At 40.7% G+C, this 288,358-nt stretch overlaps 3 protein-coding genes across 6 annotated transcripts; 2 read left to right on the top strand and 1 right to left on the bottom strand.

Annotated features, from left to right (window-relative positions):
- The first annotated feature begins 21,454 nt into the window (after positions 1-21,454).
- NEUROD1 (neuronal differentiation 1) lies at positions 21,455-25,691 on the top strand. The gene is made up of 2 exons (XM_030581093.1): positions 21,455-21,551; positions 22,898-25,691. The coding sequence occupies exon 2, from the start codon at positions 22,908-22,910 to the stop codon at positions 23,979-23,981; it is 1,074 nt and encodes a 357-aa protein (XP_030436953.1). The 5' UTR covers positions 21,455-21,551; positions 22,898-22,907; the 3' UTR covers positions 23,982-25,691.
- An 8,802-nt stretch (positions 25,692-34,493) lies between these two features.
- CERKL (ceramide kinase like) lies at positions 34,494-136,762 on the top strand. 4 transcript variants are annotated; one of them, XM_030580059.1, is made up of 13 exons: positions 34,494-34,953; positions 74,285-74,524; positions 97,556-97,687; positions 109,821-109,884; positions 115,708-115,850; positions 123,107-123,181; positions 124,826-125,003; positions 125,299-125,367; positions 125,770-125,798; positions 125,882-125,990; positions 129,547-129,643; positions 132,123-132,298; positions 134,035-136,762. In XM_030580059.1, the coding sequence occupies exons 1-13, from the start codon at positions 34,605-34,607 to the stop codon at positions 134,114-134,116; spliced, it is 1,743 nt and encodes a 580-aa protein (XP_030435919.1). In that variant the 5' UTR covers positions 34,494-34,604; the 3' UTR covers positions 134,117-136,762. The 4 variants fall into 4 exon arrangements, with proteins under 4 accessions (XP_030435919.1, XP_030435921.1, XP_030435922.1 ...); XM_030580061.1 differs by having other exon boundaries at positions 132,235-132,298; positions 134,035-134,116; XM_030580062.1 differs by lacking the exon at positions 132,123-132,298.
- ITGA4 (integrin subunit alpha 4) lies at positions 135,907-192,710 on the bottom strand. The gene is given in 31 exon segments (XM_030580064.1): positions 135,907-138,453; positions 139,507-139,626; positions 139,918-140,016; positions 141,433-141,552; positions 142,422-142,547; positions 143,762-143,869; positions 145,404-145,494; positions 146,922-147,011; positions 147,367-147,446; positions 149,948-150,046; positions 152,486-152,636; positions 156,777-156,869; positions 158,136-158,224; positions 158,226-158,270; positions 161,288-161,442; positions 168,565-168,633; positions 168,636-168,688; positions 168,690-168,716; positions 169,096-169,141; positions 170,773-170,863; positions 171,489-171,583; positions 174,984-175,095; positions 176,649-176,786; positions 176,889-176,951; positions 177,281-177,366; positions 181,279-181,408; positions 182,036-182,103; positions 183,761-183,890; positions 183,998-184,104; positions 191,777-191,898; positions 192,465-192,710. Coding segments are annotated over 31 exon segments (3,081 nt in total). The 5' UTR covers positions 192,674-192,710; the 3' UTR covers positions 135,907-138,384.
- Between the last annotated feature and the right edge of the window lie 95,648 nt (positions 192,711-288,358).

A 288,358-nucleotide genomic window follows, 5' to 3' on the forward strand; every position in this document is an offset into this window, starting at 1 on the left:
AGACAAATCTCCCATTAACTTCAATGGCTGTTGGGAATAGCTGTAGCTGATTTCTACCACAGGAAAAAGGATTGGATGTAATCTTATATGTGTGTTATATATTGACACATTTTATTCCAAATCACAGGATGGCAAGCTTACATTTGAAATGATTAACTGCAGTGGTACTCGTGTGTTTTGTAATAATACATAACTGGGATTTTTTTAAATTAACATGTATTGAAACATCTCCAGGTTCTTCAATAATTTCTAATTCCAATTCACTTTGAGTCTTTAAAAAAAATCCCAGGGACAGCAAAGATGTTACTTGCACCACAAAATACAGTGTAACATCTAGAAATGGAGAAAGCAAACCAAAGACAAAATCACAAGGGAAAAGAAAACCTTAGAGAAATGTAAACATTAACTCCAGCGCCACCAAGTGTCAAAATTAAAAATACCACATATATCTAAATTCCTTAGGAAGATCTATATTTTGGGGCACATTTTTTCAATTTTTGACACCTACATTCATATATAAGCACCTAAATAAAACTGGCCTTTTTTTCTAGAGGTACTTGATATAGATGCCAAAGTTTGAAAATCATTGTCTTTATGCCTAACCAAGACAATATAAGTATTTTAAAGAGTATAAATAGCAATGTGTAAGAGCATACAGTTTGGGAGAATTTGGGATTGTTTGGACTTGAGCAGAAACTCTAGGGCTTGAACTGGTTCATATCTTGAATTGGTAACATTAGTTCTTCCATCTCTGCTTTCTGGATAGGTAACTGTGGATATCAACAATATATTTTTTAAATCATGCTGGGAGCACCTTTTAAATTTGCTATTAATATGAGCAATTGCAACTACTAGCTGGAGTTCTCATCAAATTCTCTAAACATTGCTACCATCTCCTCTCATTTGAGTGGAAAGAAGTCCTCTTATGCCTGTCAGTGAGCACAGTCCTACGGTGGAAATCTAAACCAGACATGTCCAGGAAGACAAGAAATGCACACTCAACAAAGTGAAAGAAAGAACTAAACATGTCCACATTTAGAAATCTGATCTCTGGGGGAGGAAAGACCTAATGTGTATGAACAGGGATGAAATGTTCCTTTCTAAATATGACCTCAAGTTCCTACATGATTTTAAGTGACACCAATGGGCATTGGTGCCACCAACAATATTGACATAAGGAGAGAAGCATGAAAAAGACAAGGAATAATTAAAAGCTCAGAACTAAAGTGTGTGATAAAGTTCTCCATTCAATAACTTTACTTTTGGCACATCCCATTCACCTTTCTTCTTCTATACAGCACTATTTAGGGCATGATCCAATGACCATTAAAGTCAATATTTTAAAAACTGATGCCTCAAGTTCAACTCTGAAGGTGGCCTTTTTAAAAGTGCACAGGAATACACTAACTCTGCCCCTGCTAACATCTGTGGTAAAACTCTCATTAACTTTCATAGGAGCAGAGTTAGGCCATTGCTGACAGCTTTTAAAAATCCCAACTGCAAATCCTTAGTTTAATGTTGATAGATGAACCCAGGAGACTCATTTTAGGGACCCATTTTAAAAAATGTTGACCTACTTGATTTCAGGGAGGTTGGTTCAGACACTTCGGTTATAATCAAGTCCCTGTGTCTCCCACAGCAACCTGGACCTAGATGCTGGTAAGATGAGGCCCTTGTATTCAACAATATAGGAGACTACAAATCCTGTGGTAGCTTCATGTAAATTTAAAAGAGGAGGGAGTCATTCAACTGTGAAAATCAAGAAGGTGGTCAGTACAGTATTCTGTGTTATTTAATCTCATATTACAGTCAATGTGCTATACTTTGCCTCACATTTTCAATTTACAGAGTGTATCAGAATTTTGTCCTGAAAATGAATAGTTGCATGTGAGGGGAAAGCTGGAGGTTCTGGCAGCTGTGAAGCGGTACTTGGCATCCAGGAAAGCATGAGAGGTGATATGAAATTGTCACCCAGAAATCCATTCATCATTATTATTATTATTGATTATTTGTATTGTGGTAGCACGTGTGAGCCCCAGTCAAAGATTAGGACCCTGCTGTGGTAGGCAGAACAAAAAGATGGTACTTGCTTCAAAAAGCTTACATTGTAAGTATCAGATGAGAGACAACCAGAGAATACAACAAACAGCAGGGAGGAACACAAGGTAACAATGAGATGCATGTGACAAGCACCACACCAGATGCCTAGCTCTTGTCAAGTGTTTTGTAGGCATCACAACAAAGTAGAGTTTAAGGGAGGACAAGGCAGTGGCTTTGTGGAAAGTTCTTTCCATGAATAAAGGAGAGAGTACAAGGGTGCTTGACAGGGAGGGAATTCATGTTTCTCTCTCACCCCTCATGGATAGGAACTGAGGACTTATTAAATTTGGAGAGAGGGCTTGAACTCCTAGTTCTTCATCTCAGCTACTCTTGTGAGCAACCAACTGCCCCTTGCTTAAGTATTCACCACTGATCAAAGAACAAGGGGCATGTATATTAGCTGAATGTTTCTGCTAAAGTGGCTTCAGTGAACTAATTAACAAGATGCCATTTAAACTAACATCATTAGGTTAGAGTCAGCACTCCAGTGAGACTACGAGGTAGTTCACCCCTCTCACAGCTATTGCTTTAGGCTGCCTGGAGACGCTGGAAAACAATAGTGTAGTGGATTGCATTCACTTTACCTTTGGAAGGTTAACTTCACAATCAGAAAGGCTAATAACATTTTTTAAAAATTACTCTGGAACCGGCTTGGTAGCAATGGGTCAATTTTGCAGAAAAGTCAGTGGCCACAAGATCACAGGATACTCTGGGCACTAATTTAAAACTTTCTAGAGCATGGATCTAATCTTTTTACTTTCCTGATTGTCTAATAAATAATAAATATGAAGGAGAGAAACCTGAGATTTTTTTGATTAGCCCTAATACACAGAACTATCGTGTTAAAACAGAGAGATGAGGTGATGGAAAATTCACATATTCTTGCTCTGACCATTGGATTGCTTCATATTGCAGCAGCTGGTACTGCAATGGCAACAACTAAAAGGTGCTATTTTCTGGGAGATCTTTCTCTGCTAGCAATAGTCTATTACAATGCAGTTTTACTGCAGAATTGTACACCTCTCCCATCACTCATTAAAGGTCTCCAATGTACGTGCCCTAGATGTGGGTCTTGAAAATTCCATTCTCTGGCCAGATGTTGACATATCTGGAGGTTCCCTTGGGGCCCTGGATCACACAAGACAGGCATGCTAATCGGTCTCTGCAGCAGCTCCAAGGGAGTTAGTTACATGCTTCTCCCTTGTCAACATCTGTCAGGAACTACACATTAATAACTCTGCCATCTTTTCTCCAGTGAAGGAAGGAAAAGGTAATGATTGACAGCCTTTATATTTTCAAACAATGTGAGAGTCTTAGTTCCCCACTATTAGGTTTAGTGTGTGCAGGTAGATGAAAGAGATGAGATGGGGAGATGGATATAAAAATTGTACACACACACACACACACACACACACACACACACACACACACACACACACACACACACACACACACACACACAAAGAGGGTAAAACCAAAGGAGAGGCTTCCTGCTCCCCAACACAGCCTGTGCCAGAAGTGCTTCTTGAGCACAGATCAAAATTTGTAGAGCAAATGAGGAGTCACAGCCAGTTCAGGATAAAGCAAACAGCCTCATGCTTCACATTCCTGTAACGATCATGTGCTGTTATTCCCATACTTGCTGCTTCTTGTTCTGTGGTATTTTTGCTAATTCCCGTGCTTTAGTAGTTTATAGAATGTGGTTTTACTTAGTATTTTTCATATTGATACCAAAGCACTTTACAAATCAGTGAGTTATTAAATATGAGGAACCAATCCTTGGCTGGTGTAAGCCACGGCTACATTTACACCAACTGAGGATCTGGCCCTGGTAGTGCAGTAAGGGTTTCATTGATTTCAATTATCTTTAAATCAGACCTTAACTGTTTAGGCAAATGCATTATACACAGAACAATAGCTCAGACACAACCTTAGAAATTAAAATGTCATTCACTCAGACTAAGACTATAATAGGCTCTGATAAAGTGGTTCTCACCCCCAGTCTTCAGAAGAGCCAGGGGAGTTTTAACCCACAAGTTACCAGAAAAAGAAGCTCTGAACAGTTGCCAGCTATTGAGAGAATGTACCTCTACTTAGTGGCTCATTTAAAGAATAAAATCTCTCCCAGCACAAACCTTCCTTTGGCTTGCAATACAGATACAGCCTTGCCTTTCAGAACAAAGGTAACATTTTCAAAAGCGCCTTGGTCCTTTTTTCAAAAGTGAGTTTTTCGCTTCTGAGCCTGAGTCCTGATGACTTTGCATGAGACTTTTGCGCCTAAGTACCTAACTGTTGAAAATAGAACTTAGGCTCCTAAATCACTTGGGTGATTTTGAAAATTTTACCCTAATTCTTATAGAAAATTAGAGTTCACAGCCTTTTACCACAGAGAAGAGATTACAACAAGCTAAGCCATATTGGACTCTATTTTGTGGATGTAATCTGTATACACACAGTAGTAGTGCTCACTTCATTGAAATGAAGCCCTTTGGAGGAAACCCATGATCCAGATCACACAGCACCCAATAGCATTATTTTTGCAGATGGACTCCGAAGCATTTGCATGGATCATCGTTGTTTTTCACTGTTAGTTTTCTTACCTTCGCCTTTGCTTTCCTTACCACTGGCTGCTGATTTGCATAAGAAAAAGACCTGTTCATCCTGTTTTCATTGTACACATTATGGTCCCAATCCAGAAACCCTTACTCACATCATTAGTTCCACTGAGAACAATGGATTTAGCCACCTGATTAAGGACTGCAGGATCAAACCCTATCTCTGTTGATCTTTAATTATTTATTTATTGTGCATTGGAAGGTAGGCAGATAGGTTAATAATAAGGAACTTGATTAGAAAATCATCACACCTGAAGTCTTGACAAGTGCACATAAAACTCCATGGACGTATTTATTTTACATATAAAGTATCAAATACTGGGACATCTTGACACTACACACACACACACACCCATGAACACCCGTTTGTAACCTTTCACACGAGGTAACAATGCTAACTCATCCCCCATTTAGCTAAAACCCGCCAGGAAGGAAAATCAGAGAAGTAAGAAGTTAGTTTAGATTCATCTGGCAAAGACTTGGCCTAAACATCCAGCGTTACAATTGTAAGGATAACAAAACTAAAGAGTTTGGGAAAAGAAATAAACCCTCATGCTGCAAAGCATAAGTCAACCTCTGACTAATGGGGCTTAGAGGAAAAAATTCCTACTGTGGGGCTTCTTGCATCTTCCTCTGAAGCGCCTGGTATTGGCCACTCTCAGAGGCAGGAATCTTGCCTAGATGGACCACTGGTCTGGCATGGTATGGCAATTCCTTTGACCCTATATTGTGAATGTTAGGAGGTTTAGGAACTTGCTTTGTTTAGGAGGTTTAGGAGCTTGCTTTGTTGACTGCCCCCAAGAAGAGTTTTACACTCAAGAACCCTTCACTGTAAATGCCTTGTCACAAGAGCCCACACAGATGCCTCTGCCAAGCTCATTGTGGGGCATACGTGCACTTCTTTGGTTCCAATGGAAAGGAAGAAATGGCCATTTGCTATATGATGAGATGAAGGCATAGAGACATATCAAAATATAAAAAGTTTGCAGTCTGAGGACTGGCTTTTTCTTCTCTCCTGCCATATCCATAGAACTGAAATCACCAATTTCTTAGCAAATTTTCTTCCTGGACATCATTAGCCAGCTTCTCAGCTGGTATAAGTTGATGTACCTTCACTCAGCTCACTGGAACCTTGCTAGTTTATATCAGCTGAGGATTTGGCCCCAGGTTTACAGGATAAGGAATGATATAGCAGTTCTGGGTTCAAATTCATTGGCTTCGTGATAGCCCTTGAAAAGAGAGAAAGTATTTTACTGCATTTCTAAAGTTGACAAACTTTCTGAAACCTTTGTTTCTAAAAAGATACATCTCCCCTCTGAGTCTCACAGGGAGACCTCTTATTAAGCAGGGCCACAAAGGAGTACAGGTCTAAGCAGCTCAAGCTGATTTCTAGCAGTGATTTTCTAGCTGTCCTGAAGATGGAGCTACTTGCTTAGCTAACTTGTAACCTCCACCCACACTGTTCACCTGCCTGGCTGGAATCACTACGATTTCCAGCAGGTCCTCAGAATTGTGTAATGACTTACATGAAGCATTAGCTAGGAATCAAAGCTATTAAGTTCAGTACAATAATGAAAAAATTCTAAATATTAATCAAATTGGGTTGTTCTGTGCTGGATGATTTTTTAGAGGGGGGGGATTTATAGTTATTAGCTCGAGAGCTCAAAGTGGGAGTACACAATCTACAAATTTGATTAGTATTTTTATACTGAGTACCAGATATGAACGTCAAGCAGAGGTGAAGCGGCACATGTCCAATTTGTTATATTTTTGATTACCAAAGACCTTGAAAATGAGAAACTAAGTTCACCAGGGAAGATATAAACTTATTTAATGCAGTTCTCAAAACACTGGTAGGAAAAACGCAAAATGTGGTATTTAAATGTGACCAAGAACATCCCAAATTAGTCTATAGAGGGATTTGTGATATTTTAGACTGATTTTTCATAAATTCAAATGGATTAGCTTGGTTCTTTATGAACTGCTGAATGCAGCTAAAGTTATTCATTGAATTAAAAATTCAAGGACAAGACAAATGATTAAATATTGCATCTCAGGAGCTTTCTTGTAAAATAAAGCTTTAATAAATGAACTAAGCTGGCAGCAAAGTATTTAATGACACCACTTAAGTATAAACTGTGGAATGAAAGCAGGAATAGACTTTAAATAATCATCTATGAAAAGTAGCTATGCAAACTACGCAAGATAGCACTGAAAGTAAAACTGGGTGAACACTAAAAAACAACATTCAAATAAAAACTGCAAATTTACTTTAACAGTATTCACCACCTTTTAATTAACTTTCCATGTATATTCATCTGAGTGATTTTATTGTTGTTGCTGTTGCTCACAAAGAATACTAGTGGAAAGAGAAAGTATTGTGAATATTCACATGAATACATTTTTACCCTGTTAGGGACTTGTGCAGGCTCTTTCCAGCTTATGATATATTCAACCATCCAGTCAGGGAACAGAACGGATATCATTGTGGCATAGAAGCCCTATCTTACAGCACGAACTACAAAGAGTAAATACGCAAAGAAATGTTGAATAGTTCATGAGCAATCAATAAGCTGAAATTTAGTTCCATAAATATTCAATCATTTCAAGAGCAAACAAAAATAATAAAAATTGCAAACAACTTCATAGGCCTTATTTGCAAGCAGAAGAAGTGATTAAATTTGTCAAGTAAATTGTTTGCTTTGTATAGTTCACTTAGCTTTAGTTAAGAGGCATTTCCTAAAGTCATTTATTTATTCTTTTGATAAACATGAGGGAGACAAGGTAGATGAAGCAATATCTTTCATTGAACTAACTTCTGTTGGTGAAAGGGACAAGCTTTTAAGCTTCCCAGAATTCTTCCTCTGGTCTGGAGAAGGTAACCAGAGTGTGAGAGCTACATATAAGGTGGTACAGACACCTACCTTGTCTCTCTTATATCCTGGGGGCAATAGAACTACAACAACACTGCAAAAATATTAAAGATGGACAGAGAACAAAGAAAAGCAGGACAAGAAGGAATTAACACTTTTTAAATAAAGCCAGAAGAAAAGAGGAAATAATCTCCTTGTGGTAGAGAGACAATCTAAACCAATGACAAGATAAAATATAAGAAATGCACAACAGATGGGCCAATTGGAGAACACATGGCTTGTGTAATTAACCTTGGTACTTAGTGATGATGATTAACAATCCTTACCTATCACTTATTTCAAAACAAGAGATCCAGGCTTTATGGGCCTTATCAAAAACCTGCTGAAAGCAAAGACAAGAATCCCATTGGCTTCAATGAGCTTTGGATCAAATTCAAGCCCCTTGAAAATGTATTTAATTTCAAGAAAAGTTACAGTATTTGAAGAAATAGAACTAGAAAGCAATCTCTTCCTCCCCATATAACCTTTAAAAATCACATATGCTAGTTATCCTCTGCCACTAAAACCTGAAAGGTTTTAAACTTCTGCTGTCCATCTCTTATGGCCACTGGACTGGATTTGATACTATTCAGAAACTTGCAGAAGTGATCCTGTTGTGCTGAGAACGAGAGTAAAGCCAAGAGAAGCTTATGTTTTATTATTTTTAGTATTTGCTAGAGCTGGTAAAAATAGCAAAAATTCTTCTTAAAATTGCTCATTGAAAAATTCTTGCCATTTTCCACTGAAATTTCAAAAATGTACATCAGTGTTATACCGAACAGACAGAAATATGCCATGTCACCTGTGTGTCCAGTCAAACAGATCACATTTTGAATATTAATACTCAAAAGAACTGTTCAAAAATGAGCTACAGGCCAATAAATATTCACAGAAATTATAAATTGCATCACCTTGATAAATGAAAACACAGCTTGCATGTAGATAATCAGTGAAACAAAAAGAAGGCAAAATTCACTAGATCAGGTATTCTTTACAAATTATTCACCATTATATTAAGAATTGAAATGGCAGATGAAACATTTTCTGGAGATAAATGTAATCCATCATAGTGGCCTATTGAATTCCTCTGTATTTTCCAATAAGTTCGTACATTCAAAACTTGTTTTTGAATCTGAATTCTCCTGTTCCTAAGGCCTACATACAGGATAACCGTTCAAATTCCATCTTCTATTAAGCATGGTCATCTGGAAGACATGCAATGGAGATGGATGTTGGAGGTGAAGAATGAAAACTCTAGGTTTGTTTAGGAGTTTCTTGGTAATAAATGGCAGGGTGGCCTATTTCATGTCTGATACTTGGCAGCAGCTGGAGCTCAGAGGTGATCACAGGTATGTAAATATAAGCACGGCTAGTTATAGGAGTTTCAAGAAAGCCTGTCCAGGACTCAAACCATTTGTATGCATCAGGCAGTCATGCTCCTAATCTTTATTGGCAGTGGACACTCCATATACCTGTATGGATTTGTCAAATTCTGGCTTACCCTTCATACTGTTTGCCAGACTGTGCATACATCAATAGGTGCCAGGCTTCCTCTGTTCAAACTGGTATATGTGCATGCAGTGCTGCACAGTCAAAATCACAGCATATAGCTGCTCCAGCTACAGGACACACATGGGAGCATACAGGGCTCAGTTATCCTGTTTCTTGCACAACTGTTACACTTGAAAAAGAAGTATACATTGCACTCAGTGGCACTGAAAATCCCACTGCTAAGGGCCTGTCCATGCTAGAGTTTTGTCTAGGTCAGGAAGAAATGGTCAAGTTAAGGATGGGCTTAGTTAACACAAGCTATCTAGCCTGGCCTAAACCCAATTAGGTCCCCTGGAGTCCACCTGGACCAGCTAAGGCCCTATCCACTTGCACACACTGTGGGCATGTGGATGAAAGAGAACCAGCTGCTCCCCCATTTGCAGCACACCCACCCAAGAGAGGAGAGGAGGGGAGCACTCCCCCACTTGTTGCACACTTGCCCAGTTCACACGTCCCACCAAACTCCAGACTGAGAAACTTTCCAAACTTTCCCCATTTGGGCAGTCAGGAGTGGGCAGGAAACGGATGTCTGTGGATTGCGATTGGCTGGGTAGGCAGGGTGTTGGGCTGTGATTGGCTGGGCTCTGTTCCCCTCTTGCACAAGAATGGTGAGTGTTCGTTGGGTAAGCATATCTTAGTGGGTTACATTCAAAGCAGCAGTGAGCAGTTTCCACTATCAAAAAAGCAGACCTCAGGGCTTGTAAATGGCACCTGGACATACACGCCAAAACCCGCTCTGTCCGAGTGGGTGGTAACCCTAGGAGAATAAGGCCCATTATTTTAGCATATAAAAGTAAATATTATAGCAAATTGACAATGAAAGACTAAGGAAAGGCGACATACTCCCATCCTCTTATAAGAGTGGAAGGGGAACAGAGAAGTAGTAGTAGTAGATATTTATATTCTGATAATGGTATGTAACTGGAGCATCATTTTGGAGTAGGGAAACCAGACAGCAAGTGTGAAAAATCAGGACATGGGATGAGGGGGTAATAGGAGCCTTTAAAAGGAAAAGCCCCAAATATCGGGATTGTCCCTATTTTGGTCACCCTAGTTTGGAGAGGGGAAGCACTGGTTCAGTAGCATGTTCTGCCTCTCCTGAAAGCACACAGAAGACTATGTGTAAATGCCATAAGGTTGAGGCTTCATGGATTAGGAGAAGGAGTGTAAGGGATGGCAGGGGCAAGGTGGAGACAGAAAGCCACCATTCTTCATGACATGCTTTTCTCTGAACCCAGAAGGTATTCAAGCAGATGTTAGTGGCGTCTCTCTCAGAAAGAGAAGTTTACATAGATTAATGTGAAAGATGCACTCGGTGCATCAGAAGCCATGCTGTAAGGGAAGGGACAGGCTACATAAGATAGACAGATTCCTATCCCAGTAGATCCTCAAGATCCTCTGGGGTTGGAGGCAGTTCTCCATGCCTTGTCTACCTGGAGGTCTTATCTAGACTAATAGGACTTAGAGGTGTTATATTAGAACATGTGCTCTCACATATAGTAGCCAACATTTTAAAAGTCTAGAGTAGGCAAGGTCCTCTGGCTTAGGCTTTAACTTTATCAGTTTAACACATGCAAGGGCAGTGTACCCTGTCTATGCTAGACTTTTAAAATGTGGTAGTTAGTCTAGTCAAGGCCTGAGAGTATTAACTGGAAAGGAAACAGGGCAGGGAGAAGAGAGATGTGGGGGGGAAAGGAAGGGAGAAAGAGCATTCAGGTAACCAAAAAGAGGAGAAGGGGGAAAGACTGAAGGAGAGAGATGGATGTAAAACAGAATAAGAAGGAGAAATGTATGTCACATTTATACTTAAAAATAGTAAATACTAATAGAACTGGTAATAGCTCTCAACCAAGAAGAAATGTTGTGAGTGTGGCCTGTCATAAACAGATAGCTAAGGGTTAATGTCTCTTTCACCTGAAACACCTGACCAGAGAACCAATCAGGAAACCGGATTTTTTCAACTTTGGGTGGAGGGAATTGTGTGTCGGAGTCTTTTGTCTGTCTGCCTGCTGTCTCTGAGCTTTGGAGAAGTAGTTCTATTTTCTAATCTTCTGTTTCTAAGTGTAAGGACAAAGAGATCAGATAGTAAGTTATATGGTTTCTTTTCTTTGGTATTTGCATGAATATAAGTGCTGGAGTGCTTTGATTTGTATTCTTTTTGAATAAGGCTGTTTATTCAATATTCTTTTAAGCAATTAGCCCTGTGTTGTATTATCTTATACAGAGAGAACATTTGTATGTATTTTTCTTTCTTTTTTATATAAAGCTTTCTTTTAAGACCTGTTGGAGTTTTCTTTACTTCAGGGAAATTAAGTCTGTACTCACCAGGGAATTGGTGGGAGGAAGAAATCAAGGGGAGATCTGTGTGTTGGATTGGTAGCCTGATTTTGCATTTCCTCTGGGTGAAGAGGAAAGTGCTTTTGTTCCAGGATTGGAAACGGAGAGGGCAAGTCCCTCTGTTTGGATTCACAGAGCTTGTGTCTGTGTATCTCTCCAGGAGCACCTGGAGGGGGGAAGGGAAAAAGGATTATTTCCCTTTGTTGTGAGACTCAAGGGATTTGGGTCTTGGGGTCCCCAGGGAAGGTTTTTCAGTGGGACCAGAGTGCCCCAAAACACTCTAATTTTTTGGGTGGTGGCAGCAGGTACCAGGTTCAAGCTGGTGACTAAGCTTGGAGGTTTTCATGCTAACCCCCATATTTTGGACGCTAAGGTCCAGATCTGGGAATAAGGTTATAACATGGCAAACACTACAATAGAAAAAATGAGAATAAAACTAGTGAAAAATACACATAAAGGACTGACAAGGAGAGAACAAAAGCCAAGGCACACAGTACTTTGTATCTGATGGAATATTTGCCATTAAATTTACATATGCCCAACAATAGTCATTGTTCTAACTGCTGAAGCCAGTGGGAGAGAACTATACTCACCATCCCCATGGGAGAGAACCCATGGGAAAAGCCACAGGAGGACCAGAGAGGAGGATTTCTCTGAGGAACTCCCTTGAGCCATTGTCTCCAATCAAGGATTGGGAAGCTGGGATCCATCACAAAGGATGGAAAGCTCCCAAACCTAGTGGATCTCCCCAGATAAGTCCTGAGTATCTCATAGAAGCACAAAACCAATTGTTTGGAGGCACTGAGGGTCTACATCATTTCCTGAGCCCCCTGTTGCCCTCTGGCTCCTAAGATGAGCAGCTTCACTGTGGTCAGACTGCCAGAGAATCCTAGACAGAACATGCTGTTGGAACTACCTTTCAGTGTTTTTACTCCAGCATGGAGGGATTTCACACAAAAGGTAATACTATCTAGGGCTGTATGACCTTTTGCTCGGATTTTCTTGAGAGTTGGGCTAGAGTAAACAATGCCCATGTCACACATGTATAACAGAACCTACAGGAGCAATATGGAGGGTCCTGGAAAATGGAGGGAGTTGATACCAAAAAGGTAACGGACTTCCCTTTCTATATGGGCTGAACAAAGCCAAGATATGGGGCCTGATTCAAAGTTTATTAAAGTCTATGAGAGTCACTGTTGACTTCAGTGGTCTTTGGATTAGGTCCATGAAGAGCCACATCCATGCATGAACTCAAGAAATGATTCCCTAAACAGCAACCACCCTTACTGTTGTTTGTGAAAAGAGATGCTGATTGATATCTAAAGTGTACCCAATACCACATCTTTCAAATATTTTATACCCATTTGGACACTTGTTCCTTGGTTAAGATGCTTGGAGAGAACATCAATGTGGGGAGAAAGAGTGCAGCATGTGCATCAGTACAGAGTTCTAATGAAAAGAAGATTCACAGCTGGGATGGATGATTTTTGATAACTGTCAGAAAGAGGATTGCTTTTTGTGTCAACACTTCTAAAGAGCTATTAAAAGCAAGACACACCTTACACTACACAGTCTCATAATGGTTCCTAAATTGACTGTGAAATGCCACTGGGTGGCACAGGTGGTGGAGATTGGGGGAGAAAGAGAAGGGAAGGTCACTCAAAACAATTGTATTGTACATAATGTATGACGTAACCCTTCAAAGTTTACACCTCGTAGCCAAGTTTACTCATCACTAGGCATTCTGTCATGGCATAGCAGCTCTTTCACCGCTAGCACCCCCTGCCAACAGTTGTTCCAAGGCAGTGGTGCTAACTCCGACAGTAACTCTCAGACCAGGTCACTGTCTCAGGTCCATGCCTTCTGGGGTCACAGTAGTCCAAACTAATAATCCCCAAAACACTTTTAGCACAAAGATTTTTCCACCTCTCTGGAGCTCTTCCTCAGCCTGTCTTATTGAGCACAGCCCCTTGCTGTGCTCAATAACCCTTATGATAGGCTTGTACGCCCCCTTCCTTGGGGCTGGTAGGAGAACTGGATTCCAGCCCAGGGCCCTTTACTAAAAAGGTATGTCTGCTCCTGTACCTATGCTGTAATTTCCCTAGGCTACTTCCTACCCAGCCTCTTAAATTCTCCTCTGGGGTCTCTCTATCTTTTCTCTGATTAATTGGGGTCTCTCCCAGGCCTCAGTGCCTGAAGAGCTTTCCTTGCTTTCTGAGCTTCCTGCCAGGCTTTATCACCACTTCACCATGGTTCTTATTCCCATTACTAACTACCACCTTCTGCTCTTTATGGGGAAGTGCCTGAGTCTCCTCAGCTGGGGCTCATTCTATAATCAGGCTGGCTTAGGGCAAACACCCTATTACACACCTATCCTGTTTAGAAAGAAACAGCTTGAAGTTGGCTGATTCTACAAGGATAGTGGTTTTATTTATTGGACTATAATAGACAAAGAATTTTCCATGATGTCCAGCTCACTGCAGAATGCTTAAAATATAGACTGAGCTGAGTCAGAGAGGTAGAAACAAAGCTGCATTATATCAGATGTAATGATGATTGGAATAACTTTTTTTCATTCCAATGGGTCATTGATTTAACATTTTTTATTTTATTATCAATGGATACCTACAACAGCCACATTTTGAATGTGAGTTAGAATCATTTTGTATGTACTATAATCATGTTTTGATAACAGTTTCAGTACCATTTTGAGGGAGGAACTCAAACAGAGCTAATATTTTTGCTCAGAATTCAGCAGAACATTCAGTTTGTGAGTGAATGGAAAGGGTATTGGAAGTATTTTCGGATTTTAATTATTTCCTAAGGAGGGAAAACAAAAGCAGTCCCTTTAAAGACAACACTAAGGAGATTTCTATTTAGAGGATATGTAATAACTCATAGTGGGACAGCATTTTAATCTCACCAAAGCTTTAGATAATCTGCTGGCACCTGTGTTTGTTCCTCTTTCATCCCATTATAGTCCTTAGATTTAGGGCCAAAGGTCTGACCTTGCAGGCTTTACTCATGGCAGTGGCCTCACTGAAGTCAGTGAGATTCTTGGCATGAGCAAGGCAAGCGGGATTTGGCCCTGAAAGTGTCACCTATGAGGAAGTAGTCCCAGTGTCCCCCTCAATATATCGCCTCTGAAACATTTTCCTCTTCTTTTGAGTGCCACTTCCTGCACAGTGTTTCCTGTTATTTGTGTTGGAAAAGTGGCAGTGATTGCTAGAGGAAAGTAAGGCCTGCGGTATCAGTAGGAAATATAGTGCATGTATAGTATATTTACACATGGGTCGTGCATAAACAAGACCAAAACTGTCCTAGTAAATCAGATGAATATGTATTAGCTAGGATGATTATTAAAGAATTACCTGAGAGCTTTCTCTAAGAAGTGTCTATTGTATTCCACATCATTCTCTATATAGTGTCTATATACTATATAACCTAGGTTATTAGATAGCTTTATAGGCTGTAAACTCTTTGGGTTAGGAGCTAGCTATCATGAGGTGTGCCCATGATGAAGCCCCTTCTCTTTTGGGACCTCTAGGCTCTCCTGAAATACAAATAAGTAAAAATAATTGCATAACCCAAAGTCCAGTCCATGAAGTCTGGAGGAATGGGAGAAAAACAGAAAAAATATATCTTTGTGTGTGTAGTTTATAACCTGGGAGGGGGGAGATTTAGTGGACACAATGATGGGCACTGTACAGGAGCACAAAAAGGCAGGTGGTGGGAGGGAAGAAGATAATATAATATATAATTATAATAATATAGGTTTGCGTCCTTAAAAACTGAGCCGCATAATTTTGAAAAGGTTAAAATAATGTCTCGTTTGTCTAATTCTTTGATGCTTTAATTCATGATTCCCTTTTTAAAGTGTACACCCTAGGAGGAATGGAAAGGAAAGAGGCTTGCCGGGGACTGAAAGCAATTTCCCGTAGCAGGTGCATATAGCAGGTGGTACACAGTGTACCTGCAACGAAGAGGTAGATTTAGCCTAAGATTTTATTTAATATGGAAACCTTATTGCATCCTGAGCCACTACTGGGGATATGCCAAGAAATCGTGTCTACAGCATGATTTATTACGTGAAAATACCACCAAACTAATCAGTGGAGTTACTAATTAATACAAATCTGCATTTTTGCATAAGCAATTAGTGGAAAGAGAGTGCAATGAAAGAGGAAGTTTGACTCGTTTAATCTCAGCGCCTATTCAAGCGGAAAGACCCACCAGGGCAAGGCACTAGGATCTACATTTGGATTTTTTTTCTCTTTTGATTAGTTAAAGGAACTAAAAGGTCAAATTATCAATATTTAATTCAAATGGAAATGTGTTTGTTAAAGAGGAAAGAAAAGACTTTATTTAAACAAGGTGAGACTCTGGGGGTAACTGCCGGGATCAAAAATAATTAGATTTTTCAGTTACAACAGCGTCTAAATCCCATCTGATAAGAATCCTAGTTCCTAATAATAGAGGTGGTTTGACACCAATAGCACAGACTTGTTGACAGTCCTTAAACTCTAGCCCAGGCAGTTGCTGGCCTAACAATACCATCTAGATATTTGTTTTAGTGGCACACACTTCTGTGATGTGTTTTGGAGTTTTTTTTTAATCAATTAGAATGATATTTTAAATCTATTGTGATTTCATAATTGTAATGTATGTTCTTGACCAAGGGACTCACTTAGCAAGCTGATAATTAAACCTTGGTCCTGATGTATTTTTCCATTAACTAAATAGAAATTTACATTTATAAAATTAAAAAAAAACACCACATTTAACTAGGGGAGAGAGGGAATAGACCATTGTAATTAAAATACTTCCTCCTGGTTGGCAAAAACCTACCAGAAAATAATTTAGAATTTGTATTAATCTCTAGCACAGCCCTGAATGCATTCTAAAATATTATAGGATATTAACAGATTCCAGTATGAGCAATACATGTGTATTTTTCAAATCCATAAGTTAAATGATATGCAAGAAAAGCTATCTGTATCTAAACCAGAAATACCATAACCCCATTTGGTTTGGACAGTTTGCACTGTGATTGCTTGTGTAGGACTTTACTTGTAGTAATTTGCAGTCGTTTGAATGAAATAAGACGGGGAGGGCAGTGCTTTCACTGAAATGGGGAATTAAAGTTGTTCCTCTCTTTAAAAGTTCATGCACGATACCGGAGAAGGGAAGCCATTTGGGAGATATGTAAACAGCGGAGGAGGTGGAGGTGGAGGTAATGTCCTGTGGCCTAGATCTGGTAACTGACACCAGGAGCTGGCCTTGGTGCTGATTTGCTTCCTGTTTGCCCCTCCGATTTTTGCTGTCAAATTCATTGGCTGGCCACACAATTGTCCAGAATGTAAACTAACAGGGATCCTTTCAACTTTGCTCACAGGCCAGGGAGATTAAAAATCCCAACCTGCTATCGAACGCTTTTGCTGGGAGATCGGCCTTTGTCTGTTACCTGGCTCTGGGTTCCCATTCGAGCTGCAATCTGCTTCTGAACTCTCCTGTAAACAGGTGTGAGACCTTTGATCAGACCGCTGCAAATATGGGGTCGCCCTCGAACTCCTAGCCAACATACAAAGCCCATCTAAGTCTTTTTGAATGAACTGTAAGTGGCAACATCCACCAACGGCTGGGGGTGGCGGGATTCTATATTGGCAACTTTTTATTTTAAACACTCGTGTTCTGTCCTTGTCTGGTCCAGTTCATTGTTTGGGAAGACAGCAAAAAATGTAAATAACAAATATAAGAGAGACAGGCAGACTGGGCTGTTGATATAGTAAATCATTCACTAAATTACAAGCAAGGCTTCCTCTCTCCAATAGCTTAAAGCTATTTGGGGGGGGGTCCTTTTTCCTTCGTCCTCGCAGGTGCAATATGAATCAATTATCTTAATTAAGATAATGCAGCAAACCCAGGAGATTTCCTTGGGCCGGATTTTTCACTCTGGACAACTGTAAGGCATTTTAACAGCATTTCCAAACCTTCCTACGCCTCCTCTCCTGGATCAGCAACACATACTTCCCTGTAGTTTCGAACGCATTTGCTCTGGGACATTTGATTAGTCTTGTTTTCTTTTCTTTTTTTAAACGAAGCCCCAGCATTACTGACTCTGTAAATCTTTCGCCCGGAGTGTCTACTCTGTGTTAGCTCTAGTTTAGCAGCTCAGCTGAGCGGGGAAAGAGGGAACGAGTGTTAGAGACCTGCAGCTTTCCGGACGTTGGGAATTGCTTTTGTTTTGAGGAAGGAAAGACACCTCCTTTGGGAAAGTCACAGCAGAGCAGAGAAGCAGACGAGCACTGCTGGACTCAGAAGTCCTATCCTGCCCCATTGTTTTCCCAGCCCGTCTACCCTTTGCCCCGCTCCTCTCTCCCCTCCCCCATCGCGTGCCCCTCAGCCGGTGATTCTTCCTTCTGCTCCTGCTGCCGAAGTAACCGTCAGGCCAGGAGCAGGCGCCAGCAGATGAGCTGCAAGCGGGTAGCAGAGGGGAGCAGATTTGGGACGTTGCATGGGAGCAGTGAGCCGTGAAAGGGGCTTTTGTTGACAACGCGTGCGGTTCGCGTGCCGCTCTGCGAACAGGAGCCCCCAAGCCCGGGGAGCGGGAGGCGAAGAAAGAAAGAACAGAGCCTGAGAGTCAGAATTCGAGCGAGGAAGAGAAGCCTGAATGGAAGCAAGGGGGAGCTGAGTCAGAAGCCAGATGGAGAAGGAGGAGGCTGAAAGTCAGGAAAAAAGGAGATCCTTAAACGTGATCAAACATACAGGTTAGGAGAAAAGGAGAGAGCTCGGAATTCCAGAGACGCAGAGCCAAAGCAAGGGGGTCAGAAACAAACAAGTTAGGGAGAAAGAAGGTAAAGCAGAATGGATGGGAGCGAGGGCTAGATAAGACTAGAGACCGAGAAGCAGAGAGGAAGACTGAACCAGACAGTGAGTGGCAGACAGGGTGAATTTGAAACAGTTTGCAACACGGAGAAAGCTCCCTAGTTCTCTGATCATCCTGCCTGTTGGCCCTTGCAGTCAGCCTCTCTCCAACTGCACCAAGAAACATATTCTGTACCTGCAGCCTCCAGCTTCTCCTCCTCCTCGAACTTCTCTCCTGTCCCTAATTTAGAAATCGGTCCAGTCCTCTATATCAGACCCAATTACCGTTGGATAATTTTGGCGAACCAGAGAGTTCAGTTTGCCCATGTAAACAGTGAATATGTAAAAATATTAAAATAGACGTGTGCGTAAAATATGCTTGCTGCTTATTGCAAACCTCACCTGATTACAGTTTTCTACTGTTTATTATTGGGTTTTTAACGTAGCCACTGTATCTACGTTTTGATCTTTTGTCACCCCAGTTTACCTCTAAGTTGTACATTTTAATGCTGAAGAAATATAAGATGTAATCAAAATACGATTTTAAACATTTCAGAACCTGAAATAAAAATATCTAACTATCCCTAACCTCGCCCCCGCCACTTGAAACCAATCCATTTAAAGAGTGAAAAGGTGTAATTTGCATTATATTAGTAGGTTGAGAGGAGAATCCATCCAGTTTGACTATTTGCCTAGTCCAGTCGTTAAAGTTGACCTAAAAGTACAGTGACAAAAACAACAACATCCAAGCCAAAACCTACAACATCCTGTCGATCTGAGGGTGTTTCTGCCTCTAAATAAAAGAGATGGAAACTAGAGACAACCAACACACAGTAAAATGGTTTAGATTAGTAGGCAGACAGTTCTATTGCATCTTTGGTTCCCATAGAACAGGTTGTATCCAGATGTGCAGAGAGGCATCACCTTTCCACACGAAGCGAACATAATGGTATGTAATATGAGAACAACTTAAAATAGAAACGTGGCCAGGTCCAGACTGGGTTCCTTAATCGTATTTAAAATAATTAGTATTGTCCGTTATTAAATATCAGATACATTTTACACGTTACCAAAGTTTAACTTGAAACAAACCAACACACAGTAACTGGATAATGGACAGATACCCTTAATCGATAACTATGATCAAGACAAAAAGTCTCATTCTGGTGTTTTATGTTTACCTCTAAGCCTGGGGGCCATGTAAGATCATCCATGTGATGAAAATATTTAAAAAATAACACGACCTGAAAATAATAACAAAAAATACTCTTCAAATCAGTTCCTGAAAGGCAGAGTTATTGGTTTCACATTTAAAGCCGCATGACGCCAAAACAAATGATTTTCTTTCTTTCCCTTTCGTGATTAAATCCCTGGATAATGTGTACTGTTCCAGTAATAAAGCTCCACTTGTTACCATGCAAGCCAGGATACTTCCTTGTTAAAATGCATCCCTATGAAACTTGGCAATGTTTGTGAACTCAGGAGATCTGTTTAAAGTCTTTTAGAGTAATTGCCTATAAATGGTCTTTTAAAATACAGTGTTGATAATTGATTTTTAAAGAAGAGGATTAATTTCGAGCAGAAATGGGAGGAAAGTGTGCATCACAAACTCCAAACCATAGAAAGAGCTGTCTGATTCTGTTAACTTACCAGACATCAAGACTCGACAGCTTCATCGACGCATAACACCTTAATTCTCCATCTTGAATCGTAATTTAAATGTAAAGATCTATACATATTAACTATTTTTCCATCTTAGCCCTCCGTTGAAGTGGATGCATTAATAAAGGGGTCTGAAAAGTAGAGCACAGCACGCGGCTCTTGTTTTCACTTCATATTACAGATTTGCACTTGAGCTACTGAATCGTGAGAAGGCACCTGACACTGCTTTCAAACTAGAACTAAACAACCTAACATTCTTCCCCAAATAACCAAGAAAGCAAGAACCATTCTGATAAAGTATTAATAGAAACGCTCACTGGTCCCTAGGTATAACTTACTTTACCTACATCTTTAAAATATTTTCATTTTCTGGCGACAAAGTTAAATTCTACTTAAACGTGCGAAGCCTGGTTCATGAAACATACAAAGGAGACTGTGTAATACTTTCAAGGAAATGTACAACCCGACCTAGCGCATGGTCTTCTATATAGATAAAAAGATATAGGCATGGATGATAACCGAAGGCAATGATATTCCGATAGTGAACTATATCATTAAAATGTGTGTTTGTGTGAACCTGTGTGGGGTGTGAACAAGCGCACAGGACTGGATGAAAAGTGCCTGAGAGGAATTTCTGGTCTTCGGGAAATCAGTTTTTGAGCTGTTTAGGTGAGTGTGGCATTGCAATAATTGACATTTAATGTCTAAAATATCTTTAAAAGATGCTCAGCTGTGTTTCCAATGAGGGAAACAAATACACTAAGGGAGGAAAATGCTAAAAGGTGCCTTCACTGGGAAAGTGGAGAAATTGCAAACGCCCACTCTCTCGGCAGAGGTGAGGAGTGGGGGTGAGGACACCAGACTAGGAGATAGTAACAATTACCGTGAAAGGAGGATATGTACATGCTGAAACCTCAGTGGATCTGTTCCCCGTTCCTGCTAACCAACTCTACTGGAAATTTCTTCTCCTAAAAAACAACACACAAATCCCAGAGCAGCAACAGCAGCGCCAGGAAAGTGCTCCCCTTCCCAGCGGCGAAAGGGTTAACCTCTCCTGCGGGTACAAACAGGTCCGCAGAGTCTCTCACTGGCGACAGATGGCCACTTTCTTTTGGCCACAAAGGGATGGAATCGAGAGCTCAGCTGAATACAAATAGGCAGGTCACGTGAGAAGCCCGGACCCTTTGCTTGACGTGGACTACCATATGGCGCGTGCCGGGGAAAGCGGAGAGAGGAGGGGAAAGAGGAGGGAGGAGGGGTTTACCAGGCAGCAGAAGGGGCGCAGGCGCTATAGGCTATTAAGGGGGGGGCGCCTAGATCCCCTCTACCCCTCCCTCTCCTTGAGCATCACTGGCCCCGCTATATAACCTGCGCGTCCTGCACCCAGCCCCTAGAAAAAAGAGAAAACACCCTCGCACAGGAGAGCTCTCCAGGAGTAACAGGGTTATGAGATCATCACTGCAAAGGAGACACTAAAAAAAAAAAAAAGAAAGAAAGAAAGAAAAAGAAGGTAATTATAACGCCCGATTTCCTCCTCCGAAACAGAATTTCAGTACAGATACCTGCAGCTGTATCTAGCTAGAGATATACAATGTGTGGGTGTTTAATGTAGTTTTTAATCTGCCTACAAGGGAAACAGTTTAATGCCCCAATATGTCGGTGTGTTTCATTCTAAAGCATTATTTCCACAGGGTGCGATTATGGGAGCCGGAGGTTTAACCTCCCCTCCCCATTAAACTTTTTCCTCGTATTTAGTTGGTGCTCCTCCCTTTCCTCAAACTCCAATGTACATTTGGTCTGAATATCATTGTTTTCTGTCGATTTTGTAATTTACCACTTATATTTTTTGAGAGGCTGAGGGACAGAGGGAATATAGGGAGTTAATTATAGAATGGAATTGATGGTCCAAAGGTTTGATTAAGAAGGGGATTATTTCCCATGAACAGAGAGGGTTGTTGGGAGAAGACGTTGGAAGAATACCGCTGCAATTTATGGTAAAGCTGCTGTGGTGTAAATCGGGCTTGGAGGTTCGTTTAGGTAAGTGCCGAAGGGTTTGGAGAAGAGAGAGAAAAGCGAGTAGGAACTGCAAGAGCTGGTACCTGTCGGAGATAACAGAGGCTTCAGAAGCTACTCACAGCACTGCACTAATTCAATTGTTGCACTTGCACTGAAGCTCTGGTGTTCACCTCAGCAGAGACTTTGCCAGCATGGAACACTGCCGTTCTGCGAACGATACTTGTTTTCATCTTTTTGTGAAAGGGTCCCGCAGAACTTCGAGAATCCTGAAATGAAGGGAACAAGTAGTTTTCAGGTGGACAGGTTTATAGAGAAAGTGTCACACTTGATCCCCCATCTGGAGAGCTGAGCCTTGCTTGGCTCTGAACAGTTCTAGAGGTTGCATATTCTGGCTATACTACCAGGGGGAAGTTGTAGCTATTATAAGAGGCGGTGGGAAGAAAAGGAGAGCAAGAAAATGAATAAAACCTGTGGTTAGTGGATCTTTGTTTACAACTTTCCCCCTTAGAACCTGCAAACATTCACAAAACTGCTTCACGTACTTCGATTGTGTCAATCACATTTTCTTCTGCATAATCAATTTATATTCCACGCTAATATTAGCAAGTTACATAATGCATTGGAACATAAATACATCATTATAAGAGAGAAGCGCAGGCATAATTAGAAGTTTAGTTTCTTATTCTGAGGAAAACATAATGCCTTTGTGTACACACACACACACACACACACACACACACTCTCTTTGTATATATGGAAAGAGAGAGGGAGGGCTGCGGGAGGAAGGTTGTGTTTCTTCTGTTTAAAGTTTCTTCTCTTTTTGTCCCATCTTAAATGCAGGACTTCAAAAATGACCAAATCGTACAGTGAGAGCGGGCTGATGGGGGAGCCCCAGCCCCAGGGTCCCCCGAGCTGGACTGATGAGTGCCTCAGCTCTCAGGACGAGGAACACGAGGCAGACAAGAAGGAGGAAGATCTCGAAGCCATGCAAGCCGAGAACGAAGAGGACTCGCTGAGAAACGGCGAGGAGGAGGATGAAGACGATGACTTAGAGGAAGAGGAGGAAGAAGAGGAAGAGGAAGAAGACGATGATCAAAAGCCTAAGAGACGGGGTCCCAAGAAGAAGAAGATGACGAAAGCGCGCATGGAGAGGTTCAAGCTGAGGCGCATGAAGGCTAATGCCCGGGAGCGGAACCGCATGCACGGGCTGAACGCGGCTCTGGACAACTTGCGCAAGGTGGTGCCCTGTTACTCCAAGACGCAGAAGCTCTCGAAGATCGAGACCCTGCGCTTGGCCAAGAACTACATCTGGGCGCTCTCCGAGATCCTGCGCTCCGGCAAGAGCCCGGACCTCGTGTCATTTGTACAGACCCTGTGCAAGGGTTTGTCCCAACCCACTACCAACTTAGTAGCCGGCTGCCTCCAGCTCAACCCCAGGACTTTCCTTCCGGAGCAGAGCCAAGACATGCCGCCCCATATGCAGCCGGCCAGTGCTTCCTTCCCCGTGCACCCTTACGCCTACCAGTCCCCGGGTCTTCCCAGTCCGCCCTATGGCACCATGGACAGCTCCCATATCTTCCACATGAAGCCTCCGCACTCGTTTGGGGCTGCTCTGGAGCCATTTTTCGATAGCACCCTCACTGATTGCACCAGCCCTTCCTTTGACGGACCCCTCAGCCCGCCCCTCAGCATCAACGGGAACTTCTCTTTCAAACATGAACCTTCCAACGAGTTTGATAAAAATTATGCCTTTACCATGCACTATCCCGCAGCTACTCTGGCAGGAGCCTCAGGCCACGGATCAATCTTCTCTGGCTCTGCCTCTCGCTGTGAGATCCCCATAGACAACATTATGCCCTATGAGAGCCATTCCCATCACGAACGAGTCATGAGTGCCCAGCTCAATGCCATCTTTCACGATTAACCCTTCAAGGCGCATCAGCGTCACGACAGAGAAGGAAACAAATTGATTGTGCGTACAGTGACTGACTTGTTTACAAAGGGCAGCCCTTGGGTACCACTGCTACGAAGTGCAAATACTCCAAGATTCAAGTGATATATGTATTTATTGTCGTTTCTGCCTTTAGGTGAAACCGGGATGCAAAGTTCCTGTTCACCTTCTGTATTATTTTCTAAAAGCTCTTGAAAACTACACTGTAAATTTGGTGTAGGGGTATTCAGATCGTTTTAATTATCTGATCGGGATAACAAAATCACAAGCAATAATTAGGATCTATGCAATTTTTAAACTAGAAATGGGCCAATTACAAAATATATATAAATCTATATTTTTCAACCAACATTTTACTACTTGTTACCTTTCCCATGCTGAATTATTTTGTTGTGATTTTGTACAGAATTTTTAATGACTTTTTATAACGTGGATTTCCTATTTTAAACCATGCAGCTTCATCAATTTTTATACATATCGGAAAAGTAGAATTATATCTAATTTATACAAAATAATTTAACTAATTTAAACCAGCAGAAAAGTGCTTAGAAAAGTTATGTTGCCTTTGCACTTCTTTCATTTCAAATCGTTAACAGAATGCACAGCCCTGGCAATTTCTTTCCCATGAAATTATTTTCCCCTTTACAATTAGAACCAGATCCCTAATTCTTGAGAGGATATAAGAACGAAATACTTATTTTCTATTAGAACATATCAATTCAACACATTACTTGCACAAACTTGTATATAAATATTATAAGCAAATGCCAATACCTTTCTAGAATCTAAAGCTGCTTGACTATCACATACAATTTGCACTGTTTCTTTTTAGTCTTTGAACCCTTTGCATTCCGTAATTTTGAAGACAACTTGAAAATATTAATGTTTCCAGACAATATAAATGCATGATTTCATACATATTCACATATTCACATTCGGTGGTTTGTCAAATACTCATATTATGAACTGGAGCCTAAAACTAATCAGGCGTTAACGTTGGGCTATATACCTATTGTAGTCAATTAGTACAGTAGCTTAAAACAAATTCAAACCATTTAACCTGTAATTAGAAAAATAGCTATTGCATGTACAATGCAGTCCAGAATAAGTGCTGTCTGAAATGTAATGCTGGTTCAACTGAAATCAATCTGTACTGTATTTTTGTTTGTAATCCTGTATATTATGATGTAATGCACACTGGGATTTCAGAAACATCCCTCCATTTGCAACAACATAGTATTGGACTTTTGATCGAATGTTGCATTTCTCTTTATAGGTGATTTTTTTCTTAGTGTAAGTAATTCCTATGGGATTATTGTTTTACTTGGATAGCTCATGAAAGATGCAACATTTATTATTTGTAGAATAAAACGGACTCAAAAACAAAGTCCTGTATTCTTTCTTTGTTTAGTGTAAAACTACATTTTTTGTATTGCTGGTCTGTTTAATTGTTTAATGTTAAAGAATGTAAATAGAAATGTAGTACAAATTTGTGAGTAATATGGAGATGACTGAATTTGAGTTTTCAGCTTCAGGTTGCTGGTTTTGATTTTTCTGTACTCTTTGTGACTGATGTGACCCTTCTCATTAAAAAAAAAGACAAAAGTGTTAACATTTGTGGGCTACCAAGCACTTGCAAAATTTGCCTCTACTCTCGATTTTGTAAATCCTTGTCACAACATAGCAGGGTTGAGAATTGGAGTGGTTTTCTTTAAACTTCAGGAAGCCTCTTCGTGTCTCCATCTTCTCTTGATTTTTAATACAGTACTTGCAATTTTTCCTAGTGCGCAGTGAGAGCACTGAGGGAAAGTATACAGCTTAGCCATGATTTTCGAATAGAAAGTAATTCAACAATGACTAAAGTAGTTAAAGCGAACCAGTCATTAAAGGATTAATTCTGTTTCATTAAGGATTCCGTAAGTGGTACATAAAAAGTGAATTATCCATAGCTGTTTGCCCACAATATGAGAAGAATTGACCATTTATGATCCAACTATTTGTTCATGAAAATGTTTCCCAGCCAGAGGCTTCTCCCGGCAGCAGGTACTAGCCTACGATTGGCTCCTCTGGACCCCGCCTCTTACAGCCGCGCCATTGGGCAGGCTCTTCCTGAGCTTGGCCCCAGCTCAGAAGTGGGTAGAACTAATTGCTCGCTCCGCTCTGAAAAGTCTTGGCGCTCCCCTCCACCGGAGAGGTGGTGGCTAAGAATGAAGTATCTGGAGACTAGTATTTTGGCACTATCCCTTCGCCCCATCCCTCAGCAGTGTTTTCGTTTTTCTCCTTAGCAGCTGCACCGGTTTTTTTCCTCTAACCGAGGCCATGATCCTGACACTATCAATTCACCAGGCACTGTTCCTCTTCTTTCATGACATGAAACATGTGGTCCTTTAATTTTTAATCTTCGGTGGTCTTCTAGGGCTGTAGAAACCTACAGACAAATTGTCTGAGAAATCTAAATAATCTAATAACCATGAACAATGTAGAAATAAAATTATCAACAGGTCTATCACAGACTGGTGCAAATAAAATGAGTGACCTTTAAACGTCTTCCTGAAAGTCCTCCCTCATAAGTAGGAGATACTTTATAAAATGCCTTAAAATGAACAAGTGAAACTTGGCAGGTCTGATCGTAGAATATCAGGGTTGAAAGGACCTCAGGAGGTCATCTAGTCTAATCCCCTGTGCTCAAAGCACGACCAATTCCCAGATAGATTTTTACCTCAGTTCCCTAAATGGCTCCCTTAAGGGCTTGAACTCACAACCTTTGGTTTAATAGGCTAATGCTCAAACCACTGAGCTACCCCCAGAGAAGACAAGAAGTTTTGCCAAGGTCACATAGAAGATCACATTATTATCTCCTATTTCAAAAGGTGCTTTATGGTAAAAACAAAAATCAAAGACCCAAAACCATATTTATATTTGCAATGTGTTTATTGGCCTAAAAACACAGTCTTTTGACCTAAAAACAAACACAAAGTTAATTGCTAGGCTAGCTGATTCACTTTGCAGCAGCTTGATTTCATTTAGCTGTAGTTGGATAAAGTGTGTTGCTCTGCAGTCTAGAAACTTGTTGCTGTGTGAAAAAAAGAAAAAGAAAAACAATCATTAGAGAACAACTTTTCAAGTACTCCATTGCTCTTGTCTAGGCAGCAAAGATAGCTAAATATACTCTGAATAACCTAAGGGGAAAACACTGAATGACAATTTCTAAGACAAAATTTAAAAAAAAACGGACCTAGGTTTGCATGCCTTTTGGTTATATGTCTTCTTCTTGAACATAAGGATTCTCTTCCGTCAGTCAAGGGGCAACTCACTTACCACCATCTTTTATTCAAAGGCAGGCACAGATGTTCCTTCTGCAGGGGAGGTTTTAATTTATGAAAATTATATTGTTTATGCATGAAAGCACTCTGCATAACACGCAGTATTTCCATGTGATGAGAGAAATACCGCAGAACCAGTGCCAATGTCAGGAACATATTCTGCAAATTTAGTAGCTTAAATGTTTAATGAATATTTGGAAGGCATTTCCAAACCACAAGAAACCTTTTTAATTACTTTCTCTTTTTCAGTTATTGACAAAATTCAATTCCTCTAACCAATGCAATTTACTTTAAAGGTCTGACTATTCTTTTGAATATTTGTTATCACGGTACTTCAAAAGAAATAATAATTAGTAGAACAAACTAATAAAGAAAATCAATTTTGGCAGATACTCCATCTGACACTTTTTCTTGTGAGTTTTGTTGTTTCTATTAGGGTTTCCCCACCACCATTACCAACCTCAGGCAAAACCAATATATTTTGAGTTATCTTTTCATGGTGCCATTTCTTATGATAGTACAATATTTTTTTTCTTACTGGAAATAATAGGCCAAATCCTGAAGTCCTTATTCAGAGTCTGATTGTTGTGCCCCATCAGATAGTGTTTAAAGAGAAGAAAGTACCTGCGCAGTTTTGCTCAGAGATATCAGTAAGCTGGTGGGGTGACCCACCGTCCTTATGTGGAGTAAGCTGAAAGCCTGATTCTCCAGCCCATATGGATCCCAGGTAATCAGCAGGAGTTTGGGACCATCTGCACAGAGACCCTGTGCTTTCATTCCAGCTCTGTGCACTGTGCCCTTTCCCTATCTCAGCAACATAGTTCTCTTAGAACAGAATGTGTGGTGCTTCTGCAGTTTGCCAACTGCCCAAGAAGCCTCACTTAAAAGAAGATCACCATCATGCAGAGGGCTTAGTAGAATGGTCTTTCCACCATGATCTTCTCAGGGCTGCTGTGTGGATGGTATTCATGGCCTGACCATTCTTTCCTCACCCACATCCACTTCTTGCTTTGTCTTCCTGCATGGACCTCTGAACTCATCAAAAGCACTCCATAGGCTCTGCAATAAGTAGGATCACTGGTGCAGAGGTGGGTGAGGCCCCTCATTATGCCTGGGAAGGCTGTGATACACGGGTGAAGAATTATAATTGGGAACCTCAAATTTTACTCAATACTTACTTCATTGACTTCAGTGAGAATTATGCATGAATAAGGATCTCAGAGCCTGGCTCAGTGACTTCAGTGGGACTATCTGACTGAATAAGGGAAGCAGGTTTAAGCTCATTGGATTAATTGTAAGGAGGACTGGGTTCTTAATTTGAATAAGATATATAAAGAGTTACTTTCTTCAGGAGCTGGTGTTCCCAATGGCTGAGTAAGCCACTAAATGATAGCAATGTATGATCTCAGAGGCTAATAACAGGGCAATGAATATCGTTCTAAACTCAATCTTGGCATAAATAGACCAGCCATTAAAATAAAGCTTTTTTAATTAAAACACAAAACTTTCAATCACCCAACACAAGTTTAATGTAAAACAAGTTAGACTTGGTGAACTAATAGCCTATATATTGCTTTCACTGTTCTAAAAATAAAGGATTTGAAGTGCCTCAGATACTAAATTTTGACAAGAAGGGTACTTTTGATAGGATAGTACATAACTGCCATAAGGAACCCTACCAAACAATTTAGATAATTATAGAGCCAAATGCTGCTTATCTTATTTATGCAGTCCTTACTCATTCTTTATGGAGGAAAAACTTCACAGAAATCATATCTGCCATAGTGGGAATTTTGCATGACAGAGTACTGTAAAAGAGCTGCAGAATTTGGTACTCATGTTTTTTATTTTTATAAATAATATAAATATGCTAGTTTTTACCCATCAACCTGCGTTGTCTTAAAAAGTATGAGTTAAAGTGTATATTTAAAAATGGACTAAATACATTATTTAGCTAATAGACATATTACAAAGAGTTTAAGACATATTACTGTGGCTTGAAATGATGGGTTGAAGAGCTACATCAGAACTGTTCTGTATAAATGTGTACATAAGTGTTTTTTAAATAATTAAAATACATATTTAACAAACTGTCAGAAGCGAGGCAATCGAAAATTAAGGCTGACATTGCTCTTTAAGCATTTCTTTTATGTATTTAGGTTGCCTGTGGGGTGTGTTAAGCATAGAATATCAGTCCTGATTTGCAATTTCCTGGCCTGAACCAGTTTGCATCACAGACTTAATTGCATGTAAGATAAAATTAAGTACAAGTCATTGTGGTCTACAGTTCCTAGCAAAATTCTAGAGAGAACAGGACAAAAATCAGAATTCTGATTATAGTGTGATTGTACATTTTTAACATAACATGTCAAACTTAATGTAAAGAAAAAATAAAATACCTCTGGCCCATGCAGCCTTATTTCATCTTGCTTCATCCATTTTACATCTTCTTTTGTTTGTCTTCTTCTTACTGATCTTCCAGTTCCCTCACTTTTCAAAATTACTTTTGCCTTGTATTTCTGTCACCCTTCCAGTTGCCTCTTGTACCTGTTCAAGCTTCCCCAATTCTTCTTGTTTTTCCTCTTCGCAGCTATTTCGTTCTTTGCCCTTTTTTCAAGTTTACTTTGTCCTTCACAGCTTTCTTGTCTTTCATTCTCTCTCTCTCTCTCTCCCCTTGCCCGCCTCCCTCTTCCTTGATCTACCTTTACTGTGATAGGACACCAATAAAGCTCACCCACAGAAAAGGTTTCTACTGCTAGAGTTCTCAACAGTATTTCACTCATGGCTATATTAATCTCAGAATTTTAGAAAAAGCTGACGCTGATGTTTGATATTTCTGATTTAAAATCAAGATGGAAAAAATTAAAGTGCCTGGGTTGAAATAATATTGAAAAATGTAGGTACACAGACTATTTTAGACTTTACTCTAGAGAAGAACTTAAACATCCTAGAGGGTACATACTTACACAAAAAAAAAAAAAAAAAAAGGTGATGCTCCAAGTTTAAAAATCCATGGCATAGTATGGACTTTATACACTGGGTCTACTATTGTCACAAAGATGGTCATAGCCAGAAAAATGTGCAAGCCAGTGATGTGCTTCCAATGTCTAAATCCAGGCTCCTACAGAAATTAATTTCCTTTAGCCTCTGATACAGTACAAAATCATACATTTGGATCACAGTGCATGATCTTTTGCACAATTACTGCTAAAATAAGGGGCAAAGTGTGTCCGTTGACTTGATGGAAGTGCATTGTGGGACATTAGATACAATAACAGATCACCTTTAAAGTGAGGTATGTTCCTTAATATAAAGGCTGCCAGTCTTTTAAAACATAAAATAACCAACATTTTAACATGAGGCTCCTGTGTAGCCCCTCTAAAGCCTTTCCAGGCAGCAGGAAAAAGTCATCTGAAGATTTTTTTTTACACCAAATCCATCTGTGGTTATGTTCTGCAACTTACCTCCCTATCTACTCCCATTGCTCTAGGCTTCCCTACTCTCATGGGTTTATTGTCACTATGCCAGCATGCTCATTTGCAATGGGAGGACACACATGATAAGTTACAGAATCTTTGAGCAACTTGCAACAGTATTCTTACTACCTTATCCATATTTCTGGTGGCAGTGAGCAGCATGTCTCCCACATGTTGCTTACCATGCCACAATCAGAAACAACCATGGGCCTTACCTCCACACCTGGGACATCCTGGGAGATCTACAGAAAGCCAAGACTATAATGTGGAGACCTTGTACCTTTGTATTCAATCTGAACCCTGGTGGCTTCCCTCCATTAGGAATTTACCCAAGCTGTTGCTGTCTCTTGGTCTCCAGGAGATGAGGGCTTGGTGGAAGACATAATTTGGTATTACCTTTTCCCTTGAATCTCCAGCATGTCTCTCCTCCCCATCAAGATGGAGATGACATGTCCTACTCAATCTCTGACCCCTCTCTCAACTCAGATCCCAGATCTGCAGAGAGACTTCTGTGCTATCCAGAGAAGCAGGAACAGCAATATATTGGCAACTGAGGACCCATCTGCCAAGGAGAGGGGAAATCCAAATGGGCAGGTTTAGGAGATCAATCCAGACCATAGCTAAAAGCTACTGAAAGCCAGACCTATAGCAGTGCCAGGTGGAAATGATTATAGTTAGTATGTATAGAAAAACTCTTCTTCAGCTTTGACAGCTAATCTATAAATTGATATTATACACCTGAATTTAAAAATATTTTTGTATACCAAATTAATTAAGTATATTGGAAATCCATGTATTATGCACAGAATAACAGTTGTCTTGGAAGAAAACACCACCCTAGAATTTACTCAAAGGTTTTGATAATGGAGTATTTATTAATGGTAGCAGAGGTCAATAACATCGAATGTTCCTTCTCTCTAAGAATTTCCTCTGCTACATACGTTAAGTATATATTTAATTTTATTCGTGGTTTTAATCTATTTAATTTAAAATATTAAGTTATTGATTTACTATCACCTTAAAGTAAAGTAAATAAAAGGCTATTACAACTTTTACTGACGTCGGCTGACGGGTATTACAAGTCTCTTGAGAACTGTCAAACTCTTTCACTGATGTCAGAGAAAACTGTAATAACATTCCACTGACACAAAGGAGTTATCAGTTTATTCTTTGACTGCAATTTACTGAGAAATAAACTGGTATTTATTATATGAGATATATTGTGTAGGCTAATAAGTGGTTCCAGAGACAAATAAAGATTGCTGAAGCAGTTAATATAGAACACAGAGCCTGAAAGTTGATGCACCTATTCTTATTTTTATCATATATTGTACTTTACCTTCTAGTTAATGATTTAACTTTCTTTCTAAGTGACATCAATGAAAATACATTAAAGCTCACATAGATGTCAAATAACTGATACAAGTTTTATTGGTTCATCTACTGTTACAGCTGTCAGAATAATACTCTAGAAAGTATATTTGGTCTGCAGTTTTTTATCTTGCTATACCAGCTTCTGGCATGAATTCTGTTTAAACAAAAGACATATCTCCAAATTTTCTACATAATGTCAATCTTTTTTATTTTATTTTGTTATTTTGCAAAGTATATAGATTCCAACAGAGAAGATCCACATGGAAAAAATATTGGGCACAACTTATAAACTCCCCTTGTCCCCATCACAATAGGTCCCTTTTTGTTAAGAGTTTTAAGCAAGCAGAAGTTTTATATGATTAGATATGAGTTGGGGCCATATTTGTCCCTTGTAAAATAATCCTTGTTTAAACAAGCTTTTGAAGATTTGTTATAAAATATGGTAATATACTACTGTATTTTTATTTTTCAAATTTAATGTTCAAGTACTGCACATAAAATATTTTCATAGAAAGGTTGACATGATGATCCTATAACAGCAGTATAGTGGTCACTAGTGTAGACCTGGCTGTTTATCATTCTTGACCTGTAATTCTCTTTTGCTGAAATCTCTATCTGTATTTTTTATGTAAACAAAATATGTTAAAACCAAATTGTGCCATCAGCTGTGCACACACAAGTCACAACCTGAAAGAATTGTGTGTCTTTACCTGAGGGCAGAATGTCAAATGTTACTGTTCATATCTCATAAGATACAGATGAAGCTACACTAAATAGAAGCAAATACATTACAAATAACTATATGCGCGGTTATGATAACAATGTAAAGCAATGTTATCTATAAAATATACCAAAAAATTACATAAAGAGAGAGAAATCAAATCCCATGATAGAGCAACAGGGTTTCAGCCCCAGGCAGAGGGCTTGTAATCTCAGTCCCACTGCCCAGGGCTGAAGCGCTCAGGCTTGGGCTTTGGCCCTAGGTCCCAGCAAGTTTAAACCAGCCCTGGCGCCCCCATTAAAACAAGGTCGCAACCCATTTGCAGTCCCAACCCACAGTTTGAGAACCACTGATCAAGATCATTAGCAATGGTGTACAGATACTTCTAATACTTTCACAGAGCGCAATTTTGTCGCCTTTGTTTGAGTAAATCACATCATTTATTTCAGTTTTGCGTGGGTGTGGATAGGAGAATTTCTTCAGATGTACATAACATCACTTAGATTCTAAAATGAGACATTATAGAAAAAGTCTGACAGACATTTTTACATTTAATTTTGAATCTTAATTCACATCACTCATAGCTCGTGGCATACAATATCTTTTAATGCTTATTTTCCTCAACAAGTTTCCCATTAAAAACATCTTTATTATCTCTGGAAAATTGGGGCGAGAAAAGCAAACCACCACTCCCTCTTTTGAGGAAATTTTGTTTGCTTCATAATTGCTGTTGTTTGTCACTTAGATACCATGGTGACCGACACCTTACAAATGCCATAGACAGAGAGAGATGGTTATTGCTATAAAGCACAATCTGCAAACAATTATAATAGTATAAATGTATGTCTTAAACATGAGACTTTTGAATATCAAGAAATGGCAAACTGTGTATCCTTTTAATGGTGCAGTAAGATAAAACTAAAGAGCTGGGTCTTTAATACAAACCACAAATATTGCCAGGCTTGAGAAAAAAAAAATCTGAGAGCGGTTTGCTATTTATTGATTTAGGAAAACAAGTTTACAAATTCCCTGCCATGTAACTACCAGAAAGAAAACAGTCACTCCAGCCCTAGCTTTTGTTGAGAGAGGCATTACACACGACCATGATGCTCAGATCTCTCTGTGTAACAAGGCGTTACCATATTATACCACCACAGCACCTCTAAGTGATACCATGTCGTTCCGAGTGATTTTAGCAAGTTGAGTGAAAACCTCAACGTAGAGGTAAAATAGCGAACATTAGCAACACCTGTACAGGGGTGCGAGGGGCTGATCCCCTTGACTGCTGCGTGGTGGGATCCAGCCTCTCCAGACAACCTGGGCAAGCTCGCAGTAAAGGCCTGATCCTATTAACAGCGCCCTAAAGGCTTCGCACGCGCTCCGGCCCAGCGACCTCGGCACCACGCCGCCGGGAGCAGCCGGATCCAGCCCTTTCCTCCCCTGAGGAGCCGGGTCTGTGGCGACAGGGACCCAGCGGCTGAGTAACGGCTCCACCCGGCGTTCCGCGCGCCACTGTATGGACGGCCGTTAACGGGCACGGCTGGAGGGCGCGCGCCTGCGTGTGAGCGCTCACCCGCCCGACTCCCTCCACCCCGGCTCGCAGCCTCTCCCAGGGTGGGAGTGGGGGAGGAGCCGCTGCCTTGGCAGCAGCCGGGACGCGGAGAGTCTCTCGCTTCAGCTTGGCTTGGACGGTGGCGCCGCCATGCTGGGGGCCGAGATCCCCTTCCCCCGCCCCAGGAGAGAAGCGTGGCCAGAGCTGGGGGAGGACCCTTCGCCGCCGGGGAGCAGGGTGGAAGCCTCGGCTGGGCAGGGGATTGCTGCCACCACCACTTCTTCTTCCTCCTCCTCCTCCTCGATGGGGCCGCGGTGGGAGGAGGAGAGGCGGGGGGCGGCCCCCTTGGACAGAGACCCCCCGCGCGGGGAGGAGGCGGCCGGGGGCGAGGAGGAGCCGCTCCTCAGGGGCATTTTCCAGATCGGGAAGAGGAGCTGCGACGTGGTGCTCAGCGCCAGGCAGCTCCGGTGGAGCCCCATCCGGCCCGAGAGTCGTGGGGGTGAGTGAGGGGAGCTGGTGGGGAGGGAGGCGGACCCTGCTGCGGACCAGTGCATCCCCAGCAGCCTTCAATGTGCCTGTCAAGGGGAAGGCGATTTTGGGGCTGGCATAGTCCCCCCCTCCAATCAAAAGTGACTGATAAGTCTTCAACTTGTTAGCGGAGACGATCCAGCCCCAAGCACCGTCCCAGCCTGGCTCCACCCACCCTGATGGCGCATGGGGGACTGTGCATCGCCACTGTTCTGCCCCTTTAGTTGGTCTTGTTTTGAACACTAGCTAAACTGATTGAGGCTAGTTCAGGCAGGGAGGGATCAGAGATGCATGCAAGGGACTGGGTAGCCACAGGGCAGAGAGCAGCAGAGGGAGGAGGTAGTTGCCAGAGTATGTTGGCTACATACATATCAAGTCACTGTAACAACTAAATCACGGCTAAAGTGCCACTTGCCCCTTCTGGAGAGGGCCAAACCGTTGTGTTCAGTTTTTGGACCAGTATCACTTTATGCTCCTGTGGCTATTTCCTTTTCTGCCAGACCACAGATTTTACCTATGGAAGGGGGACAACAAGCCTCAGATGAAATTTTCAGAACAAAACTGCTGAATTTCTAGTACAAGAGGGCTTTTTCTGTGGTTCCGCCTTACAAATCAGTTTATGGAAATTGAAAGTTTACTTAAAACAGGATTACAGTAAATTAGTTAAAAGAGATAATTACTGGCATCTCTCTTCACTTTAAATCTGTGCCAGCAATAAAAGTGAATAATTTAATTAAATAAGGTTATCAGGATCTCAAACCTAAAGCAATGAATCTCTGGGCAGTTTGTCATTATTATAGTATATAAACACTATGGAAGCATGAAATAGTGTGTCTTATAACTTTTAGCCATAGACAGAATAGTAAGAGGATTTTTATTGATTCTGCAGCATCAGTATTTTGCATTTTAATCTAAATGACAGCTGTATATATGATGTATAATAATTTCTTGTGAGATGTGTCTAAGTTTCAGGGTGAGGCTTGTGGATCAAATCCTGCTTCACTTAGCTGAGTAGTTCTTCATATTTCTAGTGTGAGTAAAGCAACAGGATTTAGCTCAGCATCTTTATCTCAGGGTTTTGTGCCAAACTCCTTGATGTTAACTGTGATGCAATTTTAAAGGCAACAGCAAAAGAAATTAAGCTCCAGAAAGTTGTCTCGATAAAACAGTCTTCAGTGAGCAAAGTGTTGAAAAGGACTTGATTGAGTAAAACAAAACCTGTTTTACAAAAGATTTTACAAAAGGAAAACTTTCAAATATCCACGTGCTCTCAGTTCAGAGTTACAGAAAAATGTTTGTTTTTCCAGCAACCTGGCTCTTTCAGCAATTGCTAAATCATAATCTCTGCTCACATCTTCTCCAGTATGTCCACAGTGGTACTCTACTGTACTTCTCTTTTAGAGCTGGCTCTCTAGCAGAAAGCAAATGGTATGTTTAATAAATGCAGAAAGGTGCTTATTGTATGAGAGAAATGGCACAAAATCCATGCTACTGTAATCAGATGATTGCTGTGGCATAGCCAACTCATGCATACTCAAAAGCTATACCAAAGGAATTTTGTGTTCAGCTGTAAAAAAAAAAAAAAAAAAAAAAAAAAAAAAAGAAGAAGTTTGAGACCTGGTAATGCCACCAAATAATCCTGTTTCTCAGGGTTCCCCCAATCACAACAGCTCAAAGCTGTATGAGACTCCTGGGGCATGTGTCTGTGCACACATGTAGTCCAATATGCCAGGCTGCATCTCAGGACTCTTCAAAGTTGTCTGGCCTCTGCTTATTCACCAAATCATCACCATCTGAACATGGTGCCCTTGTGAGTACTAACTTCACTAGATTAGTGGACAGACCCCTTCAGTGTTTGTGTGGGAGTTTCCTTTGTCCACTGTCAGCCTTTGCTGACACTGGTGACGAACACATCTGCCCAGTGATGGGGAGCTCATCTGGGTCCCCTCTGAACTCAAGGTTTGTGGTCCTCAAGGATGTCCTATCTTCATATCAATGTCAGAGAGCTAAGGGCTGTCTGCCTCACCTGTCAGGTCTTCCTATTTCGTGTCCAGGGAAAAAGCCTGTTTGTTCTTACAGACAACACTGTGGCAATGTTTGTTTTACCTCAACAGGCAGTGGGGAGCTCACTCCCTCCTGCTTTGTCAGGAAGCAGTTCACCTATGGAACGTTGACTGAACTTGCGGTGTGAGTCTCAAAGCCTCTTACCGTACAAGGGTGCAGAATGAGCCAGTGGATCACCTAAGCAGATAATTTCCAAGCCAGCATGAGTGGTCTCCTCACCCGGATGTTGCAAGATGAATTTCTCACAGTGGGGGACTGCCCAGATAGACCTGTTTGCAAAGAAGGCTGATAGGAAATGCTCCTTACAAGGCCACAGTCCTGGTTCCATCACAAATACTTTCCTGCTGCCCTGGACAAACAAGCTGTACTACACTTTTCCCACCGTCCCACTCCTACACAGAGTGCTGCTAAAGATCAAACAGGACCAGGCCTAAGTTATATTAATAGCCCCAGCATGGCCTCCCCTTTATTGGATCTGTCATTGGCAGCTCCAATTTCACTCCCATTACACCCAGACTTGATCTCTTCAGATCATGGTTGACTGCTCCATCCAAACTTACGGGCTCTTCATTTAGCAGCTTGTAGGCTCTATGGATAAATTGTAGGGAGGAGTGTTGCTCAGGGCATTGTTAAAAGTATCAGAGCTTTTTACATGTCAAAATAGAGGCGTTTTCCTATTTGGTTGTGTCAGTTCTTTAACCAGGATATACTGGATAATCTCTTGCACCTAAAACAGGTCTGTCAAGGTCCAATTGGCAGCAGTATCAGCTTTCCTTCTGCATGTGGATAACTGTTCTATATTTTCTAATGATGTGAAGGGCTGGAAAGATTTTACCTTCAAATAAGGAAACCCATTACCCTGGCACTTGAATCTAATTTTGTTGAGGCTCAAGGGCCATTGTTTGAGCCTCTAGTTCCTTATTACACCTACCTCTAAAGGTGGCTTTTCTGATAGCTAGTGCTTCAGCCAGAAGAGTGGCTGAACTGTGTGCTCTGACATCTAGACCACCTTATACAATCCTTTTTAAGGATAAGGCGTACTTGCGGTCTCATCTGAGATTTCTCTCTGAAGTGGTATCTAACTGTCATATTAAACAGTTAATTTATTTACCTATGTTTTACCCCAAATCACATGTCAATAAAGAGGAGTAACATCTGCGAACTACACATTAGAAGAGAGTTGGCGTTCTACATAGACAGGTCTAGTTTCATTTGTTAACCCAACTGTTCATGGCCCAGCAGACAGAATGAAAGGTCTCATGATCTGTTCACAAATAATTTTGTCTTGGATAACTTTTTGCATGTGTTTGTTATGATCTGGCAGGCATTTCCCCATTGGGCAAACTGACGCCATGTTCTACAGGATCACAGGCGGCCTCAATGGTGTTCCTTATGCAAGTCCTTTTCCAGGACGTTTGGAAAATGACAACCTGGTCTTCAGTTAATACCTTCTCATCCCATTATGCTTCTGCTGAGTACTCCAGAGAGCATGCTAAATTTGGATGAGTTGTACTCCAATATGTGTGTACATGAACTCCAATCCCTCCTCCTACATTACAGCTTGTAAGTCACCAAGAGTGGAATGCACAAGTGCAATCACTCACAGAAGAAAAAATGGTTACTAACCTTTTGTAACTGCTGTTGTTTGATATATGTTGCACATGTCCATTCCATGACTTGTTGTCCTACACCAGAGTTGTCTGTCAAGAAGGGACTGAGGGAACTTGGGAGCAGCTGGGCCTTCTGTACTGGCACTCATTGGCACGCATCAGCAGAGGGCTCTGCAGCCACCTTGACGTGTACTACTGAGAGAAAAATGTCTAGCAATTCTGCATGGGGCGTATGCACACCAAGAGTGAAATGGACATGTGTAACACATCTTGACAAATAACAGTTGCAAAAGGTTAGTAACCATTTTTCCCCCCCCAGCAGACGTGCACTTCATTTAACTATAGGGTTGGTTGATCTTACTTTAGGCCACTTGTTAAGTTACCCATTTGCCTTTGGAGCCTAAACTTACTGCTAAGTGTCCTCTGTTTGAACTCATCTTGCCACTCTACATTTGTTTGGGGAAAGCAGTTTTTCTGCTATCAGTCACCTCAGCCCAGAGAGTCAAAGAACTTGCAGTTCTGACTTATAACTTATGAAAAAGTAGTTCTCCAAGTATGTTCCAGTTTTGTCCCCGATGTGGTCCCAGCCGTCCACCTTAGCTAGGAAATCTTACTGACCAACTTCTAACATAAACACGAGACCAGATAAGAGGCCTAATGGCATTTCCTGGATATCCATTGAAAACTTAGTCTTTCTTTCCTGAAGTGAAGGGAGCCTTTCATGTTAGCCCCAGGGCTGCTGTCCTCAGGAAGTGGTCAGTTCTCAATGGGCTTCATTGGTCTGTTTCTAAGACCATAATAATGACCATATTGGGTCAGATCAATGATAGCTCAGTATCCTGTCTCCTGACAGTGGTCAGTGCCAAATGCTTCAGGGAAATTTCAAGTGATCAGTGACCTGCCTTGTACAGTCTCAGCTTCTGGCAGTTAGAGGTTTAGGGATATCTGGAGAATGGGGTTGTGTCTCTGGCCATCTTGTCGTCTTCTCTCCTGTCACTTTAGCCTATCCTTTCTTAGGTTCTCCATAGTTACTCTGTCTTCTTGGTTACTGCTAGTCAGATCCATTTTTCCATACTGATAGGCATAACAGAAAATCAGATTTTTTACCTTGTCAGTTGATTTTAGTGATGTAGTAGCACCTGTATGGACACCCTCTCAGGATGTTGCAGTGGAAAACTGGGCTCTGACAAAATGACTAATCAGGATAGTGTGGGCTAACCATAATTTTTCCCCAACTCTGGAAATTGTCTGTTGATGGAGGAGGTAAAATGAGGTGCCCTGCCCAGTTTGGCTGTTACTTTCCTGACTGAGAAAAGGAGGGCTCGCCTATTTGTCAATACTGGTGTTACCACATCAGGGAAAATAACTGATGAAGAAAGAGGGGGAAAGTTTTTTTTTTTCTAATGCTGATCAATATGTAACTTGATATAGTATAGCTGCTCACGCCTGAGCAGCACTTCAGAATCAGAAAAGAAAAAACTAGTTGAAGAATAGATTTAAAAATTAGTTGTGTGTGGTTATTTGAAAACTTTAAAGATTTATAATAGGTTTTGTTGGAAAAAAGTAACGAACAGATAAAGTGAAATTTTAATATTTATGAAAGATACTGGATTAACAGCACTGGAAATGGGACTCACTTGCATATTAGAATAGCTGCAGCACGAGGAATGGCAAGTTTCCCTGGGCTGTTCTCCCAATATATCTTTTCCCTATCCTGGGAAGACTCTTTGTGATTGAAAAAGGACTTTATTCTTTATGTCAGTTTCATTCTTGAGCCTCTTTCTTGAGACTGCCAACAAGAATTTAAATTTGTGATAATTTTGGTGTTGATTTATGATGCAGATGCTTGTCACCTAGGAAATGGACAGAGATTGCCAACTGATTTAATATTGGCCCTGGGTCTAAAACTTTCAGTATCTGTAGATGTGGGGCCTTCTGATTACTAAAGATAATTTTGGCATATTTCTTCATTCTTGAAGACCTCTGGACACATCTATAAATGTGTGGAAGCACTCTTCAAGTATCAGAACTGGGTGCTTGCTAGCATGGGTTGAGTTCTGGGTCTCCAAGATAAAGCATGCATTTGCATAAGTCACTAGACACAAATCAAATAATTTATGTTAGCATGTGACTAAAATACCTGGAGAGCTCAAAGCAAATCTTTTCTATAATACTGAACAACATGTGTTTGTAGAAAGCTTTTAAAAATCTGTAAAGGAATGTTTTTAAAAGCATAATAGGAAGAAAAATGAAATATCAAAACAACAACAAAAGAGTAAGTCCTTAAGTAATAAATGACTTAGAATTAATTCCAAGTACATAGTAGTCTGCTGCCAAAGCTATTTAGGAACAGATGTGGGTGAAATAGATACCAGTAGTCTGTTCAGGACATTAAGGTAAGACATCTGGCAGTCTATCGCGTAGTCAAGAATAATGGAAACAGGAGTAACACCAAAAATGGCCCTTCAGTAATTCACAATTTGTAAAGTTATTAGTTCAAATTAGAAGCTTTTGATTCGGCTGCTGATATACAGAGAACATTTTCTTTAATATTTGAACTAGTGGGTTATCTGGTGTCCAAATACAAATGTCATAATGTATTCAAGCGGTGGACATAAAAATGAGTAATACTAGATACATCTGACAGTCAGCTTTGTATTACATGGTTTAATTTTAATTTTTAAAATTATCTGAATATCTTTAGCACTTTCACACATTCTAAACTTTTAAGACTCAGCTATTTCTTGAGAGAAACAAAACATGATTTTATATTAGTATGCCTTATGTATGTCCTTTTTGTTTAATAATGTATAAATATTCATCTGCTTCTTTCTGCACATGAACATTAATTTATGATCTTATTTTTATAAGATGGAATGTGCTGATAAATTTTAAGACAAATTTTCATCTTTTGTTATCTTTTGCCATTTCCAGGCTTTACTTCTTTGATTCTCTTAAGTGTGGGAGCAGAAATTGAGTAGAATTAATAAACTTTGAGTGCATGCTGGTGCTTGTGTCTAGATTGTGCATGCATTACAATTTTATGCATACAGGCAAGAGAGAGAGAAAAATGAAAAAAAATATAAATACAAATTTCTGTATTAGACCCTGGCCCTACAAACATACGTGTGCTTAAGTTAAGCAGTTGGGAATATTCATGCTTTAAATTTAAAAGCAGCAAAGAATCCTGTGGCACCTTATAGACTAACAGACGTTTTGGAGCATGAGCTTTCGTGGGTGAATACCCACTTCCTCAGATGCATCTGAGGAAGTGGGTATTCACCCACGAAAGCTCATGCTCCAAAACGTCTGTTAGTCTATAAGGTGCCACAGGATTCTTTGCTGCTTTTACAGATCCAGACTAACACAGCTACCCTCTGATGCTTTAAATTTAAGTGCTTTAAGTTTTAAAGTAAGCATGTGATAAGGGCATGCAAGGTTGGGGTCCTATGCTATTTGGATTTCAAACAGTCGTGCACTCATAATATTTGGATTTCAAACAATGCAAGGGAACTCTAATTTATTGGAATTTTTTCAAAACATAGAAATAGTTCTGTTGGACTTAAGTTTAAAACAACAACTCCTCCTCCCCACTCCAAATGCCTCCCCTTTGTTTTTATGAAATTTAAATCTTGGACAAATCTTAAAATGAGTGTTTTTCTGCACTAAGGAATTATTAGACTTAACTATCTGTAAACACTGTAAATGGAAAGATACTGTGGTGTTTAGATGTGCTTGTAATTATTAGAACTGGGAGCACTGGCTGTTAGGAGTCTGAAAGGACAGGAAGGAGGAGGGAGGAGTTGAGGAGGCTGAGTGAGAGTTACAGAAGGTGCAGCAGCAGTTTGGTACAGAGGATTCCACTGGAAAAATAAAGTCCTGTTGAAGTTGTTAGTACCTTGCCTGATTGATACAACAGATACTCTAGTTGTTACACTAGTTGAAGTCATGACTTGCCACTGGTGGTACTTTTGTGAGTTTTTGTGTGTGCATATAAGGGTGGAGAATATCAATAATAAGTATGTCGAGAGCCAGAATGTGAGTTCATTGTTGGATAATTTTGCTTTGTATAGAGTGTGTTTTGGCCCTTCAGTTTTTGTCAAAATATGTTTATCAGCATTTCAAAACCGTTTGAAGAAATCCTGGGTGAAATCCTGTTCCCACTGAAATAAGTCACAATTTTGCCATTAACTTCAATACAATCAGGATTTCACCCTCTGATGCTCTCTTGGTTGAACTGTGAACCTTACTGGAATAGCATAGGATCAAGGACATAGGCAATTACCAGCCTGTGTAGATAAACTCAAATATTGCAGTACAAGTTGCTACTTTATTTGTAAGTGAGAAAGCTTTGCTCTTTTTTTCCAAGTATTCCTGCCCCCTTCCTCCCCCGGTCCGTATTGTGCTACCAAGGCCGACATCTTCAGATAGTTGGTTGGGAGGGGAGGAGTTAGTTTCACTTCAATTGCAGCAAACTAATGCATTTATCTTTTGAATTTGGAGGAGAATTTTTCTGACATGCTAATCAATCTTTCTTCCATTATGTTCATTATTTAAAAAAACCTATGGGCCAAAATTTACCCTTGATTATATTCATTACATCTCCATTGAGTTCAACAGTGTCTTACCTGAAGTCTTATAGCTAACAAGTAGGTTGTGTTTCTGACTCCATGATAGAAGCTTTAAATTCAGGTAGTTCATAACTCTGATGATGAAGCCAGTCAGATTCACATGAATGGATTTGTTTCTTAGCTATTTCCAAATATTTCTTAATGCCATATCATTCAGTGCTAGGGATTTTAGTTCTTAGGCTTATTGAAGCCCTGGCCCTTCTGTGTGCCTATACTTTAACTTTTACTGTCACTTTCATTCTGACCAGGTTACTGATGTGAGTTGTAATATTTTCAAACTTACTTCTGTACTGATAAGTCTGTTCCTCACACGTAAAATTAAAAATCTCCTGAGTATGTTTTTTTGTGTAATTTTCTTCTTTTTTAACTCTATTTTTTTCCCTCCAAATACGTCCAAAAAACTTCTGTGTTGGCCAATCTGCATTTTTTCATTTGGTGCATTCCCGTTATAAATTTTCAGATTGAGTAGTTTGAGTGTACTGTACAAAACAGTAGTAAAAAGAATGATTGGGAAATGGTGCATCTGCTTTTGGGTTCATTGTGTTCACCCTTAAGTTTATCTTCCTGTAATATAGGCATGTTTTATTTGTTAACAATATACATTACAAAACAGGAAATAATATCTAAGTATGTTTGCACTAGAAAACAAGAGAAGTAATCAATAGACATAGAAGAAATCTTGTTTGCTTGCTGTTTCATTGATGCAAATTGCAGTGATTGCAACTTTTTGTCTTTTGGAAAACAGACTTTATTTTTATTAACCACAGTCCTTAAAAATATTTTTATTCACACCAGAAGTATTTACAAACAAAAGTAAATATCTGAAAATTCTGTGAACTCTGAATAATATGCATTCTTGTGTTCTCTTTAAGCTGTATTTTAACCTTGATGGATCATACAACTTGTATTTTTCTCTCAACATACTGGCCCCCATTTCTACTACTTTTGTGTGGGTTTTTTTTTTATCTGCACATACTGTTGCAACATAATGTGTTGAGTATTTGATACATATATTATCATATTGCCATAAGGAGCTGCTATTATTTTAGAGACCAACTGGTTTCATGAGAGTGTCAGATTTCTTTCACATATGCCTATGTTTTTGTGCAGATGACCCCGAAGAACATCTGTTAGTTTTGTAGTGGTATCTGCTGTTTCCTTTTAGAATTTAACCTTTTTGTCAATTGTCGGTAGGACTCATACAGAATTTCATTATGGGATCCTTTCTAAATTGATTTCTGTTCCACAGATATTAGCTGTCAAAGTTCTGAGCTAATTGTGTTCTGGCATATCATGACAGTGAGTGCAAGCGTGAAGTGGATTATAAATGAAACTTTAAAAAATCCTCTCAGGATCGCTGTATTTTGCAGTGCAGCTCTGTTATTTAAAATAAGTGAATAAAACACCGTCTTTTAATTGGTATCTCTATATCTTTACTAGTCAGGTAGTGTATTTGCATCCCCTAATACAGTGGTTCTCAGCCCTTTTCATACTGTGACATTATGTTACAAGAGAAAGTTTTGGAACCCCTTTCTTAATGGTTTTGGGACCCGCTTCCATCTAACCATAAAGAATGGTAGGATGGTCGAGACCCTTCAGGATGAGAACTTATGCCCTAATATTTCTCTTAAGATGGTATTCCTTTCATCCGCATACTTCCTGAATAACTGGGATTTACATGGATAATGTGTAGGAGAGCTGGAGGCAGCAATATCCATACTCCCAACTTTTGGACTGGTTGCAGGGACGTTAGCTATATGTTGTGGATCCGGTAGCCTCTTCTCTTGTCTGCTCTAAACATTTCTCTCTATGTAAAACGGGAGTGGGGCTCCCTCTCTGACATACATGAAAAATGTTCAGCCAAACTGTCTGACTTTTTTCTCCAAAATCTTCAAGTCATGAAGTTGGAACTTCGTAGGCATATTATTCGCAGCCAGGACATCAGAACACACTGCGTGGTTTTAAATCAAATGATGTTAAATCATATATTTGTCATCATATTTCTGCATTTCTTTCTGAACCTTCACTGGAACAACTTGCCACTGTTTTTCTCATAAAATGATCTATCTTTCAGAATAGATGGAAAGATGTATGCATTGCAGCCACATGAGTCTCATCAGTCCTTGGGCTTGTATATATTCCCATCTCACAAGAGCACTCCTTTAAGAGAATATTGACATCCCCAAGAACAAGCAGTCTCACTGACTCCAATGCCACCACAGAGTGAAATTCTGTAATAGCTAAAGTAGAGAGCCTGGTGAAAGGGTATAGTGTTATACCAATCACACTTTAACTCATTCTTGAGTTTTCTGGATGCAGGGCCTGCAACAGAGCCAGTCTCTGGGCAACATAACAAGCACAGCTGGCTTATAGTAGACTGCCTGATCTGCTACACACTGTCTGATTGGTTGGAGGAGTCAGCAGAGCAGCTCTTAAGCCCAGCAGCAGTTCAGTGGCTGCTCAAATTGTCACCCACAGCTGTGATCACTCCTGTGCCTGTCTTTCCTCACTCCAGGTAACCAATTTCTGACCCGTGGCTCAGATTCCTGACCTCTGACTTCAACTCTGATCCTTGGCTCTGGCCTCTGAGGGTAGTCTACATGGCAAAGAAAAATCCTTGGCTGGCTTGTGCCAACCAACTCGGGCTTTCTGGGCTCAGGCTGCAGGGCTGTTTCATTGCTGTGTAGGCCTCCAGACTTGGGCTGGAACCTGGGCTCTAGAACCTTCCAAGCTGGGAGGGTTCCAGAGTTTAGGCTTCAGCCTGAGTGCAGAAGTCTACACAACAATGAAACAATCCCGCAGCCCGAGCCCAGAGAGCCCAAGTTGGCTGGCACGGGCCAGGTGCCTGTTTTTCTTTGCTGTGTGGTCATACGCAGATTCTGGTTTTGACCCTGGGCTCACTCTGGTGCTAAGTCTGGGCTTCAATTTCTGACTACTAACTCCTGCTCTGACCGTTAGACATGACTCCTATTCCAACCATTAGACATGACTGCCCACATCCTGGTCACGTGACGCTGGCCTTGATATAAGTTCAGGCAGTTCTGACTTTAGCAACTGTGATCTCACATACATCTATCTGTAATATATATATTCTAATATTGAAACAGAAGGAGAACACAGTGTGGTAGGATGACATCATTTTTTCAATATGATTTTTGGGAGGGACCTGTTATTCACGAGTGGCAGAGATAGGAGTTACATATATCTTTCCAATTGAATGAGTATTCATAACCCTTTTGCTGCCCCGCAACAAGATATATTCTGCAGTGCCACCTATTTAATAGTGCTTTACAAATGTTTAGAGATTATTTATAAAAATTATTTGGACATTTTTATATACAGTTGCTTATGAAGCCTAGTGTCTTACTTTGGGTTTTATACTGTATGGTGCAGAACACTTGAGCCACATATACTTCAGAGCTTTGCTAATATTAATGCCAGAATGTTCAATACCTTGCAGGATTGAGTCCCATTAACCAAATTGTTACAGTGCTCAGAGTGAGCCATAAAAACCATTAAAGCCATCCTAAAATACCTTTTATATACTCAAAACAGGTTGCAATTTCAAAGGCTCTCATGGGACTTCCTAAACTGGGAGTGAGTGCTAGGTTCCTTTGAAAATTTGAGAATAACCTCTTTACAGTAGTGCAAAGGTCTTGTTTCTAGCCCTGCAAGATCATGAAGTAACACAGTATAAAAGGAGAAAGTGTGTATATGCAGAAGACCTCAGAACTGGTATAGGACTGAATCTTGCTGATCAGTGGACTTGGGGTGGGGATAACTTTTGGGGGAATGGGGAGATATTCCACAGTTCAGAGGAGAGAAGCAGGGAACAATTCTATGGCAGTATTTTTTTTAAATTTATTTTTATATGTGTAATTTTAATTATTCAGTCCACTTTCTGAAGCAGTTTGAGTTTAGAATGTAAGAATATGTGTTTGGGTGAGGTAGAAAAAGGTGCATATAAATATACTTGCCACATGGTTCTGCAGTTTATCACATGGAAATCATGTATGTGTATGTGTTGCAATTCCTAAACAAATAAGGCAGTTTATAAACAGAATTAGATCCCTGACTCTGATTTTCCTGGCTTTTGTCTATTTAGGCTACATAAATAGCTAGTTACTTAAATGGCTTTCAGTATGAAATTAGTTGTCACTGTTGGTTTATTTGAACTATGACTATATATCTTTTCTGTCAGTTCATATACTCAAGTGAGTGTAGGAAAGTGTGCTTAGCCAGGTTTTCTAAAGCTCTGGAAATGCAAAGCAACAGATGTTATGCTCAGCACAATTGCATGTATCCTGGAAACAAATCTTTATAGAGTACAGACTGATTCATAGAAAAACAAAAATTTGCCATACAAATGACAAAGTTAAAGGTATCAGCAGTAAATACTTATGACTGAATATAATGCTGTTTTGCAATATTGTACCTGAATGTGAACTTTTAAAAACATAAACATACACTAGTAGTTATAAAAACATTAAAAGGAATACATAGAGTTCTATGGAAAAAGACGTAGTGACATATCTTTATTGTATTTAAAATAGGGTTATTGTAGGGTGTTTTTTTTCATTTATATTAATTGTTGTGATGTAGCTGAAATGGAAAAAATATACCTAATGAAAATTCTTTTTTTTAAATGAACTGGGGGGAACAAGCTTGTGTATTACATGTTTTGCTTTCTGTGATAGGTTTTATTTACTATATTATTGCAACTTTGTAGAAAATTGTTTGCATGAGTAGATAGGATGTCTCAGGATAATTTGCTTTTAAAAACTTATGTAAAAAACACATCCCACCCTTTTTAACATATAGAGGAAACTGCATGACAGAACTAGATTACCATTCTACTTTTCCATCTTTTTAAAGTGACTTGTAATAGCTAGAAGTTTAAGTCAACTCTTCAATAATAGAACAAATGAAAAATGTAGTGGTCTTTTGTTGTTTAGTTCAGAGTGAGGTCTTTCTCTGTTCCAGTTCCAGAAAAACAGCAATTGCCCAACCCTTCCTCTGGAGGAGACAAGCTGGGGCTTTTGGCTGTCAGGAAAAATTGTAGGGGCTTCTTTAATAGTTCCCCCTCCCTTGGAAGGGAGTTGATGGGGTGGGGGAATTGAGGCATCCCCTAAAGAAGCGGAAACAGCCTCCCCTAATGTCTGTTACAGCAAGGAGCTGAATCCTTTTCCCCAGCCCCTTAACCCTCATACAAGGAAAGGGTGGAGGGGTCCCAGCAATGGGCTGGGGACTAGCTGTGGAGGGCTTTGGGGCTAACAGCAGCCCTCCACCACGTGGAAGTGATTCAGGAAGCAATTATGACTTGCACTCTGAATTGTTGCTGACTAGTTCCCAGATGAGTTAATACAGTTGCAGCCGTATGAAGGGCGAAAAACCAATCTCCGTAAGACCCCACTAGAAATATGCCTGCTGGATAATGGTGATTCCCTGTTTACAATTACATTTTGAGACTTCTCAGCGACTTTTTTAATACATTTAGTGTATGCCATGTTAATTTTATATTCTAGTTTTTTTGATCAAAATGTTGTCCGATAACAAGTCATTTGCTTTACAAAAGTCCAGCTGTAATGGCTGTTTCATTACTTTGCCCGGAATTGATGTTAGGATTAAAGGCCTATAATTACCTGGATCATCCCATTTACCCTTTTAAAGAATTGCCACAAACTAGCTTTCTTTTGGAATTTCCCCAATGTTCCAAGAGTTACTGAAAATCAACATTAATAGTCTAGCAATAGCCAGCTCTTTTTAAAAATCGTTAGATACAAGTTAGCTGGACCTGCTGATTTTAAAATGTCCAACATCAGTAGAGGCTGTTTAACATCCTCCTGTGTTACTATTGGAATGGAAAGTATTTCTTCATCATATCATATGACATCATCATCTGTTTTTCCCCGTACAGAACAGCAATATTTGTTGAACACGTCTGCCTTTTCTACATTATTATTGACAATTCTACATTTTCCATCTAGTAATAGACCAATAACACTGTTAGGATTTTTATCTTAATATCGTATAAAAATTGCTTATTGTCCTTGACTCTGCTGGCAATAGATTTCTAGTTGTGGCAAGGTGATTTTGATTTAAATCACTAGTCAGGAAGATTCGATTTAATCATGGATTTCTACATAAAAGTGGTTGTCATAACCTTGTACATATTTTTCACAACTCAGAGATGTAGGTTTCATTTTTAGAAGGTACATACTAAACATTTTTTAAAGTGATTTATTTTGAAAGCTTTTCTCCAGTGAAGGAGAAATAGAACTCAGGAACAGGTTTGCAGAGTTGGAAAATGAAGAAGGGGCACAGCAGATGGTCGCTGAAGGAGAGAGGGCAAGGAAAAAGAGAAGAGCTGATAGTCCTACAAGAGGAGGGGAAGAGTCAATAGAGGCAACACCAAATATAAGCCCCAGGAGGATTGCAAGGGTAAATAGGAATCGAGAGGACTTGCAGCCAACGGATGCGGGGGATAGACTGGAAAATCACACTGTCACCAGGAAAAGGCAGGTCTACGTGATTGGAGACTCCTTACTGAGAAGAATAGACAGGCCTGTAACTAGAGCTGATCGGGAGAACAGAAGGGTGTGCTGTCTGCTGAGTGCTAAGATACAGGATGTGGACCTGAGGCTGAAAAGGATCCTAGCGGGAGCGGGAAAGAATCCGTTGATTGACCTTCATGTGGGAACGAATGATATGGCTAGATACTCTCTGGAATGTATCAAGGGAGACTATGCAAGACTGGGGAAGACGCTTAAGGAAATCGAGGCTCAGGTGATCTTCAGTGGGATTCTGCCGGTTCCTAGAGAAGGACAACAAAGGTGTAACAAGATTATGGCAGTCAACAGATGGCTCAGGCAGTGGTGCTATAAGGAGGGCTTTGGAATGTACGGCCATTGGGAAGCATTTACGGACAGAAGACTGTTCTCTCGGGATGGACTTCACCTGAGTAAGGAGGGAAATAGACTTCTAGGATGGAGGCTCGCCAAACTGATTAAGAGAGCTTTAAACTAGGAATTTGGGGGAGATGATTGGGAGATGTCCAGGAGATCTCCACACCGGAATTTAACCTTGAGAGGGAAGTAAACAAAGTAAGAGGGGATACAGCTGTGAACAGAAGAACTGACACAAGGAGGAAGGGTAGTGTAGATAGCAGACTAACAGGTGATGCTGGTGGTAGAATGTCTGTGCCTAACAGGGTAAAGAATGTCAGTGAAGCCAAACGGCAAAAATTAAGATGTCTGTACACTAATGCGAGGAGCCTAGGGAACAAAATGGAGGAACTGGAGCTACTGGTGCAGGAAGTGAAACCGGATATTATAGGAATAACAGAAACATGGTGGAATAGTAGTCATGACTGGAGTACAGGTATTGAAGGCTATGTGCTGTTTAGGAAAGACAGAAATAAAGGCAAAGGTGGTGGAGAAGCATTGTACATCAATGAGGAGGTTAACTGTAAAGAAATAAGAAGTGATGGAATGGACAAGACAGAGTCTGTCTGGGCAAAAATCACACTGGGAAAGAAAGCTACCAGAGCCTCCCCTGAGATAGTGCTTGGGGTGTGCTACAGACCGCTGGGATCTGATTTGGATATGGATAGAGACCTCTTTAATGTTTTTAATGAAGTAAACACTAATGGGAAATGTGTGATCATGGGAGACTTTAACTTCCCAGATATAGACTGGAGGATAAGTGCTAGCAAGAATAATAGGGCTCAGATTTTTCTGGATGTGATAGCAGATGGATTTCTTCACCAAGTAGTTGAAGAACCAACAAGAGGGGATGCCATTTTAGATTTGGTTTTAGTGAGTAGTGAGGACCTCATAGAAGAAATGATTGTAGGGGACAACCTTGGTTCGAGAGATCATGAGCTAATTCAGTTCAAACTAGATGGAAGGATGAACAAAAATAAATCTGGGACTAGGGTTTTTGACATCAAAAGGGCTAACTTTAAAGAATTAAGGAAATTAGTTAGGGAAGTGGACTGGACTTGAAGAACTTGTGGATCTAAATGTGGAGGAGGCCTGGAATTACTTCAAGTCGCAGCTGCAGAAACTATCGGAAGCCTGCATCCCAAGAAAGGGGAAAAAAACCATAGGCAGGAGTTGTAGACCAAGCTGGATGAGCAAGCGTCTCAGAGAGGTGATTAAGAAAAAGCAGAAAGCCTACAAGGAGTGGAAGAAGGGTGGAATTAGCAAGGAAGGCTACCTTAGTGAGGTCAGAACATGTAGGGATAAAGTGAGAGGCTAAAAGCCAAGTAAAGTTGGACCTTGCAAAGGGAATTAAAACCAATAGTAAAAGGTTCTATAGCCATATAAATAAGAAGAAAACAAAGAAAGAAGAAGTAGGACCGCTAAACACTGAGGATGGAAAAGAGGATAAGGATAACCTAGGCATGGCCCAATATCTAAATAAGTACTTTGCCTCAGTCTTTAATAAGGCTAATGGGGAGCTTAGGGATAATGGAAGGATGACAAATGGGAATGAGGCTATGGAGGTGGATATTACCATATCTGAGGTAGAAGCCAAACTTGAACAGCTTAATGGGACAAAATCGGAGGGCCCAGACAATCTTCATCCAAGAATATTAAAGAAACTGGTGCAAGAAATTGCAAGCCCGTTAGCGAGAATTTTTAATGAATCGGTAAACTCAGGGATTGTACTGTACGACTGGAGAATTTTCTAACGTAGTTCCTATCTTTAAGATAGGGAAAAAAAGTGATCCAAGTAACTATAGGCCTGTTAGTTTGACATCTGTAGTATGTAAGGTCTTGGAAAAAATTTTGAAGGAGAAAGTAGTTAAGGACACTGAGGTCAATGGTAATTGGGACAAACTACAACATGGTTTTACTAAGGGTAGATCGTGCCAAACCAACCTGAAGAAGGTGACAGATTATTTAGACAAATGAAATGCAGAAGACCTAATTTACCTCGATTTCAGTAAGGCATTTGACACGGTTCCACATGGGGAATTATTAGTTAAATTGGAAAAGATGGGGATCAATATGAAAACTGAAAGGTGGATAAGGAACTGGTTAAAGGGGAGACTACAACGGGTCGTACTGAAGGGTGAACTGTCAGGCTGGAAGGAGGTTACTAGTGGAGTTCCTCAAGGATCGGTTTTGGGACCAATCTTATTTAACCTTTTTATTACTGACCTTGGCACAAAAAGCGGGAATGTGCTAATAAAGTTTGCGGATGACACGAAGCTGGGGGGTACTGCTAACATGGAGAAGGACCGGGATATCATACAGGAAGATCTGGATGACCTTGTAAACTGGAGTAATAGTAATAGGATGAAATTTAATAGTGAAAAGTGCAAGGTAATGCACTTAGGGATTAATAATAAGAATTTTAGATATACATTGGGGACGCATCAGTTGGAAGCAACAGAGGAGGAGAAGGACCTTGAAGTATTGGTTGATCGCAGGATGACTATGAGCCGCCAATGTGATATGGCCATTAAAAAAGCTAATGCGATTTTAGGATGCATCAGGCGAGGTATTTCCAGCAAAGATAAGGAGGTGTTAGTACCATTATATAAGGCACTGGTGAGACCTCACCTGGAATTCTATGTGGAGTTCTGGTCTCCCATGTTTAAGAAGGATGAATTCAAACTGGAACAGGTTCAGAGACGGGCTACTAGGATGATCTGAGGAATGGAAAACCTGTCATATGAAAGGAGACTCAAAGAGCTTGGCTTGTTTAGTCTAGCCAAAAGAAGGCTGAGGGGGGATATGCTTGCTCTTTATAAATATATCAGAGGGATTAATATTAGGGAGGGAGAGGAATTATTTAAGCTTAGTACCAATGTAGACACAAGGGCAAATGGGTATAAACTGGACACTAGGAAGTTTAGACTTGAAATTAGATGAAGGTTTCTAACCATTAGAGGAGTGAAGTTCTGGAACAGCCTTCCAAGGGGAGCAGTGGGGGCAAAAGACATATTTGGCTTTAAGACTAAGCTTGATAAGTTTATGGAAGGGATGGTGTGATGGGATAGCTTAATTTTGGCAACTGATCTTTGATTATCAGCAGATAAGTGTGCCCAGTGGTTGGTGATGGGATGTTAGATGGGATGGGATCTGAGTTACTGCAGAGAATTCTTTCCTGAGTGCTGGCTGGTGAGTCTTGCCCACATGCTCAGGGTTTAGCTGATCGCCATATTTGGGGTCAGGAAGGAATTTTCCTCCAGGGCAGATTGGCAGAAGCCCTGGAGGTTTTTCGCCTTCCTCTGCAGCATGGGGCGTGGGTCACTTAGGCATAGGTTAGGGGTTTGTTATAGAAGTGGATGGGTAGGGTTCTGTGGGCTGCTTTGTGCAGGAGGTCAGACTAGATGATCACATTGGTCCCTTCTGACCTTAAAGTCTATGAGTCTATGAGTCTAGTTTTACAGCTATATCAGAAAATGAATGATTGTTTGGTTATTTCGTTTACCAAAAGTAATTGAAGCAGATATTTATGAAGTCACTGGGAGGTGAACTATCTCCAATTCAACAGGTTAATCATTAATATTTGGAGGATTTTTTTGCCATGTTTTATTAGGAGGAGAACATCACCAGACAGACATTTAAATTGTTTTATTTAACTAGACCAACAATGTTATGTATTCTGGATTTTTTTCTTCAACAAGCATATAATATTTTAACAAAACAAGCATATGAATTTTTGAATTTAGTTAAACATTCACTTTTTTTTAAAATTGGGTTTGTTTTTGTTAAATTTGTTAAAATAGTTAAATAAAATATATTTTTTTAAAAAATAAAAATAAATAAATTGACTTTGTCAGCCAGGTCAACATGAAAAACTTAAAATATTGGCTTCTGCTCCTAATTCAGTCATCTTCATCTTCATTTTCCTGTTTGTTCATAATCTAGAAAAGAAAAACAAGCTTTCCTGCTTTTTCAGGTCCCAAATCATTTCTCAGTTTGGAATGAAATAGTCCAAAGGAAGAAAATATTCTTTCTACACCGGCAGAAGAAGCTACTGCAGTTAAGTGAGATTATCACTTCAACATTCTCTGAATCCAAGTGCTTAAGTGACTTCCACCAGTTCACTGGTGTGACTTTCTTTAGAACATCACCAGCAAACATATATTTTTGAATGGTTCACCCTTAGCTCTGAAGTTTATTACAGCTGGCATTATGGAGGAATGGTTGCTGGATGTCCATATCATAGTCAGCTCTTCTTCTTCAGCAGTAAAGGTTTGACCCCGGTACCGTGTATTGAGAATATTTGCAAGAAAATGAGCTGAAGATGGTGCTCATATCATTTGTTTTTTTAATGCTTGTAATTTAACTCTGTCATTGCATATTTCTCTTTTTAAGGTCTTACTTAGTTCCTTCCAGATTTCAACAGCATCAGCAATAAAACAGCTATTTCCCTGCATTTTGTTCACGGCTACAGAAATAGACTTCAGGGTACTCAGCATGTATTCAACATTTCTGTTAGCCCAACGTTGAGAACTTTGGCTGTGACAGTGCCATCTTTTTTTCCACGAGTTTGTTCACAAACTGTCATCGGTTCTTGATATAGTGCTCAAAACAGTTCACTACTGAGTTCCATCGCATGTCTTGTGGGAGAGTTAGCTTGGTTCCTCCCACTTTTTTCAGAGCAGCTGCTGCAAAGTGGTTGTTATGGAAGTACTTGGAGGAGAGGAAGGTGATCAGGAACAGTCAACATGGATTCACCAAGTGCAAGTCATGCCTGATCAACCTTATTGTCTTCTATGATGAGATAACTGGTTCTGTGGATATGGAGAAAGCAGTGGACGTGATACATCTTGACTTTAGCAAAGCTTTTGATACGGTCTCCCACAGTATTCTTGTCAGCAAGTTAAAAAAGTATGGATTAGATCAGGGGTAGGCAACCTATGGTACGTGTGCCAAAGGCGGCACACAAGTTGATTTTCAGTGGCACTCACGCTGCCTAGGTCCTGGCCACTGGTCCGGGTGGCTCTGCATTTTAATTTAATTTTAAATGAAGCTTCTTAAACATTTTAAAAACCTTATTTACTTTACATACAACAATAGTTTAGTTATATATTATAGACTTGTAGAAAGAGACCTTCTAAAAATGTTAAAATGTATTACTGGCATGCAAAACCTTAAATTCGAGTGAATTAATGAAGACTCGGCACAACACTTCTGAAAGATTGCTGATACCTGGATTAGATGAATGAACTATAAAGTGGATAGAAAACTGGCTAGATTGTCAGGCTCAATGGGTAGTGATCAACAGCTCGATGTCTAGTTGGCAGCTGGTGTCAAGTGGAGTGTGCCAGGGTTTGGTCCTGGGGCCGGTTTTGTTCAACATCTTTATTAATGATCTGGATGATAGGATAGATTGCACCCTCAGCAAGTTCACGGATGACACTAAGCTGGGGGAAGAGGTAGAGATGCTGGAGGGTAGGGATAGGGTCCAGAGTGACCAAGATAAATTGGAGGGCCAAAAGAAATCTGAGGTTCAACAAGGACAAGTGCAGAGTTCTGCACTTAAGAAGAAATAATTCCATGTACTGCTACAGGCTGGTGACCAACTGGCTAAGCAGCAGTTCTGCAGAAAAGGACCTGGGGATTACAGTGGATGAGAAGCTGGATATGAGTCAGCAGTGTGCCCTTGTTGCCAAGAAGGCTAATGGCATATTGGGCTGCATTAGTAGGAGAACTGCCAACAGATCGAGGGAAGTGATTATTCCCCTCTTTTCAGCACTAGTGAGGCCACATCTGGAGTATTGCATCCAGTTTTGGTCCCCCCTCTACAGAAGGGATGTGAACAAATTGGAGAGAGTTCAGTGGAGTGCAACAAAAATGATCAGGGGGCTGGAGCACATGACTTACAAGGAGAGGCTGAGGGAACTGGGCTTGTTTAGTCTGCAGAAGAGAAGAGTGAGGGGAGATTTGATAGCAGCCTTCAATTACCTGCAAGGGGGTTCTAAAGAGGTTGGCGCTTGGCTGTTCTCAGTGGTGGCAGATGATAGAACAAGGAGCAATAGTCAAAAGTTGCAGTGGAAGAGGTCGAGGTTGGACATTAAGAAACACTGTTTCACTAGGAGGGTGGTGAAGCACTGGAATGGATTACCTAGAGAGGGGATGGAATCTCCATCCTTAGAGGTTTTTAAGGCCTGGCTTGGATGATTTAGTTAGTAGTGTTTCTGCTTTGAGCTGGGGGTTGGACTAGATGACCTCCTGAGGTCTCTTCCAAACCTTATCTTCTCTGATTCTAAGTATTTTGCAAGTTCAACAACATTAGCCTTTATTTCTGGAGTCTTTGGCTAGGAGATGCATCAGATCAGCACTGCAACCATATGTGATTAGCTTGGGACTCTCTTCTAAATTTCTTCTCATCTTGGATACATTTGCAGCATTGTCTGTGACCAAGCTGCGTACTGGACATTTAATTTTTTTCCACTGTTATAGCTTTTACTGTTACTTCCTGTAAGTATTCTGCTGTGTGTGCATTTCCTGATGTATCAATTGTTTTTGTAAGGAAGCCATTCCTTTCTTCTGTTATACAAACACATACAACAGGATCATTGTGGACATTGCTCCACCCATTAAAGAGGAGACAATTCAAATCTCAGATGCAGCCCAGACTTTCAGGATTCTTCCAAGAAGAGATCCAAGCCCCCCATGTGTCAGTCTTCAGCTGCATTTGCTGCTGGGTCCTCTCACCAGACTTCCACTACAGCAAGGGAATTTTTCCCCTTCCTCTGCAGCATGGGGCACGGGTCACTTGCTGGAGGAATCTCTGCAGCTTGAGGTCTTCAAACCACAATTTGAGGACTTTAGTAACTCAGACATAGGTTAGAGGTTTGTTATAGAAGTGGATGAGTGAGATTCTGTGGCCAGCATTGTGCAGGTCATACTAGATGATCATAATGGTCCCTTCTGACCTTAAAGTCTATGAGTCTATGAATCATTTTGATATTACCATTGAAGACAGTGCACCAGTCAGGACAGATCTCCTAGACCCTATATTTCCTTTTAGAAACAGCCCGTCTCTCTCTTTTACGGTGCATGGATGAGATGACATCAGACAAGCGGGTCCTCAGCAATATGAAGGAAGGATATATCATCCAATTTACTTCCCTTCCTTACCCCAACCACCATCCCCCTCCCTGTTTAGAGTCCCTTCTCACAAGATTTATTATTTCAGGAAGTATATTCTCCTCTAGAATTGGGAGCTGTAGAGGAAGTTCCTTAACACTCAGGGAAAGACTTTTATTCTTGTTACTTTCTGATTCTCCTAAAAGAAGTGGGTTAAGACCCAGTCTGGATTTGAGAAAACTGAACAGATTTGTTCAAGAAACTGAAATTCAGGATGGTCACCTTTTTATCTGTCATCTAGTCCCTAGAGATTGGTTCTCTGCCCTTGATTAGCAGGACTTTTATTATCATAGAACTATTCATCATGGCCACAGAAAACATCTGTAGTTTATATGGGATCACACACTACCAATACATAGTGCTATGTTTTGGTCTATCCTCTGCCTCAAGGTTGTTCACCAAATGTGTTACAGTGGTCGTGGCCCATTTCTGGTATTTAAATATATCCTTGCCTGGATGACTGGCTGCTCTGATGAAAATTAAAGGAGCACATTCAGAATTGCATCGGTCAGATCATACAACTATTCTCTCATCTGGGGCTGAAATTGAATGTGAAGACATCAATATTACTTCCATCCCAGAAAATACATTTTATTGGTACAGATCTTGATGCCTTGACACCCCTCTCTTACCATCTGAAGGATAGGTTTCTCTCAGTACTCACTTTTCAAAAATCTTCAAGTCCAGACCAAGAGGAACAGTATGCTCTTGCCTCCAGGTTCCAGAACATATGGCCTAATGCAAATACATGACTCCGCATGCCAGACTTCATCTCAGTGTTTGAAGGCCTGGCTTCACTACATGTACTAGACATACTGGACATGCTGATTTGCATACTTGCACGAGTGCTTTTCTTTGTGGACTAGCTCATGAACCCTCCAAAGTGTAGTGTATGAAAACATAAAATCAAATACCTTTGACATTAACAATGGGGTGATACGTGTGTGCACGTGGGGATCTTAGTCCCAGTGCTCTTCAACATCTGCGTTTCATTCCTGCTTCTTCATGCATTTAAGGACAGAAGTGGTGGCATTTATCTTAAACCCAGACTAGATGGAGGCTTGTTCAACAGCACAAGATTTAGAGCAAAAACCAAGGTGAAGGAGCTCTTTTTGAGAGATTTCTCTCTTTACTGCATCTACCTTATCCTTGATATGGCATTTGCTAGTTTCCCTGTCTTCCTCCCTATGGGCTGATAGGTAAATGAGTGGAAACTTCCCAAAATGGGTTTATGACTCCCTGAATTGATTGCTCATTCTTCCTGAGGGATTCAGTCAACATGCCTATTCCTGATCCATGGGATAATAGTTCTTTCTTTTTGTCTGTTCTTTCTCACGCAGTATGATACTGTTTCTTCCATCTCTCTCCTCCTCTTCCAACCACTCCCCCCCCCCCCATGTCAGTGGAATTCTGAACAGGTACATGGATCTGCTCATGTAGATGCAGTTACAGAATTAGGAACTAGAATTGTAAATAAACAAAAGAGATTGCTTAATAGGAATGGTAATGTTGATTACTTGGGTATTACCATGTGCAAGGATGTATGTCAGTAGTTATGAGGACTACTTTTTGGTTTAGTTATTTTGGTTTTTTTTTTTTTTAAACCAGCTGATGTACATTATGTGTGTTGGGCATGGTCAGGTATGTTTGACTTTCCTGTAGGAAGTCCTCAGTGTGTTACAAGGTCGCTTTTTTTTTTTATTTTGTAACCCATTGGGACGTGTGGTATTTGTGACCACCCATTTTCATTCATTTAACATCTGCTTATTTCTGCCTATTGTATAAAGTGTCTTATTTGTTTAATTTTTAAAAAGTGCTGCTCCATGTGTTTAATAATTATTACAAGGAACTAAGAGTCAGGGGTTCATATTTGCATGGCTTGTTCTATGACCAGAAAATGGCGCTATGAACACTTCCCAAATGCATTATTTGTACCTGTTAGTTTTCCTAAATTGTTTAAGTATTTTATGTAATTATACAGACTGGAGTTCTTGATTCCAGTACTGTTTGTTGAATGCATTTTAATTTAATGAATTTTAAATATTCCAAGTAAAACTTCTTTAATTACTTCTTCCATCCTTTTCCGAACATGACTAAAAATGTTTTTTCTTGTTGTTCATTGAACCATTGTTTAGAGTTGTCAATAAATTTTACCAGTATTCTGTATGTAGCTATTTTAATCGGAATTATGAAAGAAAAATGCAATATTTACACAATTTTTATTTTATCATAAGTGGTTTGCAAGTATATTGAACAATTTTGCTGCTGAACAAGATAAACATAGATGCTTAGCCTGATGCCCAGGTGGATATCATGGTGTTGAGCATCATGCAGTGAAACACGTGGCACAACGCAGCATGGGGCAAAGAGCAAACAGTTTGAGCTAGAATTCATTTTATGGATGCCTTGCAGATTTGTGCATGGCCGTATATTGTTTTCCATGTAGTTTTATCTTGAAAGTTTATAGTAGCATAAACTACTCTAAAGGAATAGTCTTATCTTAATCAAGATACATACTTTATTATGTAAGCCTCTTCTGTATCAATATTTTAATAATTTGTATAGCTACATTTTGTCTATTTTCATAATTACATTGGTTCCCAGTATACAGTAGTTACAGTCAGCGCTGAAAGGAAACCTGCATCCATCTGGAAGCAATAAACTTTTCTAAAAGACTGCACTGTGTTACTTAATCCTGTGATTTCTTACTGTGAGTGAAATTAAGGTTTGCTTCAGTTGTCATATCATATTGATATCAAATTTGTTTGAAAAAAAGCTTTGACAGAAGTATTGAGCTACTGAAGACATTTTAAAATAATGAAATGAAACCCCAAAGATTGCATTTTCCTTTGATTTCTTGCAACATGCACATCGTTGTAAAATAGTGAAATATACAATAAAAAGTTACAAAATTAGTAAAATACTCATATTTTGTAAATTGTTATCTTTATGTGAAAGACCAATTGTTGGTTTGTATTTTAGGATGAAGTAAATGGCACATATACTACAATATTCTTCTTCCTCAGGTTATTTCTAGTATTCCCACATACTGTATCACGTCTTTTCTCTTCAACTGTTATATACATAATACAGACATTTCTAAGATTAAGAATAAAAATTATAGCAATACGTATATATGTTACATGGATCAATCCAGTTTTACCATAAAATAGTCTTTCCCCCTCTTTCTTGAAAATGCATTTTAAGACAAAGGAATATGGGGCTAGACTCCTTTCATGTAGGCATAGGTGTGTGATTTACTTCCTGCCTGTTCCCACTTCCTGTGCTGGAGTAGAGAAAGGGAAGAAAATTTATTCCTGTGAGAGAATGCTAAAGGTACTATTGCTGTTGCCTGCCCTGGGTGTTCTGTTGGGGAAGGACGCTTTAAAATTTCTCTCGGTCTGCATCTCAGTGCTGCTGGTGGAGGTTGCCCTCGGCGAGTTGCTGAATCAGCACATCTTCCAGACAGCCTGAATCCATCATCTCCTTGATCAGTCCTACCCACTTTGGGGTTTGTGCTGACTGATGCGAGTCTCTGCTAGAGTGTGGTTATGATGACTTGTGCCTCTTTTCCCCTGCTCCAGGCAGATTTAGAGCTGGCAGAGTCCCACATCAAAGCTGGTACATCACTTGTAGTAATCTTATTCAGAATATAATATATGTATGTCTAAAGATCTTTTGATGTTTCACTAATGTCTCAGATTATTAAAGTAAATATGTCATTATTTAGCAGATGCAGAAGTAAGTCCGTGTATAATATGTTAAATCTCCCAATGGGACACAAGAACATGCTTGAAGTTAAATATGTGCTTAAGTGCTTTCATGATTAGGGATGCTTTCTTGAATTGGGACATCAGTGAATTGCCTGATGCCACTCAGCAAAGCAATGGCAGAGCTGTGAAGAACTCAGAATCTTCAGTGCCAGTCTTGTATTTTGAATGTTAGACCAATCAATCAAACTAACAATAAATCATGTGTTACATTGTCCTATCATTGAAGATTGTATCCTATTTGAATTATTCAGCATTACTTTATTTTTCATTTAATATTCTTTTATGTATTAATTATATTCAGTTTTAACAATTAAGCAAAAAGACTTCTTGTGGTGGGATGTTACCATGTCAGAGTTTTCTTTCTGTGGTTTTTTTTTTTTTTAATTTTTCATTTAAGTTATTTTAAAGGGGAAAATAGACTTTTTTTTCTACCTTGGAAGATTTCATATCTGTCTTCTCAGAATATTGTGCGTTGTTACTTATAGTGAAACTCAAGTCTGATTTGATTTAATTTTGGTAAAAGAAAATAAAAAGTATTCTCATAAATGTGAGTAAAGTGCCAATAATAGTCTTAGTGAGTTCATTGCTCTTGCTGTGGCCCTTTCATGTTGAGTAAAAAGGCTGAAGTGATGTAAAGTGGCCCAAAAAGCCTTGGATCCAGACATGGGAGGATTCTCAGGAACTGTGGAAGACAGATATAAAACTGCTTTCCGAGGACCCCTTTGTAAGTCCTGCAGTAGGAGGTGTACTGGAAATGAGGCTGGGATGAGGGAAGAGAAATGTGCTGGTGGGACTGCAACACACAGCACTGTGGAGATTCCGGGCAGTGCTGCAACTTGTAGAGCAGCCCAGGGGAGTCTGCTGTAACTTAGGCTTGGTCTACACTACGTGTTTAAACCGATTTTAGCAGCGTTAAACCGATTTAATACTGTATCCGTCCACACTACGAGGCCCTTTATATCGATATAAAGGGCTCTTTAAATCGGTTTCTGTACTCCTCCCCGACGAGAGGAGTAGCGCTAAAATCGGTATTACCGTATCGGATTAGGGTTAGTGTGGCCACAATTCGACAGTATTGGCCTCCGGGCGGTATCCCACAGTGCACCACTGTGACCGCTCTGGACAGCAATCTGAACTCAGATGCAGTGGCCATGTAAACAGGAAAAGCCCTGCGAAATTTTGATTTTCATTTCCTGTTTGCCCAGCGTGGAGCTCTGATCAGCACGGGTGGCAATGCAGTCCGAAATCCAAAAAGAGCTCCAGCATGGACCATACGGGAGATACTGGATCTGATTGCTGTATGGGGCAACAAATCTGTTCTATCAGAGCTCCATTACAGAAGACAAAATGCCAAAGTGTTTGAAAAAAAAATCTACAGGCTACACAGTGCTGCGTGACAAGCATAACGGGAAGCCAGAGACAAAAATGGACACTCTTGGAGGGAGGGAGGGGGTACAGAGGACTCCATCTATCCCACAGTCCCCATCAGTCTCCGAAAAGTATTTGCATTCTTGGCTGAGCTCCCAATGCCTGTAGGTTCAAACACATTGTCTGGCTTGGTTCAGGGAATAGATCGTCAATTGACTCCCCCCCCCGCACATGAAAGAAAAGGGAAAGAAATGTTTCTTGACTTCTTTCAATGTCACCCATGTCTACTGAATGCTGCTGGTAGATGCGATGCAGCAGTGAAGAGCAGTATCCGCTCTTCTCCCCTCCCTGATGGCAGACGGTACAATATGACTGATATCCGTCGTCACCATCAGCCCGTGAGTGCTTCTGGCTTGCCTCAGGTGAGGTCGGCCGGGGGCACCTGGGTAAAAATAGGAATGATTCCTGGTCATTCCCAGTAGATGGGACAGAACGGCTGGTAACCGTCCTCATCATAGCGACTGGGGGCTGAGCTCCATCAGTCCCCTCCCTTTCCTGTGTAAAGAAAAGATTCTGTACTGCCTGGACTATCATAGCAGCGGGATGCTGGGCTCCTCTCCCCAGCACTGCTTAATGTCATGCCTGGACTGTCATAGCACCGGGAGGCTGCCTCCTCCTCATTTTATCTCACTAACAAGTCACTGTTTCTTATTCCTGCATTCTTTATTACTTCATCACACAAATGGGGGGGACACTGCCACGGTAGCCCAGGAAGGTGGTGGGAGAAGGGAAGCAATGAGTGGGGTTGTTGCAGGGGCACCCCCCCAGAATAGCATGTAGCTCATCATTTCTGCGGGATCTGGCACGGAGCAGCTATGCTCTCTGATACACTGGTTCTCTAGTACACTTGCCCCATATTCTAGGCAGGACTGACTATTTTTAGAAACCATAAAGGAGGGATTGACTTGGGGAGTCATTCCCAGTTTTGCTTTTGCGCCCCCGGCCGATCTCAGCCGGGGCACCCATGATAGCAGCGGACAGTACAGAAAGACAGATAACTGTCATCTCATTGCCAATTTACACCGGCAGCAGACGGTACAGAACGACTGGTAACCGTCTCTGCTATCATGCAAAATCAAATGAATGCTGCTGTGTAGCGCTGGCGTATTGCCTCTGTCTGCGGCATCCAGTACACATACGGTGACTGTAATAAAAAAAAAAAAAAAAAAAAAGAAGCTGAACGGGCTCCATGGTTGCCGTGCTATGGCATCTGCCAGGGCAATCCAGGGAAAAAGGGCATGAAATGATTGTCTGCCATTGCTTTCCTGGAGGAAGGAATGACTGACGACATTTACCCAGAACCACCTGCGACAATGATTTTTGCCCCATCAGCCACTGGGCTCTCAACCCAGAATTCTAAGGATCAGGGGAGACTGCGGGAACTATGGAATAACTACGGAATAGCTACCCACAGTGCAATGCTCCAGAAATCGACGCTAGCCTCGGACCATGGATGAACACCACCAAATTAATGTGCTTAGTGTGGCTGCGTGCACTCGACTTTATACAATCTGTTTTATAAAACCAGTTTATGTAAAATAGGAATAATCCCATAGAGTAGATGTACCATTAGACAGACTATTGTGCTGCCTATGTTACATCAGGAGTGCCAGAGCAGACCAAGATCAGGAGGGCACAAAGATGTCTTAGATCCCCTCCCCCAGATCTGTGAGTTCTGTGCTGGGAAACAGTGAGAATTCAGAAATTGCCAAAATAAGTTTGTTATGGAATTTTATGTGTAGTGTAACAAATTTAATATCTAATGACCTGGATGGCAGATACTAATAGAAACCACATTTTAAAAATTGTAAATATTTTAAAATCTGTTCTGAAGCGGAACATTTAACAGGCCTAGAACAATACTTACATTGTTGTAAATTATTCATTTAATACCTAATTCTGCTGCTTTATGTGCGAGATCCTCTATATTGTATAGTATATAAAATAGACACCTGTTGTACTGCATGTACAAAATTTGGCAACATATTATAAGCCATAGAAATAATGTTAGGGGAGAAACGAATATTTTAATTTAGAACTATATTTTCTTTGGTAGTTTAAATTTTATTATTTTCATAATAATTTCTATAGAACTCATCACTGTATCTGAGTGCCTCTCATTCATTAATGAGTTAAACTTTACAGCATCTTTGAGGTAAAGAAAAAAATAACTCAATTTTACATAGAGAGAAACTTAGGTGGAAAGTGGTTAAGTAACTTGCCTAAAATCACACATGGAATTTATAGCAGAGGAGGGAATAGAAGCCACTTCTCAAGACTCCCAAATCCTATGCTTTAACTATAAGATTATCTTTCCTCCTATGTTTTTCCTTCTTTTGTGCTTGAGATTTATAAATTGAATTATAGAAATAAATTCTATAATCATGTAGCATTGCACTTTTTATACCATGTCAGGAGATAATGCACATCTGGTTTAAGAACTGTTCAACAAATGCTTTATTTTAATAATCCTGTTAAAATATACATAGCAACAGCCTGCTAAATTCTGTCACAAATATTCTTAATTTTCAACAGAATTATTTTATTTTTTTGTATGTTTTGATCTTTTTGACTCTAAAAACATAGTTTGTTTTAAAAAAAACAAGTTTATCCTTATTAACAAATAATTAAAATTTAGTTTTTCTATTTACAATTAAATTGTATTAAAATTTTAGTCCTTTGCCCCACAGTTTTATCTCAGTGTGTAGTGTATTCAAACAGAATTTTGTATTAGGAGATTAGATCATCCTAAATAGCAAAAAATTGTAGGATAACGCCATTGCTTGAAAATCTAGTACAGCTTAAGTAGGTGTATAAAACGTGTTGTTAAAAATTCATATATCAGGCTGGCTTATTTTTCATGCTGTATTTGAAAAAGTGGACATGTGCAGAAACTGCGAGTACAATTAGCGTCAAGCAGCTAAATCCAGCTCTAATCCTGTTTACGCTCTACATCAGACAGATGTGCCAAGATTGATTTAGACAAGCCCTTGGCTTATAGTTTTTTTAATATATAAAATATATATTTTTAAAAGCTCCACACATTATTCTATTTTCATGTTAGACCTTTGCTAAATGTTAAGTGGTATTAATTTTGTTACTCTTACTAAATACTGTAACCTGTACTTTATGCTGGTCTCTTCTCTGCTCTCATGGTGACATGACAACCTGGCAGGAGAGATTATCTTTATTCCTTGTAATTAAATTGACTTTTTTTTCCAGAAGATACAACAATAGGAAGTGGGTGCTGAATTAAATAAATAGCATGATATCTAATAGATGTATACTTAAATCCCTTGCAAGAGCAGATGGTACCCAGTAACTTCTAAGTAATGTGAGAGGACAGTTAATGTTCTGAAACAGCTAGCAATAACGAACATGATACTAATGAACCAATAGTTCTTAAATAAAAAGAAAAACTGCATGTCTAAACCAAGATTATATGTCTGTTTAATGTGAATTTGGTTACTAGATCACATCTAAAATATTTTCGTTTGCTAGATAATGCAAATAAAGTTTTATAAGTTTCGTGATCTTGGTTGGATCTTACACATTTTTATTTTTTCACTTTATGAAAAAGTTATTCTTTTTACCAAACAACTACTATTCAACCCACGTAGGAGATTTGTATGTCTAATTCCTCTTAATTTTAGTGGGAAATAGGTATCCAAATCTGTTCGGTGTCTTTGAAAATCTCAGCCTAAATATATTTCAAGAACATTTTTAAAGTGTGGCCTAGAGTGTGTCCAGTTCAATGTTTCTGAAGTTTAAATTTTGACTCTTACAAGAAAATCTTCTTTTGGGGTCTAATCTGTGTATAAAATATATATATTTGTGTATATATATGTGTATATTTGGCTTATTAGAGAGTACTATATTTTCTTTATGAAAAAGAGAATGTTGGTATTCATATGACCAGCCCAGGATTTGACAAATTTAGAGCAAGTGGAGTGTAAAGAGGACTAGTTTAAAACAGGCAGTGTCATGTTTAAAATATTACTGTTAAAGAAATGTTCTTATCTACATTACAAACTTCTTGCATTTTGAAAATTTAAGGATTTTTAAAATCAGATTTGCATTTTATTATTTTGTTTTGGTTTTTTTACTTTACTTTTTCTTACGCAATTGAACTACTTATTTTCACTTTTGTTTGCAGTCTGAACTTCAGATTCTCATGCACTATTACAGGGGTGACCCCCATAAGCCCACCATTCTCTGCCTACCAGATTTGCCCTGCAGTGGGGTGGTGGGGCTAGTGGCTTCTGTTAGAGGTGACTGGTGCTTGCTGAGAGTGGGGGCAACAGCTTGAGTCAAGCCCCCCAGACATGCTCCCTTTCCCCTCAGCAGCCCCTCCCTGCAGTTCACAGGTGTTAGCTCTTTCTGGAGATTTGGTGACAGACAGTTGGGAACTGCAGGGAGGGGACATGGCTTCAGCTCCACAGGAAGAGGCAGCAGCTCTCAGTGCAGCTCCCAGCTGTTTTCTGCTGCCTCTCCCCATGGCCATAGATCCCAACTTGATGGCTCCAGCAGCTGCCTTGCAAGGAGGGGGCCCAGTGGCACCATGTGACTGAGCAGGGCCAGCACACCCTGGCAAAAATCTGGTCGGGCATGTGACCTCATGTGTCCTCCACCTCCCAGTGTTGCTTCTGGCTTCTGACCAGCAGGGGGAGAGGTCTCAGGACTTCTGGCAAGCATGCCCTGTGGGGCTGGGCTCAGAACTTCAGCAGGAGCAGCCCTGAGCCCTTCAGTCCTGAGTCCTGGCAGGCATCTCCCACAGGGCTGAAGCCCCTAGCCCCGGCAAGCATGCCCCAGCTCTCGAACTTCTAAAGGTTGTCACATATGGCTCAGAGGGTCAGTAAGTTTGCCATTCCTGTGCTATTACAGTGTAGCAATATTTGTGTTACTTGCAGCATAGGGGAATAGTTTAATTTTAAACAAACTATTTGCATTAGAAATGATTTCTTTAAAGAGAATATGTAATGAACACATTCTTATTACGCTGGGTGTTAAACACATTGTAACAAATACCATATGTGTTTGGCATAGTATATACCATATTAATAAGTATTAGGTGTGTATATGAGAAAGAGTTTGGTTTAGTGACTTGTCTAGCATCACATAGCAACCATATAGCAGAGGTAGGAATAGAATCCAGTTCTCCAGGGCAGAATTCAGCTACCTTAAGCATGAAATTATTAATTCTCTTCCTACAGTCCTCTGCCTCATTCACTACACCTCTTCCAACTTCTGTAACAAATGAGACAAAGATATCATAGAAAGTAGCCTCACTAATTATTCAACTCATTCATCTTCCCCATCCACTCCAGCTACTGTCTTTTCTGCGTACAGATCAGGTAGTGTCCTTCACCCTGCCGTCGTGTCAGCGTGGGGAGCATAGGAAAACCAGTAATGTTATTCTCAATTTTGCAGTGTGCTCAGGGAAAGTTCTGCTCAGTTCTTGCAGTCCTGGGATAGAGTGTTGTCAGTGCAGATGGACTCTTCAGATAATTTAGCTGCCAAACTTTTAACAAGTCTTTACTGAGCCTCTGTGAACTGTTTTCCCCCTCCCTTCCAAGGCTTAAAACTTGGCCAAATCTGCATGTTTTTGAACAAGAAGAGACTCAGCTCTAACACAGAGGCAAACTCCCTGGCAAATATCAAGTCCCTGTATCAAAGAGTGGAGATACTAGAGCTTCTCAGTGAGACAGTTGTATGAATACATATATATTTTTTTAATCTGGGCAACATATTTTCCCCTAATCTCATTCTCAGAAATGTATGAACTGTTTTAACTGGAACCTGCAAAACAAACAAACAAAAACCAGTGTGAAGCAGGCAAATTAATGTGGAAAATTTCAGTCTTAACAACTTAAGTTTGACAGTTTTAAACACCTAAAACTGTGGTCTTTATAATGGGAAGGATAGGACAACCATAAGTACAGGCGATGGTACCTGCTCTGCCTATAATAAAATCTGCATGGATATTGGTTATCAGCAGGCAAGGACACTCACCAACTTCTATGATGTAAGAGCTCTTGTCCTTGCCTTTCTCTGCTAGTGTCACCTCCCCATCAGATTCATAAGTCTTGCCAGGTTCTTGTGCATCTATACCAGCAGAATACAGAACTTGGGGGTGGGAGGGATTTTGATCTCAGAATGTTTTTAACTCCTTTCTAAAATCTGGTGGTTTTGAAGGGGATCAGTCCACTACTCCTACCAGTATCCTCAAAATTCAGCAGAGCCCTTTCTGTGTATAGCATCCACAATGAGGTACTGGTATATTGCTTGGAAATTTATGAGATAACATTAATCTCCTGTACATCCACACTCCTGCATAGTCATGTAAGGAGTGTTGGGGTTTGTGTGTGTTTGAGTCCTCACTCACCTCTTCTGGAGAGACATGGCTACTTTCTTCTGACAAGGGTGCAGAGGGCTCCTCTCTTGTCTCAGCTGTCTCTTCCTCCTCACAGTTTACCTCTGGGAACTCAGGAACATATTCCTCTTGCATTTCCATTCTTAAGTTTATACTCCCTTTCCACCTCCCTTTCTTGGGCTGTTGCTTTTGTGCTTCTAGCTCCTTGTCTTGATCTTCATGCTTTTGGTTTTCCAACTCTAGTGTTCTCTGGTTGGCCTTCTCTTGCTTTTGCTTTTCTTCCCTTCTTTATCTGACTCGCCACTGTTTCCAGCTTTCTGGTCTTCTCTGCTATTTCCAGCTTTTTGACATCTTGGTCAGTTTGAGATTCAGGGCAGCCTTGCTGGAAGCTGTGTCAGGCTGGTTTTCTAAACCTACACCTCCCTCAGGCTTGGGCTCTTTTGCTGGATTAGTCAGATCTCCTTGCTACTTATCACATTCCATGCGTAGAGATCTCATTCCTTCCCTTTTTTCTCTATAGCATTTGAGCCATGTTCTGTGCACAGTTTTTCCAGCGGCTTTTTGGTATGTTTAGCATATGTCTCCTGCTTATTCATCCCGTATTTTTCTTTTGTTTTTATTTCCCTTACCCAAAATAAACAAATGGAAAATAAATGTTTCCAGTCTTCTCACTTTTGCATCTTTGTCTGTATCACCTAGCGTATAACCCTTAGTTAACCAGCGAATGGGGTGGAGAGCCTGACAACTATGCCACTGTGCTGCTTCCTGCGAGTACCCAGGGTTGTGAGGCACCTTGCTACCACCTGTCATTAGTGTGAACAAGCCTTTTCTGTGCCTGCTGTGGGTCAGCTCCTCAGCTCTATCAGCCATGGACAACACAAGCATTCCTCTCTCAACATACTCAGGCTCTGGTCCTTCTGCAGGTTAGCAATAGGCATGCTCCAACCCCCGAATCTCTGAAGTGTCTAGCCCTGGTCCACTGGACTCTGAGATAATTCACAAATACCCTGCTCCCAAAGGAACAGTGGACACCAGCTTATCAGTTACACCTTGGATCATCACTCTGTTTATCACACAACAGTTAGATATGTTTGTGGCACTCTACCCCTAAGCAACCCTGGAAACCCATATTCACCACTCTCGTATAACTATGATATGTTTCATACAAATCATGCCATGTAAGCTACATGAAAAGCCGTGATCTGCTGAAACCCATTATTCTGTCCAAATGTGTGTGTTGTTAGTGTGTATCAAGTTACGAGATTTTTGCTGTATGGTTGTTACTGAAGTATGTTGTAAGTTTGCTAGTGGCATACAAAGAAAACTAACCACTCACAGGACGGTATGACAGAATGTACTCAATGGCCATTAACAAGCAGAGGAGTTGTAATCAGGGGATTTACAATTCCAGGACAGTTGTGCAAACACCACACAATGGGGACTGCTCAGCTGAGGGACTCAGGGAAGCCTGTCAGGGCATGTCGAGAGAAGTGTCTTCTAGGCATAGAGACTAAGGATGTAAAAGAGAGAACAGAGGCTCCATGTTTTGGCCTCGCTCCTCCCAGAACTCAACACCTGGAAACACATCTGGAAGATCTATTAGCTGTCTGTGCTATCTATCCGGGTGAGACACTGATTCAAATCCTGTTTAGTTTATAGAACTTAGATTGTTCACTTTTTTCTTTAGTAACCATCTCTATCCGTTATGTCTAAGTGATTAAAAGTGGTAAAATCTATCTTTTTGTAGCTAATAAACTTATGTTTTGCCTAAAACAGCATGTTTCACTTGGAGTGCTTGGGAAATCTGCTCAGGAACAAAAACTGGTAGCATGTCCTCTCCATGTTGAGGGAAGGGCAGACTGGGTTATAAACATATACTCCTCAGGCTTCTGACCAGAACAGGATGGTATAGTGCTGGAGAGCAAAGCTGGGGAGCTGGGGGGAGTTAGCTGGAGCCTCGCTGTTGTTAGTGCACGAGTGGCTGAGAGCAGCATTCATTTAACTCAGCTGGGTGTGTCCCTGCCTGTGGATGTCTGTCTGAGTGTAGTACCTACCAGAGGTTTGCAAATTGTCACAATAGCATAGTGTAAGAGGGAGCTGAGGGTTGATAAGCCAGAGGACTCAGTGGTACCCCAGTTCCAGGCTGCACCCTAGGAAGACCCATCACAATGTTTATAATGGAAAAAAAAGCAAAAGTTTATTTAACAAAGAGGAAAGATTCAAATGATAGCAAGTAGAAGTATTGGAAGCAAATGGTTATGTATAAAATAAAAATATTTCTTAACTAGTTACTGTCAAGTCTTTTATAGGGCAAAGTTTACCCCAATTATAGCCAGGCTTGGCTGTGATCTTCCATTCATGAGAAGCATCTTTATCACCTACTGGTGACTTACCTTAACTCGCACACCTCCACTACACAAATTCAGACTGGAAATAAAGTGTACATTTTTAAGAGTGAGAGTAATTAATCAATAGAACAATTTACCAAGGGTCATGCTCGATTTTCTGTCACTGACCATTTTAAAATCTATATGAGATGTTTTTTCTAAAAGATGTGACAAACAACTGAACGTGAGCTGTCAGTGCGATGTTGTAGCAAAAGGGCTAATGTGATCCTTAGATATATAAACAGGTTAGTAGAAGTAGAGAGGTGACTTATCTCGTATACAGTCTTGGTGAGATCATTGTTGGAATATTACATACCATTCTGGTGTTCACATTTTAAAAAGGATGTTGATAAATTGGAGAGGTACAGAAAAGAGCTACAAAAATTATTCAAAGGCTGAAGAAAATGCATTGCAGTGAGACTTGAAGAGTTCTATCTGTTTAGCTTATTGAAAAGAAGATTGAGAAGAGACGCGATTACAGTGTAAAAGTTCCTTCATGGGGTGAAAATGCTGGGTTCTAAAGTGCTCTGTAGTGCAATGGAGAAAGGCATAACCACAATCAGTGACTCAAAGCTAAAGCTAGACAAACTTAAATTAGAAATTAGGCACAAATATTTAACAGTGAGGTTCATTAACTACTGTATCAAATGACCAAAAGAAGGAGTGGATTCTCTATCTTTTGATGTCTTCAGATGAAGACTGGAAAATATGCTTTAGCCAAACAAGTTATGCATCAGTCAGACATAAGTTATTGGGCTCAATAGGATAACTATGTGAAAGTTAATGGCCTGTGATATGCAGGCAGGCAGATTGGATGATATAATGGTCCCTTCTGGCATTAACTGTAGGACTAACTCTAAGGATTTGGCTACACTTGCAAGTTAGAGAGCATTAAATCAACCCCGGACACCCTAACCCCTGAGGTGTGCACGCTGGCAAGGCACTTAGAGCACCTAACTCCGTGGCTGGAGCACCCCTGGTAATGTGTTGCTAATGTTCACCATTCTATTAGGTGATCCAGAGCCAACTAGAGTCAGAGGGTATATCTACACTATGGGATTATTCCGATTTTACAGAAACCCATTTTTGGAAACAGATTGTATAACGTCGAGTGCACATGGCCACACTAAAGACATTAATTCGGCTATGTGCGTTCATGTACCGAGGCTAGCGTCGATTTCTGGAGCGTTGCACTGTGGGTAGCTATCCCATAGCTATCCCATAGTTCCTGCAGTCTGCCTCGCCCATTGGAATTCTGGGTTGAGATCCCAATGCATGATGAGGCAAAAACAGTGTTGCGGGTGATTCTGGGTAAATGTCATCAGACAGTCCTCCCTCTGTGAAAGCAATGGCAGACAATCATTTTGTGCCCTTTTCCCTGGATTGCCTGGGCAGATGCCATAGCACGGCAACCATGGAGCCCGTTCAGCCTTTTTTCACTGTCACCATATGTCTACTGGATGTTGCTAACAGACGCAGTACTACAGTGCTACACAGCAGCATCCCCTTGCCTTTTGCAAGTTAGCAAAGATGGTTACCATCTCTATTGTACCGTCATGGGTGCTCCTGGCCAGCTTTGGTGAGGTTGGCCGGGGTCGCATGGATAAAAATGGGAATGATTCCCCAAGTTATTCTCTTCTTTAAGTTTTGTCTAAAGGGAGAGTCAGTCCTTCCTAGAATATCAGGCAAACCTACTAAAGAACCGGAGAGGCAAATGGCCACTCTGCGTCAGAGCCAGCAGCTGCAGAGCTGTGGCCTGACCCGGTGCTCTGTGCTGCGCGGTGGCGTGGCTGGCTCCAGCCGGGCGGCACGGATGCCTGTCCTGGTGTTCTGGGCGGCGCAGCTGTGGGCAGCCTGTAGGCTCTGGGCAGCGCGGTAAGGGGACAAGGAGCTGCAGGAGTGGGGAATGGATAGAGGGCAGAGGAGTTCAGGGTGGTGGTCAGGGGGTGAGGCTGTGGATAGGGGTTGGGGTGGTCAGAGGGCAAGGAACAGGGGGGTTGAATGGGGGCAGGGGACCTGGGGGGGGCAGTCAGGAAGGAGAGAAGGGGCTTGATGGGGCAGTCAGGGGACCTGGGGAGGTCAGGGGATGGGGCAGGGGTCTCGGGAGGGGTGACATCAGGGAACGGGGGGTTGGATAGGGCAGGAGTCTGGGGGGCGGTAAGGGGGCAAGAAGCAGGGGGGGTGGATAGTGGATGGGGGCTGCACTACGCTTGGCTGTTTGGGGAGGCACAGCCTCCCCTAACCGGCCCTCCATACAATTTTGGAAACCCAATGTGGCCCGCAGGCCAGAAAGTTTGCCCACATCTGGTCTAGGAGAATCTCTCATATGTCATCCCTACCCAAACTCAGTTTGACTTTGAGGAATCTACTCTCTCTACTTTCTGATATGAGAGCAGGAGGGGGATAGGCCTGCATAAGCTTTAAATGGGTCAATAGTACTTCTTAAAGAGGTATTTCAAGGTGGCATCCTCAAGGTCAGTTTTCATAGGCATGCATCCCAGAGACTCTGGCATCCAAAGATACATTAGAAACATTTCTGTAGCCTAGATATAGTGCTCCCAATCCATTGCCAGTCTCCAGGGACTGAGGGTTTGAGTTGTCACTAGAATCCGAGGCTGTTTTGTTCCTAGTCAAACTTAACTAAAAATTTAAATAGAAGTTAATAATATTAGTGACCCAGTTCTGGTTTGCTTTATTTTGTGTGTTTCTTGCAGCAGGATATTAAACTTGAATACTAGAATATTGGGCAAAGAACACAACCAGTGATTTATACAACTGATGCACAATGCGTCGAAATTTGAAGATGTAGAGCAATGATTAAAATATAAAACATTGCATATATAATATATAAGGTTTCGATCAGTGCGAGATGTGGGTTAATACACACTGTTAATATAGTTTTTGTTCTTTTAACAGGTGATTCCAATATGAACTTACCATATAAAGAGGAGCTTGTTGAAATGAAAGATATATTTTCTGTAAAATTGAAACGTCGTCGTTTTGTAGGACAGAAGAAAGGTGGTGTATTGTTAGGTATCACAGTTTTTGTATGCCTGAAAAAAGAAAATAAACTAAAGGATTCTGCCATCAATTTTAATAATTTAAGTGAAGACCACTGCCATTCCTGGTTTAGCTGTTTGAAGGAAATTTTGAACGGTAAGCACTTTTTCAAAGATAACTCATTTCTAACTTCATTATAGTTTTATTTTGGGATTAGTTCTGCAATATGTAATGTATTCTGTATATAATGTTGAATGTGGCTTACTGTAGTCTTAGAACAGCTTATTGTTTGGAAAGTAAAAGATAAATATTTCAGTATAAAGAACACAGTTTACAGTTGTTGAAACCTTTTGCTCTCTAAGGAAATTTATAAACTTGCTTATTGCAATTTAATGTAAAATTTAAAGAGGAAGAATAGTAGTAAAATATCTACATTTAGAAAGTAAACAGATTAATTGTGGAAATGTACTGTACTGTTCATTATATTTCTACGGCCATTTATGGAAAGTATGAGAGAAATTTGATGAATTAATAAAGAATAGGGCTGTCAAGTGGTTAAAAAGAATTAGTTGCAATTAATCACATGATTAATCATGCTGTTTAACAATAATAAAATACCATTTATTTAAATATTTTTGGATGTTTTCTACATTTTCAAATAAATTGATTTCAGTTACAACACAGAATACAAAGTGTACAGTACTCACTTTATATTTATATTTGCTCTGTAAAAACAAAAGAAATAGTATTTTTCAATTTACCTAATACACGTACTGTAGTGCTATCTCTTTATCATGAAAGTTGAACTTACAAATATAGAATTATGTACAAAAAATAACTGCATTCAAAAATAAAATAATGTAAAACTTTAGAGTCTACAAGTCCAGTCAATCCTACTTCTTGTTCAGCCAATCGCTCAGGCAAACAATTTTGTTTACATTTGCGGGAGACCATGCTGCCTGCTTCTTGTTTACAATGTCACCTGAAAGTGAGAACGGGTTTTGCATGGCACTGTTGTAGCCAGTGTTACAAGATATTTGTGTGCCAGATGCACTAAAGATTCATATGTCCCTTTGTACTTCAACTACCATTCCAGAGGGCACGCATCCATGCTGCTGATGGTTTCTGCTTGATAACAAGCCAAAGCAGTGCAGATCGACACATGTTCATTTTAATTATCTGAGTCAGATGCCATCAGCAAAAAGTTGATTCTCTCTTTTGGTGGTTCAGGTTCTGTAGTTTCCGCATTGGAATTTTGCTTTTTTAAGACTTCTGAAAGAATGCTCCACATCTCGTCCCTCTCAGATTTTAGAAGGCACTTCAGATTCTTAAACTGTGGGTCAAGTATTGTAACTATTTTTAGAACTCTCATGTTGGTACCATCTTTGTTTTTTGTCATGTCTGCAAGTGTTGTGGAAGTGTTCTTAAAATAAACAACATGTTCTGGGTCAATCATCTGGGACTGCTATAACATGAAATATATGGTATAATACTAGTAAAACAGAGCAGGAGACATACAATTCTCCCACAAAGCATTCAGTCACAAATGTAATTAACGCATTATTTCTTTAATGTGTATCATTATAATGGAAGTATATCCTCTGGAATGGTGGCCGAAGCATGAAGCAGCATACAAATGTTTAGCATATCTGGCAAGTAAATACCTTGCAATGCTGGCTACAAAAGTGCCATGCCAACATCTGTTCTCACTTTCAGGTGACATTGTAAATAAGAAGTGGGGAGCATTATCTCCCATAAATGTAAAATAACTTGTTTGTCTGAGCAATTGGCTGAATAAGAAGTAGGACTCAGTGGACTTGTAGGCGTTAAAGTTTTACATTGTTTTGTTTTTGAGTTCAGTTATGTAACAAAAAAACCCTACATTTGTAAGTTGCACTTTCACGATAAAGAGATTGCACTACACTACTTGTATTAGGTAAATTGAAAAATACTATTTCTTTTATCATTTTACAGTGCAAATAATTATAATAAAAATAATATAAAGTGAGCACTGTACACTTTGTATTTTGTGTTGTAATTGAAATCAATATATTTGAAAATGTAGAAAAACACCAAAAATATTTATTACGTTTCAGTTAGTGTTCTATTATTGTTTCACAGTGCGATTTAAAATGGCAATTAGTCGCGATTAATTTTTTTGAGCTAATATGTGAGTTATCTGAAATTAATCAACTGCCCTAATAAAGAACGTTTTCTACTGAGGTCTTCACATTTTTATTTGATCAGCAGGAGTATTTCCAGTGGAGTGGAGGGGACAGAAGCAAGACGATAGAGGACTCAGGAGAGAGCTAGACGAGATGAATCCTGGATAAAATTTTCCAGAATGCCTAGCTCCTACATTACTCTTGAGAATAGGACTTAAATTCCCATTGTATTTCAGTGAGACTTAAGCTATGTCTATACTGCAACTAAAAGCAAGCCTCTCAGTCTGTTCCTGAATCTGTCGTCTCAAGCTAATTTTGTCTCAGGGCTATAAGCCTGAGAATGCCCCTTCTGGCTTCAGGCTGGAGCTCGGGCTCTGAAACTTGGCAATGGGGTAGTGGGTGACCTTAGATTCTAGGTCAATGAGAGTTTACTTTCCACAAAAGAGATTCCAAAAATAATAGGTCTCCCCAACCAATTTAAGATTACTCAAGAATATCATTGAAAAGGTGTCTCAGTCTTGGATCACGTGACCTCATTCACTTATGTCACATAGCATACCAAAGTTCATCCGTATTCCATGCAAGGGTGGTTGAAATAATTGTATCTACCCATCAGACACCATATGCACATATAATGGTTGCAGGCCCATAAGAAGTACTCTCCTAGTTAAAACGGTGGGAAGATCCTCTTCAGATGTGCAATGGAACCCCACTACCCCCCCTTTTTATCTTTTTACCGACCAAGATTTTGGTGACAGAAGCTTCCATTCAAGGATGGGGGATTTATCTAAATCACTTTCAGATTTGGGGCCTGTGATTGTCTCAAGAAGCTCGCCTCCATATATATGTCCTAGAGCTCTAGGACACTGATCTGACATGAAAGCATTCTTGCCTCTTTCAGGATCCAAAATGCAACTGTTGATAGTATCACAACTATCTATTATATCAACAGGCATGGGGGATCAAGATCATCTCCATTCTGTCAGGAAGCCACATGGCTAAGGAATTGGTGCATTCTGGATGAAATCACACTGTTGTGCTGCACTTCCCTTTAAAACACCTTGGTAGATCAACTTGACAGGCTGTTCTCCAACAACCATGAGGACATATTTTGGTAGTGGAAATTCCCAGGAAGTATACCTGGTTTAATGTATGTTGCTGTTTCAGATAATTTAAACATGTTTCCTCATACCAGGAAGGGCAAAAGTTTTATTCTTCTTATCACCACTGTTTTTTTTCTTTGCATGCTGCCATTAAACTTTGGGCCAAAATCTCTGCAGGTGTTAATGGGAAAACTACATTAAAGTCAATGGGTCTGTGCCAGTTTTCATGAACAGAGAATTTGATCCAATTTTTTTTACCAGTTCTGTAAAAATAATGATAAATTAAGGGGAAGGCAATATTTCTCAGTATTTTGGGGACAGGGTAAAAAAAGACTACTATTCTCTGCCATGTAGAAAATCCTTATTAACTCCCATTCAGTAGAGTAATAATAGTAATAATAAACTTTGCTGATGTTATTATGATTGCAGTATTTAACTTTATGGGAAGTTGACTGCAATTTAATATGAACCTCTTTGTAGGTGTTCAAAGCAGGTCATTGTTTTTTGTTTTTTTTGTGTGATGACTACATGTTTTAAAAAACAGATATAACCAGCAAAAAGGTATTTGTATTTAATACATTTTAACCATCATCTAAAGTGCAAAATGAAAGAGCCTACCAACAGAAAGAGAGGGAATCTCCTGTGCAATTTTTATTATGGTCTTTCTTCTTCTTACTATTTTTTTTTTATTCTTAAGCTGCATGTTTTCTCACCATACTTCTGCTCTTGTGTGATGGTGTAGAATTTATCCTAATGTTCAGTAAGTGGTATGTGTGTTTGGAAAAGAATAGTGAAATATTTTCTGAATGAAAATCAAAGTATATATATTTTAATAACCAAACTAATGTTTTCCCAATGAGAGAGAAGCACTGGAAATAAATAGGTTTAATTCAGTAATGAAGGGGCATTATAGTTGCTTTCACTGATGAGATGCACTGTGTAATTTAAAGAGTTGACAATTCCATACACTTCTGCTAAAGTTAACAAGAACAAATTATTATATTGAGAGACGTAATCCTTTAATTTTCTTTCTATGGCAGATAAATATATCAAATGTAGGAAAACTATATTACTTGTGAAAACTAGAAAAGCTCCACTCTGTGATAGTTCTTCTCCATCCCTTTTTCAAAAAATGCAGAATATAATGAGTTTGTGACAAAGAAGAGTATTTCTGACTGATCTCCAAAATTATATCTCTGTGGTCACAGACTATTAATAGTAAATGAGTTTTACTTTGAAAGAAAAACAGCCTACAACAATGAAGACCATCAAACTCCTGCTGAACTGAAGTCTCAGAAGCTGGAATACTGAATCCAAAGCTTTCCATATTTTAATAAATGGTAATTTATGGCCTTCTCCTGTTTCTATTATGTTAAAGACACTAAGACAGGAGATTGGTCCCTCACTCTGTCAAAAATAGAGATGGTGAGGTAGTTTTGACAAAACAGTTTTTCACCAGAAAATGCCAGTTTGTAAAAAACAAAGTTTTTGCAGGAGCATATCGATTTTGAATAAACTTTAATCTAAAAGGTGTGTTGAGTAGAGGGGGGGGGAGAGAGAGAGAGAGACCTGTCCCCCCAAAGTAGCCAATAGCAAAGTCATCTAGTGGCTAGGGCACTCACCTGACACATGGCGGGAAACAGATTCAAGTCCCTGCCTAAACTACCAGGCTAAAAAGTCTCTCTCCCTTTCTGGTCAAATGAATATTTAATTTATACACAGCAGGACATCTGCAACAGGAGAGACGGAGAGAGACCCACCACAGAAAAGCCAATAGCCTAGTGGTTACAACATTCATCTGGGATGTGGGAGGTCCGGCTTTCAGTACTTGCTCTGAATCAAGAAGAGCAGAAATTAGAATTTGGGACTGCCACATCTCAGATGAATGCCCTAACCACTAGGCCAGTGGTCCCTAGCCTTTTTCGCCAGACAATGAGCCACGGAGGACTGTGGCAGCGGATGAGCATCCGCCAAAATTCCACCCACAAGCAGCATCATCCAGAGGCGTCGCCGCCAATATACTGCTGAAGATCGGCTGCATTTCAGCAGTGAAGCCTCTGGATGATGTAGATTGTCAGTGGCATTTTGGCAGATACTTGTCCGCCAGCCAGTATGTGAGTGCACTTAGACGCCCTGGCGGGTGCCATGGCACCTACGGGCACCACATTGGGGACCCCTGTCCTAGGCTATTGGCTGCTTTGGGTGGTTTCTCTTTGGAAATATTGAAGCATCTCAATCTGTTCCTGATGCAGAACTGGGAAAAAATTATAAAATATCAGTCTTTGCAGGACAAGAAAGCTGTTTCCCATCCAGCTGTTATCAAAAGCAGATACCAGTGAAAGCAAAATAATGTATATATTACTGTTTCTGCTTGCATTCTCCTCTGAATTTTCTGAATAGGAATATTTGACGTGTTTCTCATCTTCCCCCTTCCTTAAAGGTCCGGCGAGGGCTTTACCCTTAAACATCTAAATATAAAAAAATGCAAAGATTCCTGTGGATCTCAGAATAATCATAAGCACAGGCTACTTTCATAGAGAGCAGCAAGTGCCTGTGCTTTCCTCTGTGAGTTCCCTGCATTCATCAGGAGCTGTGATGCCATATGTTCCCCAATGGCAGCTGCACTATCACCTAGTCAGGTTGCTTTGGATTCAGCCTTGTGGCTTTTCAGTTGGAACCCCCCTGGACCTTAGAAAAGTGTTATGTGCCATGTGGCTATTTCTAGCTCTTTTGTCAGTCCCATTCCCTCTGCAGACCTGCAACTGTGTAATGTTTAGGTGTCGGGAGAATACACATTATCTCTCCAACCCTCTCTGGGTATGGGGAATCTGCAGTCCTCAGAATACTAAAGAAAGTCTGTGTAGTTCATATGTCATTTTAAAAACAAACAAAACAAAAATACCTACACCACAGATTTTCTTGTTTCAGTTCTGCAATACAAACTCACTTTTGAAGACAAATCAAAGAAACAAGACAACACCTCCCCATAATTATATCTGGAAAATCAAAAGAGACTTTTTTTTATTGTTTGGAAATTCTGAAAATTTTACCCCGAAAAGTCCTATTCACTTTCAATAAAGTTCAGATTCTTAAGTCATAGCAGGTACTTTGGAAAACTTTACCCTGATCAGCCATGAGTGTTCCCACAGCTTGTTTTCAAAGCAACATTATGAATGACATCTTTACAAAAGCAACTCAGTGAAAATCTCTCAAGATTTGTTTTCAATTTTTTACAGTGACAGAAAAATCTGCCAAGTAAAGTTTTTTGTGCTTTTTAAAAAAATTATTCTCGATTATATGTGCATCGCTCGTTGCATTGCATCTAGAACATAGATGAGGTTTCAGGTGAATTGTATTATTTACATGGGTGATGTTTTATTACACCGAGGCTGGAGCAAATGAAAAGCAGGTGGGTTACCAAAGTAACTGCATGCGTACATGTGAGCAGCTAACGGTAAACATGTATTTTTATTGAGCACAGTGGCTAAATATTAATGAAGGATGCGTTCCTAATAATCTAACATAGATGTAATTGTTTTCTGTACCCTATATGGAAAAAGACAAGATTTTGTTGTTTTTATTTATACAAACTACAAAAAGTTTAGTAGGGGTATATTAACGAGAATTATATTTTGAAGGCAATTCTGATGAAGACCTCTTGAAAACCTTTGCTGAAATGCAAAATAAACATTATTTTCATTTTGCTTTTTTTCTGGGTGGTTTTCTACATTAATATTCCTGGTATGTGGTAATCTCCCCCTCACCAGCCCCCTTCATCCTCTTTCTGAGCAGTATTCTCCATAGCAGTGTTTATCAACAATTGGTCCATGGCCCGGTGCCGATCCTAAAGCTCTCTCTGATACAGTTTAGGAAGGCAGCAAGCCAGTCCCTGGTATCAAAAAGATTAAAAACACTGCTCTGTAGCTTCCAATTTATGTGTAATCATGTATGTTCCAAGAGTATCTAGTCTGTAAAGAGTGCAGCTTTCTGAGAACTTCAGTTCCAACTCTCTCTTGTCCATGTTACAATGTTCAGCCTCATCATAGTTGAACACCTATGTGTAGTTATTTATACCTCTGTTTTATAATGTATTTTCTTGTTTTCTGTAGTGCCTCAAATGAAGAATAAGTACATACCTTATTTTATGTTTTCTGAATTAGACTCAACATTTTCAGAAGGATGACTTTTTTGCTTTTATTCATACGATACATACAAAGAAATAAGGCATTCTTTCAATGTGTTTATTTAAGAGAATATGGTCTTTCGTACAAATTAGTGTATGTTCTGTTAAATGTTAGTAGGAAACAACCAAAAGACCCAGAAAAGAGATGTAACAGTACTCAGCAATATTTTTATCTGCAATAATGTAGATTTGATATGACTCTAAATAGACATTTTTAGACATTCAATAAAAGTATATTAGAAAGCCTTTAACTTCTTGGCCCTGAGAGTTTAAATGTATGTGTTTATTTTCTTCAATGGGTAGTAATCTAAAATTTAGCTTGAAACTAAATGATATAGTAACTGTTAATATAAGAATGTATTATATTTTATGTACTGCTTTGCACACTAAGATTTAATGTGAATGTCTGCAACTTCATGCGTGAAGTTTTAATTATACTATTAATGTTAAACATTAACTTTGGTTAGTGTAACATTAACAGTGGTGCGTATCCATAGTTACACTAACATCTTTGTTTCACATTATTAGTTTTTCTTATGCGTAACATACTTGACATTGCTTATTGTGTAAAATAGTTATAAATGTACATGACAGTGACATGATTCCAAGCTCTTAACTTTTGTAACATAAACCTACTGCCATAAAGCTAAGTACTGAAAACAGCACAGATGTGTGTCTGAGAGCAGCGTCTCTGCTGCCCTATGAGCCTTTGTTTTCCAAACACCCTGATTAACCCCCACCCTTCATGGTTCATTGATTCACTGATAGATCAAGTTTAAACTAGTGCATATTAGCACATGTGTTAGTACCAGAGGAACAGTTGGCCATTCTCTTTTAGATTGCTGGTCCACTTCAGATGGAGGAGCTATGGTAAACAATATAACAGAATAACAGTTTGTGAGGATACCAGAGGGCTGAAGGACTGAAGTCAGCTGCAGATTAGTAGTAAATCTTATTTATTGTATATGTTGGCAGTAAGAGTTACCAATCATGATTTATTAAATGCAAGAGAGTTTCTGAAGATTTCAATTCATAATCTGTTTTTGTACAAAGTTTTTTCATTAAAGGTGAAATTATTTCTTGGCAAATACATAATTCAGAAGTCCAGACCCATTTGCTGCATTAACACTTGCTGTGCAATGGGCAACTTTTTTTTTCACTGTTCCCTGAACCAGTATTTATTGTCATGATCATCTTCCAGTCATGTTTATTGGCAACCATTTAGTATACACACAATCATATAATCAGTATAGTATATTTCTTCATGCTGAAATATTGAACAATCAATTGCATGTGACTGGTCAATAATATAAGTCAATGATGCTTACTTTTTTATAAGTAAAATTTTGTTGTTTGTTAGCTCTTTTTGTTTTTTCTAAACCAGCTACATTGTAAAAAAAAAAAAAAAATTAAAGAGCAGAAATTTTGTACACAACATAACATTATTATGGTTTATTCTTTATATTAACAGCTCTCTCCTGTGAATGATTAGTGTTGCAAAGAATTACATTAGGATCCATATAATATCTCCAAGCTACTTATCAATAATAATTCACTTTTTAAAGAAAAGAATAATCCAGATTTAAATGATAGACCGATTTGTAAATTTTTAGAATTGCAATTTAGATTCTTTATCGGGGAAAAAAATAGCAGTCATGAATTTGTGGTAAAATGATGAAACTTTCAGATGCAAGTCTCCTAAACTTTACCTTTTAAAAAAGATTTTAAAATTTGCCATATACCTATCCCCATTTGAATGTCCAGATTACTTTAATACTTTGCATAGTCCTTTTTGGGCACAAGCATCTTAAAAAAATAAAGTTTTAAGTTTTCTATTTTAAAGTTTAAATGTGGTAGCAATATTCCGCTAACTCTCTTGCCCCCCTCTCTCTCTCTTGCCCTTTCTCTGATCCTAGGTAGGCATGAAATTATAACTCCATTCTTTGAGTATGTCTTAGCCCTACAGTTCCCCAACAGCTCAAAGTTCTTCACCTTTTCACAAATTCTGTACAAACCTTCACAACCCCTGACTCTTCTCTCCCCAGTTTGTTCATAGTAAGATTTATTTGTTCATCTAGTTTTAAATATATATTTTACAAACAAATTAGACTATGTACAATTAAAATGGTGATATGGTATAAAGTTAAAACAGTTATTTTTCCCACAAGTTGGTTGAGGCTAGCTCACTTCACCACAGGTAAAAATACTGGAAAAACAGGAATTCTACCTCTGCTACAGGCATGCATGATTTCTCTCTTTAGACAAAGGAATAATTCATGAAAATAAATTTTTGTCCCACTTTTGTTCTAATTAATTATATTGTTATATTTTACATTTTTACGTCTTATTACTTCTTAATAGTCAATGTACTTGTAAAATATTAGTATCAGAGGCCACTGTAATTCTACAGTAAACTACTTGAGTTATCAGCCTTACAGTGGCAACTATGAAGTGTTACAGCCTGAGAACCTTTGTGTTTTCAGCTGTACTGCTTATTTATATCACTGTCATAATGACATTATTGTTATAGTTCAGCAATATACTTTTACATTGCTTTCTTTGTTTTGCTTTCTCATAGTCTGACAAAGCAGTTAATATAAAATAAAAATAATTAGTAATCTTTAACATTATTGAGTACACATATTACTCAGTATTGAAACATCATAAAAGCATATACCTTATTAATTGTCAGTTTCAGCAGCTGAACCCAAAATCACACAGACTGTCTTCTGGATGGTGAAATATGGCTTTTCTTTTGAGTTGATTTTACCAGGAGCATTTTAAGTATTCTGTTTTGAAGTAGAGATATTCAGGAAGGAATGACATATACCTAGAAGAAGGGAGCAGGCCATTAGTATCCTCTCTCTGTGAAGATATGTGTTTCTGTAGGAGAATCATGCCTTGAAGTGATGTCTCTTGAGGATTCATCTACTGCAAGAGTGCTAGTTATTCTTTGAGGATCCATGATATTGGAAGAGGAAAGGAGCCCAGCATCAGGTTTCCTTGAGAATTCTGTGGAAATATATCTGGATGATTCATGCAAATTTATAATTGAATTGTTTGGAAGTTTTTTCCAACACATTTGTTTTGTCTGATGCTCTCTTAGATAATACCATAAAACCTAGGATTGTTCTTCCAGGATGTAAAGATATACACTTCTACCCCGATATAATGCGACACGATATAACACGAATTCGGATATAATGCAGTAAAGCAGCGCTTGGGAGTGGTGGTGGGGGGGCTGCATGCTCCTGTGGATCAAAGCAAGTTCAATATAACGCAATTTCACCTATAACATGGTAAGATTTTTTTGGCTCCCGAGAACAGTATTATATCGGGGTAGAGGTGTACATGATAAAAATAACCAGGATGAGCCATACCTAATGGTTCTTATTTGAGTAGTGTCTCTGAGGATGCTCCACTTCAGGTGCACATCCACCCTTGTGCCTTTAATCAGAGAGAGTTGGTAGCAGTGTCCATTCAGCCCGTACATGCACTCCACACCTCCTGGTGTCCCATACTGAGGATATACATGGCTGTGCAAGTGAACCTCCCTCAGTTCTTTCTCCATGCTTTTGGTCTGAGATGGAGCATTGAGCATGCCTGCTTTACTTAGACTTAGTTTAGTTTAGTTATTTGTTGGGGTTGTCTCCCATTTCCCCTGCCGCCTGGTTTGAGGGGTTATTCTGGAAATTTGGTCTGGGGTATGCCAGGATCCCTAGGCTTTAAGCTATGTCCTTTCTGCTGGGAAGTTATCGCGGTCAGTGATGGATGTTCTTAGTTCCTCTGCTGTTTGAGAGACACCCATATTACGAGTACATAAGAATGGCCATACTGGGTCAGACCAAAGGTCCATCAAGTCCAGTATCCTGTCTTCCAGCAGAGGCACATATCAGGTGCCCCAGAGGGAATGAACAGAACAGGTAATCATCAAGTGATCCATCCCCTGTTGCCCATTCCCAGCGTTCTGGCAAACAAAGGCTAGGGACACCATCCCTGCCTGTCATGGCTAATAGCCTCTGATGGACCTATCCTCCATGAACTTATCTAGTTCTTTTTTTGAGCTTTGTTATAGTCTTGGCCTTCACAACATCCACTGGCAAGAAGTTCCACAGGTTGACTGTATGTTGTGTGAAAACATACTTCCTTTTGTTTGTTTTAAATCTGCTACCTATTAGTTTCATTTGCTGACCCCTAGTTCTTGTGTTATGAGGAGTAAATAACACTTCCTTATTTACTTTCTCCACTCCAGTCATGATTTTACAGACCTCTATCATATCCCCCCTTAGTCATCTCTTTTCCAAGCTGAAAAGTCCCAATCTTATTAATCTTTCCTCATATGGCTGCTGTTCTATACCCCTAATCATTTTTGTTCCCCTTTTCTGAATATTTTCCAATTCCAATATATCTTTTTTGAGATGGGGTGACCACATCACGCATTATTCAAGATGGGAGTGTATCATGGAATTATATAGAGGCAATATGATAGTTTGTCTTATTATCTATCCCTTTCTTAATGACTCCCAACATTGTGCTAGCTTTTTTGATGGCTGCTGCACATTGAGTGGATGTTTTCAGAGAACTATTCACAGTAACTCCAAGATCTTTCTTGAGGGGTAACAGCTAATTTAGACCTCATCATTTTATGTGTATAGTTGGGATTATGTAAGTAAGTGTATGATCTGCTCCTCCTTCAAAAGCAGATCTTGGGGATTGGGGGGCCATTATCAGAGAACCCTCTGTACACAGGGCTCCAAGCACACTTAGTGCCCTGTCAAGTTCTCAGTCACTGAAAGCCTCGGGATGCAGTACGTGCATTGGTGTCTGCAGTGCAGAGATCTTCACATTCTACTTTTGTGGCTATTGACAAGAAAAGTAGGAATACTAGGTTTCCTTCTAACAAGTCCCAGCTACTGTCTGAGAAGAATGTTCTGGAGACCTCAGGTCCCAGTGGGAATTTTATGCAGGGTCCGAGTGGCACTAGGAGGACTTCTGAAGCATCCTGTAAGAGCCATACTGCTATCAAGCGGCACTTTGTACCACAGACCTTTTCAACTTTGTGCAGAAGTAGTACATCAAAGAGCTCTGTGCCACTGGACCTTTCTGTATCCCTGCTACCTATACTGTCATCCCGTACCTCTACATGGTTACAGCCAGAATCTGACTCTAGACATGCTCATACCAAGCATTTGGCATCCATAGCACAAAACACAATCAAAACAAGTCTCTCTCTTAGTACGGAAGCTGGTCTCCACAAGATCTCATTTAACTCCTGTATACAACCAGTATTGCAGGAGTTTAGATACTTAAAGGACTTCCTTATGTTGAATGATCCAGAATCCCCATTATTTACTGCTGCTGGACAGCTGTCCACATCAAGATCTTCTGGGTCACTGACTCCTCAGTTTCATTGAGATCTCCTTATTCATTGATTTCAACCACCGAGGTTGAACAGCTATCACTTCCTCTGGATTGTGTTGACAATAACTCTTTTGGTATGCAGATTTTGGTACAGTGTTGTTCTTTTTATTCTGCAAGTCACAATACTCTTACCCATTCTAATAGAATTGAAGACAGAAGAACTTGACCTCCATCTACCATGGTTGATGTAAGTTAAAGTAAGTGAGCTTCTTAGCTCCTGGGTATAGAGAACCCAACAGCTGACAACCACAGCAGACACTTCTCCCAGAGTTGAAAATGGGAGTTGGATTCACTGCTCCTCAACTGCATATTTCTAAATGGATGGTTTCTGGATGTGGGCTTTTTTACCCCTGCAGTCAACACATAGTGCAAGAAATTTTGCTCAAAAGAGGGACTCAGTCCTCAATCACTAGGAAATGTCTTGCTCATTTAATGGACAAGGGCCTTCTTTATTCTTATCCACCACCATACTCTCAACAAGATCAAGCAGGCCAAAGACAGGGTCCTTTTGATTATACCAACATGGCTGACACACGTTTGATTTGGTATCCTTATTTCATTTGACTTGCTTCTCACCCACCGCTGTGACTTCCAATCAGTTGTTTTCTTTTATTTCAGATTGCTGGTCAAATACTTCACCCCAATCTGGAAGTTGTGCAGCTCCAGGACATGGTTCCTTGATCGTTTTCAGGGGTAGAGACTTCCTGTTCAACAGGAGTTGTAAAACAACTGAAAGGAGTCCATACAACATACTTACCTTCAGAAATGGAGGAGGAATCATCTTTGATGTACCCATTGATAAGTTTCTCCGGTTAGCTTTTCTGTTTCCACCATCATAGAATATCAGGGTTGGAACGGACCTCAGGAGATCATCTAGTACAACCCCCTGCTCAAGCAGGACCAATCCCCAGCTAAATCATCCCAGCCAGGGCTTCGTCAACCCTGACCTTAAAAACCTCTAAGGAAGGAGATTGCACAACCTCTCTAGGTAACTCATTCCAGTGCTTCACCACCCCCTAGTGAAAGTTTTTCCTAATATCCAACCTAAGTCTCCTCCACTGCAACTTCAGACCATTACTCCTTGTTCTGTCCTCTGCTACCACTGAGAACAGTCTAGATCCATCCTCTTTGGCACCCCCTTTCAGGTAGTTGAAAGCAGCTATCACATCCCCCTTCTCATTGTTCTGCATACTAAACAATCCCAGTTCCCTCAGCCTCTCCTCATAAGTCATGTGCTCTAGCCCCTAATAATTTTTGTTGCCCTCTGCTTGACTTTCCAGTTTTTCCACATCCTTCCAAAACTGGACACAGTACTCCAGATGAGGCCTCACCAATGCCGAATAGAGGGGAATGATCACATCCCTCGATCTGCTGGCAGTGCCCCTACTTATATAGTCCAAAATACCATTAGCCTTCTTGGCAACAAGGGCACACTGTTGACTCATATCTAGCTTCTTGTCCACTGTAACCCTTAGATTCTTTTCTGCAGAACTGCTGCCTAGCCACTCGGTCCCTAGTCTGTAGCAGTACATGGGATTCTTCCTTCCTAAGTGCAGGACTCTACACTTGGCCTTGTTGAACCTCATCAGATTTCTTTTGGCCCAATCATCTAATTTGTCTAGGTCCCTCTGTATGCTATTCCTACCCTCCAGCGTATCTACCACTCCTCCCAGTTTAGTGTCACCAGCAAACTTGCTGAGGGTCCAGTCCACGCCATCCTCCAGATCATTAATGAAGATTTTGAACAAAACCGGCCCCAGGACTAACCCTTGGGTCACTCCGCTTGATACCAGCTGCCAACTAGATATGGAGCCATTGATCACTACCCATTGAGCCCGACGATCTAGCCAGCTTTTCCCTCATCCACAGAGTCAGTTACCTCATCGTAGAAGACAATTAGGTTAGTCAGGCATGACTTGCCCTTGGTGAATTCATGCTGACTGTTCCTAGTCACTTTCCTCTCTAAGTGCATCAGAATTGATTCCTTGAGGACCTGCTCCGTTATTTTTTCAAGGGCTGACTGGCCTGTAGTTCCCCAGATCCTCTTCCTTCCCTTTTTTTAAAGATGGGCACTACATTAGCCTTTTTCCAGTCATCCGGGAACTCCCCTGATCACCATGAGTTTTCAAAGATAATGGCCGATGGCTCTGCAATCACATCCGCTAACTCCTTTAGCACCCTCGGATTCAGTGCATCCGGCCCCATGGACTTGTGCTCGTCCAGCATTTCTACATAGTCCTGAACCACCTCTCTCTCCACAGAGGGCTGATCACCTCCTCCTGAGGATGTACTGGCAAGTGCAGTAGTCTGGGAGCTGACCTTGTTCGTGAAAACAGAGGCAAAAAAAGCATTGGGTACGTTAGCTTTTTCCACATCCTCTGTCACTAGGTTGCCTCCTTCAGTAAGGGACCCACACTTTCCTTGACGTTCTTCTTGTTGCTAACATACCTGACAAAACCCTTCTTGTTACTCTTAACATCTCTTGCTAGCTGCAACTCCAAGTGTGATTTGGCCTTCCTGATGTCACTCCTCCCTGCCTGAGCACTATTTTTATACGCCTCCCTGGTCATTTGTCCAATCTTCCACTTCTTGTAAACTTCTTTTTTTGTGTTTAAGATCAGCAAGGATTTCACTTTTAAGCCAATACTAACTGTTGGAATTAAAAGGATCAGGTCTTACTATGAGTTCCGTCAATGTCCACTTGGCAGCTATAATCTTTGATGCACCTGTGGAAGGCTTTTCAGTTTTTGCTCAACCTGCTATGTCAAAGTCTCTCAGAGGGCTGTGTGACGTTATGGACATGAACTGTGACTGTATAGATCGTTTTTGCAGCCAAAGTCCTATAGTTGCAAATCTTGTACAAAGGAAGTTAAGTAAGGTCTGTAGAATGGTTGTAATTTTCTTGTTATCATTATGCTGTCTGTACATATCATTTTTGTTTTTGAAGTTATGAATATTGGCCATGGACTTGTATCTCAATGTGTTTGATTCTAAGTAGCCTCAGTGAAGTATTTGGTCAGCTTCTTGAGAAACGACTATTCTCAGTAAGTGCCCAGTCAAGAAGCACTTAACTGACAGTGGACTTTGGGAGACACCAATCCACATCTGAGCTTTCCTGGGAACGTTCAAACTAACATGTAAACAATGGTGTCGGCCTGCAAAAAGCTGAATCATTCATGGACATGTGACTTGCCCAGGTGGATACAAGACTCCATTTTTGTTGCTCTCACTTTGCACAGAAGAACAATGGGGTTTCCGCCCACAAGAGAGAGAATATAAAAGGCCTTGGAAACCTCTCTGTTTTGTCTCCAGCTGGCTCAAGAGATGCCCTCTCCACCCCAAAGAGATGCCTGAAAGAAACTGGAAAAAAGAACAGCAACTACCGGTGTGTGAGTGATTGCTGGACCTAAACTAGGAAGGAGTCCAGTCTGTGAAAGAAGCTTATTGGAACATCACTGAGGGTGATATTTTTATCTGTAATCAGTTTCTTAAATGTATTAGGCTTAGACTTGCATGTTTTTGTTTAATTTTACTTGGTAACTCACTTTGTTCTGTCTGTTATTACTTGGAACTACTTAAATCCTACTTTATATACTTAATAAAATCACTTTTTGCTTAGTATCAGACAGGTAGCCATGTTAGTCTGAATCCGTAAAAACAGCAGAGAGTCCTGTGTCACCTTTATAGACTAACAGAAGTATTGGAGCATGCATCCGACGAAAGCTCAGGCTCCAATACTTCTGTTAGTCTATAAGGTGCCACAGGACCAGGGCCGCCCAGAGGGGAGGGCAAGTGGGGCAATTTGCCCCAGGCCCCGGGCTCCGCAGGGGCTCCTACGAGAATGGCTGAGGCTCCCTCCCCGGCCCTGGCCCGACCCCGCCTCTGCCCCTCTCCCGGAGCCTCAGCGCATCTAGCAGTGTCCTCGAACAGCTGCAGTGAGGCTCCGGCGGGGCCCCTGAGCTCTGCCCCGCTAGAGCCGCGTGGTAAGGGGGCAGGGCTGCGAGCTCCAGTGGGGCCTGAGTTCCCTCTGCTCGGCCCAGAGCTCGCAGCCCTGCCCCCTTACCACATGGCTCTGAGCAAGGCGGAGCTCAGGGGCCTCGCCCCGGAGCCATGCTGCCGCTGTCGAGGAATGGTCCTGGAGGCTCCAGGTGAGGAGTTAGCTGGGGGTAAGGAGCCGGGGGGGGGTTGGCTAAGCGTCAAGGAGTCCCGGGGACAGGGAGGGGGCAGAGGTTGGGGGTGGTGGTCAGGGGACAGGGAATGGGGGAGGGTTGGATTGTGGGTGTTCCGGGGGTCTGTCAGGACCTAGCGAGGGGGTGGATAGGGGTCGGGGCAGTCAGAGGACAGGGAGCAGGGATGGGGTCCTGGGGTGGTGGTTGGAGGGGTCTCTAGGGGACGGTGAGGGGACAAGGAGCAGGATGGGTTGGGGATTCTGAGGGGGCGGGCAGTCGGGGGCAGGAAGTGGGTGGAGGTCAGATAGGGAGCAGGGCCAGGCTGTTTGGGAGGCACAGCCTTCTCTACCCTAAAGCTCATTCAGTAGTTTGAGGCTTTCAGAAGAGCCAAGCCATTCGCTTTTCCATTAGGGCTACCATCCGTTTCACTTCTCAAATGTCAAATTATAGTCTATATTTAATTTCAGTGCCATAGGGAGATTCATGTCAGGAGAGGGTAGCTTCATTTAAAATTAGCCACTGGAGGAGGGATCACATGAGAAGAGCAATATCCTACACTACCTACCTCCTTCCCAACCCTACCAAGGGAGATGCCCCCTCCCCTGAATTCCCTGAGGCTTCAGAGGGGTTAATTCATTGGTTCTCAAACTTTTATACTGGTGACCCCTTTCACATAGCAGACCTCTGAGTGCGACCCCCCCCTTATAAATTAAAAACACTTTTTTATATATTTAACACTATTATAAATGCTGGAGGCAAAGTGGGTTTTGAGATGGAGGCTGACAGCTTGCAACCCCCAGTAATAACCTCGTGATCCCCTGAGTAATAACCTTGTGAGGGGTCCTGACCCCCAGTTTGAGAACCCCTGGGTTAATTTAATTTTAGCACCCTGTGTCCATTCACATGCATGTGCTATTTTGAGCGTTTCAGTTTTCACAACATGGGCTCATCCCAGATTCTGGAACACGCTCAAATGCTCAATTTGTGGAGTATGTACATAAGCTATGCTAAAGACAAACCCACAGTAACCGTCTCCAGTTTGTGAGGGACCCCACGAAGCCAGTCTCTAGGAAACAGATAAATGTATGGAGGTTAAGTCCATTAATGACTATTAGCCAGGACGGGTAAGGAATGGTGTCCCTAGCCTCTGTCGGAGGGTGGAGATGGATGGCAGGAGAGAGATCATTTGATCATTACCTGTTAGGTTTACTCTCTCTGGGGCACTTGGCATTGGCCATTGTCAGTAGACAGGATACTGGGCTGGATAGACCTTTGGTTTGACCCAGTATGGCTGTTCTTATGTTCTAAGCTAAATGAACCCAAAGTTATGGAGACAGATATGAGTCAAGGAAGCCAGCAGAGTATCAGAAACTTGGAAAAATCTGACTGGATGGGCTCAGGCATTTGGTCACAAGCTGAGGTCATTCAAAAGTTTTGGATTTTTTTAAGCAGTTTTTTTTATTGTTTCTTTAAACAAACACAACAAGCAGCAAATATTTGGCCACACATTTCTGAAACCCTAAACCATATTCAGGTTTTGACAGACTAATTTCAGCTTTTCAATTAAAAAACCCACAACAAATTTTGAAGGAAAGCAGAGATTGTCCGTGATTTTTTTCTGCTTTTTAAAAACCTCTAATTTTCGATCCAGAAAGTTTTGACGGAAAATATTTTGTCCAACCTTTTTAATGAGCTTTAGTGCCTTTTAGCACTAGCTGATGCTGAGAACCAGTGATACCTTGTAAAGAAGTTTTCTCAAAACTGGGTTTGTGCTGAGATGCAGAGGTTTATTTTTCCCAGGGCTGCCCGTGGGTGCAGAGCAAGTGGGCAACTTGTGCCAGGCCCCATAGGGGCCCCCACAAGAATATAGTATTGTATAGTATTGCAATTTTTTTTTATGGAAGGGGCCCCTGAAATTGCTTTGCCCCCAGCCCCCTGAATCCTCTGGGCGGCCCCACACAGGACTCTTTGCTGCTTTTACTTTTTGCTTAATTACTTTGTGGGAGCAAACAGCTGTGCATATCTCTCTATTAGTGTTATAGAGGGTGGACAATTTGAGTTTACCCTTTATAAGCTTTATACAGAATAAAACAGATTCTCTTGGGGTTTGGATCCCATTGGGAGCTGGGTGTCTGGGTGCTAGAGATAGGAGCACTTAGTAAGCCGTTTTCAGTTAACTCTGCATTTTTGGGGTTGTGGGTCAGACTCTAGGTCAGATCCTGGGTCTGTGTTGCAGCAGATTAGCGTGTGTGGCTCAACGAGACAGGGTTCTGAAGTCCCAAGCTGACAGGGAAAACGGCCTCAGAGGTAGTATCAGCACATCAGTCCCAAGGGGCTATCTGTGACCCAAGCCATCACAGAATGATGAATCATTTTCCATAGGTTAGAGAACCTAGTCCAATATGGGATTTAAAGCTTATTTTTAATTGTCTTAAAACTCTTTTGAGCCATTAGGTACATGTTTTTTGTTTTGCCTGTCTATGAAAACAGCTGTCTTGGTGGCCATCACTTCTGACCAGGGGCGGCTCCAGGCCTCAGCATGCCAAGCGCGTGCATGGGGCGGCATGCCGTGGGGGGGTGCTCTGACAGTCGTCAGGAGGGCGACAGGCAGGCAGCCTTCGGTGGCATGCCTGCGGAGGGTCTGCTGGTCCCGCGGCTTTGGGAGGTCCACCGGAGCCGCAGGACCAGCGGACCCTCTGCAGGCACGCCTGTGGGAGGTCCACCGGAACCGCGGGACTGGCAACTGACAGAGCGCCCCCCGCGGCATGACGGCGAAATGTCTAGAGCCCCCCCTGCTTCTGACTGCAGGCTGAGGGTTTTAATGTCAGATCCTGCCAGCTTTTCTGTGTTCTTCAAGGAAAAGGTTTGATTACAACCACATCCTAAGTTTTTACCTAAAGTGTCTTCTGAATTTCACATCAACCAAACCATTCATCTCTCAGTTCTTTTTTTCCTGAAATCACATCAGAGTAGGCAAAAGTCTTCCTTATTTTGAATGTCAGAAGGACATTGTCCTTCTATTTGGACAGAACCAAACCATTCAGAAAGCCTCCCAAACTGTTTCAATTTGCAGACAGATCCAAAGGATCCACAATCTCCATCCAAAGACTCTTCAGGTGGATTTTTGGGTGTATTTATCTCAAGTTATGAGACTGCCAACATTCAGCCTCCTTCTAGAGGGTGCAGTCTGACGTTACTCAAGGATCTTTCTGTGACTGAAATTTGCAGAGCTGCAACCCTGTGCTTTTGGTTCATGCCTCTAGATCAGATGCTGCAGCTGGAAATGCAGTTCTGTGCTCAATACTAGACTCTGCTCCGAAGCACCCTCCTGCCTGTGGGAATATTGCTCAGGAATCACCTTAAGTGTAGCCCCTAGAGGAACATGGCTTGAAGTGCTTACTCATCTTATGCAGTAACTGGAACACTGAGATGTATGTCCCTATGGGTGCTCCATTACCCACCTCCTTTCCCTTTGCTTGGAATTTCCTTTGCAGGACTTTTCAGTAGAGAAGGAACTGAGGGCAGTTTGCCTGCGCTGCCCTATATATTCTCATTGCAGGGCATGAGAATGTGTGAGGTGTGTGCGGAGGCTAAATGAGCACTACGAAAAATCTCTGATCAAAGGAACAGAGGTGCATGCACGCTTGGGATGAAGCACCCAGAGGGCGGTGAGGGGGAGCGGGACAGACACACGCCTCCAAGAACTCCAGTTACTGCACAAGGTGAATAACTTCTCATTTTGCTTTTCATGGTGTTTGAATGTTACCAGTAGAAAAGAGCAAAAGGAAGAGCCCTACAAGCAGCTCATTAATAGCACCATCTACAGGGGCAAATTTCATGTCTCAGTTATAGTCTTGATTTGTGCTTTTTGCTGTTTATCATGTTTACTTACAAGGGAAATAGCTCATTTGACTGGAGGGGGGCTGGGCAATCAGAGTGCCAACCTTTATCTACCTCAGAGAAAGAGGGTCAATGATTTTTACAATGACCTAGAGATTCACTTCAGCAAGGCCTTGAGGTTGTGAGTTTATTTAAGAAATTATTCAAACTGGAATAGAAGTAAACATTTTTCTACTCTGTTACTATGTTGCTATTTCATACATGATTATGGCTTTACTTTGAGAGGTGCATACATAAAACTTTGTACCAAATGACAAAGGTATTGGTTAATAAATATGCTGTTTAAAACTTAATTAGGATAGCCTACATTACAGTGGCCTGGCATTGTCTTGTATTAGTAGGGTCTATGTTTAAGAATGAATTTAAATCTTCAACTGCAGAACAATAGATTTTGAGAACATGATAAAGGCAGTCCATTTCTAGTTCGAGACGTTTCTGACCAGTGGTTGGGACCAAAAGACAATCCTGGCCTGTTCAAGGAAGGAGTAGAAAGGCTCTAAACGTAACTCTGTCCAGACACCTTCTGCTTGAAGGGCTGTCACCATAATGTGAGGAATCTGAAAAACAAGGAAACTAAATACCAAAAAAAGTACAGATCTTCTGGGGTGGGGGAACTCTAATTAGTCTTTAAATTAAAGCATAATTTCTCTGATATATCTGAAACCGATTCTCAAATGTACATATGACCAAAATCTCTAAAACAAGTATAACACTCAAGAAGGTTCAGTTCTGTCAAGTATTTTTGCTTCGTGTTCCTATTGTGCCTATTCTAGTTGCATATCATCCAGGAGGCCCTCAGTATTTTACGGGATAATTATCAAAAGTGATTCACTGTGCCAGACTGTTGCAATGATGAATGAAGAGCAGATCAGACCATTTACTGTAAATTTGTACAGTAAACATGCTGAGCCACTGTCATAGTAGTCTCTCTAGTTTTGCAGGGTACTCATTTTGAATTAACTAGTTTTAAAGTTACTATAGGCTTTTATAGAAAAAGAGATTTGTGATTAACATTTACTTCCTCCAGCATCAGGTTATTTTGTTCATTTCCTTAATTTTGGTGATCATAGCTAATCTTTACAAGATTATATATCAACATCTGAAGAACTGAGCTTGATTTTCTATACTTTCAGTTTTCAGTGAAGATGAAAATATACAGTAAACGTTCTTTAATAATTTTAGTCCTTTAATTTACATTCATCAAGACAAATGGGTTAGTAAGTGAAAATTTTTATTCCTAGAGTTTTCAAGGTTTTGATACTTGGAAAAGTCTTCAATGCAAAAATATCTTTTTTCCTTGACATTGAAATAGCTTTATTATTAGCATTTATTGAGTCTCTTAGGGTATGGTATAGGCACTGTTTAAAATTCAGGTGGGTGTTCAGATCTTTTGTGTTATTCCTTTTCAATCTTCGAAGTAAAGTGAGTGAAGAAAGGGCAGGGATCCTAATCAGCAATCGCAAGATGTAGCTAGCTTTAAGGATTGAACTAATGTCCCATTTAGGGTGAGAAGTAAAATTTTTAATTATGTCTCTTTCTGGCTTTGGAGATAATTTTTTCACTTAGTACAACTGAGCATAAGGCACTTTCATGTTGAAAGCATTATGCTCAGCAGCTCCTCTAGTATTAATGCTGTTCCCTCGCAACTTTCTTGAACCCTTGTTACAATTGAATAACAAACTGTATTACATGTTTTCTGAATTTACACTTGAAGGCAATACTGCACAGAGCACATGTATGTGTAGGTATCGCTATTAGAGAGCATGCATGTACAGATATTAATTTACTTTAGAATTTATTATGAATTTGTTCAAATCACACATTGCAGAGAATTACCAAAGAAACAGTTACTCTGCCTAGTAGTCCTCAGTTTTTACAGCTCAAGGTCAGACTCACTGTTACTGGCACATAATGCAGTAGGTGATGGTGACTAACTTGTTCCTACTGGTTATTCTTAGCTGTAGACTAATAAGCAGGTCAGAGCTTCAGTGGCCCCAGGATTAAGTGTCAGATTAAGATAATGAGCACACTCATTCAAGAAGACAATAAGGTCCTCTAGGTTTATTATAACTACTACCCTGAAATCAAGTAAAAAACACTTTATTAATATGTTTAGTTTTTTTTAAATGTAAAGCTTTCCCAGTATTCTCAAGGATGTTTGCTTTAAAAGTTTGATTCACCTGTAAAAAATATCCAAATGCTATTTGTCTTGAAACCTTTTGTGCTTTTTTTTCTTTTTTTTTTAGGCTTTCCAAATAGGCCAAAGTCCCTAAAAGTATTTGTTAACCCAAACAGTCACAAAAGAGAAGCTACTCATGTTTATTATGAACAAGTTGCACCTCTCTTTAAGCTTGCTGACATCAAAACTGACGTCACAGGTAAGTTGCTTTTTGAACATGATTTAATTCTTTTTTAAACTGATACGTAAGCAACCAAGACAACCTGAATTTACTGATAATCCTTATTGGCTTTATGTACAAGTAGTGCACTGAGATTTGAATTAAATGCAATATTACCCATTTGGTTTTATTTCATTTCACTGCTTTAGTTTTAGGAATTCCATTATTTATTGATTATATTTTTTATTTTTTATAGTTTTTCTACTTTAGGAATATTTTACACTTTGTATGGGGTTTTTTTACATTGCAGTTTGATTTATTAAAAAAGGAAAACTTGAATCTCACAAGGGTTTGATGATGTATGTTTGTTTGTGGACTCTTCTTGAGTTATTAAACTTCCTATATAATCCTTTCCTTTCACAAGGCTGTTCTTGCTTTAACTCAAATCCTTGCTAGTTGGATCAAACCTGATCAGCTGAACAGATATAAATTTGTTCAGAATTTACAAAGCTACCATGCCATTGAAGATTTCTGGTGATGATTTAAACTACTACATTAGAGATTGCATGAACCAGGATATTATCTGAAACCACAAAATAATGTAGGAGTTTATGGTCTGGCTTTCCCAAGTTGTGGTGGTGGTGTTTTTTATTCATGGATCCATTCCTCCTTTTGACTGTTTTTATTCCCAGGCTGAAAGTACTAACCCCTTTTTTGTAGTCAATGGAGCAAATCCAGCTCCCTTCTCTGTAGCCCTCACACTTGTGGGAGGTTGGGGAGAGAAAGATCTCACATAGCATAGAACACTATTTATGTATGAGTCACCTCTGCAATAAAGTACAAGGAGTGGGAGGAATGCTGCTCTGTGGATCTTCCCATTCTTCCTCCCCCATAAGTGATTTTAAGTACATTGAAGTAAAATAGCTTCTGCTGAGTGTTCCGGCAAGCACTTTGTTACATGGGGAAGTCCCCTGAATTTCTCTCCAGTCCCTACCCTGGTTGAACAGGCTGCACCCTGGGGTCTTGATCTTAGCTAAAGTGTTGATTACTTTTCCAGCACAACTTCAATTTCTATATTGTAAATTTTTCCAAAATTTTCAAGCATACACTAATGCTACAAAAGCCGCATTATTACATTTCCATATTCCTGCCAGTCCTGGGCCATGGATAGACACTCACTGATGAGCAAGTTGTATTTGCTTAAAGGCCAAAAAGTTTTTTTATTTTATTTTTACTTTTCAAATGTTTCTTCATATTTTTGGGGTAAATTTAGGTCATTTTTGGTGTTGTGCAAGATGATGCAGATAACGTCTAAACAAATAAAAATATTTTATGACTGTTTTTCTTTTGCCCTGCATTATGTCCCACATCAGATAAGCATGAGAAATGCCTTTTCTGCCTTGAGGAAAATTACTCCATTCAGGGATCAGTGTTCTTTGGATGAAGTCAAGGAAAGAACTACTTATAGTTTCAGCCATTAGTTCCAAGAGGCCACAGGGGAGAAAGAGCCATAGTCTGGCAAGATGTTGCCATTCGATCTGACTGTATCCAAGTGGGGTAAGCATCTCCAAATCCTAGGAGTTGTCAGAATTATAGGGTATCTTGGATGCAGTCAGATCACTTGTCTGCACTGGGGTGCTTGCTGGACTTGTCTAGTCAAATCGCCTGACTCAGCAGTCTCCAGAGACTTGATGGAAGCCCTGTTGGATGATGTGAAACAGTCATCTGTAAAGAACCTCAATTGTTTCTCCCAAGGGACTTGTCAGACTAGTTCCTTCAAGTATTGTCTATGGAATTATCTTCCACTCAGCAGAGTGTGGGTGAGTGTGTTGGTACTATTAGGAATCTAGGGTCTGGCTCAAGCTCTTTTTCTCAAAGGATCCAGGATGTATACAGTTGCTGCTGGATCCAAATTTAGTGTGGTGGACTTCTTAGCCCTGATAAGCTGATTTCATTCCATACTGCTGCAGTTCCACACACAGAGGACTCTGATTAATAATATAGGAAAATATTTGGTGCTTCAGGTGTCTCCTTGTACAGATACATAATATATTTTTGTGTAAGTATTGTAGATTATGAGGCCCTATGATCTTCTGCCTTCTGCATCGGTGGTCTCTTAGTGAAAGGTAGTGAAAAGAGGCATAGGTGTCCTCCACCCAGGAAGTCTCTTCCATAGAAGAGGAAGGATTCTGTAGCGATTCTTAGCTTCCTCCACCTGAGGCCTCTGGATAGGAGGTAATACCTGATCTAGAATCAGATACGCACTCAGGAAGTGGATAAACCAGTCATAGCAACCCCTTTGCTTCATCCCTTGCTATAGTTGTCTTAAAGCTTCTTCTTTTTGAGCTGACACAAAGACCTCCAGGACAGAGTGTATGGAATAGCTTGTAGCTTTACCCGGTTAGATGAATAAAGTATCTGATGTCTTGTAGCTCCAAGACAAAGTAGCACTCCAAATCCATGAAGGTTTGTTGGAACCAGTTAAATTAATTTGTAACCACCCTGTATTGGATCTAGGAAGTCTGATTCTTTATACTTAGTCTCTAAAAAAGGATTTGAATTTTTTTTCAGTACACGAGTACTTCAAAATTCATCTACAAATACGTTTTCTATAAAGTAGAGAGGAACTAAGAATTGTTAGTGAGATAAATATTTATTATTTGTATAGCACCCAAGGTTCCAATCAGTATCTCGGCCCCCATGGTAGAGGTTCTGTGCACTTATTAAAAAGATGGTCTTCTTCCCAAGAGTTCACAATCTAGGTTACACCCTTGATCTATGGAATGTAAGGCTTGAGAGAATTGCACCTGCTTCCTAATTGCTAGTTATTGCTCCATAAGTTTACTTTTTGACTATGCACTTGACTTCTGTAGGATGGCTTTGTGGAGACAATACATTTGGGGAGTTTTACCATTGACTTCATTGAGATCAGGATTTCACCTTTGGAGAATGAGTTTTTTTTCCTTTTTCTACTGTCTGTCACATATGTCTCGAGGGCTAGGGAAAACATAGCTCTCTCACTTGTCTCTTTTCCTACTTTTCCATAAGAAAAGATTGTCATACCTGTCCTTTTCAGACATCCTTTGACTATGTCTAACTTCTGCCCTGAGACACTTGCTAGGGATGCTGTGATAAAGATTCTAGACACCATTAATGACTGCTTCTTGTAGTAGCTAGTCTTGGAATTCTAGATTTAGTCCTAAGTGGAGCACAGGATCTGGTCCAAGAGGTGGATATAGATGAACCACTTGGTAATCGCAACCATAATATAATTAAATTTAACATCTTTGTGGGGCAGGGGTGGGGGAAATACCAAAGAAGCCCACCAAAGTAGCATTTAACTTCAGAAAGGGGAACTACAGAAAAATGAGGAAGCTAATTAAATAGAAATAAAAGGAACAGTCACAAAGGTGAAATGCCTGCAAGCTGCATGGAAACCACAACAGAGGCTCATATTAAATGTTTAGCCCAAATTTGAAAAATAGCCCAAAATTAAAAAAAATAAGAGGATCAAAGAATGCCATTGTGGCTAAAGAACTGCGTAAAAAGGTGGTTAGAGGCAAAAAGGCGTCCTTTAAGAACTTGAAGTCAGATCCTGCCAAGGAAGATAAAAAATAGCATAAACTCTGGCTAGTCAAGTGTAGAAGTATAATTAGGGAGGCCAAAAAAAAAATAATCAAAAACTGCAATTTTTTTTTAAAGTACATCAGAAGCAGGAAGCCTGACAAACTATCAGTGAGGCCACTGGACAATTGAGGTGCTAAAGGAGCACTGAGGGAAGACAAAGCCATTGCAAAGGAGCTAAATGAATTCTTTGCATCATTCTTCACTGCAGAGGATGTGAGGGAGATTCTCACAACTGAACCATTCTTTTAGGTGACAAATCTGAGAAACTGTCCCAGATGGAGGTGGTGATAAAGAAAATAAGGAAATTTTGGAACAAATTGGTAAAATTAAACAGTAATAAGTCACCAGGACCAGATGGTTTTCATCTAAAAGCTCTGAAGGAACTCAAATATGAAATCACAGGACTATTAACTGTAGTCTGTGTGACAAAGTTCCTCCTCTACCTTGGTGGGTCCTGTGCTTATTGGCAGATTTGCTCACCTCAGTGATCTTCCCCACAGTCTGGATCAACTTCTCCTGTGTCTGATCAGGAGTTGGGAGGTTTCAGGGGAACCCGAGCCTGCCCTCTACTCTGGGTTCCAGCCCAGGGCCCTGTGGATTGCAGCTGTCTATAGTGCCTCTTGTAACAGCTGTATGACAGCTACAACTCGCTGGGCTACTTCCCCATGGCCTCCTCCAAACACCTTCTTTATCCTCACCACAGGACCTTCCTCCTGGTGTCTGATAACGCTTGTACTCCTTAGTCCTCCAGCAGCACACCCTCTCACTCTCAGCTCCTTGTGCCTCTTGCTCCCAGCTCTTCTCACACACTTCCTCTCCTCTGGCTCCTCCTTGCCTGACTGGAGTGAGCTCCTTTTTAAACACAGGTGCCCTGATTAGCCTGCCTTGATTGGCTGCAGGTAATCTAATCAGCCTGTCTGCCTTAATTGGTTCTAGCAGGTTCCTGATTACTCTAGTGCAGCCCCTGCTCTGGTCACTCAGGGAATAGAAAACTACTCATCCAGTGACCAGTAAATTTGCCCTCTACCAAACTCCTGCACCCCACTGGCCTGGGTCTGTCGCATCTGTAACGTATCATTTAAATCCGCTTCTGTAGAAGATGACTGGATGCCAATTTTAAAAAAAGGCTCCAGAGTTGATCCTGGCAATTACAAGCTGGTAAGCATAACTTCAGAGGAACTACAACAGAAGACAAGTGAGGAAAGAGTAGACAAGTTCCTGTTATTCTCCCAAAATAGTTGTCAGTCATGTTTCCTCTTCCTTTCCTTCTCAGATGTCTTCTAAGATATTGCCATTAAGATCCCAATATGTGTGGTGTTGAAGGTCCGGGCATGGAAGGACATATTTAATCCTATTGTAAATTTGCTTTCTGTGAGTGGGTTGATTCAGCACAAATACCATTATGAAGGGATTTGGTTCCTGAAAGGAAAGGATATGTTTTATTCTTTACAGTAGGGAGATACAAAAACTTAACTGGATTTATTTAATTTCGAAGGAATCATATGGGGAATGTAGAGAAGTCATTGCTACAGGGAGTAAAAATCCACCAATCTGATTGGCCATTTTTTTTCTGTCTATTTGTTCTAGAAGGGAGAGAGAGAAACCCAGAATCTGTGTTGCCAGTCAGAAGAGAGCAAATTTACAGGCAGGTGGGGTTAAAATTTTTCATACTCCAAACAATTTTACATTTTCAGATATTAATTATTTTTCATATGTCACTATTAATATGTTTCATACCTTATGCACATGTAAGAGGACAGGTTACTGCACCAAAGAACTTACAATTTAAGGGCCCAAACCTGCTCCTATTAAAGTAAATGAAAACAGGATCACTTCCCAGACTAGACAAAATATAGACAGATGGCCTTATCAGGCAGTGGTTACTCATGTGAGTAGTCCCATGATTTCACTGAGATTGCACATGTAAGAATGCTAGGAGCAGGACCAAAAGTTAGGCAAAAGAATGTAATAGAACAATAATGTGGTTGGGTTTGTGTATAATGTTAGTGCCAATATTTGTGTTTGTTTTAAAAATAATTGTATTTATAATGTAAGTTCAACTAAAGAAATAGGAAGTGAGGCATGGAACACACATAGATGAGTAGAAACTAATTTTCTTGTATACTGGTAATTAGTTAACAATAGCATTTTGACTTTTCTTAGCCTCAATTTTTAAGGAAAAAATATCTAGCTTCATACAAGTTCTAGTTATCATTTAAACATTTGTATAATCTCTAATAGATATACTGAAATAACAAGGTATGACAGTAATGAAGAGTAACTATGAATATTTTTAACCATTTAATGTGCACAGGTCAGACTAACCATCTTTCATCTAGCTGGTTTCTGCCTCAGCTGCTTTTTAAAAAAATGCAAATAAACAGAGGGTATGTTTTTTAACTTTTTAAAAGGGTAATATTATCACTAGTCTATTAACACTGTTTGTGCAATAGCTACAAAGTTTTTTCTCTAAACCAAATAACCTGCTAATAGCAAAGTTTATACAAAAGCTTTTGTAGATATGTTAGTTAATAGGAAATGAAACTAAGCACCATTGTAATGACATTAACCACCTATTTCTCTTACTAACAAAAGAATAGTTTTAAATTATTCCTGATTTTTTATTATTTAAAATCCTGTCTAAACTAACTGAAAACATTATTCTGAAGGCAGTTCTGCTTTGGCAATATCCAGGGTACTGCAAGGTTTATTAGCTGCCTAACACTCCACCTACAGGACAACTGGGAAAATTACATGACAGTTCTATAAATGTTAGTGTAGAACAGGGGTCAGCAACCTTTCAGAAGTGGTGTGTGGAGTCTTCATTTATTCACTTTAAGGTTTCATGTGCTGGTAATACATTTTAATGTTTTTTAGAAGGTTTCTCTCTATAAATCTGTATATTATATAACTAAACTATTATTCTATTGTAAAATAAGGTTTTCAAAATGCTTAAGAAGCTTCATTTAAAATTAAATTAAAACATTGATCGTATGCCTCCGGCCCCCTCAGCACGCTGCTGGTCTGGGGTTCTGTTCACCTAGGCCGGCAGCGGGCTGAGCAAAGCCTGCGGCTGGGACCTCAGGTGGCAAGGGTCCGGCAGCCATAACCCCAGACCAGCTGCGGGCTGTGCAGGGCTGGTGGCTCAGTCTGCTGCCACTCAGGGGTCCCATCCGTCGGCTCCTGCCAGCTGGGTTCCCAGATGCCAGACCCGCCCAGCCCGCTGCCAGTCTGGGGTCCCAGCCCTGCCCACATACAGTGGGTACCTACCTTCTCCCTGGTTCTGGCCCATTCTCTTCCTCTCTCTAAACTGAGCTGAGGGTGGGAGTGCACTGAGCACAGGGCTGGGGGTGAAGGAGCAGGCTGGGGGTTGGCCAGGAGCTAGAATGAGGGAGGGGGCTCAGGGTTGCAGCAGGAGGTTTGGGTGTGGAGTGCTTACCTGGGCAGCTCCCATTTGGTGCAAGGGGTGCAGGTGGGAATGTGTGTGTGGGAGTGCAGGAGCTCTCGTTTGGTGCTTGGGGGGGTGCATAGGGTGTGGGGGGGGTAGGTATGCGGAGGAGGTGCAAGAGTCAGGGCAGAGGGCTTGAGGCATGTGAGGGGGCTGCAGGTGTCAGGGCATGGGTTGTGGGGGGTGAAGGAGTCAAGCAGAGGGCTGTGTGTGTGTGAGGGGAGTACAGGGCTCCAGGAAGGGACCTGGGGTGTGTGTGGGGCACAGGGCTGAGGGCACAGGGCTAGGTGGTGTGTGGGGCTGCAGGGCTCAGGGCAGAGGGCTGGGTGTATGTGAGGGTGGGGTCAGGGCAGGGGGCTGGGTGTGTGTGTGGGGGGGTCAGGGCAGAGGGCGCAGGGGCCTTGGGGGGTGCAAGGATGCAGAACAGAAGGCTGTGTGTGTGTGAGTGGGGGTCAGGGTAGAGGGCTGTGTGTGTGTGTGGGGGGGTCAGGGCAGAGGGCTGGGGGTGTGAGCTGAGGCTGTGGGGTGCTCACGGCAGGGGGCTGGAGGGGATATGCCCCTATTCCTTCCCCCTCCCCTTCCCCGCAGCCCTGTCCCTGCCTCTTCTCTGCCTCTGCTGGGAGCAGTGAGCATGCTGACTCCACTCCTCCCCGAACCCTTCACTTGCAAGGGCAATCAGCTGATCGGCCAGCAGGGAGGGAGGGATGGAGAGGAGGAGGAGGGGCAGGAAGCCAGCAGGCTGCGGGAAAAGGCAGGGTTGCTGGTAGGACCAAGCTTCTGCCCCCTGCCCCCGCGGGAGGGAGCGGAGGGTGGAGAAGAGCGTGCCGGGTCGGGCAGGATTTTTAATGACACACTGCTGCCTACTGGGACTCCAGCTGTCTTTGGCATGTGTGCCATAGGTTGCTGACCCCTGGTATAGAAATACACATTTATTTGTACATTTAGAACCGTTTTAATTGGGAATGAATAAAAGTTTCGGTAGTGTTCACTTGTATTCTTTTTAGAAGTTTACGTACCTCACTAATAGCAATGTTAACGTCCTTTCAAATAATGGCTTTGGATTTTGTTGGGTGGTAAGGTTATGTGCCATAGTTCACATACATACTGTAATATTACGTACTTAGAAAAAACATTGTTTTCTGAAATCTTCAAAGAATCCTCTGTGCTAAGGATTCAGTCTGCATTCATTATAAATTAACAGCTACATACATTCATCTTTAAAACTTAAAACACATTGTTCAAAAGTGTCATACAGTGAACATGAACCTCTGAAGTGACATAAGAATGTGGGTAGTTAGTACAGTAAAAATCACAATATTTTAATGTATATTTTGTTTTCTCTCTCACCCCCAAACAATAAAAAATATTTTAATAATCTTTTCAGAATGGTTGTAGAGAGTTATTTTATACAGAACAGAATATAGGAAAGTAGCTGGCATTACCTATGCCTGTAGATATTCAATTTTTTTGCTGGTGGAAAATAATACAAAACATTCCTCAGAAATTTGGATATTTTATTGCTATTTAAAATACTAATATTAAATTAGTGTTTTTTCTTCCATATATTTTGAAGCACACCAGAGATTACCTTTTAATTCTAATTTCTGTAGTAATATATTGTATATAGTAATACTATATTTTATATAGTAACGTATTTTTAGGAATCTGACTGTGTGGGTATGAGAGAGAGAGAGGGATACTCAGCCTCTTCCCTACTATATCACACACATGCTTGAGAATGTGATATAGGTAAATGAGTAAATTGCAATGTAACATGTACCACTGCCCATTATCTTATTCTTTTCTTTATCCACCTTTTCTGGGAAAGGTTAGTATTATAGTGTCAAATCATTTAAAACTGATACATTGTTATAACGTTTAGCTGCAAAGCAAACTGTAAAATAACACGTTGGTAGGGCTTGTATAAAATTACACAGTCAGAGCCAGCGCTAGGCATAAGCAGACTAAGCAATTGCTTAGGGCCACAAGCAGCTCAAGCCCCTTTTCGTTGCCATGCGAAGTATGTGTTGGAGGGGGGGGAAATATTCCTACTTAGGGCCCCTGGTGGGCTAGCTGAGAGTCCAATACAGCTGAAAACTTGCACTTTTTATTGACTGTAAAGTAAATAAAGTTTGTCAGAGGACTTCAGCTTTTTTCTCCAAGTATTAGCACCAGTTAATCTGTTGCTCTACATTAGCAGTTGTAATCCTATTGGGCTTAGTCTGTGGCTAAGGAACCAGTATTTATATGTCATGCTGAACTGTCCCACATATTGAAAGGCCAGAACAATTTGCTCACTGTCTTTTTTGTCTTTATCTTCATTGTAGGAATTATTCTTGAACCCTGTGGGCTACTTGAGATATGGGGCTCTGGTAGCTATGAATATGTGGCTTTAAAATAAGAGCTGAATGTTGGGGAGCTGTCAGGCACCAAATCTAGGTTTTGCTGCCTGATCCAGTGATTAGTTTGCTCAGATGCACTCTTAGTAAGGTTCACCAAAGAAGCGGTCATGTGATAGTGCTCTAATGAGTTCAGAGGCATGTGGAGTTTCTTTATGAACAGTGTTTCACAGCTTTTGGTTCTTGATAGTGATTAGATATTCTTTTCTAGGTACACTGCCTCTTTAAATCTTGAACCACTTCCATAAGGTCAAAAAAGTCAGATGAAACATTTTTGCCTTGGAATTTGCTGGTTTGTTGAAATCTAAATGTTTCATGAACTGCTCCTGACCTGGGGCTCTATTCCCTTTTGCAAAGAATTTTGGAATTTTTGATTTTCATTCTGAAATGGAGCAAACTTTCTCTGCCCAGCTCTAGTTTGCAAGTGTAGTCTTTAGACAAGCTTCTCTGTGCCTGCCTTGGACCGTATTCTTTTGTTACACCTCCTGTTTAGAGTAGGATCCATTAGGAAAGCACTTCTGTGCCTTGTCCTTGGATTTCTACTGGAAACACCAGATACCTGATCCCTTTCCCGGAAGAGCTCAAAATAGATGCCACCTACCTCTGCTGTTTTGCTTTGATTAAGCTTTTAGGTATCTTGGAAACTCTCCTCCTAATGCATCATTGCGAGAATTGCGACCAGCAGGGTTTGCATATTGTTCCCTGATTTGAACCCAAGAGGGGAAAAGAGAACTGTGTTCTCAAGAGAGGATGTTTGCTCTGAAATTCACTTCCTTCACTGGCTCAGCAATAAACAAAATTTCTCATTCTTCAGAGTGTGCTTCATGATCTTTTTGTTCATCCATATGTTTGACTGAAAGAAGTGGCTTGAATGTATTGAGTCGTGTGTGCTGTGTGTGTTTTGTGTAATCTCTTTGTGAGTTGATTTCATTGTAAATGGATGTATATTACACTAAGAGGCCTCTGAGTACATTTTAACAAATCAAAAGAAAAAGAAATAAAAACAATCTAATTTAGCATAGCAAGCATACCATTTTTATTTTTTCCAGCACTGTCATAAGTTGTCTAAAAGTTGCCATGTTCATTTAAAAAGTTCTGGGGTAGCCCTATTATTCATATGGTTACAGAGGATGATTTTTTTTTAATCACCGTGAAATAGTAATGATATAATGTTTGAGCCTTTTTTACATCTTCACATCAAAAGCAATGTATTTGCCAACTGTGTTATCTTAGTTGCTTTTATTTTTCATGTACTATAGCTGTTGTTGAGGCGATTTAAATTCCCACCTGAAAGAACAAAGAAGCTGAATGCACCAGTGCCTTAATATTAAGCTTTTTTTTTTTCTAGGAATACTTCTTTATGAAGCTAATATTGTGCAAAATGCTAGAAAACTGTTTGTGGTCATGCAACAATATATCCTTCAGCAGCAAAATTGTAATTCACTAACTTTGATTTCAAGATAGCATACTGATTCAAATTCTCCCTTGGTATGCTTACCTAGTTTATAGTTACAAGAACTTATTATTGTGGAAATTCATTAGCAATGCTGAATGATAGTTCTCTGCTGATGTTCATTCTGTTATTATAACTAATATGAAAAATGTATTGTAATATGTAATTAATGACTGCAAATTACATTGCTTTCTATATCTATTTCAAATTAAATAAATATCAAAGAGTATAAATATTCAGTATACGTATTAGTTCAAAGCTTTCCATTCATGTCAGCAGCATCTGAGTGGTCAATAGAAATATTGCAATATAATGTTGGGGTAGATAATACTGAAGGATATGGAATCATTATTTTAGACACCAAAACTAATATTTTTAACAATATCCAGAAACATTAGAGAAAAAGTTTGAACTGTACTAGCACTAGGCCAGACAAGCATGAAAGATTAATGTAATCTTGCATATCCTGATGCACATTCTTACACAAAAAATCCATCTGCAAGTGTCATGTCAGTCAGCAGAAATCTTTGATGGGTGGATGCAGCTGGGCTGTCTCTTCTGGCAAAGCTGCCCTGGAAAATGCTAAATGTGGTTATGATGCTTTGTGCCATCTGTAGTATGCCAGTTTATCCTGTCTTCATTGGCATTTTCAGTACTACACAGGGCATCAACAATCACAGAGACAGCAATGTAGAGTGACAGATTCATTTCCTCCAGAGGCTACCAGACTCTGGTGTATACATGTGCCACCTTGCTCCTTGTGTTATATTCTGTTGTCACTGGTATTTGATTTTATTTCATATTTCTATGTTTAACTCAGATTTTTAGTTAAGCAGCTTGCATATTCTAACATGGTCAATTGAATGTGGTTAGTATTTAGATAATTTACTTCTATCTGATGGTAGGCTTAAACTTTTCCTATATGCCAACTGTGCCATTACAGAAACTTGTATTTTTGACCTATGAACAAATATTGTTCATCCTATGAATTTGAAAACACCAGCTTTAAATTAGAAACTGGCTAGGTATCAGATACCACCAAATAATTTCTGTAATAGAGTATGATTTTGACCTTTTATTTATAAAGTTGTTAAACTTTCAAGCCTTTTAATGCATTTAATGATCAAAATATAAGCAAATGTAAATTCTGACTTATTACTTTATATTCATATGAGAGTGATAAAAATAAATTGTTTGAAGTTAGTTCTTAACTTTCAGTATTAATTATTAAAATCTTTTTCATAGTAACTGAATATGAAGGACATGCTCTCTCATTGCTTAAGGAATGTGAACTCCACACATTTGATGGGTAAGTTTGGTATTATTAGTTTTGCTTTTTATTGTGAGGCGTCTAATAATAATCACATAGGGCTCGTCTAAACAAGCACTTAGTTCACAATAAGCTGGGGTGTAAGTCTACCCTGTACTGTCCTACTGTTCCACGGACCCTGCTGCCATGCACTAAAAGTTCCCTAGAGTGCTTTGAACTACCCCCTTTGAAAGCTCCCGGAGATACAATTTTAGTTAATTTATAGAATGCCTGCTGATAAAGTTTTAGGTCCTAGCCTGTTTTCAAGTACATATTTGGACCAAATAGATTAGTTCTGTTCTAAAATTTGGTGCCTGGTGTGATTATTTCTTTTGTTTTAAAAAATTATCTTAGTAATTTTAAATTTCGTATTCTTTATTGATTATTGAATATGTAGTAATCCATAACTCTCTTGCACAGGCCTAATCCCCCACCCCTCAAATAAACATTAAAGGCTTCTCAGATCATTTTCTCTTAAATGTCAACCTTATGTATTTGCAAGAATGACAGAACTGCTATTCTTTAAACTCATAGATTTTTTTCAAACAAATGGTTCTTAATGTGAAGTTCAATACTTTTCTCTTAAATGTTAAACTTGAAAAATTTTTTCCGTAAAACTCCTAAAAAGTGACTCAAATATTAATAGAAATTATATGGACTCAATCCTATCACCTTTGACGTCAGTAGTACTGTTTTTTGACATGAGCAGGAATCGTACTATATAGCTTAATCAGTGAATTTGGATCAATGGTGAGGATGTGAGGTTCTGCACACAGGAGTTTAGCCTATTATTTAAATGTGTGAGCTTGTATTAATGATATCTGTCTATGCCACTTAAATGAAAGCTGCTTTGAGGTTTTCATTGTAAAACTAGAATTTCCAACATTTTAATCAGAATTGATGCATTATGTAAAATATATAGATAAGCCTCTTCAGGATTTAAATTAAATATTATAATGTTTCGTAGGATGCCCTCATTGCATGTTTGATCAAATACAATAATGTCTATATTCATTGTAGTGCTATATAACATGGAAGTATAATGGTTATTTTTACAGCCTTATTTTGAATTTGTATTTTCTTTTACTTTTTCCAGTGATCCATACAAGAAGATTTAAATTATGCCTTGTAAACCTCAGTAGTAGTTTCAGAACAGTTCTACCTCTCTTCCTTGATATTAGCTTAGCGATATAGCCATTTGCAAAGATAGTATATATATTTTCACCTTCTGGTACATTTGCTTCCTAACCCACAAAGGGAGGCCCTTCTAATTTGTGGTTGAGGCATGTTGGTGTGAGGCAACCTATACCTATACAAGACTACACCAGATTGTTCTACCTATAGAAGACTTCCATTTTCTGTCAAATCTTTCCCCTTCATGAGAATTTGTTTTTCTTAATTAATGGAAGGATTTTAAAATGTATGGGAAGACAAAAACCAAAAACGTATGAATTGCTAAACCCTCTAAATTAAAAAAAAGTGTTACTAAAATTACTCAAAGATCTATTTTTACATTTTGCAATCTCTTTGACCAAAAATTAGTTTAGAAAAGGTAACTTCTGTGGCTTGGTGGGAGGGAGGCAGAAACAGGCAGAATGGCAGCCTATGAAATCATAAGAATTGCCCTCTCTTCCCATGGATCTGTAGCTCAGCAACTATCTTCTCTTCAGATACAATTTTTTTCTTCTGTAGATACGTGAAATGTACAGACAGGCAGTTTTTGCGGCTGGCTAGCAACTACCACCTTGCATCTACTTCAGCTATGGTGATAGCGGTGCAAAATCTAAATCAAGGCAGTGAAAAGGCACTATGTTGTGTTTCTTGCCAGAGTTCTTTGTGCACTGTGTCAAGGGATCATCTTTTTTGCTCACTCTGAATGGCTGCAGCTTCCATCATTAGGAAAGAAAGCAGCATCCCTTGCTTCACCGGGGCACTCCCCAGCAATTCCCCAACAAAACCTATCCCCAGTACCTAAAGCAAAAGGGAGGCAATGTTCCTAGTGAGAGCAGGGAACTGAAGAAACTGTAGCTAATAACCCTGGGAAACTATAGAGAGAGGATTCTGGACCTTGAGCCAAAAGGAAAACCATCTTGAGGAACCTACTCCCCAAAATTATCTTCTGAGTAAGACAGGGCAGATAGATATATGTTCAAGCAGCTGGATTTAGCTTTTGGACATCTAGAGTTAGGTTTGTTTTCAGCCTTGCAAGATGAATGATTCTTTCCCTTTTGGTACTTGGATTTAGGCTTACATTTAAATCAGCTTTAACCAGTACATCTCCACCCCAACCTTGGGCTTGGTAGGGTGCTCAATTTCTCATACTAATGCCAAACCTTGGTACTGATATGGTGATTATGCCCTGGTGATGCTACTAGTCCTAGCCTGCTGTACATCCTTAGCTTTGTTTTCTTATATCAGTCTGAACTATGACAAAAGCATGGAAAATGCATGCAGGTCTTTCTCCCTAGTCAAGAGCTTAAAATGTCATGGATTTCGGAGAAAAATATTTCAGGTTAGACAGGTGTCAATGAAAACTGGTAAGAATATTGCATCTGATGACTGTTTGTTTGTTGCCATTGGAGGCCTTCACAGACTCCCATAGAGTAGCTCAATAGAATCTAATTCTTATCTAAACAAAGTGGTTCTTAATGATTTATATTTTTTTAAAAAAATGTTTTCCTTGTCTGTCCTTAGGCTATGCAGTGTAGTTATGGCCATGTGGATTCCAGGATATGACCTCCTTCACCTTGTCCTTAGGTTGTGAGTTCCTCCTATCAGGCTAACCTTCCTGAATGTCCAGAAAGTGCCCAGCAAACAGGGACTTTTACTATAAACAAACAAAAATACGGCATGAATTTGCTGAATCTTATATGGTGGTGAGAACCCCACTTACAGGGGTCACGTAAGTGTCCTGTAGGAGTTCTGGCTTTATATCATCCTATGGAAAATTAAGGCAGTAATGAATACAACATAAGTCTTCAGAACTTGATATCTTATTTTTTGTTGTTGTATGATCAGACAAACAACCAAGGACTGCTATTAACATGCAGAAAAGAAGTATGTGCCAACCTTTTGTGTCATGGAGATATAATGGTTTTTATGTGGGCAATTTTTAGCCAGAACTTCCTTTCTTGTTTGATGAGGATGAGTTGGATCCTGGTTTAAAAATAAAGACATAAGTAAAAAGAAAAACTATGAGATGAGGAAAAGTGTCAAAGTTGAGAGAATACAACTTCAGTATTTGTGGTAGGATATATTTTGTTTTCCGAAGAGTTTACCATTATAAAACCAGCTGAATGTTTAGATATAGTTGCAAGAATACAACAGAAGATGCATGCAATCAGAAGTTTAAATAATGTCCTCTGAACAAACTTTTACATCAATTTTATTCTTAAAAATTTTCCTAACATTGGAGAGTGCTAACACACATATTTTTATTATTAAATTATGTTTATCTGGGGAAACTTCTATTAACATTCACATACATTGCTTTGTAAAACTGCTTAATAGCTGTTTAAGAAACAGAAAAAAGACACTAGTCACAGCAGTACTTTTACTGACAAAAGCATTCTCCTCTACAGCCACAGCAGTTGGGACTTTAATTACCTACTACAGAAACAATGATTAAGTACCTTCATGCAAAGGATTGCTGGTAGTAGGGTTTTATGCCTTGGTATATCCCTCAAGTGTTTGCATAGAGTCAGGATTAGCTCTTTAGAAATGGGTTTTAGCCTTGTTTTGTTATATTTCTGGCAATTAATAAATAGTGACATGCATTTATGGCTTGATCCTACAAGGTCCTGCTCTGTTGTTCCTCATCCAGCAAAGAACTTAAGCAAGAGCTTAATTTTATCCATTTGAGTAATCCAATGGTGAGAGTATTCAACACCTTATTTAAACTATCTCACATAGCTGATTTATACATGAGTTGTTAGACATTTATTTACATATAATATTTAATTCTACTCTGAAGTGCAAAGGAGTATACATCAGAGAGAGCAGAAATAAAGGCTGTTAATGTTGTATTTAGATTTTAGAATAGCCGATGTAGCCGTGAAGTTTTGATCTCTTTCCAGATAATGACTATACACAGTTATAGTTCTGTTTATTCTTCTAAAGCCACACTTTTTTTCTGTATTTTCAGTTACATCTTATCTCTGCCACTTGTGGTATCTATAAAAATGCATAGAGCAACATTTTGAGCTCAGCTGTCTTGGTGTATGTGCAGTCTATAGCCTTCAATGGAGTTATTCAGGATTTACATCAATATATATGAAAGCGGAATGTAACTCTTGGTGTTTTGGTTTTAAAGCAAGCCTTACTAAACATAACTCAAAGTTACTGCCATTTAGTCCCTACACTCGCTACTAAATCACAGTAAGGCTTCCAAAGATTCACAGAGACCCAGAGCCAGTGACCAAATAATTGCTATCATAGCTTTATCGGCTAGAGTCCCCATGGCAAACCTTCTGTTAAGAGCACATGGACCACCTCCAGTGTCAGATCAAAAAGCTGTTTTCCAGGCCCCATCCCCTTCCAGTCCCTGAATGTTTTAGCCCTTCCTTCCAAAGCTTCAGCGAGCTTCTTTGAGAGGCAAAGATGTTTCAGTTCATGTCACAAGACTTTTGCCCACCAGTTTTTGACACTCACATTATTTACTATTTTACTTGAAGTAGTAGAGTGCCTCCTCTACTTATCTGCTGCATCCATATGCTGAATAACACTCAAATCAGTGATCTGAAGAATATTTAAGCCTATGATACCACAAGATATACCAAAGTAGTATGCAACAGAATATGGCAAATACATTATGGGAAAAATTCTTTCCTGAACTAAATGAGATGAACTGTTAAATGTCTTGGAGCTATCTGGCCCAAAGCAGAAGCATGCCCCTTATATTCCAACACCTGTTTGCCCAGCAAGTTTTGCGAGTATTTAAAAATCTAATTTATTTTTAATTATTTATACTATTTATTTACTTGTGCCTGGTTTGGATTATAAACATAGATTTAACAGTTATGCTTTCATTTGTAGTCTGTCTGGTCAATTTCATTTTCTATTTCTTATGTGTAACTTTAAGTGAGTGTTAATGTGTGGATGTGTTTAGCAATGGCCAGATTTGGTGAGCCTTTCATGTAGATTAGTATCTTGCTTCTCAAACAATCCCATTGAGACTATGGGATTGCCTGCTGGAGCCAAGGTACTACAGCATGTGAGTAAGGGTGGCAGAATCTGGCACAATACTAACAGTGGAGTCTTTCATAAAATAGGTGATACTGACTTGTGTCACAGGTTAGCCTTAATAATAAAGAGTAACAAATAGAAATCATGTAGTTGTGAAGAACATGAGGTCTGCCTATAATTCATGAATATTATATATTCCTTTTGCCTCATTGTTTTGTGTTGTTTCCTATTTGTGTACAAAAAAATGATCAGAGGTGCAGTTAGCCCTATAACTGTGACAGTCATATTACGGTATTAACACATTCCAATTTCCCATGTTTATTAACCAACCTATCCTACTTCACAGATTTAGAGCTGTCTAGTTACTGAACTTGGGAAGTGATGTTTCTCTTAATCATTTTGACCTGTAAACTGTGTGTGTGTTTCTCTATATGTAACTATAATTCAAATACCTAGAAATTATTCTGTTTTTAAAAACTATTTAGAAATCTTATGTAGTATTTGAATTGTCCTTATGTAGATATTTATTGCATTATAATTGTCTTTCATTTATAGATCAGCTATGATATATGAAACAAAAGTATTTATCTTGTACTGCTGAGCCTCATCGTTTATTTTATTTTATTTTATTTTTTATAGGGTGGTTTGTATTGGTGGCGATGGGTCCACCAGTGAGATAGCTCATGGCCTACTACTTAGAGCTCAGATGGATGCTGGAAGAGATACAGATTACATTCTTTCACCTGTCAGAGCACCACTTCCTCTTGGCATTATACCAGCAGGTGAGAACAGAAGATACAGATTCATTTAAGTACCTTTCTTAAGCCTCTCTGATATATTATAGAATCAAAGGCCAAAAGGGACCACTGTGCTCATCTAGTCTGATCTCCTGTATAACACAAGCTATAGGACTTTCCTGAATCAATTCCTGTTTGAACGAGAGCATATCTTCTAGAAAAACAATCTTGATTTGAAAATTTCCAGTGATGGAGGATCTACCACATCCCTTAATAAATTGTTCCAGTGGTTAATTAGTCTCACTGTTAAAAAATTGCCTATGATTTCCCATCTGAATTATACTGTTTCAGCTACTGGTATAAATAATAAATAAATCTTACGTAGATTAATTCATAGTAATGGCACAGATCAGTTCCTTACTTGTGGGAGGATCCCCTGGGAGAGGAAATCTCAGTTCTCCTCCTGCTCCTCTTCCTCATTGTCGAGAACCATGGGGAGGGCAAGTCTCATCTCCATGTCCTCTTGGAAATGGTGCCATCCTTGTGGATGTCCCTGGTGTCCTCCTACTTCCCTCCACAAGGTTCTTCGGCAGCATCTCCATTGGATTCAGATTTCCAGGAGCAGCTACAACTTAGGGTATGGCTACACTTACAGTTGTACAGCACTGGGAGTTACAGCTGTCTTTGTACAGCTGTGTAGGGAAATCACTGCAGTGTGGCCACACTGACAGCTACCAGCGCTGCAATGTGGCCACATTTGCAGCATTTGCAGCGCTGTTGGGAGTGGTGCATTGTGGGCAGCTATCCCAGAGTTCAAGTGGCTGCAACGTGCTTTTCAAAAGAGGAGGGTGAGGGGGAACGTGGGGAGGAGAAGGAGAGAGAGTGGATTTTGGATCTGTCAGCTCCCTGCCTTGCAAGTTCTAAGGACTGGAACATACACATCAACCACCGTGCAAATCGATTTAAAGTTCGAGCCTTTCCCCCTCCCCTCTCTTATTCACTAAATGCAAATTGTGCACTCCTAAAACAGGAGCTGTGTTTGTTTTTTAGATAAGCAGCTCGGGGGAGCTTGGATTTCAGCCATTCTTCCAGTTTGTTGTAAGCAGGCATTCTGGGATACCTCCTAATACCCTGGAGGCCAATAACAGCGCTTTTGGTGGTCACACTTGATGAGCAGTGCTGCATCACCAGCGCTGCAATCGTTACACCCCAAGCGCAGACCAGGTGTACAGCAGCGCGCAGCCAGGGAGTTGCGCGTTGGATGTGCTTGCAGGTGTGGACAGTTAATAAGTTGCAGCACTGTAAACCCACCCACCAGTGCTGACAACTCTCCAGTGTAGCCAAGCCCTAAGGGGAGTGCCAACAACCCTGCGGTAAATTATGCAAAAAAGATCATACAGTCTCAGGCTATATTAACTCTCTCACCTTATCTCCAGGGCTATAGGGGCATCCCATTGACTTGTCCTCTCCCTGTTCCTATCCCGGCTGAGCCTTCTATTGACCTGACTCTGGGCTCGTCCAGACTAGGGGGGGGAAATCGATCTTAGATACGCAACTTCATCTACGTGAATAAACGTAGCTGAAGTCGAATATCTAAGATCGAATTATCACCCGTCCAGATGGCGCGGGATCGATGTCCGCGCTCTCCGTTTCGATTCCGAACTCGTTGGGGTTGATGGAGTTCCGGAATCGATATAAGCGCGCTCGGGGATCGATATATCGCGTCTAGATTAGAAGTGATATATCGATCCCGCAGCAATCCTATTTGAACCGCCGATACGGCGGGGTAGTCTGGACGAGGGCATAGTCCCACCTGTTTCTTCTTTACCACCACCCTCAGCTTGTCCACACCTCCTGCTCTCTAGCATCTACAGTAGAATCTCAAAGTTATGACATCTCGAAATGGAGGTTGTTTGTAACTCTGTAACCTGAACAAAATGTTAGTGTTCTTCAAAAGTGTTACAATCTGAACATTGATTTAATAAAGCATTGAAACTTTACAGAAGAAAAATGCTGCTTTTAACTATTTTAATTTAAATGAAACAAGCACAGATACAGTTTTCTTACTTAGTCAAATCTTTATTAATTCCCAACCCTCTTTTTTTTGTTTTTTAAGTAATTTTATGTTTAACACAGTACTGATCTGCATTTTCCTTTTTTTTTTTTTTTTTTTTGGATCTCTGCTGCTGCCCCTACTTCTGGTTCCTAATGAGGTGTGTCATTGACCGGTCAGTTCATAATTCTGGTGTTTGTAACTCTGAGATTCTACTGTACTCTGGGCTACGCAGAGAGATTTCCACTGAGTCCAGAGAGAGGGATGATACTGAAAGGGTGACTGAGAAACTCCCATGGGGAAAGAGGAATATCTATGGATGGAGAGTCCCTTTTGTTTGTGGATTTGAGGGGGTGGGGCAGGGGAACTGATTTGACTTCATATTTGTAAGTGCATTTTTTCAGTTAATCCTTTGTAACCAGTAAGGGAAAAAAATGGAACTATGTCTTTTCTCTAAAGCTAATGGCCATTCATACCTTACTCGTTTAATCATTTCCCATAAGATATATTGAAGTAAGTGCATGGGTTGCCTTTGGAATGATTTTAGCTATCCATATTCCTCTCCTTTAAACTGACCAGATGTCCCAATTTTATAGGGACAATCTAGATTTTTGAGTCTTTTTCTTTTATAGGCTCCTATTACCCCCTCCCCCACAAACACACATACACCCTGTCCCAATTTTTCACATTTGCTGTCTGGTCACCCTATTCTCCTTTTTAAATAAATAATGGTAGTCCTTTTCAAGCAGTATTAAAGAGCTTCAACCTGCTTTTGCTTTTACAAATTGCAGATAACAGCAAAAACATTTTCAAAATGCAGTATTTAAAATAAGCAATAATTAGTAGAAAAATATGGTGGATTATATTAGAGATGATTTTAAGTACACAAGAACCAGGGCATGGTTTAGAGACCACATAAGCATCTCAGCTACATGAAGCAAATAAATGTTAGGCCAGCATTCTGACCTTCGCTTGTCATTTGAATTGCTGTGACTGTGATGGTGATGGTATGAGATGGAATCTCTCCAACTTTTACTTCATGCAATTTGTGCTTATGTTACTGTTCCTCTTCATTAATATTTATTCTCTTGAGTTTATTAATTAGGAGTACATTACAACCAAGAAAGATAGGTGCACCCAAAGGAATGTGCATTTAGAATATGTTTGGGAGTAAGTTGAACTATAGGGTGATTAATTTAAATAATGCAAGTATAAAAAATGCCTTTTAAGAGAGATTTTTATATTTTTTAAATCATATTTTGCTTAAATATTCTGTCATGCTGATTATATGTACTTCATACATTATCTGTTTTGGAAAAAGTAGTATATTTGTGTGTATTTAAAAATACATCAGTAGATCATTAAGTAATTTTATAAATTTTACTGTACAAAATACCATGCTTTTCTGGTTGAGTTGATTAAGAATAGAAGGTATTTTAGAGAGTATATTATTTACACAGATTAGAGTTCATTTTCTGCCCCTTGGAGTTGGTATAAGGTTTAGAGTGCTAAGCAGCAGTTTTCAAGTTTCAGCATACTTGACGAGAGAGGATTGATTTTGGAGCAGTTAGCCTCCTGGAGAGAGAGACCCAGAGGGAGTGCGTTTCTACTAAAGTACTTCAAGTCAGTAGACCAAGCTGCTGTATTGTAGACAAAATCAAATGGATCACATGTGGGGAAGCCTGCAGTTGTGCTGCTGGTCATTAGCAATAGTGTTTGTTGCTATGGGAACTACTGCTAAGGAACTGTACAGAGGGATTCAGATAGAGGGGAAGATCTGGAAGAACATAAGATTAAAAATGCAATGAGACAATCTATACACTGATGATTGTGATCCTTTTCATCCTAAACAGTCCACTTAAATAAATTTGTGCTTTCCAATTAATTGGACAATAAAATATTACTGAGGGACTCTTAATTTCTATGATATTTCAGGCAAAGAATGAAAGTGTTGGTGCAGTTTTCATGAGAATTTTAGATATGCTTGACTAGGAAGTCATTACATCACATTTATCTGTTTGGATGTGGGAGACTTTAACAGCTTTATAAATATTCATGTTTGGTTAATTACGTTAATTGTTCTGCAGAAGTGCATGCACTTCCAAGGACAGAGTGGGTTGGTTTTTTTTATATATAGTTTCTGCCTGGTACCTCCATCAGTCATGCTTTAGATGAACTGTTACACCTTTTTGTCCTAACTCTGATGCTTTCCTGAGGAGATAGTGAGAAGTAGCTTATATTGTTAGGGAAAGAAGAGAGAATTCTATCTAGAATTTTATTTTTGGGGATAAAAAAATCTGTTGTAATTTTTGGTTAAAATATATTTTGTGATAGTTCTGTAGAATAGTGCCAAAAGTTTAATCATTTTTTAGAAACAAATGGTCTATTATGAGTGGTACCTAAATCTTTAAGGCTAAATAATGATTGGAATGTGTAGCTTATGGGTTCACTGCATCCATTTTCTTCCTCTCCCTAAAGTGACAAGGTGCAGAGGCACTGCCTAGTCTCCGGTAAATATAGGGTAAATAGCATCTGAGGCCAGAGAGGAAGGAGGACATAATTTGGGAAATTAATCAATAGCTTAAAAAGACAAGCAAGTATACTTTTAATATTTTGCCTATGTAATGTTTGCCTGTTTAGTGTTTACCTGTGTTGTCTAGGTTTTTTTGCAGAACATTATATAATTGCATGATGGGTTCCTGATCCTTTATTGAGATTGTTGGGCATTACCATCATATAAATGTTAAATAATACAAGTTTAGTTGGAAGAAAAATGTTGTAGCATATAAGTGGATGTGTTCTAGATCTGTTCTTAATGATACTGATGGACAGAATCTTTTCTGAGCAAAAGACCCAAGATAGGTCTCTTAAAAAAAAAAAAAAGTCAACATCTATTTTGCCTTCTCACATGAGACATAAAAAGATGGATTGTTGTCTTCAAGTGAAAATGTGCATGTTCATAGCTTCTAGTCTAGTACATAATATATAGATTTAAGAGGAGGGTACAGTGCTTGGGGCCTATTTGTTTAGTAAGGACATGATCAAACTCTCACTAAAGTCAATGGGAAGATTGCTGTTGACTTCAGTCAGGTCCTCGATGTTCATAAATTCGCTTCAGGCTGCAGTAGGAAGTTGCTCCTGCTTATATCAGGCATCCCCAACAGCTTCAAAACAGAATGGTCCTGATCTATCAAACTATATTTCACTCTATGCAATGTCTGTATTGGCTTGATCCCTAAAGACATCAAGTGGAAATTTTTCAAAAATATAGCAGCCCTATTGCAGTCAATAGAAAGCAAAATTACTTTTGAATAGTTTCTAATAATCCAAGTTGTGTGATTTTTGGGGATTTTTGTATGCATATCTGTTTTTTCTCCTACTGTAATTTTAGAGAAGGAATTTTGCATTTAAAACCCCTAGTAAGTCGTCAGTATCAGTACCCACACTTTCCCATCTTTTAAGTACTGATGGAGTTGGGATTCACACAAGCACTTACATAACAGGTATTAGGATTGCAAAAACAGTTTTGCTTTAAGATTGGAAAAGGGTTCTTACCAAACCACTTGGAACAACTTCATTTATGAAATGTCATGTAATAGTTCCCACCCTGTGCTTCAAACTCCAGAGATTACAGGTTATAATGGCCTTTAAAACACAAAATGGTGCTGAGCATGCATTTGAGATTCTTTGCCAAGGATACATTTTGAGATCAATGCTGATTAGTTAATTTTCTAACCAAAAATGTTTCAAGTGCTATACATTATAATATTACAGACACTAAATTAAAAAGTCCACAGAATTGTATCTTGTATAGAAAAAATTTTTAGAATAATGATTTTGCTTTGTATTTTGACACCTATTGTACAACCGCTAAAGGAAGGGAAAATCGAATAACATGGAGAAAATACTTGTTCTGTCAGTTGAATGATGGATTTATAAATTGTAGATGGAATTTATAAAATTGTTTTCTGTGTCTGGTTGTAATGTCCTATTAGTGTGCTGCATAGCAAGTTGATAGTATTTCTTTTGAACCTGTCAGTTTCCTTTTTCACCTCAAATACTTCATAACCCTAATTTACCATTTTTTCTGTTTTAGAAGAGAGAATGCAATTGAGTAAAAAGGTTCATTGTATAACAATTTCTTTAGCAAAGAAGAGATAGAGAGATGAATGAATCAGATTAAATTTGTTATTCTTTAGGAAAAAATGCAGCTTCTTTAGAATTCTTAAAGTTTGATGGACAATATTCTCCACAGAATTTCTATTGCATTCTCGCACCCTGATTGTTTCCATGAGGTGCATTGCAAAACTGAAGATGTAAATTTCAAAGATTGTTCTACACTCAACATCTTGTTAGAGGTACTTCAGTTGTTTACTTCCTGTGGTGTAAATCCTGAGGTCATTACTCAAAGCCCCATCCTCCCAGGTATTGAGGGCTTCCTGTGAGGTGCTAAGTACTCTACTCTCAACTCCTGTTGAACTACATGTGAGATGAGTTCACAGGAAATACTAAGCATTTTGTGGGATTGACCTCTGTTCTTAATCAATCCTTATTCAAGAAAATTGTTACAAAAAGCAGTATGAGTTTCACTGAATAAGAACCTCAGGATTTGGTTCTAGCTATATATTTGGATGCATAGACCCTCCCAAGTTTTGTAATTCCTCTCTTCAATGTTATCTTGATGAATGTTTGTGCAAAATGTTGCTTTTAAATTATTTACTTTCTTGGTGTGAATTTTTTTATGTTCGTAGATTTTTTTGTGTTGTCATGTGATTTTCTGATAGCTAAGTTAAGTGCACTTGTGAAATTTAAGGTGACCTCAGGTTTCCAAAATTGTTCATTGATGCCAGAAAGTGTTAAATACCTTTTTCAAAGATCCGCACTCCTTTGCCTAGCTTTTTTTAAATTGTAGGCCCAAATTGTTTTAATTGTTAATGGACTTGAAGTGAGGAGTGTTATTTTTTGCATACGTAGGAAGACAGTAATCAATGGGCAGAGGATGATGAGTAGTTTACCATTGCAACATAACTTCTATTTACAAGTTACCTTATATAGTAGACCGGGCTAAAGAGTCTTGCCCTGTGGAGTAGAAAGTTTATTCAAAGGAATTCTGTTACAAATTGAACCAAGTTCTTCTTCCTCAAAAGTCTATATTGACTGAAACATCGTTTTATTTATTTTGTTTTGTATTCTACAGTCTATCATTCAGTACCTGTCTTATAACAATTGTTTGTGTTAATTTTTACAGGTTCCACTAATATTTTGGCTCATACTCTTCATGGAATCAACCATGCAGTAACTGCAACATTGCACATTATAATGGGTAATTCATAAATGCATTATCAGAAGCTTTCAGATAATTAAAAGACAAATCACTTAAAAATTTGAATACATGTTCATAAAGGAAGGAAGTGCTTACCTGACAAATCAATGATACTTTGTTGTTTCCGGGTGAAGTTTGTATCATCGAATAGTTTGGTTTGAAAGGGACCTTTCCTATGAGATCTAATTGACTGTGTATCTTAACAGAGTTGATTCTCTAAACTCTTCTTGATAAACTATTCTTGGGTATCTAGTATGACTATTAATAGCTGCATTGAGGAGAGTTCACCACATTCCATGACAGATGGTTTCGTTGATTAACTGTTTTATACTGCTTTTCTTTTAATTTAGTAAGTCAGGAAAAGCCAGAGTTGCACGGGCAACCTTTAACTCTGTCCCTTATGTATGTGCATTATGATACACAATTCACTGATCACATACTTTTTTAAAATTCAGGAAGCCTGCCTAATAGTAGGAAAAATGGGTAGTTGAAGCAATTGTTCAATATTGATTTTTATCCTCATCTTTTGGTGTGGGTTCAAGGCATTCCAACAATTTCTGCATGGAAGTAGTTGTTTACTACACAACATGGCATCATTCACCATCCAACCTGCACAATAAATGGGGCAGAACTTCTAAGTATATGAAAAATAATGTGATAATGCTATTCAATATTATGTGTATTCAGAGGTGACAGAGTTAAGGTTGCCAGTGCAACCTTAACTTTGACTTTTCCTGAATTTTGAATTCTTCACTTTGCATCATTAATGTTCTTTTTAAGGCAGATTTTTGTATGGAACTGTATTGACTTTCTTGTAAAGAAAAAAAAAAAAGCTGTTCCATCAAGTGTAACTGCTTACTAGACCTCAGCTGAATGCTTTATTAGTTAATATATCAGTCAATGATGCAAGAGCCCTTGCTCCATTTCAAAGATTAATATTGAACATGCCTCGGTACATTAGATTGGAAATTTCACTTCTCTATCTTTTTCACACATGCACAAATCCAATGGAAACCTGAGAGAGAGAGGGAGTTTGTTAATGATCATTTCCATTCAGTTTTTATAGGTTCCCATGTCTCGAATATAGGCAGCTAGTTTTATGAGATAGAAACCAGCATGTATGTTTGAAGTATGTTTTAAAGTCCTTATAACTTGGCCAATGAAAACCAGTTTTCACCTGACCATCAAATCATGCATCTGTTATGTAAGGGACTTTGTCAATTCTTAATTTCTATTGCAGTGCTAACAGAGCTTTTTAGTAAAAAAACATTTTTTAATATCAGATGTGCTTTTCCTTGAATACAGCTGTTTGCATAAATCGTACTCAGACTGACAAGTGCTAACTTGTACACAAAAACATAAAAAATTTCATATTTATAATCATCTGAATGTGAGCCGTTAGAATGAATGCACTTGAGCAATCTTAACTATGTTTCAATTCATGCTCCTTCTATAATGCTTAACTTATTAATCTAGAAATTAATTAATAGTCTGCTTGGAATTCTTTCATCTGTTAACTCGCATGTCCCCACTTTCCTCTCCTTTTACGCTACCATTCTCTCTTTATTCCTAAGAAGTGTAGCTAAGTTTAGGTTGAAAACTAATGGAATATTTGCAGCTTAGATGTCTACTGTAATATTTCAGGACATATACAGCCAGTGGACATCTGCACTTTCAGTAGTCCAAGCAAGCTTCTTCGTTTTGGATTCTCGGCTATGTTTGGTTTTGGTGCAAGAACTCTGGCTTTGGCAGAAAAGCATCGCTGGATGCCCTCCAACCAGCGGAGAGATTTTGCTGTAATTAAAACACTGGCAAGTCTAAAGTATGCTAGCTTATTTTCAATATTTTTATTTTCCTCATGAAAATGTAATATTATTACCCTCAGTTTTACCAGATGTTAAATATATATTAATATATTTCTTAATGTTATCAAAATGAGACTGCAGGCAGACACTTTTCAGGTTTTATCATGTACTTCCTTGCAATGTCACCATTTAATTAGGAAAAGCTTCTGTATATTAATCATCATCTTCTTAAAATTATTTTAACCTTGATAAAAGCAGATTTAGCAGTCAGAATATTGGTTTATGTGGAAATGAATGTCAATATTTTTCTAGGCCAGAGGAATGTGAGTTATCATTTCTACCTCTGAAAAATTCACTGCAGGGCTCCCAGGAGTATGTTATGTAAGTAAATCTGAATTAAACAATCCTGTATCTATACAAGTATATAGCTTTGAAGATAAAATTAGAACAAAATGAAATATTGTTTTGATGCAATAATATAACAAGGCTAAATGGAACTTTGTCTTTCAAGATTATGATTTATCCAACTATTACATTTTTCATTATATAAAGTATACATTAACCTTGTTATATTGCTTTACTTTTGATGTTAGCAGAGAACCTGTCAGACAAGCACTACTCTATTTTGTTCACTGCTGAGTAATCCTTTCTTCCAGTGTGAGAGATCTGATTTATTCTTAGATAAACTATAACATTGAACATTGTTCAATTACTTTTAAAATTTTATTTCTTTACGTTCTTTGTTATTTGTAATTGTTTTATGTGACACATTTTTATTTTTAGAAAGAAGAAAGATAGACTTAAAAAATCTGGTGAGTTTCAAATTAAATTGTCCTTAAAAGTGAACTATGTTTGGTTGAACTAATGTAATACTGAATTACTCTGTTATATTTAGACAGCAAGTTTCAGTGGCACACGATTCAAGGTCACTTCCTGAATGTGAGCATTATGGCAATCCCCTGTCTATGTTCAATGGCACCAAGAGGCTTGGCACCTAATACCAGGTCAGTAAGGGTTTAAAGAATTAGAGTAATGTCTATAAATTCTGACATCTTACTCTAAAACCTTAGCTTTTCCTGGAATGCCTGCCTGTGTCTCGGGCAGTCTAGACCCTCTTGTAGTGGGGGAGGGAGGATGGACTGCACTTGACTCCATAATCTCAAGAATTGTAATCAGTTTTTGGATCAAGTCATCTAACTAGAATAATCATTGGATAATTACAGTGATTAAATTAGAGGACAAGACTGACTTAAGTAGTAGTCATCAAGTAATCATCTGTCTCAGCTTTCTTGATAGGAGGTGTACTGGGTCATGGATTTCTCGTAAAAAATTCCTGTTGAACTGGAATTCTCCAGTTGGGAAAGTCATGTTGATTTTTTTTCCCTATCATAAAGAATTTTAAATTCTTATTTTGTCATTTTGACAAATTCAGGAAACACAATATTTACTAATTGCTCTAAATTAAAAAGGCATATCTCATGGTTTCAGGGGAACTGTGTAGAGCTGGCGTTTGGTTATGAAAATTGGAGCTTTTCACCTTTAGCTAACTAATCTGAATATAATCCCAGATTGAAATGTTGAAAATATTTATCATCTGATAGCCAGCAAAGTATGAAAAGTGGTAACTGTGAATAGTGAGTTTATAATCAACTGTGCCCCAGCCAATAGCCCATTTTAGTGTCAGAAGAACTGAACAAATAGCCATTGCATTCTTCAGTCATGCAATCAGTTTACCTTTTCCTTGTGCCTGTTTTTTCTGCAGCTTCCCAATTTATGGGATGTTTTGTTTGCACATATCACACCAGATCGCATGCAACTTTTATTGGCTTTTGGCAAAAGGCTACTCACCACTAGGTATAATAACTTGCTTTGTTCACTTCAGCCCCTCTTGCCTGCCGTGTAAGCAGTTTAAACAGATATTCTTCAGAAAGACAAATTCACCAATCCATATGTACTCTTAGGATACGGCTCCTCGGTGGGAGATAGTTTTGCTGAAAAGTTTTCATACCAAAACCATCTTCCTTAGAGAGGGAAATGTGAGGTATCATAGCCTGGATTATTATTATTATTAGTAGTAGTATTTATTTGTTTGTTTAAGAGAAAAAGTATGTACTTGAAGATAGTATGCTGATGTTCTATACTGTTTAGAAATCTGTTCTGTCAACATGTTCACTCTCAGTGCAGTTTTCCAGGCAATGGAAAAGGTTCTGTGAAGATTTTAGGAAGAAAGTCTTTCAGCTTTCTCTCTCGTCCTCTCTAATCTGTCCCGTCTTTCAATAGTTGCAGATCTAATGACAGCTCCAAGGCACTGTTTAGAGCTGAAGTGCAGATGAGTCTCTTTCCCGCCCCCTGCATTTCAGATAACTGTGTACTCCAGTGTCTTCAACCCAGCCTCAATTCCAGCTGTCAGCACTGTACTTCTAACAAGATGCCCAAGGAGAAGCACTCAGCTAGATAGAGATAGGGGTCCTGCAGGTGTCTCTTGCAGGACAATGAACAGCAGCAACACTGCACAGGGTGGAAGATAAAATGCTGCACCAATTGCAGCAGGTATGTGAGCTATTTCTGAAACACTTGACCACCACTGCAACGTCACCTACTGTCTTCGCTCCAACTGTCATGTTTCCCCCCAAGAGCCAGCCCACCTGCCCATTTGCATCTTATAAGACATTTTGATCAGACTGAATATACTGGGTCTGACTGACCACTGTTAATCCAGTTTTACAGCTACTAGTCTAAAGCCCCAAAAGTGACTATGATTTTGGATCCCTTAGTATTTGGGTGCCCTGCTTGAGATGCTCTAACGGGGTTGGTTTTCAGAGTGTAGGTGCTTGGCACTTTCTAAAAATCATCCCCCTTGAAAGTATCTCAGTGGCATCCAAAAATGGAAGCATTCAAAATCACTAGTCACTTCTGAAAATGTGAGCCATAATGACTAAATAAGATATTCTTGCACAAAATTATATGCCTGCCTGGCAGAATATGTAGGTTTCTTGATCATAAAAAAGTGAGCTACAGAGAACATTTTCAAACACCTCCTTTACTTGCATCCTACCTCAGAATACCTCTGCAACGTCAGATGACTCCACAACCAAAAGAAATTGTCCCAAATTCAGAGTTGCCTCTGTAAAGGGTACTCTGCAGAATGTTGAGGTCTACAGGGATGTAACCATGCAGAATTCAGTGTGTGCAAAGGCAGAGTCCCCAGGAGGGGATAAAGCCCATTCAGAAAGATCTATGGTGGCATTTTAGGAAGCCAGTATCTTAAATTCAATCTTTCAGATTGAACATTGGCATCCACTTCTTAGCAGACACTATACAATTAGATTATCATCCTCCTCAGATGCTGCCTCTGTCCATCATGTCCTCAAGCTGATGGGATCTCAAGTCTTTGCTGTTCTCCTCCAAGTTTTTCCTTCCTTTCATTTAACTCTTGATTGCTAACTCCAGAAGTACTGTCGGCATGTTGGTGTCTTGTGTACGAGATTAGAATAGTCTCATTAACATTGTAAAATGCTCTAACAGGTGAATTTATCAGTCAGGGTTCCATACTTTCATATTACAGATTGTTGGCATAGTTTTTGTGTTAAATAGTTTTTATTAATTGTTCCTGTTGATGTTTCATTTTGTGGGCTGCTTTACATCACAGACCCCTTTACTGAAGGATGTCTTTGGCACCAAAACTTATGGGTACCATAATATCCCTGCCCCAAGGACTTTACAGTCTAGTGCAAGTATTAAGGGCCAAATCCCCAGATGGTGTAAATCAAGATAATTGCATTAATTAACAGAACTACATCAATTTATCTATGATGATGTTTTGTGAAAGGACAGTCTTTATATGGAAAAGGCAGTTTCTGTTTAGGTGACCATGGATTTGAAAAACTAATCTTTTAAATAAGCAAACATGTAGACGTATTAATTTTATTGCTGTATTCTACAACTAGATTTACTTGTAATTGTTTTTATATAAAGTTCATCAGCCTTTTATGTGAAATGACCTTAGATTAATGTTAATGCCATAAATTAAGTATAATGGATTCCTATCTACATTGTTTTTTTCTGAAGCTGATTGTAGTCAACAAATTAACTGAAAAATTACAAAGCTTTTTAATGTTCATTGTATTGCTGTTATTCCTTGGTTTAGGATTCTATTTACCATTAATTTTATTTAATCTATACATTTCTCTTTTGCTACAGTTAACTAAAGTGATTTATATTTAAACATTTGTGTATATATAAAGCAGTAGAACAATTAAACTTGATCTGTAATTCTGTCATGATAGTTTATTACACTATATATTTAATTTCCTGTGAAATAAGCATCAGAATAAGCAGCTCTCAGGAGTAAGCTGATTCTTGCATATAATTGTTGGGAAAGTATTTGATTCATAACCAAATAAAAATCACTGAAGTATATTGAAAAGTTCTGAATAATTTTAGAAAGTTAATCTTGTTTTATATTGATTTTTAAACCAACTTAAAATGATTGTGAATTTAGTTTAAGGACTTAAGGCCTTTGATTGTAACATTAGTTTAATCAAAACATGTACTTTTCAGGTTGAATAATGGTAGCATGGCTCTTATTGTTGTACAAAACACTTCTCGGTCAGAGTTTATAAAACATCTGAAAAGATACGCCAGTGTAAAAAATCAGGTACAGTTAATCGTTTGTTGTTTTTTGTGTGTGTGATTATAAAAGAGCTACTAATCATGAAGATAGACACGCTACAGGAGTTAATATTAGTTTCCTCATAAGGAGACTTAAGTTTCCCTGTCAAAATACATTAGCCCCCTTTTATCTGATTTTTGAAAATCACTAATCAGACTACTACCGATTAGCCTATTTCAGCCCATCTGTTATGGTTTAGTTTATATGTGGTTTACACAAGCAGTTGCACAAGAGTGTAAAGCTACTGAACTAAAATAAGGACAGAGAAATTTTGTGTTTAAATTTAGTGTACTGAGATTAAGGGCACATACTGGGAACCAGATGCTACTCTTCAGAAGAAACAAATACTTAAGTCCACAATTTTGGCAAATCACTGTGTGCTATGATAGTAGCCGTAGTTATGTCCTTTGATTTTCATAGACCCCAGTTCCTGAATCTGGATATGAACGGACTGTAGGAGAGGTTTGCAGATCTGCCCTTTAAAAACACAAGGTCAATATTCCACCTTTTATTTAGCTGCATCACGGAAATTAGAGTTTAGTGGTGTTTTTGTTTCTTCTATCAGAGTGCCTCACTGTTGCTTCAAATTACTCAGGGCAAACCCAAGTAAATGTATTACGTGAAAGTATACTGATCATCTTCCAAACAAGTCACGTCATTATGTAAAATTAGTGATAGACAAGTTTAGGTTTGATTCAAATAATCGTTCAGAATTTAGGACCTTTTGAAGAGCTGTCATTCCTTTGTGCTGGATGTCGTCCCTGGGAGATGCCTAGCTCCATATTGTGGTGACAGCAATATGCCTCAGAAAAAGCTTTAAGTCTTTCTCATTCTGCCACTGTAGCACTCTTATAGGAAGAAGTGTTTGCACTTTTCTCTCATTCTGTCAGCTAGCACTTGTGAAAGAGAACGTGGACCCACTTTATAATCTACATGAACCTTTACTATGCCTATAACTCACCTCATTTGGGTCAGAGTTACTGGTTATGATGGACAAGCCAAAAAAAACACAGCATAACTTTCAAATCCTTGAGTAAGTCTGCAAAGTTGAAAAATTACACCACTTTACTTGTAAACTGAGCAAATGTATTTGGAAATAATTGCATTACAATACAAATGGAATCCTGTGATGCCATTTCTGTTGAGTCACTATTCAAAGTAAAATAGCACATTAAATTATTAACACTGGCTTAAATATAAACAATACATTTAATGGGATCAAAGCCAGGGTCAAGATTTTAGTTTGTTCTGTCCAGGAAACAAGTTGCCCATAAAATGTACATGACTGAAAAAATAGCATGACAAATGGGTAGTTAATGTCTCTTGCTTTATCTACATGAATATTTACTCGTATGTTTTCCGTATCCATAGTGCACCAACATGAACACCATTAAACTGGAACCTTTTTTGGCAATGCTCTAATGCAAAACTTAGCGCTCATATAATGCTTTTCGTCTGTGAATTGGATACTGTACTTTCCCAAGTTTCCCATTTTCATGCTGCCTCATACCTGAGAATCAGCAAGACACCTTGTTTTCTGTTCTTGTTTTCTAAAACTTATCCTACTTAGATCAGCTAGATTTTCAGCCTAAGTGTGTGTGTATAAAAATATGGTTGAGAAAGTGGAAATGTTAAAGAAAGCAAGTTTCTATGTGAATTTTAGTGAGATAGTAATCCATTGAAGCTTAAAACTCTGAACAATGCTTGTCTTTGTCTGAGGCATTGTTTGATCCGAGTGCATTGGCTTTATGCTACTCAGTTGGGGAAGAACAATTAATTGTAGCCTAAAAGTCTCCCACTGAAATCAGCACTCTTCAGCAAATTCTGGCTTCTATATGGGCGATATCTCTGTTTCCCTTATCCTTCTTTCCTGTTTTTTGTAATTTCTTAGAGGATACTTTCCCAAGAAAGATCCACTTCTAGGCAACTCCAGATGCTTCTCTGCCTCAGACATTATCATTCTGTACCAAAATAATAAAAAAAATTGCTCAGATGATCGTCTCTTGATCTAAACTATCATGAAATGTTCAGAAGCTGAGAGTCTTATGGTTTAGGATTAACTAATTTAACTTTTTTTTTTTTTTACATATTTTTCATATAATTCTAAAACCATGAGAATAATAGAAATTGAGTGCCAACAATATGATAGGTACTTCATAACACAGAGTACTTCCCCTAAGGATCTTTGTTTAAATAGTCTAAACATTAAGCTGGGAAATAAAGCTGTGCTCTATGTACTCCAAGTAAATAGCTGTTTTGAAATTCTTGTACCTGGGAAGATTTATTGCAGGAAATATTCTTTGCACTTTTTCTTCCATAAGTTACACACTTCAATCAGTTGAAGTCTGAGGTTCTAGTGTATTTAAGGAGAAAAAGTAAGATTTTAATTTCACAATTTTAACCAGTGAACAACCTATTTTTAATTACCTCTTTGACTTTAATACACATTTGTGTTTTGTTTTAGTTTAATTTTCCCTTTGTTGAGACCTATGCAGTTCAGGAAGTAAAAGTCCAGCCAAGAACTAAAATTGGGCATGACACAGAAGAAAATGTGTATTTGCATTCTATTTCTGCAGAAGGGAATTATCCTTGGAATATAGATGGAGATTTAATGGAAGGAGCATCAGAGGTTCACGTTCGGTAAGGCTAAGCGTAGTAACATAGGATTTGCTGAGCTAGACTATTGGCCCATCACGTGATATCCAGCCTGCAGGCGTAGTCAGGCAAAACACCTGCTAGACTTGGCCAATTGTACTGTTATTTCTTTCTTGTGTACAAGAGATAACATTCCCCCCAGAAGTCGACATTAGGAAAATTTGTTGCTAAAATTGTCAGACAGGTCTGCATTATGTCATCATTTAAAATAGCTCTAAAAAGAATGTAATAGTATAATACATCAGTATATCAGTGCATATCTTAGAAAATGTGCTTCTGCAATTATGTTTTTCAATTTCAAAGGATTGCACCAATTATTAGAGGGCAGAATCAAGCACAGCATGGCCATTGCATGTTTATCTTTGCATGTTAAAATTGTATATCCAATTAATACTGTGGCAATACAACTGCCCTGCGTTGTTGAGGACAGAAGGGTCCTCTGCATAAGTATTGACAGCTTAGTCTATTGTCCAAGAAAAAAATAGTTACCAGGCAGAATAGAATTTCTATCAATTTCAGGGTGGTAAATAATATAATTTTTGTATCTGATTGTTTTACTGAACTCATAATATTTTATAAAAGTTTGTATTTTACAAAATCAATAAACTGGGCCCAGTGTCAATTGGGTGTTTAACCGATTATCAGATTTGCCACATTATTCCCATATAAGTGCTGTACAGGGAATGCTGCAAATGCAAATGTTCATATTTTACTGTTGCTCACTGTTCCCCATATCACAAAACAGGGTGCTGACGTTGTTCAAAGTGAGCGATGTTTATCCTGGAGTGAAGAAGGTTGTCATTACACTAGGTTCATAATGCAGTGGGCATTATTTCAGGCTAAAAAGGCCTTTTTTGAAGAAACAGGTTCAAGATGAACTCCCTACCAGCCAGGCCCTGAATTCTGAGATCAGACTTAAGTCTGCTGCTTGGAAGTGCCCACCCTGCCTTAATTTGCAGAATTAACCAAATGTGTGGTGCCATACAATAGAACTTGTTCAATTGTGGACAGTTAGTGCTACTTGAGGATGGTTAAGGAATGGAAATACACGAACACACACAGTTGAGCAATCCCTGGAATGGAAAGGGGAGTTGTCTTAGGGCTGGTCTACACTAGGGGGGGAAATTGATCTAAGATACGCTTCAGCTACGTGAATAGTGTAGCTGAAGTCAAAGTATCTTAGATTGAGTTACCTACCGTCCTCACGGCGCGGGATCGACGTCCGCGGCTCCCCCTGTCGACTCCGCTACCGCCGTTCGCATTGGTGGAGTTCTGGAGTCGACAGGAGCTTGTTCGGGGATCGATATATCGCGTCTAGATGAGACGTGATCTATCAATCCCCGAGAAATCGATTGCTACCCGCCAATACCGCGGGTAGTGAAGACGTAGCCTTATTCTCCAATAATAGCACTGTGGCCAACCAAAAACATAGAACTGCTGGTGAGATGTTCACTGTAACACAGGGTGCGGATGGGGGGGGGGGAATGAAAGGGGGGGGGGGATAGCCCTTTCCGACCCAAACCCCAAACCTCCAAAATAAAAAAGATTATCTCTCAGAAGCTTTTAGTAATCCAAAGAAAAGACTGGAGTAAGCATACATGTAATTCATCTTAATTTTATTCCATATAATTTATTATATAAATTTGTCCTCAATGAAAATGTCACATGAAAACTGCAACAGTGTTATTAAGTTACTTTATTTTTATTTCTTCACTTTCTAGGGTGCACCCACAACTTATTAATCTTTATGGAGTGAGTATTGATGAACTGGATGATTCCAAAGCAATGTGCAGTTGTCTGTAGAAGAAATTTATGAAGAAATGTGTTTCATGGTGCAGGCTCTGCATAAAAGATTCATATTTTCATCTTTAAACAGCTATTTAAGGCCCATTTCTTCATCCACCGAAGTCAATGGATGAAGGATCGAGACTGAAATTAGGATGTTTATATAAAACTAACAAAAAAAATTATCAAGTAAAATAATTGTAATTATTGAACAAAATGTTTATAGTTTTTAACCTTAAAAAGCCTGAAAATAAATATATTGACAAATATACTTATTTGTAGGTGGTATATATTTGATTAAAAACTGATTACTAGAATTTCAGCAAAAAAAAGTTTGTTTTTTAAACAGAATATTGCAGGGTTTGAGTTCAATTTGGGGTTTGATTTGGTTACCCTTCATTGTATCTAGTCATATTTTACTTCACTGATAACCCTAATTCATATCACTAGAACTAGTCCTGGAGTAAAGTACTACTTACTGTGAGTTGGGGTGGCATAATTTGGCTTCTGTCAGGTCCTTCAATATCGAGATAACCTTTGACCTTAAATGAGATGATGTAAAAAATTGCTTGCTTTCAGCATTGACTAGTTAGGTCTTAAGCTACTTTTTCTTTTACAAATATTATTCACTTAAAATGTAACATTTGTTCAAACTTACTTTGTTTTAAACTTTAATCTTGTAGAAAATATTAAAGTTTACTTTATCAGTAAAACTGGGTAGTAATCAGAATAATGCATTATTTTTTGCTAGAATAAGGCAGCAATGCTGAGTAAAATTTAATTTTAGATTTTGAGTGATACTTTCATAGTGCACATATTTTAAGTAGAAAGTAGGCATGTAAACAGATTAATTTTATAAATTACGTGGAAATGCAATAATTATGCATGACACTGGTACAGATTAGGATTCCAGCCTTCATGGGAATTGAACTTGTCATGGCACCATGGCTATCTTCTGCATTGCGATTTGGTGGGAACTAACATCTTGACAGATTTGTCAGTGTGCTTGACCTGCAGGAGGAAGAGCTTAGATGTGGGTGTGCCCTTATTCATTAGGTTAAAGCTGCGAGGCATCCCAACTAGGGCTGAGGGAGGAACTCTGCATTTCCCTGTGACTAAACCACAGATGACATTGCCCATTGGTCTTTAAGGCCTCAATTCATTAAGCATTTAAGTCATGGGGATTTCACTATGTGCCTAAGTCTTTGCTGAACTAGAGCCCAAGTATTTAAATGGGATTAGTGAGGACTATAGGAACACATCAGAAGTTTGGTTCATATTTTTAATAAGCATTATACCTCAACCTTAAATCAAAAAATTAGTATGGATATTTTCTTTCTTCCTCCACTTCCTTAACAAGTAGCATCAGCAAATGATTATTCATCTTCAAGAAACAAAAGAGCAGATTACATAGAACCAAATTCTGTCTTCATACTCACATTAACATCAGTGGAACTGCAGGGAAGGCACCTGAGGGCAGAATTTGGCCTGTAGTAACTGCAGTATAGTGGATTACTAAGTAAATCCAGTGGACCAAATTCTGCTCTCTATTACAGTGGTGTAAAACAAAAGTCACTAGTTACTTGAACGGCGCTACTCCAGATTTGTGCCACTATAGCTGAGAGTAATTTGATGCTATATAATTAATCCAGAAGCATTAAAGTACTATGCTTGAGTAGTGAAAACTGAATTTCTTCTTTGATTCTTTAAAGATAGTCCATCTTCATAAACCATTATTATAGATTTAACTGTATTTTATTACCTCTGCAAATTCTATCAACAAAATAATTACATTTGCAAAAGATAGTGTACAGTTGTTTTTATTATAAAATTCAGTTGAACAATCTTTATTAATAAACATGCTGCCATCAGGAAATCTTACATTCACATTTTTCATTTACTTATTTAGATTAAACCTCAATGTTTGTTTATTAAATTAATTGAATTTTGCTTGAATATCTCAGAGAAATACCTGATCAATGTTTACATACTAATAGCATAGTTTGAATAGCAATGTGCAATTTCCAAGTAACACTTGTGCATTTAGTTACTTACTAAAGCAATTCCAAAACAATCCTTTGTAATCTAATTTCCTTGCATTGTTTGTATTTAAAGCAATTTTAATGCTGCTTTCAGTATTTGAGGTACAGTTCTCACAACACACTATATTAGAATATCTGTTCAAATATGTTTTGATTAAAGTGCAATAATTCATTTGGCTCTATACTCTTTAAAAGTCCTTTTTAGAATATACATTTTGCAAATAGTTTAGTTTTTAAGGATGAAATATTTCACTCATAGCACATTTTATTCTAAAAATAAGATCATCTTTCTGTATGTACACATTTGTTCTTAATATAATGCAGAATATTTTAGAACAGAAAGCCAATGCCTTGAGATAAGATCTGTTTTTCAGAAGTATGGAAGCACCCACGACACCAACTGAAGTAAATGAAAACCACAGGTTCTTGGCCCTCTGTGGAAAATCATGCTCTGTTACCTTTTGATTCTTTAGCCTAGGTCAAAAAGCCACTTTGGAAAAATGTATATAACTCTATTAGCAAAATAATTTGTTGAAGGCAATCTTTGTTGCTACTAACTCTGGAGCTTTATTACCAAGTGATGTTGCATAATCAGTTTGTGTGATGTCCACATTTATTACATTAAAAAAAAAGATGTTGGAACTAAGTTTTCTACTAGCAGTCCAGAAAGACAGCAGAGAAAGGACAAAGAAGAGCCATAGGAAATAGCATGTGTTGGCATTACTAGGGGAGAGTAAGTTTAAGATGAATTTACCACTTGGATGAGACAGTGCGTAGCCCAGAGAATGAAATCCTTTTCCCCCCTAGAGCAGGTATCAGTGTTCTTAAAGTAGGTGGCATTGCTAGTATCTCTCTAAGAATCTGAAGGGATCACCCATAGGAGCAATTCAGTTTTTTCCTTTCTACTGCCTTCTTGAGTGCCAATTGCGATGGTGGCATTAAGCTGAAAAAATATCCACTAAGGACTGAACTTGGATATCCAAACTATTTCATTATACAGGTTTCAGAGGTCAGCAACTTTTGGTCTGGGGTTGCACATCTAAAGATGGCATTAGCCCTATGGAGTTAAGGTTTTTTTTAAATTTTCATCAGAGCCTCTTCTGTCTGCTACTGGAAATGTCCTTAAATACTACAATGCTGAGCATTATTGAAACATTTGCAAATAATAATTGTTCAGGAAAACACATGAATGTCTTTCGCTCCAAAACCTCATGCTCTTGGTGTTTGAGGAGAAAAGGGAGAAACAGAATTAACTGTGTGCTCCTGGCCTTATCAGCTAGTACTACGTTAAGGATCATTGATACTGATGGCTTCAGATGTTTGACTCTCTTCTCAAGGTAACCCTCAATGTGATGCATCCTTGACAGGACATTGAGTTTTCAGTGCTGATCAGCACAAAAAACCTTTCCACGCACATTAATTAATGGTGCCCCTTTTAGAGGCTCAACACAGAACTCCCAGTACAGGGAAGGGGAAGCTAATGTGGTTTTAAAGCCACCTTTGCATCCTCCCAGTCCTGGACTGCCCTGAAACTGGAGAAGGCCCTGGCATAATTTAGACAGTCCTTGGAGGTCCGTCTAAATTACAGCAGCCTCCCAGGCTTTCCAATGGACTACAGGACTACCCAAGACCTCTATAGTGCTGTCGTTATGTGGCCTAGTCCAGAGCCTGCAGGAGTGTTCAGAAGACCTTATGGCTGTTTTCTACAGTGCATGCACTGGAGGATTCCTCCCTTGGCCACTTCAGGCCTTTTATCCAGTGTAAAGGTGCCCTAGTGGGATGAGGATCTTATCCAAATCTCTAGTTAAAAATGAAATTAAAGTTGAAAGCTAATTGAGTTATGAGTTACCCCACGGCCAACCACTGAGATCTCGTTACCCCCAAATGGTTGATAATACTGTACTACCTTCCAAGAACTCTTCTTCAGGTAAGCAATACTTCATTTTATCTGCTTAGTGTTCTTGTATGCGTTTGAAGAGATGGATACTTCTGGTATTTCAGATACTACTATTACAGTTTCTTTATTTGAAGATCCGACTGTCATTTGTATTTTAGTAAGATGATGCTACAGTTAGGTGTAATCCTCCATAGATCAGCAAAATCAAATGTATATTCTAACATGAAGACTAAACAACAGACTCATCAGTTTTCTTTCATCAATATTCATCATGTAAGTAGCTCTGAGCCTGAAATTCATCATTTGAAAGAAGTCTTTGTCATCTTTGTAAACAGCAATAAGAAGGACTAAGTTCCAACTTTCTCTTTGGGCTGCTCTTGAGGGATAGGTTGATAACGTCTTTTAAAGAAGCCACTCTGAAAAACAATTTCAAAATCAATTGGTGTGTGTCAGCGAATTCTTAATAAGTCAGATTTAATAAAATACACTTACTTTAAACAGTATAAAAGATTAAGATGACATGCTGGTATATGCGATTAAGTATCAGCTTGTTACTCTGTTTTGGGGGTAACAGTGATGTTACTATTAAAATGATTGTCATGTTGATAATATGAACTAATTTTTTAAAATGTAGGCTTTTTTTTAATTGGTACATAATATATCAAAATACAGCATTACTAAAAATTACTTTACATCTATGGGGCTAATCCTTTCCCTTCATTAACAATATGAGCAAATGGGCTGTGAACTGTGGAAGTCCAGAGATCAAAATTTTCCCAGGATATGGAATGATAATGGAATCCCAGCATGTTACATTTCTGTACTCTTCCATGGGAAGAATGAGTAGTGGAGTCACATTCAGAGATGTACAATCCCCAACTTCCCTTACTATGGCACAAAAGGAATGCGTGTGGCAAGCAAGGGGTACACAAAGTGAAAAATCCTTACCCCATCAGATCTTTTCTGGACGTTATATGCATCCTAACAGTGAGGAGCAAGATTTGCCCCTCGTGTTCATACATAAGAACTTAGAATTTAAAACATTTAATGCTGGCAAGCAACAAATCCATCTTCACCTTTTCTGTTAGAAATATTGTAGACCATTCTGTTGTGTGTCCATTGGGATAGCAAAAACATGAAGCAGCAGTCTACAAAAACAATTTTGTAGGACTTCTGGAAGAAAATTATACAAATTTGGCCCATAAATATGGGGAAAACTTGGGGTATAGGAGTTAAAGATCTCAAAGAGGTAAGTTAATGTCCATAAAAGTACTTTTCCGGAGATAGGGAAAACAGGGTAAAAAGGACAAATGAAAAAACTTAAAAAGGTTTTTGGAAAAAAGGAATTAATCATACCAGGATTTGTTCTTCTTTAGTAAGAATAGATCACAATAAAGCATATTATTCCTGTTTTTAAAGGAGTCAATGAAAATAATAGAGAAATATTGATAAAGGAAAAAGAATCCTACCTTCCATAATAACAGCACTATGAGCAAAAACAAGAAAATGCCAAGTACTGAACCTGTCCCAATAATGAGCATGGTAACATGATGTTTTGGCTTTTGGTTATGTAGTCCTTCCAGAAAGACCTATATGAAGTAGGGGAACATTAAAGTAAGAATACTAGTATGCTCAGAATAGACAATTTATGAAATTAAAATATAACAGTGTATATGGTATATATTCCCATAAATGGTATCTTTTCGCCACTTCAGATGATGACACGCAGATCTATTTGCCTGACTAACTGCAATTTAATTCTAATTATGTAGATATCTATTTGAGCATTATTCTGTAACTTCGGGTGGTACTATTTTTCTTTAATATATTTTTTTTTAGGGGGGAGGGCTAACCAACTTGTGTACTTAAAGAATTCTTACATGTGCAATTTGCCTTTCCTTGTGTAGTTCAATGACTTTCGGATTCTTTTCTGGTGATGCTGTAGCACTTATTTCAAACTTAAGTGATGATGCCTCATCCTGTTGCGGGTAGGGGAAGAAAAAAAAAGCCAAGTTGCATAAGTACTGTAATACTTTATAATATTATACCTTCTTATCTGATGACCTCAAACAGTGAATTAAACCTTGATGTGTAGATGCCTTAGTCTACAAAACAACTCAGTGACAGAGCCAGGAACAGAACTGTACTCCAGTAACTCAAAAGATCTGTGTATTTATAAATTTAGACAAGTTAACTTGAAACTATGCACTACTGCTAATCAAAGCTAAATATTTTAAAGGACTGAGCTACTGACAAAGCTATAGATAGATAGATTTTCTGGGGGGCAAACAGGACAGAGTTCAGTTTTCTATTTTAAAGGCTTTCTTCACATTTCCTTTTGTCCAAGAGCTGCCCCCTTCGTGGAACTTACATCTAACACCCACCAAATTAATGAAACCATTGTTTGTGCCATTATGAGAATGTTTCCTGCAACACCACTCCCCTGAAGGCTGTATTCCTAGTGGTGATCACTTCAACCAAGAGAGTTTCTGAGATCCAGGCATTAATGGCTGACCTGCTGTATAAGGTATTCCTTAATGATAAAGAGGATTTTTGTCCACACCCTAATTTACTTTTTATCAAAGGCAGTATCTGATTTATAATTATGCAAATATGGCAATTTAGCTGTATTTTCTACAAGTCCCATTCATTATCAGGAATTGTCTAGGTGTTAAAATGGCTCTTAGTTATTATCTAAACAGCACTAAACCTTTCTGTAAATCACCTAAAGTGTTTATAGCACATAGAGATACAAATTCGGATAGTAATTGTATTTAGAATAATGAGACAACAATCATTCACCCTTTAACTAATTTACATATGTCTGACCAGGGAATGTCATGCTTGAAGAGACCAGTGGTCCATTCACTCTGGTATCTTTCCTCTGCTCCAGTTTATGACAAAAAAAAAAAAAACTATGATGTGCCTAACTGCAGGTATATTCCAAAAGCTGTCTAGTTTATCATATCCTGTTAGTGACTGTTGTAATCAAATTATCAATAGTCCAGGAATATTAAACCAAATCTATCACCATTTTATACTATTATAAACTTGAAGTGGAGCTTGCTTTTTGGTTATAATATGCCAACTAAGCCACAGAATCTGTCACTTTGAGAGGTCTGCACCATGTGTTAGAGTACAGCAACCATCTTATGTTTAAATACCTCTCTGTAGTGTTTGGAGGTATTTGAACTAAAACATGTATACTGATTGTTATTATTAACTTGGATTTAACAATACTTGATTTATATATTAAATGAATATTGTGCAATTTATTTCTGTCAACTAGAAATATAGCACAGTGTTCACAAGAGGGTGCTGCAAATCCATGTGATGTCATCAAAAAGCAAATAACCTTTTAAAATTATCTGGTTAAAGATTTAACTACAATTTACCATTTCTAAAACTGAAGGAGTAGCTTCCAGTTGCATTCGGACAATTGCTTCTTTTCCATTTTCCATGTTTCCAAATTTACACAGTATTCGTAAACACAAATGATCTTCTTTCATGCAGTACTTTGAAGGAAAAAAAGCAAAAATGCAACACTTAACTTTTTCGCAGCATGGTTTATTTTTTCTTGTTAATATCAAGGCCTCTAGCATCTAGTCAAAAGTTGTTTGGTTTTTTTGCTTGACGAGGTCAAGATGCAAGGCTACCTACAATAAATATCAATTACTGTTCCAGAAACTGGGCCGCAGAAGAACTACACACACGGCATCACAATCACCACAAAGACTGTGTCAGGTTTTCAAAACACCATGTAATCACAATTGAGGGGAAGTGGGGAATTTTCCAGAGAGCTAATTTCCTATATAAGCATCTAAATGAGAGTTGAGCAATTCTGAAAACATGGCTATAAGGAAATTGGTTGTTGCTACAGCAGGTTTTGTTTTACATTGATCCAGTTATTAAGAATCATAAGGGCACTTTCAAACTTGTACATCATTCATACTGTAGATTTTTTATTTTGCTTTAAGTATTTGCAAAGAGTTAGTATTCAAAAATGAACTAGCAGCACTAGTGTCATTCAGGACCAGTACAAACAGGCCCTATACAAACTTCCTCACACAAGACGGCCACTACGTCTCAGTTCCAACCCACAATAAGTCTGATATTCCAGCCTTCTCTTGAGCAATACGAGGTGATTCTGTAATTTGTATGAGTGGGAACTAAACTGAAAACATCTAATCCCTTTTTGCTTATAACCAAAAATGTTTGTCTAATAAGTTACAATCTTTTAAAAGTATAATTTCCCACTGACTTCTAAAATCAATCCTGAAAAGTATCTGTAACGCATAATATGAAGTAACTTTACGCAGTTTATTTCAAGGGTTAAGTAAATTGGGACTGAACGAACCAAAAACAAACAAAAAAAGACCCTTACCAGTCGCCTCTTGGTAGGCTTTGAAAAGAAAATGACAAGATCCTCTAATATGTTCATGTGTCCATTTTTTTCTGGTAAAGTACAGTCTCTTGTATAATTATTATAAAAACATTCTCCATCAGCTGTCTGGAAATAACAGCAGCACAATCATTCATGGGTTTTAAACATTTCCAGATAGTGCTTAAAAGACATTTCTGTATACGCAGAAAGTCAAAGAAAATTTCTGTATTTGAAAATGATTTCTCTAGAGTATGAGAGAAATGCACTGTTGGCACAGTGGGTGCAATTCTAGCCCAGTTTGCTTAACCAGAACTACCTGCTTACCTCTTACATGCCCTCAGAACTGTACTGAAAGCTTCGGGAATGAGCCATACTCAGTCAGAGAGGTGTGATTGGAAAAATAAATAGGGGAAATTATTAAGACCCCCACTCATTCCCTTGTGGGGAAAATGTAATTACATTAAAGAACTGTTTTAAAAATAGCTGTTATTTGCTTGTTTGATTGCACTACGATAGACATAAATAGGTGAATAAAACTGCAGGCTACAACGTATTGTAACAGATTCAAGAGAAGGGCAAAAATCTGTAGAGCAGGGACTGTGTATTGGGGGTCTGTACAGCAACAAACATGCTGTCTGGTATCAAATAATTAGCAGGATTTTGATGATGAGTAGAATCTAAAACCAAAACTGAGATGTTTATTGGAGAAGATTATGGAATGTAGAAATTCACACTTTTCTCTTAAAAAAAATACTGCATTCTACTCTTTTCAAGAAATCTTTGGTGCTGTAACACTGAATCTAGGAATGAGGAAAACAGACTGAAACACTCCTTAAAATTTAGAAACTGGCCCAATACTGAGCTCCAGGCAGGTGGAGACTAACTTCAATGAGACTCCAATCAGAGTCTAATGTACTAGCTAGTATATTTCAGAGAAAGCACATAGATTAAATACTGAATATGCACTAAACCTAAATGTAACAAGTATTCACAATTTCACTGTAAGTGGGCAGAGTAGAATACCTCAGTATATTTTAATTCAGCATTTCTACTTCGCTAATTTAGCATCAATACTCATGACAATTTCTGAAACAAGTGCATGTTTGCTTTATTAATTCATTTAGAATTGGTTGATACACTAAAATAAGAGACATTAAAATATATAGGCAAAATTAATGTTTCATACTAATTGTTACAGTCAAGTTTCACATACAATGTAGCTGAATAAGAAAAATTTAGATGTGCCTTTTCAAGCACTGTTGTGCTCCATCTAATTTTGTACTTTCATGTACTACATACAGAGCAGTATGTAAAATATTAACATAATAAAACAAACATACCTGGATATCCAGAATGTTAAACAGCTTTTCATCTCTTGGTGCAAAAGAATTAGGAACCATTATCTCCAAACCTATGGCAGGAGCCATGCTCGGTCCAGCACTGATAACCTTGGGAGAAAGCGTGCTACAGTAACTGAAACTTTCATTCACATACACTAAATCAAGAAATGAATACACAGAATTCACACACTTACAGCAGCAATGGAGGCTTCCCAATTGCTGGCTTGACAATAAAACTTGACTGTGACTAGAGAGAAGCACCTCAAGAGGTGATAGTGCAGTTTATTTTCTAGCCATATTGAATCATTTATCTCTCTGTTAACTCTGCTGATAAAGTGCCATTTGGGGTAGTGGTAGCTTTACGGTATGACACTTGTCTGCTATGACCTGAACTGAGGTCTTATTTCACCACTTCAGGTGGGGTATTCAAAAGCGTCTAAGGGAGATAAGTGCCCAACTTTCATTGACTTTTAATTCACCAGTCTGCAATGGATATGAACTGGTAACCTGGAGAGACCATATTACTAAGCCCCAGAGCCAGCTAGTCCCCCCATGCTCTACACACAGTACTTGCTGTGTACCAGCTCCTTGTGCTGCACTTGTGTTCAGTGAACAGATGTGTAGTACAAACACAGCTGACTCCCCTGCTTTAGTAAATATGTACTGTCTAAGAAAACCCCTGGAAAATTGTAAGCTAGGGTGAAGGAGGATATTATCAAAGGCCCAAATGAGAGTTAGGTACCCAGCTCCCACTGACTTTGAATGGAAGTTGAGCACCTAGCTCCTCTTTCTTTCTTTTAAAATCTGCCCTGTCCCCATCATATTGTCAGTCTAAATCAGTGAAACTCCCATGCACATCTGGGTCAAATTCTGACCTCTGATGCGAAACAAATAAGCAGCAAAAGTTTCCTGACCTGCAGCACTCCATAAAGGTGACAGTCAAAGGTGCTTAACAGATGCTGGCTGTGGTTAGCAGGGGCCTGAAATGAATGGGCTTGCCATAAAGAAGTGACAGGAATAGGGAACCAAAGACTATAGGAGCTTATGGAAGTGTTCAAAGGCAATTAAGTGAGAGAGGTTCTTTTTAGTAGGGCTTGCACCCTTAAAGGGAACTCCAACTTCAATTAGTGACTGATCCAGCTGCTACTGAAGTCAATAGCAGTGTTTCTATTGACCTGTAAGGGGCACAGATCATGCTTTTCAAACACACTTTACTAGATCTATGGTGGCTTCATGGACAAAGAGAAACCAAGCCTAAAATTTGTAGGGGCACCCCATCTGGTGAGCTGAGCACACTCCCTACGGACGTTAATAGCTATTACTGTTGAGGGAAATTTAGTGCTACAGGTGTATTTTTCTCAAGCTTTTTTGAAAGCACTTCCTGGAAGTACATATGGCTTGGTACACCCAAAAATATAAGCTGGGAATGGGATTCCAAGAACGTAAGGAGCTGCTTCTGTTAACATGCAGAAGTTCTCACCAATCCCAGGATTTATGTTTTTATTTCTATATTAAGCACTTTACAAGAGCAATGCTTTCCCAGTAAGTTACAAGGTGAGGTGGAAGTGCCTTTTGTCTTATCTGTTGTTAAGAATTAACTTTTAGGAAGAGAGGAATGGTTTCTGTAAAGAATAGCTCTTACATGGAAAGTGAAGTTGATCTTCTCCTTCATGCAATTAATTGGTGAATTTTCCTCACTGGGTCCATAAACAAATGAAGCGGGTGATACAGATCTACAATAGTTAAAAAATAATTACAATAGGACAAAATTAGCACAATTAGTATGCAATGTTAATATGAGCATTATCCTCTCTAGGCCTGACTGTCCTCTATGCAGAACTGGAAAGTCTGAATTAGCACCTAACTCAACACTGCAGTAGGGAAGGTCAAGGATAAAGCCTGCTTTAATTTAGGTGGGACATCTCTGTGGATTGAGTGGGCAAAATGTGGTAGTGATGAATCATCATCCTCCAGCGCTACCCACTGATCCTCAACTCAGAGAGGGGCTTTTATAAAAGAGGGGAGATTATGACAAAGGGGCTACTCATCTTTTACATCTGACTCATTTACCCCCCCATTACCAGTGAGATTTCAGTCCCCTCCACCTTCAGAGAGGTTCTGTGGTTAGGTTATGAGGAATTAAGGGTTTATTCTCAACTTTGCCACTGATTCTGAGAAATCTACAAGTAACATCAACCTTGTGCTTCAGTTTCCTGAAAGACTTATGATATCTTCAAGCGAAAAATGCTGGAGCTAAAATGTTAATATTCCTGTAATGGCTGCAATGATGGATATGGTGGCAAGGGAAGTGGTGGGAGAGTGGAATGGAGATAGTGGAAGCAGTTACTGCCCCTTCCCATCATTAGTTTGAAAGAAGTGTCCTGCTATACAAAGTAGAGTTCAAATAAATTTAGCCTGCCCTTCTGAAGCAGTCTTTAAGTCCTTATACCAAGTGTCCTTTGCATTTGCCTTCACCTGATGACAGTGACAGTCAAAGGAAAGGATCCTTAAAAAGTATCCCTGGGCATTCCTGCTAGATGACTGCAATCCAATGACTACGGTACAGTGGGGCTGGGCAAACCAAGGCCCTGTTTAGAGGGTTCTGTCCTCCCAGAACAAAGTAAGTCTATTCACAGGCAAATTTATGACAGGCGGTAACACCAGCTGGGACAAGCTGAACAGCAAACAGTCAATATAGTTGAGTATAAAAGACAATGTGTTTGACTCAGCAGTGGACAATTACACAAAAAAGCATAAGGCTGAGCAATTACTAGAATGGAATTTGATAGGCTAAAGGATTAAAATATAGTTTTTGTTCACCTTTGCAGAAAACAGGATTAAGTGACAGAAAAGCCGGAACAAATACTACTACTCTGATGGAAAAAGGTGTTATAGAAGAGCAAAGAATCAGTCCTTGGGTATTAAATCTAAGCCCTTTTGAGGTTTTTTCCCCATTTTAGAGGGACAAACTGAAGCACAAAGTCTGCAGCAGAACCTGGAATAAAATCTAGATCTTCCCACTTCCAGTACTGCAATTTTTCACTAGGCCATGTTTCCTCTCTGAAGATCATGGGAGTTCAGCTGAGGCATGTGTTCCTTAATAATGGATAAACAACAATCCTATGCACATGGATATGCAGAGCAACCATTACTTACTTACCCATGGACATTTAGCTCAACCTCATGTTTCAGAGGTATGACTAAAGCTATGGAGTTATCCAACAGCAGGTCATTATCCTCTTCATTTTTACTGTAGAAGTAAAAGGGGTGGCGGGGGGAGCTGTGTTAGAATGCATCATACACAGTGTGTTATCTCTAGAGATAACTAATTACATAAAACATACACCTAGTAGCTTATTTAAATAACTTTTTTGTAACTCCATGTGTCAGTAAGAAATCATTTTTATGACAATGTTAGCAGAAATCTCATTATTTAAATAGCAATTATCTACTTTTTTGTGGTTTCAGTTTCTCTATATTTTATGTAATAAATGAGCTTTCTTGCAGTTGTGCTTCATTAAGCCTTTGCTGTGCTCCCTATTCCGTTTTCCAAAGCTAGGGATATTTTTCATCAAACGCAGCAATTTTTATCAAGCAAGATTTACCAGGTAGCATTAACTGTGATGGTGAGATCATCTTCTGCCCTGGTAAGTGAGCTTGCATCCAAGAGAAAACTAAAATCCATCTGTAGAACAAATGAAACACTGTTTGTGCTAAATGATTGGGTGTGTCTTAAATGTTTAAGATAAAATGTTACATCATTAAACTAATTTGAAATTTCCCTCCTTAAATGTTTAACCTTTGTGACAAATTCTAGAGTGTGCTGAATTATATTTTGCACAAGTTCAGCCCCCAGTTCATTAGGGCATAATGCTTTTGTTTGTAATCTCAGTCAACCCAATCACTTTCCTACAAAACATTTGTAGGGAAGGTTAAGGTACAGAAAATGTATTGTGCTATAGAAGAAGTTCCAGTTCTGGATTAAATGCATGGTCACACCGTGCCCTAAATACATTTCCACCCAAAGGGGGAGAGAGGATTTGGTGCTCCCTTCATTTCCTCTAACATGCACTCCCCTATAGCCGTGGTTCTCAACCGGGGGTCTGCAAATAGGTCCCTGCTGCCTGGAGCTGAAGAACATGTAAAAGCCTAGCCACTGAGCTCAGGCAACTGCCCTGCTTGCTGTCAGCCTTGCTTTTATATGTAGAAAAGCCTTGGAAAGAAAAAGGTGAGAACCCCTGCCCTATACGATCTGCTTCCAAAAGGACACTCTGTTCCTGCTTGGCCAACTGCAGCAGAACTTTCAGGCTGCAATTTTGAGAAGCACTCAGCATTAATCTAACTCTGCTCCCATTTAAGTTCCCAGTACAACTCCCGGATGCTTCAATGGGAGCAGAGGTAGGCCAATGCTGAGCTCTTTTGAAAATCCCAACCCAAGGATGAGATTCTTTACTTTTCTCTAGCCTCTGTATGGCAGGTTAAAGAGATTCTAAAATGCCACAATCCAGCCAGGTCCCTGGTACAGGAACTGAGTAAGACACCTCCAGACCCCTTGTAAGCCCCAGTGTAGGAGAGAATATGCTGGGAGCGTGGCAACAGAACATAGCACTGCAGAGATTGTAGGCTCATAGGCAGCTGGTGACAGATTGTCATAACTAAATTATACGGGGTGCCACTCCAGTTCTTGCAGCAGCCCAAAACCAAGACTATGCAAAAACAGATTATAGCCACCTTAGTCCCTGCACATGCTGGGCTGCAGGCTCTGTGCAAAAGGCACAGCACAGCCTCAGTCTTTAAAAGTACCCCAGACTTAAATGAACAGTGCTTTAAATGAACTGAAACGAATAAGGATTCTGGGACATATGAAATCCAATATTTGTGCTAACGAGAACATATGTTAAAGGAAACAGGAAACACCCTTTTGGAACCTTTAGGTTTGAAGATTAGTACAGAAGTGACCTACTGGAGAGTCGTCATAATGGCCCTCCGTATTCCCTCACGTAGAATATGCCTAAAGCTGCCCCTGAGCAGAATAGACTTAATCTTGAAATGATTTGTACCTAAAAAACTATAAGCTCTTCAGGGTAGGGGCTGTGTTGTCTGTCTCAAATACCAAACATGTTGCTGATACTAAATAAAAAATAAGGCAGTGACCACCTTTTTTCACACAATGGCCCTTGCAGGCCTATTTACAAAGAGGCTCTAACATCTGTCTGCAGACAAAGATGCCAATCCTTACAGCCAGACACAATTCAACTAAATCCTAGTTAGCAGGCAAGGAGCTAAACAGAAAGAAAACTATGTTGGTAGAAACACAGATGTTTTAGTGAATCCAGTACAAGAGGCAGACTGACTAAATAAACTTTGTCTCTAAGTTTTTAAATATAAATACCTCTCATACTCTTTGTAACTGAAAACTGAGATGTTATTGAATCTTTGGATTAAAAAAAATTGTTTTGATTGTTAAAATCCTTTTAAACACATGGTAACTTCACATCAATATCAGTTGAAAGAACAAAACTAGAAAAGTAACGTTTAAATGACTTTTCCTTGGTACAGTTCACCATAAATTGAGCACGATTACAATATGTATGATATGCCAGCTCGATACATTGTAATAACTAATTTGATTTGAATGCATTGTTTCAAATAAATTGTAGAAGGCTAATTTCTTGATAATGGAATGAAAGGTTTTTTTTATTATTATTTTAAAGAAAAACACTGGCATACCTACAAAGTGTCTACTTAGGCACAATAAACTGCATTCTGTTGTGTATATCTTGTCCTCAGTGTCTCAGTGCGATATTTCAACTTTGACTTGTTAACAGAAACTCAGACCCTCCTATAAATGCAATAATGGGGATACTGTCCTCAATGAAGTAAAGCAAAAAGAAATGGGATGTCATGAGACATCTGACAAAATGTTAATAAACTATTCCTAGAGCTGTGCCCATTCAAGTCTATGACTATGAGAAGTTCAGGTTCTCCTTTATCATGATGGCGAATCCTGGTATAGAGAGGAAAAAGGTGAGCAATAATTTATTTGTTGAACATTTTCATTCTAGCTTTGGCAGACCTTATGTAGAGTGTATAATATAAAGTTTCCCATTCCAAGTCATACTTTTAAGCACTTGCTCATAAAACAAGACATAGTTTTAAAGATTAATAATTTCAGGTTTATTTTACCTTTGACAGATGATCTACATATAAATACCCAACACTGCAGTCAAGTCTCACTGCATGAACTTCCTTATCTGATATTTCACAATGTATCTGTTTTTCTTCCTAAAATTAAAGAATGAAAAACCAGTAACAGTTTTAAGCGATGAATCTAATGACCATTTAGCAAAATTATTTCAGAAATTTCAAGCTACATATATGCCATAAAATTTCACTTTGAGTATTTACTGCTACAGTGAACACCAGAGGGAATTTACAAAATATTTCTGCTGCTACTAGTTGACTAGTCCAATGAGTCCATATTGCTCAATTCCTTGCACCAATCAAATTATTTCATTACTACTTCATATTCTGTTGCTTAATGAGTTGACTTTGCAAGTACATTGTCAACCTATTTAAGTCTAAAATTACCCTCTCAAAGATAAGAAGTCCAGTATAAACATCTTAGAAGTGAATTCTTTAAACAAAATAATAAAAAGAATTTAGAGGGAAAGAATTTTTGTATCTCCTTTGAAAGATTACCATTAGTCTCCAGCTTTCTTTAAAAAAATAACTAAAAAGAAAAAAAAAGGCCTGATCCAACAAGGTGCTCTGTACCTCCTGAGAACAGCTCAGAGGATCAGTCCCTGGAGGTTTTTAAAAACAGGAGAACAGGATAGACAAATATCTATCAGGCAAGATTCATGTACACTTAGTCCTTCCTCAGTGTGGAGGGATGCACTAGATCAATGGTTTTCAACCCTTTTTCATTTGCAAACCCCTAAAAATTTTGACTAGTGGTATGGACTCCTTTGGAAATCTTAGACATCACTGGCCGACTCCCAGGGGTCTGTGGACCACAGGTTGAAAACTAGTGTTCTATGATAATGATAACGCTTTGCTGATATCGTCGGTGGACCCCAGGTTGAAAACCAGTGGACTAGATTATCTCTTGAAGTCCCTATATTTCTGTGATACTATGAATAGGGACTTACCAAATTCACGGTCCATTTTGGTCAATTTGATGGTCATAGAATTTTAAAAATCATCAATTGCACAATTTCTGATATTTAAATCTGAAATTTTATGGTATTATAACCAAGGTGGTCCAGACCCAAAAGAGGCTTGTCGGAAGATCGCAAAGCTATTGTAAGGGGGTTGCAGTATTGTCACCTTTACTTCTGCGCTGCTGCTGCTGGGAGGCACTGCCTTCAGAGCTGGGCAGCACAGATGTCAGGGTCATGTGGTATTGGGGGGGGTCATTTTTTGGGGAGGCAGGGCTGGCCTTACAGGTGGGTGACCGCCCAAGGCCATGTGGTCATGTGGGCGCTGTGGTTCTCCCCACCCCACCAAACACACACAGCCAGCTCAAGGCCCCTTCAACTCCTAAGTGCTGAGTCTAGGACCAGGGGCAAGGATTCCTGGAACCTTTGTAGAAGTGCCACCAGCGCTGGAACAGGAGGGGCCATGCTCCCCACTTTTTAATATGGGCATAGTTTTGGGGGCAGGGGTGGTGTTGCCCTCCAAACTGCAAGCCTTGGGTGGCGCTGCCAGGGGCTCTGTGCCTACCTAAGGCTTGCAGTTGAAGGGGGGGAGAACCATCTCCTACCCCACAAACTTTGCTCATGTTAAAAAGTCCCCTGACCCTCCTGGTTCTGGCACTGCTGTCTGGGGACGCCCTGAGGGGGGCTCCAACTGTGCACCAGGGTCAAGGTGCTAGTGCTGGTGGGGCTGAGGAAGGACAGGACTTTCTCTTCTCCTGTAGGGGCCACTCCCAGGGCTGGGGCAAACCCACCTCTGGGACCCTCCTCCAGCAGCAAGAATCTCTGCGGCTGCTCACTGTGCAGTGATCCCTCCAACCTGCAGCTGGAGAGCAGTGGGGGCAGGAAGTGGGACGAGGGTGTGGAGCTTTCTGCAGTTGGGTGATGTTCCCAGAGGTGGGTCTGACCCAGCCCTGGGAGTGGCCCCTGCAGATAAAGAGGAAGTCCCTTCCCTCCCCAGCCCCACCAGGACTAGCAGCCAGGAGCCCAGCACATGGTAGGGGTCCCAGCTAGGGTGCCCCCAGTCCTGCCCCTCCCCACTGGATTTCATGGAGGAGACCATATTTTTCACTGCCATGAATTTAGTAAGGTCTTATCTATGAGGGAGGTGAAATACTAGTATTTCCAAATACATTTTGAAGTCACTAATTTTGATCATTTACTGCAATATTTTACTATAAAATAAAAAAATTGGCTAATTTGATTAAACTGTGCCCACTCTGTGGATGGATTAACTAAAGTTTTAAGCAGAAAATCTTGAGTGTTGTCAGCTTTCCCTACTTAGAGGTTTTTTGTCAACTCTATCCCATAGGTCTGAGCTCAGGTGGGTAACTCAAGCCTCCACTTATGCTACAACATCCACACAGCTACATTTAGTGTGCTAGGGTTAACCCCACTAGCATGAGTCTGTCTTCCCCAGCTGGGAAGCTTGTTCTCAGCTGTAGTGTAGATATAGCTGTACAGTCTGTCCAAGTAATGTGAGAATGGTCAAGGAATTATGACAACATCCAATTTCAATTCTTACCAGTTCTAGAACTCTGACAAAATAAAGACCTTTAGGGAGTTGGATGTGGAGGGCAGTTTCATATGCATCATCTCCAGCATTGCTCAGAGATATATTCAAGAGTAAAGTCTTCATACTTCCAACTGAAAGATATGTTTTCTTTTCATGAGGTCTATAAAAATAAGGAATATATTTAAAATGTTATACTGTATGAGAAACCCAGTGATATGTACAACATGTACAGAGACAAGTGACCTCAGTAAAAAGGAGAGCATCTGGAAAAAGGAAAAAAAAGCAAAACTCTTTCAATGTGGTAACGTATTTGCAAAGCCCAGTTGGCGGTTGTTGGTCAAATAGGTATTTGCCCATCTAGCTGAAGGCAAATCAATCTTCCACTATTTAAATAGTACTCAATCCACAATAATGTTTCATTTGTATTGCACTTTTTAGAGTCTGAGTAATTGGAGTGCTAGTTCAGAGATGCATGACTAGTAAGGAGTGCTGCTTACTCTTCTGCTAGCTCTTGTCCCAGATCGAGATGTAGAAGAATGTCCTCCTGCTTCAGCATCTCTAAGGGGAAGTTACTCCTGTGCAGAGGAGCCATATGAGGTCTATGCACCACTTACGCCCTCAAGTTAAGGCTCGACAGGCCCTCTGCATAGAGGAGAATTTCACCCAAAATGGAGAACATTAGAATGAGGTGGCTATATCAACTGAATTTATTAAGGAAACATTCCAACAGGGCAATAAATATGTGCATAAATTGTAATGTTTATGTATGGTTGAGAGTTTCTGGTCTCACTAGTTGGATTTTTCTCTGCCTGCTATTGAGATCTGCATTATCGATTTTTTTGAACACAGGGAAATGTTTATGATTAAAACCTTGTATTTATATCCCTATGTGCCAAATAAGGCTGCAGTCTTCAGCTTTCAATTGAGGTATGGGACTGAGTTAATGTGAAACAGGACGAAAGGCAGATGAGTGAACATGCCTATTTTATGTTTTACCTAGTGTTTTATAATCATATTACAAGTGAAGGCACCTAAGGTTCTAAAAGTAAACTTCAGTTTGACATTAAAGTTTAATTAAGACTTGCAGAAGAGCTGCCTAGAAATAGGCATTTATCAGATATTCTGGCTTGAAACCAAACGTTAGTCACTGAACACCTCTGGGAAAGAAGTTGGCACTTAGACAAGCAACAGAAGGTGAAAGCACTGCATAAGCAGCTAGGTTCCATCCATCATCACCATCAAGACAACATCAAATTAAAAAGAAACACAAATGTTAACATTTCAGTAGCTGGATTTCTAGTTCACTTTACCTTTTAAAGTTATTTTACCACATTTACATACTTGCTATTGTGCTCTTTTTCTGGTATACATTTTACTGCAACTTGATTCATTAACAAGGTGCTGTCAGAAAGATGCCCACCAGCTTACTACATAAGTGCAATAAAGCACCAGGTGCACATCTGGGAGTGTGGCAAAGCTGAACTAGAGCTTTTCCCTAGTAATCATATTTCATTCTTCATTAAAATATGCATAATGCATATTTGAAATTTATAGAGCAGACCAGAATCTAAGCAATAGAAACAGAACAAGTTAGTGCGTCCATGCTGAACTATAACCCAAGAAGTAAAGGACAAGACTCAAGTGAAGTATTTCAGTGCCATCCTCTGTACAATTCCATTCATTTAGGAGACATTTGTCTTTTTTTTTTTCCCAATAAAGCATTTGCTTTGCTGTTCCTGGATAATGAATGCATTCTGTCTAGACAAAATAAATTAATGCTTCACAGCTAACCAGTTTTTAATCAAGATATTAGGGCAAAATGTAATTTAAGGTGATATTTCACACTTTATCAGGATATGTAGCCTATTTATTTTGGTTGAAAAAGATGGTACAAATTCTTGTACTCTATTTCCATCCTGTAAAATGTAATAGTATTTATAAACCTGCTTAACTAGTATTAATGCTAGTGAAAATACTCCAAATTCTTTGCATTAGAAAAATGCAAAATTTTTCAAGCAGTGCTATCTTAAAGCCTAAGAAAATGGTTGAAGGAAGGAAGAAGAATCTTACTATGAAATCCATGAAGACTCAAAAGCTTGTGCCCAGAATCACATAGGAGTCATTAATCAAAACAACATGATTATAGTATTATTTATGTACCATTTTAAGATGTTTTACAACAGTGGTTCTCAAACTTTTGTACTGGTGACCCCTTTCACACAGCAAGCCTCTGAGTGTGACCCCCCCCTTATAAATTAAAAACAATTTTAAATAGATTCAACACCATTATAAATGGTGGATGCAAAGTGCGGTCCGGGATGAGGGCTGACAGCTCGTGACCCCCATGTAACAATCTTACGACCCCATGAGGGGTCCTGACCCCCAGTTTGAGAACCCGTTTTACAAGATGAAACTAGCAGCTCAATTCAGTAGGACCTGTAAAAAGCTGAATATTCATAAAACAAAAAAAAACATTTAATCAGACAGCTATTTCCATGTTGTATCAGGGATATGCAGCAGATACAATTTCTCAGCCCTCAGGGTTTGCAAAGAGACACTGATGCCAGGTTCTAATCATAAAACTCAACGAAACTGATGGGCAGCAGGTTTAAAATAAAAACAAACAAAAGGAAGTACTTCTTCATACCACACCTAGTCAACCTGTGGAACTCACTGCCAAGGGATGTTGTGAAGGCCAAAAGTATTACTGGGTTCAAAAAAGAATTAGATAAGTTCATGGAGGATAGGTCCATCTATGGCTATTACCCAAGATGTATGCAGTGTTTTTGTAGCCATGTCAGTCCCAGGATATTGGAGAGACAAGATGGGTGAGGTAATACCTTCTACTGAACCAACTACTGTTGGTGAGACAGATGGTCATGAATTCAGCCCCATGCTGTGTGTGTCCCTAAGTCTGGTGACTGCTTGATGCTGGGACTGGACAACAGGGGATGGATCATGCAATAATTGCCCTGTTCTGTTCATTCCCTCTGAAGTTTCTGGCATTGGTCACTGTGTGAAGACAGGATACTGGGTTAGGTGAACTATTGGTCTGACCCAGTATGGCCATTTTTATGCTTTTATACTTGGGGAGAGGAGGAGGGAGATGGCATGAACAGATCTTTTAAAATCTTAGTGCTTGGCTACACTTGAAACTCCAAAGCGCTGCCGTGGGAGCGCTCCCACGGCAGCACTGTGAAGTGCGAGTGTGGTCGCGGCGCCAGCGCTGGGAGAGAGCTCTCCCAGCGCTGCATGTACTCCACCTCCCCGTGGGGATTAGCTTGCAGCGCTGGGGCACTGTTTACACTGGTGCTTTGCAGTGCTGTAACTTGCTGCGCTCAAGGGTGTGTTTTTTCAGACCCCTGAGCGAGAAAGTTGCAGCGCTGTAAAGCACCAGTGTAGCCAAGTCCTTACTCAAAAAAGAATTCAAATCACATTGGGTAGGAATGCTGTCACGTGAATTGAAAACTAGCTGAAGGACTATAAAGAGTAATGATAGCACAGAGGAAGAGTATTTAGTTCTGCAGAGATCCAGTCTTAATGAACTGTCATGACATTTAAATAAAATTAATAGTCTAGCATGATAATGAAATTTAAGGACGATAGCAAATTGGCAGGAGCTGCAAACACCTGTGTGGACCAAGAAATACTACAGAGGACCTAAAGAGATTAGGAACATGGGTGAAAAGTTATAAAATTAAATTCAGCTTGGAAAATGCAAGCTAGTATATCTAGGGGAAAAGAATCCAAACCACACATAATGCCCAACCATCTGGTGCCTCGATCATTTGTGTTAAACTGTACAGCGAATATTCTTAAGTAGTTCTTTTTCCTTATTTCATAATTCAAATAGTAAATACAGCAATCTGTTAGCACAAAAATGAAGTATTTCCTTTTGTACACTGCAAGTATAGTACTGTCATAACAGCAGGAGAAACAGTTTAAATCTTGTCAGTTAAAAAGGGGTCTAAGTTTTGGATGTGCAGTGAGTTATATATATCTCAGTACATCTGAATTAGAAATTCAGAAGTTTATTTTTATGGACAACAAAATGCTATCTTGAGTATAATTGAAAAAGAACTGTTCTTATGTATAAAATACATTACTGTTATACTTTCTGAAAGGTTGTTTGTTTAATAATCTTTAATTGGAAACTAATTTTTATTCCTGTAATGTTTGCTTAGGGAATTCATAGTTTACTTTTGCAAATTAATTTTACCTAGATAGCAAGGAAAACTAAATTAGATACATAAAGCCCAACTTAATCTCATTTAGCAGATAGAAGTCATATTGTACTTACTTTGGAAATGCAAGTTTTCCAGAAACATTCAAGTCAGCAGAACAGTTTTCTCGGGAACAAAATCTTGCAAAAACCATCTGTGAAGAGATGACAAAAATGAAAATATTTCAAAACAGTATGTACAGAGTAAGAGGTACAAAGTAATTCTAATGCATGTATCACCACATTATTAACTAAGCATTGTGAGTGCCCAATAGTCTTTGCTACTGAAGGAGGAGCTAAATCAGGTGTGACTTGCCATTTCTCTGGCCACATAACAGACACAGCATTCTGTCTCATACTAAGTGTCTCATTCTTGGGCCAATAGAGATATGATCAGCCAATTCTAAAAGGTACATGCAAGGACAAAGCATTTTAGGGGCCTGAAGTTCCTGGGACAGTTCTGTAGCGTCCTACGATAGGGCAGCAGCTACCCCGGCTACACAGATTATCTCAGTAAAAACTGCCTATGTGATATTAGGTTTCTCTGACAGTAGTGCCGTGAATTGGTTGTGTCACTGCTGTGGTTACCGAAGTTCCACAGACTAAGTGTATGCACTGTATTGCAGTATGGCACGCAGCAAGGTTCTCTGTTGTTTAAACTGTACTTGGGTCCAGAAATGGAAAGCTGAGCTGGACAGCACAAGTAGGCATCTTAACATTCTGGCTGTCAATTTTATTTTGAATTTGTGAAACTTATTATTGTTGGGCAGTCAGAATAGTGTTATTTAATTATACCAATTACAAATCACAAGAACACTTTGACTTTTGCTCCTGGGGGAAGGGGAAGGGGAGGGAAATAGTTTAGTTATGGTACTTTAATGTATGGTTTTTCCAATCACTATACTTGAAAACTTGGGAGTAGCTCCAGATAACACATACTTCATCAGCATTGTGGAAATAATGGAGTATAAATTAACGTAAGCAGCGTACTGGGTATCTAACATGAAATTCATGCTGGGATTTGACCATCAGCAGATCATGTGAAAACCTAGAAGAAAATGTCTAGTACTATACCAAATACCTAAAACAATAAGAGAATATAATTAATAAGAGATAATTACATGCTTCAGGATATCCTGTGCCAATTCATATGACCATTAGAGTAAAAAAATATAAATACAAACTAGATATAGGTTCTATAAGCATGCATCCTTTAGAACAAAACTTAGCACTCTAGTTTAAGCCTACTGATTTATTTAATAAAATCAGGCATTTTTAATGGTCCTGTCACCAAGAGATCTAGACACCAATTCAGAAATGCATTCCTTAGTTATACAGCACTGTGTGAAATTTGCTTTAGATATGATTACATGTGTATTCATTTTGTTGAAGTTCAGACACAAATATCCATATCTTAACCTTGTTTTTAATAATGGTCCTTTTTCTTTCCTCTGCTGAAGAACTGGTTCAAGTGGTGGGAATTCCTCCACACTTCTTCTCCTTAGAACGTGGTGCCCAAGATGATAAGGTTGCTTCAATGTGTATAGGAGTCAGGATATCCCTTACATCTTTCTATGAAAATTGGAAACCTAATGAGTTATCATATAAAACAGCCATGTATATAAAGAAAACACTGCAAGTTTATCTCTATTTTCATATATACGACCACTTCTTAACCACAGAAATGAAATCTTCTTTCTTGAATATACCTTTTTCTTCCCTATTCTCCAGGACTTCTATGCTAATTTTCAGAACAATGATGAGGGCAGTCCTTCATAACTGAAGAGTGTATTTTATGATTCAACAACATTTGTTAATTGAAGCTTTATTTGGTTGAAGACCCAACAGATTTTATTTGGCACCAGGCTGACTGTTTTATTTTAAAAAATATTATAGGTCCCATTTTAGTAATTTTGCATTTTCCAAGTAAGGTAGGTGAAGCAGAGGCAATGGACGAATGGGACAACCCAGGCAGGCACAATGGATCAGGTATTTCTGAGAAGCTACGGGTCCACTTAATAGGGTATGGAGCTGGGACAGAGAGAGGGGGGTTCTCCTGCCTTTATATTTTGTACTCGGCATTAAGATGATTAAACTGCTCATAAATCATAATTTCAACATTAAACCTTGACCATGTAGGAGCCACAAACCAAAGCCCAATCCCAAGTTACCTACTTGTGAAAACTGAACAGCTCAAAGCACTGAGTTTTACAATAAGCAAACTTGATTAAACGATTCCCTAGGTATCTGAGATAGACAGCCACTGAGTGGTCCCTCCACAAGTCCACTGCTTTAATTCTTATCTACAAGCTTCTGTCACCAAATCACATGTTATCTAATAACAATTTTCCACAAGGTCTTCTCTGCATTACTTTCATTATACTAATTAGCTATTATTATTCTTACTCAAAATATATAAAATGTACATGCTGTCCTGTAAGGACTGTACTTGACAGACATTCACACTTAGATACTTTAACAGCTTCATGCAGACATAGAAGACTCAGTGAGGTGATGGAGGCAGTCTTGATATTACTACTAAAGTATTTAAAAGGAAATGGAGTATTATGGGAAAAGTTACATGAGATCAATTATATATAATCACAAAATAAATGACAAAATAAGCATGCATGTTAGTATACTATGTATAGTTTATCTATTACATGTTTTAATTGAAATATGATAACTGTGAAAAGGTTTTAATATAAAGCTTAAATCACCTTTAGGTTTTCTCTACGTTAACCTGAGATAAAACAATATCAGAGCACTTCACACACAGCACGACAATGCATACATATCCAGAGGCATATTGTATTCCATAGACTAAGAGTCCTGTGATGTCAAATATGGACAGTCTCACTGAGATCACGTCACATGTGTGCTATTACCAATGGACTACAGTCTGCCACTCTTCTGTACGCTGAATAGGACCAGAACCACTGAATTCAACAGATCTACTTGAGAAGTAAAGTACTATTCAGTGTGAGTAAGGGTGGCAGAATCTGGCTCAATGCAAAGTTAGGACTAAATATTATAATATGCTTATCTATGTTGCACCACCCACAAAATTCCTATGTAGCTCTCGCCTGATGAAACCTTTATCTTCATGCAATTATATATAGCAAATAAACTATTCTAAATGCAGATCTAGACTAGATGACTGGGCAACCAGGCTTTTGGCTGGTGGGCTCAGCCCTTTTTCTGGGCTTCAGAACCAGCCAGATGATCAGCTGATGATGATTACCATGAGTCTCACTAAGCTTGGCCGAGTCTTGATTTAGGTATTGCCACGTGAGCACTAATCTGTGCTTCTGCTCACTCTTGCCTAAAGACCTGGGTCCAAAAGCCTTATAAGCTACCACGTGGATCTATACAGGAAATCTCTGATCTCTGGGAGGGAATAGAAATCACCTGGTGATGTGGCACCCATTTCCTATGGTGGTGTATGGACCTGCTGACTGCACAGTTATTCCCTGATGGCTGCTACAGTTCTGCCACAAGAACCCTCGCCTATGGAGAAGTCCCTTTTGATAGGCTACTCTTTCCCAGAAGGTGGAAGAATGGGAGTGATCAGCCAATCAGATTCTGCAAGTGTTGATGCACAGCCTAGTGCTCCCTTTCTTTCCCCCTTACTAAGAGTACTAGGAGTGCTGTATGCTGCAGCAGCTAGGGAACAGCTACTCCTACTGCAATTTATGCAAAATTATTTACATATGTAAATCATACAAATTATTTAAATTTAGGCAAGCATTCTGTAGATATTGAAAGCAGAGTCAGGATACACCAACGTATATATTAAAAGGAAAAAATAAAATCAATGTAGAAGTGGACAAACAGACAAATTTATCCTGTGTGTAACTCTGCTGGTATCACCAGGGATGAGTTTGGTCAAGTTAGTTCATAATTAAAGTTCAATTTGAAAATGTTACTAACAAAACTACAATTTGTAAACAAAAATATTAGGCAAAAATCAAACCGCAGCGCGGCCCACAAAAATTTACCAGCACAACCCTAAATCCCAGTCTGTCTAAATACACAATTTCAGTAATTTGTTGAGTCGGCTCAGCACTACTGATCAGATGTTGACATATAGGATTCTCTTGCACCTATAGTGAATCTGTGCAATATCTTCTCAGTAGCCACAAAGTTTTCCATCTGTCTTTTGCTCTCTCTTCCCTAAAATATGGTCGAAATGGTAAAAATATTTACCAAGATTTTTTAAATCATACTATTTTCCCAAATATATGAATGCCTATATTCTCCTAGTGGAGACATCTGCATAAATGTTAATAGGTACACATTCCTGCTGACATTAGCAATGGTGGCACACACGTAGAAAAATCAAGAGAGTCACATTGACTTATCCATTAAGCAGCAAAGGGTGGAAAAGCGTGTGTGTGTGTGTGATTCAACATTTACTTAATGGACAAAGTTATGATCTGTTAGGACAGACGTTTTATTTTTTAATTTCTGTGAGGGTATCATAAATAGATTATGTAAAGACTTTTTTAAAAAGTAGGAAGGTTTGTCCCTTACACATTTGACAATGTTACTGTATTAAACAAAATATATACTAAAGATTACATTACCTTCAAAAATGCCAGATGACTTTTGCAGGTAACATTGCTATTGTAAATCTCCATACTTCCTGAGACCATATCTGATGTTCCATTAGAAGAAAAGTAAAATCTTGCAGGAGTGTTTGTTTTTCTGCTTACATCTACACTTAGGTCATAAAGCAGTACTGCAAGATTAAAAAACAAGTAAGTAAAAGCTTTTACAAAATATATTTGAAATGTTTATTTTCACTAATTTATTATAGGAGTTATAGCTCATCACTTACAAATGCAGTCTGCTGGATACATGTCTGTCTCAAAATGCTCTAAAGAGCATCATGTTAAATGTATTTTTGAACCCTTGGGAATATACACAAAGCTATAATTTAAAGGAAAAAATAACTTCACAATTTTTAAAGAAAACTTATATATGCAGATACATAACGTGTTCTCTTAAATTTATTATTTCCCTTCTGACGCACAGAGCCAAACTCATCCCTGATAGGAGCCCGTGGCACCACTGAAATCAATGGAGTTGCATGCATTTACACCAGGGCTGATTTTGGTGTATTGTTTTTATATTTAGATAAAATGTTACCGCTGGTCAGCTAGTATGGATCTTCACTGAGTATTGATATTTGTCCTTCACTAATTTCCTACCTGCCTCCAATGTGAAAATCCAGGATTAAATCAAACTGACCTTGGGCATGGCAATTATCACACAAATCTGGCACTAGGTTTTGTGGGTCCCTATACAAGGTGAAACACAGGGTCGCAGGTGCACTATGTGAACAAAGGAAGGTTAGGAAAGTAAGTGAAGCACTTTTTCATGCTAGACCAGGAAGCATTTTTGGCAGATGGGAAGGAATTTGGATTGGAGCCCTTGTTCTTATGAAGCAGTGACAGGTACAAAGTTTAGCAATTCAAAGTTCTACCCTCACCCTCATTACACTGCTTTGCCTTTGTACTTCTTTATGAACTTTAACATAGACAATTCTGCTATGTCCTTTAACCTAGCTGGTACTGCTAAGGATTTACAAAGTTGCTTAAACTCAGGAGAAGTATGATGGCTCAGAGGTGGGCCTTTGAAAGTTTGGAGTTTATTTATTTTGGTATTTTGAAATGATCAATCCAAATAAATAATGTAAATTTTCCTGAACACTCAAATTCCCACTGAGAATAGAAGAATAAAACAATTTAGAGTCCTCTAGACCATCCTGTTATGGAGATAAGCCATTTTCTCCCCACCTGCCCCCAAAATTAAAAATTTTGATTTTTCTGAAAACTGTATAGATTTTTTAACCTCCCATATCTCAAAAAGAGTTTGCCTGATTAGTTACAAGTTTTCTCAAAAATTCTCTAGCAACTCTGCTACCACTTATGATAAAATTTATGCAGCTTTTATTTGTTTAGATGATTTAAGGGTAAAAATTCAGGCATATTAATAGAAAACTAGTTATAACCTTAACTAGAGGGTTGCCCCTCCAATATAATGTGTACAACTTCTTTTAGTCATAATGTAGCTAATGAAATATTCATAGATTTTAAGCCAGAAGGGATCATTATAATGATCTAATCTGATCTCCTGAATAAAACAGGTCAAAGAACCTCATCCAGTAATTTCTGCATCAAGCCTATGGCCTGTGCTTGAGGTATAGCATATCTTTTAGAAAAACATCCAGTCTTGATTTTAAGACTTCAAGCGATAGAGAATTTACCACATCACAAAATAAGCTGTTGAGGATAGTTAACTATCCTAGCTATTACAAAACAGTGCATTATTTCTTCTCTGAATTTGTCTAGCTTCAGCTTCCAACCATTGGATCTTGTTACACCTTTTTCTGCAGATTAAAAGCCATCTACTATCAGAAATCTATTCCCCATGCAGGGACTAGTAAACCAGGATCAAACCACCTCTTAACTTTCTCTTAGATATACTAAATTGATTGAGCTTCTTTAGCAGGTGTGGGCAAACTACAGCCTGCCAGCTGATTTAATCCATCCCTTGAGCTCCTGCTGGGAAGCGGAGTTGGGGGCCACTCCGCGAGCTCATGCTGCGGCTCACGAAGCAGCGGCATGTCCTCCCTCCAGTTCCTACGTGGAGGCACAGCCAGGGGACTCCACACGCTGTCCCCACAGCTCCCATTGGCCGGCAACTGCAGTCAATGGGGCTGCAGAGGCGGTGCCTGTGAATGGGGCAGTGCACAAACCCTGGCCTGGCTGCGCCTCTGTGTAGGAGACGGAGAGGGGACGTGCCGCTGCTTCCGGGAGCTGCTTGAGGTAAGCATCGCCCAGAGCCTACACCCTTGAGCCTCTCCCGTTCCCCAACCCCTGCCCCAGCCTTGATCCCCCTTTAACCCTCCAAACCCCAGTCCCAACCCAGAGCACCCTCCTGCATCCCAACTCCCTCATCTCCAGCCCCATCCAGAACTCCTCCCACAGCCAAAGACCTCACCTCCCCCCATGCCTCCCCCCACACCTCAACCTCTCAACCTTCTGCTCTACCCTCTGAACTCCTCTTTTCTGGCCCCACCGCAGAGCCCGCACTCCCAGCCAGAGCCCTCACGCCACTCCACTCGTGCCCCTGCCCCAGCACCGATCCCCATCCCACCCTCCAAACCCCTCAGTCCCAGCCCAGAGCACCCTCCTGCATCCCAACCCCCTCGTCTGCAGCCCCATCCTGGAGCCACCACCTCCAGCCAGAGCTCTTACCCCCTGCATCCCAGCCCGGAACCCCCTCCCACACCCTGAACTCCTCTTTTATGGCCCCACCCCAGAGTCCGCATCCCCAGCCAGAGCCCTCACTCCCTCCTAAACCCCAACCCCAATTCCGTGAGCATTCATGGCCCACCATACAATTTCCATATCCAGTTTGCCCACCCCTGTTCTTTAGTCTTTCACTCTACGACTTTTTTCTTATCTGAAGCTTTCCAGTTTGTGAACATCCTTTTTTAAATGATGGGCCAGACTTGGACACAGTGTTCCAATTATGATCTCATAAATAGAACCATAGAATCTCAGTGTTGGAAGGGACCTCAGGAAGTCATCTAGTCCAACCCCCTGCTCAAAGCAGGACCAATCCCCAGCTAAATCATCCCAGCCAGGGCTTTGTCAAGCCTAACCTTAAAAACCTCTAAGGAAGGAGATTCCACCCTTCCTAGGTAACCCATTCTAAGTGCTTCACCACCCTCCTAGTGAAAAAGTTTTTCCTAATATCCAACCTAAATCTCCTGCACTACGACTTGAGACCATTACTCCTTGTTCTGTCATCTGCTACCACTAAGAATAGTCTAGATCCATCCTCTTTGGAACCCCCTTTCAGGTAGTTGAAAGCAGCTATCAAATCCCCCCTCATTCTCCTCTTCTGCAGACTAAACAATCCCAGTTCCCTCAGCCTCTCCTCATAAGTGATGTGCTCCAGTCCCCTAATCATTTTTCAGAGGGGTAGCTGTGTTAGTCTGGATCTGTAAAAGCAGCAAAGAATCCTGTGGCACCTTATAGACCAAGAGACGTTTTGGAGCATGAGCTTTCGTGGGTGAATACATCTCGATGCATCTGACGAAGTGGGTATTCACCCACAAAAGCTCATGCTCCAAAACGTCTCTTAGTCTATAAGGTGCCACAGGATTCTTTGCTGCTTTTACTAATCATTTTTGTTGCCCTCCACTGGACTCTTTCCAATTTTTCCACATCCTTGTAGTGTGGGGCCCAAAACTGGACATAGTACTCCAGATGAGCCTCACCGATGTTGAATAGAGGGGAATGATCACGTCCCTCAATCTGCTGGCAATGCCCCTACTTATACAGCCCAAAATACTGTTAACCTTCTTGGCAACAAGGGCACACTGTTGACTCATACAGCTTCTCGTCCACTGTAACCCCTAGGTCCTTTTCTGCAGAACTGTTTCCTAGCCATGTCGGTCCCCTAGTCTATTGCAGTACATGGGATTCTTCCGTCCTAAGTGCAGGACTCTGCATTTGTCCTTGTTGAACCTCATCAGATTTCTTTTGGCCCAATCCTCTAATTGTCTAGTCCCTCTTTATCCTATCCTACCCTCCAGCATATCTACCACTCCTCTCAGTTTTAGTGTCATCTGCAAACTTGCTGAGGGTGCAGTCCACACCATCCTCCAGATCATTAATGAAGATATTGAACAAAATCGGCCCCAGGACCAACCCTTGGGGCACTCCGCTTGAAACCAGCTGCCAACTAGACATCAAGCCATTGATCATTACCCGTTGAGCCAATGATCTAGCCAGTTTTCTATCCACCTTATAGTCCATTCATCCAGCCCATACTTCTTTAACACAGCAAGATACTGTGGAGACAGAATCTTGGAAAAAAATTTAAGGGAGAAATTAGTCAAGGACATAGAGGTCAATGGTAATTGGGACGAATTGCAACATGGATTTACTAAAGGTAGATCGTGCCAAACCAATCTGATCTCCTTCTTTGAGAAGGTGACGGATTACTTAGGAAATGCGGTAGATCTAATTTACCTCGATTTCAGTAAGGCGTTTGACACGGTTCCGCATGGGGAACTGTTAGTTAAATTGGAAAAGATGGGGATGAATATGAAATTTGTAAGGTGGATAAGGAACTGGTTAAAGGGGAGACTCCAGCGGGTCATATTGAAGGGTGAACTGTCAGGCTGGAAGGATGTTACTAGTGGAGTCCCTCAAGGATCGGTTTTGGGACCGATCTTATTTAACCTTTTATTACTGACCTTGGCACAAAGTGCGGGAATGTGCTAATAAAGTTTGCGGATGACACAAATTGGGGGGTATTGCTAACACGGAGAAGGACAGGGATACTAATTCAGGAAGATCTGGACCACTTGTAAACTGGAGTAAGAGTAATAGGATGAAATACAATAGTGAAAAGTGCAAGGTCATGCACTTAGGGATTAATAATAAGAATTTTAGATATACGCTGGGGACGCATCAGTTGGAAGCGACGGAGGAGGAGAAGGACCTTGGGGTACTGGTCGATAGCAGGATGACTATGAGCCGCCAATGTGATACGGCTGTTAAAAAAGCAAATGCGATTTTAGGATGCATTAGGCGAGGTATTTCCAGCAGGAATAAGGAGGTGTTAGTACCGTTATATAAGGCGCTGGTGAGACCCCATCTGGAATATTGTTGTGCAGTTCTGGTGTCCCATGTTCAAGAAGGATGAATTCAAACTGGAACAGGTCCAGAGACGGGCTATTAGGATGATCCGAGGAATGGAAAACCTGCCTTATGAAAGGAGACTCAAGGAGCTTGGCTTGTTTAGCCTGGCCAAAAGAAGGCTGCGGGGGGATATGCTTGCTCTATATAAATATATCAGGGGCGTTAACGTTAGGGAGGGAGAGGAATTATTTAAGTTTAGTTCTAATGTAGGCACGAGGACGAATGGGTACAAACTGGACATTAGGAAGTTTAGACTTGAAATTAGACAAAGTTTTCTAACCATTAGGGGAGTGAAGTTTTGGAACAGCCTTCCGAGGGAAGTAGTGGGGGCAAAAGACTTATCTGGCTTCAAGACTAAGCTTGATAAGTATATGGAGGGGATGTTATGATAGGATAGTTTAATTTGGGCAATTGATCTTGGATTATCACCAGATAAGTCTGCTCAATGGTCTGCGGGGAGATGTTGGATGGGATGGGAACTGAGTTACTGCAGAGATTTCCTTCTTGGGTGCTGGCTGGTGAGTCTTGCCCACATGCTCAGGGTTTAGCTGATCGCCATATTTGGGGTCGGGAAGGAATTTTCCTCCAGGGCAGATTGGCAGGGGCCCTGGAGGTTTTTCGCCTTCCTCTGCAGCGTGGGGCATGGGTCGCTTGCTGGTGGATTCTCTGCAGTTTGAGGTCTTCAAACCAGTTTTGAGGATTTCAATAACTCAGTCCTGGATTAGGGGTTGTATAAAAGTGGATGGGTAGGGTTCTGTGGCCTGCCTTGTGCAGGAGGTCAGACTAGATGATCATATTGGTCCCTTCTGACCTATGAGTCTATGAAAATCAAAAGCTTTGCTAAAAGTCAAGGAAGAACACATCCACTGCTTCCCCCTCATCCACAGAGCCAGTTATCTGTGTATTCAGAAATAGTGTATTCAGATGTAATATCTTCCTAATCCTACTTGGTATTCTCCTGATTATACATCCAAAGATCACATTCATCTTTTTTGTTACAGTACTGAATGAGGAAGCTCATGTTGAGCTGGTTCTCTGCAATGACAGCCAAGTCCTTTTCAGAGTTACTGCTTTCCAGGACAGGACCCTCCATCTTATATTGTGGATGTATAGTCTTTCTTCTTATACATAGGAACTGGCATTTGACATCATAACTAAGCAATCTAGGTCAGTCTGTATAACCAATCTGGTCCCTGTCTTATTTATCACGCCACCGAACTTTTTTGTTATAAGAAAATTGTATGAGCGATAATTTTGTCTTTTCATCTGGATCATTGATAAACATATTTAATTAGCATTGGGCTGAGAATAGAACCTTGTGGGACCTCACTAGAAACCCTCCATGTAACGACAATTCCCAATTTACAATTACTTTTTGTGATCGATCAGTTAACCAATTTTTAATTCATTAATATGGGATGCATTGAATTTGTAGAGTGCTATATTTTATCAGAATGAAGCACTGAGTCTAAGTAAGTTGTTTCAATACATGTATCCTCATCACTCTATCCTTATAATCTCATTAAAAAATTAGTCTAACTGTTTTTGATAAAACCATCCTGAGTTGGTGTTTAATTTTGTTAGTCCAAGTCCACTGGAACTTCCTCATTGTTCTGAGATCTGTCAAACATCACAGTTAATGGTTCAGAGAGCAACTTGGCCATTCTTTTTATACTTTTTGGGTGCAAATTAAATGGTCCTACTGATTTACAAATGCTTAATTTTTAATAGTTGCTTTTTATTATCCTTCCCAGTTGTGTGGTGGAACAAAAAGTATTTCATAGTCACTGTAAGACATGAATACATGCTCATTCGTTCCAAATACACGAACAGAAATACTTATTGGAATTCTGCCTTTTCTGCATCATGATTGCTAATTTATCTATTCCTGTCTAGTATTGGACCCATACCATTGTTTGGATTCTTTTGTTCCATCTATATTTAAAGCTTATTGTTTATTCTCCTTATATCCTACTGTCATAGCTTTTTAGTGATTTTTCATAGTGATACCTACTGTGTTCAGGTTGATGGACTACTTACAAACACAGTATTTGTTATAGTCCAGATGGTAAAATATTTTACAGCATAGAAACTGATCCATGTATTCAATACAAAATATTTATCAAGTAGCTTACCAACATAACCAGGAACGTCTCGTCCTTTATAGGTAAAGCAAAGCATTAAATTCACACACACAGCAGGTGGCCATTTTCCACACATTCCAAATTAGTTCGATTACAGCATTAGGGTGTTTTAAAAAGCTTCAACAATCACCACTGGTCTTGTTCTAAGAATACAAAACAATTTATGATAACAAAATGCTTCAGCATTAATTATAATTACCTCTGCACAAATTTGTTATTTTCAAATATAATAATGTTTATGATAGTGTCTTATCTTATACACTGTAAGATAAAATAGAATTTTACATGTGAATGTGAGGGTTTTATTGTTCCAAGAAGTTTCAGGATGTCACTTTCCTTTTGCTCAGAGCTGTTTACTTAAATACATCAGTGTAGAATAAAATTCTAGTGCTTAATGACTGAAGTTCGAAACACCATAAAGAGCATTAAGAGGTCACTAGCACATTACACATTTTTTAATTGCATCTCATAATTTACAATTAAGTCCAACTGTCTTTAAGCACTGAAATGTATCAGCCTCACCTCAGCAGCACGGCAGAATCGTCAAGAAATGCACCAACTGCTACATCTGTACAAAAAAACAAAGATAAATGTGCATCATTAGTCAAAAAGAATCACTTCTCAGGCGTAAGAACCTTACTGCACATTTACCCTTTGGACTATATTAAAACACTATTTCAACATTATTAATTAGAGGGGATATGCTAATATATATTCAGAGAGATACTTTATCTATCATTGACATTTCCAACGCAGATTCCTCAATAAGTATCTGTTAACTTTCTGTTAAGGCTTCACGTCAATGTTCCTGCCATTGCTAATGCTATAAGCTAAGGCTGCAACTCAAAGTCCACTAAAAGTAAAATTTACTGAAGCTGAAGTACAATTCAGCTAAAATAAGAGGCATTTACATCTTTTTCTCTAACCCAGAATTATTATTCTCGTTAAAATTAAATGTAAAGTGTTCACATGACAGAGTAAAGGTACAATGTGAAGTCACTCTGTGAGTCTTAGTCTAAGGATAAAATTTTCAAATGTGTCTAATGACATAGGAGCCTAAGTCTCATTGAAAGTCAATGGGACTTAGGCTCCTAAATGTTTAAGTCTCTTTTCAAAATGTAACTTGGGCGCTTATGAAAATGTTATCCTGGCTCTCAAGAAAGTTTATTATTTGGAGATAGTGAATGAACAAAGTAGAGGGCACCAATGCAGAAGAACATAAGTCTATGATAGATGTATTCACTTGAATCATTTATCTAGATTGGGGTTCTCAAACTGGGGGTCACAAGGTTATTATATGAGGGGTCGCGAGCTGTCAGCCTCCACCCCAAACCCTACTTTGCCTCCAGCATTTATAATAGTGTTAAATACAAAAAAGTGTCTTTATTTATAAGGGAGGTCGCACTCATAGGTTTGCTGTGTGAAAGGAGTCACCAGTACAAAAGTTTGAGAAAAATTGATCTAAATATTGCTATGTCTTTCTTTAGTCATGGAGTTTCTGCTTCTATGCAGTAAAACTTTCCCTAAGGACTCTCTGGCATAAAGGGACTCTAAACAAGTGAGGAACTTTTCCTCCAAGGGCCTCTCTCAAGCCCAAGCACAGGGCCATGGCTGAGCCAACAGGGGCATGTCAGCATTGGGGCCATCCATATGTCACCCCTGCAGAGGCTGCCATAACTTAAGGCTCCCAGTCCCCTGGGCCACAAGTTCTATGCTACACCTTTCACTCCTGGTCATTCCTTTACTACCTTTGTTGATTATCAAGACTTGCCAAGTACAAGACTAATTTATTCCATAATTCCATAATTCATGACTGAACGTCAATCACCTGCATGTTGAAAATGGCGATGTAATAAATGTCAGATTGTGACATCACTGGATTGAAGTACTACAGTCAGTACTACAAACAGATATTATGGTTATTTTCTCTTCTAACTGTACCACAAACTTAGTTTTGAGCCTGAGATCCTTAACTAACAGGAAATTAACCTGCCACAGAAAAAACTGCCTCTTGCTTTCAGCTTTACTGCTTTTTTCTCTTCCAAAACTGTATGATGATAGTCCTGTCCCTCACAGTTTTTTGCTCCTTCATTTATGTTAGAAATTCTGAGTAGCATGGCTGGTTTGTTCCCACCAGCTTACATTTAATTCATTTATACTATGTTAAACAGGAAGAATAGGAATTGACGGTTTATTCACCTGGATAACCATTGTTATCTGCATCAATGCCACTTGATATGGACTGTCCAAACATGCTTAAAGTGTTGCTGATTCTGTGTCCTTGTATTCTCTGAAAAATAAAGGACTGCCCTAAATGAAAATGAGCTTTTCCAAACATTTTAAGTAATATTTATTTTAGGTGGTAACCAATGGGAAACTGTAGCACAACCCTCTGCGCCTTATCCCAATTACTTCTTAATTTCGGTTTAATTAAGTTTGAATCCAAATTGGTTCCTTTGTTGCAAATATTATATCCCATAATCCATGCTTGAGAACTACAACGTATTCAGATATTTCTGTTACATTGAGAAAAAGCAGATTTCTCCACTAGACTATATAGTTGTTAGAAGAAGGCTATAGTCCTTTAAATGAGGGACCTAAATCCCCCCCTCCTTGAGAGGAATAGCCAAATAGAGAGTAGAAACGAGGCAGGATTTCCCATCCTTGTTAATTGAATAGACCTGAGCAAACATTTTGGGACTCCCAGACACATACAGCAGATAAATAGGAGGGGACATCCAAATATGCATGGTGAGCATGAATCCAGAACTGTCATATATGACTGCAGTGGAAATGCTAACAAAACCAACTTCTGTTAAGCATAGAACGCTGGGAATATGTATGTGTTAAAATGGCCATTTTAAAGACTTTACTGGCAATGTTTTTTTTTAAAAGAGAATATCAAGAAGCCATACCTGCGAGAAGGATGAAGATATCCCGTCCTTCCTGCCATTATATATATAAATTGCTCCTTCTAGATTATTTTCCTGGGGAGCCCCAATGGCAACATCTGTAGAAAGATTTTATTTTAATATAGGGAAATGATATGTAATCAGTAAACAAGAAAAATGTTTTTATACAGTTTTCTCATTTTGAATTTGTTTCTATGGTATGGGAGACAGTATAGGTTGATAAGTTTATATTTAAGGAGTCAAATATTGCTTTTATAAGTTTATAAAATGCCTTGCCAACCAGCAGATATGAAGTATGATGGTTCCAAATTTTATAACCTATTCAGCAAGAGCACAGGAAGCAGACTAGATTGGTCCTATGACACATGAAGATCCATTTATAGCTGTAATTTATGTGTCAAATATTTATACATGTAGCCCCGATGCTGTAATCACACATGCTATAACAGACCCCTGCATGGAAGCTTAATGGATCTATGCCCAAGTACATGGTTCACACTAGTAAGTTTGATTTCAGGGCCCCATTTTTTTTGTAATGCTTCAGAATGAAGGCTCGCTCTTGCCTTTTTTTTAGTATACACCATTCTTCCAAGAGGAAATAGAGGGGCTCACAGAAATATCTGAAGTTTGAAAAGGGTCTTCAGGATTTAAAGAAAGAGCCGTATCAATAGTACTGCTTCTGTGTGGTTTCTGCCTTGTTTTACACTAACAGTTCAGCCTGAATGCCTGTCTAGAGGTGGTTATTCTGTGGTACAGTAACTTTGGTGACAACAGATGGGGACTCAGTCTAAGTGTGAAGAGAACAGCCCTTCAGCTGGGAAGGGTTTGTCTGCACACTGTATTAGTTCATGTTAAAGAGGGGTAAATTCTGGTGTTCACTAGCTGGTCACATGGAGCTTGCTAGTGCACACTAAAAGTTCCATATTCATGTCGTCCAGTGCAGTTGCACCAAGTTACAGAGAGGTTACATTTGATTTTTAAATGGTAATAAGAAGTGAAAGCCAAAATGACCAACGGCCCTTAAAAAGATCTCCTTCCATTGCTGAAACTATGATAATTTTGTTGCCCTCTGTTATTCCCACGATTAAAGCTGTGAGACACATGCCATATGCTATTACTTTGTCTAAAAAAAGTTAATTTTCCTTATTTTTAAATGTGCTTAACATCTCATTAACATGTTTGTTTGGGCATATAACAGGGTAATTAAGGTAACTGGCTTTAAACAAAGTAATATGTTGAATGCCTACATGATTTAATTCCAGTGGGGAGTGCAGATGTGAAAGAATAGCAATAGACTAGTTCCTAAATCACAAACATAGTTGTTCAAATAGCCAGAGCAAATGATCCAGAAAGAAAGATACAGAGTACATCAGTTCAAAATGCACCAAGGGAAATGAACAGATTTTTGGCTTCACTCATAAACAATCTGATTCTTTGTAAAGTGTAATAATATAAGTGGAACCAAACCAAAAAAACTCATGGAAGGAAAGTCTCTGCTGACTAGGTTCAGCTGAACAGTTCTCTGATTTAATCCAGTACTATACTTCAGTGGTTAAAATGTTACATCTCTACTGACTAGATAAAAATATGACAGACAGTTGTGCTATCTAATTAAGACTAAACATGCAGTCTTTGAGGTAAACTCATTCACGAATGTACATCCAACTGACTTGACTAATTGATTCATAGGGTTTAAACTACTGGGAAAAAAAACAGCTTTCACATACATTTTCCTTGTACTTCCTATAGACAAACTCTCTCATCATTTCATATTTCTCTACCATGTCTGTTTTTCTTTTACAGGAAATATCTCCTCCAATTTCTCCCTCCTCAGTTTTAAGTTACCTTGCCTCCTTCTCCACTGTCTCTTCTCTCCTAACTCTCTTATAATACCCCTTTATGTCATATTACCTATTACGTTATCTGTTCTATGCTATATTACCTATTACAGCTTTTGACTGTACAACTCTTTCCACTTAGCACATTGTGGTCACCACTTTTCTTACAAATTGTAACTATTTGCATGATGATGATCTCTTTATACACCATAAACTTCTGGTTTATCTTTAAATTATGTTAATTTGACATACTGTATTTTACCAATCATCATCATTTGGATAGATTAATCATATAAAGGTAGAAGTCAGTTTCTAAACAGAGTAAGAAGTTTTTTCTGTCCTGAGAGCTTGAATATAAAACAAAGAAAGGTCAGGAAAAAATGCAGCTATGGAGATTAATGGTGAAGGAGGAAGAAAGCACAGGAGGAAAGATTCTTGAAAGAAGAGAGAGGACGCTCAGAGGATGAAAAGAAGGTGATTGTTTCAAGACTAGGAGGCTGCATGCCAGAGAGTGTACTGCCAAGAATGTGAGATAACAGGAGCAGTAAGAAGAGTGAACCAAGATGAGTATAGGAATTGAAGGGTGAATAAAAGGAGATACATTCAAAGTTGTAGGTGTAGGATGAATCTGATGTAGTAAAAAGACACCTAGTACATTAAAGGTTGCCTCTTCTTGGCCTGGGCATGATTAGCTTCTCCTATATAAATTAAACTTTGAGGAAGAAAGCAAAATCTGTGGCTGAGCTTATAAAGGGGACCCAAGAAACCAGCAGAGAATTCCTGAGAAGTACTTTCTCTTCCCTCACACATAGGGTGTCTGCTTGCCTGCCTTCTCTGCGGATAGAGAGTAGCGATCTACACTCTACTTGCTGGAGTAGAAACACTGAGTGTTACTGTTCTGTATAAAGACACCACACTATGAGTGCTGCCACTTAGCCCACTCTCCTCAGCCTCCCTTTCCTCTGGGGTTTCCATCCCATTTTATTTAGCTAACTGCAGCCCCTCCCACCCAAACCAAATGTCTGAAAGCCACTTCTTAAGCTAGTTCAAGGGCTGAAGGAGGGGATGACATGGTCAGAACAGAAGGGGAGGAAGATTTCTTTAACGGTGATATTTTAGACAGAAGAGAAGTAAGAGAAGACCATTAAAACCATTGTAGCTCATTGACTCTCTGTGGTAGACCCTTTAATTGCAATTTTCAGAAGAGCTTGCATGTTGGTGTTATTTTTAATGTGAATACAGTGCTCTTTGGAGGAGTTGGCTTGACAACCCCAGAGACTGAATTTCTCTATCCTCTGAGCAGATCTAGTACAGGTAACTGCAGTATAAACTTTGCAACCTTGTCACACCAACGTGAGGGAGGGAGGGACTTCATCTAAAGGTGAGAGGGTAATTCAGCCTCCATATCCATTCAGTCCTTGGCCTCTCTGCTGAGACAGGTTGACACGATTTGGACACACACCCACTACAACCTGGTCTAACATTATAGTTTCACACAGGAGAAAGAGTTATCAGATGGTAATGACTACGGACCTGGAGTAAATTCGGAATATAGGTGTAGAATGATAGGCCCTTTCATCCATTAACAATCTCCTGAAACATTCACTTCTCATATTTATATTACACTGCTGTCGTGAATTACAAATATACTCATTAATACCTTCAAAACCATCATTATCTATGTCTCCTAGATTAGCTATGGATTCGCCAAACCTTGCTGCATAAGAGTCACTCCCAGCTAGTTCTATCTCCAATTCTAGCATCTTTGCTCCCTAAAGGAAAACAAAAACAAATGTACATTAAAAAAGGGATTTCCCGTGATGTGTTGTTGACCTTTTCAGTGCATAAGCTATCAAAGATAGTAATATGCTATCTCAGAATGCACATTTCTGAATCATAAGGCTGATATAGCATATATGAATTGCACAAGTAAAGGGAGCTCAAAGTGTGGCTCTGCACTGAAAAATTAACATGTAAAATTGGCCTGATCCTTCTGTGTTTTCAGAATCACATTTGCACATTTCAGTAAAAAAGCTTCTAACAACTGTTTACTTTTGTTAGCCCTGAACAATCACCACAACTCAGAGAGAGGGAACTGGATTCTCTTCTTGTGACTCATCAACAGAATTGTTTACTACAAACAGCTGGCTCTTAAGCTCAGTTTAACTTTAATATACCAGGGCAATTTTCATAATGCAAGGCAGGTAGCCAGAAAAAAAATCTCACTCCTTAAATTGACCACATTGGTTATGAAAATCACTAATAATAATATATACAGGACTCTGTAATGTTAATGGAGTTGCTTTTCATACTGGAGTTGTTCTTTAAAAAGGGGGAAACAATTTGTTGTAATGGTGAACATCTGTGTGTGATAACAAGCCTACATCAAAACAGCACACAGATCACTGCAATGCCACAAAGAACACCATGGTAAAAGGGAGTGCCATCTTCCCATCTCCCATTCCATCTCAGTTCACTCCCTATTTCATAGACTTAATATTATCTTTGGACAGCTGGAAGCACCTTTGGAAGCATCAAGGAATAATCAAGCCCTTCATGAAGACAAAAATTGTGGTAAGAAAACAATAATAGCAGATGCATATGTGAGAGAGAAAATAATTGAGGATAAAATTTCTAAAAATAAAATTAACTAAGGAGATGAAAATGAAAAAAAGGGATTACACTTTAACCTCTGATTAAAAAGCATAGAAAAAATGAATACCAATATATAATAACTCCAGTTATTTCATTTATCAAAATACGGGGAATAAAGAGATCTACCATTCTCTTTCCTGAATGCTACCAGTGACTACACAAGCTGTTTGAGTTTGAAGCATCACCTATTCTGTTCACAAACTGTTCCCTTTTTTGGTGGTTAAAAGAATGGCTTTCAATAAGCTAACATATCTGTTTTTCAAATTATAATAAGCAATATAATTGTGAAGTGCATGCAAATAGACTGCAGTAACATACTAACTAGCATATCAAGTTATGAAATCACGTTGTTCTTTCTTCTACTTTAACACTTTCTCTTATGAATATCAGATTTATAGTAGATGTGGCTAGCACTTGATATATTCATATGCAAAATCATACTGCTGTTCTACCATATTCCCTGATACTAGCATAAAGTAGGTTTCAGTTAAGATCCCAGTTTGCATGGTAGTATTTTAGCAGAATACATAGTTGTAATATAAATCATGCAGTTCAAATGCATCATCTCAGAATTCCTGTAACAAAGCAGAAAATACTGCTATTCGGTTTGTAGGACCAGAATTATTTTAAATAGTCAGAATTACTATTAAATTAAAAAAAACACACTTACAGAACCTGAGTTGATGTAAACATAAACCCTTCCTTCTTCTCTAACTTTACTTTGCATTGGAGCTCCAACCAGTAAGTCTGAGAGGCCATCAGTATTCAGATCCACTGCACAAACAGCAGCTCCAAAATAAGAACCAAGCTGTGCACACACACACACACACACAAAAAGTGAATAATCATCAAATCTTTAAGACAACACACAAGGAGTCATAATACGCACCAAAATAACATGAAAGGTTACCTTTTTACCCTTTAGTTCAGACAGAATAGTTAATGCCCTTGTCCCAATGCTAAAAATGTATGCCTAAAATAAGAGGAGAACATAGGAGAAATTCAACTCTTTGCACTTACAGTTTGTCAGTAAGAACAATGAAATACTAAATATGCTGTAGAGGAACGACAAATCCCAAAGGCACCAAAATAAAATACAGTCATGCATTATCTCCTGCCTGATCCTTTCTTAACACCACTGAACAAGCAAGACCCTCTTTCACACTGCATTTCCTTTCATTCCTTCTCACCAACTCAGAGAAGCTCCAATTCTCTGTGCTCCCCTGGAGCACAGAAATCCACTTTCTTAGCTTTCCATTGCAACAACCCAAAGAGGAAAAGTTACAACAAAGCACCTCTTACTTTACCAGTCTGCTCCTGCTGGGGAGCTCCTCCAATTACTTCTGTACTAGCTGGTGTCAGAAAGTGGCCAGCTCCAACAGCATATCCTGTAAATGAAATAGAGTCATAACTGAATGCAGTAAATATGATTACAGGCACCATTAATATAATTTTAGAGGTGCTCTCTGTGCATACTGTCAAGAATCCAATAAAACTTTTCATACAATATATGCCTCCCTCAGATGAGCTCTGAAGGAATAAAGTGCAATTTCATGCAGGTAAATAATAAACCAAATGTTTAGAAAGGGAAGTTTTCATAAGATAAACAAGATGGTCAATAAAAATAATGTTTGCTCCCAATTGCTAGAATTCACATTAAAAAAAATGTCAGAAACATGTATCAGAGAAAAGATGCCAAGCACACCTCCATTTTCCAATTATTTGCCATTTAAAATCAGTTTTAAAATGGAAATCCATCTTATTTAAGAACACACATTCATGAGTCACTCTCAAATAGGTCTGAGTTGTAACAACAAATTAATGCAAACATTCACATAAGAAAATTCAAAGAGAAACTATATCATTCAAAGCAATCACCAGATTTGTTATTTCAAATGTAGTTGGTTTCTATTGTATTGCAATAAAATAAAAGCACAATACTGTTACTAATACTGATGATTTTTTTTTTTTTGGGATGAGCACCTTCTTACACAACCTGGATATTAGATTTGGCTGGCTGACAAGAAAATATTGTTGGCAATGATCAGGCAGTTGGATCCACAGGGGCAGACTTTTATGTCTGTGCAGAGCTCTGCTGACTAATGGGGCTATATAGGGATATAAAAGTCCACCCACAAATAACCTATCTGAAGATTGGGGCCTTATTTTTTTTAGCTATGCATAACTGGTCATTTGTACTCCTCTCAAAGTGCAATATGGGACACAACTGGCTGAGTTCAGACAGAGGAGTAATTTAGTTTATTTATATTCTGCTCCCCTTGTAACTACAGAACTCTTATCAGCTTTCCATGAAACTAGGGAGCGCAATATCATAGAGGAGAATTGTGCCTTAAATCTTTAACTCGCTGAGATGACTGTGTGGAACTCAGGTTCCCATTATGCCAGCATTTTCTTTTTGTGTTTTAAGCTATAAGGGGTGAACAAGACCATTAATCATTTAAAGGTCAACTCCCACTTTCTACTTATTCAACAAGATGATGAACCTTAATTTTCATGCTCTGATCTTTACTTTCAAGTTATTTTGTTTTTGTCCAAGTGTAAAAACATTCATTTCTAATGATTTTTTGGTAACTGCAGGTCCCAAGTCTCTGCCCTGGTCTGAAGATTATTTTTCATATGTTGTATGAAAACAATGTGAATTTTATGCCTTTATTATTCAAGGCTCTGCACCTAAGCAAACCATTTCTGAGGCTGGGACAACATTTCATCTGAGTTTTGTTCTTTCTACTGCTAGAACACTTCTGAAAATCTCAGGAGAAAACCCTGACAAAATGTTAAAGTCACAGATAAGTTGATTAACAACTTCTTCATTCATTCACATTGACAAGAGGGAAGCAGTCAAATGGGAAACCTGGAAAAAGCTGAATCAAAAGGTGTACATTTTAGAAGAGCCAAGGCAGTTTTATTCCAAGATTTCCCTAACCTAGCTCCTGGTCTAACTTCCATTTAAGTCAGTGAGAGTTTACTGACATTTAATGGGAGATGCAATGGGTCCTTAGTAATGGGTGAGTGAAGGCTTTCTACCTCCAGATCTAAAGCACACAGGGGATGAAAGAAGTGGCAGTCATTAATTCAATAGCCCTGAAACTGAAGAAGGAAAAGGAGCCAACATGGCATCATCTGTCTCTTCTCAGAAGCAGTATGTATTTGGGACTCCCAAATGGTTAAACCCATGAAGGAATCTGGCTTGGGAACAGGTGCTAAACATGGCTTCATTCCTCAGCAGTTCTGTCAGAAATTTCCCTTGGAAGTAAATACTCCCTTGTGCTATCTTTCCCCAGACAGAGAGGGGAAGCAATAGCACAACTTCCTTAGGACTTATGCTGTTGGGGGAATTAGAGAGCAATGCAAAGGGGCAGAGCCTCCACACATATGTTCTTAGATCTCCAGAATGTCCCCTATCCAACTGGAGGCCTACAAACCCTTAACCTTGCCCGAAGGAGCAATGTCCCATGTAAATGTACCCTTCTTGCAAGAGTGTATGATGTCAGTGCATATCAGCTAGACTTCTCCTCAGGCCTAAATTCATCAAACCACCTAAGCACGTACTTAACTTTAAACACATGAGCACTCCCACTGTCTTCACATGTTTCTCCTACCTAAGTCGCATCTTCAATGGGTTGACTCATGTTTAAATGTAAGCATACAAGCAAGTGCTTTGCTGGAGCACCCTAATTATGAGTATATATTACTGCAAAGGGACATTTCTGCTATCCCTCTTATCATCCATCTTCTGTAAGAACTCTGTCTCTCATTCTGAAAAGCAGATGAAACACCTCCCCATTAGGCTTACCCTACAGGAAATATAGAAATAGAAAGACCAAGTGCAATTAAAAATGTATACTGGACTATAAGAGGAAGCATAGATGGGGTTAAACTTCTGATAATTATAAATTAACTCATTAAGATGCAGGTCTACAATGTATTCATATACATAACTAAGTTCAGATCTTTTATACTATATGAACTTCTTTCAAAATGGTAATCATTATAATTTAAAACCACCAAGAAAGGGGCTAAAAATGTTGCGACCACATCCTGTTTTTATTATTGTATTTAGAGCTATTCAAGTACAGCTAAGGAAATCCTGCCAAACATTATTTATTCACTGATTTCTCTTTCCTAATGTATTCTCTTCCTTGGGGGGCTGCTACCGAAACCGCTCTCTTCCCTCCATCTTGAAATCAAACCCTACAACACCCATTTCTCATGTTCTTCTCCTGTAAAACTCCAGATTGCCATAATCTCCACATTGGTTATTAAGAAACAATAACTCTATAAAGCAGAGACCAATCATTGATCACTGCCAGAAGAAAGGATAGTGAACGCATATAGATTAATTACAGTAGTCTGCTTTGAATTGTATGCTGGTCACAAAATATACTTTCCTCAGTTGTTAATGCTATTGTTATTTATGTGCTGACAATGTGCTTAGCACTGTAAAAATATACAAAATGAGTTCAGAATCAGCCCTGAAGAAACTGCAACCTAAAAGACAGAAATATAGGAGATTGGACACACTGGGAAGCCCAGGGCAAGGAATAAATTGTGACTCAGCTAGCATGGCATTAAGGGGCACCACAGGAGAAACAGTGTGGGGGGTGGACGCGGGAACAGACTCTCAGACAGCTGGCAGGATGGGATGTATTGGGGTGGGGACTAGGCAGACCTTCTCTGCTGCCCCAATCCGCCAGCCAGGATAGCTGCACCAGTGCATTGGGAAACGTGTGTGCTGTGCAGTACAAAGACTTACTGCAGTTTACTCCTTCCCTGGAGAAGCAGAAGGAAGACTGTGACTGTTTGAGTCACAATCCCCCTCCCAGCTGTCCATGGGGAAGGACAATAACACACAAATCCTTACTCTAAGTTCATGGCAAAGCCATCATTGAGCCTGTTATTAAACATATTTAAATACTGCATGAAATCTGCTTATTGTAGTGCTGAGTGAAGTCTACCAAACCATTTATAATCAAAGTCCTTACAAACAGAGCAGACTTAAGTGTGCAGCGTGAACTGTCACTCTTTTAAATCAAACAAGATTAGAAATTATTGTAAATGAAGATAAAGCAGTTCAGAAATAAATGTCTGAGGCAATTGAGATGAGAAGAATGTAGAGGAACGCAGAAGAGAAGTGAGATTTTAAGAAGATTAACATCACACTCAGAATCACAAGACAGGTCTGGGGCGTCACTCTGGGGTGTAACAAAGATGACATTTCACACCCAGTTGTATAGACCAGGGAATTAGCTAAACAGATGAATAAAAAAAATTTTAAATACCTAAGTAACTTCCAAATTTTACTTGGTTCCTCGAATCTGTATAAGCTTGAAAGGTATTCGCAGTGGTATTGTACACAAAGACCGATCCAGTCCAATAATATGATCCTGGGGCTCCCATTATAATTAAATCCTGGAGAAAAAGAGTGTTATGTTTATGTATTAAACTCTTAAAGATAAGCATGATGAGTCAAATTCATGCCTGGTATAACTCCCCTGAAGTCAATGGAATTACACTGGAGATGTATTTGGCTCAATATCAGTGTGTTAAAATCAAATCACATATAAAATGTTTTACATTTTTAAAATATGGTTATTATTTCCCTACTAAAAGCTTTGAGCGGTAAGCAATTTAAAGAAAACCACAACCAAGGTATCTTCCCCCTCAGGAGAATATTTTAGAAATCATATTTTCAGATAGAACATAAAAATGTACACTATAGTGCATCACTCTTTATATACAGAATGTAAGCCTTATTAGTGTTTAATATTTCTTTCAATAGGTTATTCTGAATGGAATAATAAAAAATATGCTCTATTATATTCTTCACTTCCTTTCAAAATAAAAAGGAATTTTGGATTTAAAATAGAGTGCCATGATAAATTATGTTTTGGCATTTTGAAAATTATTACATACCTAAAACTCTTATCTTTAATACATTTCATTTAAAAAAAAAAGATGAAATCTCACAACTATGCACAAATGTATGATGTTCTCCAGGAAATAATTAAATAGGAAACCGATTTTTTTAATACACACCTTAAAGTAAAAACTAGACATCCCAGCCTGACATGACCCATGGTTTTCTCCAAACTTTCGCACATAATCTGAATATAAATGCAAAAATTATTTAAAGTCTACAATCATCTTGAAAAACAGAGAGTTTCAGAATTCCTCTGCAGCTCTCTGAAATGAAAGCAGAGATAAGTAACAAGAACTGGTTTCTACCGTTGGAAATAGTACATGGACTTCAACGTCATACCAGAATAACAAAGGACTTGAGAAAATTGTCCCATTCAAAATGCATCACTTGATTGGAGTAAGGTTTTGAAGCCTGGATTTAGCTATTCTAAAAAGGTGACAATCTCCTTTAATACAAGTCAGTCCACGAAAACAGTATGTCAAAGTGAAACGTCACTATACACAGTGCTTGAATAACAAATGCTAGGAGGTTTAACACTCCTCTTCCCACCCCATTTACAACTCCAGCCATACTTTTGATGGAAATAACTACTTCAATTGATGCCTTTGCATCGCTGCTGGGAATCCAGTACATGTACAGTTTAGAGCTGTAATAATCAAACTAGTGCTTGTATCTATGGTCAGCCATGGCTTCTTTTGCCTTCTTCTGCTGCTCCATTAGATTTTTGGAAGAGCTCCTCCATTGGATATCCCAGTGTCTTGTTCCCACTTTCCATCTCTTTCATTTCTTATCCTTCCTTTCTCATGTTTTTAATCTCAGTCCCCTACGTCTGTTTGTCTTTCCTCTGCAAGGCTCCTTATACCCATGCTCTTCCAACTCCAATATTTTACTTTTCTTTACTAACACTTTCCCTTCAGTATCTCCTTCATTTCACTCCCATATACACTCACCTGTCATTTACCCGCCTCCTACTCCCTTCACCCAGTAACCAGTGGCTGTCTTTGATTCCAGGGGGGTGGGATGCTGGAAGGAGTTTCTTCATCATTCTCTGTGGGAAGGCCAGATTATCTGCTCTCCCCTACCTCAACAGGGGATAGGATCACTAAATATTCTGATGAATTGTTCCCTCAAGTTTGGGGAAAGTACAACAAGAACTGAGGATCCCCTGGTAGGTTGCTGGGGGCACTGAGGCCACCATTCCCATCTTGGTCCCATCCTGCTCTCACTCTTGTTCTCCTGTAGATTGCACAGGGGCACTGAGGGAGGCCTCTTCCTACAGGCTACAAGTTGGGTGAGAGATTAGGCCTGGCAGGTCTTAAGACTCAGGAATGGGGCGGTAGGCAGCACTGGCTGCTACTGGGAACAGTCTGTCTGATGCTCAGGAAGAGGGAACAACAGCCAGTTGAGGATGCTGTTTCTAGTCAACTCAGACATTGTGCGCCATATGCCTAGCAGGTGAACGGAGCAAAGAGATGAACTGAGCCTGCACTGGCCTGTTTATAAAGAAAATAGGCCCTGCAGGGACCAGCCCATTGAATAAATACTGGTTGCCCTTTTCAGATGTTGAATCAACATTATTTCAATGTGATCAAAATTTCACCAGAAAGTTTGGTCCATAGGCCAGATTTCTGTCTTCAGAACCCACACTGCAGGCCCTGGATAGCAGAAAGCCTACCCAGGGCAGGTGGGAGGAGGGAGCAAACAAGAAACAAAACAGTTTAAAGTGTTCACAACCCCCAGCTCATTTCTTTTTTCCAGGGGCATATCTGTTCTTTTATTTCCTTAAATCAAGTAGGATGTTATCTAATCAAACCCTAGAAATCACCAAACTCTCTGCTTACCTTTATAGCAAGGACTTATTCTTTTACTTAGTTTTGTTCGAAAATCAGGAGGGATTTCATAACAAACGCCATTAGGGAGTTTGTGTTCATTTTTTATGTAATATATATTTTTCCACCTATGTCCACATGCCTGTATATATAAAGAAAAAAAAACAACAACACGAGATGCGAAAGGAAAATGTAAAAGTTGTGAAGGTAGTGTGACAAAATGCATACAGTACTTAAGGCAATACATACAACAATGGTTCCATTTTCCCTTGGCTGCCTGGACAAGCTGACACCCAGCCATTGATTATCTCTCTCTTCAAAACAGGTCTTTCCACAATAGTCTCCTGCTGGATTGCCTGGAGCAAAGAAACCAAAACAAAACAAAAACGCCATGACAATCAGCTTGATCATGGGAAATATACTAAATTTCTATGGCTTCCTTCTTATACAGCTTGATTACTAGATGATTATATTAAACAGTGTAAGTTCAGCAAAATTTATACAGATGTGTTTTGTACAGGAAGTTCCATGTACAGATATTTAGTATGGTTCATATTTTTCAGACAGGAAGGTATGCTGCCATACATATAATATGTCCAGATCCAAACACAGCATATTAGGTGTGAACAGGACCTATTAGTCACTGAGTTCTGATTGTGTGATCATCACTACTGAAACTGAGAAAATTAAAGATGCTGAGCACAAATCCAACATGAGTAGCACTCCTGTTAAAAAAAAATTCATTGCTTGTTTTGTAGCCGAGGACTTCACTCCTGTGGTGTGATCTCAAGGAAAGTACTAATAAAGTGGCATTGTTATTCACTGAGCTAATTTATCACAAAAAGTATGCTATCGTCTTATAAAGATTCATCATTGGTAAACAAGGAAATTTAAGACCTAATATTAGGTAGTCAGTAAATCCAAAATGGGAGAATTTTTCATATCTAGCAGTGAACCCAAACCCCAGGTCTTAATCCTCTACCATACTGAATTCAGACTCCCAGATCCAAACCCACTCTTACAGCTGATTTTGCCCAGTCCCCTAATCTGAAACCTCAAAAGAGCCTCTTGATGCAGCGCTTAGAAATCAGCTCTACTAGGTATTGCTATTCTGATAAAATAAGATGTCTATAACTACAATCTTTATTTTGGAGGTGAAACCATTATGGATCAAACTTCTGTGTTCTGAGTACTCTTTATACAGAATGAAAGCAATTATTTAAAGGTGGTTGCTTGTTTGTTTCTCTTTAAATGTCAGAAAGCACTTTTTACACATGGAAGGACTTTGAGAAATTCTGCAAATAAATATTTGGCAAGTTCTTGCTTCCTCCCAACAAGTTGGTGTGTGTGGAAAGAATACTTTTATGTAGAGAGGACTATGGTTTAAAAATATATATATTCTGCTTGAAAGGCTCAATTACATTTGGAAACACATTTTTATAGAAGCAGCAGAGAGTCCTGTGGCACCTTATAGACTAACAGACATTTTGGAGCATGAGCCCATGAAAGCTCATGCTCCAAAACGTCTGTTAGTCTATAAGGCGCCACAGGACTCTCTGCTGCTTTTACAGATCCAGACTAACACGGCTACCCCTCTGATACTTGATTTTTATAAAAGTCTCTCTTATGTATTTACTTGCAAGAGCACATAACAGAAGACAGTAGTACTCAGTATTTCAGTCCAATATCTTCAGATAGCATTTTGCTGCTCAATTTACCAAAACTACTAAGATATCTATTTTTCTATCTGAATTTTGTATGATAGTTGGAATAAAAAACTCCAACAAGACTTGTGCTCACCTGTGCCAAGGCAAACTAAATCCTTTATCCACCAACACAACACAGAATCTTTCTGTCACATATAAATTAGCCAGCAGAGGGCTCCTATACAGATCAGTGAACACAACAGAAACATACTGTATATTGACATTAATAGAGGGGCAAATGGGCTTGCATCAGAGCTGACATTTATTTGTAACATATTGGTGTAAGGGCTATTAAATTTGAACAAATGCATACTGAGTTCTACGTGTCTGCTAAATTTCTTGAAAAGAAAATCCCCCTATATTGACTTGATGTATTGCCTCCTCTTATTCCATGTATAGCCTCTTTATGTAATACAGGGGAAACAAGAATTGTCTCAGAAGAATCAATGTATATTTTTATTAGAAATGAAAGAAGTGGGGAAAGCTAGCCTCTCAGATTATCTCTTCTTCCCAGAACTTTTGAAGGTTTTTCCTGAACAGCAAATAAGACTAGATTGTCATGTGGTCTGAGACGGGGAGGTTTCACTTGTATCTTCTCCGGTCTCAGTGTTCCCTTCTGTCACCCAGTTTTAGGTGTACCTAAGAACTTCAGAAGCAGTGAGAAAGAGCACTTTCCTCTTCTCCCATCCACTGTATTCTCCCTTACCCACTTGGTTATTTTCCCTTCTCCTTGACTCTAAACTTTGGCCCTCTGCTCTTCCACCATCTCCTGTTTCCTCTGAAGCTTCTCTCGTTTTCTACTCTTCTCCTGCTCTCCACTCCTTCTCAAGATTCATTGTTGTTCCCTTTTATTTAATAGTAAGGTTTCTAGCATTGTTTTAAGGAAGGAATAGTATGAAGCTCTTGTGGGCATAAAGATGGGTTAAGGGAGCGTGGACTTAATACCACGGATATAATGATGAGCGTGGGCATGATACTATCCATGTTTAATCCAGTGAGAAGACAGTTAGCACAGTCTGCATCAGTTTACAGACAACAGAGAACAGCACTGCTGAAAATACCAGAGAGGAAATGGCAACTTAATTCCCTCAGGGGAAAGGGGCATGCCTTGCTCTTGTAAAGTCACTGTGAAACAAATAAAAGTGCAGCCTGTGTAAATTGCAGAGATGAAAGAAATATCTCCCTGTCATCCCCACTACATGACACTCCACGGAAACAGCATAGTCAAATATAAGTCATACAGACCCCTGCCTTTGGCAGCCCCTACAAATCATCACGCCTTGGATTGATAAATCTATTCCAATACATCCAGTCAGCAACATATGCTGAGTATCAAAGCAGGAGACCCCAAAATATCAATGCACATGGAAGGAAAAGATGTACAGTTGTGTACTATAATTAGGAGTAAACAAGTCACTCAAATAACTGAGCCTCTTTGAATTGTTTTATATACTTATTTCAAATTATTCAGTGATTTGTTATTATTCACAGTAAATAATTCTTGGTCTTAAAATTGTGCAGTAGCAATTTACTTCATCTGTTCAACAGCTATAAAGTGAGCTGGCATGGATAATGTTGACTGGAGATAAGTCACATTGGGATTGTTTCCATTCTCCCAATTAGATGAGTGTAAGTCTTAGAATCAGGCTGTTGATGCAAATATTTGCATTTGAATTTGAAGTTTGCTTTCCACAAATGTCCTTTAATATTTCTGTGAACACTTCCCTCTCCCTTGATGCCCCCAGGTAACTTCATTAATTAAAATATTAAGGGAATGAGGACAGAAGATGGGTGTGAACGCAGGTGATACAAATTCTTTATTCCCTCCAAGGAAATATTTGCAGAAAGTTGTTGAAATGTTCCCTTGTTTTCAACTGTAAGCCTTCACCTGGGGGAGCTACAGGGCAGCTTGTATCTAGCCTGATTATGGTAAGGGTTTAAAGGGAGAAATTGTGGGTGGCAGCTCTGGTCTCTACCTCAAGAAGCTGCTAGACTTCTGTGTAAGCTTATAACTGGAATATAGCTTTTCTTTTGTTTAACGCTAAGCAGCATGAATGATTTACTACTTTTGTGAACAATAACTTGATTCCTCTCAGTGTTACTGGCATATTGATCATACTCAATTTTTACTTTACGAGAAATTGAACATACAAGATATTATTGACTAAAAACGATGAATATTATATTTTGAATCCCTCTACAATAATACACAATCATCTTAACTTGGTGGGGGAGGGAGCTGGACTCAATGAAAGTTAAAAGCATGCAGCATGTCACAGAATTAAGGCCCTGATAGGTCTTCTGGGACATCACTCTAAAAAAATATACCCTGAATCTTTATTCTTTGCATTTTTGCACTCATCTAAGCACTAAAAAACATCTCCTGTGCAATCACTGTTATAAAAGTCCGGTTTGTGTATGACTTTATAGAGTAGAATACTTGATTTTCTTGACAAACCAAAAACACAGTAAATTAAGTCTGAATTTCATGAAATGCTGCATTCATAATTTAACATAAACTAGAGAAGAGATTCACTGAACTCCACTGCCCTTTGTATTCAATGGACTAGATGCTCAGCTATGGGTGAAATACACTGAGTGCAGCTGAGGGGTTGGGAAGGCAAAGGCGCCCTGAAAGTACCTTCATGGCCCATGCGTCATGGGGCCAGTTGGAAATCAATCCAGCATAATTTAGAGCAGGCTTTTCTAAATTATGCCTGGCTGCCTGTGAGCCCAAGGGGCAGATCTGGCAGCTGAGATCACTGAAGCACAAGACTGCTCTGGATAACTTTCCTGCACCAGAAGCCTTTAGGATCTCATAGCTCTGGCCAACCAAAAATTTCCTAATAGAGGGAGAATCAGCAGCTAGCTGGTTAAACCACTCGTAAAGCTGCTTTGCCACATCAGATTGTTGATGAGAGCTCTTAATAGGGCCAAAGATCTATCCCAAAAGCTTGTAATACTCAATACCTTTGTTGTAGACATAGAACAGCAGCAAGAATCCTCTTATAACTATTTTAGCACATCTGCAATACCTGGGGCTCATAATTAGAAGATGTGGGTTCTCTGAAAAAGTGTTTCTTGCATTGCATGAGTAGAGACTTCAAATCTTACTGAGGTTACGGTCATTAAAATGGCCATTCCTCCTCCTATTGAAATAACTAATTTTCAAAGCAAACAACCACCAATGCTAAAAGGTCAGAACCAGAACATATCCTATGAAAAATACTAACTAGGGATAACAAGTTCAGTCACAGAAAGATACTGTACTGTATCTACAAAAACGTCCACGCTAAAAAATAGATACCTAAATAAGTTAGACAATTGTACTTTGTCTACATTTGTCTCTCTGCCTAAAGGTCATAGATATATAAAACGAAAGATTGAACTGAGGAGGGTAATCAGGCTAGCCCAAGCTGGGTCTTATTTAACTTCATTCCTTCCCCCATTCCCCTCCAACATGGCTTTTTTTAACTTACTTATTTTATGGCAGAACTGTTCTTTTTTTATATAGCTTAGATTTTTTTAACATGAGGATTGTTTTAGAACCAGTTTAGTGTTATGGGGAAATGGTCCAGTTTGAAAAAAAACAAACTAACAGCACATTATGAGTGCTAAGTTAGCCCTGGTCTACACTAGACAGTGAAATTGACATAAAGCAGCTTATGTTGACTTAACTATGTCAGTGCATAGTTAAGCCTTTCTCCTGCCGATGTAAGTACCCTACTACACCTACATAATATCTCTACCTCCATGACAGGCGTATCTTATATCGGTGTAGTTAGGGCGACCGACGCAGTGTCCATGTAGACACTGCGTTACTTACATGGGCTGTTGGCTGTCATGGCTCCAAATTGACAAGAAAGTCCGCCTTCCAAAGTCCCAGCTTTCTGCCCCCAGCTGGCTCCGTGCTTGGAGCCATACTTCATTGAGTATGGCTTCCCATACTTCATCGAGGCTCCTGGCTCCCCACTCCAACATACAGCCAAGAGCAGGGAACAGATGGGGAGCAATCCAGCCAGTCTTCCGGTAGGAGCTGCAAGCGGAGCAGAGAGACTGGGCTTTCAGCTGCCCACACTGCCCCCTTAAGTTAGTGGAAGAGCTCCTGCTGAAGATGTGCACCACTGACTGTAAGAGAATAGCGTGGACATGAACCACCACATTAATGACTGCAGTGGCTGTAAGTTGACCTAATATAGGTCAACTTAAGTTTTTAGTGTAGACATGCCCACAAATGTTTATATTTACCATTGTCATCAATAGCAAAGTGGCATGTGGAGAGTCGTGTTTATATTGTGACATAAGCATTCGATGAAGTGCAATACAAGACAGAAAACATCAGCGTGTACCTCCTGCAGCCTCTACATCTGCTGGCAGAAGTCCCCCAAATCAATTTAAGAATAGCCTTTGGCAAGTTTTAAACCTGTAATTGCTTAGTTACACCCCCAATTCAATTCAGAAACCTGTTAACTGTCAAGAAAATCAGTAGTGATTGTGTTTAACACGGTCAAGGACTCATTCTTCCTTGCTTCTTCTTCATTGACAAAACTAGTAAAAGCAAAATCAAGAAATCCTGCAGAGGCAACAAACATTAAACAGCATGTAGGTGGTAATACCCACTTAAGCCACTTTGCCAGTGGCTCTGAGCATTTTCCATTCTTTCAGTGAATTATAGGATTGCATTAGGACAGCCACATAGATAGTAGTGGGCGTTCCTAGCTAACTATCAGTGTGGCATAATATAGGGGCCTGCTCACTTTATTTAGAAAGAGCACCTGGAGCAGGGATTTAATTTTGCTGTTATTACCACTAGATCATAGAAATCCTTTACATACTTTTTGTCTACCTTATGTGGCTCCATGTGTCACTTCACTCTACTGCATAGGGTCACAAAGTCAAATCAGGATTGACACATAAACAAAAAGAGTACTGATCCAAAAAGAGAAATGTAACAACCACAGCCAAAACTAAGCCTCTTACTTCCTGAGGTTACTCAGGTTCTGTAACCCCAATCTACATGTGGGGATATTGACTTATGTGTAGGAATAATGAAGGGAAAGCTAAGTTAAAACAAAGAGCATTTATTTTTTGACAGCAGCTAATGTCTTATGGGAGCAAGTTCTATAGTCCAGCTCCTTTGAAAGCTGTTTCCTGCGCTCCCAAACCTCCCCTATTGGCTGAGTTTCATGGTTTCAGTGGATCACAATGGACGTGGGAGAGACGATATTTCAGGTAGCTCAGGGCAATCTCATGCATAGCTCTGATTACAGGATACAGACATGGAACTGGACTCTGTAGTTAAGGAGGACAAGGGCAGAAGACAGGGGTGATGTGTTCACAGCAACCTGTTTCCTTTAACAGATGGACTGCTGCATTTTGTACAAAAATCATATACTTGGAGCAGGATACATATAGTTGCCTGTATGCCATTAGCAATTCATCTGAAAAAAACATTCCAGTTACTTCATCATGGGTTGGGAACTGAAATGTTTTAGAGAGAAACTCCAGAGCATAATTTAGAAACTTTTTTTCTTTTCCGCACTGACTTTAATTACAGTTGCCCTCAGTTCAGAAGATTGAACTACTTTCTCAGGGCGGGAAATAACAGAGGTTTAATTTAAATTCTCACAAGCCTTTTGAATCATAGATGCTGAAAGCAAAATATGGAAAGAAAAATAAACATGAAGATGAGAACTGTCATTTCAATTCAGGGTTAAATCATTTTTTTAAATCTAATTTTATTGTATTCCTTTCTATTGGTAAGAAAAAGACAGCGTTTTTAAAATCTAGATTTTTTAGGATTTATATTTTAAATAATTGAATCTACATTTATAAAAGCTTTGATCTTTTATATTACTGAATAGTAAATATAAATGCTAATTTATGAAATATCAAAATGAGACAAAAATGTGAAATAAGCACATAGAGGACATCTCTAGGTTCTTATATTATTGCAAGCAGTGGTATAAATTGAAGAAGGTTTGTTTAGTCAGATCGAAATTGGGCTATGTTGTACAGGTTTTTCAATGATAAATAGCCACTAAGATGGTTTGAAAGTATTTGCAAAATAGTGGAAGGAGGAGCATTTATTGAGACAATAAAATATTTCTCCATGCTTCTGGGAAAATTCTATTAGTTGTTTATTTTGTCAGTTATAACCGTTGAGGAATCGAGGGAACATAAGTGTGCACTTTGCTTCTTCTAAATAAGAGAGTTGTAGTGGCTGGCTAGCTTCTGTATTCAACTATAAGTGGCAAGCAAGCTTGGAGTTCTTCGCTGAAGTGGTAACATCATCTTCAGGTGCAAACACCGTTCAACTCACCCATCTGGAGCTGTTCACAAGTCCCACTGGGGTTGCTCCCGATCCTGCATCTGAAAATTGCACCTGGATTGACCACAGAGCTATTTGCCAACCAGTTGGCTTTAGGGGCTCCCACAACCAACCTGAAAGTGAGGAGAAAAAAAATTAACCCCCGACAACAGAAATGCAAACACTAAAAGGCAACCCCCCGCCCCCAGTACCCAGGAGAATTAGAGAAGAGTTTCATGCTCTTCTGCACCCAGGGTGCAAACGTCCGCAACAAGCAACTGTGTAATGGCAAACGAAAAGAAACTGTTTCCCAACGTCCTCGGTTTCTTTGCAGCGGGAATGCTGTAAGTGGATGCCCCATGTAATGGAGTAGCCAAAAAGTTACTGTAACTTTAATCGGACGCAGGATTGCGCGAGCTGGAACAATTTGAATGAGGTTCAGATTTGAAGCCGTCCCTGGAAGAAGAAGTGCTTGGGAAGATCTCACCGAGTGACCCACAAAGCAAAGCCTTTCCTCGGGGTGCCGCGGGTTAGAACGGGAGCAGCGGGGCGGCAGTCACTGCCCGCTCAGACCAGCAAGATCAGCGAGGAGCAGAGTGGGGCTAGTTGGGTCACGGCTGTTAGGAAAGTCCCCAGCGGTTTCCCAGGCAGCAGCCAGAGTGACAGAGAGCTGAGAAGTCGCCTGGCGAGCGACACTTACCATCTGCTAGGGCCATGACTGTGCAGCACAACCGAATAGCCAAATAACGTCCCACTGAGCCCCTTGAAGACCACGGGGCGCTGGGTGTCCAGGTTGTAGGCGTGGGCAGCCCTCATGCAGCGGCCCAGGAGCAGGAGCAGGAGCAGCGCAGCCCACACGGGAGCCCCTCCGGAGGCGAGCCCCCCTGGCAGCCTCGCCCGGCTCCGCATGGCTCCTCGCAGAGCGCGGCCAGCTCACACCCGCAGCGCGCCGGGCTCAGGCCGGGGAGCAGCCCCTGCGCTGGGGGGCCGAGCCAGCTCGCTTGTAGCTCCCGCGCTGTTTCCCTCCCCGCCCTCTCTCTGCGGCGCCGGCGGGCGGGCGGGCGGCCCGGGCAGCTGGGGGCAGGCGGTCCGGGGCTGCAGCTCGCCCGCTGCGCAGCCCAGCAGCGGCGCTGTAGTGAGGGGCTGGGCAAGGGGCCGCCTGGAAAGCCTGGGCGGTGGGCGGGCGAAAGCCCCTCATTCCGCTTCCCCCTCGGGCAGCGTGTGCAGCACAACGGCCAAGCTGGGGGCAGGCTCCGGGCGCTGCTTCTCACCAATGGGAGCCCCCCAGGCAGGGAGGAGCCCAGCCCCGGGCCCGCTGCTGCTGGCCGCAGAGCGATGCTCCCCTCTTGCCCTGGGGAAGCAGCATTGTCCCGGCCGGGGAGCGCGGGCAGCGTTACCCACCGACCCCATGTCAAGCCCCTTATGCCATCCTACACCTGCTCCCGGGTCAGAGCCACCCTGCACATGCTCCCAGGTACACACCCTCACACACGTGCTCCTACGCCCCAGCCCCCCACTACCACCCTATACCTGCTCCCAGGCCAGAGGCCCCCCCCCACGTGCTCCCACGCCCCAGCTCCCGTTACCACCCTGCACATGCTCCCAGGTCAGAACCCCCCATGTGCTCCCACACCCCAGCCCCCCATTACCACCCTGCACGTGCTCCCAGGCACACACCCCCACACACGTGCTCCCATGCCCCAGCCCCCCACTACCACCCTGTACCTACTCCCAGGTCAGAGCCACCCTGCACATGCTCCCAGGCACACACACCCTCCATGTGCTCCCACGCCCCAGCCCCCCACTACCACCCTGCACCTGCTCCCAGGCACCCCCCCACCACCGTACCCCACTACCACCCTGCACCTGCTCCCAAGTCAGAGCCCCCCCACGTGCTCCAACACCCCAGCTCCCCATTACCACCCTGCACATGCTCCCAGGTCAGAGCCACCCTGCACGTGTTCCCAGGCACACACACCCCCTACGTGCTCCCACGCCCCAGCCCCCCACTACCACCCTGCACCTGCTCCCAGGCACACACCCCCCACCGCCATCCCCCACTACCACCCTGCACCTGCTCCCAAGTCAGAGCCCCCCCACGTGCTCCCACACCCCAGCTCCCCATTACCACCCTGCACCTGCTCCCAGGTCAGAGCCACCCTGCACGTGCTCCCAGGCACACACACCCCCTACGTGCTCCCACGCCCCAGCCCCCCACTACCACCCTGCACCTGCTCCCAGGCACCCCCCCCCCCACCACCGTCCCCCACTACCACCCTGCACCTGCTCCCAAGTCAGAGCCCCCCCCACGTGCTCCCATGCCCCTGCCCCCCACTACCACCCTGCACCTGCTCCCAGGTCAGAGCCCCCCCACATGCTCCCACGCCCCAGGCCCCCACTACCACCCTGCACCTGCTCCGGGGCTAGGCCACCCTGCACGTGCTCCCATTGCTGGGGAGATGCTGAGCTTTGTCACTTGTGACAGATATCACCTCGGAGCTGCACACAACTGCCTTGCCCCTCAGCAGGATGGTAACCAGCAGGACACGAGGGAGACTGGGAAGCAATGAGGAGATGGGGGGGACAGAGAAATATTTCAGTAGGGGGAGTACAAGGGGTGCTCCCCAAAGAGTTTTTAACCTTCCTCCCACCCCAACAGAAATTATTACTCCTCCCTGCAAAATGCCAAATGCCAGTTGCCCCTGTCAGATGGAAACTGCCAAGGACACTTCTGCCCCTGGGCCCAGCAGCAGCTATGGAAGATGGAGGAGAATTACAGACAGAAGAGGGGGCCCCACCTTCTAATCCCTCCCTGCATGAAAGCAAAGGACCTGGGCAGGGAGGAAAGGTAAGGGAGGGGCTCAGGACCTCAAGCAATGAAAAGGGCCCAGGGACCAGAGGGACTCAGAGTGAGCAACAGGTTTTGGGGAGTGTGATAAATGGGGGTGGGGGTAGCTCCCTTTTGTGGATACCCACCCAGTAGCTGTAAAATCCCTCTTAGTAGCTACTCTCTAATTGATCTGCCTGTAAAGGGTTAAAAAGTCTCACTGCTATGCATAGCTAAAAGGAAATGAGTGGGCACCTGGCCAAAAGAGCCAATGGGAAGGCTGGAACTTTAAAAAATTGGAACAAGACTCCCCTTTTGCCTCTCTGTTGTTATTCTCCTAGGGAGAGGCAGGCAGGGCAGGGCTATCCTGTAAGAAGTTTGGGCCAGGTATGAAAAAGCATCAGTATCATACCTAAAAACTACCAATTTAAAACCCCAGATATGTAAGTAGCTCAAAAAATGTCTAGGAAGACGAGATTAGGTTTATTTCTTTTATTTCTTTATGGCTTGTGGATTTCTCTGTGCTAACCCCAGGTGCTTTTGTTTTACTTGCAACCTTTAAACTGGACCTCAAGAAAGCTATTCTTGATACTTAATCCTTGTAGATTTTTTGTTTTTTTTTTAAATCTAGCAATAATTTGAGTTCCCAGATGTATTTTCTTTTATTCTTTATTTTTTGTTGAAGGGTTAAAATCCATGTGCATTTTATATAACAACCTGATATATGGATTGTGCCAGCTCTTTCTCAGACCCAAAGTCCAGAGTTTGGTCTAGAGACCAGAGGCCTAGCAAATAGTAATTAGCTAAGAGAAAGCTGGGGTAAACAGATAATCTTGTTTTTGCTAAAATAGGCCTGGTCAGGAAATTGCCAGGTGTTGGAGCTAAGAACTAAATAATTGTGTCTTATTCAGAGTTGCTAATTGAACACAGGATTCCTGTTCATATTGTGTCAGTCTCTTTTGTAGGGAACGTTCTTCCCACAGATCCAACCTTAAGTTTATGAAAAGTTGGCACATGTCAGTATAAGATATGGCGTCTTTCCACCTCTCTTCCCAGGGAACAATGCCTGCCTTAAGACATAAAGGGGACAATCTTTATTGCCATATACTTTCACTGTTTGTTTGCTTTAACCCCTAGGAATGTACCTGTTGGACAATCAAAGGAGTTGCTCCATTCCTATGGACCCCAAATCAGAATTCAATATATATATTTTATACTAATAACATTTTATCAAAGTATTAATTAAATGTTAACTTGTTAATTTGAGACCATGGGCGGAGACATTATGTAACCTTTTAACCATTGGCTAATGTGCTATCTTGTCTTGCTGCAAAACTTATCCTGGGGTGTGGAACTGCCTACCCCGTCACTTTCTCCCGCCCATGGAAAATCTATATATTCTATTATAATCAATTGATTGGCAGTCTAATAAACAAGATGACACTCTGCCAGCGCTGTGTGTAATAAACTCCTGTGCTTGACCTCTACACGGTGTGGATTTATGTCCTTCATTTGTTAATAAAATTTATTTTTTAAAGATCAGTATTGGATTTTTTTTGTCTTAAGAGGTTTGTGCACTTTTTTTAATTAGCTGGTGGCAACAGCTGATTTCCTTTTTTTTTTTTTTTTCCTTTCTCAGCTCTTCCCCAGAGGGTGTGTGTGTGAAAGAGCTTGAGGGAATCACACAGGAAGGAATTCCCAAATGTGCCTTCCTGAGTTCTTGAAGGGTTTCTGCACTTGGGTGGTGGCAGCATCTACCAATCCAAGGTCAGAGAAAAACTGTAACCATGGGAGTTTAATACAAGCCTGGAGTGGCCAGTATTAATTTTTAGAATCCTTATGGGCACCAGAGTGGGGAATCAGCCTTGACAGGGAGAAATGGGGGCAAGAGGATGAAGGGATTCAGACTCTGCCAGCAGTGGGGAGAGATAACTGAAGCAGAGGGGCTTAGACCAATATGGAGAGGTGGCAGCCAGAGGGGCACAGACCCTCCCATCCAAGGAAGGATAGGTGGGAGAAGGGACTCCTAACAGAAGCCCTGTGGGAGGAGGAGTTGGGGTCTGGGCCCTACCTTCTATAAGCAGGTCCTTGGAGAAGCTCTGGGACCAGGACCTTGGGTTCTTTATTTACTCAAGAAATTCCATAGGCAAGAGGAACTACTTCTTCCCTAGTAAGAAGAAGTTTTCCCCTGCCAATACTTGGCCTTTCCCCCAGAAGCAATCCAACCCTACTTGTTGCACAGCTTCTGAGGCCTGACTATAAGGCCCGGTCTACACTGCGGGGGGAGTGGGGATCGATCTAAGATGCAGCTTCAGCTACGAGAATAACATAGCTGAAGTCGACATATCTTAGATCAACTTAGAATCACTTGCTTCATGTCCTCGCGGTGCAGGATCGACGGCCGCCACCCCCTCATCAACTCCACTTCCATCTCTCGCCGTGATGGAGTTCTGGAGTTGACGGCAGAACGATCGGGGATTGATTTATCTCATCTACACTAGACGCGATAAATCGATCCCCGATAAATCAGTAACCACCCACCAATCCGGTGGGTAGTGTAGACGTACCCTAAGGTGCATGGTCCAAAGCTCAGCATGTTGGGAGGAGTAGCAGGAGAGAAAAAAAGAGATCACAAGCACCAGAGAGGACAACAGCATCAGAGGTTTCAGCAAGCAGGAGCATCATGGGGATCTTGGACGGTGGTCAGGAGTAGAAGGGGAAAGGGACACTGATGAGTGGTGATTGGGCCAGGAATTGTTGGAGTGGGTTCTGAGGGAGGCCTGGGGAGCAGCTCTCTCCTGGGTTGGATTCTGGTTCTTCTTTACATAGCTTGGGTCTCAGCAGCTGATGTGAGGAGAAAGGGCTATTGTAAATATTTAACAGGTGTAATTTTTAAGGAAATATCCATTATCATATTACTTTTCCTGCCTACTTTAGCCAAAAAGGATTGTATCCTGGAACAATCCCAAAACATGTGAGCTGATATGACTTAGGGGGACCCAAATTTCCAGCAGCAGTCAGTTTTGGCAAGGTCCATGCCAGTGTGAATAAAATCAGCTTTGTGCTAAATCAGCTTTAATAATCATAGCTCAATAGTAGAGTTTTTAATGTTTTGCGAGACACACCCCATTTGCTAGGGTTCCAGGATATACACAAATCTTTGTTCTAGGCCTGCAGGAAATCTAAATTAGGCAGGATCGTATGAGCCAGGAAGTTGTAACAAGCCACAGCTAGTTGAGTGAACCTATGGGGCTCTCTCCACATTAACAACAATGCTTGTCATGGCTCCTTGACTGACCTGGCAGCTAAAAAGTGGGTAACATTTCAGAGAAGAAGGACCTCTGACAAATTTGAAAATATTTGATCTGACTTTTTAGAAATTTTTTATTAATTTCTAGCAGATGGAAACTGAGATGTTGCTCTCCTTTCCCCTCCCAGATCCATTCCTTCTTTTCCTTTTCCTCCCTTTCCATTCCTTTGTTTTTGTCTTTTTTGTTCTCCACTGATTTTTGGAAACAAATGATCAAGTAGGAGACACTGAATGTGGGGGAAAGCAGCCACTTATTTTCCTCTTGCATCCCAACTCATCCCCTTAAAAAGCCAACCCTATTCCCTTTGCTGCTAAGTTCTCCCCACAACTGTGCATGAAATCATAGCTGCTATGTGGGACAGCATGATGTTGAGGTAAAATGTGGGAGTGTCATGCAAGAGATGTGACACTTGGCAGGCCACTCCCAGTATCCACAACTTGTTATGAAGTGTCTTGCTATGTATGTGTTTCAATAACATAATTAGACCCATAAATGCTTGCAATCTCCCTCATTCCAGTTGACTCTGTTGGCTATCACTAGAGTTCAGAGTGTGTGCATGTAGGCCTTTCCCTGCACACCCATGATAAAACCCCACACACAAAGGAGAAAGAGGACCTAAAAAACTCTGCTTGGTAAATTCACTATTTAGTACCAAATTATCCTAGTTTTATGCAGATTTGATGTTTGTTCACTTCTCTTGTTCAAAATTATTTACATCAGAAATACAGAATAATCAAAGGGCGGTTACAGAAAGACTTATATACTCTAAAGGAATGAATAGCATAGCATTTGAAATTTCCTAGATTAATAAATGTTTCCCACATTTGGGCTTTGGCTGGTTGAAAGGTAGATTCCTTTCCCTCCCTGAGTGCTTGTAAGATACTATGGAGATAGGACAGCACACAGCCAAAGTCAATACGGTATTAATTTCTGCTACAAGTATTCTGATTTGGGAGAGGAATATGTCATATTGGATAACTGCTTTCCAGACCTGGCCCTTTCTGTCCCAATGTGTCTTAGCCCCCCAATTCACAGAGGCTTGACTGGGTAGGGGCTATAAGAGGAGAAGGGAGATGCCACAGAGCTGCTAGTAGTGCTTTACATACAGACCTACTGCATGATATCAGTGCATTAATGGACAGAAGATTGCAGTCCTCCATGTTATCTGTTGCGTACAGAACAGCACTGAAAAAAAAGTGTGTGATACCTATGAGCCGAGCCACTTGGTCTTATTTTCTGTGTGTTTACCTTGTTCTCAAGTGTTTTTCACAACAGTTGTTTCATTTTGCAGAAATGTTTGAAATGTTGTTTTATAATTTGAAAACCGCAATTATTTCAACCATTATAGTGCTTAGCCATGGTGGTTTGAAACATGTCCAGGAAAGGTGGATTGTAATATTGCATGGGCACACAAGTATGTTGACATGTTCCACGGAAGTTTTGATGAGGAGACTGGAATTGCAGTAAATCTCGTGGCCTCTGACTGTGCATCAGCTGTAGCATTTATAGAATTCAGAGAAATAAAGCACTTGTATTTATATGGCTAAGTTGCATAAAAGCAGGAAAATACTGCAGGGATGGGGCTATTGTACAGATACTATGAAAGCATTGGGGTTCAGAGAGAGGCTGACATTACTGGGTGTCATTACTCCGGTGGTCAGAAGAGTGAGGAAAATGGATTACCAAGTGCAAAGCGTAAAATCTTGTCACTAAGGAGAACAATCAACGGCGCTGAAGGTAATGGAAAAGTGACATAAAATGGGTTGTACTGTATTTGTGCATCATCTTGGTGTCCCCTTTTGTGAAGTGCTGAGTGCCTTCAATTGACTTCAGTCCAACGGGAGTTGAAGACACTCAGCACTTCCAGGAATTGTTCAGCACCTTGCAAGATCAGGCCCTTATTTGGCTATTAGTAATATTTTATACCATAAATAATTACTTATATAGCAGCAAGAGTACTGCTCAGCTACATCTTAAGGTAACACTGTTGGCTCATATGCAGTACTTCATAGTGAATGTTCCAAAGGTAGGAAAAATGCTTAAACAGATCCTCAGCTACTGTAAATCATCATAGCTCCATTGACGTTCATGAGCCAGAAAGATTTCTTCATTGTTCTTAGAGCTTCCTGAGAACACTATTAGCAAAATAAGTGTGGGTCAAAATTGGTATTTCAAGCTCTTGCTTAGATGTTAGGAGGAAATACTACTGTTTTGACCTGAGGGGTTAGCTCAGTGGTCCACAGACTTTTTATGTCATGCCCACCCCTTACTTGTAATGTAATCTGATTGCACACACACACACCCCTGGGAGCAAGGTCAGAGGCCGGAGCCGTGGCCGGAGCTGTGGCCAGGAGACGCAGTCAGAGTTGGGCCTGGGAACTGCAACCTGGAGCAGGGCCAGGAGCCAAAATTGGGGCTGGAGCAGAGCTGGGGTCAGAGTGGGGTTGGGTGGTGCTCCCTTCCTGCCCCTAATGGAGGCTAGCCCGGACCCTGCCACGCCCCACAGAACATTCTTCCGCAACCCCTTCAGGGGAAAACTCCACAGTTTGGGGACCACTGAATTAGCTAATATTTGGGGCCTCACAGAGTTGTTTCTATTAGGGGGGAAAAGCTGTTGATAAGAGTTGGGTATTTCTTTGGTGCAATCCTGTTTATTTTCAAAGAAAGTATACCAAGTCCTGTTTCTTTGAATACAGTAGAATCAAACAGTGGTCAGTTTCCTTTCTCACAACTTCCAAGTCTTCTCTTGCAGTGCTTTCTGTGCCCCTCAGTCTCTGTTCCCTCAAAGGGCCACGCTGTCCGCTGACTTCCTGCCTCTCACCCAGCTACAGTCAATCCTAGGGTTGCCAACCCTCCAGGATTGGCCTGGTGTCTCTAGGAATTAAAGATACACCTTTAATGAAAGAGCATATCTTGGCAGAGATGTTTCCCAAAAGGGCTCATGTTCTGAAGTGCATTTCTTTCAGCTCCATCTGCACCTTTCACAGAAAACACCTTTGCATGACTTTCAACTAGACCAGTAATAAATAAAAGGTTCAACATCTGCTGTGAAAGAAGAAAGCATGTACACAGTATTCCTGTTGATAATTTTAAGTTCCATGTAGCATTTGTGCCTGTTTTGTTACAGGACAGGACATGAAAGCCCCCAATATTTATTAAACAAACAAAATTCAAAGCTAAGATTAAACATTTTAAAGACATAAAACATGTGGAAATGCAGAGCTAAAGGGATACACATCAACTTGAAATCTAGCTAAACATAACTTAAAGTAGTTTCAGAATTAAATCTGCTTCTGATGACTCTGCTTTACAATCACATTTTCAATTTTATTTAATGCTTTTTTTCTCAACGATAGCTGTGTGAAAGGCCCTCATATATTCAGTTTGTCAAATGGAAATAGCAACCACTCATTTGAAATCAGAAATAATTTATATAGAACCCAAATCTGCCATGACCTCCTGCACAGAACCTCTTTGAAGACCTCTTTGATTAGTTTTCTTGCACATCTTTCACTTCTAGCTTTTAGCATTTGAAAAGTTTGGTAGGTGCTATTAACAAAGAGTGTGAAATCAAATGGCTGTGATTTTATATGTTGCCTGAAGGCATCTGCCTGTTTCTTGGTGTGTTGAAGGCAAGGGAGCTGCTCATGGCAGACTGGCAATGCAGATCTGCTCTGAAAAGTGACTCTAAAAATGACATCCCGGTGTTCAGTACTTACTGTTGTTCAATAAATAAATGTGCTCAGTCTACATGTTAAATGTTTAATTTTTTTCTGAATGGCAGTTATGGAACCGTAGTTTTTCCTGTGGGAATCAAATTGGTTTCTTTCCTTCTTAAATGTTACTTATAATAACAGTTCTGCAAGCCATTTTATGCCCCCCGTGACACCTCAGCAAACACACTGTCTTCAGTAGGTTTGCACAGTGTAACTGACTGTACCTTAGTTAACAAGTCTGTAGATGCTGCACAAGGAGAAACAGAATTCTGCTGTATCTGTCCTAGCTGGATGAGATCTGCAGGCTTCACAAAAATTAAAGCAGTAAACAAACATTTTACTGGAGAGAGAAGTGTTAACAGACAACATAATATGCAAAAGAAAACGTAGGAGGAAGTAATGATCTCCTCCTCTTTTGTAATGTGGATAAACTATTTAGTACCTCTCCTTAGATTCAATCCATTGTTGTTCAAAGAAAGGAGTCAATTTCTATCTCGATGGAGGGGGAGAGAAAAAAATAGTTTTGCCATTGACTTCAGTGAGGCTTCAGGATTTCTCCTTCAGAATTCAGCTATATAAGGCAAGGAAGAAATATGTTGTAATTGTTCAGAGCACGGTATAGAACAGGAGAGGTTATTTACATGAATTCTCCACCTCCTGTTAGTTCCACACTAATCTACAGCTGATGATAGATGATAAAACTTTTTAAAAGCTTCAGCAGGCTCGCAACTTTTTCTTAAGTTGCTAAGTCAGTGAAGAAATGACTTGCGTTGCTTCAGGTGCATTGCTCAGCCCAGAGCCCTGTAGAAACCATAAAACATTTCCAATTAATTATGCCTATTTAATTAGTGAGCCAAACTCATGAAGACATTTCAGTGGTGACCTTTTCCCCTATAATGAGGCCTGATCTGGTGCTACTGAAGTCAATGGGAGTTTTTCCTTGATTGTAGTAGGTTCTGGATTGGTGCCTTGGGGTGGAGGGGCATAGAGGACCAGAACAAAGCAAAAGCTAATGGTGCTACCCTGGATGGAGGTATAGTCAGGACAAGCATGGGATACGCTGATTCAGTGCATCCTCTATAACCTAAAGCTGACTTCTGCAAGGGAAAACCCAAGGTTTTTCCACCTGCTGTCCCTCGGAATGCTCTTCCAGGGTTGAAAGATCAAACTGATTGATGAAGGCATCATTTGCAAACCTCTGTGTGTCTGTCTGAGTTTAAAATTGATTTTAAAGAGTGTTGTCCTTTTAGAAAGTATATTCTAAAATGCGTTGTTCCAGTCATTCCTTCAATTTGTTTAGTTTTTGCCTATTAGCAGTAAACCCATATCCAGTGCTAATTATTCATGAATGATGTGGGGGTTTTTTCCCTAAGAAATGAATTTTGATCATTTATAGAAAATGTGAAGGCAACAGAAGTGCTAGAACCCAAATTTAGGGGAGATCATATCAATGTCACGTACAAGCAAAAATGTTTTGTTTTAAATCATTAATTAGCATGTTTGGTTTTGTTGCATTAACGAACAGGCTGAATATAGGAAAACAGATGTATAGGAATGACCATCTCTTTGAGCGGAACAGTGTCTTAAGAGGGAATTAAACAAATGCCTCTATCTCTGAAAATCCATGACAATATGAAAAGATGTATACTTCAGCAATAGCTGTACTTCCTGAAATAAAATAAACAAAAATATGATATGATATGATATAAAAATGGAGAGGGGTCAGTTCAACCACAGGAAAACAATATGAGAATAGACTCAAAAGAGTTAAGAGTTAAAAAAGGTCAGCATATAGTTAGAATAAACAGATTCAAAATTGTAGCTTTGGATCTGGTCAGTTCTGAACTTGAAGGAAGCTGATAATCTGATTTCAGTAGACTGATGTTGGGGTGTAAGTAGCTTCTTGCAGGTACTGGCCTGTAATAGTTAACAGAGCTGATAATGACCTTTCAGACAGGTAAGCAGGAACAACCTCCTATTCAGATACAGATATTCTGCAAAACTTCTAAAATGTGAGAAGGTCTTTTAGGTAAATTGTAGGCCTCTGTGCTATGCCTCAGTTTTGGACATGAATGATAATATACCCAAGAGACCCTTGTTAAAAAATCCCCTACTAAACTGAAGCAAGATTTATGTGAATCCCTGCTGCTGGATTCTCCCTCTATTCTGATAATTACTAAATCATCCCTGCTGAAGATGATTATCCCTTGGGTATTATAAAATACTTTTGAAAAACAAGTTTTTTTTTCCTTTTGCTGTGCATTAGATTGCTCCAATAGCAGTTTGAACAAAGTTTCTAGCTGCTAAGCATAATATGTGTGCACTTAGAATAAATGCTGAAGCAACTGTAAAACATGTAAAGAATACATGTGTGGGGCAAGATTATCAGCAGGTATAAATCAGAATAGCTCCATTTAAGTCAATAGATTTACACTGATTTGCACCAGCTGAGAATCTGGCTCAGTGAGTTACTATCAAACCCTAATTTAACAGAAGATGTTTTACCTTTCTTCAAAGGAGTACTTTGGGCCAATTCTACTCCTGCTTAGGGCCTGATCCATTGACTTCCTGGGGCTTTGGTGCTGATCCTTAAACCTGTGTGAACCAAGTAACTTTAAATTATCATGAGGAGGAGTCAGTCTTTACTTCTAGACATGTGAATAATAATATGTAGTTTTTATATAGCACATTTCATCTTCAGTCCTGAAGTTCTTGCACACAAGTTCTATGTGACTTGCAGCCCTTGCACACCAAAACTGCTGTCTCCATTCACAGCTGAGCCCAACCTTATTATGCACTTAAAAGAAAAGAAGCAAGCCAGAAAAAAATGCAGATTCCTCTGGAAGTCTGAAAAATAGGAGAATGTTTGTTATTTATTTGTATTCAACTAGTGTCCGGTGGCCCCAGTGAGTATCAGAAACCCCGTGTGCTAGGTGCTGTACAAACACATGTAGCATTAGAAGTATCCCTGACTATCAAGTGAGATTAAATATACATGTGGTGCAGCCATTAAGCCTGCATTTTGGGAAGTAAAGGAAAAATATATTAATTTAGGATAGAAATAAAGACAGAGAGGTCCCAAGCATAATACACTTAAATGGGCTGAACCAAGATCCTTACATATTTTCCATGTAAGTCCCTTAAGAAACATTACACTGTTGTTTCTATTTGATCATATTAAGAAGAGATACAAGTGTCTTTCCATATGCTGCAGTATAGATACACCATTGTAAATAGGGGAAGGAAGTCTTAGCTCAACAAACTATGTCTGTGTCTCAAACTTGCAGTTCTTCTGCAAAACTCCCATTGATTGCCATGAGAGTTTGGGCTGAATAGATTAAAGTTAAGTAGAGTAGGATGAAGTAACTGGCTGCTTCTAATTCCAATATAATAAACATAATATCCCCAAATAATAGGGAACCACTTGTGTGATTTTTGTGTACATGCAACAGTAACTATGTATATTTTTTCATTTTGAATTTTATATATATTTTTTCATTTCAACATGCCTAGTCTCTGCTAATTCTTATCTTCAGTGTTTCACAGTGAGGAACTAAAACAATGTCTTAAGAAAATATGTTTTGGTATTAAAAATACTTCAAATGTTCATTAGCAAATCATGTTTTGAGGTATTAGTTTGCTGATGTTGAAATCCAATAACCTACTTTGGGATTAAAACTGTCTTTTTCAATTATATGATCATTGATTTCATGCAAATAGGAAAGCTTCTTTTTAGACATTAATAATCTCATCTTTTTTGTAGATCATTTCCTATTCACAAGTTAGATGAAAAGATACGTGTCCTCATTGTACTGTACTGGCTTTGCATATTTGGAAATGTTAGGAAAGATGAACAGGATAGGAAAGTGGTTATATTTAGCATGGTACCCTTAATACAGCAATAAGTGTTCCCTGAAAAACTAGCCAGAGACTGGCACTAACATATTTAGTACAAAACAATGAGCAAGGATACATGAATGCATCCTTCAATCAACTACACTATACATGACAGTGCAATGTGAAATGGAGGTCAGATATTCAATCCAGTCATTGTGCAGGAGTTTGAAATAGTGTAGTTTTGGTTTGCTGAACATTTTTTGTTTTGGGTTGACCTAAGACAATTTTTTTAATAAGCCCCAAAACCAAAAGATCAGTTATTCACACAGCTCCACTTATTTCCTTTTGCACTCACTTCACAACACTTAATATCATAAGTTTTCAGTATGCTGAACTTGGAGAAATTTAAAAAAAAGCAAAACTAGGTGGGTTTCCCAAAGTAAGTGATCTCTACTGTAATGTTTCTCAGTTTCCTATCATCCGATTTCAAACCTCAGAAGGAAAATCTTGATTTGAAAGCACATTTTGATAGAGCAAGTAAAACTTATTCCTGTAGGCTAGATTTTCTGATGAATGCATTTAATTTTGCCACAGATTAATGCTCTTTTCTGCTTATACTCATGCACCCACTACATAATATAACACATCAGCAGCAGGAGGGTAAGGCATTCTAGCTTTTTATTAACTATAAATAATTTTTAAGCATCCAGAGGATATGAAAGTATTTACTGTCTGCTTATGGTCTGCTGCAGTGTGGTGGGCCAGGAAAAGTAAAGATAAATTTATCTTGTATTCAGTTCCTGGCAATAATTTTTTGTATAAAGTTCCTCCATTTTTAGCGAATGTATTTAAAACCAAAGAGCTAATGCCTTACATTTATTGAATTGACTTTGATTTGTTAACTTCAACAAAATAAGAGCCATCCGGAGCACATAATCCAAAAGCATTCATAGGTTGTTGGGGGATTTTTTAGTATCACTGAAAAGGTTTAAGAGAAACAACTATTTTATTTTAGGGCTGTTCAAAAGGAAGAGAGAAACGATGGTCTAGTGCAGAAGTCTTCAATCTGTGAGGTGTGCCTCCCTAAGGGGGTGTGGAGTAACATGAGGGGGGCATGGCTGAGGCCTAAACCAGCCCCCACAGGGGGTGGGGAGGGAGTTCCACCCAGCTCCGCTCCTGGCCCTGGCTGCTGGCTCCATTGCAGGAGATCTGCTCCCAGCCAGGGCTGCCGGCCCCTTGTCCAGGATCCTGTTTGGCCGCCCCACACCCAGGACTCCATGCCCAGCTGTGGCTGCAGGCCTTGGACAACAGTCTGCTCTTGCCCTCGCCCTTGCCCTCAACTGTGACCCCAGCCCTTACCCCTGTACGCAGCCCCCCTCCCCCCAGAACCATGGCCTTTCTCCCAGCTCCAGGGGGAGGAGCATGGACAAGGGTAACGGGGAGTGCAAGGTAAAAAGTTTGGGGATGACTGGTCTAGTGGCTAAGGTGCTAGCTTAGGAAGGAGGAGATGTAGGTTCAATTTCCAACTCTGCTAGAGACTTCCTGTGTGACCTTAGGGTATGATTCCATGAGCAAAAATGGAGGACCTAAGTCCTGGTTTTAGGCACCACTGCAATGCAGAACATTACTACTCAGCTGCTACCTATGTTTCTGCCTCTGAGCGTGCACACTGATGCCTCACTCTAGGCATCCAGATGCTTATCTCCTGCCTAATCCCCAGAATGATTCAGAAACTGGGGAAGATAGGCATTTATCCTCTTAAGTGATGTATAGGGGCCTGGCAGTGCTCAAAGGCTGCCTATCAGGTTGGGCCTTTCAGGTGAGTTGACACAAAACAGCTGGGGGGAGGAGGAGGCAGCTCTCTCTTACAACCCTTAGCCTAGTGGATAGGGTACTTGCCCAGGGTGTAAAGATGCCACTCGTTCACATGTCCCCTCCTTCTGAGTCGGAGAAGGGATTTGAGCAGGGATCTGCCACCTCTGAGGTGAGTGCCCTGAATTGCCATACCTAAGTTCCTTCATGGATCTGAGCCTTAATAGCTCAGTTCCCCTCTTGTAAAATGAGGCTCATACTTCTTCCCAACCTCACAGAATGAATCCTTCACCTGGCTGATGCACTTTGACTTAACTCAGACTGTGATCCGAGAGACCTCTGACTGAGCTGACTTTATAGATCACATTCCTACTTGGTCAGCTCCTCAAAGATGTAAGTTGACAGAACAAACCAGAGTCAGGAGTGGTAGAGTGAGGGGGGCGTGATAGCAGCCACTTCGCCAGTATTTCAGCAATGACGTCAAAGGCCATGGGATCCCCTCAGAAGGCACCTAAAGGGCTCCCAGGGTTTGTTGGCAAAAGGGAACAGTGATAAAACTAGGTGATTTGCTAGGAAACAGGTTTCATCAGCTTTTACTTTGAGTTTTTGAGTTCTTATGAACTTGAAATTCCAGAAACTCCAGTTATACATCAGTATTTAAAATAGATTCCTTTATTGGAGTCATGAGCAACTTTCATTATAGGGACATATTAGTGATAATCGGTTCAAGGTGCAACTTTGCAGCATCACTTTAATTCAGTGGCAGAGTTTCCTCACATAATCCAACAACAAAGTACACAGTAAGAGCTTCCCGCAAGTATTCTAATAACAGGAAGCTTTATGTAAACAAGCTGCAAATGAAAAAGGACTTTGGAGGGTCTCCATTTGTAGATGGATGGGGCATGATAGACAAAGAGAGTCTCTTAAAAGGGTCAGAGAATTTCAGCAGGGTAATACACACGAATAATAATAAACCACCATTTTCTTATTTATGAATGACAGAATTCTTCTATCTTACATCTACTCATCAAAGTTCCTTGTGTGGTGGCTAAATATTTAGATGGGATTTCCAAAGAATCTAAAGGAGTAGATACTTTACACCTATTAATTTTATGTGACAGATGCATGCCCTTGGGTGCTTTTGAAAATCTTCCCCTTAAATAATACATTCTTTTGCACTTTTGCTGGCGTAAATTAACCATCTCAGTAAAGCTCTGTTATTATAGAGTGCAAAGGTTGCTTTAAAGGAAGTTCTGCCTGGGCATTTCTGAAGGGCTATGTCTCTGTCCTTACCATATTGAGGAAGGAAAAGATGACACGCGTCTAACACTCTGTTTACTGGTCTTGGGTCACGAGGTGAGACTGTGAGATGATTCTATAAGAAATTTCTCAGACACATTCTGACTGTGTGCAAAAGTGAAAGGGCCTGTAGACCGCAGCCCATAGGAAATAATTTTAGATACAATCAATGAATCACAGAGACCATTTTGCATCTGTTCAAGAAGACCCGAGGGTGTGTGCTGATCTCTGAAGGACACACTACAGAATTAGGGACAATTTCTCACTTCCTTGTGGATTTTTGTTCCATGATTGCTGACTCTCTTTCTCTATTATCTGTAACTTAATTTTCTGTTTCTATAACTATTGATGTAGTAGCATTAGGTTAAATTATAATCGAAGGACACACTGAGAGTGTTCTTCTCTTGCAAATTATCACAACAGCCAATAGGCTACAATGCATAATTTAATCATATAAAAAGCAACAAAGAGTCCTGAGACATGCGTCTGACGAAGTGGGTATTCACCAACGAAAGCTTATGCTCTCAATACATCTGATAGTCTGTAAGGTGCCATGGGACTTTTTGTTGCTTTTTACAGATCCAGACTAACACGGCTACCCCTCTAATACTTAATCATATAAGACTTTTGTCATAGGTATCACTTCTTGTTTGCTATAACAATGGTCTTATGTAAATCAATGGTTTTCTAATGACAAAATATTCTTGGAAATAAATAGCATGGCCAATTCTTGGAATTACGATATTTTTGGTAATTATGTTCTTAAATTGTTTAAACAATCCAGACCAAGTTTGAAATTCTGACCTTATGAAAGTCAATGGGAGTTTCGGTATCAGGAGGGATTTTTTTCCCATTGGACCATATTGGTAGGCACCCAGAGGGTTTTTCACCTTTCTCACCGCATAGTGGAGATACACTTTAGGCTAAAAGGAGTAAGAATAGGAACTTAATGCGAGGAGGTAATATAGGAATGTATAGTTAATTGCAGCTTGCGGCCAGTATCCAATATGGATAAAGGCTAAAAGTGCCAGCTCCCAGAGGTAAATGAGACCCGGGATATGGCTGAGAGACCTTTTGTCTGGTAAGGACAAGGTGAGACCTGATGTATCCTGAGACTTGGCATCCTCTAACCCCCATGTGGTGTGGGGGGAGGGAGAGTCGATTGAGAAATATGCTGAGTCCTAAATATTAGTTTGAAGAAGGATTATCCCCATTCCCAGGTTAGATGGTGGAATCCCTGTAACCTCACATTATAGTTTGTGAAATCCATTTATTTGTATCTGAATATTGGTGACATCATAGAAGAATTATTGGAAGACTTCTCGATTCATTCTAGCTTTGAGCACTAGCATCTGACCTCCCAGTGATCTGCCTCACACTATCTATCCTTCTCCTCACTGGGAATCCTCTATTATGGTGACCCACCAGAAGATCTCCCCAAAGTTAAGGGTTTGTCTACATGTGCCATGTGTTTTTTTTTTTTACCTTGAGCTAATGGATTGCCACATAACTTGAGGTAGTTTACCCTGATAAACCACACACTGCTATCCTGGAACAAAGGCTTGAGGAGTGTCCACATTAACCTTTACAAATGTGTTCATTGCCTTGAGTTAATTAGCAATCAGTTAAATTGAGGTAAAACGGTCTAGGGTAGACATGTCTGAAGTATCAATAGAGATGGGCCAATATTCACACCACAGCTATGTCTACATTATAAAGTTCAGTCAACACAAGTTACATTGGTGTATAGCCGCTGACTTTTATGTAGTGCTCAGGTGCACGCACACTTGGGTGTTTGGTCAGCTCTGCCTGTACCCACTTAGGTCTTCCATCCATCGAGATCATGAACTGGTATGTTGTACTAGCAGCAGCAGGTGAGGAGCAGACCCTAATGCTTGAGGAGGAAGAGGAGAAGCCATTTGCCCCCAAGTCTGGTAAGCCGATGGCCACCACACCTGAGAGGAGGAGGTGTAGAGTGCTAGTGGTCAGGGAATCCCCTGTGAGGGGAACAAAGGCCTGCATCTGCTGACCTGGCTTAATGTCCCAGCAGGTGTGCTGCCTGTCAGGAGCCGAAGTCTGAACCATTATAGAAAGATTATCGAGACTCATCTGTCCCTCTGATCATTACCTATGCTTATCCATGTGGGCACTGATGATACTGCTAGATCTGACCCTGAGCAGATCAGCAGTGACTACAAGGCTCTAGGAGATAGGGATCAACAGTGCAGTTGTCCATCCTCCTGGTTGAGGGTAAGGACCCAAGCAGAGACATGCCCACCCTAGAAATGAGTGCATAGCTGTGCAGATGTCAACGGGAGGGCTTCAAGTTCCACAACCATAGGATGCTGTTCCAAGAAGAAGGTCTTTGAGGAAAAGATGGGGTCCACCTGACCAAGAAGGGGAAGAGCATCTTCACACACAGACTCATCAACCCTGTGAGAAGGGTTTAAATTAGATTCAAAGGGGGCAGGTGACAGAAGCCCATAGTAAGTATTACAAAAAATTACCTTAGCAGAGGGTTAGATATTGGGGGGCAGAGGAGACATGGAGAATTACAACAGTCATAGCAGAAATGAGGAAAATAAATAGGTGCATCTGCTCAACATCTTAGATGTCTATGCACAAATGCAAGGAGTATGGGAAATAAACAGGAAGAACTGGAAGTATTAGTACATAAGCTAAGTTATGACTTACTTGGACTACAGAGACTAAGTGGGATGAGTCTCCAGACTGGAACATGGGTATAGAGGGGTATATCTTGTTCAGGAAGGACAGGCAGGGTAAAAAGGGAGGAGGTGTTGCATTAGACGTCAAGAATGCATTTATAGAACAAATAATAGAAATATCCAAAACATAAGACCTGGAAGTGATGGGGGACTTAAAACTACCCAGACATCTGTTGGAAAAGTAATATGAAAAAACACTCAATTTCCAATAAGTTCTTGGAATGTATTGGGGAGAACTCTTAGTTCCAGAAAGTGGAGGAAGTAACTAGGGGGACAGGCAATTTAAACTTGATTCTGACAAACAGGAAGAAATCTGAAGAAATGGAAGGCAATTTGGGTGAAAGTAATCATGAAATGATAGATTTCATGATTCTAAGGAATGGAAGAGGTAAGAACAGCAAAATAAGGACAAAGGGCTTTAAAAAAACAGATTTTTATCAAAGTCAGAGAACTGGTTTGATGCCCCATTGGAAGAAAATCTAAGGGAAAAAGTTGTTCAGGAGATCTGGCAGTTTCCTAAGGAAACAATTTGCAGTTGTGCCTTTAATATTATCACAACACAAAGGAAGGGTAAGAGGAATAGTAAGAGGACAAGATGGATGCATCAAGAGCTCTTTAATGATCTGAAAATCAAAAAGGAATCCTACAAGAAGTGGAGACATGGACAAATTTATTAGGATGAGTACAAAAGAATACCACAAGCATGTAGGAACAAAATCAGAAAGGGTAAAGCCCAAAACTTAGCAAGGGACATAAAAGGCAATAAGAAGAGGTTCTTTAAATACATTTGGAGCAAGAGAAAAATGAAGGAAAGTGTCTGCTTAGTTGGGAAGAAATTGGGAAGAAGAGCTAATAACTGATTATATCAAGAAAGCTGAAGTTTTTAACACTTATTTTGCTTCAGTTTTCACTAAAACTGTTGGTTCTGAACAGGTACTCAACACAGTATTAACAAGAAGAAGGAATGGAAGCCAAAATAGGAGAAGAACAAATTAAATAATATTTAGATAAGTTAGTTGTAGTGAAATTAGCAAAGCCTGATTAAATTCATCCTAGGGCAGTGATTCTCAAACTGTGAGCCGCAGACCACTGAGCTCCATTAAGGTGGTCTGCAGATAATTCCCTCTAAGGTGCGTGCCTGGGCGGCTGCACACAAGAGAATGAAGGGCTACCCACCTAATTAGTGAAGCCTCACAGGTGTGGCTCCACTAATTAGGTGCCTGGACCCTGGAGAAGACACACATGTAAGGTGAGGTGGTGACCTTTGGGGGAATAGGCGGTAGGTGGGAGGGGGCTGTGGGGTGAGAAGCAGGGGTGGGAGGAATTTGGGATGTGCAGGTCTGTGGCGGCTAGAGAAAGAGGCATCTTTTCCCAGCTCCAGGACTGTGGCTGCTGGGGAGAGATGGCCCTCCTTCCCAGCCCCAGCTCAGGGGCTGCTGGAGAGAGGGAGAGACCCCCTTCCTTCCCAGCCCCAGCTCGGGGGATGTCATGGCAGGGGAGAGAGGGCACATCCATCACATTAGAAAGGTAAGACTACTGATATTAAAATATGAGTTGTGTGCTTTTGTAGAACAAAAAAACATTAATTATTATTAAGGGTTTTTTTATATAATGCTTTTATCTAAAGTACTTTACAATAGTTAGCTAATGGTACAAACAACATTTGGAAAGATCATTAAGTGGTCTGCCGAGACCCTCAGTAATTTTCAAGTGGTCCATGAAAAAAAAAGTTTGAGAATCACTGTCCTAGGCTACCTAAAGAACTAGCTGAAGCAATCTCGAAACCATTAACAATTATCTTTTAAATGTCATGGAGGATGAGTAAGGTTCCAGAAGACAGGAGAAAGGTACTATATTTGCTTATCTTTAAAAAGGGGAACAAAGGGGCAGCTCTAGATATTTCACCGCTCCAAGTACGGCGGCATACCACGGGGGGGCACTCTGCGGGTCGCCGGTCCCGCAGCTCTGGTGAACCTCCTGCAGGCGTGTCTGCGGGAGGTTCACCAGCGCCCTGCCTGCTGCCCTCCCAGCAACCCGCAGAGCGCCCCCCGCGGCATGCTGCCTCAAGCACGCGCTTGGCATGCTGGGGCCTGGAGCCGCTCCTGGGACCCGGAGAGTTATAAATTAGTCCATAACCAATAGCAATTCTGGGGGACCCAGCCTACTCTTTGCTCCCCTGGTTCCTGAAGCTATATGCTGGCCTCCTCGAGAGCACCAAAGAAAGATTCAGCTACTGGTTCGGCAGGTGCAGAATGACTGTTGAATGTGCTTTTGGTAGACTGAAGAGATGCTGGTGTTGTTTACTCACTAAACTGCCATGCTAAGATCCAAACATTCCCATAGTTATAGCTGCATGTTGTGTATTGCATAATATCTTTGAGGCAAAGCAGTGGAATCTCCAAGGCAGAGGGATGAAGTGGACTGGCTGTCTGCTGACCATGAACTGTCAGGCACAAGAGCTGTTAGAGGAACTGACCATAGAGCTATACAGCTGAGGAAGGCTTTAAAAGACCATTTTAACAATCAGCCATGGTAGTGTTGTCTAATGCTTTTATGAAAGTGTCTCTTGTGTGTACAGAAATTAAATGTAAGTGGATCTTTGCCTCCTGCTATGAATTTTATAATGCTTGGTGTTGTAAACTAATAAAGACACTGTGAGGTTCAAAATAGAATTGTATGGTGTGCAAAGAAACAGGCAACAAAATTAAAGTGCAAACAAACACACAAGATTAAAAACCTCTTACCAGCATGGTAACAGGCTGAACCAGACTTTAAAACCCCAAGTAAAAACGGAAGTAAAGAGTGAATATTTATATTCATGTATCTAAAACCTAGTACAGTATAGTGGGCTGTGGCTACATATATACCAACCTGCGGTTTTCACAGGTTAGTGTATGTATAGCTATGTTTCTTCTTATTGTCCCCAAGCGTAGAGTGACAGGGGTAATGCTGAACATCATGCTGCCAACTGGTATGTTGAGGGTGTAGAGAGCACTGACCCTGGAGTTCCCCAAGGATTGGAAAAGCTGCTGAGTCCAGGGTCTTTGGGCGTGTGGGTCAATAATGCTCTGCAACACCTGAGATTTTTGCTTGAGTAACCCCCTGATGTTCTGGTGCATTTCCCAATGTCCCTCTCAGTCCTGCAGCAACTGCTGTCTCTATTCTTGGTCTTTTTTTCATGGTAGTGTTCATATGGACTCTCCAGGCCCTATGCTCACAGCCTGAGGTCTTAGAGGATCTCAAAGAACATATTCTCCCTACTCCTTTTCTTTCTCCTCAGCATGGGATATTCCGCCGGCATGCCAGAGGCTGCTGATTAAAACAGACAGATACACCATTAGATTTATAGTCACAACAGAGGGAAAAATAAGTGTTAAAACTCCCTTACATCGTTCCCATAAATACTTTGAATAAGAAATGCTAATCATAGAATCTCAGGGTTGGAAGGGACTTCCCAGAGGTCATCTAGTCCAACTCCCTGCTCAAAGCAGGACCAAGCCCTAGATTTTTACCCCAGTTCCCCAAATGGCCCCCCTCAAGGATTGAATTCACAATCCTGGGTTTAGTAGGCCAATGCTCAAACCACTGAGCTATCCCTCATTACAGCACTGCTCTGCAGTTCAAACTATGGTGAGTACAACCTAGCCTGGAGAAGAGGAGTGGGGGTGATCTGCTGAGTGGCTTTAAATGCTGGGCGCCCCTCCCTGGGTATGAGTATAGGGAAAGTGCAGTGAATATTGGCAATATTTTCACAGGTGGTGGTGATTTTGGGTGTCACCCTCAGGAATGAGATATCAAAGGCACAGAGAACCCAGCTACTGCTGGTGTCCTGAAGCCACCTGGGCCCATTTACTTCTAGCCCATTTATTGCAGTGGTGGCAGCAGAATTTATTGCTGAGTGGCATGGGAAATTCTCATTTAGCTGTTGGAGAAACAAGGTTGCCATCCATAGAAATCTTCAGGAGAGGATGGCAGAGTATCTCCATTAAAGTTTTATGGAGATTTGTCAAGAGACTAAAAGGGACATCCCTACTGAGATAAACAAAGTACTCCACATGTCCCCGCCACCAAGCCCAACAAACCAAAGAATGGGAACGGGGACACACACTCTACCTTTGTTTGTTCTACCACTATCTGAGCACAGTGTTACCCAGGGTTTTGTTGAACCCAAAGCTCTTGGTAACCTTACTCTCTGTAAGGTGGTGGCAGGAAATAAATCAATGGGGACATGGCCATTTGCCGATAGTTGATGCAAGCAGGCAAACAGGTGCTTTCACTCAAAGCTTCTACTTTATTTAGTCCTGAGCACTTACATACATCCGCAACAGGTCAGTAGAGCACCCCAGATTACACCCAGGTTCATATTTACCCAGGGTCTTGGCGGTCTCAAGTGGATAATTGTAGATTTCCAGTGGCCAGCTTTCCGTCTGCACGGGAATTTAAGAAATGTTCAGTGTTCACTGAACCCAGATTTCTTTCTCTTTTTATACCCAATTTGTTAGTATTACATAGCTTGTTCATCAAAAAAACTGCTAAGCAGAAGTGTGGAGTTTTCCAGCCTGTAGTATTCCATCAGTTAACCAGTTGTATTTCACATAGCAATAATTAAATATTACTAGACTTTCTGTCTTGCAAAACTGCATGCTTCGGAAAAAACTCAAGTCAGGAGGGCACAGGGTCATTGTTTACTCCTTGTGGTCACTCACTTCCCCCTCCCCTCTTGGTCTGTTAGTTGTGCTAAGGCTGCTACAAAGATCTTAGAGCTGCTTTCAGCAATAAGCATAACAACTGGTATTCCAGCTGTGGGCAGTGGTTTAGGCATGTTACTGGCTTAACGAAATTTCCTCCTTACAACAGCACACTGATCTGATGTGGATTGTGTAATCAGACTGCCAGACTGCTATTTTTGAATTTATTCCCTAACATTTTCCCTAAGTATTTTGTATTAGGTTCTAATTATACAAGTAAAGTAAGCAAAGAAAACTCAGTGCCTGTGTTTTCTAAACTTGCAGATGAGATGGGCACCACTTTTAAATGGAGAAGAAGGGCTGGAGGGTGGAGGAACCAAGGGAGGGAGATGAGGTTTGGGGCAATGAAAAGGGGTGGGGGGGATATTTTAAGGAGTAATGCATGTACATACCCAAGCGCCCTTCCCCTTCTGCAACAGGCTCAGCTGCACTCACCTAGTGGTATTGCTTGACTCTTGGCTCACGGCAAGGTTTGAGTTTCCTGCTATGTCTCCCTCCTCCTCCTCACTGTTTATAGAAGGGATCTCAACCACTGGCTCCTGAGAAGTGTCCGTTGGTATATGCAGGGGCTGGTTGGATCACAGACATGCCTGGCATGCAGTTCCTTATAAAAGGGGCAAGACTGCTGGGCAGTACCAGATTTCTTGTGCGCTCCCTTGCCTTCAGGTATCCCTGGTGAAGTTCCCTTGCTGAGGCTCAGCACTACTGCTCATCCCTGTTGTGCACCCGTTTCACCATCCCCTGAGCAACCTGCTCATAGATATCAATGTTTCTACTGTTAGTCCATAGTTGTGCTTGTGCAGCCTCTTCTCTTCATAGGCCCAGGAGCATATCTAATAGGGCTTTGTGTGCAAGGAACTGACGTGACCAGATGCACAACAAAGGTTATCTGCAAGGTGTGCTCACCAAACCAGGTAATAAGGAAAAGGCATTTCAAAAACAAAGCAGGAGGGCTTAAAGAAGAAGGGGGGCTTCTGGTCTCTGTGACCCTCTAGGCAGTGAAGTTCAAAACTGTGACTGGAGTAGTTACTATCATGAGAACAGGCGCATTGTGGGACAGCTGCTGGAGGACTGTTAGGGTTGACACACATAATGCAGTGTGTACGCTTGCACTGTTCCACGTAAGTAGGTCAACTGTGACTCTGCTTTTCTTGGGGAGGTAGGGTTATAGAGTTGCTGTAACAGGGTGCTTATGTCAATCGCAGACAAGTTGTGGCATAGACACATACACAGCTAGGTTATCGTGAGTTGACTTATGACGACCAAACTTTGTAGTGTAGACCAAGCTCCAGATACAAATAATGCTACACGTTGAGGTGGTTGGTGCCAGAAGTTGAAGCTGAACAAAATGTACAATTTTTCAGGATCTCATGATCTTTTTAACAAGCTGAATCAAATAACACTTAGATACCATGGTGAGAGTTTTGTGTGTATGTGTGTGTGAGAGAGAGGCCCCTGATCTTCAGGTTGTTTTGAAGTCTGCATCCAAATTCTGCAACTCAGACCCATTTCTAATCTTTGTTTTTTTCCATAATATATGAACAGAAGCAGGTGTTTTCCCCTACCAGCATTTGATCTGTGTGTGAAGAATTAGGGTATTAAACACTGTCAAAGCAATGACTGGGATTTAACTATGCAGACTCTTGTTAATTCTAGTGAGAGCAGCAATTGTAAAACCCTGCATATTGCTCTGAAAATTTAGAATCATCTAATGTGACAGTCAGTCTCTCTATAAACAACATTTCAAAACCTGATTACTCTGAATCAATACAGTAGAAGGGCTGTGTCCAGTTGGAGCCAGGGAGTGATATTTCAGATTATTATAATTCAATGCCTGTTTAGGTTGCTGATCGTATTTCATAAGTGGGATAAACACTGGGCCCCCTGTGAAAGTACCCCAGAGCATTCTGGTTGTTCTACAGTGCTTTGATAATGTAAAACAACCCTAAAGCTGGCTTAACTGGCTACTTGAAGATTCCACTGCCTTAGAAGAATCATTGTGTGACACAGACCATTGAAGTGGTCCTTCTCCTTCCTCATCACTACCAAAGGGGCATGGCTGGGGCATTCCTGTGATTCACCGGCACAGCCCTGGAGCCCATGACAGCCACAATAAATTAGAGCAGCTTTCAAACTATTTTAAATTTTGCCAGGGGTCAGACTCTGTAAATCTATCCCAGGATCAGCAGAAAGCAAAGGTAGTTTAAAGCCTTTGTCTCTATACAAACGAACCCAATGACAACACCAAGAATGTCTCTTGTGAGTGTGATTTTCTTAGATGAAAAATATGGCATTGTCCTGCAGTCTTTACTCAGGCAAAGTTCCTGTTAGCTTCAAACTTTGCATTGAATTTAAACATTTTGGTTTAGCGGGATATAAAAAATATCTGCTAACTCATATTTGTGTTGTGCTTTATAATGCACATTGTCAAAGAAATTCCTTTTCAAATGTCTCTGTTCATAGGGAAATTATGTGTTTTATTATAAAATACAAATCTAAAATAATGAATATCCCATCTCATACTGTTATTTACCGTCATTTGGTGATACTACAGAATTTTATTTGGCCTTTGTGAAATATGCTACATTTCATATGAGTGCAGACAAGAAGAGTTTTCTCTATGCAGAAGGAAAACCAACATATATTTCAATATTATTTGATCAGTTCATGTCATCATGACCCAGTTCTAAAAAGCAGAAATTTCTAAGAGAGGACAAGTTGTTTGAATTCAAGAGGAGGCTGAAAATTGTTTCTGTAGACCTACAGTATTTTTCAAAGAATTTTCATACATTTGTCAATCCAAATCTGGACCAGCATTTCATTACAGTGCATTTGGCTTATACTACACAATGGAAAATATTATATTTTGTACATCCCTTTCACTAACTGCAGAGCCACCTTAAAGCATGTTAATGTCTAAAGGCGGAATATTATATTATTTCTACTGGTAAATTGCAACTTGGCTAACAAATATGAGACAAAATAACCAAGAGATAAATGGGTCAATGGGACTAGTTTTGTGAGTAACTGCTCACTAAGTGTGAGTAAAGATCTCACAGTCTTGTAAAACTTCTTAAATACTGTCTAAAGTTTGCATATCTCAGATATTAACCTTAAACACTATTATCATTTGTAATGTATACATTGATTGGAAAGATTTATCTCTGTTATGACAAGGATTTTTTCAATCCACATAGAGAAATTGTATTGTCATACTACTTCAAATTCTGCCATACTTTTCAATTTTATTTTCTCTCTCTCTTAGGGTTTTTATAGCACCTGTAGAATAATTATAATTGTTGAAATGCTTCTACATTGCAATGCTTTGTAGCTAGGAATTAATTTGGATGTCTGAATAGTTTTTGTTGTTGATTTGTTCATGTATATTTTTGTTAATGGGAGCTGTACTTTTAAGAAAAGGTCATTCACTTGTAGAATTTTTGCAGAAGATTCTGAGAACATCAGAATGGCCTTCCTGGGTCAGACCAATGGTCCATCTAGCCCAGTATCCTGTCTTCTGACAGTGGCCAGTGTCAGGTGCCTCTGAGGGACTGAACAGAACAGGCAATCATCAAGTGATCCATCCCCTGCCATCCACTCCCAGCTTCTGGCAGTCAGAGGCTAGAACCCCAGAGCATGCGGTTGTATCCCTGATTCTCTTGGCTAATAACTATTGATGGACTTATCCTCCATGAACTTATCTAATTCTTTTTTGAATCCCATTATAGTTTTGGCTTCAAAACATCCCCTGGCAATAAATTTCACAGGTTGCCTGTGCATTGAGAAGAGACGAGACCCTGTCTGAGTAAGCACCAGAATGTGAGGACTTAGATTCATAGTCTTCTCTTTCAAGAAAACAAGCCTAATTTTTGAAGGTGTTAGGTTTCAGAGTGGTAGCTGTGTTAGTCTGTATCAGCAAAAACACCGAGGAGTCCTTGTGGCACTTTAAAGACTAACAAATGTATTTGAGCATAAGCTTTCATGGCCAAAAATCCACGTCATCAGATGCATGGAGTGGAACATAGGGCGGTATAAGTACACAGCATATGAAAAGATGGGAGTTGCCTTACCAAGTCGGGGGTCAGTTCTAATGAGCCAATTCAATTTAAGTTGGAGGTAGGCAATTCTCAACAGTTAAATGGGCCTTGATATTGCCCCATAGACCTTGCCTTCTGCTGGAATTCTTATGACTTCAAGAACCTGGCTGTTTCCTGCTGCTACAATAAGGAATGGGGCTTATTCCTGAATAGAATAGAAGAAGTAGGAGTGGGGACCACAGTACAAACACAAATAAAAATAATAATAAAACAGAAGAATGTTAGAATATAAATTAGTCTACCCGTTGCTTTTTGACAGGGTGAAGTTTAACAAGCCAGAACTATGACTTTGTTGTGAGCCGTAAGGAAGGGTCAGCGTATTGCTGATGTCCTTAGGACAGGTTGGAAGGCAGCTTGTGACTCTGAGTGTAGGTCTACACTTTGAGCAGGGGGTGTTATTCTCAGTTTGAGGGGCCATACCCGTGCTACCTCTGATCCTGCCAGAACACTAACAACAGAATGTAGATGTGGCGGTGAGAGGGGCTAGCACCCCTGAGTGGTGATCGTGTCCGAGATTCCAGGAGTTCTGTCCCAATGGCTTTGCTACAAGAGGGACAAGATGGGCTCTTGTATTTAGTTATTTATAAATCCGGTTACTTTGAGTACTGTTTTTGCCTATATACTAAGAAAATTAATGACATCAGTTGTTAATCATAATGAATTGCTCATCCTATTAGAGTTCAGCTCTATTTTGACATTAAAGAAACTTTTCCCAGATTTACACAACCATTCTTCTGGTGCCAGAATTCTTCCCAGTCTATTTGTCTAGGAAGCTAACCTCAGTTATTTTGAACTAATTTAGACGGAATGGCTTCTAATACACAAACAAAGAACAACAACAAATGTATTCAAAGCCTCTTACTGCAGGCCATATCCTGCCCTGTGATCTGGGCCTTCGTTAGCTGGGAGAACGGTGTTTAGTGAGCTTCTTCCCACAAAACACTTGTGAAGTTATGCAGCAGCACAAGGAGATTCCAACCCAGCGCTCAAGAGGTTGCTGTGAGGGAGGACTCTGTTATGCCTATTGGTGCTCAACAGCCTTACAGGAGCATGCTTGACCAGGGAGTGGGTATGATCAGCCACCAGCCCTTTCACTGCACTTGCTAGCTTCTGTGTGGAGCAGAATATCCCTAACAGCCACCCCACAGGCTGTCCCTTCCCCCGTATACTTATATAGAAGGCTGCCAAAAAGCAGCTCTTTACACACGAGTGCTGGGGAGGGCTTCTGGAGATTCTCCAAACCCCAGTGGGAATGTGTCTAAACAGGCTGAGGTTATGTCTAGGCACATGCCAACATAGTCCTCTTTGAAGAGGAGGGTTACATGCTACACTTCTTTTTACAGCACGGGCCTAGCATAGGCCTATGAACTGGCTATAAACTCAACCAGAGCCCATGTCTATGTCTCCTAACCCAAACCCTGCTCCATACACTTGATCTCGTCCATGAACAGGACCCAGCTCTATCTAGCCCTAACTCACAAACTGTCAACAACTTCTTTTGTATGAGTTAGCTTCAGTATTAACCCTAACACTGGCCCCATGGATAGTCATAAATGCTAATCAGAGTAAATGATGTAATGTAAATCCTGACCTTAAGAGGGGCCCACAAACCAGTTTCAAACTCAATCTTAGCTCAGGCCCATGACTTGCAATATGTCAACCTTAGCCAAGGCCTACAAGCTGATCCCAAATCCACAATCCAACCTTAATATTATACCCTGCCTGGTTGTCTTCATCCTTGCACATGAACTAGCTTGGGCTGATAAACCTGCCCAAATACTGGCTCTGTGCCAGAATGAACCCTTTCCTGAATCCATGAACTTGCGACATACCCAACTCTGATCATGCCCCACAAATAGGCCCCCAATCAATATAATAACATAAAATGATCTATTGTGGTTTATACAATTCATGCTTTTGTAACCTCTTTGGATTTCTGATTATGTTTTTCTTTCTGTAGCTGTCGGCACATGTTTTATGTTTCTCTTTGAATACATTTTCTGGATATGCCCTTTTTAAACGTATTATTCTTACCCTTGTGAACAACTGGCTTCTGCTTGATTTCACAACATTATTACTATTAACCATTACTTCATCCTCAGCAAGTTAGGGGAAACTATGTAGCACAGCTCTCCACATTCAAGCCCCTGGAGTGCTTAGAATATTTTTCCTCCTGCCATAGCTTTTTTGGATTTGACCCACTGAGATTTAGAATTGTAAGAGAAAAGTGTCTATTGTCATCCATAATGTTTGCTGAGCACCTTTAAGTAGTACACTAAGTAATATGACTAGCATATGTCAAATCTTGTCCTTCCTTTCTTTCTCTCTTCCTCTCACCGGGGGAAAATTGCACGTGGCCATATATATATTTACTAATTATTTTTTTACTGTATGTATGATACACTATGTTTTTTTATTAGGGAAGGCAAGCTCAAGCAGTGTGCCTTGCACTTGAAATGAGTATTGAATGAAGCACTGATGACATGACAGAATTCATTGTCTTTGAACAAATCTTTACAGCCTATCAGGTGAATATGTTTCAAACACTTAAAAGGACCAAGTTTACCATTAATTCAAAAGCCCTTAACTTTTCCATTAACGCTTTTGAGAGGCAAGTATCTTGGCAAGTGAATTACACTCCATACGCATAGTAAAAATCCTACTGAAATAAGAATGCTATGATCAGGACTTACTACTCAAATACAATAGCCACTTTCAAAGTTTAATATCCCCACCACTTTGTATTTTTATATTACCAGAAGCAATTAGAGCAAATTTTGGATTAACAGTCTTGCTTCATTCCATTTCTAAAATACAAAGGGACAAAAATGCATTTAAAAGATGGAAACTTCCAGTTTTGTCTAATATTTTTTCAGTTTTATTGATCAGACTAATTTTTTTTAAAACAAAAATGAGCATTGGATTGAAACTTGTCAATTCAATGATCTACTCTTACAAAGAGAGTTTTATGCTAAAAATGAAACAGATATGATTTAAAATGGCACTTATGTATGTTGTAATTAATGCTGCATGGGTTATAGGAAAAAGTTATCGGTTATTGTATAAAGAAGCATCCTTGTTTACCACAAATAAAGGTTTTCCACGTTTTAGTATTTATTTGGTAAAAAATACACACATTTGATTAATCCGAGGCAAGCAGAAGGAAAACTTTTCCTAGGATATCAAGATACTCCAAGAACAGTTTGACCATATGACAGACCCAGAGGCTATTTGATATCTGCTAGAACAACTGCCTTTAGGACTCACCAAGCAGCCAGATGTTGCTCCTGGAATCTTCAAAAACTTGGCATCTGGGTTCTGGCATGCCCCAAGAGTGGCCTTGGGTGCCAGCCCCATTGTTGGAATGGATGCACAAGGAATGGGAAGAGACAGAAGACTTAACAGATTCTTGGACTAGCTGTAACACACAACCTGCACAAAGCAAATTTTAAATATTCTAGGAAAACGGATTTGCTTCAGTGTAAATATTGCCTGACAAATATGCTTTTGTGTCATAAATGTATTTTTAAATATAGTTTCTCTTTCAGGTTAATGGAGATATTCTTGTTCCAAGATTCCAGTATGGGTGTAGTAAAGTATGGTACTTTACAGTTCATTAAAGCATGGACCAAACAGCGTCCGCATTTTGCTGAACTTCTGGTAACTATTGTGACATTTATGTGTTTTAAACATTTGTGAAGGTTCTTGACTGAGTCTCATGACATTAGTCTTATTAATACTATCTTTGCACTTGAGATATAGGGAGAAATCCTAGCTTCACTGAAGTCAAGAGGAGTTTTGCCTTTAACTTCAACAGGGCCAGGATTTCACCCACACACTGGATAGACTGTGACACAGAAGCCCATTGGTGATCACTACTCTGTGTCAGCAACTCTCGTCAGGCCTGACAAACTCTTTACACCAGCACATTGCTGTCATAGTGTTTATCCAACAAGTGTTTTGTAAGGTATCAAAGGAAAGCCAGTGAAACACTGGTCACTAATATAATTGTGAAATGTATGTATTAATGCTATATGAGGCATTATGGATAGTTCCTGATATTATACATTAAACTCTATTACCAGATGCAGGGAGAAACAGGTTTTCTTCCAGGCAGGAGGGAAGGAAGTTATTTTCCTGCCTCTGGTGTAAATTAAGCACTGAGAAACCAGCACAAAGGAAGCTGCATTTTTGTGTAACTCAACAGGAAAAGACATATTGATGGGGTGGGGAGATATGAAATTAGTATGAGAAGGCACTTGAGATTTTATTGTCTCTGGCATCAAAACAATGAGTTATGGGGAGAGCTAATGAAAAGCAAAATGATATTTTGTTATTCATTTACCAAGGAGATCTCTGGTAGGGCATGAGGGAGTCATAAAAACCTGGATCCTGATTTGATTGAAAATCAGCCGGCTCTCCAGAAAAACTTTGAGAGTAAGAAAACTGCTTTAGCCAAAGGATTGTAGTTTGCTAAAGTTGTGTTTAGTCCCTTAGAAGCACATTATACTTTTGTTTTATTTGCAGTCAGTTCTGTTTCCACTACTCATAGTCAGTATCACTTAAAACTCTATCTTTGTTAATAAGCTTCTCTTTGTTTTATCATGTCAGTCTCAGTGCTGAGATAATAGAGTATGTTGTCTCAGTGGAATCAAGTAAGCTGTGTGTACAATGATTCTTTGGAGGCCAGAGACTTGGTAATTACTGTGAGTGTCCAGTGACAGGGGCTTGACATCACACGGGGATGTGTCTGGGAAGTTCAGGAACTGGGGTACACCAAGGGCTGGTCTACACTGAGGGGGGGATTGATCTAAGATATGCAACTTCAGCTACATGAATCGAAATATCTTAGTTCAACTTACCCAGGGCCAGCTCCAGGCACCAGCATTCCAAGCTGGTGCTTGGGGCCGCAATCTGCAAGGGATGGCAGTCCCTGTTGTTTTGCCCCCAAGCAGCCACAGGCGGGGAGGGGCAGTCCGTGTGCCCTTAGGGCGGCAGGCGTGTTTCCGCAGTGGCGGCAATTCGGCAGCATCAGCTGCCTCCGAATTGCCGCTGCTGCAGAAACACGCCTGCCACCCTAAGGGCACATGGACTGCCCCGCTGCCCGCGGCGGCAATTCGACGTGCTGCTTGGGGCAGCGAAAACTGTAGAGCCGGCCTTGAACTTACCTGTCCATCCTCACGGCAGCGAGTCGACTGCTGCAGCTCCCCTGTCAACGCTGCGTACTCCTCCAACCAAGGTGGAGTACAGGCGTCGATTCGCAGATTGATTTATCGCGTCCAGATGAAATGTGATAAATCGATCCCCGATAGATCGAATACTACCTGCCAATCCGGCAGGTAGTATAGACATACCCCAAGTGTTAATCTGCAAGGCAAAGTAAAGTTGGGCAGAGACCTGAGAAATTTGTCTGGGCTATGGCACCAGCGAATCTCTCTCGCTGAGTAAGGGGAGTAACATGGTAACCTATGGTTCTGGATGCTACAGGAAAGTTTCACAGAAACTAAGCGGTAATTACAAGCCAGATCTTCAGCTGACTCAAACTAACATATACTTCATTGCCCTCGGTGAAGTCATGCCAGTTTACACCAGCTGGGATCTAGGGCTTTGTCTAACCCCCCATATGAAAACTGTGTTTATTTGCCTTTTAGTGAAGCTTTACATTTTTCATATGAATATGAACAAAATCCCAGCAAATGGCCAATTTTTACTCCACTGGTTCAGTTCTATTGACTATTAACGAGGGTTATACACATAGGGAGATAATAATGAGTAGAACCCTGAGGGATCTCAGATATACAAAGCTGCTGCATCTCTGTCCATGGAGGGGAGGCTGCTTGCACTGTACTTCTGATGAACAAGTAGCTCTCAGTGAAGTAACATACTTCATCTGTTATACTGGATTGTGCATTGTGCCTCTGACCACAGAGGGTAGGCAGAAGTTGTGTAAGGGACCAAGCGCTTTATCTTTATGCTGAATACTCCGGTAAGTTGCCATGGCATGTTTCTTAAAACCCAGACCAAGAGTAAACTACACAGTCCAGTCTGATTGTGCAAACCTTCCTTACATTAGTGAGCACTTTCTCACAGGAATGGGTCAAATGACTTCAGTGGAACTACTTCTATGAGTAAGTGTGCATGAACATGAGTAAAGGTAGGGTGACCAGATGTCCCAATTTTATAGGGACAGTCCTGATTGTTGGGTCTTTTTCTTATATAGGCTCCTATTACCTCCCACCCCCATTCCGATTTTTCACACTTGCTGTCTGGTCACCCTAAGTAAAGGTAGAGCAGTATAGCCCTCTGATCGAGATCAAAGGTTGGAGGCAATATATGTAGGTTAATTGCAGCTATAAACCTGCCTCAAATGCCTCCATGCCATAGGCAATGTCTGCACTGCACACCACTGGTGGCGATGTGTAGCTACATGCTGCAGTGAAAAGCAGGCTGTGTCCACACTGTGGTATGTAGCTACATGTGTCAGTGAAAGACTCCAGCAGAGGGGAGGCAGTGGGGAAAGAGTCTTTCTCCACTGCTGGAGCCTTTCCCTGCTGCTGGAACCTTTCACTATGGTAGAGAGCTTCTGGAGCCTTTCCCCACTGCCCGCCACCCGACCCTTTCCAGAGCCTTTCCCCACTGGGAGAGTCTTTTTTTCTGCAGCGGGAGAAGGCTCCAGCACCAGGAGGCAGCATAGAAGACAGGGAGGTACAGCTTGGATAAGTAGAGTGTGTGAACAGTCTGTACTCACATACATACCCACACCCTTCAGGAGTGTCTTTACTTGCCTAAGCCGTACTTCATCGATTACACTGCTATTTATACTCGTGCTGGAGGGCAAGTACGTACTCTATATACCACCAAAAGAATCAGTGTAGATGTATATGTAGAGTGTTTGGGTTTTAGTTGTTACATGCTTCAGTAATCGCTCTTTATGAAATGCTATGGGGGAAAAAAATTACAAATGTAACCATTAATCAGATAACACACTCCCTACCCCTTCCCCCTCAAAACAAAGCCAACCCCTTAAATAATCTAGACAAAATTCTCATTGAATACACTATGAACCTGGTAACTAGTTCCAAATTCAGTGGTCCTGGTTCTGATATTGCTTACAGGAGTTTGACTCCATTGAGTTGACTGGAGTTAATCCTAATTTACATCAGTATATCTAAGAACAGAATCAAGGCCATTTTATGTATGGGAAGTGCAAGGTATGTCTATACAGCAAAATCTGAGTTAGCCTACTCAAGCTGGCTTGAATTAGCTAGCGTGAGTAACAACAGCAATTAAGACAGTGCAGCCTGGGCAGTACAGGCCTTGCATGAACCCTGTGTGTTTGTACACGGCTCATTAGCTTGCTCTGAAGTTCACGTTGCACTGTCTACACTACTGCTGCTACTTGCACTAGCTGGATCCAAGCTAGCTCAGGTGGGCTAGCTGGTGCACAGGTTTTGCAGTGTAGACATACCCTAAGAGCTCTGAAGGAAAGATCTGGTGAAAAAGGTGGAGTTTTATTCTTTTCTGAATACAGTAAGGTTAGTGGACATTCAAATGGCTAGTGACTTTGCTGTATATGCTGGTAGTAGAATAATTATGAAATCATCTACTTACATTTGGCAACATTTTTGTAACTGAGTTATCTTTTGCTTACTTAGATTCATTTGAATTTCCATTTATTTCTCTAGTAGACTTATTCATTACACATGTGGTAATTGTTAAACACATTTTACCAGTTCAGAAAACTATTTAGCACAATCAGATAATGTGTGACAAGAATATATTCAATGCAAGGATGTATGTTATTTCTGTTGCGGGAGGGGCCCATTCTCTAGAGCAGTGGTTTTTAGAGGCATTAATACAGCAGTGTCCATATTAGCTGGGACTGGCAATGTCCTTTGGACTTTGGCATTAAGAGAACAATATAAAATCCACTTCTGCTGAGGATGGCAGCATTAGCTCAGCTGTGCCACTCTGTCTGTAGCATTCAGCAGAAGCTGTGAATCCAGCCATATAACTTCAATAGAGTCTGATCATCATCCTGATGAAATTACACTGATCTAATTTGCACGCTGTGAAGACATTTGGCACTGCAGGATCCGAGCCTTGACATCTTCATTGGAACTAAAAGTATTCTAAGAAGTGACATTGCATTTCCTACTCTATTCTGCCAGACTGTGGCATTTTCTCCTTTTTTAAAAGCATTATTTCAAGAACATTTAATTTGGCTTTGATATGTCTGCCATTTTGCTATGTAAGAATGTACTGAGCCAGAAAAGCTCAGCTGTAATAAAGTTTGGCACCAACAACCCACCATATACCTGCACCATCCTGTGCAATTTAATTGGCATTCAGTGGGTTGATAAATGGATTGGCTTAATGAGACAATATACTTGACATATGCAGGACTCTCCTGAGGAATAAGATTCATTTTTGTACTTCACACATCAACATGCTACAGATACCAACACAGTCACCTCCAGCAGCTGTGCTATATCCAGTGACATGCCTTCCACTGTGCTGACCAATGACATTGCTATCTCTCAAACACCCCACTAAGCTGGCATCATTCTCCATGTGGGTCATTTCCCTCCATTCCTCTTTTAATTAGTATTTCCTCAATCCACGAAAAATAAACGGAGATGTCTCAACTCTTAATTTAAAAGTTTCTATAATGGTTAAATATACAAATCATAAGCCAGATGCTCAGTGGCTAAGAACTAACAGCACAGCTGTGTTGACTTCAGTGGAGCTATGCCCATATATACCAACCGAGGATCTGGCCCCATATTTAGGATGAAGCTCTAAATATAATCTGCAATTAAGGAACAGATTGGCCCTGTGCATGTTAAAAATAAGGATAAAAATAAACTTACAAGAACTAATAATATTCAGTAGAAAATATTCAGTAAAAAACACAGGAGACAAAATTTGAATTCTTTTTCTTTTTTTGTAATGGACGCATAGTAAATAGAAGGCAAGTTGATGTTTTCTCTTGAAGGGTTCAATTTCAAGTATAAATTAGGGCTGTGCAAGAAACCTCTGTATTGCCCCAAACCCAAAGTAATAATCTCTTACTATATGCATGTACAGTGCCTAACATAATGGGACATTGATCTCGGTTGGAACCTCTATGCACTACTATAATATTATTAATAACAATATTTACATAATCCTTACTTAGGCAAAGCTGAATTTTGTCTGAACAAACACTGAGTAAAAACTGAAAACGGGCAAGGATCTGGCCCAATGATTTTCTTTGTATGTTTAAAAAACGAACAAAAACCAAACATTAAAGTAGTATAATGGTAAATCTTTGAACTCCACCTTCTGAGATGTAATCATGAATGAAATCAGTGTCCTTTGATGTTTTTCAGAGGCCTTCTTGTTGAGGTTACAGGTCACTCAAGCATTCTAATTGACCAGCCATCCAGACAGATAATCTATCTTCCGTAGACAAGAGATTTAAGGGTTCAGCTTTTTGGTAGCTTATACAAGGCTTGGAAAACAGTTCAAAGAACAAGAACACAAGTGCACTTACATAACACTCAAAATGAACTGAATTAAGATAATTTCATATCTTACATTCAAAATTGTATATGTTTTCCTTAACATTTTTTCAAAACTAACCAGTTAGTACAAAAGCTACTCACCCATCCATACCATGATAATGATCATGATGGTTTATTTACTCACTCATCAAAAATAAATAAATAAATTAAATTACTCATCCAGGGTGATTTGGCAAGGAGAATTTTGCAGAGCCAGTGTATATGAACTGAATGGACAATTCATATACCAATATATAGAATGGAAACAAGACCATATAAAGTTGGAAAATGTGTGAAAATCATGAGAACAAATGTGTGGCCATGACTCAGTGGAAAACTGGATAATGAACTGGAACCATGGCACTTTTAGGTTGGCCTGCCTCTGATAAATTGTGCTGGGCTTTTCAAAAGCGCTTAAGAGTTACAGGATATACCGATTGGAAGTCAATGGGAGGTAGATGTTCTACTCACCTACTTCCCTTTGAAAATGAAGCCTTACCTTTGTGTACAGGAAATATAGATTTCTACCACCAGGACTGGCTACTGCTGTAACCTGGACAAGAATACTAGGCCATGCAAATAGTATTAAGCGTGGCTGCAGCTGGCTGCTACTGAGCTGTGCTCTAGGCCATTATAGTACCTGCCGCTGGCTTCTTGTCCATGAGGTGGAAGAAGCCCACGTGTCACTGCTCCAGATTTCAACTGGATGCCAGTGTGATGCTTGCTGTTGTGCTCCTAGGAAAGCCTCCTACATGCAAATAAGCCCAAGGAAACTAAAAAATGAAACGGTGTGTGACAGTTTCTAATTACTGCATAAAAACAACATATGGAAACTTCATTGTCCATTTCATCCCTCAACATGTACTATCAAGTCAAATTTCTTTTGCTCAATCATTCTCTCTGGAGCATTTGGAGCTTTTTCAGTTGTATTATGTGAAGAAAAACAATACCTGATATGAGCTGAATGAGGCTTTTATTTTCCCTATCCAAGCTCATTAATTTCATGGAGAATTTTTAAATAAAATCTAACTGTTTTTTGTTCAAATTAACTTGTATAATTGCCCAAGCAAAGATCAAGTTTAAATACTCCTCTCTTTTTTTGAGTATTCAGTCTATTGTCATGAATCACGATTGAAAGAGCATAAACATAATTAAAAATGAGGGAGAACCACTTTCCAGTTAAATGCAGCCACAGTGAATTCTAACAGGGATAAAACACAATACACCAGGCAGTTCTTTGCTATCTGTTTAAAAATAATGATGAAACCATTTTAAATGTAGTTTCTTGCTGTGAAGAACTAAATATTAATACCTATTATTTTCAGTTTTTGTGACTAACAGTGTTTGCAGCTAGGTTTCACATTTAAATACTAATAATGTAGACATTAGAGGAAATTTAAAGGCTAAGGTTGGGTCAAGGAAGCGAGGCATACATCAAGGTCCCATTTTCTAGAAGCAAAAGCCTCCCAGCTTTTCCTGTTGTACCCTCTGGCCACAGAAGCAGAGTCAGTTAATGAATCAGAAAAAAGCTGGTTACCAGATGTCCTGGCTTATTAACACACACATTGCATTCTGTAATGGCATTCACTGAGCAATCTGTGTAGAGCAGACTCTGGTATGCTTAAAATGCCTCTCGAAAAAGCCCTTCTAACTTTTCTTTTTCTGTGATTGATTTTTAGGGATGGCTGTTGTTTAGGTTTGGTTAAGATGTTGTCAAGCATTTTATCTGATTGAGATTTCCCTGTCATTCCAAAAGTTCTTGAGGTACCAGGAGAAAATTATTTTTAGCATTTGCCCATTTCGCCTTTCCCTGCAGAATTCCTAGAAAAGAAGTAAAATAAAACAAAACAAAACCATAAACTTAGGAGCAAAGCAAAATAAACCAATTCTCTTGGATTGGTCTCCACTGCTGCTAATTTTAATGCCACCCATTGTTCAGTTCTGCAGTCTAATTTTATGTTAATATCCTGAAAGTTGTCAAATCTTGGCAAGACCTATGCATAAATTACACAGAAAGTAGCTCACAGGAGGGGGAAAGTAATGACTGTCATGGTTAGCCAAACCCATTAATAGTCTGACAAGCAATAACCCAAGAGCTCTGGTCAACTGCTGCAGACATCTGTGAAACTTTTGCAATTAATTTTTTTTTGGGAAGAGGTATCAGCTGTGAAATAGCACATAAGTGACTGATTATTATCAGCTCCACTGGTAAGGGTAGAACGGATGGCCTCTCTCCTTGTTTTTGTATGAATAACAAACTTATTTTCCTTTCCTTCTAAAGCAATCTAGCCTTTGGAGAGGGGAATGAGGAGTCAGTCACATGATGCTACCCAGGGCATAGGGTGTGGAAGGAGATCTCATTGTACCAAGACCAACAGATCACTTCATCTGCTGGCTCTTCTCTCCAAAAACCTCCAACTTCATTCTGATGGTGATGGAGATATTTGAAGGTCTGATCTTAGATTTCTCATGCACCAAAAACTCTCTCTGGGACTGGGGCGTTGGTGAAATACTATTTAAAGAGAACTAAACAGAAAAGGACCCAATTTACTGTATCAGCTGTAGGTGTTTATTAAGGTAATGCACACATATGTAAGTGCATAGCTGAGTCAGGAGGGCATAAACCCATTGACATGCTCACAAGTAGTGTAATTAATTTGTGTGGATAAAGTAAGCAAAATTTGACCTATATCTTAACTGTGACTGTTTCATTCTCTCTTTAAAGTGGAAGGACTGAAATATTGGCTCCGTATTGCTACCTAGCAATAGCCGGTAAAATAATTCAATAAATGTTGGTAAAAGCAAAACAAGCCCTCCCTCTCCCCAAAGAACAAGAAGCATGATTTATTTAAAAATACTAAGCCTGTTAAAATAACAATCTTGCACGCACTAGCTATATTGAAAAAATAACAAAAATGACATATACGCAGCAGCTAAATGTTATTGCTGATCAATATACTGATTTTCTTAGATTTACCCCAAAACCCTATAATAGAAGGTGTTTAATTTCACATTTTTCATTTCTTGTAACTTTCCTTTTCCTTCCTCACTCTTGTAACTGTAACAATTAATTGAGAAAATATTGTTAAATAACAGCATAAGCCATGGTTTCAGTGTGCACTCTGATTCAAAGACCATCTTAGACAAAGCTATCCTGGACAAATTTTTAAAAAAAAGGGACACACGGGATAGCACATAATATGATGCCTATGGCTTGGCAAACAAGTTTGCTGTTGTCTTGGGACACATAATTTTGGGGAATAATGGTCCATTTGGCAGCCTTGCTTGTGTTACCAGCCTAACATACTTGGAAACATTGTGGGAATTACTTTATTAATGTATATAGTTTTGAATAAAATCACCATGCTATATTAGAGGAAATCTCACCACAATTCATTTGTTTTAAGTTTATTTCTTATATCATCTAATGTTTCCTTTACTCTTTATATTTTATATATACTGCGATGGTATAAAAATGTTATTTGTTGGACACTCCACTGTTTCACAGGTACAGCTGGTGCAATATTTAAAAATTACTGTCCATACTTAGGCAGGAATGAGCTAAATGGAATAGAGTCCAGTGCACGGAGGGGAAGATGGGTGACTCCTAACCAGAAGTGGTTCTGCAATTGAGGTTCTGCCCCACTCAGAGAAGATGGAAAATAAAATCAGAATAAAATTTATGTTCCTTGATCTGTAGTCTGTTAGGTAGGAGGTTTTCCTTTCCAGATGAAGCAAATTCAGATTGCATAGTGCATTGTGCCCATTCCCAGAGAAGAAGCAGAAATACTTTGAACAGTGTGCCAGGTACAGCTTAGGGACACTTTCAACAATGGCCTTAGTCAACCCTTATAATGCTAAGCTGAGTATCCTCGAGACAGGCAATACCTCAGCAGGAGTTTGGAGGGGCAATGCATTTTCCTTTCCACATCCAGCCGTCTGCTGAGCAATATGGGTAAGAGCATGGCCCCTCTTTGTCCACACCAAGGCACTAGCCCAGTTGTTCTTTCATTCCCTGAACATAAGGACTGCCATTGTGCCTGACCCCTGCAGTGGGTTTGCCTGGGTGAAGAGGGTTTCCTTGTGCCATCTCCTTCTCTTGTACACTTCTGCAAGGACTCAGGCGCAATCTGGTTTTTAGTCTCCCAGCTGGGCTGATTTTTGTGACAAGAAGTTTCTTTCTGTTCTGCCTTAGGGGTATTCAGAGGAGAATAAGCTAAATAGGCCTCTTTTTGTCCTTCATCATAGAACTGAAATACAGAATTTTCCTCTTTTGGCTTAGACAGTGGCCTACTTAGAGCTAACCCACAGCTTACTTTTTAATACTGAAACTTGATAATATTTTAGATCTATACTTTTTTCCCTTGATTTTTTTTATTGTTATTTAGCTCTGTGTGGATAACGCTGATTAGAAAACACAGAATTAACAGAAAAGTAAAACCAGATAGAACAGGTGGAAAGGCAAGTCCCCCTCTCCTATAACTTACATTTTAAGGAATGGGTAAAATTCCTCCAGAGAAAATGCTGTTTCAAAAGTTATAGCTGAGAAAAAAGATGTAGTCTGTATTGTTTTCCAAGCAATGTTCTGTATAACTGAAACTAGGGAAACCTAGGATTTTGGTGTGGCCCAACTGTGAGCCATGCTATGGTCAAATCCTGCTCACTTTACTTATCAGAAGAGGCTCAATGGTGTAAACAGGACTATTTATGTTAGTTGGATTAGTAGGGTTTAGTCCAATGCATTTTTAAATCCATATCTGGTTATTACAGTCATCCTGTGAGTGCTGTAGCAGTGATTTGTCAAAGATTTGCCAATACGGGGCCTGATTGCAAAACCCAGAGCTTTGATCAAGTCAGTTGTTAGTCTGGTTCTATCAACACCAAAATAAATGAAAGTTCCTGCTAGTGGTAGTTTGGGCTAAATTCAGCCCTGATAATATTCTGCCAAAGGCATTGGAATGTGTTGGGTATGAATTTGACTTCCTTTCTTAGCTGGTAGTGCTAGAGAGGTGTTTAATAGCATATGCATCATTTGTTTGTTATAAGTGCTTCACAATGTAAAAGAGACTGGGAAATGTGACATAAATTGTATTATTCAGAAAAAAGATTCAATATTCCAGTGTTTTTTTCATGTAACCGTCTCCATTTAGGATAAACTTAAATGGCACAATCTGGACACATCTGACCTAGTGTCAAGGGTCAGCTCTAAAACAAGGCAGAATGGTTTGAACCACTCTCACAAAGAGACTGTCACACTATGGCACACTTACACAAAGGCCTCATTGATACTGAGCAGTCTACTTGACTTGTAGTCATTTGTGTCACCCTTACTGCTAATATAGAGGTTGGCATTTGATTAACCATTTGATGCTGGCCAGTACCGCTGTTTTTGTGCATAGGTACTGATAATATGATCAGACCCCTCCCCCGCCATCCATCTTTCACACAATCCACAGCAAGATCACTGCCATAGTAGTCCCATTTCAGAGTATTTATTCGGAGTATTAGCATGAATCACTATAATTAGGCTTTGAAAAGTAGAAGTGAAGGTGGGGGTTGCTTTTATTTCTTACAGATACAGCCTATCTTAGATATACATGAATGTGATGGATATGAACCCTGAGGATGAAATCCTGGCCCTATTGATGTCAATGGGGGCCTTGCCACTGACTTCAGTGGGGCCAGGATTTCACCCTGAATGACAGAGATGTTGTGCCATGTGAAGCTGAAATCAAACCCACCAATACCACTTATCACTGCTGTTGCTTGATGCCTGATCCAAAGCCCACTAAAGTAAATCAGTAATGTGCAGGGTCTGCGGAGCATCATTTAAAGTGCGTGTCTATGGAGCCGCTCCCCACAGTTATAGTGCTGCCACCACCCTCTGCCAGACCCTCCTTTTCCCCTTTCAGGTGCAACCTTCCCAGCAGCCTGAAGCCCCTGGCCCAAGAGTCCATAACACCCCCACCCCCCGCCTCACAGGAGACTCAGACCTCAAGAGAGCTCCCCCTACCATCTCCTGCCAGCCCCTTGCTCCCCCACCCTGCTCCTTACCTTACCTCTCCCTGCTAACGAGCCTCACCCTTGGGTTATGGGTGTCAACCTGAATTTTATGGGTTAGTTGTTAGGCTTGCCACTGATTGCATCCGACCAGAAGATTTATAGGTTCTTGTCCAATTCAGACTACAGGGTCCGAGAACTCAGAGAGTTCTATATCGGGAGAGGACTCTTGGAGTGCTTGGCAAAAACACTTACACTGAGGACAATACCAAATTGATAAAAACTTTATTGAGATTAACAAAAGAATAATAAGTGCTATCAAACTTATAACTGCAAAACAGTAAAAGAATTCCAAAACTCCTGGTGGTAACATTCTTGATAAGTACCTTAACTTAACATTCTCACACCCTTCCTTGAGGACCTGATAATAGGAGATGAAGGACCAGCCTTACTCCTGGCATACTTGATAACACGATGGTTCTGTTTCCCCAATGGTTAGGAATGTTGAGTAGTGATGCTGTACTGCACAAGCTGAGCTAGTAGCGTGATAGAAGATAGAATGTTAGGTAGATAAAAAGAATATAGGAGAACAAACAAAAGAAAGAGCTAAAGACTAAAAGAGCTAAAGACTAAAAGAGCGAGTGCTCAAAGAGCTTAAAGAGCTCCAGACTCTTCTTCACAAGGTATTTTATAGGATCCTGACACTATGTAATTCAGGCCTAACCTACTATACCCAAATTTAATTCCATACCCTAAGAAATGTATGGATACCGTTATCCTATAGATTAGTAGATTATGACACTTACTCTCTCTATATTAATAAGGATTATCTCACTCCAAAAATTGCCAACCTTGGCTCCCTTGGTGACTTCCAGGCTTGTGGTATACCCTGCGGTTACCAGCTGGTTGCAAACACCGGATAAACCTGTTCAGTGATGTACATAGTTCCTCCCTTTGGTTCTCCAAAGTTCAGGGACTATTCCTATCTGTGCCAAAGGTTACCAGCTTTTATACTGATTTACTCTTAACTGATTATACTTTTAGCTATTTAACGGATCTTACCGGATACAGGCCAGTAAGTTTCTTGCGTTTCAGCAAAACTTATTCTATGTATAATTATAGGAAACACATATCATATGCCAAAACACATCCTAATTTCATAGGAATTAATACTGATAAAATATAAGAATAAAATGGATTAATTCATAAAGAGAAACATATTATTTGATACAGCTGGCTGGATTAGTAAAATATAATAGCTAGCAAAATAATCCTATGGCCTACATGGGTCTGTTCCACTTCCTGGCAAGCCTGGACACTGAGAGGAACTGCTACAGTTTTGCCAGCTGGCAAGTGAGGGCCTGGTACGCTGCAGGCAGGGGCCACTCTAGTTATAGAGGTGTTGTGACCCCATGCACCAGGTCAGAGTGCCACTCATGCAAATTTGGCCCAGCCTTCCTCCCATCCTGACGGGTTGCTGGGCCAAAGCTGAGTGGCTTTGCGACTCCGCATGTCAGGTCACAATGTCACTCACTCAAATTTGGCAGGATGAAAAAGTGATCGAGCCCTAGTCCAGGTGGTGCCACAACTCCGTGGCCTATAGTAATGTGTGCAGTACAAAAGCCTATAAAAAAACTAATCCAAATCAGGCGGTTCTTGCCAAATGTGAACTGGGCCAACGTGCCTTGGAATCCCATGCCATAGTGGAACCAGCTACTAGTTACAAATGCCACTCAGAAGCTGCGAATTCATGCCCCAGTAAAAGCCTTATACAGCATGTGTGAGATGTAGACATACCTCCCCTCCCAGCACAAACATGATCTGTTATAAATGGTGAGGCCTGACCCGATGAATACCAGTAGATTTTAAAAGACACAGAGAAAAGCACCTTTACCCAGGATGACAACACTCCCTCCCAAACAGTGGCCATGGCATAAAGATAACCACTGATTGTAGGCACATGGGGAGGGAGAGGTAGGAAAATAAGGTGCCCCATTCCAGCATAGAGGACAGGAAAAAGCCTGCTGTCCCTGAGGAATTGTCCTATGGGTGTCTATGCCAGCTTACTCGAGCTCATGGGGCTCAGGCTAAGGGTCTTTTTAATTGTGGTGTAGACATTTGGGTTGGAGCTCAGGCTCTAGGACACTGCGAAGTGGAAGAATCCCAGAACTCAGGCTGCAGCCTGAGTGTCTATCCTGCAATAAACAGCCCCTTAGCCCAAGCCATGCAGCCCTAGTCAGCAGGCACAGCCCAGCTGTGAATGTCTAATTGCAATGTAGACATATGCCATGTGTCCAGCCAATAAGGTTCTGTGATGCCCAGTCCATTGCCAGGCAGCTTGATTGTCTTACTAATAGACTGATGGGAACAGGCCCACCAACATGGGGAGAGGGACAAAGGGGGCAATTGCCCAAGGGCCTGGGTGATTTAAAGAGGCCCAGGGACCCCCGGCCGCAGTGCAGCAGAGGCAGACTTCCTGCCAACCCTCACTCTCTGCCGCTTGCAGAAGCGGCCAGAACAGCCCTACTGCCCCTGCGGGGGGTGGGGGCAGGCAGGGGGTCTCCTGTGCTGCCCTCACCCTCAGGGCCGACTCCATAGCTCCCGTTAGCCAGGAACTTCAGCCAATGGGAATTGGGGAGTGGTGCCTGTGGGCGTTGGTGTGCAGAGAGAGACCCCCTGGGACCCTGCCTAGGAGCTGCTGCCAAGGGGGCGTGACAGTCACTTTTCGGAGCTGCTTGAGGTAAGGGCCGGCCTCCTGACTCCCTCCTGCACCTCAACCCCCTGCCTCAGCCTACAGCCTGCACCCAAACTTCCTCCAGAGCCTGCACCCCTCACCGCCCATACCCAAACTCCCTCCCAGAGCCTGCACCTCCTCCCGCACCCAAACTCCCTCCCAGAGCCCAACCCTGCACCCCCTCACACCCAAACTTCCTCCCAGAGCCTGCACCCTCACCCCCTTCCACACCCCAAACTCCTGGCCCAGCTTGGTGAAAGTGAGTGAGTTTGGGGGAGAACGAGTGACGGGGGGGGGATGGAGTGAGCAGTGGGTAGGGCCTCAGACAAGGGCTGGGGTAGGGGGCAGGGCAAGGCTCTTTGGGTTTGAGCAATTAGACAGTTGGTAACCCTACCCTGTGGGCATGTGGAAGCCCTGGCCATGCCGGAAGAGTGCGCCCAAAAGCGCAGCCAGCATCTCACTGGGCACCAGCCAGTGCAGGCGCAGCACCGCCCAAATGTCAGGCAGACTGCGTCCGTGCGGGCGCGGCGGCCCCTTGACAGTTCTGCCCTGGGGCCTGGAATTGCTGTTGGCGAGCCTGGATGGGAACCCCTATGGTCAGAACTATTTCCTTCTTCCTCATCACCACATGGGTGACTTGATAGGTAAGCACCAGGCCTCCATCCTGTTATAGACTCCTTGTGCAACACCAGTGTTTTACTGAATTGGGAGAGGCCCCTTGCTGTGTGTGTGCAGTGTATTCTGGACTCTTGGCACTTTGCTGCTGCACAGCTGCCTCAAAGGTGCGTGGAAGAGGCCACAACTGGATGAGAAGAAACTGAGAGTAGTCGCCCTGCTAAGTCTTGATCACTGCAATGCTTATGAAAAGCATTATTATGCATTTGAAAAACTTAACCTGTGAGCAGTAACACTTTTATTTCTGTATTTCGGATTATCCTGTACAAAGCCTACAGCTAATTGAATCCATTTTTATGCAAATATAAACCCAGACACATTAGGCCAAATTCTTCTGTCAACTAATTTTTCTGTGTCTAATAAACACAATAGTTAAAATTTTAAGCTGATATGTGAAACTTTAAATTCTTCCTATACCAGAGTTTATAATGAAGGTGAAGATTAAATTATTCTTCACATTCAACATCCTTTTTCAGGTGAAGATGTGACTATTTTGGTTCAAAATATCATTGGGGCTGCTAATGTATGAGGTGATTGGCAGCACTGAAAAATAATACAGGTAAGGATAAATGCATGAGTTCAGATCTTGTGCAATTCCAATGAAAGGTGATTTCAGTTAACAAAAACATTCCAAGCAAAATAGTAATCTATTTAAATTGTAATACAGGACTTCCAGTGTAAAAGTGCAGGTTGGATTGAAAAAAATGTCAATCATACTTGGGGACGGCTTAAAGGCTTATGGTTTTCTTTATTGTTTTATATGAAAATTCTTAGAAATCCAAATGCTACTGTGAAATAGAAATGCTTTAGAAGGAAGTGTCTGTCATTAAAACTTAAAATAGAAATGCTGAAATATCACGACTATATTTTATACAGCACAGGGATAATGTATTCAGACTGTATCTGAACTCATCAGCATTCTGAACTTTTGATTCTCTTATTTCACAAATGAGTTGCTTGCTTGAGAATCACAACTTAAATGAATGGGACATCCTGGAACAGTGTCACAAAGTTCTTTTACTGTATATTGGTCTAATATCTATTCATATTTAAATGCTATATATATAGTTAAATATTTAGATATATCAGACATTTTCCAGTGAACACCTGCCAGCCTTCTGTTTCTAGGCGCAATTTATTTTTACATTTTGAATGTACTGGGCCAGATTCTTATATCACTTCTGTTACTGTAAATCCAATGTAACCCTCTTGACTTTGGCGCATCACTCTAAATTTACACCAGGAAAACTGAGAGTAGAATTAGGTCCTTCCATTAGATATTTCTCAAACTTATGAATGGCTATCAAATCAAACTGATGTCCAGTTGTTCTAGCTTTATTATCATGTGGGATCTCTTTCTCTGTATGTTTCTCCCTGACTTATATACTACATTCTTATGTATTGTAGATCGGATTGAAACATTTTATCCTCAAGGTTACTGTAAGGCATATTTAAATGTGGCATTTGTTTTTAGCTCCAAATGCCAGCTTTTGGAATACATAGCAATTACAGTGTCCCTAAGAAACTTGTCATGCATTATCAGTCATTTTCAGATTGATCTTTTTTTAATTAGTAAAATTGAAGTGGACCATTGTTTGAGACATCTTTTATGATATATGCATTTCCAAGTTGAATATTATGGATTGGGGATGTAGGTCTCAAGAACTTCAATCTAAAGTTAATCTTTATAAATCGGGCTAGAGTGGATTAAAAAGCAAGAAAGGAAAAACCTTACTACAGGTTAATGAAATGGACTGGATCTAATCCAAAAGAAACTAAGTGATTATAAATTGAAGATTACTACAGAATAAGTCCTCTGTAATCCTTCTATAGTTGACATTGCATGTATGACTTTCTAAAGGCAGGACTATTAGATTTTAATTCATACAGTGATTTTGTATTTTCTAGAGCATGGGACCTCCTTATATAACTAGACCATTGCAGTTGTTATGGGATTTTAAAAATCCTTTCTTACTCCAAGTATAAAACATCTAGAAATCTGTACCTTGGTTATCAACAACAAGTGATCTGAGTTTTGTTTTGTTTATTTTTATCACAAAGAAATGTCATCTTCTGACTGCTCCAGTTCCTGTAAATTTGAGTTTATCTTCCCTTATTTCTTTTCCTAAGCAAACAAAAAACCAACAACTAACAATCAGAATTAAATGTTTTGCATGTCTGAGTTTTGATTTTCAATAGGTATTGCAAAAGAAATCTCCAGGGTGATTAATTTATATTATTAACTGAGACTTTCAAAGAGACACCCTGTGCTTCCTATCTACACTTTGTAGTTTTACCTTTGTTACCCCATTTACTTCATGTGGATACTAACAAACTGCACCTGCAAAACTCACAGTTTGAGAAAACCTGATCATAACTTATGGTATCTTCAACCCGCACTGCAAAGCTGTCTGCTACAAGATCCTCTTGGTGAAGAGTATATATTGGCTTCCAAAGCTATTACGCTCATGGGGTTAGTTTAATCCCTAGTTCAGTTTCAGTGCAGCCACACTGGGGATGAATGTGGATCATAATATTTAACTCCAATAACTTATGTTACAATAAAGGTAAAGTATAGAGAGAGAGAAAAATTTGCATCACAGTGTCAGTTCTCAGCACCTTGAGGGAATCTGGGCCCAAAGCAAAAGTAAGTTTCAACAAGTACTTTCTGACTCCTGTGCTCCAACAAGGAGACACAAGATGGGTTTCCATTATAGGGATTTAAAAACCAAGTGCTCCAGACTATAAATCTCTAATCCTGGAGTTACTAAATAGAACTTAAGTTTTCAGAAGCCAATAAATCTGATATTTTATTCACATGGCTTTAAGGAAAGCTAAAGCATTATTGTACAATAGGGTTTACACTGATTTTGATTTGATGGGAAAAAATCTTTTAATGCAATAAGACCAGGAGAAAAATTGAAATAATGATTCAGGTATCCATTGAGGGAGGTGATGAAAAACAGTAAAAGAAACATTTGCAAGATATTAAATTAATACAAAGAGATCAGATCCTGAGCTGGTGTAAATTAGCAGAGCTCCATTGGTTTCAGTGGTGCTATAACTATGCTGATTTACACCAGCTCAAGATCTGGCCCAAAACTTTGTATCTCTCACTAGCTATAATAACTGTGTATCCTTTTAAAGCACACAGAAAGGCAAAGTGAATGATTGCCATCAAAGACCAGAACAAATTCAGAGCCGTGGATTTTAAAAATGCCCACTTTTCTAAATGGTGGACATAAAATAATGGCATCTTTAAAACATAGCAACTGGGAAGAAATATCTGAGAAAAGGACATACAGTTTGTATGAACAGACGGATTATTCCATCAGATTAATACTAAGAAAATTTTCCATGCTCATTTAGAAACAGAAACAATTCAGAAACAGTGGATGGAGCACTAGACTTAAAACTCAAGAGATCTGGATTCTATTTCTGGCTCTGCCTTTGACCTGCTATGGGACTTTAGGCAAGTCACTTTACCATTCTGTTCCTCAGTTTCCCCATCTATAAAATGGGAATAATGATACTTCACCTTAGTGAAGTGCTTTGTGATTTATGCATGAAAATACTATGCATTATTATTTTATTTATTTATCTTTACTAACTTGGAAATTTTCCATCGTAAAGTATCATAATTTAGCAATAAGGGCAGTTCTTTCTTGAAACCATTTGTCTATTTAGAATGTAAGCAACTGAGGGCTTCCTCTGTAACTTGTGAAGCATATCTTCCCCATAGTACTGAGCACACTGGCGTGCTAAATAAGGGTTTGACCCTACAAGGACCTGAACATTCTAACAAAGATCCAGCAAAGCCATGGGAATTAATCATATGCTTAAAGTAAACCATGTGCTGAAATGCTTTGCTGGATCATGGCCAGAATGTTCAGTACCTTGTAGGAGTAAGCCCAAACTGGCAAATACTGTCAATAATGATGACCAGCCTCCTAAAGCAAAGTGAGCAGAGCTCCATTTTTATAAATGAATAATATACCGTTAAAAATATCTTGGGGGTCCTTAGAAATGGCCATCTCTTCCCATTGCACAGGCAATGAGAGCAGTCCAGCATTCATTTCTAGAGACAGGACAATGAAAACCGGCTCTGTGCCTATTAGCTATTATGAGGATGAAGTGGACGAGAGCCAATAAATACACTAATCATCCATATAGTTATGCCTCTAGCAGTGGGGATTCAATGGAGTAAGCGATGAATGTGGTCAAGTGGCAGAATTAAGACAGATGGCTAGAAAAAAAGATATTGGGCCAAAACCTGCTCTCAGTTACATTTGTGTATATCTGGAGTAACTCTATTGATATCAGTGGAGTTATACCAGATTTACGTTAGTGTAACCAAAGAGCAGGCCATTTAATTTGGAGCAGCACCTTATTGTGTCTCAGAGCAGAGAAATCTAGATCTACAGATAAAAGGAATACTATTTAAAAATGAACTTCTCTGTTATATTTTTTAAGATACCTGCCCTCTATTGCGAACCTTTTGCCTAGCGAGAATACTTTACCTGTGATATGGTCATTTGAGCCTTTGTCAATCTGGAGAACTCTCTCTTTGAAAACATGTCTAAAAGGCTCAACTTCCAGAGCTGCAGCCACATTAGTCTCCTCTCATTTCCCCACCGCCTCTAACAATCTTAAAGATCCCAGTTTAAATTGCATGCAGTTACCACTATTGTGTCTACAATCAGAACAGAACAGACTGTTCTGAGCAGCACTGGCTCCCAGAGTGAACCTTTCAAAGTACAAACAGGAGTCAAACATCATCATCCCAACCATTTTGCGGTTTTTATTGCCATCATTCTTTACTTAATTGCTGGGAAGTTTACAGATGGCATTGAAATCATTTACAGAATAGATGGAAAGCTGTTCAGGCTTAGCAGACTGAAAGCCAAGAGTAAGATTTCCACAACATCTATTGTGGACCTTCAGTATGCTGATGACAATGCAATCTTTGCCCATTCTGAGAAAGATCTTCAAACTATCTTAAATATATTTGCCGATGCTTACGCACGTCTTGGTTTCACTCTTAATATCAAGAAGACTAAAGTGCTCTATCAGCCCTCTCCAAATGAGGTATCTCATACTCCATCCATCAAAATCAATGGAGTGGCACTAGAGAATGTCGATCATTTCCTCTACCTTGGAAGTCATCTTTCATTCAAGGCAGATTTTGATGCAGAAATTCAACATCACCTGAGCTGTTCCAGCCCAGCTTTGTCTCATTTACAGCACAGGGTTTTTTAAGATCATGAAATCTGAACAGACACCAAGCTTCTTGTTTATCAATCCATTATTCTCCCAACACTGTTGTATGGGTCTGAAAATTGGACAACCTATAGACACCACTTGAAAGTCCATGAGAGGCACCATCAGTGCTGCCTTCATAAGATTCTGAAGATCAAATGGGAAGACAGGTGCACCAATATTATTGTCCTGGAATAGGCAAAGACCACCAGTATTGAGGCAATGATCATCTGTCAGCAATTCCATTGGATTGGTCATGTTGTCCGGATGCCAGACCATCGCCTCCCAAAACAGGTCCTGTTCTTTCAGCTGAAAGAAGGGTACTGTAACATGGGTGGACAATGGAAGCGGTATAGGGACTTGCTGAAAGACAACCTAAAAAAACATAATATTGATATTAACACTTGGGAGACACTTGCCCAGTATTGTTTAAAATGGAGTGAAGTCCTATGTGATGGTCCCCTGCATTTTGAACTTGTTTGCCAACAAACTGAAGAGGAGAAGAGGCGCAGGAGGAAGGAGACACTGGTCTCCAGTCATGATCAACAGCCTCCTGCTGAGCCTGAAAACATCTGCCCTCATTGTAATAGAAGTTGTGGCTCAAGGACTGGGCTTATCAGCCACCTGAGGACCCATAACTCCCATGGAAGATGGTCATACTCAGTAACGAGTGATCGCTCATGACCATCATCATATACAATCACAATAATTTCTTGAGAAAATAATATGTAAGTGTTTTGGGTCAGAATCTGGTCTCTGTTACAACAGTGTATCTGGGGAAATTATCTATTGACTAGAGCTGGTCAGGAAATGTTTTTCTTGTACTGAAAAAACTGCAACCAATTGGAGTTGTGAGGGTGCTGCCTGCAGGCAGTGGCAGTGCACAGAGTCCCCCTGACCCTACCCAGGGGCTGAAGGGATGTGCCAGCTGCTTCTGGGAGCGGTGCAGGGCCAGGGCAGGCAGGAAACCTGCCTTAGTCCCACTGCATTGCCAACTGGGAGCTACTCAAGGTAAGTGCCGCCTGACCAGAGTCCACAGCCCTCACCCCATCCTGAACCCCAACCCCCTACTCCAGCCCTGAGCCCCCTTCTGGAGCCAGCACCTCAAACCCCCTCTTGAACTCTAACCTCATGCCCCAGCCCTGAGCCCCATCTTGCACCCAAATTCCCTCCCAGAGCCTGGACTCCTCACCCCCTCCCGAACCCCAATCCCCTGCCCCATCCCTGAGCCCCCTCCTGGAGCCCTCACCCCCTCCCTCAGCCCAACCCCCTGCCTCAGCCCTAAGCCCCCTCCAGCATTTAAAATCCCTCGCAGAACTTGCATCCCACACTCCCTCCTGCATCTCAACCCCCTGACCCAGGTTCAGCCCAGAGCCCCCTCCCACACTCTGAACCCCTTGGCCCCAGCCCAGAGCCCGCACCCAACCTCCTTGTCCCAGCCTGGTGAAAGTGAGCGAAGGTGGGGGAGAGTGAGTAACGGAGAGAGGCGTTTGGAATAAGTGGGGCAGGACCTTGGAGAAGGGATGGGACAGGGAGTGGGGCAAGGATGTTTGGGTTTGTGTGATTAGACAGTTGGCAACCCTATTCCTGACAGATAATTTACAGAGTTTCACAGGTTCAGTGCATGATTTGCCCATTATACTGTCTGAGGCTGTGAGCGATGCAGACAGGGCATGCCACATCACTACTTGCTGCATCTCCTCCTGGGAACTTTTTCTCAGATGTTGGCTCCCCCATGGTGATTTGTAGGAAACATTTAGCCCCAAATTAAGTGTCTGGGAGTTTTTTTGTTTTTGTTTTGCAAGAAGCTAAATATTATGAAAGAGAAAATAGAAAACAAATAGCTTGGCATTCTATTATTATATTTTAATGGAATATCTTGGCCACCCAAATATTATCCATATGGTGCAGATTCTTAGCTGGTGTCAACAGTCATAGTTCCAGTGAAGTTAATGGAACATCGTTGATTTACAGCAGCTGAGGATCTGCCCTATGGTTTGAACAGTCAGAATATACTCCAAATAAAAATGCAGTTTTGCACCACCAAGTCGAACAACCTGTATCTTGTTTGAATTTTAAAACAGCATAGAGTTAAATGAACCCACGCTGTAGAGCATATAAGAAAGCTAAAAAATTTTGGACCAATCTGATTTCATTTGGGTTGCACAGGAATAACTGAAGGAAGAATCTGACTTTCATCAAAGTTATGTTATGGGTTTTACAGTTTTATATCATTATAGATGATGAGTTATACCTCGTACAAAGAAAGAGATAAGCTGGTTTTAGTCAGAATTCATAGCAAACCCAGAACTTTAGTGAGCCATATACATAAGAAACCAAAAAAATAGGCTAGTATAAAAAAGGCAGCCAACAGGAGTCCGGGTTTTTTTGCTACTAATATATCATGGCCTTGCCCACACAATGCTTTTACATGCACAACATTAATCATTAACATTACTAGAGATCCAACTCAATAAAATTAAACTAATCTCAGTTTACTAAAACATTAACCTACTAACAGCTACCAAGTTTGTTAAATCATAATGCAATGTCAAACTGACTAAATTGCAGGCATTAGTATACCAAATAACATATCTGAAGTGTAAATATGTTTTTCTACATTTCTTTTTGGTGAAAAGAACAAATTGTTTACTTTAATACAGCGACATTTTATTTTGTGATTAATTTTAAAATAACATTGTAAAAACTACCAACTCATTTTAATTTGACAAGCGTTTGGTAATTAATTTTCAAACAATGCTATGGGAACCTGAGAAGCACTCTTCGTTTGACATGTATTTTATAATTTATTTTAAAACAATGCTGCGCAAATCTGCAAAGGCATTATTCATTTGAGAGTTCATTAATTATGCAAATGAGTTGCAATTAACAAATCTGTTCCAAGGATGGGATTTGCATAATAATGAGCTTCATGTTTGTGACATTATTTAATAAGATACCTTTGTGCATTTTTAAACAAAGCACTCCCATGAATACTCTGAATTGGGAGGTGGTTCAAAATGGACAACCAGTGAATGAGATTAAAAATTGTATCTGGAAAAACATTGTTGAAATAAATAGAATTATATATTATACAAATGATAAATATGAATATTGCTTTAAAAGAACTGGGTTTTTGATTAACCTGTGCCTTCCAAAACAGTATTAGACTTTAATTTACATTTATGAAAACGATGTAAGAGCTGGGGCTTATTGAGACAGCTGGAAATAAATAAAAAATGTATGCAAACACCTATTTAGTATTGCCAGTACGTGACATAAATTGAGTACATGACTCTGAAATGATGGCTCTTATTACAACTTCACTAATCAGCACATGAGCCAAAAGACCAATGTCAGTCAACGGATAACAATTTTCAGTTACATTAGAACATCGTTTGGATTTCATGTGAAGTAATACTATCAAACTTCTAGGAAAGGAGTCTTGCCAAATAAATGACTTTGGTTTCCACCACTCAGACTTTAATTTCAGATGGTTGAGCTGTGAATGGAATCACAAACTACAGTAATGGCTACATCTACAAGGAAATGGAGACCAAGGTTTTCGGCAAAGTCAAGGTCTCCATTGTGATAAATAAGCAAACTGATAGCTTTTTCTGGCACCTCAGTTTCAACACAAGACGGGGTTGCTTGGCAACACTATGCCTGGTGAGGTCTTGGTCTGCTAGTGGGGAAAAATAAGGCTGTGAATCAGTGATGAGACTGTAGTGCAATCTGATAAATTCACAATGGCATGTTTTAGATACAGCTTCAAATTTAGACTGGCTATGTCTCCTGTACTCTTGGCTCCTTCCTCAGAATCAAAGAGTTTCTGTAGATCTCTCTGACATCTATTAGTCTGTCACTGATGAGCTGCGATGGACCATATTTGTTGTGTACGTCATACTGGACTCACCAAATGCTGTGAAATGCATGATAAAGCAGTTACCAGATGTGAAAAGAAGTTATGCGAGAGTTAAAGATGGGTAAAGCCTTGGGATAAAGGCTTGTCAGAAAGGTACATGAAAGACTTACAGAAAATTATTTCCCCAAAGTCAGTTCTTGAAATAAACACATTTTTTTCAATAAAAAATGAGTGGGAGGAAAAAAAGAACAGAAATTTCGAGCAAGAAAATGTGAATAAACTGGTATTTTACTGGTAAAGGTGTTTAGTGTGCAAAAAAATTACACACTCAGGCCCAAATTATGCTTCCATTCATGCTCAGGCAATCAGTGAAATCCAGGATCTTTATTTGTATTATTATTGTTTATTTGTATGATGGTAGTGTCAAAGGATCCCAACCAAGCCTGAGACCCCTGTTGTGCGGGGTACTACACAAACAGAGATTAAGAGACAGTCTCTGCCCTGAAGAGCTTACCATTTAAATTAACAGGACAGACCAAAGGATTGGGGAGCAGGGATAAAACACACAAGCCGAGTGAACAGAAATTGTTTGCAAATGTCAAGTTAATGCAACAATGTGTTTGTTGGTTTTGTGTTTAAAAAAATTGAATGGGCTTTTGTTGGGAGGGAATTAGCTAAACAGAGAGACAAAGCAATAGAGAGAGGAGTATAATGGGAGCAAGGGGGCAAGTAGAATGAGGCTGAATTGAGAGATGGTCAGGGAGGGATAGGAGGCAGTTAGCGTGAACAGTCAATCAGCAGTTTTTCTGCTCAGAGCTGGCACGACTGGAGGGGAGTGCATCGGCCCTGGTGCTTCCATAGGGGCAAAAGTGCTGACTCTGTGATTTCCTCAGGGGACCTCCACTCCACCCCTTCCTCCAAGCCCCCGTCCCACCTCTTCCTGCCCCTGCTCCACCTCCAGTGCCTCCTGCACACTGTTGAACAGCTGATCCGCAGTGGGTGGGAGGCACTGGAAGGGAGAGGGAGTAGCCGATTGGTGGGGCCCACTGGCAGGTGGAAAGAGCTGGGGGTGGCGGAGAGAGAGGAGCTGAGTACCCACTATTTTCCTTCCGTGAGTGCTCCAGGCCCAGAGCACCCACAGATTTGGTGCCTATGCACAGGGGGCTCTGCCCATTGCAGTTCTGGGAGGGAGGAGTAACTCCAGCTGGAGCTCAGCTCACTTCTCCCTGCTGTGGTGCAGCTGTCTACAGATGAGGGCTCAAGTTGGCCCAAAGTAGCAAATTCTACCTTAGCTGGTACATCTTGATCCACTAAAATCTTGTCAACCAGAGCAGGTTTCCTCATTGCAAGTCAGGGGCAATAAGATGGCAAACACATCTTCCAGCTCTTCTGAACAGGAGTGTAATACATCCGTCTTTGCTTCTGGCTAACTCTTGCTGCCAAATGCACAGTATGCACTAGTCATTTAGGAGGGCTAGACATGTCCCCTAACTTTCAAGATACATCTCATGGGGGTAAAGGGGGAAAGTAAAGAGGGGAAGAAGCTCCACTTGTACACCAGGTCAGCAAAGAACAGGATTTAGCCCTTATATACAGGAGATGATAGCAGGGAACTCAGGAAAATAAATGCCTGTTGTTTTACATTACATCCGCATATGGTGGCAAGGAGAAAACAAATATGCTCGGGCTAAAGCTGACAGATCATAAAAGGATCACTCCTGAGGACTGATCATGCCATTTTGTTGCTGTCCTTTTTTAATATTTGTACCATTAATTGCCAGCTGCACTACTCACAGCTCCTGTGAGTTTCTCAGGGAGCCAGGCCATAAAATGCTGTTCCAAAAATCCTTGGGATGCTGTTGGTTGCTTGTCTCCACTCAAAGTGCACACAGGCCTGACATCTCCCACAGGCCTGTCCCGCTGTTTCCACTGCAGTCTATTTATATTTAAACATTTTAAATGATTTTGATGGCCTTCCCCATTGTGATCGCATTGCCAGGAACTAGAAGCTCATTGGAATTACACCAAGCTGTTGTCCGCAGTCAGTTTAAGCATACTGGCTGATAATTCCTGATTCTTGTGGCTTCCCCTGTGCCTAGTTCCATGGCAGTGTTAGCAGAGTGTTCATTTTTCAGATGTCCTTTTGGATCCTTCATTCAATGTGTCCAAGGGCAGCAATGACATTCAGGATCTTTTCCTCTTCAAAATATCATGATAAAGAGACAGATTATAGTATTTAGAGCTATTGTCCACCAGTAGTTCTGAGGGCAGGTTGGAGATGATCTCCAGGGAATTTTGAGGCACCCTTACTTGACACTTGGGAGATAACAGCTGATGTGAGGGTATTGAAATTGTCAGAACTGGGAGTATCTGCCCAGCATAAGAGAACTGTCTTAAAACAGTATAATATGTTAATGAAAACATTTTGATTTGTAATCCTTCAGTGTTAAAAGTGCTATATAAATGGAAGTTATTCATTATTATTATGCTGTTAATGACAAATATTCTTTCTCTATCCTATTTGAAATCTGACTGACAGCACAGAGGTTGTCAATACAATGACATGTATGCTGTTTGTGTTGATAAACAACACACAGATGGAGTACCACATCAACTCTGGGTATGCAAACTCTTATATCTGTAAATCAATCATCCATGGATCTTCAGAAAATGACCAGGGGATTACAGTGGATACAAAGCTGGATATGAATCAGCAGTGTGCCCAGGAAGGCCAACAACATATTGGACTGCATTAATAGGAAAATTGCCAGCATATCCAGGGAAGTTATTATTCCCTTCCACTCAGCACTGGTCAGGCCACACCTGGAGTATTGCATCCAGTTTTGGTCCCCCGACTAAAAAGGGATGTGGACAGATTGGAGAGAGTCCAGCAGAGGGCAACAAAAATGATTAGGGGGTTGGGGCACATGACTTATGAGTTGAGGTTGAGGGAACTGGGCTTGTTTAGTCTGCAGAAGAGAAGAGTGAGGGGGGATTTGATAGCAGCCTTCAACTACCTGAAGGAGGGTTCCAAAGAGGATGGAGCTACGCTGTTCTAAGTGGTGGCAGATGACAGAACAAGGAGCAATGGTCTCAAGTTGCAGTGAGGGAAGTCTCGGTTGGAAAACTATTTCACTAGGAGGGTGGTGAAGCACTGGAATGGGTTACCTAGGGAGGTGGTGGAATCTCCTTCCTTAGAGGTTTTAAGGCCCAGCTTGACAAAGCCCTGGCTGGGGTGATTTAATTGGTGGTGGCCCTGCTTTGACCAGGGAATTGTACTGGATGACTTCCTGAGGTCTCTTCCAACCCTAATATACTGTGATTCAGCCTGTGATATAAATTGTCTCCATCTAACCTGCCACCATGAAGTGAACTTGTAATGTACCATGAAGGTAAATGCAATGTATAGTCAGAGCAAAAAAAATTCAGGTTTACACTGGTGTATCAAATGAAGTCAAAGGAGTTACTCCAGATGCATTACAGCTTGGCCATTGCTTAGAAAAAAAAAATCTAAGCAAATCCTTAATTTTAAACTGAGTAATCCCATTCCTATTTAGCAAATCACTTAGCATATACTTCAATAGAAGCACATGCTTCTGTCCCATTGACTTCAAATAGGTCTTACAGCAAATGCATGAAGTGTGTGTTTTGCTGAATTTGACTAGATTTAAGCATATACTTAAGTGCTTTGCTGAAGGGGAGGCAAAATTTAGGCCTCAATCCCTAAAAAATCTAATGTGAAAAATGCAATTGTCATTATCCTGTACAGGCTTATTCATTATGAAATTATTGAGCACAAGGTTTTTTTTTTTAACATTAAGTCAAATTTCTCAGTCAAGCTTCCCTTACTCCAGAACTGAGAAAAAACTGAGTAGGGACCTCTGGATTTGGCTAATGATTTTAAATGTTTCTTATTTCTATATATGGGAAAATGCACATTTTAAAAGAAACACATTTCTGAGAAAAGAAGGATGAATAAACATAGGGTTAGATCATATAAACCATCATTAAATCACGCAGAATAATAAATAGCCCTGCAAGTGCTGTAGGAAAAGAATGTATTGGCTCTAGTCATCTACTGTTCAGTTTTTATTTACATGCTTCAAATGCTGGATAAGTCCAGAAGCACTTGCAGCAGTTTCCATTTCCTAAAGGCTGTCCAAGTAAAGCAAGACAGGGGAGTAGCCAAATGCAATATTGTTGGAAGCAATTGGAGAGAAGAATGAAGGCCTACAGGACTTCCAGACCCCAGAAGTGTGATGTTAATCTTTGCCCTTATTTCATCACATGTATCTTCTCCCACTTACTTTTATATACTGAAACAGTGTAAATGCTATGGTCTTGAATAACCTGCAGAGAGCTGATGTTTCCCTGCTAGCCACTAGTGTGAAAAACCTCCAGCAAAGAACTGATTATCTGAATATGGGGCTTGATCCTGAAGTGCTTAGTCATGCAAACCTACAGTGGAAGTTTTGCAGAACTGGGCTCCAAAGGTCTCTTTTGTAACTGCAGTGAGGGTTGGACAGAACCACCAGAGTGAAAACACAGGGAAGTATTGTGCTGCCTGTAGTTTTCAGGAGAACACAGAGAAGAGTGTGTGTTTGCTTCAGAGGAGGGCTGGGCCTTCACTGGTCCCTCTCATCTCTAACCCTCTTTGACCCCTTTGGGATATCTAGCACTCAGGGGTGCTAACAGGAGCAGACCCTGTACTCAGGTGAATGTAAACATTTTGACTGTGAAAGCCCCTGCATGGTTCCTTGCATCCTACTCTCTCCTTGCACATCTGTGCTAGGGTTAGTCCCATTCTAGCTAGTAATTTGTAAGAGAGGTAGTTCCAGGATGTTAACCAAATAAATGAATGAGAACCATTTAGTTCTGTAGGACAATAATAGCAAAAGTAACAGCCCATTGTTCTGACTATATGTACATTTTATAGCGTGTCCATGACATGCAGCACCATGAAACAGTTTAAAAGAATGAATGGCAATGCAGATATCCCAGCTAGATACCAGCAGAGAATTAACTACCAGTATATATCTCCTGCAAGTGCAAAGGGTGGAGTAATTAAGTATGGCTGGAAACCAAAGGTCCAATCAGATACTCCGAGGAAAGCCAGGGAACTCTATAAAAGCAGCTCCCTGCTAGCTATAGAAGTGAATGAGGGGTTGGGGTTAATGAATTAATGTTTCTTTCTTATTAGGGAACTGCTTTTGCTATCACTTTCAGAATGAAGCCTCAAGAAGGGAAAATTTGTATAGTGAGATTTTCATTGTAGGAGCTGGTGGCCTGCTTTGCTATGTCTTGGCATTTTTAGGTGGGCTAGATCTGTGACATAATTGTTCACTACCTTTCCCAGATATAACTGATTCCTGTCCACTATTAGGGCTGGCCTGCAAATTCTTGCAAGGATTAGTGAGCTGATCTGACCTGCTATATTTAAAAAAAAAACTTCCTCTGTGGGTGTAAGCATGTCCTCATGAGCCAGGAGAGGGGGACCCCAATTACCTATATTGTAAATTGTTTTGCTAGGGATAGCTCAAATAAATGGAGGTCCTGGGTGTCTCTTGGTTTCCAGCCAAAGGAGGGTTTTGTGAATGTGTTGATGAATGTTAGTATAAACATTAATCAGTTACCCCCCCCTTGTGGTGGTGATAAGCATTATTATTCCTATTTTTCAGGTGAGGAAATAAAGACAAAAGTTAAGTGAGTTGGCTAAAGCCATGGAGGAAGTTAGTGTCAGAGCAGCAATTAGAACAGAGAGGTCCCTTACTTACTTCACTAGTCCAGGCTGCCTCATGCTATTGAATTGATCCCCACTCAAACTACCCATTGTAGCCAAAATATTAGTTCTGTAGAGAAACCTACTCAGCTAAAGTTAATGGGTTGTGGTGGCTTAGTGCTATTAACAGTAGTCTGAGTGGTCTTTTCCCCACTCCACCCTCAACACAAGCTACGAACTGGCATATGAGCTCCCAAGGAAGTGAAGGGCATGTTGCTGTGGGTTTCATGGACTGCAGAAATCTGTTTGGTAACTACAGAGGGAAAAATGAATTCCCAGCTACATTAGACAAAATCAGTGAGTAGCTTTCAAGCATAGCACTTAGCTTAGATTTTTCAAGGCTGTCTGTGAAGGAAAAGGGCTGAACACTTAGCTTTCACTTCAAAAGAAAACCTGAGTTTAATCTTGATATCTCTAGGTCCCCCACATCAAAAGGTGGATTTTGAGAGGTGAGGTGTGTGGCTGAGGGCTGCTTTGGGCCTCAAAGGCTGTTTCTGCAGAGATTTACACAGGCAGGGTCTGGTCCAATGCTCACTGAGAAATCCCCATTCACTTCAATGGGTTTTGGAGCAGGCATGTACTAAGCACAAACTGAAAGGTTTTGAATGGAAAGGAACATCATTCAGTGAGGGCAGGGAGAGATTTGTAAAAAGCTGACAAGACATCTGTGGATTGCATTGTACATGTGAATTATACTCCCCTCTTAGGCTGAGAAGCTTAGAATTCTGTCTCTGTTCCTTACTGCTGACAGAGAACTATTGCTCCCACTTCCCTTTAGTACTGGGAGCAAAATAATTTAATTTTTGATCTGTCATTTTAAATTATTTTAACATATTCTATTAGCTCCTTAGATTTGTTAATTTGAATTACTGAGAGTACTTTATATTTGTTTACAAAATCTCCTTGTGGTGAGGCAGCTGGCCAGATGCATGTAAACTTGCAAATGCTACAGAACTCACAGAAGGAACTTACAAGATACAAAGTAAACTACACTATACTGAAGGGATGAAATTTGACCAATAATGCACCACTAGATCTTCCTATTTAAAACCAGTGTTTTGTGTGGCAAATCCTTTCCTGATGATATACTTTGCTTAAGGAAATTCTGACTCAATAATGCAATAGGAATATGTGATTTTAATGATGGCAAGTCTCTTCAGCTACCCAGAAAAGAAAAGAAAGGTTGATATTACAGCAAATGCTATAGTGTGAACTTCTATATTCTTCATTCTTACTGTAGAAAACAAAGTTTCTATTTTGGATTATGTTTTGCTGGTGTATGAAAAGTCCACAGAAAACCTGTGCTTATTCTCTGTTAATTGTATTAGATTCTGAATGGAGATGGTATAATATCAGCTTGCACAGTCCTCATCAAGCATATACAAGCATGAAAACTTTCCTCCATCGATAGCTGCTTTTCTTTTAATGCAATACAGTGGGGAAAATATTTCAGGAAAAACCATCCCTGTTCTGTCTCTGTAGAAAGCGTTCTCTTTAACAATAGCAAGAAATAGCTCATTGCTTAATAGTCAACATTTTTTACAATTGCTACATTATTTTTTCCACATTCTCTATACTGTAACTAGAAATTTCTTATTTAGAACATTGTTACAAAAACAAAGTTAGATGTTGAAAATAAGATACTTATTAAAATATGCATACACTATTTCATGTCTAAACAATATTAATAAACTTTTCTCTTGAGTTTTAGTGAGGCATACTTCATACATTATATAAAATGTAAGAGCATATGGTGCTGGCATTGTTAAATTTGTAGTGCACTGCAAATGTTTAGAACACTTGTGATGTTCCCTGATTGGATCTCATAAAAATAGATCCAGTGAGAATAGTGTGTTGGTGCTGAGTATTCAGACAAAGAAAGGGAGTAGACTACACTAATATTACACTGGCCTCACAGTTTACAAGGCATACAGTGTTATTAGGGGCCATATCCTCTCTCCTGTGGTAAAACCATGAGAGGGGACAAGTGCCCAGGAGACTCTGTCAGGTTTATCTCATGGCATTTCCTCTGTCTACTCCCCTCAAGGAGGCTGTAAAGGAGGCAGGGGGCACGGTCTTCAAACCCTGTAGATAACAGGGATTCAAAGGAATAGTCAGCCAAAATGGCAGCTCAGCAGAGGACCCTGCTCAGCTGCAATCAATCACCTGACAGGAGTGGAGGTTGTGGTCCTGTGTTGTGCTTGCCCTTTTTGGTGCTGCCTGCCACAACCTTTACTCTACAGCTCCATAGTTCCCTCCATCACACCAGTGCCTTTTTTCAAACTTTCCCATCTCCTGTAGCATAACAAAGATAGAGCAGGAGTTAAAATTACTAGGAACAGTGTCAACTGCTATGAATTGGCCTTCTAAGTGACTTCTCTCCTAGATGTCTTCTCTTGGCTGGCAGAGCTCTAAATGCAAAGAAGTGGGGTTTATGTAAAATAAGACAGGGGAAAGGAATGGTTCCAGTCTTCAACACAAACAATCCAATTCTATTGGCTTCTGATCCTTTCTGCTTTTGCTGAGAGAGGGACATAGGTATATTTCCCTAAGAAAGTACATGCTTTCTGTCTGAATATCTGCAAAAAAGTGTGGAATTTTGGATGTATTAATCAACTAATTAATTAAAATGAAAGATAGAGGAGGGAGTTCTAGCTTTGCTCTGATCATAAGAACCTAAGAATGGTGTGACACATAGCCAGAAAGGGTTAAGCAGCTTACAGGCGAGTTGACCTAAAGTCAACCTTTAAAGTCATGTTAGGAAAGTGTGTGAATGGTAATTTGGGCCATTCCATGGTAAACGACTAGAACTTTGAAATGCAAACCTATGTTGTTACACGTTAGAAGTGACACTAATTATATGTGTGTTCTCATAAATGTTAGCCATGTAAATAGATAGTTTCTGTCTGTTACTATAGCTATTGATTCAGAGATCAAAAGGGAATAATAACATTTAGATGAATCTTGGGTACAATAATGTCATTGTCTATATATTTCTTTAAAGTTTGTGATAAACTGATTAATGGATAACTTATTTTATGTTAATCCATATAGTTAATTACCGGTGAGGTTTAGGAAACAGTAAGCTACATCAAAAGCCTATTGTTCACCCAGGACATTATGGTCAAGTGGCTGCTAGAAAACTCTATAAAAAACCCTTGTGTCCTCATCCTTTTTATCTCAGATCTTCTTGAAGCTTCATGCAGGGGAAGCTTAAGCTACAAGGCTGAGATGCCAATCCTGACTGGACCACCCTGAATATAAACATTGGATTATAATCTATGGACTAACTCCGAAATAACTCTTTGTAACTACAAAGCTCACCATCTCTGCTATGAATCTGAACCTCAAGAATTTTACTCATGTCTGTATGTATAGTGATCTTTTAACCAATACTCTATCTCTTTTCTTTTTAAATATATTTTTATTTAGTTAATAAGAATAGTCTATAAGTGTGTATTTTCGTAAGATCTGAAATATTAATTAACCTGGGAGGTAATGCATTCGATCCTTTGGTATCGATAGAACTTTTTATATGATGATAAGGTTTTCAGTAATCCTCATCATGTTTGACTCGGGTGCCTGAGTGGAGGCCTGGGGCTGGGTTGCTTTAAGGGAACTTGTTGTTGGCTTCTGGGTAACCAGTGAGGTATTATAGAAGCTGTTTTGTGCTGGCTTGGTAAATCCAAGTATTGGAATATCCATCAGTTTTGGGAGTTGCCTCCCCATTATTTGCAGTTCACCCTAATTGAGTGACCTCAGTTGGCTTCCCTGGGACCCCAGTCACAGTATTAATCAACAAATTCTTTAATATGAAAGAGAGAGGTGGGAGTTCTAGATTTGTTCTGATCATAAAAGCCTAAGAATGGCCAGACTGGGTCAGATCAATGGTCCTTCTAGCCCAGTATCCTGTCTTCTGACAGTGGCAATGCCAGGTGCTTCAGGGGAAATGAACAGAATGGCAATTGAATGATTCATACCCTGTTCTCCATTCCCAGGTTCTGGCAGTCAGAGGTTTAGAGACACCGAGAGCACTGGGTTGTGTCCCTGACCATCTTAGCTAATAGCCATTGGTGGACTTATCCTCCGTGCACTTATCTATTTTTTTAACCCAGTTATACTTTTAGCCTTCATAACATCCCCTGGGAATGAGTTGGCTATGCAGTCTGTGAAGAAGTACTTCCTTATGTTAGTTTTGAACCTGCTGCTTATTCATTTCATTGGGTGACCCCCTGGTTCTTGTGTTATGTGAAGGGGTAAATAAAACTTCCTTATTCACATTCTCCACACCATTCATGTTCTTATAGACCTCTCTCATATCCCCTCTTAGCCTTCTTCTAAGCTGAACAGACCCAGTCTTTTTAAGCTCCCATCAGATTGAAGCTGTTCCATGCCACTAATAATTTTTGTTGCCATTCTCTGTACATTTAGCAGTTCTAATGTATCTTTTTTTGAGATATGTTCTACTGAGCTCTTGTGTGGCTAACTAGCAGATGTGTGTCCCCAGAAGGTCAATATTTGCTAGGAAGAATGTCAAATTTTGGTGTTAGTACAATACATATATATTGCCTTATGCAGTCTAAATAGCTCCATCAGAAATATCTGGAGATCTTCCCCATTATAGCCAGAGATTTCTCATGTGTTCCTTTTTGAAAATTAATATGTTGAACATGAGATGAAGTGAGAAGCCCAAAGAAAAAACATTATTGACCTTTTAGTCATTCTGATGTGTATTTTAACTTTTTGTAGCATCAGAGGAAAATATTATTGACCAATCAGCATACAGTGATTGGCGGTGTTATTAACACGGGAGGAGCCTACACACTGCCACAGCAGCAGAGAAGAAGAATCCTTTTCCTTTCACCATCATCATCCAGTCTTTCATTCATCAGACCCACATAATATCTCACCTTGACTCCTGCAATGTTCCCCTCTCTGGCTTTCACATTTTCCCCATAGGTCCATACAAAATGCAGCCATTGAACTCATCACCAACCTTGCCTGCTGATAGGATCATGTCATTCCCCTCTTAGAATCCATACACCAGTGTCCCTTCCACAGTCACATCAAATTTAAGGTTCTCATCACCACCTTCAAAGCTTTACATGATTCTGACCCTCCCTATGTCTCCTCCTCTCCTTTGTTGAGCCTTGCATTGTCCCCATCCATTCTGATCTGCTGGTGTTCCCAGTCTTGGTCACCTGTTTGTCAGCTACTCACCCTCATTCTTCCTTCTTCGTGGCACAAACATGAACTCCATGACCTCATTTCCAAGCCCCTCTAAACTGTCCACATTTAAGTAACTATTAAAGAGCCTAAGATTATGGTGTTCTGATTGCAGCAAATCAAGTTCACATGTATATAAATTGCCTATTGTTGTTCCCTTTCTCCTAAACACTGCCTATTGGTCTGTCCAGAGATTGTGAGCGTCTTAGAACTAGGACCATCTTTTCTTAGGGTTGAAAAGAGCACAGCATATTGTGGCTGCTACCATACATAAACAAATTAATTTAAAGAGCTTAACATCTTTTATTTGTAACAAAAGATGGGGGAAATAAATGAATAAAACAAGCCCCCTCTGTTCTCTGTATACAAAACAATTGTATTTCATGTCCAATTTAACTAGTTATATTTTACTAAGACTAAAGCACCAAATAATAGATGATTCAAGAGGTTTAAATAATATTGTGAAAGTAAAGTACCTTTTTGTTATTTTAAAACTGCCACATACTAGAACACCAGAAGGGAGGATGTTTTTAATCTTGTTTCCACTCTTTATTAAGATGCTTTGTTTAATTAGTAGTGTTTCTATTGGAATAAATGGTAATTTGGAATTCATCCAAATTGAAAACCTAAATGAAGAAGGAGCTTTAGTGGTGGGTTGCATGTTAAAAGAGGCAAACTTCTCTAGGGCAGATGTGTTTGTGCAAGTTGGCTCTGCTTAAATAAAATCTATAGAATCCATGTGGAATTTAAGATGGAATATAGTACGTAGGAGGGAGGTGAATGCAAAAGAAAACAGATTTTCAGCCAGAAGGGTAATTCACGTATAGTTTAATGAAAACCCCTAAAACCAGACAGGATTATGTATGCTACATTGAAATTCTTTTTGGAATTAAAAAGAAAGACTCTAAATAAATGCAAAAATATTGCTGTGTATTTTTCATTATTGAATTAATTGCACTTCAAGAGTGGCTGGTGCAAAGACTTTGTTGCCTAGTGAAATTATTGGATTCTTCATGTGACAGTATTATAATAGTACTTTTGATGCTGCTATAGGGGAGATTGTGTCACTGCTCCCAATTATAAATTCCAATTTTCAGCTGATGGCTTGACACTTTTAAAGTGGTAGGAATGCATAAAAATTTAAGCTAGTTGATTCAGGCACTCTAAATTATAAATAATGTTCTTTTTTAAAATGAAAATTTGAAGTCATTAATCTATGTGCACGCTAGTGCTTTGGGGTACTTTGGGGGCAAATGACTAACTTATTTTTGTTTAGAGAAATGGCTACTAGAAATGCACATTTCCTTTTGGGGGATAAATATTTCATAAGGTGTTTTAGTGTGTGGACTTTGTGTGCATGCATGGCAGGAGCACAGTACATGATGGACTGCAAAGCCTCTGAAGGAACAGACACTCCCTCGAGTCAATTGTCCATGAACCAAGAAGTGCCTGAATAGTTCTAAAAAAACACACTCTAATGACACTGGCAGAATTGTTGTAATTGTAGGGCCAACAATCCAAATAAGAAAAGCATGCCCAAGTAATTTTTGACATTGGATCCGAAACACCATAGTAGCTACTTGACATCTAGTTATACTCTGTCATATAAATCCACATCTCCTCATATTCCTTGCATAGAACACCCATTAAAACCATGAGAGGTCTGTAAAATAACTCAGTTTAGAATATGACCAATATGTGAATTTATACAATAGACTATAACAGGCCTCAATATCTATGGAGTTAATCATTTGCATATTTTTATTTTACACAACTTAATTGTATAAAATGCATATTAAAACTGTTATAAATTCCTGTGTATAATATATGATAGAGGGAGACATTGTGTTGGCCCACTGCAGGAAACTTGAATTACCCTTATGAAAAATTTACGCTTACTGTGCTTACTATTTTATTTTAGAAAGCTATTATAGAAATAGAAGAGAAAATACTTTGAAGTTTGGCAATAATTGATGAAAACAAAGATGTTCAGAGCTCCAGCTGCACAAGTCCTGAGCTGGATGATCTAATAGGTCTTTTTCCATCTTTAAATTCCATGGCCATATTATGACCAGCACTACTTGGAGGCAAAGGAGCCTGTTGTCCTCCAATACTTCCATTCAGAAATCAGCTGTAATTTAGCTACTAACCTAGGCAAGTTCGAGAGAGTTCTCTGAGTGAGCTACCCTCTATCTCTAAGACATTTAAATCTGGGGGCTGTCAAGCACATCAGCTAATTTCAGCTGCTGGGGCCAGGACACAATCACTGACATACTTATGATCTAAGCCATATAGTGCTTTATACAGTAGATCAATAGCAACACCTTGTATTGCTTCCAGAAACAAACTGGATGCCAGCGCAGACTTCAGAACAGATGTGAGATGCTTTACCTAACTCTCTTTCTCACATAAGTAAGCAGCTGCATTTTGCGCTAACTGAAATTTCCAAGGGAGTTTTGAGATATAGCACAATGTAAACCATGCTGCAAGAATCCAGTCTAGAAAGGACAAAAGCACAGATGATTCTGCTGTGATCCACATCCAAGAGGAAATAGTAGATAGCAGGAAAGTATGGTTACTATCGTGGATAGTTCTCTGAAAACATCCACTCAATGTGCAGCAGCAGTCAAAAAAGCTCACAGAATGTTGGAAATCATTAAGAAAGGGATAGATAAGAAGACAGAAAATATCATACTGCCTCTATATAAATCCATGGTACACCCACATCTTGAATACTGCGTGCAGATATGACCACCCCATCTCAAAAATATATATTTTTTTCATATATATATATATGAATTGGAAAAGGTTCAGAAAAGGGCAGCAAAAATGATTAGGGGTATGGAACAGCTGCCGTATGAGGAAAGATTAATAAGACTGGGACTTTTCAGCTTGGAAAAAAGACGATTAAGAGGAGATATGATTGAGGTCTATAAAATCATGTCTGGTATGGACAAAATAAATAAGGAAGTGTTGTTTACTCCTTCTCATAACATGAGAACTCGGGGCCACCAAATGAAATTAATAAGCAGCAGGTTTAAAACAAACAAAAGAGAGTCTTTTTTCATACAACAGTCAACCTGTGGAACTCCTTGCCAAGACTATAACAGGGTTCAGAAAAAGAACTAGATAAAATCATGGAGGATAGGTCCATCAATGGCTATTAGCCAGGATGGGCAGGATGGTGTCCTTAGCCTCTGTTTGCCAGAAACTGGGAATGGGCGACAGGTGATGGATCACTTAATGATAACCTGTTCTGTTCATTCCCTCTGGGGCACCTGGCATTGGCCACTGTTGAAAGATAGAATGCTGGGCTACATGGATCTTTGGTCGGACCTAGTATGGCCATCCTTAGGTTCTTATGTTCTTATTGCATTAAGGACATCTCTCTGGGTCAGTGGTTCCCAAACTTGTTCTGCCGCTTGTACAGGGAAAGCCCCTGGCAGGCCAGGCTGGTTTGTTTACCTGCCACGTCCGCAGGTTCAGCTGATAGTGGCTCCCAGTGGCCACAGTTCACGGCTCCAGGCCAATGGGTACTACTGGAAGCGGTGTGGGCTGAGGGACGTACTGGCCACCGCTTCCAGCAGCTCCCATTGGCCTGGAGCGGTGAACTGCAGCCACTGGGAGCCACGATTGGCCAAACCTGCAGACGCGGCAGGTAAACAAACCTGCCCAGCCCGCCAAGGGCTTTCCCTGCACAAGTGGTGGAACAAGTTTGGGAACCACTGCTCTAGGTTCTCAGATTGTCTGTCTGCATCACCACTGTATGTGAGCATTTCCTGGCTGAAAAGAATAAAATCAGCCAAGGGTCTAGTAGATCCTTTGACTATAAACATTAACAAAGGGGTGGCACTCTTCCAGTCAAGGGGGTAGATATACCATCTCCTCTAAATGCTTTCATTAGCATCATAGCATCACTTCCAACATGCCCAAATTATACCTGTATCAGACAAACTTTCATCCAAGCTGCAATTTTGGTTAGACACTGAGAGAGTCTGAGTCTGATGTACTATGAGTATGATGAAAAGGAGCTATAGAGTATGTTCCATCAGCTACTTCATGGCATTGCAGCCCAACCTGTCTCACTTTCTCTCCTAGCATCTTTGAACAGGAAGGGGGTCAGAATCATATCCCACATGAGGGAGCCCTCCAGGCTGATGAACATTTGTCCAATGCTTCACTCTGTATCTTCTCAAATAGAAATAGCAGAACCACTCAAGTGCCGTTTAATCTATTTATGGTTGCCAGCACTCCAGGTTAGTCCTGGAGTCTACTGGAATTAAAGGTTAATCTTTAATCTTTAATTAAAGAGTATGTCATGTGATGAAACATATGGAGTGTTTTTGCTTACAAACAGCTTTACCACAGACATGATCTGAGGTAGAACTAGTTTCTATAAATGCAGCACTTTGGCTACTCTTTCCAAATTTGCCCTCCTTTGGAATCCAAAAGCTTGTTGTTTGTTTTTTTGTTTAGTTTTTTTCTTCCCTTCATAAAAAACGTGCAAAGAAATTCAGCTAGACTTGCCTTTTGTAATACAGAGTGAAGTCATGAATCACTTGGTGACACATTAGAGTGATTGGTATCAAAGGATCCCTTAGGGATTTTAGGAAAAGGTAGTTAGGCAATTAATGAAGATATTTAAAATCCTAATATGGCAGAGGCAGTTTTGAAGGCAGAGAGGGATTAATATTTATTTGATTGTCAGATTCTGTGCCAAAAAAGAAATCTTGACAGAAGCCACCCTGCTCTGAATGCAAAAATGCAGAATTTGAAGAGTATTTTGTGGTTGTGACATCATTATATCATGCTTTGTCACAGTAGATAGGAAAACAATCTCACCTTAAAGCAGGAATTAACATTGCGGCTTGTCATTGTTTCAGCTGAAAATAATGGCTTCCAATTACCTCAGTATTCTGAGCTTTGTCGGATTGTGTGGCATGACATTTTATACTAGGAAAGAACATATTGTTGAGAGTGGTGTCATGGTTAGCTACACCATTAAATATATATCACTGTAACTTCCCTGAGATTTTTCAATGGAGTTTGCTGTGATTATCACTTGATTCCGATGAAGTCATATATAGTGTTTTACAGTAACATAATTAATGTCTCCACTAGGCATATAGGGTTATAGGTGAAATGATGATGTAATAATTAGTGTTATTGTCATATCATTAACTCCTTCAGCTTCAGGTGATGGCCTTCCCTAGCTCTTGATGGTGAATCTGTTTTGATGGTATTTTCTTGGAGATTTCAGAGCCACCTTGGAGAGCATAGTGTCCAGTTAGATCCAGACAGGGGAAACACCAGGTAACAATGAGATGGTTATAATCAATGTCATAAGCAATGGTTACAGGACACCAGCTCCCTAAACACAGTATCTGTGATTTCTAAGCCACTGCAGATGTTTCAAACTGTGAGCTATTTATTTGCACTCACCAGTTTGTGCTCAATGTTTTGGATGCACTTGATGATACAGAAAAGCGTTTCTCACTCTGAAGCTTTTTTTACCTCTTTTGCAGATAAACTTGTTCAGAACCATGGCTGGTCTCATGGCCGTAATATTAAAGCAAGAAGGGCCAAATGTGTCACCCTCTTTGTTTGAGTCTGGTACAGATTTGCTGTCAGAAATTTTGGATGTGCTAAGTGGATGTTACTCCATTTTTGGTGTGATGGATCCTTGCCTCTCATAGTTGGTGAAAGCCACTGGGAACAGTTTAGTTCCATTAGTGATGAGGATTGTTAATGCCTCCCTGTATGAAGGCAGCTTGCTGGCTACTTTAAAACATAGTAGTTAGGCACTCATTGAAGAAATCATTTCTTGATGTGGACAACCTTGCTAATTTCACACCAACCCGAAACCTTTTAGTGTGGGGAAAATTAACGAAAAAGTAGTGGCTGGCCAACTCAGTGCCATCTGAATTTCTCCAAAATTCTTTAATCCCTATTACTCTGAACATGGCACAAGAACTACATTGATACAGTATCTTTGGCTAATAATTTCCTCCTAGAAATGAAGAGTGCTCAGATATCTATCTTAACATTGATGTCGTTCGACAGTTTTTAACACCGCTGACTACAAGGAAAGGATGTCTCAATATTGGGACCAGTCACGAGTGGACAGGATTACTTTAGAATGGTTCCACTCACTCCTTCCAAAAGTACCTAGAAGGTGGTAATGGGCAGTTGCTGATCTTCTTTGGAAACCATATCTTTAGGAGTACTGCAAGGTTCCATCTTGTAACTCTCCCAGTTTAACGTTTAGGTGGGGCTGCTGGGAGGGACCCTGGGCAAAAATGCTGCTGTTTATTTTTTCATCCTGTAGGGATATTAAAGAAGGTACTAACAGTGATTCCCACAAGTGACAGTGACCCCCCAGTTTCACCAGGTACAAAAATCTTTTAGTTCTTCAGTTAAAACTTGTAAGCTCATGTCTGCAGAAAACATTGATTGTATCTGTCCTTTGAAAGATACTCTATTACTATGTAAAACTTACAAACAAGTTAATTGACTTTGTTCTTGAAGTGGACACTATGTTACCACCCCTGCTGTGAGCCTTAAGCCGTTAGTTGACTATGCCTAAGATATGGAATGTATGTTTATGAATGCTTAATGTACGTGAATGGTTAGGGAGGTGCCAGCCTAGAAAGGATCCATCGACAGAAGAATGTGTCAAGTGGACCACCAGACAACCCCCGGAGGGTGAACTGGGATCCACCCCAAACACCTGGAAGCTTTGTGCCACCTGGAAGGAATGTGCCACTTTAGACAGTATGGAGCCACCGGCAATGTGCCATCTGCTGATTGAGCCAGCAATAGCAGGATGAAACAGCTCCCATAGACTAACATAGGAATTAATTCCTATAAGAATGAACTCCAAAAACTGAGGACTTTGAGTCTCTGGTTCTGCTGCCAACCTCCAGCAGCATCAGGTGCATCTGACACAGACTTGGCTCCATCCTAATGACGAAGATACCTGGCCAGTAACTTGGCTTGAGCAACTTCTAGGCTGGTAACTGTAACACCTATACAGAACCTGAATGAATGATTGTGTGAATGAATATATATATGTGTGTATGAGTGTGTGTATAAGGAATAAGTAGTAATAGGAATTAGTCAAACAACGTTGTTTACTTTTGTCTTTTGCTTTATTATTATATTTGCAATAAATGTGACATCTTTGCCTTATCCCTTTTAATAAGATCCTGCTGGTTTTTATTATATTGGTATAACAATCCAAACCCAGATTGCTTCCCCAGCTGGCTTAAAATCAATCTAGATAACACAAAGGTAGAAGAGAGGAGCATTGCACAAACCAACGTGGAAACTGCTCCCTCAGTAGAAATCATTGCCTTTGATGTCAGTAGTTGGGAATCTCGGGGCTTTATTGAATCCATTGCTAGCGGTTAGATTTTAAAAAGTCAGTGACAGTCCAAAATACATTCTAACCTATTGGCTGGCTGAAATCTGAAGCTTTTCCTCTCTGAAGTGGACCTCGTTACAGTTATTCATCCCCTCAGTGTTTGCAGGCTTAATTACTGTAATCCACTTCACAAGGGTGCTACTCGTTCAGCCTTGGAAAATGACATGGAATCTTTTGCTGGTGAGGAATGCAGTCACCTTTTCATAAAGCGGCCAGGTGGCTATGAACATGAGATCTCTGTTCTGAGCTCTGCGTTGGACTCCTTTCTGTTTTGGAGATTATTTCAGCCATAAGTGACTTTGGACCCAATTTGATGTCTGCAGACAGTAGACTGAAATGATCTTTGTTTATCCCTTCATATGAACTTCATAGGGAAGCCAACAGGGACTTCTGGTGGATGGCCTCCATATCTGGAACTGGCTCTCACTTATAGTCTGCCAATTCTCATCTTGGCAACCTTTACTACATGGTGCTAAATGTGTCTGTTTTAATTTGTCTTTTAATTAGCAGGGGATTTACTGTCAGTGGGGTAGGACATGTCAGAGTTAGGGGATTGGTAGGGAGTAGTGTTATTGGTTGACAGTTTGTAATGTTTGAGTTTTAATCATTGTACTTGCACCTAGAGACTTTCTGAATTTCACATTATAAATTAATGTATAAATGTTTATTAATGTTAATAAAATCCCATGAGCTAGGTCCTCAGCTGGTGTTAATCGGCATATCTCTTCTGAAGTTCCCCATAGTCCATGGAGTTACTATGACTTACCCCAAATGACAATCTAGCTGCTTATGTTTAAAATGTAAAATTTCTTGTATCAGATAGAGCTGATTGCCATAGATTTTTTTTCATAAAGTCTCATACATTACATCAATGGAGATATGTGGCCCTCTTGTCATATACCTACAACATGGATCCTGCAATCCTGACACAGAGTTCAGTATCTGTTTGCCTTTACAGAGATTGAACCAGGTTTACAGTTAATATTAACTCCTTGATAACTATTTAAAATTAGTTTAATATAAACTATGAAGAAACTGATTGTAAACAATAATTCATCTAAAACGATTAGGATTAGGATTGACAACTCCAACTGATTGAGCAAAGAATCGATAGCACAGCAGAAGTGAAAAAGCACAGTGTCAAAATTCTCACTATATAAAGAACCTTACATCACAATCATGAGAGATGTTTTCTATTAAAGCTTCTGTTTAGTATACAACAGATTTTGGGGTAGGAGGTACCTTGATTTCATTATACTTACTACTTAAATGCCAACCAGCGCATTTTTTATTTTCAATATGTTGATTTAAGTAGACAGCTAATGATGGCAAATTTTAAATGCAATGGACATATAGGTATGTTTGTTTTAGTGTGGAGAAAGCAGCTTTACATATCATTATGCTTTAACTACTTGCCTGAAATACCTAAAGTTTGTCAATAAGGATAATATTCATACATCATGATAAATTTAGTAACTCCCACTATGCAACCCTCATAGGATCATATGCTAATGAAGAAGATGCTCTAATAATTAGGCCTAAAGCCCACCAAATGTAACACCTTCCAATTAGCACTCCCCAGCATGAATACTAACATTAATGTTAAACAACAAAGACAAAAATAGGTATCAATTCACATAATAGAAAATAACTGATGAAGTTGGAGGGTGTGATTATTTGTGATTACTTTACGGTCATGCACAGAAAGTAGGAGAACCCCAGTTAGTAGCTAATCTCTGGCTACCTCTTTGAAGATAATGAAATTGGCTTCCTACTGATGATTATTCATTAATAATTAATTCTTTCTTAGTGATCTGCTTCATTTTCAGCTTCTCACCACAAACATACAATGGAATAATTACAAGTGGAAATGAAAAAGTAATTAGTGGCAGATAATGCCAACATCTGATTAAAAAACAGTAGAACAGATTAGCAGTTCAGTAACTGCAAGTCTGCTGCCTTCAGCAGGAAGATGTTTAGTGATCCACCAATATTGCGATTCAAGCTGTGTTTCCCTTTTATTGCGTCCTCTACATCATGGTCTGCCATGTGGAATGCTCTTTTATACTAGAGGATATTGGCTTCTTGTAAATACTTTTTTAAAGATTAAGTATTAGTTGAGATAGTTAGTTTGTTGTCCTGCATGCTGAGGCTCTTTCAATAAATAAATAAATACATTTTAAAAGGTAGTTAAAACAAGTCATTCATTCAGGGGGCAAGCAAATGTACTCAAGGGGTTTTGAGATAGATAGTGGGAGACAAATCCTTGGGAATTGTAAAAAATAGAATGTTTGTTATAAAATAGAGAACAAAATGTGATGGTTGTTGTTAGCCTAGTGACAGCATAGGGGCTAACTGGTGGTTTAGAACTTGCATTCTGAGCCCACAAAATCCAACAGAAGAACAGAAGGAGATACTGGTACTATGTCAATTGTGTAATGTTATTATTTATATTACAGTAGGAGTTAGAGGGCCAATATGCTAAGCACTGTACAAACACGTAGCAAGAAGTAAGGAATCTGAGAATTGAACCTAGTGTTCCCATCCATTGCCTTAATCACAAGTATAAATCACCATTCTTCCATTGATTTTATTTTCCTTTTTGGTACCAAAAAGGAGTTGCCATAGTCACCATTACCATAGCTATGTAGATCTTCAACTACTCTTCAAAACACACTAAAACACAATGTTATGAATTAAGTTTTTTCCATTTTTGTGTTTTTATGTTTTTAGTACTAATCCAGAGAGTTGGGGTAGTGAGCGGTTCTTTAGGGCATGGTATGAAAGAGAAAGTAATTATAAAACAGCCATTAAAAATATAGCTCATTGGGCTTCATACAGGCTGAATTTTATCTTTTCAAAAAGATTTACTATAGACTATTTTTCTTTTTCAACTTTTTGGTTTTTGCATTTATGGAGGGAGAAGGAAAAATGCCCTCAGTTAATTTCGGTTCTGCAGGGGAACTAGTGTTCCCGCATAATGACTTCTTTGTTTTAAAAGATGTACAATGAGAAAGGAAAATGTGCATACTAAACTCATTGCTTACATTAAGGTCCTTCTCTCACCTGAGTAAAGAAGTGTCTATTGTCTGTTATGATAATAGGACCTACAAATTTACTCTAATTGTGAGTTTACCTGTAAAAGCATGTGGGAGTTCATAAGATGTTACAATAACTGATCATAACAAATGTTGATGAGAAAAAGTGTGACGCAGAGACAGAAAGACTAAATTAGTCCAAACAAAAAGATATGGTTCAAAGACTATGTTAAATCATGTTTGGTCAGAACAGAAGATGTGAAACCAGAAATTCATGAATCAGTATTGGTGTGTCAAATATTAGGTGTAGTTAGAGGATAAAATAATGAGGGGATGGGCTATTCTACCCACCATTCCTTTTCTGGGTCCTAAAAAACTTTTGGGGGAAAACAGAGCAGAACAGACAGAAGCTACTGGAGCAAGCTTCACCATCATGGCTGCCTCTTCTACCATTTTATGGGAACCCAGATCTTTGTCATCTAGTACCAAGGGATGTCCTGACTGGGTGGACCAGAGAGAGGGATCCAGATGACATCACCCTCTCTACCAGCTCCAGTTGAATCCCATACACCACCTCAAATGAAACAGGACTGACTTTTTAACAGCAGCTCCAGCTCATCTCAGCTAACTTCTCTTTTATCCAAATGAATGGTGATTACCACATTAGATACTAATTAAGAAAGAGACTGTTATACAAAGGGAGTTTTTCCTTCTAAACCTTTCTCCAGCTTAAAGGAAAGGGAACAAAGGATGTTGTTAAAGTGAGAGACTTAATATACATGTCAAATGCTTTCCTCCTTTTCTGTATCTTTAATAAAAGGTTTACATGATATTTAGTGATGTGTTTGCCATGGTACTAAGCAGGCTGAGGTCTCTGTATATCAAACCTTGAATCTTGTTTAATGTTGGACAGTGACTGGGTTATGTTAAGACCTTGGCCGATTTATTCCATCTAACTTAATCCAAAAGGTTTTCTTAAATGATAGTATCAGAGAGGTAGCCGTGTTAGTCCGGATCTGTAAAAGCACCAAAGAGTCCTGTGGTACCTTATCAACTAACAGATGTATTGAATATCACCCACGAAAGCTCATGCTCCAATATGTCTGTTAGTCTATAAGGTGCCACAGGACTCTTTGCTGCTTTTTCTTAAACGATAGTTTAATACATAGAGAGGATATAATGATCTCACTTGTTCTCTGCTTACTCTATAACATCCATTTACCTTCCCATTGTTTATTCACCACATAGAACTCTCTCTTCAAGTTCTTCCATTCACATTTTCATTTGCATCCCCCTCTTGTGGAAATCTTGCCACCATCTTCAAGGAAAGGATCAATATCATCCATCATGATCGCCCTCCTTCTCCACTAACTGCTCTGCCTCTTCCCCAGCAATACCTTTTCCTTCTGTCATTGACTCTGCCTCTTGCATATTACCTACCTTTACTCCATCCATGTGCTCCTTCTTCCCCATCTCCTTCTGGCAGCTAACTTCCATTTTTAATCTGCCTTCCTGCCTCACCACTGCCAAGCCTTTCTTTCCCTGTTGCTTCTCCCTTCCCAGCACCTTTCGCTAACAGAGGTAGTGTGACAAAGTTCCTCCTCTATCTTGGTGGGTCCTGCGCTTATTGGCAGATTTGCTCACCTCTGTGATCTTCCCCATAGTCTGGATCAACTCCTCTTGTGTCGGATCAGGAGTTGGGAGATATGGGGGCAACCGGGGCCCACTCTCTACTCCAGGTTCCAGCCCAGGGCCCTGTGGATTGCAGCTGTCTATAGTGCCTCCTGTAACAGCTGCATGACAGCTACAACTCCCTGGGCTACTTCCCCATGGCCTCCTCCAAACACCTTCTTTATCCTCACCACAGGACCTTCCTCCTGGTGTCTGATAACACTTGTACTCTGTAGTCTTCCAGCAGCACACCCTCTCACTCTCAGCTCCTTGTGCCTCTTGCTCCCAGTTCCTCACACACACTTCCTCTCCTCTGGATCCTCCTTGCCTGACTGGAGTGAGCTCCTTTTTAAACCCAGGTGCCCTGATTAGCCTGCCTTGATTAGCTGCATGTGATCTAATCAGCCTGTCTGTCTTAACTGGTTCTAGCAGGTTCCTGATTACTCTAGTGCATCCCCTGCTCTGGTCACTCAGGGAACAGAAACCTGCTTCTCCTGTAGCCAGTAGATCTCCCTTTTATTCCTCTGCTGTAGAGGGGAGAAGGGAGAGGGCTGCTGCTGCTACTGTTCCTGTTCCTGTTCTTGTTCTGTTCCTGCTGAGCACTAGGCCCTCGCTGCTGCTCCCTTGGCTGGGCCAGACACCACCACTTCCATCCCTGCCTCCACCCTTCTCTGCTACCCTCTAGTTGGCTGGCTGCTGATTCCCTCACCTCCCCCTCACCCTCAATTGCTGCTGTTACTCCATCTACAGCCCTGGGGGGGAGGAGAAGGCTGCTGAAGGCCTGCTTTCCAGAGAAGGAGGGGAGTGAGGGACCCCAGCACTTGTTGCTGAGGACACCACCATCTGAGCGGGGTCCCTCCTGCCTGGACACCAGACCACCACCACCTGAAGCTGCTGGGACTACTGTGGCTGTTGCTGGGGAGCTGTTGGAGCCCCGAGGAGAAGGAGAAGAGGACCACCTGCTCCTGGAAGACCATGTGAGGACTGTTGTGGAGGCGGCTTTACTGGATTGAGTCTTTTTCAGACTGTGCTCTTGTGGTGGGGGTTTGGACTGTGTCTGTTGGGACACCAGGGGTGTGGCGTGGAGCCTGCCCCTGGTCCATCCATGTCCCCCTTTGCTCCCACCACCATTGTTGCCCCCTCCACCATCCCTGCTGGTTGCTTTTCTTCTACTTTGAACTCCTGCCTTTGGGACTGAGCTGCTCGCCTGGCTCACCATGCCCATTTCCACCATTTGAGCCTGCAGCAACAGCAGCCAAGCATTGACTTTTTTGCATAAGTGCCCGTAGGTGCACCATCTCCCTCTGCCCCCTGGGCTGACCCCCACCTGTTTCCTGTGCCATATTTGTCTGCCCCACCTGTTTCCTTCTGCTGCCCTCATTGTCCTGCCCCAGCCCTGCAGCTAGCCCCGTGGTCCCTCTGCCCCGTTCCTAGCTCGCCGTTTCCCCCCTGCACCCTGTGATCCCCCAGCCCTGATTGGTCCCTTCCCTCATGCGCCCATGTCCCCTCCCATGCACTTGTGCCCTTCCCCCTTTTGAGTTTGCCCTTGTTCACTGCACTCTCCTATGCCATTGGCCCCCCATATCCCCTAGTGCAACTGGAGAGCCGGAATCCCCTCTGAATCGCTGACCTGACACCCTCCCGCCCCTAGGTCCTTGGTTGCTCCCCACGCCCCTTTAGCCTTCCCTTTTTGGCACCCTCCTCCCCTGCCTGCAGCCTAACGGGGAGAGGTGGTTGCCTCCTCTCCCTCGCCTCCCCTCCCCTCGCTGTTTGTCCCCCTCCCCGCTCTCGTTATGGCAGGGGACGTGGCGGGGGAGACCCCTCGCGAAGCTCCCACCGCCCCTCCTCCACCTACCCCCGTGTCTATTCCCCAGGCCTCTACCTCGACCACTGCTGCCGGTCCACCTGCCACTACCCCCGCTGAGGCACCGGCTGCAACGAGTTCTGGGGAGACCTCTGCTGCTGCCACGTCCCTCGCCCCTTCCAATTCGGGGGGAGCCGCCCCAGCTGGTGGGAAAGGTCGGGGTGGGAAGAAGGGTAAGGGCCCCGCTAGAAAGGCCAGGCCCTCCATGGCAGAGACTGCCCCCGCTGCCACAGCCCCGCTACTGGCCTTGGCACCCCTCCCCGTGGCTCCCTCCACCAGCTCCACAGGTGTCCCTCCCCCGGCCCCCAGGGCATACGCCCAGGTGGCAGTGGCCTCCCCGCCTGCCGCTGCTCCTCCGACTGCCACTTCCACTACCATCTGTAGCGGCCGGGGCCCCTTCCCCACCTTGACCAGGAAGCACGGCTTCCGTTGCCTGCTGGTGCCCGCCTCGCCCCATGTGGAGACCTATGTGCGGGCGTTGGCGAGGGTGGTGGGGCCCACGGCCATCGTGGCAGCCTCCAAAATGTACGGGAGGGTGATCTTCTTCCTGGCATCGGAGGCCGCCTCCCAGGAGGCGGAAGAGACGGGCCTGGCGGTGGGGGGCTGTTTTGTTCGTCCCCCTGGAGCCGTTGGAAGATCTGGGGGTCTGCTTGATTCTGCCCTCCATCCTTCCCTTCCTGCCCAATGCCGCCCTGCTGCCCGCCCTTTCTGTCCTGGGATGTCCCATCTCTGTCATCAGCCCTCTCCTGTTGGGCTGCAAGGACCCCGCCCTCCGTCACGTCCTCTCGTTCCACTGGCAAGTGCAGCTTCAACTGCCATTGGCGGCTCGTGGCGGAGAGGTGCTCAAGGGGTCCTTTCTGGTCCCCTACCAGGGATCCAACTACCGAGTGCATTATTCGATGGGGGAGGCCCGGGTGCTACCTCTGCCGGGCGATGGGGCACATCCGGAGGGACTTCCCCTTGGCCCAGCACAGAGGAGCGTCTGGGACCCCCGAACCCCGGCAAGGCACCGGCTCTGTCACCGCCGATAGCCCTGGCTGCCCAGCACCCGAAGATGCCCTTCCTTTTTCTCAGTCCACCGCTGTGGAGGAGGGTGCGGCGGAGGTGCCACCAGGCGTGGGAGAGGGCTTGCCCTAGGGAGAATCCTCCCTCATTCCTGCTACCCCACCATTACCTCCCCGAGTCCCTGAGCCATTGCCTTTGCCCCCCCGACCTGACCCCTGTTAGCCAGCCCCCTGATGATGCCATGGAGGGCTGGTCCTTAGTGTAGGGAAATCAAGGCAAGCAGAAGGCTCGGGCCCTGTGACATCCTTTAGATTCGGAGACCCCTCAGGAGAGCAGGAAGGGGGGCAACGATGACGAGCCTTCCGCCTTGCCACCTGATGACTCCCTTTCTGTGGTGCCGGCTGGGGACACCATGGCAGCACCGGAAGGTGACATCACCCTTCCTCCTGGGTCCCTTCCCTTGGGAGCCCCCAAGGGAGCCTCTTTTGCCCCCTTACCATCCAAAGCCGCTGCGAGCGCCGAGGTGGATGTCCCCTTGGGTGCTGGCTGGGAGGGCATTGGGGTGGTGAACAGTGATCTCCCTTCCATCTACAAGGAGATCGAGGCCCTGGGTCTGACCCCAGTCACGCAGGGGGAGGACGACCCTCTGCCAGCGGGCCTCGATCTGGGTGACCTCACCCTGGTCCCCTTGTCCCCGTCTTTCCTTCCCCTAACCACTGCTCCCACCTCTGAGGGTCCCCTGGAATCTTCCATCAGCCCAGCTGCAGGTGGCACCCTGCTGACGGCCGCCGAGCCCATTGTGGCAACGCCGGTGCCCACTACTGGGACCCGGTTCCCATGGGGTGTTCCTCTTGGGTGTGGAGCACCCGACCTCCTTCCCGGGCAGGGACCCAGTTGACGACCATTTACCTCCGGATGCGGGGGCTGCCACACGAATTATGGTGGCTGAGCCCAGCATCGTTAGGGATTCCCTTCCTGCTCCCCAGATCCCTGAGCCTAACCAGGAGGGGCCGCCTTCCAGCGGCCCGACTATTGAGGCTCAGGATTCTACTTCTGCCCCCTCCCCAATTCTCTTCCTGATCGCCGCCCTACTCCTGTCCCCTGCCTATCCCTGGTGCCCGTCCTTGTCTCTTCCACCTCCCATGATGCCATTGCCGCTCCTGGGGTTACCCCCCAGGGAGCAGCTTTAGATGTTTTTCCCTGTCCCAACCCATCAGGGGCTGCTGTTTTCCTTCCGCTACCTCCTGTTGAACCGAGGAGCAGGGCAGGTCACGTGGCTCAGCCCATCGGACACCATGTCAGGGGTCTGCCCCCTGCCTGCCCCCCTCGGTGGGCCATGGGGCTGTGATGGGGGCCCCCCTGGGGGACGGTCATAGATCAGTGACCCCACCCCTCCATGCACCGAGGGGCAAGCTGCAGGAGTTCCTTGAGGAAGTCTGTGGCTCCCGTAACAAAGTCCAACTTGCGCTTCAGTGGTGGGGGGATTTCCATCAGATCCTCCGGGCCGTGAGGGCCCTCATGGGGGAGGGTAAGAGGACCAGGAAGCAGGCTGCCACGGTCTACCAGCGAGTCTGCCTCTTCCGCAACTCTTTACTCACCTACAGGGTAGGTCACAGATTGCTGCACGGCCCGAGGGAGGCTGTGGGCGTGTCTGCCGGCGAGGCTCCCCACCAACCCTCCTCATGGCACCAATCATCTTTGCCACATTAAACACCTGGGGCTGTATGATGGGTCTCCACAGGAGCCAGGTGCTCTCCTTCCTTCTGGAGGGGGGGTACTCTGTGGTTTTCCTGCGGGAGACCCATATGGATCCGGCCGCTGAAGCTAGCTGGTGGCTGGAGTGGGGGGATGGGGTCTACTTTAGACACCTCTCGGTCCGCACAGCTGGAGTGGCAACCCTGTTCTCCCCTGACCTACGGCCCGAGGTGCTGGGTATCACCGAGGCTGTGCCGGGCCGCCTGCTGCATCTCCTGGTCTGTATGGAGGGGCTTGTGGTTAATCTTGTCAACATTTACACCCTGACATCGGGCCCGGAGAGGTTGCATTTTTATCAGCAGGCGTCCGCCTTCCTCGGCTCCCTGGATCCCCGTGAGTGCCTGGTCCTGGGTGCAAACTTTAACACCACTCTCGAGGAACGAGACCGCTTGGGGACCAAGCAGTGCCCAGCCGCTGTGGACGTCTTCCGGGAGATCGTCGATCGCCACTCCCTGGTGGACATCTGCCACGACCACTACCTGGACGATGTCTCGACGTTCACCTTCCTCCGGGTGGAGGCCCATCGGTTGTGCCATTCCCGGCTGGACCGTATTTACCTGTCGCGTTTCCACCTTTCACGGGCCCACTCCTCCAGTGTTCGGCGGGCCCCCTTTTCAGATCACCACCTTGCCACTGTGACGGCCTTTATCTGCGCGGAGAGGCTGGGGCCGGCCTATTGGCACTTTAATAATAGTTTGCTGGAGGATGTGGGCTTCATGGCATCCTTCCGGGAGTTCTGGCTGGCCTGGCAAGGGCAGAGGTGCGCCTTTTCCTCAGCACAGTGGTGGTGGGACCTGGGGAAGGTGCGCACCCGGCTCTTCTGCCGTGATTACACCTGGAGTGCCAGCCAGCGGAGGGATACGGCAATAGGGCAGTTAGAAAGGGAGGTCTTGGAGCTGGAGAGGCGTCTGGCCGCCAACCCTGAGGATCCATCCCTCTGCGGAGCGTGCCGGGAGAAGTGGGAGGAGCTCCGGGCCCTCAAAGACCATCGGGCCCGGGGTGCCTTTGTTCGATTCCGCATCCTCCTCCTCCGGGAGATGGATCGTGGCTCCCGCTTCTTCTATGCCCTGGAGAAAAGGAGGGGGGCCAAGAAGCACGTCACCTGCCTCCTGGCAGAAGACGGCACCCCCCTCACAGATCTGGCGGAGATGTGCGAGAGGGCCAGGGCCTTCTACGTGACTCTTTTCTCCCCAGATCCGACCGATCCTAACACTTGCAGAGTGCTATGGGATGGTCTCCTGATAGTCAGCATGGGCGATCGGGACCGGCTAGAGCTGCCTCTCACTCTGGCCGAGTTCTCGGAAGCCCTCCGTCACATGCCCACCAATAAATCTCTGGGCATGGATGGGCTGACCGTGGAGTTCTACTGCTTGTTCTGGGACGTCCTCGGCTCAGACCTGGTCACCGTCTGGGCCAAGTCTTTGCAGGGCGGGGTCCTCCCTCTCTCGTGCACTTATTGCCAAAGAGGAGGGACCTCCGCGATTTACAGAATTGGCATCCTGTCTTGCTCCTCAGCACAGACTACAAAATCGTTGCGAAGGCCATCTCGATGGGACCAGGGTCCGTGCTGGTGGACGTGATCCACCCAGACCAGACCTACACCGTCCCATCCCTACACCTGCACGATCTTTGATAACCTGTATCTGGTCCGGGACCTTCTGGAATTAGGGTGTAGGGATGGTCTGTCGTTCGCCCTCTTGTCCCTGGATCAGGAGAAGACATTCAACAGGGTGGACCACGGGTATCTCCTGAGCACTCTGCGAGCGTTCGGCTTCGAACCCCGGTTTGTAGGTTTTCTCCAGGTGCTGTAAGCTTCTGCGGAGTGTCTGGTCAGGCTCAACTGGACCCTGACTGAGCCAGTCAGCTTCGGGCGAGGAGTGCGGCAGGAGTGTCCCCTCTCGGGTCAGCTGTACGCTCTGACGATCGAGCCCTTCCTCTGTCTCCTCCATTGGAGGCTGATGGGGTTGGTGCTTCAGGAGCCAGAGCTGTGGCTGGTCCTGTCGACGTATGCTGATGATGTGCTCCTCATGGTCCAGGACTTGGGCAACTTGGCATGGGTGGAGGCTTGCCAGGCCATCTACTCGGTGGCCTCCTCTGCCCGAGTCAACTGGGTCAAGAGCTCTGGCCTGGTGGTCTGGGATGGGTGGCAGGCGAGCTTCCTCCCACTGCACTTCAGGCCATCCGGTGGAGCGCGGGTCCACTGCTCTATCTCGGCGTTTACCTTTCTGCCACGCATCTGTCTCCGCCAGAGAACTGGCACGGTTTAGAGGGCAGGGTGATGGAGCGGCTTCAGAAATGGATGGGACTACTCCAGTGCCTCTTCCTTTGAGGGAGGGCGCTGGTGCTCAGTCAGCTAGTCCTGTCCATGCTCTGGTACCGCTGCAACACCCTGGTCCCAGCCCCGGGTTTCCTGGCCAACCTCCAGACGGCGATTCTGGAGTTCTTTTGGCCAGGGATGCACTGGGTCTGTGGAGGGGTCCTCCACCTGCTCTGGAGGAGGGAGGGCAGACCTGAAGTGCCTACACACTCAGGTCCATGTCTTCCGCCTCCAGGCCCTGCAGAGGCTCCTGTATAGTGCAGATAGTCCGACGTGGAGTGTATTGGCGCACGCCTTTTTCCGCCGCTTCCGAGGGCTCCGATATGACCGGCAGCTCTTTTACTTCCATTCGAGAGGTCTTCTCGAGACCTCTCTGGGCTGCCGGTCTTCTACCAAGACCTCCTTCAGACCTGCAAGCTCTTTTCAACTACCAGGTCCGTGGCGGCCACCATGGGGGCCGATCGCGGAGCCCCTGCTACACAAACCCTAGCTTTGTGTGCAAGTGGTGGAGTCCCCCGTTGTGTGCCAGAGGCTGGTCTTGGCGAGAGTCACCAGAGTCGGAGACCTCCTGGACTACGACCAGGGAGACTGGCTGGATCCCCTGATGCTCTCTCAGCGCATGGGGCTCTCCAGACCTCATGCTCCCCGGTGCGTAGTTCAGGAGGTGCAGGCTGCTTTACTGCCCGCTGCTTGGGCCTACCTTGACCAGGTCCTGCGAGAAGGCACGCCCCACCCACCCTCCACCCCAGGCCCCATGGACCTTTTCATCAGGCCCCTGCCCCGTGGACCCAATCGGCCCCCTCACTCTTTCACTGCGAGCCAGCTGCATGATCTGCAGCCGGTTCTGTTCCAGACCACACCAAGGAAACATCTGTACACGCTCGTGCTCCACGCTCCCCACTACCTCACCCTCGCGTCCTTCCCCGATACAAAGTGGCGGGACCTCCTGCCATCTCTCGAGGATCAGAGGCCCCGGTGGGCCAGCTTATACTCTGCCCTGGTCCCGAGGCCCCCCAGGGATGTCAGTTGGTGGCTTCTTCATGGGGCTGTGAGCACGGGCGTGTACTTGGTGCGGTTTACCCCTGTCCCCAACACCTGCCCTTTTTGTGGCATGAAAGAGACCCTGGCTCACATTTATTTAGAGTGTGCCAGATTGCAGCCCCTGTTCCGGCTCCTCTTGAATCTTATGTTGCGTTTTTTGGTTGCAGTTTTCCCCTCACCTGTTTATCTACGCACTCCCCATCCGTGGCCCCACCAAGTCGCGGGATCTCCTTGTCAACCTCCTCTTGGCCCTGGCCAAACTAGCCATCTACAAAACTAGGGAGAGGAGGTTGGCTGACGGGATTTCCTGTGACTGTGGGGCCTATTTCTGCTCCTCCGTCCGTTCACGCATCCGGGCAGAGTTCCTCTGGGCAGTGTCCGCTGGCTCCCTTGATGCCTTCGAGGAACAGTGGGCGTTGTCCGGGGTTCTCTGCTCAGTATCCCCATCCGGTTCCCTTCGTTTAGCCCTGTGACGTCATTCCCGATCCTGTTTTTTTTTCTTCATTGGTTGTACCACGGAATTAGTTGGTGTCACAGACCAGTGGATCCTCCCCTTAGGCTGGGGGGAGGTCCCTTAGAAGTGGGCAGGTTTCGCCCTCCCACCTCCTGGATACCAATAGGACCAGACTCCTGTACCCTACTGGTCTGGGTCTGTCACAGTAGCTACACACCACAGTGTGGATGCAGCCTGCTTTTCACTGTGGCGTGTAGATACACATATCCTACTTATCACCCCAAGGGCTGGTAGATCATTGTCATGGAGTATATGTACCCTGTGCTGGCTCGGCAACCAGTTGGTTAATGCAGGTACTGCCAGCCAAGCTGACTAGCAGCCTTACAGCAGCTGGGAGGATAAAGGAGCTGGGAAGCAGATGGTTGGGGCAGCTTTCAGGGGAGCGAGCAGGCTGGAGAAGTGAGCGCTTGCTAGAAAGCTGCTGAAAAGCTCTCAGAGACAGCACCCTGCAAGGGGAGGACCAGCTCAGTAGGCAGGGGCGGCTCTAGACATTTTGCTGCCCCAAGCACGGCATCATGCCGCGGGGGCCGCTCTGCCGCTCGCCGGTCCCGTGGCTCCAGTGGACCTCCCGCAGGCATGCCTGTGGAGGGTCTGCTGGTTCTGCAAAGCCGTGGAACCCAGCAGATCCTCCACAGGCATGCCTGCGGGAGGTCCACTGGAGCCGCGGGACCAGCAGACCCTCCGCAAGCATACCGCTGAAGGCACCCTGCCTGCTGCCCTCCCGGCGACTGGCAGAGTGCCCCCCACAGCATGCTGCCCCAAGCACGCTCTGGGTGCTGGGGCCTGGAGCCACACCTTCCAGTAGGCTGAAGAGCACACTGAAACTATAGAATCATAGAACTTGAAGGGACCTCGAGAGATCATCTAGTCCAGTCCCCTGCACTCAAGTCAGGACTAAGTATTTTCTAGACCATCCCTGACAGGTGTTTGTCTAACCTGCTCTTAAAAATCTCCAGTGATGGAGATTCCACAACCTCCCTAGGCAATTTATTCCAGTACTTAACCACCCAGACAGTTAAGAAGTTTTTCCTAATGTCCAACCTAAACCTTCCTTGCTGCAATGTAATACCACTGCTTCTTGTCCTATCCTCAGAGGTTAAGAAAAACATTTTTCCTCCTTCTTCTTGTAACAACCTTTTACATATGTGAAAACCATTATCATGTCCCCTCTGTGTTCTCTTTTCCAGACTAAACAAACCCAATTTTTTCAATCTTCCCTCATAGGTCATGTTTTCTAGACCTTTAATCATTTTTGTTGCTCTTCTCAGCACTCTCTCCAATTTGTTCACATCTTTCCTGAAATGTGGCACCCAGACCTGGACACAATACTCCAGTTGAGGCCTAATCACCACAGAGTAGAGTGGAAGAATTACTTCTCATGTCTTGCTTACAACATTCCTGCTAATACATCCAAGAAGGATGTTCACTTTTTTTGTAACAGCATTACCCTGTTGACTCATATTTAGATTGTGGTCCACTATGATCCCCAGATCCCTTTCCACAATACTCCTTCCCAGGCAGTCATTTCCCATTTTGTGTATATGCAACTAATTGTTTCTTCCTAAATAGAGTACTTACTGAATTTCATCCTATTTACTTCAAATCATTTCTCCAGTTTGTCCAGATCATATTGAATTTTAATCCTATCATCTAAAGCACTGGAAACACCTCCCAACTTGATAATGTCCGCAAACTTTATAAGTGTACTCTCTATGCCATTTCTAAATTATTGATGAAGATATTGTACAGAATCGAACCCAGAACTGATGCCTGTGGGACCTCACTCATTATGCCCTTCCAGCATGACTGTGAACCTCTGATAACTACTCTCTGGGAATGGTTTTCCAACCAGTTTGGCACCCACCTTATAGTAGCTCCATCTAGGTTGCACTTCCTTAGTTTGTTTATGGGAAAGTCATGCGAGACAGTACCAAAAGCTTTACTAACGTCACGATATACCATGTCTACCACTTCCCCCCACATCCACAAGGCTTGTTTTGTGCCTTGGCCTTTCTAATTTTGTCCCTACATACAGTACTTGTGGTGTTTATATTCATCCTTTGTACTTTGACCTAGTTTCCACTTTTTGTAGGACTCTTTTTTTTTTTGTTTTTTAGATCATTGAAGATCTCCTTGTTAAGCCAGCGTAGTCTCTTGCCATACTTCCTATTTTCCTACGCAGTGGGATAATTTGCTCTTGTAACGCCATCTTCGGAGCCAGTCTTTCACCTCCAGGATGCATCTGTCTCTGCCTTGGCCTCTACCCTTGACCGTAAGGATCAAAGAGAACATGGCTAGAGTCGTCAAGCCCTGACTTGGCTTGTCTAGTTTAGGGGTGCTGAGCTGGAACCCAGTGGAGTGGTGGGCCTGGGTTCCCCTACCATCGCTTTGAGGGACTTAAGAGTGGAGGGGGTTTTCAGACCTCCTGGGCACCAGGAATTGACTGGTAGTCCTGCCAGACCGAGGGGGCTCAGGTGCAATGCTCTGCCTGGCCAGAGCAGGTGCCATGGTACAGACACACCATCTCACACTGTTGAACTAGTCAGTCTGGTCAGCCAGCTTTGCCATGATATAAACTCTCTGTATTGCTCAAGTAAAGAATTGTGTAACCACTAATTTTCCCACATTTAGAAAACTTCTCGTTTTGGGGAGATCTTACGCAGGCTACAGGAGAAAGCTTACTCTGCATGCAAAACACAGATGGGACTCCTCTTAGCCATTGTATTGATTACATTCTTCTGCAGAGAGTGGTATGAGTTCATTCTGAATGAATGAGCCATACATGTATAAGATATAAGAGAGCCGTACATATATAACTTCTTGCACTAGGAATGTGAAGCTATGTTCTTCAGAATAATGAATAAACTTGAATATCTCTATATTTATGTGTCAGAAGGGTAGCCATGTTAGTCTGGATCTGTAAAAAGCGACAGAGTCCTGTGGCACCTTATAGACTAACAGACATATTGGAGCATAAGCTTTTGTGTGTGAATACCCACTTCGTCAGATGCATGACATTATATTTATGTTTGTGTTTATGATTTTCCTGGGCTGTTTTTATCAGAGAGTTATATATGAGTTATTAAAAGCATAATATCTGGGGATTTCATGTTGTTGCCATCCAGAAATTGTAATGCCCTTAGGAGACTGGATTTAGTATATTTCCCCCATAAATAGCTCCCCAAAGCATTGAAAACTAAATCTTTGAAAAACATGAACCAAATACAACTAAACACAGATATACAAACTTATATACACCAATAATTTCTGTATACAGCTTTCTTATGAAAGCTTCCTCTGTGAAAGAGGAGGAAGGACTGTGAGAACATGACGTATTTCACATAAGGGTGAAACTACAACAATTTTCATGAGTTCCTTTTTCTGGGATTTTATCTTTTAGCCATGTGTGCAACTTGACTGCAGTGGAATGGGTTGACAATATTTCTCAGATATAGAAGAGACATTGCAATTGTTGATAACTATTTCCTTGATAAGATTGTGTGCTAACAGTCTTTGATGTGCTGGAATGGAATCTCTGCCCAATCTACTGAAACAGTACCAGGCTACTGCATAAGGGGCAATGGACAAACATTCTTAAGGCAAAATCTTGCTTTCATATGTACTCAGGCATTTCCTAGTGTAGTCCTTGAGACTTGTGCATTGCATTTGTATCTTTTTAGAAAAAAATTGCCTTAATGTGCCATGTGGACAAAGTACTCAGCTAGAAAAGCTTAGCAACACAATATAGCTATTCTATAGAGCCAGCCACCTAAACAACAGCTTCTGTAAACAGTTTGCCTCAATGTATCAGAATATTAACACGTACTGCAGGGTTTCTCCTCTTTCTTTACCAGGTGAGTATTTTCAGTCTGTATTACTGCAGGAAATCTACACCGTAGTCCTGTAATGTTTAAGTTCTTAGCAGTATTACATATTTTTAAAATTCCATAAAAGCTAATCTTGAAAGCAATAAAACCCAGCCTCCACTAAGTAAGTGTCAATGCATAAGCTGTGCTCACCAGCCCCTGGGGTCTGTGATCAGCCGGCTGCTTAACCTTGCCAGCTTCTAGGGGAAGCACATACTGCTCATTTCTGAAGTAGCAGTAAAGGCTACTCCCTACATGCTGCCTAACTAAGCCTTTGTCCACCTCATGCAGGTGGAATGGCTTGGGGAAATTCCCCAACTGGCTTCTACAGTTCTGTTTCCCCATTCCCGTGTGGCTTAAGGGACAAACTTTATTTGTAAAGTTTTCCCCATCTTCTTCCGTAAGAGTATTCTCTCTCCAACTGCATCCTGGGCCCACCTAGCTTCAGAGCATTGGGAAGAGCTACTCTTTTCTCCCACCTTCTCCACCCAAGTACTTCAAATACATTTTTACCAAAATGAAGTATTTAGGCCTGATCCAAATCCCATCTACATCAATGAACATCTTTCCACTGATTTCTCTAAGATTCAGATCATGCCCCCTGAAAACCCCTAGGATCTGTATAACTAACAAAGTGTTGTCAATTTTCCATCATAGTCATCTTTTTGTGCATTGTATCCCCATTCTCTACCTTTTGTCTGTGCGTGTGTCTTTAGACTGTAATCTCTGTAGGGCATAGGGTGACCAGACAGCAAATGTGAAAAATTGGGATGGGGGTGGGGGGTAATAGGAGCCTATATAAGAAAAAGACCCCAAAATCAGGACTGTCCCTCTAAAATCAGGATATCTGATCACCCTAGTAGGGCAAGGAATGCCTCTGTTCTATGTTTATATATTGCCTGGCACAATAGGATTCCAATCCCAACTGGGGTCTTGGGTGTTACCATAACATAAGTATTTACTATGATGATGACTACGTATACTACTAACCTCATTGTAGCGGTCTCAGAGAAAAGATAGGACAAGATTCAATTACTATACTTCAGAAATACTCTTTCACCTAACATGTGCCTTACAATGAAGCTCTAATAACAAGCCAAAGACTGTTAAAATGCTTTTTTCTCTTTCTCTGGCTGGCATCTGATAAAATTAAACAAAACTATTTGGGCCACCCTTGATGAATCAGTCCTTACAGTGGGGGGTGGAAGAAGTAAAGTATTCACTGAAAATTGATTGCAAATGAACTTGAAAAGAATGTAATGAACATGCAAATGAACTTGAAAAGAAGAAACTTTATGGACAACTTTTCCCCATAAAGCTTTCACTATTGGTGTACAGTCAATGTAAGTGTGAGATCGCAGGGTGTAACTGTAAAAAGAGGGCTCTTGCAATGAGGTGTAGAAGACTTAGTATTTAAGCTACAAAAAAAACCCAATATGTATAATTTCATTAAATGCTAGAAAGAATATAAGAGAAAAATATTCCAGATAGTTTACATGAAATCAAGCCTGGTGATGATAAAAAATAAAATAAAATTGTGGATTACTTTGCCTGATATGTGACAGAAGCCCAGTAAAGAGACTAACTGAGATAACCAATAAAAGTAGCAGAATAAATTTGGGGATTGGTCCTGCTTCGAGCAGGGGGTTGGACTAGATGACCTCCTGAGGTCGCTTTCAACCCTAATATTCTATGATTCTATAACATTTGCTAATATTCATGTTGGGTTTTTGTTGGGTTTTGTTTTACCCTAGAAAACCACTGTGATTTAGATATAAAGGAATATTAACAAATCAGGTGACTCTCTTTTCTTGTGTCTGTTAGAAACTAATGAGTTTTTTGAGCCAAGTAGTTCCCTGATGAGTATAAATGCATATAATTCAGCACAATTTAGTTAAATTTCCAAGCAGTAAGGAGGCCTATAAATGAACTAGTGTGAAGACAGCATTACCCAATGAGAGGATGATCACTTTAGCCTAGGTTCTTTACAGCAGGACTTCAAAAACAGGGCACGTTGCTATATTAGGCTGTAGACAAGTAGTTCAGAATCAAGTCTCTGGTATAAACGTATAATGGAGAGGCATACGTTACTACAGAAACAATTTAATCCTCTGCGGAAGGACCACACAAGGTGCTATGTACCACTTAAGATCCTCTGATTCCTGAGATAATGGCTCAAGTGCTACAGAAAGGTTTCTACGCATCCCCTGTGATCTATAGGTCAATATCTGTTTCTGGTGATTCCATTTCTCTCTGCCACTGTTCTCCCATGAACAGTTCCTGTCATAGCATGATCCTCCATAATGGCAACTATGGCATCATCTATCTTCCCAGTTTGGTGTTTGATAGGCTTTATCGCCTCCACTCAACTTTCCCATCATGTGGCACTTAGTGGTTTCAGTGTCAGAGAGGATGTTCCCCCATGTTGCTTCAAAATTTACCACTGATGAGCCGATGCAGAGAAAAATACATAGATGCTTTGAATTACATCAAAAAATTCAGCAGCCTCACTAGAAACTGATCCTGCATCACTGACCACCAAGTTCAATGAATGAGAACTGCATTGGACAAAAAAAGCTTAAGGGTTTAACTCTCAGATCCGTGTCTGCACTCCTCTGTTCTTTCCTCTCATGTTGGCACTATTATCGTAGCCCTGACCTCTCATGTCAGCTGTCGCAATTCCCGTATCTTCCAGCTTTTAAAGAAGCACATTTGTCATACCAGCTCCTGTAGTATCATCAGTGTCAATAAATTCTAGAAAATGCTCTCTGACAGTCACCATTGCAGGGACATTTTCATTAGGTTTTGTTGTTATAAAATGCACCATTAAAATCATTTGTTCCATATGGCTAATGTCAGGTGTGCAGTCCAGAATAACAGAGTAATATCTTGCTGACTTCAGATCTGCCACAATCTTCTATTTGACTTTTATTGTCAGTGACTGTATGATCTCATTTTAATTTTTTCCAAGGTAGTGGTGTGTGTACATTTCTTGAGTGGGGATTCTTCTTTGATGTTCCTGGAGTACAGCATCAAACTCAGCCATCAGCTCCACAGTTTTAAGGAAATTTTCCATTGTTTGGCACATACAGCTGATCTGAAATGCCACGCAGTGCTACGTTTTGGGTAGCAAGGATTTTCACAATGGCCATGAGCCTTTTCAGAACATTTTGCCAGTAAAGAGACTCTGATGCAATCTCCTCTTGATTCTGATCATCTATGGTGGCCTTTAACTTTAGTCTCATCTCAAGCTCTTGCCACCTATGGAGTGCTCTCTGGTGATTTGCTGCCTCATGGCATGCCAGATTTCTAGCCAGATTGTTCCAGTCCTTTGTTCCTGTAGAACCCAATGTAGCTGGAATATTAGACTACAAGAATTTGCAACAAAAGCAGTATGCAGCATTCTGGGTTTTGGGTACATAAGCCATGGTCTCTCCACTTTGTCACCACTGGGGATTTCACACCAGTAATGTGTTTGATGGAAACTTCTATTTTCGTTGTCTTTTGGGGAACATGAAGTTTTTCACTTGCTGTGGCCGATGCAGTACAAAGAAGTCCCTCAGGCTACTGCTCAAGTGGGTCCATAGTCCTGAATCATCTAGATTTAAGGAACTAAACTCAGCAGCAGCTGTTTCTTGTGCCTCCATCACTACACTTTTCTTCAGGAATGTGCATAGTTACATACATTTGAGATGGAGATATGGATGCTGCAGTGGCTTCCAAGTCACCTGCACTCTGACTGACTGGAAGATCAGGCATCTCCTCACCACTCACATCTTCACTGGAGCTGGAAGACTCACTGTGAACATTTGTGTCTGTGTATCTCAGGAGAGCTCCTTTCTGCTTAGACAGAAAAGCTTCCTTTGCTTGCTTTCTTTTCTGAATGCTGCCCAGAGGGGCGTTTTCTTCTTTCACTCATGACTGTGCCAGCTATAGTGGGTCTCAACATTCAGTTGAAGGGGACAAATAAGCAGACAAGTAGCAGGGCCTGAGTGAGGGACAATATCAGCATCTTAAGGGCCTAACTGGCTCCTATTACTTCAGTTGACTACCTGTTCTCCTCAAGTGGGTTCAGGGAAGCAGCAGGAAACAGGAAGCTCCCTGAAAAGAAGATGTTTATCAGTCCAGGCTCCTGGAGGTGCTAGAGAGGTACATAAGAGGCTCCTCCTCCTCTCTCTCCCTGCAGCTCCTGCTGCTTTCTGTTATTCTCTCTCACCTTTTCGCCTGCCTGCCTGTTATGTCTCTTGTGCCCTCCTTCCTCCAGCACAGCACTCGACCATCTCTGTGCACCTAGAGCAGAGAGAATACATATCCACTAGCAGCAGACACAATCTTCTACACTCTGGATCCTAGTGGCGCTTCCCCACCCCGAGTCTGGCACCTGAGGTGGCCGCCTCAGTTCACCTCACGGTAAGGCCAGCCCTGCCTGGAAGGTATATGGTGTTAACGTAGTGGCCTGGAAAACTTACAGTCCATATATGTCTCTTGTTGCAATACTGAATGAATCTTATAATAACACGGATAAAGCTAGAATGTAAAATCAAGGGTAATTGGAGTCTAAGGAGAGAGCGAGAGAGAGAGAGAGCAAGAATTGGAGACTGAAGCCCTGTCAAGGTTGACGAGCGTACAGTAGAGCTG

Source organism: Gopherus evgoodei, chromosome 11 (genome assembly GCF_007399415.2).
Source record: "Gopherus evgoodei ecotype Sinaloan lineage chromosome 11, rGopEvg1_v1.p, whole genome shotgun sequence".
In the NCBI taxonomy this organism is placed as follows: Eukaryota; Metazoa; Chordata; order Testudines; family Testudinidae; genus Gopherus; species Gopherus evgoodei.

Coding starts and splice junctions, on each gene's coding strand:
- CERKL (XM_030580059.1), top strand. CDS start 34,605: ATGCTGGGGGCCGAGATCCCCTTCCCCCGCCCCAGGAGAGAAGCGTGG. Junction 97,688..109,820: donor CATCAAAACTGACGTCACAG/GTAAGTTGCTTT, acceptor TCTTTTTCATAG/TAACTGAATATGAAGGACAT. Junction 129,644..132,122: donor ACGCCAGTGTAAAAAATCAG/GTACAGTTAATC, acceptor GTTTTGTTTTAG/TTTAATTTTCCCTTTGTTGA.
- NEUROD1 (XM_030581093.1), top strand. CDS start 22,908: ATGACCAAATCGTACAGTGAGAGCGGGCTGATGGGGGAGCCCCAGCCC.